At 41.2% G+C, this 288,358-nt stretch overlaps 8 protein-coding genes and 3 long non-coding RNA genes across 28 annotated transcripts in view; 4 read left to right on the top strand and 7 right to left on the bottom strand.

The window, feature by feature from the left end:
* Positions 1-19,321, bottom strand: part of klf8 (Kruppel like factor 8) — an 86,482-nt gene extending 67,161 nt beyond the window's left edge. For 2 of the 6 annotated variants that reach the window (XR_015131325.1, XM_086309507.1), the window contains exons 1-2: positions 18,766-19,107; positions 13,926-14,006 (exon numbers count right to left, since the gene is read on the bottom strand). Coding sequence is in view for 5 of the 6 variants with exons in the window: in XM_086309507.1 (XP_086165633.1) it covers positions 13,926-14,006 (81 nt within the window). In the remaining variant the exon portion in view is untranslated. Of the gene's footprint in view, positions 1-10,691; positions 11,268-13,925; positions 14,007-17,311; positions 17,435-18,765; positions 19,111-19,251 lie in introns of those variants that run through there. The other 4 variants (XM_086309511.1, XM_086309508.1, XM_086309510.1 and 1 more) reach the window with 4 other exon arrangements.
* rbm41 (RNA binding motif protein 41) lies at positions 18,469-29,075 on the top strand. Of its 2 annotated transcripts, XM_086309505.1 has the most exons (8): positions 18,469-18,625; positions 22,958-23,074; positions 24,352-24,553; positions 24,991-25,195; positions 26,584-27,101; positions 27,501-27,551; positions 27,653-27,800; positions 28,814-29,075. In XM_086309505.1, exons 1-8 carry the CDS (start codon positions 18,618-18,620, stop codon positions 28,951-28,953), a joined length of 1,389 nt encoding a protein of 462 aa, XP_086165631.1. In that variant the 5' UTR covers positions 18,469-18,617; the 3' UTR covers positions 28,954-29,075. The 2 variants fall into 2 exon arrangements, with proteins under 2 accessions (XP_086165631.1, XP_086165632.1); XM_086309506.1 differs by lacking the exon at positions 27,501-27,551 and having other exon boundaries at positions 18,470-18,625.
* Positions 20,846-39,940, bottom strand: cldn2 (claudin 2). Of its 4 annotated transcripts, XM_086309513.1 has the most exons (3): positions 39,769-39,901; positions 37,061-37,195; positions 33,090-35,077 (listed from the first exon to the last, which is right to left on the bottom strand). In XM_086309513.1, exon 3 carries the CDS (start codon positions 35,030-35,032, stop codon positions 34,211-34,213), a length of 822 nt encoding a protein of 273 aa, XP_086165639.1. In that variant the 5' UTR covers positions 35,033-35,077; positions 37,061-37,195; positions 39,769-39,901; the 3' UTR covers positions 33,090-34,210. The 4 variants fall into 4 exon arrangements, 3 of the variants coding, with proteins under 3 accessions (XP_086165639.1, XP_086165640.1, XP_086165638.1); XR_015131326.1 differs by lacking the exons at positions 33,090-35,077; positions 37,061-37,195 and adding an exon at positions 20,846-30,563 and having other exon boundaries at positions 39,769-39,940; XM_086309514.1 differs by lacking the exon at positions 37,061-37,195 and having other exon boundaries at positions 39,769-39,887.
* A 6,005-nt stretch (positions 39,941-45,945) lies between these two features.
* Positions 45,946-101,461, top strand: clip2 (CAP-GLY domain containing linker protein 2). 2 transcript variants are annotated; one of them, XM_086309497.1, is made up of 18 exons: positions 45,946-46,756; positions 49,784-50,003; positions 60,917-61,419; positions 72,208-72,332; positions 76,126-76,339; positions 78,729-78,926; positions 79,938-80,041; positions 81,174-81,234; positions 85,070-85,120; positions 88,371-88,754; positions 90,561-91,136; positions 91,213-91,270; positions 92,386-92,469; positions 94,197-94,353; positions 97,374-97,533; positions 99,969-100,157; positions 100,518-100,577; positions 100,672-101,461. In XM_086309497.1, the coding sequence occupies exons 2-18, from the start codon at positions 49,889-49,891 to the stop codon at positions 100,681-100,683; spliced, it is 3,051 nt and encodes a 1,016-aa protein (XP_086165623.1). In that variant the 5' UTR covers positions 45,946-46,756; positions 49,784-49,888; the 3' UTR covers positions 100,684-101,461. The 2 variants fall into 2 exon arrangements, with proteins under 2 accessions (XP_086165623.1, XP_086165624.1); XM_086309498.1 differs by lacking the exon at positions 85,070-85,120 and having other exon boundaries at positions 45,948-46,756.
* LOC147321186 (uncharacterized) lies at positions 85,299-107,443 on the bottom strand. Of its 2 annotated transcripts, none has more exons than XR_015131322.1 (3): positions 107,256-107,443; positions 99,944-100,118; positions 85,299-88,659 (listed from the first exon to the last, which is right to left on the bottom strand). It is a non-coding gene; the product is annotated as an uncharacterized LOC147321186 (long non-coding RNA). The 2 variants fall into 2 exon arrangements; XR_015131323.1 differs by having other exon boundaries at positions 85,299-88,255; positions 107,256-107,441.
* On the top strand, positions 105,021-153,692 carry gtf2ird1 (GTF2I repeat domain containing 1). Of its 5 annotated transcripts, none has more exons than XM_086309502.1 (27): positions 105,021-105,327; positions 121,561-121,690; positions 123,128-123,269; positions 124,781-124,957; positions 125,095-125,278; positions 127,673-127,989; positions 129,429-129,524; positions 130,465-130,548; positions 132,059-132,242; positions 135,169-135,194; positions 136,689-136,815; positions 138,437-138,480; positions 138,732-138,812; positions 140,041-140,196; positions 144,607-144,660; positions 145,094-145,174; positions 146,978-147,161; positions 147,283-147,344; positions 147,650-147,721; positions 147,847-148,114; positions 148,373-148,401; positions 148,516-148,563; positions 148,654-148,731; positions 149,913-150,105; positions 150,536-150,573; positions 150,671-150,777; positions 152,725-153,692. In XM_086309502.1, the coding sequence occupies exons 2-27, from the start codon at positions 121,565-121,567 to the stop codon at positions 152,791-152,793; spliced, it is 3,027 nt and encodes a 1,008-aa protein (XP_086165628.1). In that variant the 5' UTR covers positions 105,021-105,327; positions 121,561-121,564; the 3' UTR covers positions 152,794-153,692. The 5 variants fall into 5 exon arrangements, with proteins under 5 accessions (XP_086165628.1, XP_086165627.1, XP_086165629.1 ...); XM_086309501.1 differs by having other exon boundaries at positions 105,024-105,327; positions 145,097-145,174; positions 150,668-150,777; XM_086309503.1 differs by having other exon boundaries at positions 105,024-105,327; positions 150,668-150,777; positions 150,876-153,692.
* LOC147321185 (uncharacterized) lies at positions 124,768-151,975 on the bottom strand. The gene is made up of 3 exons (XR_015131324.1): positions 151,790-151,975; positions 125,581-125,805; positions 124,768-125,284 (listed from the first exon to the last, which is right to left on the bottom strand). It is a non-coding gene; the product is annotated as an uncharacterized LOC147321185 (long non-coding RNA).
* A 5,819-nt stretch (positions 153,693-159,511) lies between the features above and the next one.
* Positions 159,512-177,180, bottom strand: dtx2 (deltex 2, E3 ubiquitin ligase). Of its 3 annotated transcripts, XM_086309494.1 has the most exons (9): positions 176,551-177,179; positions 175,501-176,086; positions 173,895-173,953; positions 169,203-169,436; positions 167,802-167,869; positions 166,749-166,916; positions 162,915-163,076; positions 161,600-161,689; positions 159,512-159,954 (listed from the first exon to the last, which is right to left on the bottom strand). In XM_086309494.1, exons 1-9 carry the CDS (start codon positions 176,858-176,860, stop codon positions 159,706-159,708), a joined length of 1,926 nt encoding a protein of 641 aa, XP_086165620.1. In that variant the 5' UTR covers positions 176,861-177,179; the 3' UTR covers positions 159,512-159,705. The 3 variants fall into 3 exon arrangements, with proteins under 3 accessions (XP_086165620.1, XP_086165621.1, XP_086165622.1); XM_086309495.1 differs by lacking the exon at positions 162,915-163,076 and having other exon boundaries at positions 176,551-177,180; XM_086309496.1 differs by lacking the exon at positions 169,203-169,436.
* A 47,883-nt stretch (positions 177,181-225,063) lies between these two features.
* Positions 225,064-288,358, top strand: part of tmem132e (transmembrane protein 132E) — a 443,229-nt gene continuing 379,934 nt past the window's right edge. The window contains exon 1 of the mRNA XM_086309493.1: positions 225,064-226,395. Within this exon, the coding sequence (XP_086165619.1) occupies positions 226,335-226,395 (61 nt within the window). The 5' untranslated portion in view covers positions 225,064-226,334. The remainder of the gene's footprint in view (positions 226,396-288,358) is intronic.
* LOC147321182 (uncharacterized) lies at positions 250,267-251,447 on the bottom strand. Its single transcript, XR_015131168.1, has 3 exons — positions 251,288-251,447; positions 251,135-251,180; positions 250,267-251,039 (listed from the first exon to the last, which is right to left on the bottom strand). It is a non-coding gene; the product is annotated as an uncharacterized LOC147321182 (long non-coding RNA).
* Positions 266,777-269,231, bottom strand: LOC147321181 (zinc finger BED domain-containing protein 4). Its single transcript, XM_086307558.1, has 2 exons — positions 267,889-269,231; positions 266,777-267,515 (listed from the first exon to the last, which is right to left on the bottom strand). The coding sequence occupies exons 1-2, from the start codon at positions 269,211-269,213 to the stop codon at positions 266,999-267,001; spliced, it is 1,842 nt and encodes a 613-aa protein (XP_086163684.1). The 5' UTR covers positions 269,214-269,231; the 3' UTR covers positions 266,777-266,998.

The following is a 288,358-nucleotide window of genomic DNA, read 5'->3' as shown; positions in this document are numbered from 1 at the left end:
CAATTTCAAATTCAAACCATTAATTACTTCAGTACTTGCACAGAATCAATTTATTGCATTAAATTGGATTTTTATTTCAAAACTCTCTGAAAACCTGAATGGGCGACAGGTAGGGCTGGGCCATATTATACCGTTCACGGTAATACCGGTATAATGTTAGGCAACGATAGGAAAATGAAATATCGCGATAGAATGGGAGTAAAACGCGCATGCGCAGTGCCTTTGTTTTCATACGCACATGGCCGATTGTTGAGGAACCAGAATTGGTTTGTAAAAACGGTGCAACTTCCGTGATGTGGAACTGGTTTGGTGTTTGTCCGTCAGATACACAACAAAGCACATTTTTTTGCAGAACATGCAAGCGGCCGTTGTTATTCTCGTATTTGTCGGACTAAGATGCTCTTAAATCTGGGAGTAATCTGGGTCCTAAACTCCGTATATTTGACTTCAGGTCAAACAACACTGCAGCATCACTGAGAGTTGAAAACTGTCTAAATTCTTTCATCTTTAATAAAACGATCAGCATTGCTGCTTTACCAGGTGTAACTATGAAGTTTAACTTCCAGGCATCCATGAAAACAAAATGTATTACATTTAACGGAGTTAGAAGTTAGCAGGAAGCTAGCAGAAGTTAGCTCGCTAGTTTCGCTAGTTACCTAAGCATGATATTGCATGTTCTGACTGAGAGATTTCTGAAAAAATTCAAACGTACACCTCTGCTATCACTTCCAACATAAATGAAGACAGGAAACTAAACAGCAGTGACGTTTGTAGGGTTACTGAAGTTGGGCTAGCTGGTTGATGTCCTACGTGATCGCTAGCGACACAGCTATGTTAGCATAACATAAACAGTGAAGCTGGAGGACGAACACTAACACTTGTCCACTTATAAAAGTTAACGTGAAGGTTCTTCATGGTTAGAGACAAATGCAATCGCATGGCAGGATGCTGTAAACGGACCAAACTTCAGTCAGGAGAACAACTGAGATAATCCATCCACAATACGAGGTTAGTCATTAATATACTGCAACAACATGGGAATAGAGCAGCTGCCAGAGAATTCAACATTAATGAATCAATGGTACAGAAGTGGAGGAAGCAAGAAGAATGAGTTTAATAAAGTTTGATTTATCTGACTGCTTTGTTTCGCTTAATGTGCCTTATAATCCCGTGCACCTTATGGTCCGAAAAATGCGTACTGCACACTGCAGTTTAATGTTGCAAAGCACCTCTTTTTAACTTCAGTGGATATTATACATGGTTATGCTCAGGATATGTCAGCCCATTTCTACTGGAAATGCCTTTGGGTTAAACTTTCAGCAAGGAATTTGCATTTGCACTGTTACATTTTTATAAAGCTTTAATGTACATAAAAACCAGCTTCTTGTTTAAGTGAAAATAAATGGAAGGTTGTCTTTTTGCGCTAGTAATGTTGTGGAGTTGTATTTTGTCTCGCATCAATTATATCGTCAGTTATATCGTTATCGCAAATTTTCAAATATATATCGTGATAAATATTTTTGGCCATATCGCCCTGCTCTAGCGACAGGTACATCAAAAGTACCCACTGTGTATGTGTACATAACATCTGAACAAGACCCTATAATCAATATAACCCAGTAGTTTTTAGTGGCTTTTTTCAAAATAAAAGCTTCTAATCAAACAGACATACTTACCACGAAGCTGTTTAAGTTTCAGTTTTTTGTTTTTTTAATTCAAACATCCTAACACTCATGTATAAACTTTACTTTTACTTTTCACAGTTTACATACATTTGTATATCTACACACATTATGTTTGGCAGCTTTAAGAAAATTAATTGTTTAAGTGTTTTACAATTGTTTTTATTTTCTTTGTTGCATGCAGTCAAACCTTCAATTCTGCATTAAAAACACAAAAATTGAAAAACAGTTGCTTTTGTTCGCTACGTCCAGTGACTACTCCAGGAAATGCTGTGTCCCAGGTTAGCAGTTTGTTTAGAGTGAACAGAAGGGTAAGCGGAAAGCTAAGACGTTGCCAGAATCATAAAATGTACAAGCATGACAGATTAGCACATTTAGGCAGACTGAGTTAAACTGTCATTTCAATGTATAGTCAACACAGATGGCTACTGGGCCGGCCAAGCTGTTCCAAGGAACCCAGCTCGTTCGAGTGCGTCTGTGTCTGTGTGTGTGTAAATAAGCTTGCAAGTACTTTTTTTTACCACTAACGGTACCCACAGCTTATTTACAGACACTTTACAATATTTCCATCTACTGCCCACTTTTACTCCGATGTTTGCGACAGACACTCCAGGTAAAGATGAAACCAAACAGAAGACCAGGTGTGCGTTATCCACAAACAGCTGCCAATTATGTTTGTAATAATATTTTTGCCCAGCCTGGCCGGCCATTTATTTTGATTAATTTGGTGATAAACTCCACAGGAAGTTGGTTTTTTTGGGGGGGAGGTTTTTATCTTTCATGGAAAACAAAATTTACAGGGGTTTCTTGTTTTTTTTTGTTTTGTTTTTTTACATGCTGCTAAACATTTCTTTTCCAACATTAGTTTCACGTCCCTGAACACAACTGTTCATCTCTCCCATCTCATACGTAGTGATTTGTGGCCATGAATTCAAAATTTGTATTTTCCGCTTCTGAAAGTTGGAAAAAGTGACACATTTTGGGGTGTCTCGATGCATGCTCACTCATCCAGGTAAGTAAATCCCAAAAGGTTGATTCCCATTTTCAGTGGGAGAAATGTGAGAATTTGCATATTAATGATCAAGGAACTGACCTCCCAGCCCATTGTTCATTCAGTGGTGCTAGTTTAGTCATTGTGCAATGTACTATTTATAAGGCTGGGGAAACCTGCAGTCAGCTGAGACCGAAGAAGTCACATGGATGAGTGACGAAAGATTTCTCCCACTGAAAACGCTACGTCCAGATGAACAGAATCAACTTTTGGGACACATTTTGGGGTTGTCTGTGGAGCAAATGATTTTGCACAACCAGAGGCAGAAGTTCAAGTCCTACATGTCACAGATTTGTCACATCATGTTACCTGATTAGGTTAAACTACACATGGTTTGGGTTCAAATGCAGTGATTAAGCTCTGAGAAGGTAACACATCTTTACTTTTAGGGCATACATGTTAGAGATACAATAGATTTCCATGAACACAAACAATATCAAAATCGTTAATCATTAATTATTTGACATTTTTCTATAAGTTTAGGTGACAGAGTAATGTCAAACAACATCATCGACACTAGTTCCTGCTTATGAGGTCTAATTATTATGTAGCGCTACCAGCAGAAGACTAAAGAGCATCATGGTGAACAGAATCAGTAGGCTGTATCCTCCCATCATTGGTAAATTTCTGACAGAATCCCCTCAAATATCCACTGACATTATTTTTTCCCAACACTGGTGGGAAAAGGGGGTATGTGTTTTTCCAAGTCTTAGAATAAATCTGGTGTCTGAAATTATCACTTAATTAGTTTATTAGAGGAAAAAACACGAGTTCTTCCCGGCCTCTCCTTTGCGCTTTTTTGTTTTCTTAATTTGCACCATCAGTCTGGCAGAATTCACATTTCAAGACTTCATTTTGAATCCCAAGAAATTAAATAGTGATATTTTTTTCAGAAGCATTTCTGGCATTTATCTAATAATTTAATCCACGAATATTGAATGGAAGAAATGACTAATGATTCAAATTGATATGGATAATCCTGATGACTACAGTGAGATTAAGAAATAGGCTGCCATTGTTCAAATCCAGAGCGAAATGCAATTGAGACCCTAATGGCTAAAACACTGAATTTCATTCTCATCCATTACACTTGTTAGTCAGTGAGTGAGAGCAAGAGAGCTGCCAGAAATTCTATTCATTTCAGTGTCACCTCCAGATGGTGTAAATGTGTAGACTGTAGTAGTGAAAATATGGAGGAGGAGGAGGCCTGTAATAGACAGAGCCACAGTCTGCCTCTTATTCATGTACTGCAGCAGTCTGTGCATCTTGTAACAAGCTCAAATAGTCCATCACGACTTGAACTGGATCCCAGTTTAGTCATAGCCGATTGTTACAGATCTGACAAACAATGAACCAGAGTAACACTCCAGATTTGAGTACTCATCTCGACTTTAAGAAGAGGCACGCACGTCCGCTGGAGGCTTCCATTCATATACCCGACTCTGCTGACGGATTCCAGCCTACATCTGAGAATGTAATCATACGATGAGCTACGTGTGATAGCGAAGCATTTAGCGCAGGGTTGAATCATTTCAAGGTCATAAAGTAAGTAGGATGGCTCTACCCAGTATGAACGCTGCTTCATATCAGGCTTGAATTTTGGTAACATGACAGGAGAATCAGCTTTCTCTGCTCTTCACTGCCTTCGCCATACAAACAGCACTGTGTCTCTAAAAATAGCCCTAAAGCCCTGGAGCAGGGCAGCCTGAACAAGGCCGCCCAGCAAACAGAGAGAGAGAGAAAAAAAAAGAGAGACCATGACACCACTAACAACTTGACTTCCCACTGCACCACTCAGCTGAATCCAGGGCAGGAAAATCCACCTCTAGATGCTGCTGGAATGCATGTCAATAATGAAAACCCAGTGTGGACGAATGAGTGTCAGGACCACAGGAACAAATGCAGCCATGGGCACGCATATGCGCCAAAAACACCATCCACTCTTCTGGGAAGGGTTTTCCCAAACCTTGGGAAGTGGGACTTCCTCCCACTCAACCACAAGAACACGCAGAAGGGAAGGTTGTCCCGAAAAAGAAAAGGGTCTTCCTCAAAGTATTCACATAAGTTATCTGTAAAACACCATTTTTGATGTAACACTGAAGGGACCCTAAGCTTTCTTTCCTATTATATAGTGCCACAGAGGATACTCGTATCAAACATGACCAAAATTTCATATGATGAGGTCATTGCTCAAGTAATTCTCATGAACCAAAGGCTACTTCTGGATCTGTAAAAAGCCAGCAGCTATTCACAATATGGTCATCTTATGCTCAGAAGCTCCACCCACCTCATGTTCAAAACCTTCCGTTTATGACAGGCAACCAATCAGAAGAAAGCTGGAATTCTAAAACAGCATATGCACGAAAGGTCAGGATGATTTTGAACTGTAACTCATGCAACGCTACGCTAACAGAGTCATAGAATAAAAGGGTAAAAAATGGTTTTTACTGAAAGGTTTTTCTTTCAGTAGAGTGAAGGGCCTGAGCATAAAACTGTGGACCCAGTCTGCTCCAACAGAAAGCTCAAATTGAAGGTTGCAACATATGTAAACGTGGGAATAAAACCAGCCTAATTAAATAATTACATTACATACCTGTCCCTAGCCTAACTGATCATACGTGGGAGTCTATTCATTGTTTCATGTTCTGCCACACAACATCTTGTCTTCTTTTCTCAGAAACTGTGTCCCAACCTCTACTCTTTTCCTCCAATTCTCCATCTATCTGAGCACATACTACCATAAGGGTACAGTATTTAGCCGAAATGTGTTCTGTTCAGACATTTATGGCCGGTATTTATATATTCTTTTAGATTTTTATTTCACTGAGCGTAATAAATGGCTGAAAAAATGTGGAAAATATACATCTTCTTACCTCACACCGAAGAGAAGCACAGGTCTGACATTTGCCTCACTTCTGCTCTCTTGACTACCGGCTTCCTATTAATTCTCAATGATTCAGTGGCTGAATGACCGGACCACACTACCACCTGCCAGCAGTGACCCTTTTGATGGCTCTAATGCACCCACTCCATTCCTCACATCATGTCTTCATACCTCATTCTCATTTATCTCTCCTTTCTCTCCCACATGAACAGCCAGCTAGGCAGCTAACCAGCTTTAACTTAGCTTAGAGAGTTAGAGTTGGTTAATTATGTCACTCGTAAGCACACATACGAACCTTTATTTCAGAACAAGTTGGGATACTGTGTCAACAAATGATTTAAACTCTATATTTAATTGAAAACAGCACTAAAACAACATATCAAAGGCTGACAATATGACATTTTACTGTAAGGACGCGGGTATGTTGACCACTGTGTTGCATCACCTCTTTTAAGAGCACTTTGTAAGGGTTTGTGGAATTGCTGTAGGTCTGAACACAAAATCTTTCCCCTTCTTTCTGCTTCTAAACAAGTCAAGGGCTCCTTTGTTCTATTTTTCATTTCATTATGGAGCAAAGGTTTTCAGTCGATGGCAAGGCTGAATTGCACCTAAGATGAGTTTAACACTTGTACTTTTTTGTTCATTCTGATTATTATCGGCCCACGAAATGGTTGTCATCACAACCATTTGCACCTATGACCAATGTAGAATTCCCAGTTAACCTAACAATCATGTCCTTGGATCGTGAGAAGTGGTGCCCAGAATGGTCACCGGAGAGCTGGTTGATTTGAATCCACTGTGCAGCCCAAGTACATGTTTAAAATTTTATTAATCATGGTCCCACAGTCATTTATTATTTTACTAATTATTACCACTTAAGCATATTTACATTTTTGGAGGTATTTATATGTCACAAGCTTAAGACAATGTTTAAAAGAAGGACTGCCAGTCTTTTCCTCAGAGTGAGGACCGCTGCATATCCTAATGCAGCGGTCCCCAACCTTTTTTGCACCACGGACCAGTTTAATGTCAGACAATATTTTCACGGACCGGCCTTTAAGGTGTCACAGATAAATACAACAAAATAAAATGATACGACCAAGACAAAAACTGTGATATTTTGTAAATATAATAATAAACGCGGATTCACTGTGTAATTGTGTAACTTAATCAGCAGCGTCCTCCTGAAATGCGCCAACAACACTAAGAGTAACATCCTCCTCTCTGCCCCTTAATGCTCTCTGGTCGCTATTGTAACGTGTAAATATTTCTACAACTACAACACGGGAAAAGACCCAGGGAAGTTAATGATAAAAACAATGAAAACCATACATTTCACACCCGAGCCTCAACTCTCGCGGCCTGGTACCAAACGACACACGGGCTGGTACCAGTCCGTGGCCCGGGGGCTGGGGACCGCTGTCATAATGTAACGCTGATAAAATATCAGTACTTTGCATCAGCAGATGCTAAAAGCCAAAAAGTTTGAAAAAACTTCTAAATTTTAAATGACTTCCAAATAAATGTATTCTGTTCTTTATTTATTGTAAAATCTTACATGACAGCAGTTTAGACAGATTTCTGAAAAAAGAAAAGAAAAGGAAACATTGACATCGGTTCACAAAGGTGAAGAGAAGAAACTTCCTGCCAGCAGAGTGTCACCCATCCTTTATGCTTGTCTCTGTCGGTTGCTTTCAGTGTAGGAGATTGAGGAACTGAAGCTTATTGTACTGCAGCACGCTGTAAATTACTCTGAGAGCTTCGCATAAAATGGAAAATGGAAAAGCGCAGTGATCCGGTGAGCTCAGATACCTAGCCGCCACCTGGAAAACACTTACAGGATGCTTATTAGAGCGCCCTTAGCTCAGCCAGTGAAGCATGAGACTCCTAATCTCCAGGTCACAGGTGCCTTTAAATTTCAAATGCACCCCTGGATACTTCTACATCATTACAAAGAATTGATTTATGACACCCAACGCATGCCAAGTTCCTCTGGTCAGGTGTATTTTTAGTGAACCGACTTTGCCTTAAACTATTATCTCAACCACCTCGACTTCAGCTAGGGTTTTTCAAGACTGCCTTAAAAAGTACACCTGGGTCACATTTACTGCTGCCAAAAAAACGTTTTCTGTTAATGGAAACAATGGTGCAATGAACACCTCATTGCAAACCACAGGTGGCAGAGACTCAAGCAACAACTCCTCTTCCAATAGCTCTCCAAACATTAAAACTGATGGTTTGATGGAGCAAAAATGACTCTATGGCCCGATAATGGCTGATTGAATCACTGCAGTGTACACATCACTGCTCAAGTATTTCTAACCGCTGACATTTTGTTTTTAACCCACAATTCTGCAAAGTCACCCAAGTCACACACCTTTGGAAAAAACCTGCAAAAACTTTTCCATGACATGGCATGCCAATTCATGTGAAGCGAGGTGGATTATGACGTATATGAGCGGGTGGAATGAACAAAAGTACTGACAATAACGCGAACAATTTTTCTCTTTGATAAAGAAACAAACCAAGCCCGTTTTGCAGACACGTTGATGTTTTGAAATCCGTGAAACATTGTCAAACTTCATGCTGCTGCTAATCAAAAGAAAACCTTCAGTTGCAATCCATTTAGAACTAATCATTGCAATCAGGGAATTGGCTCATTGAGAAAAAGTAAAATACATAAAAAGCTTGAAAAGAGGTGCAGAAGAAGCTCAGCAGAGACTAAAGCTCAATTAAATTAAATTCTATTTCTATAGCGCCAAATCACAACACTCACCTCAAGGCACTTTATATTGTAACGATCATACAAAAACAGAGAAAAAAAACCCAACAATGAGAGAACCCCAATGAGCAAACACTTGGCGACAATGGGAAGGAAAAACTCCCTTTTAACAGGAATAAGCATTCAGCAGAACCAGAAGACAAAAACAGGATGTCTGCCTCCCCAATCCAAACTGGGAACTGGTTCCACAGAAGACTGGTCTGAAAGCTGAAGACTCTGCCTCCCATTCTACTTTCAAATATTCTAGGAACCACAAGTAAGAAGTGTGAGAGCGAAGTGCTCTATTGGGGTGATGCGGTATTTTGAGGTCTTTAAGTTAAGATTATTCTAGAGAAATTCCTCTACATATTCTTAAATGTGGTCCAATTTAACCTCCTAGGACCTGGCGTCCACATATGTGGACATCACATTTTGGGTTATTTAGACCAAAATACTCAATTTTGCTCTACATGGGCCTGATATCCACTTACGAGGACATTATACTGCTACTGTTCTATCAAAATTTTAAACGAATATCCTCATATGTGGCTCTTATTTTTCTTAAAAACAAAAATAAGGTAAAAAAAAATCTGGTAATTCTTTGTTTTTACATTCATCGGGCCCCAATATGCCCAAATATCAAAGAGAAATTAAAAATGTATGCTGTGGAAGAGTTCGGGTCTTAGGAGGTTAAAGGGAATCGCCACCCAGAGCAATTGGCACTCTTAATTTGCAAAAGCCGTGTTTTTATCGAGGCGTAATGGTCTTTATCATTTGGTTGAACAGCAAATGCAAACTTTTGTGAATCCTGCTAAAGAAGATGACTGTGTTGCAAAGAATGATGCAACGTCTTGCATTAATAAAGTTTTTGTTTAGAAGTCTCAAGTATCCAAAAAACAATAAGCCTGTGTTTAATGCATTCCTGTTCAACAACAACACTAATCAAGGGGCAAAAACTACACGCAGGTTATTCGTTTTTCCGTACTGATGGAGCAAACTACCACATACACAATGAGCCAAAACCTGCAAAACCACAAGCACGGCTGATAATTTCAAAAAAGTAAAACAAAACAAACTAACTAAAAAAACATATCAACTTTCATCGACACAATTTAGATACAAAACAGCAGCATTTCAATCCTCATTTCTGAAACACAGATAACCTGAAAAGTCAGCGTGACCAGAAATCTTGGCAAACTGCTGTTTGAGAGCATTTGAAGGGTGAGGTGACAAGCTGGCAGCAACCGGCTGATTCTGGTCCCTCCAATCATCTTTGTCACCCTGACAACTCAGTAGAAATGTGTCTCATACTCAGTGCTAAGCAACAAATATTTTAGGCAAAGACTTTAGATTTTCAGGTTATGCCATCAGGGCTCTGTCAGTACAAATTTATTCTGCTGGATTTCAGCACAAGTTGGTCTAGATCTCATGAAGAAGCAAAAGACAACAAGACACAACCTTAACCAAAGAAGAACTAAGGCAAGTTATCCATAGGTGCTTTTGGTTCCAGGGAAGTACCCCCTTATATGTGTCCACAAAGCTTAAAGTGGTTACATCAAAAGTCCTAAAAGCCCCATTTGTGGCATCTTTTTTAAGTTCTTGCCTCAAAGGATCCTCTTGTGCTGGAGAGAACCTACCTCTGAGTGGCACAAGTGGACACTGATTGGTCTAGATTGGCGCAACACTGCCAACCACCATATTAGAAAGGGAAAAAAAAAATCCAGGTTTGATATTTGTTGTGTCAGCAGCATAATAAGCAGACCTGGCATGCAATGAACACCGAGTTTAAATCTAGATGCAGATGTCCAACTCTGCAGGAGCAGAAAAGTTTTTCAGAGAAGAGACACCAAAGTGCTTTTTTTAAGCATCACATTTGATGGTGATTCCAAATATGCAGTTTTCATCTTCCAATGATGACCGAAATCAAAGTTAGTTTACATAATACTTCAAAATAACTGCCCAAATAAATGCCTGGAGGCATCGTGGGATGACTGCCAAGAGGAGAGACTAGCTTCTACAAGTCCACAAATAGCTCAAAAAGATGAAACAATACAAAGAAAAATGGATGAACAGTAAAGTCCAGACTAATTTGAGTAAATATGAAACAAATTTAAAATGCAATTTTGATATATTAGAAGCTTTTCTTTAATTTAATGCTGCCATTTCCTCTCAACTACCCGGGGCATCCACACAGAGCAAAGCACCATATAAAGAAAAGGGCGACGCTGTAAGAGGACAAGTAAAAGAAAAACACCCTGCAACCAAAGCAGATCTCATTTGGTGCCGTTTCTGGGTGCGTTCTTGGGTACTTACAGGCATATGGTGGTAATGCAAAAACAAGGGATTCATTAGGCGGGCTTTTGGAGACTTCTCATTAGCAGCACCATGAGCTGTGGTTCGCCTCCGGAAGCATTCCTACTGTTTGTGCCAATGCAGACAAAAAAAGGCCTTAAAGGTATGCAGTTCTCAGAGGACCACCCCAGTGGGTAGTTACCCTCAGGCAGTTCCCAGAACTGTTTGATCCTACTGGACAAACACTCTGAAAAAAAAAAAAAAAACCTGTCACACCAAAAATTGATGGGTTTGAGGTGTTTTCTATGGACCCAGCTAATACTGGTTTAGCACAGCTAGACTTGTATCAGTGTATCCGTTATGTGACAAAAAAAAAAACTAAAAGATGCTTCAGATGGTTTAAAAGCTCTGCCTACATTGTTTGGTGTCCTCCTAGCACTGTCTACACCACATGCAGCAAAGTAGCATCAAACCATGAAAAAAGATAGAAAAGAGTAAAAAAAGAATGTCACAGCAAGTTCAGGGCTTCTGTCAGAGTATTACTGGTCTAAGCTGGCCCACTGCTAAGCCTATAGATCTGATTTTCTTACTAACATATAAAGCTGCAACTGCAAAATTTCGCTAATGTGTCTTATTAGCCTACGGTCGGTACCTTTGGTTGCCTTATTCCAAGAGGTCACCACATTAAGGCATTAAGACCCACATTAAGAGTTCACAAGCTTGTGATCCCCCTAGAACACCAGTATACCTGCTGCACTGGTGTGTATTGATGTAACGTCACTATTGTCATACAGTACCATTTGCCAAGGTGAAACGGCGAGCATAATGGCTTCACATTCCCAGAGATCTATCATGTCCCGTCTCCCTCACCTCACCCTCAACCTCTCACAGCAGATGGCTGCCCCTGCCTAAGACTAGTTCATCCTGTTAAAAGGGAGTTTTTCCTTCCCACTGTCACCAAGTCCTTGCTCATCCAGGGTTGTTTAATTGTTGGAGTTTTCTCTCTGTTCTTGCATAGTCTTTACAATGTAAACCATTTTGAGGCAATTTGGCGCTTAATAAATAAAACTGAGGGAAATGTGTTAACCACTACATGGACTGCTGTTGCCGTTTAACAGTTTGAAAAACTGCAAAGAAGTTTGAAAGAGAAAGATTAAACCAGTAGGTTCTCAGTCATCCAGGTCAGGGTAGACGTAGGAGCTTGTAAATAAAAAAAAGACGACAGGACTTCTTTAAGTTTGTGAAGACCTTTTATCTCTCAATTTAGAAAAGTCCCGTTACCTTCATTTTCAAGCTCTTAAGAATTATGTGTTCGGCATCCGTCAACTGGTCTCTCTTGATCTCGTTGCTCTCTGTGTATGCAGATATGTGCCTAGATCATCACATCTCATATCAGTCTGTGCCTCACGATTACCACTATATGGGGGTTCATACTGCTACATTAATTGAGTCCAACGTTAGGCTGTTCATGGGCCCTCGGGAGCCAGTAAAGCTGCCGGCGTTAACGACTTTCCTGGCAGGGACACTAAAGCTGCTCACCAGTTTGTGAATTACACAGCTGGAAAGTTAATAAACAATGACCCAATTATTTACTTTCTCATTATGTGGCTATCGTACTGCGTGTAATACCAGCCAAAATATCAATATCAGAATTGTTTACTCCCTGAAAATAACATTAATTATTTAGAAATATTCAGTGTGATTCCCAAAAGGCCCCATTTCCTGTTTACATATGGATGTTAAGGAAAAATAAAATGATTCGACTTCATTTCGACGGCCAAACTTTTTGCACAGTATCGTCCGTGTGCAGGCACAGAGGGGGTGACACAACATCCCTGTTCTGAGAAGTTTGCTGAAACTTTGTTCAGCATTGTTAATGATTGCCTACAGTGTGGCATCTGCTCTCTGTTGCGCGCGCGCGCGCACACACACACACACACACACACACACACACACACACACACACACACACAGACTTTGTATTCAAGGGCCCTTTGCTGCTGATGCCCTGCCCAGGAATGTACAGCTGAACCTGCTCTCACATACAGTCCAGCTGATCCAACAGACACATATGTGCACACACGCACACACACATAGTATAAACAATTGAGCATGCCCAGCTATGCCTCTGATGAAGACTCTGAGCAATGCTATCACTTTAACCATGATGGGAGGAAATTGATTTCCTCTCCCACGCTTCAAACACAGCTAACTGGGTCAGAGGTAAAAGTAAAAACAGAAAGCAAGGCGAAGGGGGGCTTTGAAAATGAAAGAACTTGAGAAAACCGATGAGACAACACAACAACAACAACAACAACAACAAAATGCTCATCTATTACAGTCCTCCTAAAAGGGAAAGTTCAAAAGAAAGTGCAGCACTAGGTAAGTTTACAGCTCATGATGGGGCTGGGGGGATGCCACTAATGTTTACATCCTGTCACACTGTCACAAGCACAAGTTCCTCATTGGGGACACATGCACACTACTTTCTGTGCGATGACACACTTGCTGGTGGTAATTCGATGAAAATAAAACAGTTCCCACATGAAAGCGCTCACAATAAAGTCTGCTGATATTTTTTTCATGTCTTTGCATAACCAGGTCATGACTTCTGGAGAAAGAATCTGTGCATCACCTCTACAGCTGATATCTCCAAAACTGGGCAATTCGCACCAAAGAAATCAAACTGGAACAACAATACTTCAGGCCATATTTTATTTTCTGAGTCACATTTTATCCTTTCACCATAATCAGCCAGTTTCATTTTAACTCCTAATGTGCAAGTCAGTGACGAAGCACCACATAAGCTGAAATGATAACTTTTAACAGTGTAAACAAATGTCTGCTTTGTGATTAATTTCACAATCAACTGCATTAAACTCCTTTAGCTACAGTTCCAAAGAGAGGTACATCTTTGAGATTTCACCGCCACAGAGGAAGGCATGAATTTTATTTTCTGGGTTTGTTTGGAGCAAGCAGAAAAAAAATGTGACAGTTTGCACCAACTGTGAAAAACTTGAAACTGCAAAGAGACTAAAAGGCGAGGCTTGGCGAGGCGAGGCATCGACTCGGGTCTACAAGACCTCTCCACTACAGTTCCAACCGCATAAGTACAGTGCAGAGAAAACCACAGCAACAGGGTACATGAAGGTATGTGAACTTCTCAGCAAACTGACTTTGACCTCAAAAGATCACCTGCCAGTTGCACTGCTGCTTGCAACTTACAAAAAAAAGAAGAAAAAGGAAGAACTATACCTTTTTTGGTAGGTGGGGTACCCTAACAGAGAGACTTCTACTGCTCTGATGTTTGGTTTTAAACATTGTAGCATGTGGCATCTGTAAATACAGGTAGATGCTAATGAAAAACGGTAATTAAAGTACAAACCCTTTAAAAGCATTGCCGTTCCAGTTCCACACTGGCTGCAAAAGTCCTGCAGATTTACTGGATTTGGCAGAAAAAGTGCGTGAGAGCCAAGCTGTTGTACATGTGCTTTTAAAAGAGTCATCGAAACGTGGCACAAGTCATAAAAGTCATTCTCTGTTTAATGGATTCACTCGAGGCTAATTATAATCAGGCAAGGGAGCGGCCGTGACAACACCTCGCTCGGTTTCTTGCAGGCTGAAAGGATCTAATAACTGTTAAAAATGCAGAGATTACACAGAGTCTGAGTTTTGTTTTTAAAAACTGGTCTTTTTCAGTCACAAGGCTTCAGACAGATCTATTGGTCTCCACTTTCAGGTAAAAGCAAATCAGTCAAGCTGTTTCCCCTGGAGACAAAAGCACTTTTGACCGTTCATACAATTTTTGTTGTTTTTTTTATTTAAACAAAGCTGGTCGTGCAGGAATTTATAGTGAAGCTCCATCACGCAAAAGACGGGAAGAGGTGATGCTATAAAATCAAATGTTCTTGCTGTTCACTAAAGAAATGCTGAACTTTAAAAACAGGCAAGAACAAGCCTGTAAAGTTAGATAGAGGCCTCAAACATCCTTCCCATTTAAGGGTATAGTCAACCGGCTAGAAACACTGAGATCATTTCAACTTCCACATCAGCTCCACCGCTCAGAGAAATGTTTGTATAACTACACTTCCCCCTAGCTGCCTTACTCACCCTTCATTTGGCATAAACAGCAGTTATTCTCATTTTAGAGTCTGCTGATCATTCTAAGAATAAGAGGAAATGCATGCATTGTATGCATATGAGAGATGCAGAGTTTTTTGTGTAGGGGAGGGTATTTGCATAGTACATACAGTACCTGCTCTATTATCATGAATGCTAGATGCATCGCGGGCCTCACAGAGAAGCACTAGGTGCATAAGTAAGATTGGCCATTTCCTATAGCTGTTAAAGGACTGTAGAAAAAAAGATAGCTTTAAACTAACTCATACATGTGTACAGGGTCTCTTACGCTGCAGAACCTCCGTATGTTCTCTCTATGCCTGTTTGGGTTCTGTCCGGCTACTCCGGCTTCCTCCCACAATCCAAATCAAAGTGTATGTTTGATGAATGGAGTGTGAATGGTTGTCTGCCTCTCTGTGTGTGACCTGCCCAGCCCTTACCCTGCCTCTAGCCCCATGGCAGCACCGCTCCTCGATTTGGATAAGCAGAAGAAATTGGATTCTACATCAAACAATCCACTATGCTCTCACCCATCACATAACGAAACGTTTGCATGTGCTTTGGTGGAAACTTTGTAGGTGTCTAAGACTGACATCTCTTGACGGCCAATATTGCCACTGTCAACAAATCAAAGTCTGAATCAGGAGGTTGGAGGATGGAGTTCTATCAGCACCAAGACTGGGGTTCACATCCCATTTGGCACTTCTTCTGTTTTTCAATTTTCCATAGGGGACTTTGACATATTCAAATATTCCCTCCATCCATTTATTCAATTCAACACATAGAGACAGACAACCATTCACACCTATGGGCAATCATCACAAGAATCCCCAGTTAACCTGACCTAACATTATACTACAAATGATCGGAAATGCACTAAGAAGCTGTTTGTCAGCTACCATTAAACACAAAGGAGAACACTATTCACTGCTGGGTGTTGGACCTGTAAACTGAGTGCGCCCCAGCTCCTATTACAAAAACTGCAGAAATATGCAAAGTGAATGGATTAACTGTGCAAACACCACAATGTAAAGGTAGCATCTCACAGTCAATTTAAAGCAGATCTGATGGGTGGCAACGTCTGGAGAATAGCCAAATACTTCCAAGTAAAGGAGGATTTTCAGGCTAAAATATGTATCCCTTCTCTTCACTTTTGCTTTCACCCTGTAGTTAAGCTTAAGCACAGAAATTGAATATTAACCCTGCAGACTTCACCCCAAAAGTGGATTTAGTTTTTTGTTTTTTGTTTTGTTTGTTTTTTAGATTGCAGTGTTTTATGAAACGAAGTGAAATACAGTCCACTTTAGGTGCATGCCTAAGCCAAAAAAAGGGGGGCAACACAACTGGCTTCATGCCTTTGTGTGTGCACATAAGCTAAAAAGTGTCTACTTCACAACTTCCTATTACATAGTAAATAATCTGTTCCAGATGGTTGCGAGCCTTCATAATAACTGTCATTTAATCAATGAACCAATCATCTCCTTCTTCTGGTTTCCGTCATTGCAAATTCAACATCGTCCAGCACTGAAAAACAACAGCTGTATTTCACTCAGTCCTCCACCTGCCACCCCCCACCCTCTCCACGCTAACACGGGATGTGATGTCATAGGCGTTTCACTACACATAAGCTGAAATTGAATTGATGAACTGATGCCAGTGTGTGATCTGGCATCTGCTGCACTGTACGCTGCATGTCACCATTGGTCGGTCATGCAGATCCACAGATCAAAGTTCACTGCTTTATCAGGAAACCTGAAAGTGCTGCACCAAACTGTGGCTGGGGCTTCATCACCTATCTACCCAGCCAGCCAGCCAGCCATCAAACAAACAAACAAACAAACAAACAGATCTGAAGCTGCAGTGATGATATACTCCACACGCCAAGTTTCATTTAGTTTCGACCAGCACCGCCATCCTGACTGACACTCAAAACGAACGCCGCTGAAGCGCAGAGGGTAACATCTCGGCAGCAGGAGCCCGGTGCAGAGTTAAGCTGGAGGCAGTGCACCTGGCTGCTTTCCCAGAGTTGTGTTTGAAAAGAGGCTGCTGGCCCTTTAAAAGCTAAGATGGTGTCCTGCAAGCTGCATTTGCTGCCTTCCGTTTCCTTCCTGCCTTTCAGAGATCACAGAGCATTCAAAATTGAACCTGAACTAACCTGGCGCACAGAGGGAAAGCCAGATACACAGGACACACACAAACACACACACAAGGAGGATTTTGTTTTCCTTTTTCTGCATTAGAATTAGAGGACTCTCGGAATGATGTTATTGCAATGCAATGAGGTCGCTGTTACAAAACTCTTCCACTAATTTGCAAAATAAACTGCCTGCAAGGACACACTTGTGACTGTTATAGAAGCACAGGCTATATTCGCTCACTGACAGTCATATTTTTGGCTCATGTTGGGTTGACAATGTCAACTCTGCTTGTGTACAGGCAGATCACCCACACAGGTAGATGTTTCTTCTTCTTTTTCTTTAATTCCTCCACTGACCAGGGCAAAGCCAATAACGTGCACTTACTTTCTTGTTACGGGTCTCCGTGTGCATCTCGGTTGCCGGAGCGGTGCAGCGGCGGAGGGGTGGAGCAGCAGGAGCAGGAGGGGGTCGGTCGGGGCTTTGGGTGTAGCTCTATCTGAATCAGAACTGTCAGGGAGAGAGAGGAGGGCTTTTTTGGGGGTGCTAGTTTTCCACCTTTACAGTCAAATATTTCGGGATATAGGAACACGATCCCTGCCTCTTCCAGTGTTTCTTTTCAGTTCATATCCGCGGCGTCGAAGGCTCCCTGTGCTTTTACCCCCCCAAAAAACAAAAAAAAAAACAGCCAGTCTCTCTGTGTCTCTCCCTCTCTCTCTCTGTCGGCGTGTTGTTGCCGTGTATTCAAGGGCTGGGCTCTCTCTCTCTGCCTTTTCCTCCTCCGCCTCTCCCTGCTTGTGACCCCACCCTGCGTCCCCACCCCTCATCTCTCTGTCAGTCAGGAGCTGCGCAGCCCTGCAGAGGAGCGGGGCCGCTCTGCCGGCGACCCGGCAGCGGGCGGGCAGTGCAAGAGGAGCTGCTGCAGAAGCACCAGCGCACAAATGCAACGAGAGAGGCGTGGAGGTGTGGGGGGCTTTAATTGCATCTACCAGCACTGCTCTCCACATTACCTCCTCTCCCATGCACCAATGCTGTGCTGCAGCAGCTTATTGCCCACGGATGATGATGAAGAGAAACACCCATGTCACCTTACTGACGTCACCCAGCAAGCTAATTGAGGACACTTAAGCTGGGCGGGGAGGGTGGGGGCGTTAGGAAATGTATCGAGGCTTTGCAGCATTCGGTTTGATAAATGTGACACCGTGCACAGCCAAGATGGAAGGAGGAGAGGCACAGCCAGTTCGGGTGAAAGATGTAGTCATAACCACACCCTCGGTATTAGAGAGGGGTGTGGCAAGTGCGAGGGCGTTATTATGTTTTTCTTTTCTTTTTCTTCAATAGGGATTTTGCACAAAGGAAAAAATGTAGTCTGCATGTCAAGACTGATGAGGATTTGCATATTGAGCGCAAAACGGAGCCAAATAATGCAGAGGAGATGTGCAGTGTGTAATGTGCAGTCTAAGAACCTCAGGCTTTTTAGTAATCCCGGTTTTGCATTAAAAATGTTCTTGCTGGGGGGGGTTCTCCGCAAATACCCATAATTTGGGGTTAGGTTAATATCACACATAGGTGCGATACGCTGTCTTTATTAATTCCCACAACTGTAAACATTAAAACGGTGCTAACAGTTTAGTTTCTGTTGGACTACATTTCCCATGATTCCACACCGGAACTGACAATTCTGCCAGGAAACATGAGGAGGTAAACAAAACTTTCAGTTATCCTTGTTGTATATTACTCATTTCAAACATTTGTGCCACTTGAATCAAACACGTTGGGTTTTAGACCCCGGTCAACGACGCTGTAAGGAAAAAAAATAACAATGTAAATCCGTTACGTACCTTTTACGTCTACCTCAGGATGTTGTCATGGAGATAGCAGCTAAACTCATGTAGCGTTAGCTCATCTGTCAGGCTAGCAGCTTTACAAACTACTTTTACATGTTTATTCAGCACTTCTGTAGATTACTGTTAAGCACGGACCGTCTCCCGTCTCGTGGGAGAGTCTTCCGTTACCTTCGATCTGGATAATGTTAAAAAATCTTTTTTAAAAATAACAGAAATACGTTAGCGTCATCTCCTGCACACCAAAAGCAAGGTGAGGTTGTATTTTGGCTTCCTCTGTAGGTGGGATAGCATTGGGCTTTTTCAGAGCAACCACTCATGTTGTATTCATACAAATGCACCGTGAACAAAAGCACAAATAAAGTATGATTATGTACCTTCTAAATTCAAAAACTGCTAAATATCTAAATAAAAATAAGCAGAATTCTTTGCACTGGAGAAGCATGCCCTACAGAGTTTACTAGTTAACGTGGGCTAATTTACCTGGGGCTGAAATCACGCTGTACAACAGTGCGGGGAAAAAGGTGTGCAACTGCTCCGAGGTCTGTTTTCTGTCGTTTGGTGGGTGTGTCAGGAGGGCTACCCAATGAGGAGTAACCAGGACGGACAGGATTAGGAATGCGTGTGTCACAGAGACAGGTCAGGTTGAGCAGCTTGGAGACATGGCATAGTCTGGACGTGAGCAAAGGAGGGATAGTGGATATAATGGACAAAGGATGATGAAGATGGAGCTTCCTGGCAGGGGGGAAATAAGATGACTGCAGAAAGGATTTATGGATGTAGTGAAGGAGGACATGCAGAGGGCCGACGTGACGGAGGAGGAATAGGATTAATAGATGAGATGGAGGCTGTGGTGAAAGTGTTCAAATAGTCCAAAAACCTACCTTCTGGTTCTTTTCCCATTAACATTACCTTACCCTGAACGTGTGTGCGTGTATTCTTCAGGTAATGTGATAGACATAGAGATGTTCACAAGTAGCAGATTTGTGTTACATCAGGGTCGTTCCGTCTCAAATCATCAGATTTTTAGATCATTTTCTGCTCGACCAGCTCCAATTAATTTGACATATATGTTGAGTTCTGTGAAATTTTAGCTTCAGTATTAAATACCTTCATAGATATTTATTTTTAAAGAGGCCTATCCATCCACTTCTTTTTGCACTTTTGCATTTGAGCGTGAATATCTCAAAAACTAAAGCCTGAAATTTTTTCTGGCCTTTCTTACTTAATACAGGATCTGCTTTATGGTGGATCGAAAATACAGTAAGGAGAGGTAACAGGAGCAGCAGTATGTCAGATCATTTAAATGTGTGCAGGAGATGCAGAAGAGAGTGGAAAAACACAAACACAAACACCATAGTTTCCATTTAAATAAACATGTATAAATCCATGTTCACCGGGTGCAACATCCAAGCTAACGCGTATGTAAGTCTATACGTTTAATAGATGTCAAAAGGTCACTGTACAAGTAGACTTTGATGTTTCTTCACATCCAGCTGTTGTCTAAGGAGGTTGTAAAGAGAATGGCTGGACTTCTTTAAGTTTTGTGAAAACGTTTCACCTCTAATACAAGAGGCTTCTTCAAACCGTGGAGAGTCCCAGGTATATGAATCCTAGAGAGGGTTGTCCGTCAAGAGGGTTGTTGACCCACTATTAATCGTGTGCCTCATCACATGAGCCAAGGTGATACCACTGTAAAACTTTGCCTCACCCTATTATGTCACTTATTGAGGTCACCAGACGCAACATGTGAGTGGGGGTTGAGATGCCTGGGAAGGAATCTCAAGACTACATCGTAAGTTGTGGAACTGAAGTAGACATCTTCCCAAAACGTAAAGAAGTCCAGTCGCTTTCTTTCCAGGCTCCTTAGACTCCCATGACTTAGAGGAATGAGACATACACCCAGGTGTTGTTGAGATTCTGGCATCTAGAGATAAGGCATTTGTGGGAAGTAGGCAGAGCTGTTTGACAAACTGTTGGCTGTAGTGGGTGTTTTAGGCTACCTGGCTAAGGACGCTTAGTTTTGGGTGAAATAGACATTATAAATGATAGACACAGTGAAGTCAACTCAGACGTGCCTTAAACCTTTATTCTGTTTAATGCGCAACAGAACAAAAGACTTCCAGTCCTGTAGAAGTTAAGAGAAAACTGGCTTGTGCTCTCGTTCTCTTTGACCTCAGTGAACACTTTCCTGATGACCTGATGATTGGCTGAGTCACTAGTTTTGATCAATGTTTAATAGAATAATAAGATCTTTTTGTGAATTTTGGTCTTTCTAAGAGTCAGAAAGGATGAATGTCCAGTATGTGTTCGTAATTTAGTGAGGATGCAGTTTTTCCAAACGCGCCCTTAATCCTCACGCGTGGTCTCAAAACACCAAGACGTCGACAGCAAAAACACGCACCTCAAGGCTTCTGAACGAGACTTCACTAACCAATGGGTGATGTCATGTTTGCAACATAAATTGCATGTGGCTGATGCAAGCTATCTCCAGTCTATATTTAAGTCATAATTTTTGCCTGAAACTTCTTGAAGATGTTTTTTTGAGAAAAGAGTTATGTGTTATCCAATAATCCAGTACTACATCTTTAAAACAAATTTTATAGAATGAAATCTAATAATGATGCACCGGTGCTCAAATGAGCATCGATGGTAAGGAATATGTGTGCCCATGTTTGTCTCCTAGCTAAAAAATCAAGAAGATGATATGCCAGAGAATTGAACTGGCACTTTTACTCAAAGCAAAACAGTACTTTTTCATTCAAAATTGTAAGATTATTTCTTTAACCTTAAAACAAGTCCCACAGTCCTTCAGTGCTGCAGACAACCCCAGAGTCTGGGACAAGCAGTAGATATGACAGTGTGACCTCCTGCAGGGCATCTACATACATATATCAGTGCATATTGCAAAAACCTACTGCAAGCTTGCGTAATATTCTGTGTTTTGTGAAGATTTATAATTCCAAACTAATTCTGGCACTTGATAAAAGCATTTATAATGTAGGGATAGGCACTCCAAGACAGTATTTACTTTACAATAATTTACCAAGTAAATTGTTTAATGATTTGCTGAAAAAAGCAGGTATTTATTGGTAATAGAGGTAGGGATTTTTCAAAAACACAATGACAAAAAAACATATATGCGTCTGCTGTCGGCCAGATTCTCAATTTAATAAAAAAATACAAATTAGCATCAACAGTCTCTAATGTCCATATAATACAGCCATGTTTATTGAATTCACAAATCTGCAATGGCCTGGTATAATTGCTCATATTAGATCATTTAGATCATTTTTCTAGCAAAAATACCCATTATCGCTAATGTGAGGACTTTCTCTGATTCTCTGTGTTTGTATCTTCCTTCAGTCCTGTGGGGTTTTCATCTCTTAGCAGTTGTAAGTAGAGCAGGGCGATATGACCAAAAATATTTATCACGACATACATTTGAAAATTTGCGATAACGATATAACTGACGATATAATTGACACTAGACAAATTTATATTTATATTATATTATAAGGGGCACTGTCGATTTTCAGAAAAATCAAAGGATCGATTTTAAGTGTGCCGTATTTTCCAAAAAACACGGTAATAACGACGGCCCGCTAGCATGCTCTACCAAAGATAGTGCTTTGTTGTGTGTCTGACGGACGAAAGCCAAACCAGTTCCACACCACTGAAGTTTTTGCATTTTTACAAACCAATTCTGGTTCATCCGTTTCATTTAACAATCCGCTTTCGCCCTCCTCATTCTCCGTCGCCGCCATGCTTTTTCCGCCATGTGTGTATGAAAACAAAGGCACTGCGCATGCGCGTTTTACCCATATTCTATCGCGATATTTCATTTTCTTATCGTTGCCCAACATTATACCGGTATTACTGTCAACAATGGCCCAGCACCAGTTGTAAGCAGGTGATCTGAGGTCATTTTTCACAATGTTGTTAATTTTATTTTGAGAATTCCGGGAAGCTAAAATAAATACAGATGTTATTACTGTTGTTTGCATCAGATGTGGTTTAGTGATTTCAGGCACTTTTTCTAGAAAGCCGTACTAGTTGACACCTCCAACTTGATTCAGTCTTGTGAACTTAGTTGTGGCCTTTTTAGCCAGTTTTAAAAGGTATATCTCTTTTATATCAGCATCCAGTGAGTCTCTGAACTGCTGTGTGTCTGTGTTAAATTTGTCAGAGTGACCCGGCGACCCTGTGAGGATGGCCCGCTGCTGGAAGAGCAGGAGACCGAGGGCCAGCGGCAGCTGCATGGCCTCTTGCTGCAGCAGCTCCACACTGACGTCGACATTGAACGGTCAGAACAGGAGAAAGCATTATACATGATGTCTGCATAACGTTGAGGCACAGTGCAAAATTTAGAGTCCAGTATGGTGAAATATCACATCATGTACACAAACTTCAATGTTTGTCCCTAATGTCATGTAGATTTTCTTTCAGTTCTGCAGTTATTAAGTGAACTGAGGACAAGTAGTAGATATGACACCTCATCTACATCTACCACACTGTGACCTCCTGCAGTGCATTAGCATCTACACAAATGCTGTATAGCAATATATTCTGCAAAAACAGACACTATGCACTCACTGAAAGGTACCCTCCAAAAATTAAAAAAATAAAGATAAATACAATAACAATAACAATAATAATAATAATAATAATAAATGCATAAGATAAATATACATATTCAGACTTTCAAACACATGATCAGATATTCATTCCTGCATACACACGTTAGAAGAACAAGAGCCAAAAATAATCTTTCACCCTTTCAAACCTAAGATTCAGTAGACCTGATGAGCTGTGGAAGTCTGTTTCAAAATTTAGGAGATACAACTTGAAAAGTTTGATCACCTCTTGATTTAAATGGCAAGAAGTTTAAATGCAGTAGTTTAGTGCTTTGTATATGTGTTCCCCACTTTTCAACCTTTGCAATGTTGGAATTGCACTCAGTTTCTTTGTATGTGTTAAATGTTACAATGAATTAAAGATATTCTATTCTAAAGTAAGGGTGTGGAACAGCTGAAGGACCCTGATCACCTGTGAACCCTGTCAATATTGACATAAAATCCATAAATTGTCTTTTAATTCAGCTCAGTTTTAAATCTAATACTGATATCATTTATTGGTCAAACTGAAGTCAGATCTGCTTGATATATATTTAGTTTTGGCGAGCTTGTGGTTTACCTCTCGCTGGATAAAATTCGTGTCACACAGTTATAATATATAAACATTAAAGCGAGAGAATCAGACCTGTTTTTGTGTTACTCAGTGGGAGGACAAAGCCATGCCGTTTCAATTGTACTGAACGCTCTGTGCTTTATAAAAGAAAAATCCCACACTCTTCTTACTGTGAGGTGCTTCGAACAAAAGCGTCAGATGCTGTGTCATGTTATCCTCACTGTCCCACAGAGCAGCACAGCCCTCGGGGCTACAGAAACACACACAGTCTTTTCTCTTTCTAAAACATCTGAAGCCGCCATGTGACCTTTAAACCAGAGTCTCAGATAAGGCTACAGCTGCTTTTCCAGAGCTTAGTTTTGATCTCGTTCTGAAATCATTTTTGTCTAACAGATGTGTAGCCAAGAGGCAGTGCTTCGCCCCAGCGGCGCTTTATCGGCCGTTTGGGGAGCAGGCAGCAGGAGTGAAGAGCCTTTCCCAGTTCCAGGCCCTGCAGGATGGGGAGAAGGAACTGGCCAGCCTGCGGGAGCTGGGCCTGAATGACACCGAGATCCAGCTGTGGCAGAGCAGAGATGCACCAGAGACAGCAGAGAAGGTAAAACATCCCCGGAGGACAGAGAGGCGGCTCCAAACAGCAGAGGCTGGGTTTGTTTTGTGGTGTGGAGTGTTTCCACACCACAAAACATGTTGTGAGTCCATTATACAACTGTGTCAAAGACTTTTCGGAAAAAGTGTCCAAAACCTTTTTTTTTTGGGAAACCTGGGTAAACGAGATAGTAGAGTTTCTCCAACATGATCATGTATTTAAGTTTTCACTGGTTAATGCGTAACTTAAATCTCAGAGACTTTGAGGTTTTTCCTTATGAATTTGTGGGGATCTTTTCACCAATTTCATCTCAGAGTATGCACAATTTTTTTTATTGCATCAATGTAAGAGTTTCTCGAAAGTTTTGAGGGATTATTTTTAGAGAAAAACACTCAAGCAAGGCTAATGCACATGTCCTTTACATGAATGCCTTTCTTCCCACACAGTCCCACGGTGTGTGTGCAGCTCCAGGTGCAAAGGAAGAGCGCCTGCAGGCAATTAAAGACAAAATCGCCGCCCGGATGGAGCTTCTGTCCCGCCCACAACGCTTTGCGTCCAGCCGGCCGCTGTCACGCCGGGAGATGGAGATTGAACAAGCCCTGTTTCATGGGAATGACCGCCTGGGTTTCCTCACAGCGCTCTATCATCGAGGTACAGAGTTGTTGGTGAAAAAGAAGTCACAGGTCAAAACTCAAATATTACACTTTAGAGTCTTGATCGAGAGCATTACAGCAGTTTGAAAGAGTTGCCGGAATAGGGATTGTATGATTTTGACTTTATGGGCCATACATGATACCTTTAACACAGCTTCAGTTCTGTTTTAGAAGTGACTAGTTGTGGTTTCTTTGTGGAACTGATAGTAAGGAAGCTCCAGTGTTGACCTCTCATCTGAGAGGCAACAGCTGCTTTCACTTTGAAAATGATTAAATTATATTTAAAAAGTGAACCCTTCCTTATTTTGAGCCATAAATATACTTTTACAGCAATGAGGTCATTGTTTGTACAAGCTGAAACTTCAGGCGGCTCTAAAGACGTCACTTCAGGCAGTTTTTTCTACTATTAGGTCTATATCATGTAAAAAAAAAAAAAAAAGCGGATATCCCCAATCTAAACATTTGAAGCACGCAAGCCCCGCCCACATGCTGTTCAAGGGGCAGCCATTCAGGAGAAGAAAGTTTGAAGTAACCATCAAAATTAACCGCTACTGACTTACAACTGTGTACTCCTAGCAGAGAAAAATAGATGAGCATTATCAGCCTTGCTGGCTCTGATTCCTGCTCTGCCATATGGGGTCCCACAAGGCTCAATTTTAGGGCCACTGCTTTTTGCACTTCTTCTTTTTGGATTCATTCTTAGAAAGCATGGGATCTATTTTCACTGCTATGCTAATGATACTCAGATCTATGTCCTGTTAAAGTGGAAGGATGGCTTTTCAATTAAAATACATCTTGTAGGTCTTGATGACATGAAGTCTGGCTTTTTTGAGGTAAGGAGCTTGGCAAAGATAAAACCTATCCATTCTAGGCAGCATTTGGAGACAGTAACCATTTGAGATCTCGACTGGATTACTTTGGACAAAGCCAGTCTTCCCTCTTATGTCTTCGCTTAGTTAAAAAAGCTGCATCGTGCCTTTTGCTTTACATGTAAATAAAGGTACATAGCACCTGTTCTGGCCTCACACCATTGGTTGTCTGTGCTCTTTAGAGTCAGTTTCGGAGTTCTCGTATTTGTCTTTAAATCCTTAAATGGTCTTTTCTGAGCTGCTTTACCTCTACACTCCTGTCCAAGCTCTCAGGTCATATGACCCGTTGCTCCTACATATACAGAAGTCTAAGCAGGAGTTCAGAGGGGACAGTTACCTAAGTTGTCCATTTTGAAACACATTTATCTTCCCCGTCCTTTGACCCAGCATGAGACAATAATTGTACTTGTTTTTACCGTAGTACGGTATGGTATTTCAAAATGTAAAAGAAATCTGCAGTCATCTGTCATAATTGTGTCATGTCAGGAAAGTGTAACCTGTGTTGTTTCCATCACAGATGAAGATAAGAAGGAGAACCAACAGGGGGCGTCATCCTCTGACCCACTGGACTCTATCTATAGAGAAGTTCTCAGGGAGCAGGAGGTGAAACAAGCTTCACAACACAAATCTGAGGGAGAACCGACAGGAGCGCCACACACAGCTGAATCTGACCAATCACAAAACCAACAGACAGACAGAAATCAATCGAGAGACGCTTCTGACAGTCCGTCAGACCTGCAGGCTGGAAACAGTCGCTCATCCGTCCAGACAGACTCAGTTTCAGACACCTCAAATCAGCAGCATGTTGAAAACAAACCAGAGCATCTGCGACTGGCTCCTCCGAGACAGATTAATATAAGCCAGCCAATCAGCAGCTTGTGCGGAACAGCAAAGGTGGGGCCAAGCAGACCACTGACTGTGACGGGGGAGATTGTGACAATTACAGATGAAGAAATCCTAAAGAACCGGGAATCAGAAGAAGGGATCCGGAGCATTCCAAGGTTCCGAAACTACCAGCCGGGGAAACCCTCCAAGGTCTCAGCAGCTACCTTTGTAAACCTCACACTTTCACGATGATCCTGAAAGATCAGTTCCTTTATCTTTAGGGCAGCTGTGGCACCAAATGATTATTTCCACAGTTTCTGCTCTCAGCACTTCCCAGATTGTTGTTTCTATCTAACATAAAGGCATTACATCATCTGAAAGTGTGCACATCCACCTCTGCGTGTGGTGTATTTATTCCCTGTTCCCCATAAGGATAACATTAAAGGCACAGTGAAGCTGTATGTTGGCTGCACAGTAGCGTTGCTAAAATGACACATTAAAATGGAACAAATCATCTCACAGCAATTAACAACCTTTAAGATGTGCAGGTTGAGAGGCACTCACTTGTAAATTGAGCTTGATGATAATTGTTGTATACTGTAATTATAGTTTCCTGCGAGCACATCCAAGCTGCAGCTGGAAACAGAGGGCCACATCCTGGTATCATCAGATATACTTTCAACACGACACAGTGCGACAGTCAAGAGATGGGCGCTACAGAACATGACCAGCTTCACTGTGCTTTCTCTCTCTTTGTGTAGGTCCTGTGTGTGAAGAACCTGAGCCCACAGGCGTCAGTGGCCCAGCTGGTGGCGCTGTTCTCCAGATTTGAGAGGATGGACAGGCCCCCGGTGCTTTACCGGGTGCTGACTGGGAGGATGAAGGGTCAGGCTTTCATCACTCTGCCAGGTGAGAAAGATAAGAGGTGAGAGTCGGGTGGTCTGAGGGCAAAATTATCTGCAATACAGCTAGGTGTGCAGCAGGGGGCGTTCAAGGAGATAGTACTCAATGAACGGGACAGCTAAAGTAATTCTTTACACTAGTTTCTACACAAAAAAAACTACATGTTGTTTCAGTTTTTGCAAGTGTCATCGCAAATGAGTCTGCGCCCAAAATGCTGACATTCTGCTAAAGCATGATTGGTCCAGCTGGTTTTTACCAAAAAATCCAATTTGTTGATGGGACCACCTCAATGGCTGAAAGAGGGGCATGTTAAACAGCATGTTAACAAGTATGCTTACAGCCTATGGATGGACTTTCTCCACTCCACTGAAGGGGAATGGGGGTTTTTATGACTCGTCCACCTGGATATTAGAGTTAGGGGCATGGCTGCTTTGTCTGTGAGGCGTTAGAGCGTGTTATTGTTTGTTGGGCCTCCCCTTATGCTTACTAAAGAAACCTCTTTTATTCTCACTATGGATGGCACCTGGCACAAACAGTAACTAGGCGTTCGAGGCGTAGTTAAACCACAACAGAAACCTCCCTGTGTGTAAAAGAGCAGGTGGTTGTGTAGTGGTTGAAGGGGATTGGTATCAGGAGGCTCCTGCTCCAAATTCTCTGCTGCTACTGGTGGCTTCATGCCTGAAATCAAAATGGCGGAAGCCACGAAAGCAGCTCGTGGTGCTATGGCGTGCCTAGGCTTAACAGAAAAGTCTTTTACTACAATCAACATCAATCCATGCACATTCTGTCTAGAAAAAACAAAAACATGATAAATTGATGAAAATTGGCCACAAGAAAACCTTACAGAGATTCAAAACACATACATTACATTTGTTCTGCAGCTCCACGGGGGTCCTTTCATTCCAGACTCTCCCCTCATGAAACCGGAAATCCAGAGAGTGGGAGTTGTTATTTTCCTTATTTAGTTTTTTGGTTCTTTCCTTGGGGTGTTACTTGGCATGTTTCTTTTTCTTTGACAGATGCTGAAACGGCCCAGAATGCCTTGCAGTTAGTCCACAGATACCGGTTGCTTGGGAAACCTTTGGTGGTCGAATTTGGCCGTGAACGACAGGAAGAGGAGAAACAGAAGGAGAAGGAAGGGCAGGAGGAGAAGAAATAAATAAACAGAAGAAAAATGTTTTTTATGTAAATTAGACTGTTGTGAATGGCTGAAACTAATGTCACAGTGTACTTATTTTTTGTGGATATAAAGTTGGATTCGTTGGCTTATTATTATTATCAGCAGCGCCTGTGTGTCATTTATTTTGATAATTAACATATTTAAATGATCCAGAATCTTAAAGCATCCAGTAACACAAATCTGTTTCTCGGGAAAAGCTTTTTGTTTTTCGAGTCAGCTCAAGCATCTGATTCATGTCACACGAAGAGACTTCACATGAACTTGTTTCATATATAAAAACGCCCTTCATCATTTCACATCATTACTGTATCTACTTTAGAGTTTATCAAATGTTCTCTTTCTAGATTATTTAAAGCAATAATTATTTTATGACTTGTAGCAAGATTTTTTTGAAATGTCTTTTTTTGTTGTGAAACTGAGCAAGCAGTCCTAGTCGATGCACACAATCCACAGTTTTCAGCTTATATACATTTTCTTACAGCTGCTTTATTTTCCACTGCAGTTTAACACGCAGGGCTTCTGTGAAGGTTTCGTTAGTGGTTTAGGTGTGAGTTTACTGCTATTCCATATGTGGGCACTAGATGGAGCCATTCGGTCATTAAGGTTAAGAGAAGTTGACTGGATATGAAGTAGCAGCTTTTTGAGAGACTAAAAACTAAAATCAAGGTTGAAAAAAAAAACATTTTTTGTTAACTTAAATAAAAGTAAAAGCTAGACTTTAGAAATTATTTTATGAAACTAACAAAAATAAAAGAAATAAGCAGGAAACAATAGTTTTACTCTCTGTCACAGCCAGCATGTGGTATGTTTACTTTGGGGTGCTATATTGGACACTTTTTTGCACTCTTCTGAACATCTAAAAGCATTCCCCTGACAGATAATAAAAAAGGAAACTAATTTAAACTAAACATTTTTTTTTTGTTCTTGTTCTCATCTTGTTAGTGTGCAGCAGCTCTAAGCTGCACTTCCTTTGCTGTTAAGCCAAAAGTAAGTTTGCAGGCACTCCTATGGAGTAAAAATTTCACTTTTTAAGACCAAATTACTGTAAGTTCTAATAGTTTGAATTCAATGATATTTTAATTTCATATAAGTACAATAAAATATAAACAACAGAAAGTACATTATGTGGAGGGGTACTTCATATTAAACTCCAGTTAACCTGATGATTTATGTCACATTACAAATATAAGATTCACTTTTGGTAGCTGAATGAACCCAATCAATCCTTTTTTTGTTTCTCTTAGTAAACCGACACATTATGATTATGTTCTTTCTCATGCTGTATTGGTCGGTCAGCTGGTATCTTCAGTATATTTATTTGGTTACTGTAGAGCACTGTTGAGTAATTCCTTTTTTTTTTTTTTTTTTTTTTTTGGCCTGTCCCGTTTGGCTCTTTTGCCATCAGAATTGTTGTCTAAAGGCAAAGAAAGATGCCCAACGGATTTACTTTACCAAATTGACCATCCCAGCCTTGCCGTAATGGTCCATTTGATTCACCTTTTATTGTTTATTTTATTTTCACTTACTGAATACGGGACAGACTTGACTGGGGGAAAGAAGGGGAGAAAGAAAGAGGGAAAGAGAAACAGCTGAGAAGAGGGATGGGGGAGAAGGGCAAAAAACAAAAACCAACAGAATGAGCAGAAAAAAAAAAAGAAATAAAAAATGCATATATCGATCACCTGGATCACCTGCTGAGAAAGAAAAAAGAAAACAAGCAGAAGAGAACAAGAGTAATAGAATAAACAGCATCACAATGATATATGGGAATATGACAGTAAATACTAAATATTAAACATTATTGTGCAGCACATAAGATCAACAGAACACAGTGTGCTTTGAGGTAGGAGCCAAAAAGGGTGTAGTTTGTGGGTGTGATCACCCGTGTGTACACCTGTGAGCATGGACGCGCTTGTTTTTAAAAGGTTCCTTCATGTAATGATCTGCTAGAGGGTGTGGGGGGGCCACAGCCCCGTCCTCCAGGGCATGAAGCCTGTTGAGTAATTCCTTAGTTCTTGGATCATAAAATGTTCTCTGCGTGAGAGTCAATGAGCTCTCGCAGCAGTTAATTGCTCTCTCAGACCCAGCGTTAGTCCAGGTTCATACTGATAGAACGGTGTATGTATCATCTCCCCTGTGGAAATGTCTACAACCTTTATTCACAGCAGGTGTCTCTGAGTAACAGCAGTAACAGAGACAGACCTCATTCACAAGGTGTTTACATTCCCATAAGAGCTGCGTGCACCTCTGTGACACAGGGGTGCTCAGGAGGGTTCAAAGTGTGTTTTGAGTTTGTGTTTGTCTTTCACACAGCCTTGGTGTGCGTGCTCTCTGTCTACTTATCTACAGCGTTCTCTTGCTCAAATATGTTTGGGGTCAGGGGATTGTGGTGTGCAGGATTTTAGGTTAAAACTTGAAATGAACAGAAATCCTCACTGGTGTCCCCCACAGTGTGCATGTCTGTTCAGTATCACTTGCACTGTAATGTAGACTTGCAATAATGTATATAGCTTTAAGAGTCCTTGTACATCTAATAATTTTATGCATAAACAGAAGTTACAAATACGCTGATATATGTTGTGTGTAATTAATATTTTGGATTCATTCTAGTTGACATTAAAGCTGACTTTGGCTAAAAGGGCAGAAAGACTAGTTTGAGGCAACTTTTCACGCCTCAGATCTCAGAGCCTTTATCGCATTTTGGTGGATGCAAACTGACCCAGTGAGCGGTCTCACAATGCAGCTATTAGTCAAACTCAAACTGCTTATTGATCGGACTAAAGTGAGGGTTTTGTTTGTTTAGGTCTGTTTGTGTTGGATTTCTGTTTGCCCTCGGTTCAGGGCTGCAATCTTTTTCCCGTTCAGAAAATGGGAAACAGCAGCCTAAACGCAAACAACACTGGCAGTCTTTAAATATTAACTGCTGCAATTTAAAAGGCCATTCAAGTGTCAGATAGTCTGCTTTATTTCTAATGGTTATGTCACACCTATTTGTCAGCTTCAGAGTAATTATTTAAGAAAAGTTACATCTCTAAATGCTTTCTTTAAAGCAGTTCATGGAAGTCACACTGTTTATTCATCAAACACTGGCACAGGCTGACTCACTGCTGTGGACACCTGATGCATCAGAGCCATTATTGATTAACCTGTGCTTTTCCTTTCGGTCAATACGTTTGCTTCTGTCTACGGTCCCTGCAAAACCACTTTGAAAGCACATCAGATCTCAATGGGGGAAAAAATCATGCTGGATATCTTTACTGGTATGGACTGGGTAGTGTGTTTGGAACAAATGGATGCTATGTGGTTGAGTTTATGTTAGGCGAGCACATGGGTCACTCAGTGACCCCGAGACCATCACTGACCCACCACCAAACCAGTCATGCTGGATTATATTACAGGCAGCATAATGTTCTCCACAGCCTTTCTAAACCCTTTCCCGTGTGTCGCATGTCCTCCCAAGTACAGGTTGCCACAATTTCACATTGCCAGGCACAGGGCCCACTAGAGGATGTTGAGCCCTCAGGCCACCCTCACAAAGTTTCTGATTGTTTGGTCAGACATTCACACCAGTGGCCTGCCAGAGGTCATTTTGTAGCTCTCCTAGAGTAACTACCTGTCTCCCAGAATCTCCTCCATGCTCTTGAGACTGCACTGGGAGACACAGCAAACCTGGCAATGAAGCATATTGGTGTGTCATCCTGGAGGAGTTGGACTGCATGTGCAACATCAGTGACACTGACTCTATCCAAATGCAAATCTAGTGAAAAAATGCAGTCCGTAAACATGAGGAAGGGAAAAAATGTCACCGGCCTCCACCTGTTGTCTCATTGTTGCCCCTCTAGTGCACCTGTTGTTAATTTCATTAACACCAATGCGGCTGAAACTGATTAACACCCAGTCTGCAACTTAAACGACCAGATTAATATCGCAGAGGTTTAAGACTCGATGGTAAACTCGGATTAAAACGTGTTCCTTTAATATTTTTTTAGCAGCGTATACTAGTTTAACCCGTGCTTTTCATTTAGGTCAGTACATTTGCTTCTGTCTTTAGTATCTGCAAAACCATTCTGAGGGAAAAAGCAGTGTAGGAGGAAAGAAAAGCTCTGCAAAAGGCATGTAGGAAAAGTTTACATTTATTTCCAAATACAAAAGAGTACAATGCAGAAAAGGATGCTTGTGGTCATTTAAAAATGGTGTCATCACAGAGTTTGTCCAGCGAAAAACTCCAACTTCATTGTGTCGTCGTCAATGTACACATAGACTGTATATAAAGGATGAATGCAGCCATCGTGCTGTCACCCATTGGTTTGCAAAGTCCAGTTTTTAAAGCTTTGAGATGATGAATTTCAAAGTGCTGTGAAGACTTCCTAACTTGAAGCGTACACTGATTTATTGCTCTTTTGAATTGTATTCAGTGAGACTCATAAGGTCATCAGTAAAGTCTTTGCTAAGGGAATCATATAGGGGGACTTCTATACAAGCTTAATTTGCCCCTTGTTGGTCGTTACAAAGGATTCAGATTAAAGACGTTAATATCATGATTTTCCCTTTTCAGATTTAACAAATATTCTTTATATTTTGCATGACTGGAAATCTCATTGTGATACACTGATATTAATGTACAAGGCACTTGTAATTCTTTGAAAATGCATTCAAATTTTCAAATAGGATGGAAATTAATACAATTTATAGTTATAGTTTACATTTTGCAGGCACAGTCCAACATCGGTTTCAGGTAAGACAGTACTGTGAGAAGTATTCTTTCTGATTTAGATTAGAAACATCCATTTTGGCTGCTATGTAGAAAACTTTTAGTTAGATTTTTGCACATGCAGCAAAAGCTAGGCATCTATGTAGCTAATGAGAACACGTTCACGTAATGAAAACCATTCATAAACTGTTTTTATTGACAATGTCTTCATGTATTTTTCCTACATTTTTGTCTACTTTGTTTATATTTCACAAGGATAGTAAAAGACTGATAATAAAGATAAAAAAGTGACAATTTTCTATCAATGCAAACGTGTGAAAACTATAGACAACAGGTCAAACAAGTACAGAAACACAACTTTAATAGTTCTGCTGTGTAATTTTGTTGAAATTTCACAATTGCTTCTCAAAAAAATCCAGCAAACACTGACAATGTGCATTCATTTAGATACACTATAAGAATACATTTATTAAACTTAAGCTGTGAGGCAATTACAGTTAAAGGTGTAATGGACAGGTGGACCCCTCAGACATATCCTGTGATGTCATATCCTGCTGCAGTGGGCTTCCTAGCTCGTTGGGCTCCATGCGTACCCGACTCTGAACTGCCACTTGCACTACGAATTAGTGTCTGCCCCCTGCTGGGGGTATTGACACCCCCCACCTGCAGGGTGGGGTTGCGGTAGGTCTGTGAGGTTGTTCGTACACCTGTGCTCGATATGCCGCCTCCTACTGGGTACGGATATCCGCCTCCGTGGCGTCTCCCACGGCCGCCTTCCTGCTCTTCACAACATGACACACATAGCATCCCCCCACCCAGCATGGAAATGAGTGCAGAGGCCAGCCCAGTGTATAGGCACTCTCCGAGTTCATACTTCATGCTTTGAGGTACATTTGGAAGGTAGAAGGTCTTAACCACCTCGTGTGTGGTCCACGCCACGGGTACGAGAGCCAGAAAGCCTGCAAAGACAAATAACACCCCACCTGCACCGGCGACACGACTCTTAACCCCACCAGAGCTCTCCAAGCAAAGCGTGCACTGCATTCCCAGAGTTGCCATAGCAATTGCAAGGATAGACAACACTATGGAGATGACCATGAGGGCACGAGCAGCCTGCAGGTCCGAAGGCAAAGCCAGCATTGAGTTGTAGGTCTCACATTGGAAGGCCCCCGTGCTCTGATAGACGCACTCCATCCACAGGCCCCGCATGTTATCCACAGCTGTGACAATATTGGAACCAATGTGTGCAGAAATCTGCCAGTATGGAAGTACTGTGGCCACCAGGGTCCCCAGCATCCCCAGTAAGCCCAGGAAGAAGCCCATCAGCTCCAGAGCTGCTGATGCCATAGCCGTAACTGTGATCACCCAGAAGCAACCAGAAGAGACGAGCTCCTGCAAAACCCACAGAAATATTTTATTAAATACTATAAATAAACAAATACTAAATAATAATTTTGTCATAACTGCAAAAACCCCAAGGCAACCAGTTAAACTAAATTATATAAAATTCTCATTAATTAGCTGAAAAATATTGGTTAAAGAAATGTAATTACAATAGCTGTAATTTGGTCACATTACTATACAAAATATAGTAAATATTTTTGTTATATGTGCTTTTTTTAAATGGAGATTTATTGCCTAAAAACATCAGGTTGTAATATTAAAAAAACAGGCTTTAGTTTTGTTAGCTTGCTAAGTATGCTAATAGAGAAAAGTTGTAAAATACTAGATGATATAACATTCATGATGATTTTACAGAGTAAGATTCATATTTTAGATAATACTTTAAAACGTTATTGCTTTTTTTCTTTAATTTTAGAATTAGTTTTAGCTTTAGCATTGTCAGGTAGCAAGCTAACCAGTTATACTAGCTAATTAAAAGTAGCCTAAATCAAAGAGGGTTTTGTTTTTAGTTCTTCATTTCTCACATTTTGTTAATGTCATTTAGTTCAAGTGTTGTGTGCAGAGTAGCTTGGATTTTCAGTTACAGTTTATTGTAACTTGAATGTTTTAAGTTTAATGCTAACCTTGTAATCACAGGAGAGGAAGCTAAGCAGCATTCAGATGAACATCATTACATTTCATTTCTCATACACTCACCGGCCATGCACACTTATGTACACTTTGTTAGTTCTGGGTTTGATTCAAGGTGCTGGAAACAGTGCTTAGAGATTCTGATCCATGCTAACATTTTAACTTTGTGCTTTTTTACTTTCAGCTGATTGGTTGGCTGCACATCTATGATGCAAATCTTTGATGTGCACCATATCCCAAAAGGTGTTCTAGTGGATTGAGATCTGATGACTGTGGAGGTTCAAGAAGCCAGTTTGGGATCATTCAAGCTTTGTGACCTGGTGCGATATCAAGCTGGAAGCAGCCATTAGTAGACTGTGGTCACGAAGGCATGGACACAGTCAGCGATACTCAGGTAAACTGTGGTGTTTCTGCGCTGCTCTGTTGATACTAAGGGGTATAAAATACGGGGAACAGGGGCACATTTACTTCTATACAGTGCCCTGTCTTCTTTTAACAAGTCTGGACTTTCGGGAGAGGGATGTTGTCACTCTGAGGTATGAAAAGCCTTCACTGATACAGGTGTCATCTGAATGGCAACATGTATTGAACTTTGCATAGAACCAAGCTACCAACTCCAGAGGTAGTAAAGCACGTACCATTTTTCCTGTTTAGTCCAGAGGACATGGCATCCATGTTTTACAAAAAGAACCACAGAACAGATTTACAGTTTGCCTCTGTCCTCCTTTAATGAGCTCTGACTCAAAGAAATCATCGGCCATTCTGGATCATGTTCACATACAGATTTCTTATTCTGTCCTATTTGGTCCAGTTTGTGTTTAGTGAATGACTAAAGGTTCAGTTCAAGTATTATCTGTGTAATCTACCGCTGACACAGTGGCAGGTGACACTGGCTGTTTGAACAATATTCCCACCAGAGAAATCAAAGTAATTTTAGTTCATACAGTTCACACCACTAAAACCAATGCACAGTAACCCACCAAAAAGCAAATCAGCGTTCTTTAAGTGTAAAGAAATTCAAGTATTCATTGAAAATCTTTAAATTTACTGACAAACTTTGCTCTGTTCCCTTATTTGGACAGGGTCACCACAGTGGGTAGCTCCACATGTGAGATTTGACAGATGCCCTTCCCAAAGGCAACTATGTCCTGTAAAAAATAATGTGAAATGGATACTTAAATCCTTAATTGGCATCTAAGCCACATTTATAATAGCTAAATTCTTCATTCACTGTCAAAGTCAATTTTTGTGAGGTGTTACATTGATTCAGTTTTGCAGTCCACACATCCTTCCTCCTGAATAAACAGTGACAACACACACAGCTCACTTCCATGCATTTACCTGAGAGTGCTGCAGGTTATAGAACAGCCAGGCGCTGAACTAGTCGAAGATTTTTTCCTTTGCTGCAGGGTGTGAAGTTGCAGCTGGAGCAGAGGATGAGGAGGTAGAGGATGAAGACAGAGCAGAGCCTGCAGCCTGCACAGATTAGATTCACCACTGGTATTTCTGTTGAACCTGCTCCTGCTTCTCCAGTAGAGAAAATGTTGCCTTTTTCTTGCTGTATCAGACTCTGACTGCTTCCTCAGACCTTGACATAGTCACAGCTGCTGTACTTTTAAAATGCCACTTACTCTGCTGCTGCTTAGATTAGACCGAGGGAGCCAAGAAGGGGAAAAAAATACTTCTTTCAGAAATGAGAGAAGAAGAAATACAGTCCTCTGGACTGCCTGTTGCAGGGTATCCACTTTAAAACAACAACAGAGAAGGATAAGAAACGCCAGTGTTCCTGAACATTGTGTCTCTATCACCGTCTCATCTGTGTCGCGTGTTTGCGTATCTCTGTCCCTCATCCAGACCTTCACCTACTGTCATGTATACACACTGACATCTGTGTGACACACATATCCCGGTTGGTCAGACAGCTTAATCATTCTCTCATCTGTCATTTCTCCAAAACAGACCTTTGGTATGTTGGCGGCAACAGGCTGACCCAAAAACTAAAGGTCTGTGTGTGTGAGAGAGAAACAGTTTCAGGAGTTTCATTAGCTTTTTGTAAGTGAAATTAACGAAACGTGTAATCATCAAGAAAAGCGCCTAAATCAGTCATCCTTTTATGGAACTGGAAAAAACATCCAGCTCACTCTGCAGAAATTTCAAGAAAAAAATGCTTGTGAGCACTTCTTTGCATTTTTAATTAAAATGAGCAATGAAATAAAACACCCTCAGGTGATAAACGTTACAAAAGGACGATGGAAAAAAAGCATATTTTTTATTAATTTTATTTAATTTCATATTTTGCAAGTGTGGGGTTCCCAGCAGAAATCGTTTTAGTTTCATATTAATCTGCTCAATTTACTCAGGGTTGTTTTTTTTTATGCAGAGACATGTTTTGACCTCTTATATTACAGCTACAGGGCAAATGTCCTTCTCAGGAATTCTAATTTCGACTTCGTTTGCCTAAGTTGGGTTCTCTTTCTACTTTTAACACTTGTTGTTTATGTTTTAGAAATATCATGAAGACTTTCCTCATATTTTTTTGACTGAAAATTTTTTTTTTTACAAAAATGAGACACAAATGATCAGTTTCAAAATTATCTAATGTTTATATATTTAGTCCAGAGGCTTAAAACAATCATAATATGAAAACCTGATCAAGAAAAAAAAACTACTTCCAGTAAGAGGTAAATCAATGATTATATATCCAGTGTGCTACCCAGTGTTACATGCCAACATGTTATAACTGAGCAATAAACAAAGAAGTAATGCTGGTTGCATACAGTCACAAACCTTTTGGCGTTTTATGTTCAGGCAAGGTAGCCAAAAAGTCAACCAACCAGCTTGTCTCATTAAAGCAACTTATTTCTTTACATTTAAAATAGTTTTGCCCAATTTTATATTAGATATTAGCTGAATTTAGTGGTGCTAATGTTTTGAAATATTGTTGTAATTTATGTGATTTTATTATATAATATGATTATATGTTGCCTAAAGCAACAAGAATGTGTTATACCTAGTTAGCTAGCTATAGCTATGATTAGGGGATATGCTAAGCTAGGCTAAGCTAAGCTAAACTAAGCTAAGTTAAGCTAAACTAAGCTAAGATAGCCAAGAGCATATAAGAAATAACTCAACAAGGTCAAATGTACACAAAAGAAAAGAATAAAGATAAAATAGATACAAAAAATTTGAAAAATCTAATATAGGAACTCAACAAGTTGAAATAAAAAAATATTATAAAATGCTATGTTACAAAAAATGCTATGTAAAGTAGTAAGTTTTACACAGAGAAAAAATGATTTATAAATAGAGTAAATTTAATGTAAAACAATTTTGCTAACTAAAGGTAATTTTGTAAATAAATAAATATGTTTTTAGAGGCAACTAATGACTTCCTCCAAGCTGTCATTTTATCTTTAGCTGCCTTTATATTAAATAGGAGGTGTATATATAACACAGAATTTGTAAAGCATGAACATCAGACACAAAACCAGCAAATTTCCCAAATGAATTAATTCTGCAGTTCTGTTTTAAAGTTCAGGCGTTATCATCTTATACTTTATTTATGTTTAAATGCAAATTTTAATGAATCAGAAAACATTTTCATGGCATCTCCCACCATCCACACTCAAACCTGCCATACAGTGGCGTAATTTCCAGGGGGGTCAGGGGGGTTATGGTCCCCCCAATAATCAGACACAACCAATATAACACCCCCCCCCCCCCCCCCCCAATAAAATTATGAATTATCTTGCATAAATAGGCTGTTGATTTTCTTTGCTCATTTCAGGTATTACCAGCAAAATAGTTGCATGTATAATCATCTGGGAATTTACCCAGATATATTTATTTATTTAGACAGAGATCTCGATCCCCCCAATGTTCAGCACAAAGTTACGCTGATGCTGCCATAATATATTACTTCTGGGTGAGGCTGACACCAGACTTGGCCGGCTTCTGCCTATCATCATTTATCAAATGTTTTCAGGCTTGCCAGTCTGAAGGCTGTTGATGCACAGAGGCAGAAAATTACAAAAGCAAATGATACCTACCATGGTTACCATGGAGGTGGATCTACTGCTGATAGACGAGAGGGATGGTCCTTCCTTGTTGGTCAGTGCCGTGTAAGCTGTTGACACGCACCATAAGAGTGTGCATGAGCAGTCATTACAGTCAGCTGGTTTGTCGAAGTTGAGCCCTCAGTTTCTAATCCTTCCAGTCGGCCCTCACATGGCAGCGGCATCATAATGAGATTAGAGCATAATCCAGTCACTTCCCCTCCAAAGCAGGCTGAGGGGGCAACGTCCACACACTCAGAAACACTGAGCCATTATTACAAAGCACAGAAAGGCATTATCTGGGCACACTGCATATTAATGTGGCAGCTCAGGTCAGCCTGTGACCCTTTGTTATACTCTTGTGACTCTGACTGGTGCATACTTTCTATGAATTAATGAAAAGAGCCAAAGAATATGAAACTGTTCCTATCACAACTTTATAAATCACTCCATAACAGTATGCAAATGTATGCACAATATGATAGGCCCTCTTTTATTTATTCTGTCTTTAAGAAATAAAATATTCTGCCACTACTGTGCATTTCTGCTCACTTTTATCTACCTGCTACACTCGACAGCACCTACTTAATGAAAAACACTTCTGACTGTCTGGATGATTTAAAATCCTGAATGGATTTCCTTCAACTAAATCATAGCACAGCTGAGGTAACTGTATTTAGTCCCCCTCTACCTCTCTCGATATCTTAAAAGAATGCACTTGGTTAGTGTATTTCTTTCAGCTTAATAACATTTTTAATAAATGTTCTTACTCCTCGTCTATTTGCTGTCATGCTGATGCCTTTTCTATGTTTGGCGGATATCATGATTTGCATTTTTTCATAGTCCTTTGCGGCCTATTCTATTAATATTATTATGTAGATGGCTTGTATACCTCACTGTGCTATATAAATATAATGAACTGACACCACTAATCTGGGAAATGCTTAAGCTTTGACTCGACTATATGAGCAATAGTATGTGGACAGCTACACATCATACCCATAAGTAGCTGCTGAACACGTCATTTGAACTCTCAGTGTTAATCTTCTGTTATAATAACCTAAACAACTCTGGGAAGGTATTTTAGAGCCCGGCTATGGGGATTTGCTCCCATTCTCCTCAGGCACATTAGTGAACCTATTGATGCTGTAATAAGGCTCACAGTTTATCCAAGAAATGTCAGATGGGGTTGAGTGAGTCAGGTCTCAGTGGTTTGAAGTGCTGAAGAACAAATCAAGTCTCGCATCTCAGCAGCACAAGTTTCAGCAGTAAAATTAAGGAAGCCCTTTAAAGCATTATCTCAGTATCTTTGACTCACAGGTTGTTGAAGGGCTTCCCATGATGCAATGAACAATTTCTCTCTTATCTTTCCCCTCAGCCCCCAAACCTGTGGCAGCAGATCGCTAACCCTGTCTGAGTTTGCTTCTGCTGGAGGTTTCTTCCTGTTTGAAGTGAGTTCTTCCTTCCCACAGTCGCCAAGTGCTTGCTCACAGTGTTATGGAGTCTTTTCCTCGTATTGAAAAGCAGTTGCTGACGCCGCTGTTGTTGTGAGCTGGTGCTGTGAGCTGGTGCTGTGTAAATAAACAGCCTATAAAAACATCTGAGAAGAAATTCATCTGAATGAATTTAATTGTTTTTAAAAGGTTTTGTCTTTGCGTGCGGTTTCGTCTCTTATACTGTCTCTGCCTACGATCATATTTCCATCCATCGATCCATCCATGTAAGCCAAGTCAAGTACCTGATAGTGTGTAAGTTCAGATTTAGGTTAAAAATCTTTGAAAGATGCTCAGTTCAGTTGCCTAACATAGGCTGCTATGCCACATGTAGCTTCAGATACATTTTGAAATACACTTTTGACCCTTTTTTCTAATTGCTTACACCAAGTGCACTCTGTGAGATTTTACGTAATTATAACAACAAACAGCATCTCTCTTAATGTTCATTTGGTGTGTATATTGATAAAAGGTCCACATACTAGTATACAAACTTCCTGTTAACCCCAGAAGAGGGCGCCAAACCTTAGGTTAAACTTGCCATGCTTAATATACTAACTTAACCAAAGAGAGCCAAATGGCTGGTCTCTGGGAGTTGTAAGATCAAATAAAAAAAATCAAAATATATTTATAAGCACATTTAAAAACAACACGGGTTGTGCTGTACATAGTAGAGATCAAATAGTAAACATACATAGTAATTACTATAAAAGACTAGTCATAATTGAAAGCTAGAGAGTACAAATGAAGGGCCTTTTTTCAGGAAGAAAAGCAGAAAATTCCATCAAAGTTATTTTGAAAAGATATTTTCAAAGCAATACATTTCCTCTTCCTGTATATGAAGGCAGCTGAATTTTAACATTTTAATTGATTAAAACACTTAAGAGGGAATTTCTGAAGCGGAAAACTCTGTTGATGTTGTCTGTGGAAGATGTTACAACTATGACATTGATGAGTAGATGGTGATAACCAACCAATCAGATTCTCAGTTTTAGTTTAGTTTTTAAACGTTTCACCAAGTTGAAAGTGATTATTGCAAAGCACTGCAAGCAGCAGTTGTTGTAATTTGTGTGGGAAGAAAATCATGGTGGCCAGTATCTGCTGGTTGCATCTGCCAATGTTTGCTTTATTTCGTGGGATTTCATGTCCCAGTGCTGCTGATGTCGGTTGTTCTAACTGTGGACTCAGTAATATTGCTATGACATGCACCTTTTTTTTGGCATCAGTGAAATGTGTGATACTGGCATTGATGAGAAAGTTAACCCTCACCTCAAAGGCTGATCATTGTCTAGTGATTCTGGGAGTTATCTGACACGTCTCATGTCCAGCAGGTGAGTAATAAGTGCATAGGTGCACAACACAACAACAAGTGAAAACAGGAGAAGACAAAACAGGAAACAAAATTGACACAGGACAAAAAAGAAATAACCTTTCAAAGTAAAACAGGAACTAACCAAGGAAACAAAAGGAACCCAGGCTTAAACAGAGGGAGGGTACCTAGAAAACAGAAAGTAAAAGTTAAACCTTAAATCAAAAGAATAGACTCAGAATAACCACAAGTACAAGTAGGATGTAGAATAGGATGAATCTACAGACAAAACAAAATAAACACAGAAATATAAACTTTACAAACAGGACAAATAACTGAACCTAAACAGAAAACGTTGGTATATTAACTCTGAATTCAAAGTATTAAACAAGTGTCAAAACCAGCAATGTGAAATAACTTTTAAAAATTAACCTAATTAATAATTGCCCACTTTTAATGCAATACCCTACCAGTGGTTGCCAAAGTGTGGTCTCCCACAGGTGGAGTACTGAATTCAAGTCACAAAATTTGAGTTTTTAAGGAACACGTTTATTTATTTATTTATGAGGCCCAAACAGTTTCCTTATTCTGAAACATTAATTCACAATGACAGTAATTGAGCACCACCTCAGGCTAAAGTACCTCCTCTGTTCCATATATTTTAACGGGAAGGTAGTTTAAGGGTTTACACAGGAGTGGAGTCTCCTGTGTAAACATCCATCTCTACCGGTTTCCAGTTCACCTATCCCCACTAACTGTATGTCTTTGGACTCTAGGAGGAAGCAGGAGTACCCGGAGTGAACCCACGCAAACACAGGGAGAAGATGCAAACTCCACACAGAAAGACCCCGCCTGATGGTGGAATTGAACTCAGGACCGTCTTGCTGTGAGGCAGCAGTGCTAACACCATGCTACTGTGTAAACAATTGGAAGAAAAACAACAGTGCACAGTATCACTAATTTCTCACTGAGCTTCCAGGATCTCCTGTAGAGCAAAAGGTTTGTTGTGGTGCCCTCAAGTGGTCACTAGAAGAAAATGCAGCAAACAGGTAGACTTTCATTCAAATATATAGCTAGAGGCCTATTTCAGCTGCTACAGGACAAGAGGCAACCCTGTTTGTAATTGATTAACAGCGTTACAGGACCAACACAGAAAGAAAAACAACTACTAACACCTATGGGTAATTTAGAATCACTGATTAACTAAACCCCACCAGCTGCATGTCTTTGCACCATGGGAGGAAGCCAGAGTACCCACGGTTAATCTACACAGATATGCACAGAAATGCCAGATGGTGGATTCAAACCCAAGACCATCTTGCTGTGACCATCTTGTTGCGCTGACCACCAAGTAAATATTAAGCAACCCTCTTTCATTAAGCAAACCAATATATCCTAAACAATTATGAATACAGGGTACAGAAAGCCACTCAGTTAAAACAGTTAAACATAAATGGTTCATGATCATAAATTTAAATTGACCAGCAATTGTAATTGTGCTGTAAAACACTTTTTTTGTTTATGTTTTGTGTCCTGTTGGGCTGTTTTTTCAACACTTTTAAAAGCAATCTTATAAAGCTAACAGGAGTGGCACCTGGTGTGGTCTTCTGCTGCTGTAGCCCATCTGATGTGCTGCATACTTTGATTGTAACAACTGATTATTTAAGTTACTATCAGCTGTAAGTCTGGTTATTGGCTGATTAGATATTTGGTTAAACGGTTGTAAAGTTTTGACTTAAATTCTTTTGTAAAACTTCCTTTTCATGGCTAACAGGCATGTGGGACTCTTTTTTTATTTACAGTGAAAGAATACATTTATACAAAGACACAAGGCAAAAGGGGAATACTGCTCTAGGGGGTCCAGGGATGTAGGGAATCCACACATCCAGTATTTAAAGGTAATTCTCCCTCAACTCACGGTCAGGCTTACCACACCAGGGAAGAGAATCCAGTGATCTGTGCAGAGGAACCACACAGTCACAATCCAGAAACACCAGGGGCACAGCAAAGCACACAGAGACGCAAAAAACAGGATTTTAACTAACTAAGCAGTTCAGCGATCCAACAAAAAAATAGTTTATTTAAAAGTTTTCTAGATGGAATCTAAACGCATCAGGAAGTTTTCAAAAGTCCGTTCTGATAGCACCATTTATGTGTTTTTAACCTCATTAATTTTTCCAGATATTTGATTTCTTCTACAGCTTTTACACTGGTGGTGCAGATGTAAATGTTTGAGTGAGTGTCATTACAAGAGTAAAGTTTTTATCATCAAAATAGCTTAACTAAAAGCACTCATTATGTAGAATAGCTCTTTTTAAACTGTATTGTGTTACTGGGTTATAATTAGGGTCATTAATGTGTAAATCAATTTATTTTTGCACTAGATAAACCAGTAAAGATTTCAGTTGCTTATATGGTAAATGGCCTATATTTGTATAGCGCTTTACTAGTCCCTGAGGACCCCAAAGCGCTTTACACATTCAGTCATTCACCCATTCACACACACATTCACACACTGGTGATGGCAAGCTACATTGTAGCCACAGCTGCCCTGGGGCGCACTGACAGAGGCGCCCCAGGGCGCCCCCTATATGCCGAGGGGGAGCTTTAGCAGTAATAATGCAATACAAATAAAAGGAAAAAGAAAAAACAATTTTCAAACAATAGAAACTAAACTGAAAAAAGGTAAACCCAGTCTCAAAAGGGACACGAAATGTAAAAAAATAAATAAATAAATAAATATGAATGGATAAAAAAAAAGATAAATAAAAAAATAACCAAAAGTCAGAGCCTCTTATCTTTTTGTGAATCTACACCTCAGTTTATTTATGAAAAAGGGACTACATAATACCTGAGCGGATTAGAGCAGTGTGCAATCCAACTTTAGAGGTCTCTTTGGCGGACAGCTGTCAAACGAGGCAGTCCAAAAACAAGCTGACCAATCACAGCCTATTGGGAAAAGTCATTTCACTCCTCAGACCAATCAGGGCGTTCTAAATCCAACCGGAAAACCACGCGCGATCCATATAAAGATTTTTTTTTGTCTCCGCCCACAATTTCCAAAAATAATAAATTAATAAAAGTGTGTCCTAAGGTTATCCTGACCCTATTATTCTTCCATACACTTTATGTGTTTCAAACGTCTCACGTATACATGCGTGGGCTGTTTATACACCAAGCCGGCCGGTGTTTGGGCTCAGTGACTCAAAACTTACATTAGAGTTTCTACTATTTATGTTTATCAGTGTTGTTTGATTTATTTCAGTGCGCTTTGTGTGAGTTTGGGTATGGATTTGTTGCGATATAAATCGCTTTGCGGTTCGGCATACTACAAAATGTTTATTTTATAGTTTAATTTGTGTAGAAAATTGATTTTTACCAAAATGCTAGGCGATGGATTCACCTTGTGAAAGTCGCTTGAACGCATGAAGCAGCTTCAGAAATTAGTATTTTTAGCGCGAAAAAATGTTGTTTTCTGTGTATTATTCATGCCGAATCAAAGAAGTTGCACCAACGACAGGAAACAACTCTGACTCATGCTTTGTGAGTCACCTTTTCAGACTGATAAGGACCGGCCAGCTTAAATCTTCATTATTGTAAGCGGAGTACGTCACGGGGCTGAGCCAGACTGTGGTCTACACTCATCTTTCCCCCAGGAGGCTCTCCTTCCCAGCCCCTTTGTTCAGTCTAGCCGGTGGGTTGAGTCAGTCAGAAGAAGGCTGTGCTAACCCAACAAATCCAAATCACTGTGGGAACACCGACAAGAGAAAGAAGAGGCCGACAAATACATCCACCGGATGACGTTTTTAGTTAGAGGCACAGCAGAAAGAAAACGGAAAAAGTTGGTTTTGAGTGTTGCTGATGCTGCGTTTAACCGTCTGGCCCTGCGTGGAAGCGTTTGGCTCATTTAAGTCCGTTATCGTCGCTCCAGTATAGCCGCCTGAGCTAACACGCTGTTAGAGATGAACCGGCAGGCTACATGCTAACCCATCACCGGTATATTGCTGACAGTGTGCAGTTGTTGCCACCATCCATCCAGTGATCCACGCTGACTCTCCCTTTCAGTTTCTGCTCAGCATCCATATTTGCATCCCAGGGAGTGGCAGCCACTAATCCCCTCTTTTTCCACCCGTGGCTAGGAAATCAAAGTTGGACACCCCCTGAATTTTCTCACAGGATGGTGAGTATTTTCCTGCATTTTTACGCGCTTTTGTGCCATTTTGTGCTTTTATTTCCTCCCTGGGAGGGTACTCGGGGTGTGAAGTGAAGGACAGTCTAGACCACGTTGCCGCAGTAGCTACAACAATGGATCAAACCGGCGTTGTGTTAGATTTTGTTGAGGTGCGCATTATCAGCACATTGCTGCTCTCCTGTTTGCACTGAAATCAAGGTGTGGATTGGGAAATGAATCTGTGCTTTAATGTGGAAGAGCTGAGGAAAAATTACAGACAGAGGCCTTTATTTGTGTCTCCACTCAGATCAAAACCATCATCCCGAAAAGCACCACTGAACGACACAGGAAATCATTCCTGCCTGTGGCCATCTCCCTGTACAACGCATCCACTTAACACACTGTTTGCTGCTACAACTACACATGTTTCTTTTCCAACTATTTATTTATGAGTGACTTATGTATGTATGTATGTATATATATGTATATATTGTACTATTCTTAGTTAGTGTATTGTCTGTCTTGTCTTAATGTTGGTTTAAAATGGAGCACTGTAACAAAAAATAATTTCCCCCAGGGATCAATAAAGTATTCTGATTCTGATTCTGATCCCCGGCTGGTTTGCTCTGACTGATTGATCCAAAAATGAATATCCTCTCCATTTTTTTTTTATTATCTGGATGAGTGTAAATAAAATGGAGAATGATTAGGCAACGCTGGAATGTGTTCCCCGTCCCTCCTAATGCCCAGTGTCTAGTTTAAAAGCCTCAGCCAGATGTGTGTTGTTTATTGTAGGCTATAATGGCATTATATCTTCTTAATGGGCTCTGGGCCATGATTTGTAGGCCATGTTCTACTTGGGCAAAGGCCTGCATTGGTTTTCACTCTTGTTATGACTCTGCTGAAACTGCTAAGTTGATCATGGATGATTGTATGAAGCAGTGGGGCGTAGATGACAGTAATTTACCGTGACACATGTAAATGTGTGTGGATTGCTATGCAGGTGCCAAATAGTTCAACAGATCGACAAAAACACGATGCTTGTGGAAGTTCTCTCAGTGCTGCTTCAGTGTTTGGCTCATGATTAATCATGTTTTGCTCAGTGGCACCCCAGCAGTAGTGTAGCATGAGTAATAACAGTGGGACACATGCATTTCAGTCTCTACTTCAGTGTTTTTTCTGCTGTTGTTAATCAAAGAAGAATCCCACATTGCCAGTGCCAAATTGGAAAAATAAAGCATTGTGCTCTGGATAGAGTTGGAGAAGCAGGCCTACCCTTCTTAAAATGCACAAAAATACATGTGCAAGCTCACCAGGTAAACAAACTCTTAAAAAGTTGCTCTAAACATATTTTAAAGAAGCTTTTTTTTAATTGGAAGTTAAACTTCTAACATCTTTACTATTGCAGTTCAGGTTTCTTTGAGTGCAATGCCTCTCTCTTATGACATAATAAGGCTGACACAATACCAGATTTTATTTACGTAATTTTGTATCAATATCTTTGTCATATCTCCAAAAATGAACTCAAATGATTATTAAACTTAATATTTGTCTTTTTATTTGGCCAATGAATTGCACCCATAAAATATGCATAAGGAGGTGGAGAAAGTCTAAGTAATTATAAAGGCATGCAAAAAGAATGACGACACGGTACTCATAAGCTTTGGAAACACTATATGGACAAAGGTATTGGGCCACACCTCTTCATCTTTGAATTCAGGTGTTTTCAGTCACAGCTGTGTAAAATAAAGTACCGTTTCACCATTTGTGGAAAAAATGGGTCAATCCAGAGAGGTATGATGTGTCAGTGGTCCGTTCCAGCTGTCTGTACAGTGTGCAGTTCCTTACCATCATTTGTACTCAGAGATGCAATTAAGATCTTATTCTAAAAATTTCTGACCTAAATACTTAAGGAATGGTTCGTGGCACTCTGAGTTAAGTGAATGATTTCATTAGAGAGTAACATCATGTGTCGCAGTCGTATTTTTTTGAATTGACATAAATAATCCACATTTACAGATGTACACTTTTGAAGTGATAAAGCAGTTTTATGATTTATAGCAAATTATTTTGTGGACCTTTTGATTATGGACTTCTGGGGTCACAGAATTCACACACTGAGAAACACCGATATAAAGGAAAATGTCCTGATAAACAAAAACACCCACAAGGCCTAAAATCTGCCATCAGCTGACATCAGTGTGTCAACCTGAGAGCTGCTGTCTCCGGGCGTGTATTAATAAACGCTATCCATTTATTATTTATAACTACTACCAGTTCTTCAGATTCTTAAAAGTCATCAACTCCCAGTGTGACTCCTGAGGAGGAAGGAAGACCACATATATAGATGAAAGCTGCATAAAAGAAAATCACATTTAGGCACTAAAGCTTTTGGTAAGTTGGAGAAGCTGTTAGGTTAGATTTTCACCCTGTGTGAGCTGGGATTGGCTCCAGCCTCCCCGGGCTGTAAGTTGGATGAGCAGTTAAGAGAAATGATAGATGGATTGTTAGGTTATGGCTTTGTGTGGGCACAAGTAGTCCAAACCCAGAAGTGATCTTTGCTTTTCAGATTGTTCGATTTTCAGTGGATTGTAGGGACACAAAAAAAAGAACAAGATGCAAAAAAGGAAATTTCTGATCTCTTTCAATCCCTGTGTTTCTGCACTGAGCCAGTGTTTTGCATGCAAAATGTTAGGACGACCTTACAGTGTGTTGGAGAGCAGTTCAACAATAACACCCACTATGACCTCAGAAATAAAGGTCAAGTAGAATTATGACCGCTTGGCCAAAAACAACAAAAATCAGTGTGCGCAAAACTTAATTGTTGGTATAAAGCAGCTTCTCTGTGCTGTGTGAGGGCATTAAATTGCAGAGGTGTTCCTGATAAACTTGTTGTCAAACCAGTTTCCATTTGTTCTGCTTCAACAATCTGGTCCATTCACTCAGGGTTGGACATCTGATGTCACACTGTGTTTGTTTAGCTGTCGTGCTGTCAGCCGTTCTTGTATTTATCCCATATATTTGTCATCCCCACAGCTAAAACATGGAGAGTGACAGCCACCACTCCCACATCTAGTGCCTGATCCAAAAGCCTTCATCGCCCAGGAAGGAGGAACTCTCAGGTCTCCCTGCTAACGTAGAATGAACATGCTCAAGTCCAGTGGACTGAAAATCCCTGGGCGCGGGGCCAAGCATTCCAGCCCAGTGGGAAGGACCTCAGCGGGTGGAACGTCCAGCCCCGTTGCCCCTAAAGACAGTAAGTCACTTCCTTCTCCTGACCCCGTGGAAAATAAAAGGAGCGTCTTTTCCCCCAGTTATTTCTTTTCATCGCCGGAAGTGGCTCAGACCATTTATTTGTGTTGCTGACTCAGAAACGCACAGCTGCATTAGATTACATCCTCATGGTTCTTTATGATAGAAAAAAACATGGAAGGAGGATTGGTTTGTGTCTCCCACTTCTTTAAAACATCTTCCAAAGTGTTCCAGGGCAAACCTTGTGTTGCCTTCAGCAGTTTGGAAAGTGATTTGTTTTTATCTATCAATGAATGTTTAATTTAGGCCTAGGTGATCATGGGGGGAAAAAGCAGGCTCACAGGTGTCAGGTGACCTGCATGGCAGCCACGTAGAGACCAAAGGAGAGCCGACAGCTCGCCAGCCAACACCTCAGTCGCACACTGTCAAAAACACACGGGGTGAGAAACCCTCAGTAATCCAGAGAGAAAGTAATCAGCTGTCCTTATTGATCCTTCCACAGATCCACCTGTCAAAACCTTTTGCAACTTTTACCTCTGCTGGGCATCTTGCTGACCAAAGGCCTCCCCATCAGCTTGGCTCAAACTGAAGTAAACGTCGGTAAACTTGAGCTTTTAGGGAGGGCCAAAAACACTGCAGTGTAAAGTAAAGAGGTTATATTGATCTGTAACACAAAAAAACCACAGGTTGTAGCAAAAATAATGACAAAAAGTAACCATGTTATCCCAAAGACCTCGTTTTTATAAGATAGCCAAGATACCCATGGATTGATCTGTTCTCAAAACCATATTTAGTCTGGCTAAAAGATTTGAATTGCACTCTTCTGCTGTGAGTTCTGTAACGCTTCATTTCGTTATTACTCACATATTCATTTCTTTCTTTTGTATAGTAACACATGTATTAAAGATTAGCTAGTAAGTGTTAGAGTTTTTCAGCTTAATGTTTTGATTTTACCTCCCACAGGTTTACAGCTGGTTGAGTCACTTTTATTAACCTGTCTCCAGGCGGCTATCTCCAGTGCTGAGCAGAACTATTTAGCCAAAAAAGTGGAGTATTTGGAGGCTACATAGTCAGATTTCCAATCAGGAGATGGTTGAGACCAAAAATGGAGCAAAAAATGGTGTAAATATTGGATTTGCACCAAAAAACGTAACCAAAAATCAATGATAGTATATTACTCAGTCTGCAGGATGTTTACATTATCATGTTTCTTCAATGCTTAACATGGTAACATGTCAGTGTTGTGTATTTACGGCTGGCTGAGTTGGCAACAAACAGCCAAAAAGAAAGGCGCTAACACAAAAGGATAACTTTAAAAGCACACTTTTTCTTTAAAACACTGAGGTCTTACTTTAAATGTAAAAGAGAAGGAACCAAAACACAGCAGCTCTTAAGAGCATGATGCTCCACATGCAGGCAATATTAGGATGCAATAATGCAGCTTTATAATACTGAAGATATATAGCTGTTAGCTGCACTAACAGCCATTGTTTATGTATCAAATGTATGATAATTGTCATTCTTGTTTACAATAAAGTTCAGTTCCTGTCCAAAAAAAGTATGAAAAATGTGGTTGTGAGCCACACTGTTACATTAGTTGACGTTTTTCTACTTAAATATGACTCGTTTTCTATAGTTTACATCAACTGCATATCTGCAATGACCACACAGTTGACGATTCATCTCCTGACGAAAAAAAAAGGACTACTAACCTGTACGAACACTCAGAATTACAGCCCTTGTTTGCTCAAAGTAATCACAGCTGTTTGCGCTCTAAAATGCAAACCACACTGTTTATCTGCCCACCTTCAGCTCACACGACTGTCACGTCTCACCAGCTTTGCACGCAGGTTTGTTCAGTTTCTGCACACAGCTCCACACCCAGCGGTGAACAGGGCAAAAGAATTCGCCGACCCGATGGTGGGGAGGCCTTTTATGATCAGTGTGTCACAGTTCATGCTGAAAGGAGGAAAAGTTGGTCCGACACTTTTAACGTTACGTGATAACCATTAGTTATAGTTATAGTCATTATTAGTAGCTTATTACCAAATAATGAGTTAATAAGAATAAGTTAATGAGTGTTCATTCATCTGTTATGTCACTGTTAATTTTCCTAAGCTTCCTTTTGTTTCTTTAGGCAATAAGTGCATATTAAACTGCTATTAAATACATGTCCTTAACAGAGTATCAAAGTAAGCTTTAGTAAAGGCATAACAATGATATAATAGTAAGTTAAACATTGACATCGTCTTATTAAATTCATTGTATCATGTTAACAAGCATGAGGACTTGTGTGTGTGTTACAGGGACATTACTGTAAATCATCACTGTGGGGTTTTATACAAGTCATTTTCTTGGTTTTACTCCAAGTTGCTATTTTATACCATACTCTGTGCCTCCCAGCATATCACAATAATCACTAAACATTAAGAGCTCTAAGATTCCTGTGACAGCTGAATATATCCGGCTCTAATGAAACTGAAGCGTTACGAATGCCAATCCAGAGCTGTTGATGCCTGTAAGTCTGTGAGAAATCTAAACAACAGAAGCATTTCGGGAGAAAATAAACAAGTCTTTCATTTATCTGCTCGACTTTATGTTTAACCCGGGGCGGTTCTTTTTTGTTCATCTCCGTGTCGGAGCTACGGCGGCTCAGATTTTTGCCTATAATTATCCCGAACGTGTTCATTAGCAGCTCAGAAAGCGATCTCTTAGCGTTGCGCGCGGGACTGAAGCCTGTTGCCCAGGGCTCGTCAGCTGTTACCGTAGGTTGCTGCGACTTCGAAATTCCTGCCTGCGGTTTTAAACTGTTTGGTTCTGCCATATGCGAAGTCATTAGCTTGCTCACATCCTGTTTATGCACAAAATACACAAGCGTGATGGATGTGGCAGTGATTTATTTTCCCACTGCTGTACTTGAACCATGTAAACTTTAGTGTGTGAATGCTGCACTGACAGCTAACACATTTCTAACAGTCTGACTTCTGATACTAGTGCTAATTGGATTTTGGTGATCTGTAATAAATGTAATTAGATTAATGAGAAAGTAATTCATTTGTGATAAGTGGCAGTATTTTTAGACATACCTTTGATAAGATGGCCTAAGTCTCAGTTCTTATTTGTGCCACATGGTCACTGTTCGTGTCTCCCTGTCGTGCTCCTGCGGTTTTATGTTGGACTTATTATTAAATTTAGGATTTGTCCATTATTTTTCTCATCATTATATTTTTGAATTCTGGTTCTTGTTTGATTTCAGTGACATTCTAGTGGTGTTTAGTGTGTGGTTTATGGGCTCCTGTGAAATTAGTGACCCCAGGTTCTGTTATTATTTCAGCCTACCCCCCCCCTCGTGTTTCTGTCTCTTCCTTCCTCTGTTATCATGTTTAGTATACGTCTTCTGTTTATTTCCTGTTTTACTTTGATGGTTAGTTTTCTCGTGGGTCTTGTCGTCACCTATCCTGATTGTCTTGTCCCTGTTCTGTCCCTAATCCCCAGTTCATCCCCCACATGTCATATCTTTGTTTCAGTCCTTCATTTTCTTTGCCTCCTTCTGCTTCTTTGGAGATGTGTAGATTTTTGCCTTTCACTGGTTTTCATCTTTTTGTGCTCTTTTTTGGATTTTTTTAAATAAAACAAAAAAAAACCCCATAGATTTCTTTAAGAGCAAGACTAACCTTTCATGCTAAGGTTATCCAATGTTTTTAAATATGATAGCACTGGTCCTGGACTAGCATCCATATTGAAAGTGATGCATGTCTTAATGCATCTTTAGCCATGACGTTGTGTGTTGCAGCACCAACACCCTGCTTACGTCTGCGATATCAGCGGTTTTATGAAATAACTGTACTCAACACCCCGGGAATGACAGTTGTCTGGTTTTAGGTAGGCGGGTACACCCTGTGCAGGTCACCAGACTATCACAGGACCAGTCAGAGTCAAAACTAGTTAAAATACATGACGACACCAGTCAAAACCAGCTAAGATTGCTCCCCCTCTCCTGTCAGCATGGTAAAATCACAAAGCTAGCTCTGTAGCTTAGCATGAAGATTGGATGAGGGGAAGATTGTCTGGTAATGAATTGCAGATTATTTAATGTATACGATGCTAGTGTTTATGCTAAATGTGACTGTGGGAATCTATCGATCTGCAGCAGCGATCTGCAAAAATCAGCCAGAGTCCCTGAGAATAAGTCAGCCTAATACTTACAGAGCGCTTGGGTCATATAGGATCTGTTGTAGTTTTGGTCACTGGAATGTTTTGCCAAGAAGATGATTGGTATCTTGGATTAAATTGTTCTTATTACCTAAAGAAGGCTATAAAACACATTAATGAGAAATCCCTGGGAGAATATCTGTGCCTCACCGAGGACGTGGAGGGATTAGTTTCCTGTCCCAGATAGTTTTATCACTGACCTGCCCTCATACTCCAAATCTCAACCCGCTGTTTGTTGGTTTTAGTCTGGAAGACTGCGAGAGGGGGCCGCTGTGTCGGAAGCTGACACAGTTTACTTTGCTAAATTTAAAGAAGGAAACTGCAGTAAAAGGAGTGAATAGAGGAAAGTATCCAAGCCTTCATCTAGAAACTTTAGATGTGGAAATAACGGAGCTGTGCCACCTCTCGCGATGCAGCATCTCCTGTGACCTTGGAAGCAACAGAAATATCTCGTGTAGACTGCCTAGGTGGAGACAAGCAGCATTTTTTTTCTCTTGGTTTAATTCTCTGAAAGGCTCTGTTCAAGGTTTCCCTCTGTTTACCCACATGGAAAAGAAATAGTAAAAACTTATAAAAGCCTTGCATAAGATGTGGCCTACTTCATATAGTGAATCATATAAGGCTTATATGATTCACTCATGAAAGTGGCCACTTTCATATATTGTTTTAGTAAGTATCCAAAACATACAAGTTTCATTTATAGAATTTTTCAAGGGATCTTATATCTGTTTTCACTCTTGTATGCTTTTCATTCAAGTTTCACACAAGACAGATACAAACTTTATAAGATTTATATATATCTTTTCCATATGGGTACTGCTAATCAAAAGGTTAATTATGCACTTTAATTGTAGAGATTATTATAATTAACATTTTATATCTTTGTTTTTCTGGATTTTTTGTTGCTATTTTCTCTCCATAAAACTGGAACGACCATAACTTTCCTTAATTTTAAATTTTCATTTATGAGCCGAAAATGCACAATACTGATATAGGAAAATAGCTGATTATCGGCCAATACATCAACCTCCCTGATATATTGGTCAAAGGTACAAAGGTTAGCTAATAACTTTCTCAAAATATGGAAAATACTGGGACCAAAAAACAAACTGGTGGCAGGCAAAATGCCAAACTGTGGCTTTAAAATGTGGAAACATTAAGTAGCCTTTAGATTAACAAAAAATGTCTCTTTCAGTATCCCTTGACACTGTCCATTAGAGGGTATTTAGCCATGTGAGTCCATGTGCTGCAGCAAGCCCGAGATTCCCTGTGGTCTGTTGCATGAGGCTAAATAAAGCAAATCTGTTCATTTGTCCTTTAAGTCACGGTTATGACGTCTCCCAAAGTTCATATAAAAGCAACAAGTTGATTAAAAAGTCAGGAAACAGGCCCAGGGTCAGCCCCCTCCATCTGTCACATTATGTGCTGCTCAGCCTTACCCAGCTGCCACAGACACCGCTGAAGATGACCACACAGAGTCAACCTTGACTAACTGATTATCGTCCTTTTAAAAGAGACAAAAATAAAGCACAAGTTAGATACTGGAGGTAATAGCCACTGTGCAAGACGATCATAAAGAGGCAGAGTTAAAGAGGCCACGGAAAGCAGGGAGAGATGGGGGGATAACTGGGAGGAGGAGGGGGAGGGACGGGAGGAAGCTGTGGAGGTCTCATTGTGTGCAGCTGATGAATAGTGGGATTCAGATGGTGGTGGGAGGTGGCCAAGCACAATAGTGAAAGTAAGGGCTGTGTTTCCAGTTTTCCTTCTGCCGAGGATCCTTTTACCCTCACTGTGCTGTTGCCCCAGCAACCCAAATCATGGGTTAGCTCAGGTTTTAAACACCACCTTGGGTTTGCTGGCTTAGATCACATGTTGCATTGTTTGGATCTGTGTATCCTGTGATTATTACACTATGATTAGTCACGCTTTTCTTTAAGAAGTGGGGTTTTTCATGCCCTCGCAAAGTTGCCCATCCACGTAGAAGGTTGTAATGTAGATATAGGCTGGCCATTTTTATGGTATGTGTAGGAAGAAACAGCAGGAGAGCACTCCATTACGTAATGTTACGCTAACAGGGTTCAGTTTATTTGTAACTGCAACGTGTCCCGTGTAGTATTTGGCTTGATCACAGGTCTTTAACTTTTGCACAAAATGAAAATGAAAAATGAAATTAGTGACTTTTTAAAATCTGTAATAGTCGGCATAAAAAAAATCCAGGCTATAGATGCTGGATTTTTTAAGATTCAAAATTCAAGATTCGTTATTCGTCACGTGCATAGCAGTGAAATGTAACCTGACACACTCCTCGACTTGTGCAAAAGGGGGAGAGAAGAAGAACATTATATATTATATACATTAGGTGAATGTGCAGTAGCAGCATTGTATGCAGCAAGCAGGTGAGTTTTGTACTTTTTAAAAATGTCTAAACCTCCATGAATATAAACCTTACTTTTTTCAGTCCAGTGAGGTCATGTGATTGTTAAAGACAGATGATTTTTCAAGACTGACCTTATGGAAGTTTGTTTCACCACTGAGTAAAATAAAAACTGCCATTTATGAGTCAAAACTTTCTGAAAATAACTCAGAATTGAGACATTAAATTCCAACCAATTTTGAGCTACTAAATTCAAATTTTGAGATAATAACCTAAAAATGATCTGCATTGGGTCAGAAATTTTAGAAGAACTTTTATCCATCCATCTATTTTCTTCCTCTTATCAAGTTGGGGTGTTGCTGCGGGAGGCAGGGAACACACTAGACCAGGGGTGTCAAACTCAAATACACAGTGGGCCAAAATTCAAAACTGGAACAAAGTCGCGGGCTAACGTTAATATTTATTGAAAAAAAAATCTTCCTCCAGATACAAGAATGAATCTTTTCTTATGGACTCAAATAAGTTTTTCTGGAAAACTGAATATGGAACAAGCAAAGCTTAATACTAAACAATATATATATTAGCTGTATAATACCAGTAGGCCAGCTCTAATAGTAATTTGGTATGGCTTCGGTTTGACACCTATGCACTATACCCTCCCAAATTATGGAATTTGTTGCCTTTGCACCTCTTTCATTTTAAAGACCCCCCTCTTCTGCTTTTCTTTGACCCAGTTTGATACATTGATGCAATTTTTACGTTTTTATTCTTTTACTCATGGTTATTTGCGTTTTTGTTCTGCATTGTTTTATTTTATTTTGTCATTTTTATGTATTTGATATTAATTTTACTTTATTCTGGTATATTTTTTTTATGTTCAGTGCTTATTGTTTTTAAATTCTTTATAAATAAAGTTGGCTTGAGAGATTGACATCGTCACAGGGATAAGAGAGAGACAGATAACCATTCACTCTCACAGTCATACTTATGGTCAATTCGGAACCACTGAGATAACCTAACACATGCATGACTTCAGACTGTGGGATAAAGCTGGAGTACCCTGAGATAACCCACACGAGCACGGATAGCGTGCACAGAAACTGTTGCCTCAGAATTTTTGTGAGGTAACAGTGCCAACCACAGCATCATCGTGCCGTCCCCATTCTGTCTCATACCTTCCAAAAAACATATCCAGTTAAAACAGGACGTCATCGTGAAGTTCTCACAAAAATGTCACATACTAATTTGGATCCAGATATTCTTTTGGATCATGTCACGCACGCTGAGGAGGGAATTTTCTGCCTCGCAGAGGTACACAGTCTCAGACAGCCCACAGGTTCATGAAAATGCAATAAAGAATCACTGGAATAATCCTGTGCTGTGAGATGAAAGGTTCAATTTATTATTAAAACTTTTTTAAGAAATTGAAAATCAGAGAGAGTGTCGTGAATCACAGAGTTTAGGAACAAAATTCAGAAACGTAGCGCCGTCCAAATAAACCAAAAGCAAACCTTAATGTTGGCTGGTGAAAATAACAAGAACCATAAAGACAAGCCAGAACATTGTGCAAGCACACAGGCTCTGCAACAAAGGACAGAGGAAGAGTGGGGCTTAAAAAAACACACAGGTCATTAGAGGAAGTGGACACAGGAGGGTAATGGGGGGAAAAGACCAAAGGAAAAGAGAGGGAAATACAAGCTGTAACTGGACCAAAGGATTAAAGGCCCACATTATTAAGGATTAATAATATGAAAATGTAAACAATAAATAAACTAAAAGCCAAGTGGAAAATAATTATTAATGTTATACAGTGTCTATAAGTTCTGAACTCATGGTCCAAAAATGAGACAGTAGTTTATTTCTTGGATGATTCGTCCTTTTTCTTCATGGAAATACCAGATCTAAAGAGCCAATAGTGCTGTGGTATTTCAACTACAATGTCCATGTGTTTGGCTGTAATGTCCTATTTAGGGTACATTTGTCTACTTTTACCTTTACTTCCTTTGTAACCAAGGTCCTTCTGAAAATGATGTCCAGGAAATCGGAAAAGTTTAGAAAAAATCTGAATCCGAAACATACAAGCTTTTAGATCAGGTCATAGTCACTCAGGAAACTTGCAGGACTGCAGTCTATTTCACGGTGACTAGCATTGATTAGCACTGAACAGCTGTTAATGTTCTTCATGTAATATGTTATATACAATACTGTATAAAAGTCTTGAGCTGCCACCTCTGTATGCTTCAAAGGAGCCAAAGTTGTTGTAATTATTTGAAGTGGTCTCCAGGCTTCCTGACGGTCTTTCGAAGTTTTCTCTAGATGTTAGCTGCTTTTTCACTCATTTTCAGTTCACTCCTTGTACCTGACCATTTTCAGATGGATTTTTTTTGTTTTTTAAGCTATAGGACGCTTACCTGTGAATCAATAAGCATAAAAAGGCAATGAGCTAAAGGGATGAACTGGTGTTGTGTCTACACATAACAGACAGCTTAGCAAAGAACCCATTTTAAATGGTAACTTTGGGTCGTTTGTTACTGGCAGCCTGTTCCACAAGCACACAATTGTTTGCATTTCTTTAATTAAAAATAAGAAAATGCTAAAGATTACAAAGTTTGACAGAGATAAAAAAAAAAGAAGTTTTAAGTAGCTCCTTGAAACTTTGAGGACTCTGGACAGTGATAATGATCCCAACACACTGTAAAGCATACATAAATAGAAAGAGCACACAGTTGAACACTATCAGTCATGGACCGGCTTTGCCAGAGCCCGGACGTCAACATTATTGAAGCAGACAGCATCCAAAAAAAGAGCTTTGAATGTCCTTCGGGAAGCCTGGACAATAGTTCCTGAGACTACTTAAAGAAGTTACAGGAAAGCTTGCCGGAGAGAGTTCAGGTTGTGTTAAACAATAAAGGTGGTGATACCACAGCTTGACATTTAAGCTTGTTAGAATCTTATTTTATTTGGAGTAAGGAGGCCTGACTGCAAGTGTTTCTCAACTATCTTTGCTGTTCTGGATGTGCTGGGCTTCACAATTCGAATGGGATAAAATACTATACCAGGAGTGTCCAATTCCAGTCCACGAGAGCTGCTGTCCTGCAGCTTTTAGATGCATCCCTACTCCAACACAGCTGAATCATATGAATGGCTTGTTACTGGGCCTTTACTTAACTTGATTGCATGCTGAAGAGGTAACCCAACCATTTGATTCAGCTGTGTTGGAGTAGGGATGCATCTAAAAGCTGCAGGACAGTAGCTCTCGAGGACTGGAGTTGGACACCCCAGGACTATGCAATCAGAAATGTGGGTCAAACACAGACTGACTGATGGTTGATGCTGATGCTAAATGTCAGTTTACCCTGGGCCACATCCATTTTGACACATAATTGATTAATGACCATCGTCTGGTCAATACTTTCAGTTCAGCTGGTATATTTGTGTGAAATGGTAAATGGTGCTAGATGCCTCGAAGCCTAAACTTTGTCCACGGTCAGAGAAAAAAGTAACCTTTTGAAAGGCATCCATCTTCAAGATGACCACTTCTTGACACTGAACAAAATTATCAGTCAGTCATCAGTTTTCCCCAGAACAGCGATTTACCAGAAGCAGCACATTCCTAAGAGCTTCTAAACTCTATAATCAAGTTAAATCCCCTTTGAAGTTGTACCCATTTTCATTTGCGGCTCACATAGCAGCATATGGAAGCAATTGGGGCATAACATGCATCGAGCACAGCCACTGGAGCCCACAAAGCCCCGGGCCCGCTCTCAGGGTGTCGGGGAGACCGTCCTGGCACCAACCACTCCTGCACACAGACATAGATAAACACGCTTTTACGGCAGCGCGGTGCACCAGACCTCGTGCCAACGGTGCCCCTCCCGGTTTACAGGCTGTGCGGATGAGAACAGACATCCAGCTCTTCTATGTGTCAAATAGGCGATATCACAGGGCTGATGGCAGGGTTAATCACCGGCACATCACAGATACCGTCTCTCTGACCCACTTTTCAGAAGGAATTAGACTATCGCCTAATCTTGCACAAACTGCTCTGTTGTGCTAGATGCTGCCACACAAGCTTTTTTTTCTGCTGGCATGGTCAAACAGGATGAATAGTGTGAAGGCGATTCTGCTGGACTGTGAATGAGGATGGCCTCACAATGTACACAGTGTTCGCAACTTAAATCAGAGAGGAGTGTAATGACTGTAAGAAGAAATGACACAGTTTCCATGCACCTTTTAGTTTTAATGCCTTTAAGCACATTCTGTTTTTGTTATATGAATCCTTGTGTTGCTCTGCAACATGGCAGATAACTGTGTTTCTGTGCTTTTTCCAGGTGCTGCGCTGAAGCCCACCACTCCAACTAAAATCTCGGAAGAGGGCGACGATGTTTTGGGGGATTACACCGTTGGCGAACAGGTTTGGGTCAACGGTGTGAAACCAGGAGTTATCGCCTACCTAGGGGAGACCCAGTTTGCTCCAGGACAGTGGGCAGGCGTCATACTGAATGACCTAGTTGGCAAAAACGATGGTTCAGTGGGTGGCGTGCGCTACTTTGAGTGCCAGCCCCTCCAGGGAATCTTTACGCGACCCTCAAAGCTCGCCCGACAGCCAGTCGGAGAGGGGAGCGACAGCCACTCCACCGACTCAACCCAGAATCAGACTCAGCAGGGTGGCGGCGGCGGCGCCCCCGCCGGCCAGCGGGTGGTGGTACCACTCAGAGAGGGCCTGCTCAACAGCGCCGTGAAAACGGGAAATGAGTCTGGGTCCAACATGTCTGACAGTGGTTCGGTTAAAAAAGCAGGTGATAAGGATCTTCGAGTTGGAGATCGAGTTTTGGTGAGTAGACCACATGTAACACTACCATTATAGCATGCAGATCATGGGGGTCAAACATAAGACCCAGGGCCCAGAATAGGCCCAACAAAGACTAGTCCGAGCCTACCAGAAAACTGGAAAACACAAAAGAAGGTATAAATTTTGGACTTTTAACTATTTTAACAAGTTTTAAAGCTTTATTTTAATCTTTATTCGGTAATTTTACATTTAAATTCTTCCAATTAAAGCCAAAGAGACATGCAATTTCTTTCATTTGCTGTAGAAGCATTTCATTATCAGGTAGAAAATGAAATGTGTAGTTGTATTTGCACTTATTCTTTTATTAAGGTGCTCAGTGTGTAATCAAACTTCTTTAGACCCACAGAAAGGCGAGCGTCACTGGTCTGGCCCACAATGTAAAATGAGTTTAAGATCCCTGATGTACATGATGGTTTGCAAAGCTCTGTTGGCGCCACCATTGCACAAACATGTCGGGTGCTTTACAAGCCACAGACAGAACTGTGTTGACCTTCCCATGTAACCATGTTCCCATTTGCCGTGTCTTTAACAAATGCGAAGATAAATAATTTCCCTGCCCTTTTAAATGTGGACGGTTTTAACTTGATTATCTGTAAACATTTGAAATTAACACAATCGTCAGTAGTAACTGAGCAATGACTTCCTAATTAGTATTTAATGCAGGCCTCAGTAAAACTGGATTGATGCAGTGTAATGTGAGACATTGACTGATTCTTTGGGGAAGTTCAGTTTTCCTTTATTTGGTCTTAGTGCTAGGATTTAACCTTCACCCAACCTCTCTTGCATCTTTTTCCTTTTCCATCATCCTTTTCCATTCTCATCAGCACCAAAGCTGGTGAGAATGTCACTAAACCTCAACAGGAAGAATATGTTTATCTGCTTCTTGCATTTTCTTCCCACTGGCTCCTGTTAGTCTATACACCGCCTACTGTATGGGATTATCGGGTCACGTGGATTTCCATTAAGTGATGGACACAGGGGATATCTACATCAGATCCTGCGCCGTCAAAAGCGGGGAGCCCGAAAGCCTTCCTCCTGGTCAATATTGTAAATCACTCCAGATTACTTTCAGCACTTAAGAGAGGAGATACCACTGCTGACACATTGATCTGTGAATCCATCATTTTCCTAAACCTCTCCTGTGTAATCCATCTCACTGCGGCGGCTCGGATGTGCTGCCATGCAGTTGTGTCACATTTGGAAGTACAACACCGCCTCCAAAATTTTGTGAAATGAGCGAAAACTATGAAAATCAGATTACACACTGTGGACAAAAAGGAAGGTCTATTTTTCTCCATTAGGTATTGAGCTATGTGATAGTAGCAGTCGACACTCTGGGGGCGTCTTTGCCAGAGAGCGGGGCGAGGCCCTGACAGAACGCTAGAGTAATACTGAACTAAGGGCAGACTTTGCTGATGTGTGTTTAAAAGTTTGCCTCAAGAGAATGTCACCCTATATATATATATATATATATATATATATATATATATATATATATATAGAGAGAGAGAGAGAGAGAGAGAGAGAGAGAGAGAGAGAGAATGTCTACATATATATATATATATATATATATATATGTAGACATTCTCTCTCTCTCTCTCTCTCTCTATATATATATATATATATATATATATAAAGATGAATTAAAGAAGTGTTTCCCAAAAGAGGGGACAGCCTCAGACCCTTGGCACCTTCGAAATCCGAACACCCATGGGAAGTTCAGAACTGCCTCTCCTTTGTTAGCTTTAGTATTTAACCAGAGGCTGTCCCCAGAGGCCATCTCTGCTACTGGAGAGATCAGCAGAAGTTAAATGAGCCTTTTCTTCCAGTGGAACTGCATGTGATGTGGCTGCTGTTTATTTGAATAACTCCAAAGGCATGCTAGTCACTGAACTTCTTCCTGTTGCACAATCGCAAAACCACTATGGTATGAGTAACTGGGCGTATATGGCTGCTTATTACTATGGTTTTGAGATTTTAGTGGAGTCCATCGGTGTATACGCATTCACTCTTGACTCTTTATCTCTTTAAAGTCTACTAGGCGTAACTTTTAAAGCTGTTTTCTGAACTGAGCGGTTTCTGTCATAGCTACCTTGGAAAAACCTAGAAACTTCTCTAATGGTTGTTAAGACTCATCAAGATATAGTTTCGAGGTTGTCCACTAGCAGACAGTTGCAGACTACAGCTTGATACAGTGTGTGCAGGCTAATGATAGGTTAATAAGTAGTGCATTAGCCATGAAATGAATAATCTAAAATTAGGACTTTAAATCCTGGAGCCAGCAGACGTAGATGAGAGGGGCTCTATAAAGTAAAGCACTTATAATCCTCTCTGCAAGCTTGTATCCAGAGAAAGTAGAGATAAAAGGTGCAATATCTAAAAAGGTTTTTTTTATGATATAAAATTTATGTTTTTACATGTTTTTACAAAAACTGCTGTTCTTGCATGGCCTTGAGACCCTGCTACAGGATAGAAATCATCCAGTAACCAGCTTGTATGATGATCTAGATGTAAGGCCGGGACGTCGGGCTAGCGATTTTGCGAGCCCTGATACTTAAAACTAGCAAATCTGACACAGTGCACTTTTACACTCTCTGATTTACTTTGATGTTGAAAAGGTCTGCAGGTGCGCTCTAGGTGTGAATATATGTATGCTAATCAGAATGTGCAGGTGCCAGGTTGTTATTGTTGCTGCAAATTGGCAGCTAAGGGTGGGTGATACAGCCTCGAAACTATATCTTGATATTTCAAGGAAATTTGCAAAATTAGAGTTACTGTCACTGATGACAGATTACCTGAGTCAAAGTGTGACTATATGGCTACAAGGTGTTGGCTGCAGTATGCAAAAGTAGTGACACAGAACTATATACAGTGTATTGACTCACCAGGACTCAAAGCAAGAGCAGCCTAGGTAGTGTTTTCCCTGCAACTTTTGAGTAAAAGTATAACTTTTAAGTATAGCTGCATAATGGTCATGGTCACATATGGCATGATAGACAGCCAGTGACAGCCAGTGAATTCTGGAAGCATTCCAGAGTCCATGCACTGACTTCCATGACATAATCACTCCTGGTTTTAACGTAGTGCTGCCTGCAGGGCCTAAAGATTACAGACATTCAGTACAGATGCGCAGCTTTGTCGCTTGCACTCAGGGATTTCTCTAGATTCTCTGAATCACTGATGAAAAATATTTGTTTAATTGTTGCAGTTTCTTTCTAAAACTGGTGAAACTCTGCCTCTCTAAGATGCTCTTTTTATACTCAGTCATGTTACTCACCTGCTGCCAATTGCCAATTAGTTTACTTTTCCACTCTTTTGTTGCTGCAGTCCCAACTTAAAGCATGTTGCTGCCACCAAATTAAAAATGAACTTTTTCTTAAATTGCCACATATTTTCAGCTCATTAATGAATCTTGGGATAATTTTAGCCTTTGCTAACCCTGATGCTAATTTCTGCTCCCGAAGTTCTATAAACCTGCTGCGGTCAAGTATACGTTTATTGTACCATTTATTATGTTTTAACAAGTTGTTCCTGCGGCTGCTTGAGGTTTGGGGTAAATGGATTCTTTTCGTGTCACATCATGATGTGGCATAAAAAAAGTAAGACTAGTTCCTCGTTGATGTTGGGATTTAGTCGTGTAGAACAGTTTTATCTTGAATACCTTGGAGTGAAGCTTTCAGATGACTTTGAAAATAAGAGGAGCCAAGATTGGGGCTTATGCTGACTGGCTGCTTTGGCCCTGCTGGCATTTTAACACAGAGTCACTGAGACATCACGCACCCCAGCAGACAGCAAACCATCTCGGTTTAATAACTTGTGACACCACAGTCTTTCTTGGCACAGCTTCCACTTTGGCCTCAGTGGTTTAAGAGAAGGACAGAGTCAGCTCAGGAGTGGAATATTAATTTGACAATAGAGGAGTGACTCACCACGCTTTATTTTAGTCTGTCCTTGTCTTCTGTTTCATGCTGAATCCAGCCATGTGTAAAAATATTTTATAAGAGACTCTGATGGACTCCAAAACAACAATTACGATTCTTAAATTGTAGATAAATACAGACGCATCTGTTGCTCTAAGCATTTTTCCACCTGTTCAGTGCACTGGGAATGGGAGTATTGTAATCGAACAATAGGTAAATAGATACAGATGGAGATTCAGATAAATTAAATTAACACAAAGGAGATGAATAAAATGTAACCATGTTGCTTTTGTCATCTCTGACTGTAGTGTGCTTTCTCTTTAAAGGCTCTCCTCTTAAATGCTGAGTATCTGTGCACGTCTGTGATGGTTTTTGTCATAAATGTGGTCACCATGTGTGAAGGACAGTCCTCAGCCATCAGTTTAGATCATCTTCCTCACAGGAAACCTACTTTTTTTCTGACTGGAAAATACAGAATTGAGAGAAGTGAGTGAAGCAGAGTTTACATGTATTGAGTTAGCCTAGTCAAAAATCTCATTTCTGGAGTAAGTTCAAACAGCTGATTAGCTTAACGATTGAAAGTGAATAAATAACAAGGTTAGGTGCTGATGGAAGCAGAACGGAAACGTTTCTGTTTTGACTTCTATAATTACAAACTGGATTCCTGGAGGATTTTAGTGTTGAGTGTTGTCTTTGAACTTTTTTAATATATTTATAATGACAGGAGAGTAAAAATTCTATGCCTTTGTTTCTACAGCAGACATTTTCGCTTATTAGAATATACATGTCCCCCAAAAGCATACCACTTCTCTATATTCAAGTGTCCAGGTAAGACAGTTTGACAGGGTGTCATGGTTCGGCTGTGTGGCAGGCGGGAGGAGGACCCAATCGCAAGATTCACAAACACGGGGATGAACTCAAAAGCAGCTTTATTGCTGACAGGCAGAACATAGGAAATACAGAACTCAACTAAACTGGGAATCAATAAACTAACACTCGTAGGGAGACACAGGGAATCCACACAACAATGAGGGAGAACGCGACGCCGAACAGAGGGAGACGCAGACAGAAATACACAGAGGGTTAACGAGGAAAGTGGGAACACACGGGGAACACAGCTGACACAGATAACCATAACGAGACAGGGCGGGGTGAACATAACACTGACGGGAGACGGGCAGAGTCAAACAGGAAGTACAGAGGTTCAGACAGGAGGAGAGAGAGCACGGGGAAAACAGACATAACGGGCTGGGGAAACATGGAACAACCACAAAGGGAGACGAGGGCTCATAAATACACAGAGGGCACACAGGGGGGAGAGAGAGAGCACGGGGAGAACTTAGACATAACGGGCAGGGGAAACATGGAATAAAACATAAGGAGAGACGAGGGCTCACAGATACACAGAGGGCACACAGGGGGGAGAGAGCGAGCACGGGGAGAACTTAGACATAACGGGCAGGGGAAACATGGAATAAAACATAAGGAGAGACGAGGGCTCACAGATACACAGAGGGGCACACAGGGGGTAAAAGCCACGAAGGGAAAACACTTAGGGAACAACACAACAGGGCAACTCAGGAAACATGGCCTAAATAGGGAACAAAATACAAACATACAAGAAAACTAAGAACACTGGGCCAACATGGCCCAGGACCATGACAGTACCCCCCCCCCACAAGGGCTGGCTCCCGACAGCCAAAACCCGAGAACCAGGACAAACAGAAAACAACCCACCCAGGGCGGGAGGCGGGGGACCAGGACGAAGGGACCAGAACAGGAAACAAAAACGAACAACAGAAAACACAGGAGCACAAGACCATAGTTCAAATAAAGTTCAGGGGGCCGACCCAGAGCCCACCGGCACAAAAGTTCACGGGTCACACGGTCGGGGGGCCGACCAGGCGGGTGGCACAGGTGACAGAGCTGGTCCGGAGGCCGGCCGCGCGGAAGGCAGCGGCGGCGAAGGAGACGACGGAGCAGTTCAGGGGGCCGGCCGCGCGGAAGGCAGCGGCGGCTCTCCAGTGTCAGGCGTACTGGCCGAGGCCCGGTGGGCACAGGACCAGTCGAGGCGGGACCAGTCGAGGCGGGACCAGTCGAGGCGGGACCAGTCGAGGCGGGAGACTCTGAGGCTGGGCCAGGCGAGGACGAAGACTCGGATGCTGCTGAGGCTGGGCCAGGCGAGGACGAAGACTCGGATGCTGCTGAGGCTGGGCCAGGCGAGGACGAAGACTCGGATGCTGCTGAGGCTGAGGCTGGACCAGGCGGAGCTGCAGAGGCTGATGGAGGCTGAACGGGCCCCTCGGACCCTCCAGCGGAGACAGGAGGCTGAACGGGCCCCTCGGACCCTCCAGCGGAGACAGGAGGCTGAACGGGCCCCTCGGACCCTCCAGCGGAGACAGGAGGCTGAACGGGCCCCTCGGACCCTCCAGCGGAGACGAGGAGGTGCTGGCCGGGCTGAGCAGAGCCGCCAGCGGAGACGAGGAGCGGCTGGAGGGGTCCTCCTGAACCCCCAGCGGAAACAGGTGCAGAGCCAGCTGGTGCAGAGACTTCTGGCTGAGGGGACGCTAACTGTGGCTGCACAGGGCGCGCAGTCTGCTTAGAAGGCAACGGCTGGGGCTGTGCAGGGCTAACAGTCTGTCCAAGCTTTGTCAGCACGACGCTGTCCTCAACTGGCTGAGTGAGCTCACAAGAGCTTCTAGCAGAGGACGGCGGTGACTGGACGAGTTGCTGAACTACTGACTGATCAGGGAACAAAGTTACTAACTGAGCTAAGAACTGAACAAGCAATGGAAGAAACTGAGGTGACAACGGAGCGGATGACTGAGCGGGTAAATGAGCTGCTAACTGTGCTAAAGTCTGGACTGGTGACAAAACAAGAAACTGTGCTAATGACTGAGCTACAGACTGCGTTGTGGACAGAGATGCCAGGTGTAGTGGTAGGTGCGCTTGTGGTTGAGGTGACGGCTGAATGTCCATCAACCCCACCCGAGGGGTAGGTACGGGTGCCGGGATGAACGGAGCCTCTGCCAGGCTGGGGATAGGAGCAGGGACCAGCTGGACCTCAGCCACCCTCACCCGAGGAGCTGATACGGGTGCAAGGGAAAGCTGAGCCCGCGCTGCCCTGGTTATAGGAACTGGAGGTGGAGAGCGACACATAGGAACAGAAACAGTGACTGGGTGAACTAAGTTGGAGTCAAATACAATGTCAGTAAACAGAGACTTATAGTGGGCTGGATCTAGCATCGCTGCTGTGTTTAAGTTGTCCAGGGCATCATTAGCAGTCTTGGAAAGAGTGGGTCTAGGGGCAGCCACAGGTACAGGAAAACTCATACAAGCAGCGTCCGGATGACCTGGATGTGGAACCACGCTACTCGCAGCCGTACCGGACGTAGCCCGAGACGTAGTGCACACAGAGTCCATGAAACCTGGCTGAAAAGCATGGTGCACAGAGTTAAACCAACTTAACCGTTGAACAGAAAAGTGAACCTGTGCAAACAGCTCGGTAGAGCTCAAACCAAAATCTCTTGCTAGTCTGTCTATAGCAGACGAAACCTTGCGGTTCTTGACCTTAGCAGGCATGGGAAAAGGTGAGGTTGCACAGGTAACGTCCGAGTTAACACTTTCAAGTTGGGGCACAGAAAAAAACCACAACCTGAGAAACTAAAGGAGCAACACTGGGAGTCACAGCCCTAGAGTCCAAGGGCGGAGTAACACAGTTCTGCGGGGCTACAATGCTAGTAGCAGTGTGTAGATGAGTCTGGTGAGAAATAACAGTCTTAGGTTCAGTTACCTCCACGGGTGACACCGTCATGTCCGCTAAACCAAAGGAAACGCTGCGAGCGTTTCCTGAATCAGAGGGCTCAAAAACACAGGGGTTACCAGCGAGAGCAACCGGTGAATGATCGGGCACGGAGGTGCCTCGCTGTATAGTGTCCCTGGAGTCCAAAAAAAAGGGAACAGAATTATCCAAGTCCGGTGTCAAAAAAACAGCGCCACTCACGATTGTGCATGAGTTATGGAGTCCGGAATCCGAAGGCTCGGGCTGAGAGTGTGACACACGGTCACTCTCTCCCAGGGGTGAAAACTGCTCCGCTGCTCGGGAACGGCGACGGCGGGGACGCCGTTTTCTCCGGGAAGGGGGAGGAGACGAGCTGGGCCGCGAATCCGTCAGCAGGCCGGGCTGAACATCCTCCGGCTCTTCGTACAGGACCGACTGCTCCGGGAGGACGCCTACAGTGGAGACGAGGAAGTCCTGGATGTGGGGGCGGAGCGCGCCGAATAGCCACGGGAGTCCGGACACCATCCGCTGTAGACGGACGGCTACGGTCTCCCGGTACTCACCCTCGGGCAGCGCCACCCACTCCTGACAGTGATACTCCACTGTATAAATCAGATCCTCCCGGAGGTCAGCGGAGGGGTGGTGAATCGCTGGGTCCATGTCGTGGTCGCGTTCTTCTGTCATGGTTCGGCTGTGTGGCAGGCGGGAGGAGGACCCAATCGCAAGATTCACAAACACGGGGATGAACTCAAAAGCAGCTTTATTGCTGACAGGCAGAACATAGGAAATACAGAACTCAACTAAACTGGGAATCAATAAACTAACACTCGTAGGGAGACACAGGGAATCCACACAACAATGAGGGAGAACGCGACGCCGAACAGAGGGAGACGCAGACAGAAATACACAGAGGGTTAACGAGGAAAGTGGGAACACACGGGGAACACAGCTGACACAGATAACCATAACGAGACAGGGCGGGGTGAACATAACACTGACGGGAGACGGGCAGAGTCAAACAGGAAGTACAGAGGTTCAGACAGGAGGAGAGAGAGCACGGGGAAAACAGACATAACGGGCAGGGGAAACATGGAATAAAACATAAGGAGAGACGAGGGCTCACAGATACACAGAGGGGCACACAGGGGGTAAAAGCCACGAAGGGAAAACACTTAGGGAACAACACAACAGGGCAACTCAGGAAACATGGCCTAAATAGGGAACAAAATACAAACATACAAGAAAACTAAGAACACTGGGCCAACATGGCCCAGGACCATGACACAGGGAGCTTAATGTTATTGTGTGCACCTCTACGTTACAGAAAAAGAGACCCTGCTTATGCCAACACCCACACATTTACCGTCTCGACCGCAAGAAGGAACATCTTGAACAGAAAATGCTAAAATTACACCGTCATGGCCATAACTGCTGACATTTCTCATTAGAAGAGCATCCTGTGTTTGTGATGTGGAGCCTGACCAGCACTGGAGTTCAAGGCCATCATTAGAAAAGAGATATTTGAGAGAAAAAAGTACACCTCGACCAGTCTGTTCAGAAGCTTTTAAAGTTAAACCTGAGCACAAAATTCAAGAAACAGGGCACTGCTTTCATCTTCACGTGTAAAACATCTTCAGACACAAATATAAATATTCTCTTTCGCTCTGTTCATTGTACCATCGATGGCTGTGAATGAAACTGTGAATGAAACTTGTAGCAAAATACTCAACAGCTGTGTGTCCCTCCACTGGCGCGGGGTTTTCGCTGTTTTAGATGCTTGTTTGATGCGATAACATGTTTTTTGTTCGTTAAGTTGACGCTTTTCCTGAAGCCTTCGTTACCGTGTTTACTGGACACTTAACGATAAGCAATGTCTTAATGATTGCATGAACGTGTTCAGTGGATCTTTGCAGACTTCTGAGGCGACTTTGTAAAATTCACGTTAGCAACTAGTGCATCGTTTTTCTTTTCCTCGATGCATTTGTTGTCCTGCAGTTTATCAATCAATCAAAGCTTTATTCATCACATGCAGGTTGCCCTGCAGTGAAATAGGACCCCCCCCCCCGACCTTACACATATAGCACAAACATTACATGGGGATACAGGTCAGAGATTGGTAGAATCAGAAAAAAACATTGAAATGTACACTACACTGGGGAAAGTACAAGAGGAAAAAAAGAGACCCCTACTCATGCTATGCTTCCATGGTAGGACAGCATGAGAACAGGAAACAAAAAAACTCCTCTGCACAAGAAGCACATAAATGTCCACAGCACAACATTGTGAAGACATGACAAGCCACAGGGGTGGGTGGGGGTTGAGTAATCCGAAGCGAACACAGCAGCCACCCTGCACAGCGCTACCATTCCAGCGCGGCACACAGACCTGCCGTGCTGCCCCTTCAGGAAACAAGCATCGAAGGCGTTTGGTGTGTTTTCAGGCAGTGGAGTAAAATAGTTGTGTTGGACTGTTGCACATGCTGTAAATCCAAAGTGTTCCCAAACAACAGTTGATGATCCGCTTTTAAAAGACAACTTTACACATTGTTTCATAAATGACTCATTTATTGACCTAAACCTAAACCCCCAGTCAGAGATAATGGGTATCTCAATGATTGTTTTTAACTTCCTTTGTTAATCCAGGATCTCTGCTTACTGTGACTCTTCTTCTCTCCTTCTAGGTGTCCTCTTTCCATAAGTGTAACTTAATGACAGTCTGCATGTGCTGCGTTTAGGGGAAGTCTGTAAATTGTAGAACCGGTTACTCACGCCACATATTAGAATTTAAAATGAAAGCTCCATTACAATAAAGTCTGAAAAAAGTAAAGGATCCATATATTTCCTGACTCAACTGCATCTTAAATAAGTTAATAGAAAGAAGAGCGCATCAGTAGCAACGGTCTCTATCTTACAGAGGCAAAAGGGATTATGGGAACTGATGTGTGAAATTACATAGAGTCAGATTTGATTATGATGTTAAAGACAGTGTAAAACTCAACAATTTGACACTTTGTATTGAATTGTTTGTATTTAAGTGTAACTGATTTCTTCCCTTTGTTGTTGTTGTCAGGTTGGGGGCTCGAAGATGGGCGTCATACGCTATATGGGGGAGACAGACTTCGCTAAGGGCGAATGGTGTGGGGTCGAGCTGGATGAGCCTCTGGGGAAGAATGATGGTGCAGTAGCTGGTACAAGGTATATACAAACACTATGCATGCCTCAAGATCCCCAAATTCCTGCTCTCTTCTTACCCTAAAAGGAAATCAAGGGGAGGGATGTTGATCTGTCCGCTCGGCCGTTTGTGCTCTCATCTGTTTTTCAATGAAACAGTTCGACCTTCTCGCTCAGAGCTGCTCTGGACTGTTTTTTATCCTCATATTTACTCCTTCAGACTCTTGCTTAGCCCGCATAGCACACATCATCCCCCTTTCAATCATGGGAAATGTCTTAAAACATTTGAAATGTAGTTCCAGGCATTTTGAAGTGCTGGTGGAATTTTAGAGCCAAGCAACAAGAATGTAAAACTAACATTTTTTAATGATACTCAGGATCCAGTAGCAATCTATGCTAGATTTTTCTGGATAGGTTATTAGTTTGTTGAGTTATAAATATTATACAATAATACTTATATCATTATACCCAATATCAAATATAGATGGACAGTGAGGCGATAAAACCAGAACCACGTGTTCCATTAAACTGTAGTTAGAGGGAAAAATAACACTACAGCATGAAATAAAAACACAACAAAGGCGTGTTTGTCTTGTTTCTTAAATCTGTCATCTGTCATAATTTTATAATTTTTGGACCCAAAGATCAGACTGTGACCAATATAAAGTCTATAAGTCTATAAAGTCTATAAATTTTTGTTTGCGAGTGAGTGTTGAGCAGTGACAGACTGTGAGGAAATGAATCTGGGTGGTGTCTGTAGAGAGGGAGAGCTTACAGGTGAGGTTTTTTTTACAGGTAAGGTCTGACTTGAGAATGCAGGAGAAAAGAGATTGGGACAGGGTACCTGTGGGCGGGCGCGTGAGGGCGCGTGAGTGGCAGGGTGGTACCTGAATCCACTGGGAGCCTGGTTGTGAGCTCCTGACTCCTCAGGGATACACTTTTCAAGGGATGACTTTTCAAAGACGAGGTAAAAGGCTTCAGGCAGACAAGTTACCACCATTGTGGATGCAATGAACTGGCAGAGAATAACGTAGTTACAGCAGGCGTGGAAGTTCAAACCCAGGAAGACCAGCTCCACTCAAGGGAACGACACAGGGCAGCGCAGTTCTCCATCTGAAAGAACAAAAAACCCAAAGCCTTATAAATTCTTAGCTAGAGATACTTAAAGAAAGGTTAGAAAAGTCTTTGCATTCCTGTAACTTAATGTTCTTTTCCTTGTTAGTTAATGAGCAGGTAAATGAAAATATACTCACTGTCCTCTATATATGACAAAGAAATCCAACAGATACTTTGCAGCTGTCACCATGTCGGCTTTTTGAATCTAAAAGAAGTTATTAGCTTAGCTCAAATTCTAGCTAGTTTTGTTAGCAAACTGCAGATACCAGCTAGTTAGCGTAAAACAGTAACAGAGACAAAATACTAGGATTTAAATAACCAGACCCATTTGTTATCTTTCAGTACAATTAATCCTAAAGCAGGTCATATTATATATAATTCAAACAGATAATCTCATAAAAATAACATAAACATATTTTAGATTGACTAAAGTTAGCGGAGGCCTAGCTCGTAGCTAGCTGGCGCCACTTCAAATGTTTTTTCTTAAACTTTACATACTAAAGAAATGTAAAGGGGTAATTATATTAAAAAAAATCCCTCTTTGTGTAATATTAAAATTATGATGATCTGATAATCTGAAACATGTAAGCGTGACAAATATGCAAGCCACTAGGAAATCAGGAAGGGGGCAAACAGTTTTTCACACCACAGTACTTGTCATGTAGGGGAATTAGCTATAGAGAACAAAACTGCTTCTGGTACCTGGCTATAAGTGTATTTATTTATGCTATAGATGCGGGCCTTAAAACACGGGAGGCCATGTTAACATGAGTCACTTTAGGATTGAGCCTCAAGTGGCCGCTTCAGGAACTGCAGTGTTTGTCACTCATGCGTAGGGATGGGTATCGTTTAGGTTTTATCCGATACCGGTGCTAAACCGGTACTTTTGAAACGGTGCCGGTGCTTAAACGGTGCTCAAACCGGTGCTTAAAGAATGGAGAACACAAAATTGGTCCAAAAACCTCTCATGTTCAGCTGTATTTTTGTAAAAAGATAACAATGTTAGCCTTTTCTGCAGCTAGAGGGCATATATGGTATCACTCTTGGCTGGAAGCAGTGCTTAAACAATGGAAAAAACACAAACTTTGTCCAAAAACCTCTCATGTTTAACTGTTTTCCACTTTTTCTTTGGTCATTTTAGCCTTTTTGGCCAGGGTGAAGGGAGTATCTGCCATCAAACAAGAAGACAGCCGCATGTAACTATGATGATGTTTGCTAGTTCACCTTACATGCATTAATGTAATAACGTGGTTAGCCTACTCAATGTAAATTACACACGGACAACATTAGGCTACTCACGCAGATGAAGAATGGCTGCTGCTGCCATCATCATCCGTCATCATTTCTGCTACACTGCCAGGGCTAGGGGCCAGGACTCTCCTCTTCGTGTTTTTGGGGGATGTTGCTAACTCCGAGTCCGATAACAGGCAACCCACCCACAGTAGATGCGCTCGGTGTGAGGTCTCGCAGCAAGCTATCAAATACGGCTTTTAAAAAAAACGCTATGCGTCGCCAGGTGTTTCATCGGATTTAAGGTGCTACCTCCTTTGCACAGTATCACCTTAAACTTCCATTGTTTTCATTCAAATTCTGTCGTTTTCATTCAAATTTCATTGTTTTTATTCAAATTTTGTTCTGTTCATTGTAATTCCGTTGTTTTCATTCAAATTCTATTCATTTCATTCTAATTCCGTTCTTTTCATTGAAATTCCGTTGTTTTCATTCAAATGCTTTTGTTTTCATTCTAATTCTACTCTTTTTCTTCAAATTCTATTGTTTGTTTTAGAATTCTGTTGCTTTCATTCAAACTCTGTTCTGTACATTCTAATTCCGTTGTTTTCATTCAAATTCCATTGTTTTCATTCAAATGCTGTTGTTTTCATTCTAATTCCATTGTTTTGATTCAAATTCTGGTCTGTTCATTCTAATTTCGTTGTTTTCATTCAAATGCTGTTGTTTTCATTCTAATTCTACTCTTTTTATTCAAATTCTATTGTTTGTTTCAGAATTCTGTTGCTTTCATTCAAACTCTGTTCTATACATTCTAATTCCGTTGTTTTCATTCTAATTCTGTTGTTTGTTTTAAAGCACTTGTTGCAGGCTGCTGAGTTTGCATATTTTGCTATGAAGTACAGCCAGACTTTTGACCGCCTCGTCTTGGGCATTTTTAATCTGTAGCTCTGCTCTAAAAGAACGTACGTACCTGGACCCGCCTACTATCCTCGCAAACGTAAAATGATTGGCTAGAATTCAAAGTGTATGACAGGAAAAAAAAGCACCGAAATAAAGCACCGAAATGTGCACTGCTTTTCGGTTTGGTTACTATCATTTATGTCAGAACCGGTGCCATCATGGCACCGGATACCGGTACCCATCCCTACTCATGCGTCTTCATTTTTCACGCTGGGAGGTTGTTACGATGTACTGTATGATGTAGCTGGCCTCCCGACTCTTTAGTTTATTATTTTATTTCTGTTTTTATTCACAAACCAATTAAATGATGTTGCAGGAGCTATAAGACAAATTTCCAATGTATCAAATATTAAAATATATTCAAATATTGTTACTATTTATCAAAAATTCCCTTCTCTACATTGAGAAAACTGAAAACCTATTGCAGATACATGACTGTAAAGCTGCTCTGTGACTTCTAAATAATATCCTCGTCCTCTTGCATCTCCCCCTTCTTCTCTTCCTGCAGATACTTTCAGTGTCTCCCTAAGTTTGGCTTGTTTGCTCCAGTCCACAAAGTGATCCGCATCGGCTTCCCCTCCACCAGCCCGGCGAAGGCTAAGAAGAGCAAGCGGGTGGCAATGGGAGTTTCCTCTCTGGCCCACAGCCCCAGCAGTTCCTCCATCAGTTCAGTCAGCTCGGTGGCCTCCTCTGTAGGTGGACGTCCGAGCCGTGCTGGACTGGTAAGACGACTGCAGCGCGCCTCAAATCCGCCCTTAGAGTGGGTGGATTTGAGGGCGGGAAATGCACTTATTTTCTTTCTCGCAGTTAGATAAGAAGGTCGACACCACTCTCATGTCTCTAAGCTTCCTTTGAGGTCTCAGCCAGTCCTGATGTCTTGTCGTCTTTATAGCTTAAAGTGGACCTAATCGGCTGATGTTCAGCTTCATGTTTCTTTTGAGACACAAGTGGCTTAAGGTGAAAGTTCAGATTTAAAAACTTGCAGAGCAGAAAAATTATCATATTTTGCATGTGTGTGGGGCTGTCGCTTCCTGAAATGACCATATAAGGAAATCCCTGTCAGCTGACATCAGCCAGAGCCAAGAGTAGAAAAAATGGTGAAAACCTTATGTTGAGGATTTATATTTATATACTCATGCTGTTTGAAACATGTTTAATTCACATATGTTTAACAGTTTGGATATATTGTAACAGTATATATGGATATAGTTATGTAAATCTCTAGATTGATTGATAGATAGATGAGAGAAAGTGTATCGCTAAAATGCCAGTCGGGGGCTGCTGTATTGATACTTACCCTAATCAATGCATGCTTCAGTGAATGATCCCATTTGTCGATTTTTGGCTGTAATTCAGCTTGCACTGCTGACTCAAATAACTGTCCTCATTGAGGCAACAAAATGAAATAACCTTAACTATTGCACAGTAGCTTATACAAACCACAAGTTTTCATTGCAGGTCCACTTTAAGCAAAACAAAACTTGTAAGTGAGTTTAGAGGAGGTGGGCACATTTTTTGTTACCTTTGGACAGAGCCAGGCTAATTACATGCTCCTGAGCTGAGCTAAGCTAACTGACTACTATCTATGGAGTAATCTTTACCATACAGACATGAGAGAGGCAGAATTCTTCTCATCTAAGTGTTAGCAGGCAAGCAAATGAGAATATTCCCTAAAATGATCCCTTTAAAAGTCAGTAAGTAAACATGACCACAGGGTTCATATGTATATGCATATAAAACCCATATCCCTGTTAGGCTTGGCAAAGCATCTCACTTCTCAGCTGCAAAATATTTTTATCCAAATATTAAAAACATCCCCATATTTTGAATTTTGTTATCGTCCAAAAACCTGCTTGACCTAACTGCAACCCCCCCCCCCCCCCCCAATAATTCACAGGAATGATTATTAAGATTAGGAACATCTGTTTATTAGTTGCTCATAATTCTGTACATTACAATGTCTGAAAGTCTTTAAATCTAATGAAATATCGTGGCCGCAGATTCAAACAGGAGGATGATGAAGTGAAGTCAGACATCTTGTTTCTTGCACTGCGTCTTTAAGACTAATATCCTCACCAACAGCTGGCAACTGACTGAAATAATGGGACATCAGGGTATCTCGCATCGATTTTAGCATCTGGGTACGGGCCAGGTCCTGATGGAGAACACTACCCTTTACTTTCCTTAATTGTTGGCAGCACTCAATGCAACCTTTGTGAATTATCAGTCTGATGGCACAGCACAAAATTGTCTTTCCTGAAGATGCTTCGTCCTGCACAGTTTTAATTTTCTTAAGTGGTTAGAAAGCAGGCGCCGTTTTTAATTTGGATGGTGAATTATGGGCACAAATTTGCACAAGGATCTCTGATTCACTGTGAACGTATGAAGCTTACTGTGAGTCTATGTGCTACATAATAGTGTTGCCATCATAAAAGCATGAATTTGTTACCTTACAGGTTGTCAAATACACAGGCATATGACATTAAATTGAGCATGACTGACACATTTTATATGAAATATCTACACATAAAAGTGCAGATGTAATGTTTTATGTGCAGAATGCTTCAATCTAGCTTGTTATTAAAGAAAGTTCCATAAATGCTGCTGAAATGAGACGAGGTATAGAGGGCTGGTAGAAATCCTGTCAAAGAGCATCCTCTAGTGGCCAAAGAGAATACTGCAGCATTCACTGTGATTAAATGGTTGTTTTTGGTCTCCCTGCTGCAGATATTCCCAACCAGCCAGATATTTCCTCAGAGAAGAAGAACATGTATATTTTTTAAAGCCGTATGTAGCTAACAATTTAGAAAATAAGTTTAAAGTTTGCTTTTTTTTTTTTTAATATGACTTATTATGAAAAAGCAGAGACCTGTCATGTCACAGACAGCTGATTTCCTGTGATCACAAAGCAGACGATGAAAACGATGAAAGTCTGATGTCAGAAGCATCGAGATGTTGGATTCTGTTGGATCTGAGAGGGACCTGTGCGGCTAACAGGATAAACGATGTTTCTGAATGCATCAAGCCCAATCTGCATTTCCTTTCTGTTCACACTTTCATCCTCTTCTTAAAGTCTTATCTCCTTTGTCCCCCTCCTCCCCGCCTTTAAAGCTGACGGAGACATCATCGCGCTACGCACGGAAGATCTCGGGCACCACCGCGCTGCAGGAAGCCCTGAAGGAGAAGCAGCAGCACATCGAGCAGCTGTTGGCCGAGAGGGACTTGGAGCGGGCGGAGATGGCCAAGGCCACGAGCCACATCTGCGAGGTGGAGAAAGAGCTGAGCGCCCTCAAGGCTCAGCACATGCAGGTACGAGGAAGTAGGGAAAACACAGCTCGACACTTACTTGGTCAGGCACAACGTCATGTCTTAGAAAAGAGAGGCCCAAATACAGGACACTGGCAAATGTAATAGTAACGGTAAATGTTCAGGTTCATGTTCGACGTGTGATCGCAGATGTTACCTGAGCCAGTTTAGTGGTCATTATATTTAAGGCTAGCTTTAATTAAATTCACAGCCTAGCGCAGCGTGACAAGATACACAAACTCCTGCAGTTAGTAATTTTAAATAACTGAACACTAACAATCACATAAATGCTTTTAATCAGTTGATAAACACTTATTTGCAGAGACAAATATTTCTTCCTCTGTTCTCACAGCTTTCGTATCCAGATGCATTCTAGGATTTTAGGCCTTCATCACGGCACACTGAGGTTTAGGGCTGACTGAGGGGTACAAGGAGCAGAACAGAAGATAAAGACAGGAAGTAAAACTATGAGGCATGGATTCAGAAAATTAGGCAGAAATGTGAAAAAAAAAAACTGCACAACACAATGAAAACTAAAGAGACTATAACCATTTTAATACAAGGAATGTAGTTATATAGCTATTTTACAACTGGAGATAGAACAAAAACCTACAATAGTCTGTGTCAGAAGGGGCAGGTGGGGTGGTTATACTTGAATTTTACTTAAAATGTATTTATGTTAATGTTGCTGTCTGGTTGATTTCATGGGAAACAAAAGCACAGTTTGGGTTTAAAAAAATCACCATTTCACACACTTTTAAAGGCAGTTGCCCATTTACAGCCAGCTTCTCTGACCACAATTAAGCACATAGTAATGGTCACAAAAACCGACCCCGCATCATCTCGCTTTGCGCTGCCCACACTGTGAAAAACGACGCCAAAGGGGCTTTTACAACGTGACGCCTGCGTGTCCTGACTGAGCGTCTGTATGTGACGACTTGAGAGGGAGAACGGGTGGGAAAGGAAAAACCTTTGTGGGTGTGAAAAAATTTAATTTGTGTCTCCTGTTTGCAGTATGTGACAGAGAACGAGAATGGTCTCCAGCAAGTCAAAGCCATGCTGGCCAGCACGCAGAAGGATAAGCTGGAACTGGCCAATCAGCTCGAAGAAGAAAAAAGGTAATCGCTCACACATCATTCAATTCAGTTTTATTTATATAGCGCCATATCACAACAACAGTCGCCCCAAGGCGCTTTATATTGTAAGGTCGACGCTACAATAATACATACAGAGAAAAACCCAGCAATCATATGACCCCCTATGAGCAAGCACTTTGGCGACAGTGGGAAGGAAAAACTCCCTTTTAACAGGAAGAAACCTCCAGCAGAACCAGGCTCAGGGAGGGGCGGGGCCATCTGCCACGACATCATGGGCTCACTTTCACACAACAGTGTTGCCACATAGTTGAAATCTTAATTATTGGTAAGTGTTATAGAGTGATCTCACATGATGCTCTTTTAGCTAATAATCTGGGATTTGCTTTCATTTTTATAAATATTGTGAGATGATTGAGTTGCTTAGCTTAGCATTAAGCCTAGAAGCAGGAGTAGATATCCTGGCCACAAAACCCTCTCCCTGCACACTCTCCCTCCAAACAGCATGTTAAAAAAACCTTAAGTGGAAGTGGATTATGAAATTCCAACACTGAGTTTAGTGTCCAATATGGAGAAAGCTCCACACGCCTAGTAAAATATTTCTTTCGCATTTAGTTTTAGTTTTCAAATTCACTTTTTGGTGATCAAAATATCTATTCTTGATTCCTTTGGATAGAGGCGACACTGTCCCAAAGCTTCCTGATGTGTTTTTATCGTACTCGTGAATTAGTCGCCCTCATCAGCCCCAAGTGGGACTCCTCGTTGTCACGGAGACACAAAGTTTAGGGTTTTGATCCATATCTCAAAGCTCAGGAAATGACTTAGCTTCCCGAGGTTACCAAGCAGAAACAGTTTCTGCTCCTAAAGTCAGATATTATGCATACATGCATGTGACGTGTACAGAGGACAAAAAGCAGGTAAATGCAGGCTAATCTTAGCTTCCTTTTAATTAAAAATAAAAACAAATTGCTTAGAATGTTTGAACTTTTCCTGGGAGACGAATCTGTCTGGTGCGTCTCAACCAATATGACAAAAATTGTGACTTCTGCAAACTGCTGTGATTGTCTGCAGTGCCGGTCGCTCCCTGGACACTGTGTGAGACTTGAATACTGCTCAGCTAATCGCCCCTTCTTTATTTCCCATAACGCTTTTACAGGAAAGTGGAGGACCTGCAGTTCAGAGTAGAAGAGGAATCCATCACCAAAGGAGACCTGGAGGTATTTATCAGAATTAATAGCTGAATGAAAAAAGCCTATGTGCCTCACAATGTGAATCACCGTAATATCACAGGTCCGTGTTAGTCACAGGAGATTCTGTTTTCATGCTTTGCAACCCTGAAAGCTCTGTCAGCGTAACGCACATCCTGGACATCGGGACAGAAAGGAAGAGGAAAGGGAAGAAAAAAGCGTCTGGGTGCACAAAAGAAACCTTGATGTGATAATGTGCAGAGTTCCTGAATTCCACATAGGCGGCTATATAAATACAGAGAGGTCGGACTGGGTTTCTAGTTTAACAGGGTGTGCGTTCGGGATGTCCTCAGCTGATGTCTCATGAGTGGTGATAGCACAGAAAGACAATATTTTAAAACTGATATAAAACATGAGACACAAGCTTTGTGTAAAACAGGAGTTATTTTTAGTCAAATTCTTTGATACTTGATTAGAGTGTGTGTAACAACTCCACACGAATCCAAAGCTCAGACAGCTTTTTTCCCTCCACATGTATCTGCATAGTGTCATAGACAGCAGATATTCTTAATATCCGCTGTTTTGAGCACACCTGCTGTTCAAACCTTTTGTTTGTGAGGCACAGCCAATCAGAGGACAGCTGGCTTAAAGTAAGGAGAAGCTAAAACAGCTTGATTCAGGCAGAAAACAAACTTAGAGGCTGAAACAAGGTGCAGAATAAGATAAATCAGGGAAAGTTATGTGTAAAATGATTTAATAGAGTTCAAGAATAAAAATATGTAGTTGGATGATGATAATAATAATAACAATAACAGGCTCAAAAAGGTGAACATATTTGTTCACTTCATGACTGAAAGTTTTATTCCAAACAATTTTATCTCTTAAAAAAAAATGCAGATCACATTTCAAAAATTATGCGGGTCTTTGTTGTCACATTTAGAAAATACCATATTGTTTCCACAGTGAGTGGAAGCCATGTTTATTTGCCAGTCACCATTAATAGACTTAGACATGCTCAAAGTGCAATTAAGACGTTATCTCCTGTAACAGGGGAAAGGAAACTGAATACCATTGTACCGATTGGTTAAAGGATGAGGAACCCACAGGGATAAGTTGTATTTTTTTCCCCACTCTTTGGATAAAGTACTTGTTTTTTAATATATTTGCCTTTCATTCTTTCAAAAGATTTGCTGACAACAATAGGATGAAATTTCAGCCTTGAATAAGATGTGACTCTTAATGCCGATCATGTTTATTTACTGTATTAGACATAAAACAGTGTATATGAATGCAATCAAACCATGTGTTTTAATGCTTTTTCATGGTTTGCACAGTCTGCGCTGCTTAATGCACGTCATGCATTAAGCAGCTCAGACTGACGTGTCTGTGAGCCATCTGCAGGTGCAACTCTTGTCTTCTCTGGTCATGTACCTGTGACCACAAAGTTGTCCTTAACTGCAAATTGCACTTTCTGTGAAAGTGAAACGTAACCTCAGATCTCCTCCTCAGCTTGTGCACCCTGCTGCCGTCTGCAGAGCTGCCCTTTCATCATCAGCTGTCAGCCGTTTTGATCACCTTCTTTGATCTGTATGGGTCTCTTTTTCCTTTCAGCCTCCCTTTTCTTTCTTCTTTGTATCTCTCTTTGTCTCTTCCCGTAGACTCAGACGAAATTGGAACATGCCCATATTCGTCAGCTTGAGCAGAGCCTGCTCCTCGAAAAGTCGAGAGCAGAGACGCTCCACAAAGAATTAGAGAAGCGGAGGGTAAAAAACAAAAATACACAAGCAAACCTTTGCCTGTGGCCACTGTCCCGTGCGCTTCTGCACCTGTTTGCTTCTCTGTTGATGATAACTCACATATCCCACCTGTGGCTGTGTCCAAATGTAGTTTAGATATATGCAAAACATACTTACAATCAGTACGTGTCAGCATACCGGCCCCATGTGACTACACTACAAGTATTATGGGCAGGAGGATAGGCCCCCAGCATGCAGACGCTTGCTAACAGGTACAGGTGTGAACTCCACAACAGTCACAGAATAAAATATGAGGATAACCTCACCAGAATAATTTGAAATGACTCATAACTCTGTGGTTGAGACTTGTAATGAGTGTAGCAAGCTGAGTGAAGTGTTGTAGTTTAATGGATTAGGCTGATCTTTAGTCCAAATCCCATAAAAAAAAGACCAAAACCAACAAGCAGAAGAGAGACAAACAGGCCCAAACTTTTGGTTCCACTGATGGCTTGACTCATTTAAAAAAAGTTAACATACTTAACTATCTTTGTAAAATCAAACTAAGTACTGTTAGAATCTGGAAAAGAACTAGCTTTAGGGGTTAACATAAACATTTATTTATAAAAATATAAATAACAATGCAAAGCAGGGCCTCTTTGCAGTAACATGGTCCAAACCTTTCCCATTGCAGCCCACTTGTTGTCATGTGGGCATGAAGCCTTCTTTAATGGCTTTAAGCACTTTAATTTTCAGTGGGATCTATTTAATAAGCGGTCAAATCCAGTAAAAACCTCTTTAAAGAGTCTGGTAACTTTGACTTTTCTCCCTGTACTTATACTGTGCATACACAGTTTTGCTTCATTGATGGCTCAGCTTGCTAGCCTGATCAGTGAAACTGCACGTAATGATCGAGGGGGTCATTGCACGATCATATGGTGATAAATTGCAATAATAAATCACAATGGATTCCTTCCTTTTGCAACTGTAATGAGGTCTGTGTTGTACAAAGCTCTCATATTTTATTGAGTATGGCTTCAAACTAGCACCTGAGACCTTGACCTCTGACCTCAGTAAACACTTTTGTGATGAGTTTAAGTGAGAAGTAGAGACATTTTCCCCATAGACATCTATACATCTGGGCTTCTTTTAACAACCAGAGCAAGCGGGGAGAATGGCTTCACTTTTCAGACGTTTTCTGTAGTCTCTAGTTTGCATTCTCTTAATGTGAATAGTACATGCATGCAACATACGTATTTTTTAAGCCTTTTAATGTGAATCAAACTGAAAAAAAGCACAGTTTGTGTCAGTCATGGCTGTTATATCAGCTCCCACCTAACTCAAACCCAGGATAAATAAGGTCTTAGTAGATCTGGTTTTGGTCTTTTCATGGATTTGTTTATAATCAACAATGTATCTATGGAATATTACCAGCTTTAATATTTAGAAATAGATGGGAAAGTAGTGGAAATATGAAGTTTGTTATTTACTTAAAATGATAGTGGGTGTTGGTCACAGCTCTTCACATTACACATGATCATTAACCAGACTGGCTTCATCTGGGCCTTCCTCTGCTTCATTCCATCGCTTGTAATCAGAAAACCGAGGCTCGCAGCTGCTTCAGCTTTTCTTTTGTCTAATGTTGCAATTAGCTGCCATTAATTTTTATTTAAATGGTGTTTTTTCCCCCCCCTTTAAATCCAAAGCTGGCTTTCAGATCTGTCGCCTGCTGCACTTTGAGACGTCGGGACGTATCACTCGAAACGGCCCCCTTCCACTTAAGCTGTGGAGGATGAATCTCCCCAGGCGCCACACCAATTTTTGAGCAGTTATGTAATTAGTAACACACGAGAAGTCGCTAAATTATTTACGGGATCCATTACGGACGCTTCGATAAATTTTTCAAGACAAATCATAGGCGGTGCCGCCCATTTTAGTCGGCGCCGCGAAGGACGTCCTTTACACCACTTTGACATGCAGCGCTGCGCTCCACGTAGACAGGCTCTTTAATAATAGACCACGGTATCACAAATCAAACCGCGCAAGCTTTCAATTTTCAGCCATCAAAAGATAACAAAACACTTTGAAATGCTTGGATTCGTATATGCAGTAAGGTCTGCTTCTGCCAACAGGGAAGATGCACTCATGAAGCGGTATCCTTGAGGTTGGGTAAGAGAACCAAGGTGAAAAAAAAAGAAAAAAAAAAGATTTGATCTTGTTTTGGCTTTGATCCTCTCTTGAGCTATCTCAGTTCCTGACTTCAAATCGACTTCAGATGCTGTTGAGGACATTAACCTTGCATAGACTCTTTTACTCCTCTGTGTGCGTGCCTGTGTGTGTGTGCGTGCGACGTCATCTGAATGCTACTCAGGCAGCGTCTCTGGTGTGAATCAGCTAGTAACTCTGGTCTGGTCAGCTGGGATCTGGGTTGAAATTAACATCTGTGCACTGTGCAGCAGGTCCTCCATCTTAATCTCAGTTTTTTTTTTGGCTGTTTTTCTTTTTCATTCTGATTGGAAACAAATGTGTGGAGGATGTTTGCAGCTGTGCATATGTCACTGTTGAGGTTTGCTGTATTATATTTGCTTGGCTGCTTCTAGAAGATCAGAGAATGGCTGCGCTCTCCTTTCATTTTCCACCTTTGGTTTTTGCACACTGAGCTCCACAAATGTTTGGACAGCGACAAGTTGATCCTTTTGGCTCCTCGCTTTAATTATTTTGGATGGAAATGATACAATGGCTTTAGCATTTAAGTGCAGGCTTTCCGCGTTATTATGAGGGCAGCGTAATAATTCTGATGGTTTATTTGGACTTTGATCCCGAGTGAAATGCAAACCCTGACCGGTGCCAGTGTTTTGATGGTGTTCCTCTAAAATTACGAGTGACTGCAGTTGTGAACAGCCAGGGAAAGGGGAAAAAAGGGATGGCAAAATCCATCCGCCATCTGTAGAAGACTTAAAGCTCTCTTAGTCAATATTTTAATATAAACAACAGATTCAATGACCTTGCAAGTGGTTGCATAACCCACACAGAATTATTACCCAGCTGTCTGTCCTCTATGCTCGGCATTTCAGAGTCTCCTTGGTCATTATTTTTGGTTTTTCGGCCTCAAGCAGAGCAAGGCAGCTATTATTAGAGAAGTAAGTTCTGATAAGTAGACGGGTGTGTCAGCTACTGATGGCAAACTGTGTTCAGCACTTTTAAAAAGCCCAGTCTTTCCTGACGGAGTTGGTCGGAGACAGAAAAATGATTAAAAACAGAGCGACTATTGGCAGATTCATTAATAAGCAACGCTCGCTAATGCCCCAGCCTAATTTATTAAAGATATTTCACCTATATTAATTACACTAAATAAATATATTAACACAAAGTTCCCAACAGTATTTTCATACATCAAGATTTTATGTCCACATGTTCCACAGTTTCCTGCTTTGATATTCATCATCATTAAAGTTACCAGACATCTTACCGGTAATATTAATGGGAATCTTGAGGAACTTGTGGGTGTTGCATCACTCATATTTATGTTGTAAGAGTGAAAATCTCAAATGCCCTCAGCAGGATAGGGAGTTAACCTCCGTTCTGTCTTTGTGTAATGTGTTTTTCCTCTGCTGTATGTTGGCTTCGTGTTATTTCTGACAAAATGCCAGTTTAGCCCCGAGCGACTGTGCTGCTCCAGGCAGCTCTGTGAAGCTATCTGCACCCAAATAAGAACATGAAGCTTCGTCAGAGTTCTTTAAGAAGTTAAATGAAAGGAATAGCCCTCAGTTGGCTTATTTATAAGTCTTGCCGATATTTGCTCTGTTTTGGACTTAATTTTTGTTTTCACCAACTCCTGAAAATGTTTGCCACAAAAAAGTGGTTGAACCAATAGATACTTTTCAGTGAGGCAAGTGGAAGTATATAAAAAAAAAAAGAACAAACCTAACCCTCTAAAAATCAAGGATATCTTCCTAAATATTAAGTGATGCAACTAAAACCTTAAGGTTTTAAAAAGTAAACAAGTAAAAGGTCACTGGTTCCATTCCAGACACCAGACACAAAAATCGCCGTTTGGTCAGGAGGGGCATCCCGCGTAAACTCTGCCAAACTAAACAACAGCTGCTACCTGCTGTGGTGACTCCATGTGACAAGGGAGCAGCTGAAAGTAGTTTTTATTTTAGGATTAGACACTAAATGTTCTCCTGTGTTCACCAGTTAGTTGCATAAGTCTACCAGGTGGTGCCGGGTAGCTTGGTACAGAATTCTTAGGAAGTAAAGAGGTGGGGTGATAAACTTCTGGGCCTAAGCTGGAAAAAAAAAATAAAAAAAAAATAACGAAATAAATAAAAATCGAAGGTCATACCGGATTTAAATTTGGCCCATCACCCCTTCAAGGTTTAGGCACAGCTGGAGTTTTTAGTGTCACGTTCTCGTCACCTGGATTTACACATGTACAGTTTAACCATGGACCTCAACCTCTTACACAGATCAGCCTGGTCCAACCAGCAGCAGTTTTCAGCTGAACACTCTGCAGTATCCAAGCCTGAAAGCATCACATCAGGTTGGGAACGTGACCGGGACGTGTTTGTTCTTTTGATTTTGTTGCAGGGTTTTACTATAACTTCCCGACGTGTCTGAGGGAGAACGTTCAGCATAAACGACCTGAAGGGAGGCGCACCTCATGCATTGTCTTCTTGCACGCAGCCCACACCAATGCAAAATTCGTGCATCATCCGTCCTAATCTCTAAATCTGCTTCGCCTCTTCCACAAAATAAAATTCAAGTTGATGGGCGGCTGATTTGACACGTTTTCACATACAGCATGTGCACCGGTCTGAGTAGTTAGAGCAGAGCATTTTAAAATTTGCAGCCACACTGGACGTGGTCCAGCGCTATCCAAAGAGTTGAGACTGAAAGCGAAATAGGCCAGATTGAAATCAGATATGGTTTTTCATTTAATGGCAAATTAGTTAGGACATCATCCTCGCTGACTGCACGTTTTAGCAGCAGTAAATCCCAACAAATTACACCCTGTATGCACACATCCAAACTTTGTTTGCAGTTATGTGTTATAACTTTTTCAAAAAATACCAATGAGAAAAAAATACTCTGAGAGTCATTGTAGCATCTTCACTGGGAGCCAAACTGTTGAACAATCTGTTGCTGTCCACATACTTTATGTCACATGTTTGTACTGTAAATCCTCTGCAATGCACTTGGTCATCTCCAGGACCTGCATAGATTTCTCTGTTTTCCTTTTCTTATGGGCTGATTTCCGCTCTTCGTCACGTCACCTTTGTTTCTTTGGAATGACAGTCTGTTGCAGGGTCTTCCACCTGTTGTAGTAAATACAATTACTTTATAGAAAGAACATGTTTCTCCTTAGGAAAAAAAAAAAAAAAAAAAAAACTTTCAAAAGCAGTGCTGGGTTCTTGCTTTCTTTCTCATCAGCAAACTACAGTTGAAGAGAAGAGCCGCATCATGCAGTTGGAGGAGCAGCTCAGCCTCAGGAGAGCCGAGATCACGAATCTCCAGGTCCAGCTCAAAGGGGCTGATGCAAGCTGGCAGAAAGTTGACCGTGTTGATGCGGCCCAGGGGTCCGACGCCCAGCCAGAGACCCTCCTGCTGCGCGAGCAGCTGCTGTCAGCGGGCCGGGAGCACTACAAGGAGAGCAGCGAGCTCAGAGAGAAGTACGAGACTGCCTTAGCAGCAAGCCAGCAGGAGATCGACTCATTGAAGGCTGTCGTGGAGAAACAGAACGTGGAGATCAATGAGATGAAACAGAAAGCTCAACAGGCTACCAAGGAAAACGTGGAAATGATGGACACCTGGAAGGTACGCTGCTCTGTTTTTTATAACTGTCTTCAAGTCAGCCAGAGTAGTGTGGTCATGTCAGTGCAGTTATGTGTTTGTAGGAATCCTTCATTTAGAGCAGGATTCAGTTTTGCTTACAAAATTTCAAAGGATTTACAAAAAGAAAAAAGGGTAAATCAGGGTGGCTATAACAAGAATAAGAATGTTACATCAAAATGTAATTTGAGAAGTCTCTCTGTGTCCATCCCTTCTTCACTCATCTCATCATCCGTACATTCCACCCAATTCAAACATGGCAGCCTAACCTAAACCTAACTCTAACTTCAACCCTGAAACCAAGTCTTGAAATTCAAACAGGCATTTAAAGCAGTGTGAAAATACACTTGCATTTGTGGTCGTAGGTAAAGTATGACCACAAACTGAAACATGGACTATATTGCCAAAAGTATTCGCTCGTCTGCCTTCAAGAACATATGACATCCCATTCTTAATCCAGCCCACCCTTTACAGTTATAAAAGCTTCTGGGAAGGTTTTCCACAGGGTTTAGTGTGTTTATGGGAAGATCCGACCATTCTTCCAGAAGCAAATTCGTGAGCTCAGACACTGATGTTGAATAAGAAGACCTGGCTCACAGTCTTTGCTCTAGTTCGTCCCAAAGGTTTTCTTTCAGGTTGAGGTCGGGACCCTGTGCAGGCCAGTCAAGTTCTTCCACACTAAACTTGCTCATCCATGTCTTTAAGGACCTTGTTTGCACAAAAGTGCACGGTCACGTTGGAACAGGAAGGGGCCATCCCCAAACTGTTCCCACAAAGTTGGGAGCATGAAATCATCCAATATGTCCTGGTATCCTGAAGCATTGAGAGTTCTTTTTACTGGACCTAAGGGGCCGAGTCCAACTGCTGAAAACCAACCACACACCATAATCCCTCCTCCACCAAACTTTACACTGCAGTCAGACAAGCATTGTTCTCCTGGCAACCACCAAACCTACCTACACTCATCCATCGGATTGCTAGGCAGAAGCGTGATTCATCACTCCAGAGACCGCATCTCTGCTGCTCTAGTCCAGTGGTAGCATGCTTTACACAGCTGCATCAGCCATGGAAACCCATTTGATGACGCTCCCTACACACTGTTGTTGAGCTAATCTGAAGGTTTGGAGGTCTGTAGTGATTGACACTGCAGAAAATTGATGACCTCTGCGTGCTCTTCACCTCAGAATCTATTGACCCACTCTGAGATTTTATTTAGCCTACCACTTTGTGGCTGAGTTTTTGTCGTTCCTAATCACTTCCACTTCATTATAATACCACTAACAGTTGACTGTGGAATATTTAGTAGGGATGAAATTTCACGACTGGACTTGCACAGGTGCCATCCTGTCACAGTGGCACGCTCACTGAGCTCCTGAGAGCGACCCAGTCTTTCACAAATGTTTGTGAACGCTTATGTGTTTGATTTTATACACCTGTGGCCATGGGAGTGATTAGAACACCTGAATTCAATGACTTGGATGGAGGAGTGAATGCATTTGGCAATTTAGTGACTCATAAATCCACAGGTTTGCCTTCACGTTCAGCTCTCTCTTCACCACAACAGACCAGTGAGCATCTGCAGCACTGCAGATCCTGCACCAAGCAGTCTGCACAACCAGACACAATCACACACAATGAGATTAGAGTTAACTATTCAAATTTTTAAAAGCATGCATGTTAAATCTTTGGGTTGCATTATCCCCTGAATGGTTACTAGATGATTTGAATTGATTCGTTTCACAAATGCAGCAAGTATGACCTAAAAGCGATCTTTCTCCCTTTCTCTTGCAGGCTAAATTTGACACTTTAGTCAGTGACCACCAGCGATCCTTGGAGGAACTAAAGGCAACACTGAGCAGTAGTCATACCGCTACAGAAGGTCAAGAGCAGGACACCCAGGAGCTGAGAGCAACCCTGGAAAGCCTGAAGATGGAGCACCAGCTAGAGGTGGAGAACCTCAAGGCCAAACATAAAATTGAAGCTGCCATCCTGACAAAGGAACGAGAGGACCTCTGCGCTCGTCTGCAGGAGGCCAAAGACCAGCTGGCTCAAGGCAACCAGACATGGAGGGCTGAATTGGAAGCCAAAAGTGGAAAGCACGCGCTGGAGGCAGCTACGGATAAGCTACAGAAGGCGGAGCAGAGGCTGGCAGATATGGAGACGCTTCAGATGGAGCAGAACAAAAGAGCGGAGGAGCTGAGGGAGAGGCTGGAGCTGTCAGAGAAGCAGATGACGGACTACCAGGCTCTGCAGAAAGCTCAGGAGGCGAGCCAAGAAGAGATCCAGAAACTCGAGGAGAAGCTGAGGGTGACGGCCAACCAGCTCCAGGCCATCCAGGCCGAGCGCTTCACATCTAATGATGCTAATGTGAGTGGCTGAGGAGAAAGAGGCACCTGCAGTGTTCAGATACAAACTCAGCACCTGACACTTTCTCCTCTTTCAGGTGATAGAAGATAATGAAATTTCAGATGAGAAGATGAAGCTAAAACAGAACATAGAAGGTATGTTTGTGTTTATCTTAATCCCGACTACAGATTCATGAAAAAAAAGCACACCAATCACACACACTTCAGCTGATCTGCTTTCTTAGTTTAATCACGTTTGTGCTTTTTGCTCCTTGTTCTTACGTCCCAGTGATTCCCAAAGTGTTACTTCCCATTGTTCTCGTCATATTACCCATGTATGCACTCGAGAGATAAGAAATTTAAAAGCTTGGCAGGAAAAAAGGGACGTAACAACTTTAAAGAAAGAGCTCAACATTTTAGGAATAATGCCGCCCTCCTTGCTCCTGAGAATGTGTTGTAAAAATAATATTGTATAGAGACCACTTCGGCCTACTTCCATCTGCTTTTCACCACTAATTCCCTTTTAATCTTGTAATTTTTGTCAACATAAAAACACCTTTGTTTTTTGACTAGTCCGACACATTTCTGGGAGTTAAGCATCAACTACTCAGCAGGCGCTGGTAGTTTTTGTCATTCAGATTCACTTTTTCCCCGTTATTTTGGGAACACATGAAGACACAAACACCAGACAGTCATTTCCACATACAAGCAAAGCTGAGATGTGGATTTTGTTGCTCTGCTGAAGCGAGCCAGACTAGTTATTTCCACTGTTTGTGCTAAGCTAAGCTAAAAGGCTAGTGGTTACAAAAGGGCCTTGTATTTATAATAACAAAATAGGAAGCAAATCAGTTCCCTAAACTGGTTAAAAATATGTCAAGTTAAAATATCCTATATATGAGGTTATAATGTATTCCGAGGTACTAAATACTGACCAGTACTCATTATGCGTATGTCTTTGTGAAATAAAATAGATTTCCTGAGTCACAGTCTATAAATAAAGACCTCACAAGCCTCTGTCTTGTTACATAAATCTCACTTAAGCGTCTAATGGCTAAAAAGCTCGAGAAAATCGCAGCTCTTCTGGTACACAAGGGCGTCTGTCCAATAACTTCATAGGATTTCACTGTATCCTGCCAAGTGACAGATAAGGAAGTAACACAAAACTGTGGAAAACTTTGTGGCACTCCAGTCACAAATCACTGCACTGATTTGGATCATCGGCGCGTTGTGTGAGCGAGGCGTCTCATGGCTGTTATGTTGTTTTTCCGCAGAAACAATGGAGAAGCTGCTGAAAAGGGAAAAAGAAGTCTCTACTCTCACTTCCCAGGTTGAAGCCCTCAAATCACAAATCGGAGGTAAACAAGCGCGCAGCGCCCTTTTCCCGAGCTCGCCGACGTCTTTGTTCTTTCAGCGCTTTCGTGACAAGATATCCTGAAATATTGAGTTTCTGCGGAGGCATTGTGTCTTTCACGTACAGGTGTTTCATTTCAGGATAAAGAGAGGCGAAGCTTGATATTTTCCTGCAGCATTTCCTTCAAGTTTAGGTTTTAAACTGAGAACTTGTCAGCTCTCTCTCTCAATAAATAAAAAAAATAAAAAAATATGCATGTTCGTGCGGCGACTGGAGGCTTTATTTTCCGACAGTCACGCCGAGTTCATCGCGCGGGGGAACGTGTTCTTCACCGTTACACTCTTTGATCGTCACCCAGAAATCTTTTGATAAGTTTCATCACATCAAAAGCACCCAAACGCACGCTTTATGTACTTCAGATAATCAAATTGACACACTTTGAAGAAGGAATGTAAATAATTTAAAACGAGAAAAGAAAAATATAAAACTCGAAGGATAGTTGTATTCGTCTCTTTTTATTCTTTTTTTAAAACTCTGGGGTCATCACCGATGACCCTGATCTGTAAGCATTTTCAAACAAAAACTGCACAAAGTTTAGATCAAATATTAAGACGACCTTCTTTACTTGTTTATGAATGAAATAGAAATTGATTTTTGAAGATGGTAAGGGGAAATGACATCAGCAGCGAGAGATCTGAAATATCTAAAACACTATTATTGCGGTGTCTTTACCTTACAATACAAAGCACCTTGAGCCTCTTGATTTGGCTCTTTGTGAATAAAACTGGATTGAATTGAACTAATAATAATGCCTGCGTCGTTATCTTATTCGCTTGGCATCATCGGAGAAAAACGTGGGGTGTTTCAGAGATGAATAGAAATGGCAGACATCTCAAGTGCAGCATTATTTGAAATGAACTGCGTGGGCATATAAACATTTTAAGAACAACATTCGTCACTTTCTAAACTGAAACATCTTTGTCCATCACCGCTATATTGAGATGATTAACGCATGTTTTTCGACTGTAGCTTTTGCAACTTCAACATTCAGCTATGAAACGCATTTTCATCTTGTTTTTAATCAAACAGCTGTGAGCAAAGCAGGGAGGGCAGCTCATTTGCTGCCAAGGCTACACCCAAGAAGTTGTGAGCCACCCCCACACAGAAACGCAAGAGTTCAGCATTTCAGTAGAATTTCACAAAAAAGACTGGGAAACTACTTACCTGATGGAGAAAGCTGGTTTATGGTGATTCACAGAGTTTTTTATGACACGAGCCTGGATATCAGGATTTCTGACTCCCTCCCAGTGTCATTAAACGTCTCACAGAAATAAGCTGTTTGTCCCTCATTCACCTGATCACCATAATGGCAACTACTGAAAACCTACTATATATTGAAATAAAAAAAAAATACTGTTGAGCTGAACGAGTTGCACTGAACAAAAGTGGGAAAAAAGCTTCAGAGTTATAAAAGAGCAGTGTTAAAAGAAGAGCTGATGAAATAGAGAGGTAAACGTGCCTCTTTTTTGAAGCTCGTTGCAGGCATAGAATTAAAAGTGAGCATATAGAAATTTGTCAGAATCCTTCCCAAATGTGATCGCCTGATCTGATTTAAAATGCATTTATAGCATTAATTGAAAATAGTAAGTTCTTTATGATCACAGTTCTGATTAGCACAGCTGTGTTAAAGTTATTAATAACTAGTGTTGCAAACTATCGATTTGTTTTTAGCGCTGGAGGGCAAAGTTCGCAGCGGGGAGAAGAGAGCCGAAGCCCTGGCCAAGGAGAAGACGCGCATGGAGGCAGAGCTAGAGTCCATGACCAAGAAATCCCATGATGCCTCTGGGCAGCTAGTGAGCATCAGCCAGGAGCTGCTGAAGAAGGAGAGGTAATTTGACACGGAGACTGTATTGATTTGACATTCTGCCTCAGCACTTTCTCAATAACAGCAGCGAAGGATGACACCAGTGTATTATACATGCAGACACCACCAGCACTTATTGCATGACCTTGAAGCACTGCTCCTCCTTCCTTTTTGCTTTTCATCTGGTTGTTCTTGCAGTTACTCTGATACTAAGAGGTTTTGATTTATGATGCATTTTCTCCATTTTCTGGAGAAGACAAAGAAGTTTCTGTGGCATTTTATGTAATTTAATGTTGTAGTTTTTGTTTGTGGTTTGCAAATGTAGAAACCCAACAAGAGACACGGGTTGGAAACTAGCAATAGCTATAACCTGCTTCATAATCCATATTGGAACTATGTTAAAATGCATTATGCCTTATAGTGTGTGCGCGCGCGTGCGCGCGCGCGCACACACACACACACACACACACACACACACACACACACACCCCAAAGATTTTTATTTTTCACCTGAGTAACAAAAAATGTCTGTAATGAATCGCAGACCTTTTTTACATTTCACACCATCATTCGACCGAGTGATAAAGCAGAAACACCGACACCGACGCAGCTCTAAAGTGATGGATGACTGCTCGTGCTTCTGTCAGAAGCTTTATGAAAATATCTGACTTTGTGCCAGCACATACGGCCGCTCCGCACCTCCTTTAAAGCGGTGCCTGAAGTCACTGAGAGCAGCTGGCTGAGGTTTCATCTCCAACAAAGACCTGCCAGATGGCCACCTCTCTATACTGAAGAGTCTGGTAGAGTTACAAAACATCCAAGTCCTTTAGTGCACACTGTCCAAAAAAAAAAAAAAGCCCCACTCTGCTTAATATGGTCATTATTTAACCACCCAAGTGTAAAAGGCAGCCAGTGCATCGTTGCAGAGGCGCAGGGTCGCTCCTTTGTTCATTAAGCCATTCAGAAAATGTGTTTTTCTGCAGCGCTGTTGAAAAAGTTGTTTTCCATTATTCTGACATTATGCAGTCCCTACATTATTCATGATTATGATGTTAGTGAACTACCGCACTAATTAATTAGAGTTGGGTATACATTAGGGTCCTCAGTGATAAAGCTGGTATTTCAGCATGTGACATACACTCGCCTGCCACTTCTTTAGGAACACCTTTCTAGCACCAGGTTGGATCTTTTGCCTTCAGACGTCCTTTAATTATTCATGGCACAGATTCAACAAGGTGCTGGAAACATTGCTCAGAGACTTTCGGTTCATGATAGCATCACAAAGCTGCTGCAGATTTGTTGGCTGCACATTCATGATACAATCCCACCACATCCCAGTGAAATCAGTGTCAAGTTTAAGAAAGCAGTTTGAGATGATTTGAGGTTTGGGGCATGGTGCCCGCTGCATGACAGGGGTAATCGGTACAGTCATGAAGGGAATGACATGATCAGCAACAGTAGGGACCCAAAGAGTCCACTCTGTCATACCAACATCAGCAACCTGATGGTAGCATGCAGGATGGATATGTATCTGAATGTCACAGCAGAAATCGAAACTCAGAACAGACCAAGCAGCGTTTTTCTAATTTTAGTGAGCCTGTGCAAAAGTAGGCTGGAGTGGGACCCAGTGTGGTCCTCTGCTGCTGTAGCTCATCTGCTTCAAGGTTTAAAGCACGATGTGTTCAGAGATGCTCTTCTGTTTGACTTGATTGTGACAAGTGGTTATTTGAGTTACCGTTGCCCACCTAACACCTTCAGGTGGTCAGGCCATTTTCCTTTGAGCTCTGATATCAACAAAGCATTTTCACCCAGAGAACTGCTGCTCACTTCACGGATTCTTTGTAAACCCTACAGTTGGTAGTCGAGGAAAAGTAGAGTAGTAGATCAGCAGCTTCTGAAGTACTCAGAGCAGCCCACCTGGGTCAAAGACACACACACACACACACACACACACACACACGCTGTAAGTTGTGGTGACTGAGGTGTTTTGTCAGTAATCATGGAGGACTTTCCTTTAATCATGAAAAATTCAAGCAACTTTTCATGAAATTGACTTTTTAATTAATGGGAAAAATTCTAATTATTTTGGTCAATATTCAGATCATTGATAGACTTAATTAAATCAAAATTTTAATAAACCCTTTAAAAAGTTTTCCTTTATAAGTAGATGTCTTTGTATGTTGATTAGAATTTAACTTATTTAAAAAATAAACTGAACTAAGTCTGTCACAGCTTGGTAGAATTTGGGGAAAAAGGGGGTTGCAGTGAAAGATAAAACGGGAGCGCCTTGGTGAAGCGAAATGTGGCGCAGTAATAGTTTTGTAATTGTTTTAATGATCACTGGAGGCCAAAATTGTAATTGAAAATAAAATTAGATTAATTCCACAGCCCTGCTTCCACTCATTTTAAAACAGGCTTTGAACAGACTTTTGATATAATGATGCATCTCTCACCTCATAAACCTGCCACACCTCTTAGCAACAGACTCACGTTACGCCACAGCACATAATCTGTTAATGTATCGATTAGACCAGACGGAAAAGATGTTCTTACAGAGAAAACACCCGGAGCGCTTCTTAGAAAGATGAAAATAACACTGTTTTGTTGAGATGAAATATTTCCACGAGTGCAGGAAACATGTTAAAGTTGCTAAAACCTTTGGCTAGCATGCAGTGCAAAGGTACAGAAAACTGTTCCCCGGTGTAAATGTGGTTTACTGATGCAAGTATGTCGGTAAACAGCCAGTGTACTTAAGATGATGTATACTTGGAGTAAGTAGCAGGAGCAGTGCCGCCTACGCTATTCCCACCGGCCTGTCTGCCTGACATATTCACATATTGTGATTGCTTTTGGATAATAATGATCTTTGAGCAGGGTCTGAGCAAAGCGAGTGATTCATATAATCCTTGACAGGGAAACTGTGTTGCTTTTACCACCTCTGAAGAGTCCAGTTCTTACTGCATTTCTGCAGGTCAGGAAACCAGAAACACAGACACAAAGCAACTTTTCCCCTCTGTGTGTGTGTGGTTTTTTTTAAATCACAGGAGTCTGAATGAGCTGAGGGTGTTACTCCTGGAATCACATCGTCATTCCCGGGATATGGACAAAGACCTGAGCCGAGAGGTCCACAAGGCTGAGTGGAAGGTCAAGGAGCAGAAACTTCAGGATGACATCAAGACGCTGCGAGAAAAACTGCTTTTACTGGTGAGAACAAAGCACCGTGGAATGATTGGACAACACTAAACCACATGTCGGTCCCACATTTTGAGGCTTTTCTTTTTTGTTATTTAAATTAATGTTAAAAACTAAGTTTAGAAATACAGGAGAATCAGCACCTTGATAAGCCTGGCCTGTGATTTGTGTGATTATACATTTGTTTTCACAGGTTCAGTGGTCCCAACTATGAAGCACACATTTCTTTTAGCATATGAAATATAAACATTGGTTGAAAAGCCTTACTTAAGATAACCTGGATGATAATTTACTGACAATAAACTCGCTGGTTTCTAGTTTTCTGATAAAGAATTTTATCAGTGTATACAGTGTGAGCTAGGGCTGTTCGATATGACAGTAACAATGATGGTAAAACCATTGTGTGGCTCCGCTTGATTATTTTCCACATAAACCTTTCACAATAAAGCTGAAGATCCTGTTGAGGTTTTTCAAAATAAACTGAAATGACGACAAACTACATTATTCTCAAACCTCAAATTTCAGAATATGCAGCAAACAAATTACCTCAAATGAATACAAGTAGTAACTATAAATGGCGTTTACAGTCACCACGTGGATGCAGGCACAGAGAATACCAGCATGGCCAGTAAAGATCAGGCAGAACCAGGTAGTTCCAAACAGAAAGACCAGTCAAAACAAATCCTTAGTCCTAAACGAGGGGCTACCTCTGTAGCATGGACATGGTTTCGTTATGAAAATTCTGACATGGACGAGAAAAATCGGGATGTCGGTGAAGGTTCTCAGTCATCCAGGTCATTGTAGTCTAAGGAGCTTAGAAAGAAAAGCGTCTGGACTTCTTTAAGTTGCTTGAAGACGTTTCACCTCTCATCCGAGAAGCTTCTTCAGTTCTAGTGTCAAATGGTGGACAGTCCCAGATTTAAGCCCTGTGGGAGTTTCCCCCCCACGAGGGACAATAGACCTCCTAATGATCCTCTACCTAATCACATGAGCCAAGGTGTGAAAACGGGTGTAGGTCACAATCAGCCAGGGTTTCAGGTGAGCTCATTGGGAAACCTGGCTCCACCCTATCATGTGATTTCCTGAGGTCAGATGGCCCAGGGTGTAGGTGGGCATTAAGGCATCTGGGAAGGGATATGAGATTTTGGTCACAGCCCTAGTGTGAACATACCCTAGATTCTCAGGTGCTTTTCAGTCCATGTTGGTCTGCTGTAAAGACGGTTTTGGGTTCACGATGATGATGAGGAGAAGTTTGCTTTGTTAGTATGTTTACTTTATTCCCATTTCATTATCTCGCATGAATGACTTTACAGCATTATTTCTGGAAGTAACCAGCTTTCATACTGAAATTGCCTCGATTTCAGTCTGTTTTATAAATTTGGATTTTGAGCATGCTCAACTTTCCCTGGAAAGATCATTTAACACTGAAGGTTTAATCTTTCATTTAAAATAAAGACACCAGACTTTCTGTCAGGTAAAGAAATAGTTTGGTAATTTGCACTGAAATACAGTCACTTGCCTGCTTGAGATTTCATGTTCAAAACTGAACTTATAACAATGGACTGTTTTCACAAATTGATCAGCCTACTCAAGGGCAACAGAAAGTATTAGAGCTGTTTTTTCAGGTGAGCGATTCTAACTAGCAAACATGCTGTTATTTTATTTTGTAAAAGCAAAACAGTTTTTAAACTTTGTGCACTTTGGGTTTTTTCCTGCAGTTAAATTCAGTTACAAATATGTATTAAGCATTTATGGCACCTGCTACAGAGGCTTTTCCTTCTAAAGGAAAGTTATAATTATAAATACATAACATAACTTTTTAATTTTTAACATTTTTTATAAGACGGGCATAATGTACACTTTTGTTTATCAAATACATTAAAGCATTTGGGAATCTTAAATAAGGTAACACTCATGCTTACATGTGTACCTTCTCCACAAAAAGTCAATTTTAACCTCATTTCTTTTATAATAATTTCCTGGAAAATAATTTGCTCACCCACTAATGGATTGATTTAGGACCTAATCCATACTTCAGCTTGATCTGGATCTGACTTATGTCGTGTCCACAGAGTACTGTCTAAAATATGTCACATTTGACCTCTGACCTCTCCTTCAAAGTCAATAGATTGCTCTGAATGTTAAAGTGATAATAATAGAGCTATTTAAAGAATAGATTGGTTTGAGTATTATCGATTCATTTTATTATGACTTTATCTACATTAGAGTAACAGATTATAACGATTTAAACACATGTATAAAGTTTCATGTAAACTACATGATGTAAATCCTGTAAAATGGGTAATAGAAGCCTGCTCTTTGCACTTGTTTCACTACAAAGTACTTGAAGTGCGTTAAAAACAAAAGAAATATATACAAAACCCATAAACCTAATACAGTTTGGATGATTTAACTTACTTACCAGTTAGCTTGTGCGGTTCTTTCAGGGTCGGGAACGATCCTCCCCTGACCACCGGCGGTACTCGATGCTAGACCCCTCGGCTCTGGACTCGGAGGTGACCCGTCTGCGCCAACGGCTGCTCAGCACTGAGGAAGCCCTGAGGAACGCCTTAGAGCACAACCAACAAGTCGACCAGCTGGTCCAGGCCATGCGGAAGAATCCAGAAAAAAGCCCGGTAAATTTAAAAAAAAAAAAAAACAAGATGGAGAAACATGCAACCACACAATCACATATCCATACTACAGCTAGTTTGTGTTTGGGGAATAAACCCAGGCAGACATAGGGAGTACGTGCAAACACTCCACAGAAAGGCCTCTGCAGGCAGCAAATGCAATCACGCTTTCAATCCCCACCTAGACTGCATGCATGCAGCCAGAACCAGAACGTTTCTGGTACCAAATCCCATCAGTCTCCTACAAATGGTAGCTATTAAGACTGTTTTAAGATGTTAAAACCCAGGTCACCTGAACAGGTCTTCTAATGTCCAATCAGGCCAAGAACAGGACTAAAATGATCATTTCTGACTGTTTTCCAGGTCCACGGTGCAAATTCGGCTAATGGAATTCACCACCAGGAGTCACACAGCGCTCAAGATGTTGGTATTCTTTCCTTTTGCTTTTTTCAGTCATTGATTTAATAATAAAAATAATACATTTTAAGGAAGACATGCTTTACGTTTCCTTCCCTAGGAACAACACTGATATGAGCAGAAGCGATGAGAGTGGGACGCTGACGTGACCCCGAGTGAACTGGGACGTGCTGAAGTACACCTGAAACGTCAAAGTTTGGTCCGACGTGTCTCCCGATGCTGCGGTGGACGCCTGAAACATTTCAGTTTACAGTTAATACCAAAACAGCGAATCTCTGTCTCAAGTGAATATATGTGTTGTTACAGAAAGCACCTATTAGCCAATCATGAAGACCACTTAAAAGTACTTTAAACAGGAAAAAATAAAAAAAGAGATATGGACGTGAAGAGCTTATCAGCTCAACAACTGCTGAGAACTGGCAGTGTGGCAACTTTTGATGCTTTACATTAGTTAGAAAATTTGAAGTTTTGTCATTCGCTGAAGTCTGAATGACTGCGCTGAATTTTGACGAAGAAAGCAAAAAGACTGATGGACGACGAGAAGAAAAACTGGGTCTCAGTCGCTTTGTTTTATTTATTACTTTTATTTTGCTCCTTGGCTTTGTAATAATCCTGTCTGCTGTACGTGAGCTGATGGCCTGATTTTGTTTTTATTTTAAAGGAAGTTTGACTCGTGTCTCACCTTGCTTGATATCTGATGAGGATTGGTAGCAAACATTACCCTTAATCCAGAATTATTTGAACTCAATTTTAGTTACACTGCACCAGATCAAAACAAGTCATCTCAGGGCACTCGCCATAGTAACTACAACATTACACTATAGTAATAGCATCTCTGCTACCAACTTTGTGAAAATAACCAGTTTTTACAGTCACTTTTCAACTTTGTGTTTTTAAAAGGAACATGAGCACTGAACAAATACAAAAGCAACAGTTTGTTGCAATATAGGAGAAGATGACAGAGAAGGTGGAAGAATAGTACAAAGCAATGCTGTCCTGTCTGCAGACCGAGTATGTACTGATCCAGCACAGTGCTGGATGTTGACCTGAGCGTTTGAAAGCTTGGCCATGTTTAATATGAGCAGTCACCATGATAACAGTATATACATAAGGAAAAGTGTAATAAGCCCAATGTAAACAGAATATAAGGACAGTGAAGGACGTGCTTTACTGAACAGTGGGATCATTTCTATTCCTCTACAGCCACCGCCTGGTCAACATTTGTTTGCAGCAAACAGGAAAAACACCCTTGAAGTTATGAAGTTCTCAGGCAGCTCCTCAGAACCATTTGGTCCCAAAGCGCCTTAATGTACGTCTACTGGTAGAAGCACGATGAGCACAAAGTTAGGTTCAGTGTGGTCGTTTAAATGTTGACTGGAGCTCTTTTAACGGTCATTTCTGATCCAAGGATAAAATACAAAATCAACCTCTTCCCGTCTTGGAAGACCCCGCCCTCCCTCGCCAACACACATGAAGAGCGTCATCTGTTACAGGACTGATGGTGATGATGTTACTACCAATCCTCCCTTAAGGTGTTTGTTAAGCCTTTCAGCCATTTACACATCAGTGGACTCATTGTGCAGACTGAACCTGGGAGACGTTGCAGGACATTTGTAGTACAAATACAGTGAACCATTTCAGACTTTTTCATTGTCTAAAACTGTCTGACCGCGCATCAATACATCTTTCTCTGATCGGTGGCTTTGTGTTAATTTACTATATATGGTACAAAATACAGTGTGAGCCTATTGTAATGGCCCTGGATTTCTTTACTGACCCTTTCTGAAGTCTTCTGAAGGGCTTTCCCAGGAGCTAAAACCCAAACAGCAGTGTGGGAATGTGGGAAGTTACGTTCGTCCTTCCCTGGATCGAAATCATCCGGATTTCATTTGCCTCTAACATTTATACTCTTAAGTCTTCCAAATATTGTTTTTATCCATTTGTCAAACTGAACTAAGGGGGGATCCTGTTTGTAGTTGGTCACAGGTTGCTATTGCTTCACAGGAGACACTACACAGAGGTGGGGTGGGGGTGTGCAGAAAGGCTTGAGTAGTGTCCCCTGAGAACACATGCAGGGCAGGTACTGGTCAGCTCAAATAAAACCTGAATTTTCCACTGGATATTGTACATGGCCTTTACAGCTGGAGGGTTCATACCCTTTGGAGTATTGCTGCGATGGTTTTGGAGATTGAGTCATTAAATATTAACAATGCAGGCAAGGGCTGCTGGTGTTTTATTTCACACCCTTTCATGCTTATACGACTTTCAGCATGTTTGTTTTTGAGACCAAGCGCAGCAGATCGGAATATTTCTGCAGAGCTGGTTTAAAGCGGTGGTGTCGGATTTAGGGGCTCGGCGGTTTAGGAGATTCAGCCAACAACCATAATGTGCATGGCTAAATATTTGTCATTAAATAAAACGCAGTGATATCAGCGAGAAAAGATGGCAATAAATCCTTCATGAGGGAAAAGTTGCCACACGGTGGAGATGAGACATCCAGACGCTGCACACTAATTTACAATCTCTAGATTTCTAGCCTCCAGATATATCAGTTTTATTTGTTGGCCTTGGCAAATGTCAGGGCTTATCCACATGTCCCAGTTTCTGCTAGAGGGCTGATTGGTTATGCAGGTGACATTTTGAATAAGTAAGAAGTGACTTATTTGTAAAAGCACAGCATAGATGAGGCACAGATGTCATTTTTGCTCTTGGTGAAACAGAGTTGAACACAGCAGTTAAGAGGGGAAAGTAACTGAAACTAGTGAGATTGCAATGGATTTAATGTAAATAACTTATGATTAAAATTTAATGATCCAAGTACTTTTAAAAGAAACGTTCCCTTTTCCTCACAGATGGGATATCAAGCTAATGTTAGTTTACGGGGCACGTATAACTAAACTTGGTATTAAGACGGTTGGACAAGTTAAATGATTGCATGCTGATGTCTATTTAATGTAATAAAGTAACCAGTGCATCAAAAAAAATAACCAAGTAAACCTAAGTTTCACCATTTATTACGTTAAATATTAATAAAGCCATATGAACAGTTTTATTTATATTTAATATAATAAAGTAACCAATCAATTTATTGTGTGTTTTAAAAAAATAAATAAATAAGGAACCAAGTAAAAAGTTACACTTGGATTTACTTGGTTCCTTTTTTCTTTACATTAAATATAGTGCAGCTATTTATATAGCATGTTTCAAAGCATAAGCTATAACAGACATTCTAGCACAATCCTTTTTTTTTTACTAAAATCAGATAAAGCTGGATGTAAATAATATTACCCATAAAACAAATAAGTGTAAAAAATATATATAACTTAACATTAATAAACACCGTAGAAATAAAATGAAGTAAGATCATCAGTAGTCCAATGAAACTAAAACAAAAATGAAAACAAGCAGAAATTGGGAACAATTACGTTTAAAACCAGCAACTATAGACTAACAGCTAATGGCTAAACAGGCATGTTTCTACTTTTAAACTTCTAATGGTCCAGTGCACCTAACAAGACTTTGCAAGGCATAAAACCTAAAACGGGTTTCATTACCATTTGTTGTGACTCATGAAATAACCTGATCCTGCTGACCCGAGGGGTCAAGCTGGGTCGTAGCTTACTGGCAATCAGAGCGATATTGATGTCTCGGACCGTGGAGCAAAACAAAAATACGAGCTCAAATTTTAAAAATCAATTCTAAAGCTAAAGTGAAGCCAACGACCTTACGACAGCTGTTAAAAGGTCATAGTAAAACTGACTTTTTTAAGACTAATTAAACATTCACAACTATTTACATAACAGATGGCCAAGACTGGGATTATAGTTTATAAATTCAGTTCAACTTCTACAATATATTACATATGCAGATCACAGTGGAGCTAGAGAAGCAGAAAAACTTTACATATTGAGGTTTAAGCACTACATTTTAATTCTGGTTAAAACATTTTGTCAGAATCTAGAAACTTTTTCTTATTTTTAAATATTCATATATTTCCACACCTGCATGGAAATGTAAAAAAGAAAAGCACCTCTTCTCTAGGATCTGAACTTTACCCTATATCAAACAGACATGAGCTATTTTGGGCAATCACTGCAGCTATGGCATAACTTCCATGGCCACAAGATCCATGTAGCTGCCGTAGATCCACTTTGGACAGATCCTAATCCTAAAAATACTTTGGATACTGCGCAGCTATCGCATCAAAGCACCTACGCAGTCTATGAAGGATTTCTTAAAACACAAAGTAATGTGTGAAGTTGCTGTCAAGTGGCAGACGGTGATTTAAATAGCCACAGTCTAAATAAAATATATGCGCGTTTCACTATTATTATTTTTTAAGGACATTCTCCTTTCCGTGTACATTTTGCTCTCTGAGGGTTTTTCCAGAGGTTGCTCCGTTAATCCTGTATGTAAATTGCAGCCAATAGATGCTGTTGTTGAGTTGGGCTGGGATTAGCAGGAGGCGAATGAGTTTCAATTTTACTGGATTACAGAACAAAGAAAGGGGAAAGGGACACCCTGCTCTGTTAAGGGGAAAAAACAGACATAAAACTAAGAAAAAAAATACACAAATAGCAGACAACGGGACGTGAGCTCGAAGTCGTCGTTGTGATGATCCGGATTACGATGTTTTAGCAGATGGCACAGCTACATTGTGGATGGGAATTGTGAGCGTTTCTGATGGATTAAAACGGGGGAATAAACCTATTCCGGGATTGACAGCAGCAACAAGGCTATTTAATCGCTAATTAAGGTGAGATTTCGATGTCCGTTTTGACATTATTGAGGAGTTACGTTCTGCGCCCTCGCAAAGCTTGCGGCTTTTGTGATTGTGCATTTAGAAATTACAGATTATAACCTAATTTCGGGACTGGGGGAGGAGATGAAAGGAAAGTGCTAGCGCTAGCTAGCATAAAGGGGGCTAGCGCCGCACTGCTAGCTCAACGCTCTAATGCTACCGTTAGCTAATTAGCCAGCGATTATTAGTTAGACATATGGTAAGTAGCGGAGAAAGGTTACCGATAGTTAGCAGGTTTCAGGGACTCCTCCCTTTAACCTTGCGAGCGGAAAGCTAGCCTCTGTTTATGACTGGGATGCAGCGTCTGTCTGCTTGGCAAATTATCCCCCATATTTCTTTTTAACGCTATCACTTACCAGAAGGTTACCCAGCTAATACAACAAAGCCAGCTAGCCGCATTAGCAAGTGTAAGAAAGGAAGCTACACATTTCAACTTTCAGCCAAAGGATTTGAATAACTAACAGCGTTGTCGACTTTCATACCAGCCTCGACACACAGGCACTGCGCCGCAGTTAACTTTAACAGAAATCACTAGCCGTCCTATAATTACACCCAGTTTTAAAACAGCGCTCAGTGGTTGCATGTATCCAAACAGCGAGCGTTTAATTTGGACATTAGTGTGTTATTTTCTTGTCGTTTTAACCTCAGCTGCTTTCTTGTAGACACACGTTAAAGTTTGTTTTTGAAAACAGCTGACTGGAGTGAAACTATCAGCTGTTGGTGTTTGGAGAAATTAGCTGAGGGGGAAAAAGTAGACATCCCATCCATGTCTGATATGCGATTTCACTGCTTACCTTTCCCATTTACCTCAGCTGTGACGTGAACTTTTTAAAGAGCATTTAAACAGATGTGCAGTATGAAGACAGCATCGTGCCAACTCAGTTGAAATTACTGTAGTCGAAATCTACTTTAATTTTTCTTTAGTAAAATACAGTTTTAACATAGTTGAAGTTCTGTTAAACTGACCAGAAAGTGAAGCTTCTGGTCAAATAAAGGTTTAGAGAAAAAAAAAAAGTTTCCCTGGTTCTTTATCAGTTTCCTTATGTCACATATACCCTTTCTTACTCCAATAAAAAGGTTTTATCCGAGTAAAAATCAAACCTCTTTAGGAGATGTTTAAGTTTAAGGTGTTACAGCCGACTCGATTTTCAACTTTTAACTTTGGAGAACTTAGGAAAAAAAGAAAAAAAAAATATCACACCAGTGGTGACTTACAGTTTCTGACACAGCAAACAAAAGGATTGTCTGCTGCTGGAAGGAAATGTTAGATAACATCTATCAAACCACACCCAGACTTACAGCAAGGTGCCGTGCCTTTCCATGAAAAGGGACAAAAAAACCAAAACACTACCCTCAATGACTTGCATATAATTCTTCTAGCAGGATGAACTTTAGATTAAGCGTCGTTTTTGCTTCCCTTTCCCAATCAGACACCTTCTGAGGACTGCGCTTGATTGACATCTTTGTTACACTCCCGAGTTGGCTCGCACTTCTTTGGGCCGGTGAAACTAAAACATTTACAGACTCTTAAGTTGCACACCACCAGTTGGAACGATTTCAGTCTGTTTTCGGCTCAGTTTCCTCACACAAATATGCTACTTATGCCAGCCTGAAACACTGGCTTTTTGAGCACAGCGGCATCATAAACGGCACAATAAAAACTCAGTTCACATTGCTTTTTCTGGTTAGATCCAAGGCAAAATTGACCCCCATTTGAAAACATTTCAAAGCTATGAAAGGATGAAATACAGAAATTAAACTTCGTTTACAATCAGTTTCAACCTTGAGTAGTGCATCACAAACTAGCTTTCGATGCTTTTCCCACATCTATACTTCACAAATCTGTGAACAGGAAAGGATTGTTTTAAAAGCACCTCCATTACCTGATGTTGGCTATAACACAGTGGAAATTTAACATCGCAGGACACACCCAGTTATTTTGGTTCACGAAGCTTTGCCATTAGCTTAAACCTTCAACCTGAGCACAGGCCTAATCAGCCACAATAATTGGAGACACCTGTGCGGCTAAGCAGGTGTGCTGGAAACCCTTCTCTCTGTGATGGTGACCTTGAGTGGTATTATTATGGTACACCATTTAGGATTAATAGTTAGTTATATATATATATATTTAAATATAATTGGTGTTTACCTGCAGGCCTTTTTATTTATAAGATAAGATAAGATAACCTTTATTAGTCCCACACGTGGGAAATTTGTTTTGTCACAGCAGGAAGTGGACAGTGCAAAAGTTATGACGCAAAAATTAGAATACAATAAGAATAAATACAGTACACAGCTGTACAGAATAGAATAAAATAATATACCGTATTTTCACAACCATAAGGCGCACTTAAAAGTCTTAGATTTTCTTCAAAAAGTGCGGCGCGCCCTATAGCGCAGTGCGCCCTGTGTGTTGTAAGGAGGACGTAGTAGAGAACACCATGAGAACGCTAAAGGGTGAAGTGTGTGCGTTGACTTTATTGCACATACCTGTATAAAAGAACAGGTATGTGTGTTATGCAGGACATCGTTGTTTTAACAACCCTGAAAATGGCAAAGAGACACGCTTACGAAGCACAGTTTAAACTGAAGGCCATCAGCTACGCGGAGGAACATGGAAATCGAGCAGCGGCGAGAGAATTTAAGATTAATGAATCGATGGTTCGCAAGTGGAGGAAGCTGGAAAACAAGCTCCGGCAGGTCAAGAAGACGCAGCTGAGTTTCTGCGGACATAAGGCGATCATCGAGCAAAGAACGAGCGGGAGAAGCGTTTCGACGGTCACCATTCGGCTAAAAGCAGTTTCACTTTCACTTTTTATGAAACGGTGCCATTTTTCCATCCGGACCAGGACTACGGTAGCGTAGCAACTTCCAGCGGATTATAAGGAAAAGCTGGCCATCTTCCACTCCTACTGCAGCAAACACATCGGCGACAAACACATCCAGCGATGGATGACCGATGGAGACCACAGTTTAACCAAGAGTGGAAACCAGCGCCGGGCGAGTTACGCCACAATTTGCCAATGGATTGTAGATGCTTGGGCTAACATGTCTGCTGGCACTGTTGTTCGAGCTTTCGCAAAAGCCGGCATCATTTCCGAGGAGCCGCACGGCACGGAAAGTGACTCTGACAGTGAAGAAAGTGAACCTGGCATGTTTGATGAAGATTTAGCGCAGCTGTTCAATTCAGACACAGAGGATGAGGACTTCGATGGGTTTGATTGATGATAAAAATGTGAGTACCAAACTTTGTTTTGCTCCTGCTTTATTTTTAAATACGCACACTTGTATGCTTGTGTGTTGTTGATGATGACGATTACTGGTAATAAAAATGTGAGTAAGGTACCGAACTCAGGTTTGCTCCCGCTTTATTTTTAAATACGCATACGGTACTTGTATGCGCCCTATGATCCAGTGCGCCTTATGTGTGTGTTAAATACAGTAATGGCACACAACTGAGACTGCGCCTTTTAGCACAGTGCGTCTTATGGTCGTGAAAATACGGTACTATATACAGTAGAATAAAATAGAATAAAAATATACAATAAGATAAAAATAGAATACGAATGCTATATACAACTGAGTAAAAATACAACGATGCCAGAAAGGATTATTGCACTTAGTGTTATTGCACATGTGTGGATGTGTGTGTTTGTTCAGTTAAAGTCTTTGTTGTGGAGTCTGACAGCAGTGGGGAGGAAAGACCTGCGAAATCTCTCCGTCCCACACCGTGGGTGCCGCAGTCTCCCACTGAAGGAGCTGCTCAGTGCTGTCACAGTCTGCTGCATGGGGTGGGAGACGTTGCCCAACAGGGATGACAGCTTAGCCGCCGTTCTCCTGTCACTCACCACCTCCACTGGGTCCAGAGGGCATCCTAGAACAGAGCTGGCCCTTCGGATCACCCTGTTCAGTCTCTTCCTGTCCCCAGCAGAGATGCTGCCGCCCCAGCAGACCACACCATAAAAGATAGCAGAAGCCACCACAGAGTCATAGAAGGTCTTCAGGAGTGGGCCCTCCACCCCAAACGACCTGAGTCTCCGCAGCAGGTACAACCTGCTCTGCCCTTTCCTGTAGAGGGCGTCTGAGTTATGAGTCCAGTCCAGTCTGTTGTTCAGATGAACACCAAGGTACCTGTAGCTGTCCACAGCCTCAATGTCCATACCCTGGATGTTCAGTGGTTGCAGTGGAGAATGCTTGTGCCTGCGGAAGTCTACCACCAGCTCCTTGGTTTTACTGGCGTTGATCTGGAGGTAGTTCAGCTGGCACCAGTCCACAAAGTCTTGAGTCAGTCCTCTGTACTCCTTGTCGTCCCCATCAGTGATGAGGCTGACTATTGCAGAGTCATCAGAGAACTTCTGCAGGAAGCACTGGGTGGAATTGTGGGAGAAGTCTGCAGTGTAGATGGTGAAGAGGAACGGAGCCAGAACCGTTCCCTGTGGGGCCCCCGTACTGCAGACGACCTTGTCCGACACACAGCCCTGAGTCCTCACATACTGTGGTCGGTCGGTGAGGTAGTCCAAAATCCAGGTAGTGAGGTGATGGTCCACTCCAGAGTTCACCAGCTTGTCCTTCAGAACCGAGGGAAGAATGGTGTTGAAGGCACTGGAGAAATCAAAGAACATGATTCTCACAGTGCTTCCAGCGGTCTCCAGGTGAGCGAGGGAACGATGTAGGAGGTGAATGACGGCATCATCCGCTCCAATGCCAGGCTGGTAGGCAAACTGAAGTGGGTCCAGTGATGAGCTTGTTAGGCGCCGAAGCTGAGCCAGGACCAACCGCTCCAGGGTCTTCATCAGGTGGGATGTCAGAGCCACCGGCCTGTAGCTGTTGAGGTCCTTGGGGCGTGAAGTCTTTGGCACTGGTACAACACAGGAGGTTTTCCAGAGCTGTGGGACTCTTCCCAACCTCAGGCTCAGGTTGAAGAGGTGCTCCATCACCCCACACAGTTGGTCCGCGCAGGACCTGACGACCCTCGAGCTGATGCCATCTGGACCCGCTGCCTTCTTGCCATTAATCCTCCTCAGTTCCCTCCTAACCTGGGTGGTTGAGAGAGACAGGCTGGAGCCTTGTGTTGAGTGTGTATTGGATGCTGTTGTTGGGGGTGGGGAGGAGTGAGCAGGGTGAATAGAGGAGGTGTGAAGTGTCTGAGGTGGAACAGCAGCAGTGGGGGTGGGTGAGTCTGCAGCCGATGTTGCAGACTGCCTCATGGCTGAATCAAATCTGTTGAAGAAATGATTCAGTTCATTTGCCCATCTCACATCCCTCCCAGGCAGAGAGTTCTGCTGTTTGTGGCCTGAGATGGTTCTGAGGCCTTTCCAGACTTCACCAACGTTGTTTTGCTGAAGCTGGTTCTCCATCTTCTGCCTGTAGCTGTCCTTCCCATTCCTTATCAGTCCCCTCAACTCTCTCTGCACCCTTTTCAACTCTTCTTTGTCTTTGGATTTGAAGGCCCTCCTCTTCTGCTTGAGGACAGCTTTAATTTCTGGGGTAATCCAAGGTTTGTTGTTGGAGAAACACCGTACAGTCCTGGTAGGTACGGTGTTATCCACACAGAAATTAATATAGTCAGTAATGCATGTAGTAAGGCTGTCGATGTCCTCTCCATGGTCGTCACAGATCACCTCCCACACAGTCGACTCAAAACAGTCCTTAAGAGCCTCCTCGCTCTCCTCTGACCATCTCTGCACTGTGCGGGTGGCTGGTGGCACCCTGCGCACTAAGGGCTCATACACAGGGACAAGGTGCACCAGGTTGTGGTCAGATTTGCCCAGTGGAGGGAGAGGTGATGAACTGTATGCCTCTTCAGCATTGGCATACAGTAAGTCCAGTGTTTTATTGTCTCTGGTTGAGCAGGTCACATACTGGGTGAAGGTGGGCAGTGTGGAGTCCAAAGAGGCATGATTGAAGTCCCCTGATATTATGAGAAGGGCTCTCGGAGATTGTGTTTGCAGTCTGCTGACCACTGAGTGGAGAGTGTCACAGGCTGCATCCGCGTTGGCCGAGGGGGGGACATACGCTGTTATTGCGATAACATGCGAGAATTCCCGGGGCAGATAGTACGGACGCATGCTAACGGCTAACAGCTCAATGTCTCTGCTGCAGAGTTGTTCTTTCACAGTGATGTGCCCAGGGTTTAGTTTCTTTATGTAATTTGATCTTTTTTGAAACACACCTTTGAGCCACAAATACATGAAAAGATGTCTACATTTGTAAGAATTGCAGTAGACCAGGTGCTGTCCCTACACCACATAAGTTCTATAGGAGCACCTCGTACTAAAATAGGTCTATCTTTAATTCACCTTAGTCAGCAAGAAACATTGAACCTTATGAATCACACTAACATTAACCTTGCCTACCTCTGATGCAAGATAGAGGTTTAGTATTTATTTAGGGAATTAAAATCTAAAGTTTTAGTGCCTTCAAAAACAGTGGCTAAATATCTTAAAGGGGACCTATTCTGCTCATTTCCAGCACCATGTATTTATTCTTTTTACACTCAGTAGGTCATCTTCTGAGAGAAAGGTTGACAGTATAATCCTGGATACTGACCCTAATTAATCCATCGGGGTGTGTGGAAACGTAAAAGCGCTGTATAAATGTATGTATAAAAGTCCTTTAGTGGTTGGTTTGAGACGACAAGCTTTACAGAAGTATCACCCCGAAAGCCAACCCCCCCGATTGGCTGCTTCCCACAAAAAGAAGGTTTGAACAGCAGTAGGAGGGGCTTCTGTGCTCACGTCAAGAGCTGTGTGCCGGTGATGACTGTAAAACATACAGCTTAACTCTTAATGACATCATACAGAGCCAACAGTAGGAAGAAACGTCAGTTTTAAAGCAGTAGGAAGGCTGAGTTTTAGGCTCACAGGGATTACTTGTACATATGCTGACTTCATTGTTTGAACTTAGGTTATGTTTAATATAAGCATCCATTATAGTACAACAACAGCACTGTATATTACAGAAAATAAGGGGTTTTGACTTGATGTGGCTACGTTTCGCCCTGTTTGTAGAAAGTAAAACATTAAGACTTGAGGTATAATAGCTACGCTGAGTTTTTTGTTTCATGTGATCATAAAAATGTCTTGTGTCAATTAACATCTGAGCACTCAGACTGAGTTTTGGTTTTGCATTAAGCTGAATTCATTATATTCATTTACCACTTGCTGATGATGATGCTCAGGCAGTTTGCAGAGAATCTTAACACGCATTCGAAACACTGCAAGTTGACTAGATCATAACCAGATAGAGAGAAAGTCGTATGTCTTTTGTGTCATATCGGGTTACTGATTATGTTATAGGCGAATTAATGGAATTGAATTTTCATTTAAAAGTCAATTGTGGTTTACACCGATGATAAAAATAAAGTTTTTCTTTAATTTGTGCGTTTTCCCATGCAGCATGTTCTTTTCCTTCATTTTTGCTTTTTCATGTAGTTCCCATTTGCTCGTTGCCAGGCTGTGGCTGCTTTAATTCAGGTCACATTCATTTATTTAGTTTATTCATTTGAGCTGCAATCAGAGTTACTGAAAACTCACTTAATAAAAAGAGTTTTATCTGTCTTCCTTTTTTAAATTGAGTAAATCCACCATTTTTCCAGTTTATGTGAACATTTGTATTAAATAACCATATTGTCAGTACTGGACAAAAATGAATGTCATTAAGAGTTTTGCTATAATTGAGCAGCCCTAGCAGGCAGGACCTTTATCAATGGCTCAAAATTGTTCTGTCCAGGATAGGGCTGCCACAAACGATTATTTTGATAGTCGACTAGTCACCGATTATTTTTGCGATTAGTCGACTAATCAGATCATGCATCCATTGGACGTAAAACGTACAGCTTATTGCACCAGCAGCATCTGCTCTTATATAACTACCATTAGCTTACAGCTTTAAGTGTTTAAGGTATGTGCTAACTAAAAATAAAGACAAGATGATAGTTTATTAAATTTTAATGAAATCTGCAGATTGTTTAGGTGAAGTTTAATAAACTCAGCCGTCTGCTCCTTGCTATCTAAAATATAACAGGACACCGGAGTATATTCTTGAGCATCTCACACTTCTGATAATCAGCTGTCTGCTTGACGTTTATTCAGCTGTGTAAAAACTAACTTCAATCTCAGCCAAACCGATTTACTCAGGAACAAATAAAATACTAAAAAAAGCCAAACAATAACATTTTTAAGTTATCTATGTGACTTATATATGTTCAACCTGAGTAGCGAAGGACGGCGGTGGGTTTGAAAACGATTTGCCGGGAGTCCGGTGTTCTCACGGCTCTAGTGAGCCTAGCCCCCGGCTAGCTATCGAGCTAGTGGGCAACAGAAGTCTCCGAAAACGTCGAAACGCTTTTGAAAATATGCGGTGTCTTGATAAACTGAGCAGATATTTGAGGTTTACACAGCTACATTCTCGCCTGAAAATATGTTAAACGTTTATTTACTGACCCAGAAAGAATAATAAGTAATATTAAAACTAACTAGCTGCCGCCATTGTCGGAAACTGAGCAGGGCTGCGCTATGAATTCTGGGACAGAGCTTCTTCTTCTTCTTCGGGGTTTAACGGCAGCTGGCATTCTTGTACATGCAGTGCTGCCATCTTCTGTTTCAGTCCGTTGTTACATTCTTAAATCCTACTACTTATTCCTGCGTCTTTTGGGATCTTACAAAGCTTCAAACGACGCGTCGACTATTAAATTAGTCGTCGATGATTTTGATAGTCAACATAATCGTGACTAGTCGACTAATCGTGGCAGCCCTAGTCCAGGATGATTTTTATGAATAAGAATAAGAACAACTTTATTTATCCCGAGGGAAATTATTTTGTCATGTACATGCTCAAAGCAGCAGGAGAGACAGAGGAACAGATGAATAAGATATATGATATACAATATATACAATAAGAATAGTAGTGTACAGTAATATACAGTAGGAATAGTAGGAGTATTTTGGACCTTAGTACAACTGGTCCGTAGATGGTTAAGACAAAGAGTCAGTGTAGCCTTACTTTAAAGAAATCTCCACATTTTCCTGTTACTTTGAGCAAGCTGGGCACAGCTTGGGCACAGTCCAAGGACAACCCCTTTCTGGTGGGCGGCGTAGTTTCTTTACCTTCAGGAAAAACCCCTGTTATGTTAAATAAACTGCATGACTGTTGCTTATACTAACAACGATCGTAAGCCTCTTTTTGCAGGCTTAGAGTATAATTGAGCTTTTGTAAAAGTGACTGTCTGGATGAAATCATAGTGAATAGTCCCCGCATGCCTGCAAAGTTCACCTCATTCTCCATCAACAGCTGGATTTGCAATAAATAACCTTGGCTTTCCTTTTCTTTCGGGATCATAATAGACTCATTGATTTTGAGCATTGCTTTATTTATGAAAGCCGTTCCATGTTGAACTCTTCAGTAGTCACTGAGAATCATAACAGCACTGTGACATTATGCTTGAGCTTCCTCTCGCAAAGCAATTGACATGGCATTATCCCGAGCCTCTGCTTATCCCCACCGTTTGTCCCTCTCTCTCTGCTTCCTTTGCCTTTTAAATATGCGAGGGAAAGAGGCCATCTATTTCCAGGCCATAATAATTTAGGAGGGAGGGAGGGGGTAATGTTTGCTGTGGCCTCAGGGGATGCAGATTTAGATGGCCAATAGACTTGGCACGTTCAAACTGGTGCAGCTGAACCCCACCACACCCACCCTCCTCTTCCTCCCTCTGCCTCTTGTCTGTCTCTCTGCCTCTGTGTCCTCTCTCTCTATTGAGTCAGTGGTTTGGGCTTGCCAGAGGCTAGTATAATGGTTCCCAGTGTCTGGAGAGATTAAAGGCCAGAGCTGCATTGTTCAAATGCCCCGAGATTAGTTTCCAAGGAGACGGGTTTCAGTTGCCATGAGAACATAGTGCCTGGCTTTAGCCGAGCAGCTTTTCTTTAACACTTCCTGTCTGTTTGCAGCTTTGCTTTTTTTGTTTACATGGCCCGTTTTTTCTATGCCTTCCTTCCTTGATTTAGCTACTCATACGATACGATGCTGATGCAGTTATTTTGGAAACATAAGGACTCATTTTAATAATCTGTAACCAGTACCTCTTTTTTTTTAACACCCAAGATCTGTTAAGGAGAAAAGTTTAAGGTCCCAGTGACAGAGTGTATGGTTGTACGCAGCGTTGTGGTGTTTTCAATCAGGAATTAAACAGGAACTGGCCTGTGAGTTATGACACCCGAAATGTATCTGCTTTTTTCACATAATAGGTTTTCTACTTCTAATAATTTAATTACAGTGAACCGTGGCTCATATGAAAAACATTTTAAATAATACAAATATCCACAAATTACGTGTTTGGTTTAACAGAGGATGAAAAAATGTCTTGACAGTGATAACTTCATTGTAATTTTCTTGCATTCAGCTGAGACGTATGCAGAATTAATTTCTTGCACTCAGAATCAGAATCAGAAAGGGGTTTATTGCCACATGTTGAGCAGGTTTACAACATTAGGAAATTGCTGCGGTGCTTCAGTGCAAACGTAGTGTCATAAATAGCACTTAAATAGACATGAAAAAATAAAAGTAGGGATAAGAGTTAAAAGTGCTACGTAGAAAGATATGTGCATGAGCTATACATGAGATATATACATGAGAATAAGAATTAAGAGTGCTACGTAGAAAGATATATACATGAGTGCAGGTGGTGATCAGTGCCAAACATGGAATGATGCAGTGACACAGCGTAGGGTCATGTGTTAGTGGTGGGAACAGTCATATGGTTATTGTTCATGTGTCCAACAGCAGAGGGGAAGAAACTGTTCTTATGGCGAGAGGTTCTGGTGCGATTGGACCGGAGCCTCCTGCCTGAGGGGAGCAGGTCAAACAGACTGTGTCCAGGGTGAGAAGGGTCAACTGAGATCCGAGCTGCACGCCGCAATGTCCTGGAGGTGTACAGGTCCTGCAGAGATGGGAGTCTGCAGCCAATCACCTTCTCAGCAGAGCGCACAACACGCTGCAGTCTCTGTTTGTCCCTGATAGTGGCTCCAGCGTACCACACGGTGATGGAGGAGGTGAGGATGGACTCGATGATTGCAGTGTAGAACTGCATCATCGTCCGTGTTGGCAGGTTGAATTTCTTCAGCTGCCTCAGGAAGTACATCCTCTGCTGGGCTTTCTTGATGACGGAGGTGATGGTGGGCTCCCACTTCAGGTCCTGGGTGATGGTGGTACCCAGGAAGCGGAATGAGTCCACAGAGGTGATGGGGGTGTCAGTCAGGATGATGGGGGGGAGTGGGGCTGTGTGCTTCCTGAAGTCCACAATAATCTCCACTGTCTTCCGGGCATTCAGCACCAGGTTGTTGTGGCTGCACCAGGACACCAGACGTTCAACCTCCCTCCTGTAGGCAGACTCATCCCCGTCCGAGATGAGTCCAATAACGGTGGTGTCATCTGCAAACTTGATTAGCTTGACAGACTGGTGGGTGGAGGTGCAGCAGTTGGTATACAGGGAGAAGAGCAGGGGAGAAAGAACACAGCCCTGAGGGGAGCCGGTGCTGATGGTCCGGGAGTCCAAAACATTCTTTCCCAGCCTCACATGCTGCTTCCTGTCCGTCAGGAAGTCAGTGATCCACCGGCAGATGGGATCAGGCACATTCATCTGGGAAAGCTTGCCTCGGAGATGGTCTGGAAGGATGGTGTTGAAGGCAGAGCTGAAGTCCACAAACAGGATCCTGGCGTAGGTTCCTGGGGAGTCCAGATGCTGCAGGATGAAGTGTAGGGCCATGTTGATGGCGTCGTCTACAGACCTGTTGGCTCTATATGCAAACTGCAGGGGGTCCAGGAGGGGGGCCGTGAGGGTCTTGAGATGGGAGAGAACTAGGCGCTCAAAAGACTTCATGACCACAGATGTCAGAGCCACGGGTCTGTAGTCATTTAGTCCAGTGATCCTAGGTTTCTTGGGGACAGGGATTATGGTGGAGGACTTGAAGCAGGCAGGCACATGACATGCCTGCAGTGAGGAGTTGAAAATGCCAGAAAACACTGGGGCCAGCTCGTTTGCACAGTGTCTGAGGGTGGCAGGAGACACGCTGTCTGGGCCGGGAGCTTTCCGAGCATTCAGGTTCTTAAACTGCTTCCTCACATCTGCTTCATGAATATGAAGAGTTGTGGTGGGAGGAGGTGGTGTGAAATCCTCTTTTGTGTGGGGTGAGGAGGGGGGTGTTGTAGGTGAACAGTTTGAAGGTGGTGATGGCTCTATGGAGGGGGGAGAGGTGGGGGAATTAGTGTCCAAAGTGCCTCTATTGTTGGGGCCGTTGGAGGTGTGAAGGCTGCCTGATGGCTCGTCAAAACGGCAGTAGAAGTCGTTAAGGGTGTTGGCTAAGAGCAAGTCATCAGTGGAGTGGGGGGTTTTAGGCTTGTAGTTTTAGATTAGATTAGATTAGATTAGATAGAACTTTATTAATCCCTCGGGTGGGTTCCTCTGGGAAATTCGATTTCCAAAAAAGCACAGCACCGACAGAAGTTACAGAGTTATACACACACACATATATATAAATACAGAGACAATATAAATAAAATATACGAAGGGGATAAATAGAATAAATAGGAATAAAAATAAAAATACAAGTGAATTGCACATTTCAAGTATTGAGTCTATTGCACTGTTGACTATTTACAAAAGTATTGCACAAAAGGTATTGCACAGTGAGGTGAAGAGGCACTACAGCTTAGTTGTTCCCCCCTCCTTTGTCCTCCTGTTTCCCCTCCCTCTCCCCTCCAGAGAGGAGTTAAACAGTCTGATGGCGTGTGGGACAAAGGAGTTTTTAAGTCTGTTAGTTCTTGTCTTTGGGAGAAGCAACCTGTCACTGAACAGACTCTTCTGATTGTTTATGGCCGTGTGCAGAGGATGCCCAGCATTGTTCATAATGTCCAGCAGTTTCTTTAATGTCCTTTTCTCTGCCACTGTCACCAGAGTGTCCAGCTTCATGCCGACCACAGAGCTAGCCCTCCTGATCAGTTTCTCCAGCCTGGATGAGTCCTTCTTTGCTGTGCTGCTCCCCCAGCACACCACAGCATAGAAAAGTATTCCAGCAACCACCGACTGGTAAAACATCCTCAGGAGCTTCCTGCAGATGTTAAAAGACCTCAGCCTCCTGAGGAAGTACAGTCGGCTTTGGGCTTTTTTATACAGGTGCTCTGTGTTGCATGACCAGTCCAGTTTATTGTCCACCCACAGCCCGAGGTACTTGTACTTGTTGACCACCTCCACCTCCTCCCCCTCTATCTGAACCGGCAGTGGACCTGCTCTAGACCTCCCGAAGTCCACAACCAGTTCCTTAGTCTTTGAGGTGTTGAATTGCAGGTGGTTTGTGTGACTCCATGCGACAAAGTTCCTCACCAGACTTCTGTACTCCTCTTCCTGATCATCCCAGATACACCCCATGATGGCTGTGTCGTCTGCAAACTTCTGAATGTGGCATAATTCAGAGTTGTAGCAGAAGTCAGAGGTGTACAGGGTGAAGAGAAGAGGGGACAGCACAGTTCCCTGTGGTGCTCCTGTGCTGCTGACCACAGTGTCAGATGTGATGTCCTTCAGCCTGACGTACTGTGGTCTGTCGGTGAGGTAGTCGGAGATCCAAGCCACCAGGCAGGGGTCCACCTCCATCCTGTTCAGTTTTTCCTGAAGCATACAGGGCCGGATGGTATTAAAGGCACTGGAAAAGTCAAGAAACAGGATCCTGACCGTGCCTTTTCCCCCATCCAGGTGTGAGTGGGCTCTGTGTAGGAGGTACAGGATGGCATCCTCCACTCCGACACCCGCCTTGTATGCAAACTGTAGTGGGTCCTGGGCATGTTGTACCTGTGGTCGGAGGAGGTTGAGGAAGAGCCGCTCTAGAGTCTTCATAAGATGTGACGTCAGTGCCACCGGTCGGAAGTCATTCAGCTCATTGGGCCGGTTCTTTTTGGGGACCGGGACGATGCAGGATGTCTTCCATAGGGCGGGCACTCTCCCCAGTCGCAGTTTGTGATATTCCTAAAACCTTTCCACACAGAGGCCGAGTCATTCTCTGAGATCTGCTGCTGCATCTTCTCAGAGTGCTGATGTTTAGCAACGTCCACTTCTTTAGTGAACCTGTACTTGGCCTCTCTGTAGCAGTCCCTGTCTCCGCTTCTGAACGCCTTTCTCTTTTCCAGCCACAGCTTTTTGAGTTTAGGAGTAAACCAGGGTTTGTCATTGTTATAACTCACCCTGGTGCGTGATGGCACAATGCTGTCCTCACAGAAGTGGATATAGGAGGTGACAGTGTCCGTAAACTCGTCCAAGCTGTTAGAAGCAGCCTTCATTGTGTCCCAGTCTGTAGACTCCAAACACGTGCGAAGCTCCTCCACAGCCTCGTTGCTCCACAGTTTTTTAGTCCTCACGACAGGTTTGGAGAGCTTCAGCCTCTGTCTGTACGCGGGGATTAGGTATATCAACTCATATCAAGGCAAGGCAAGGCAAGGCAAGTTTATTTGTATAGCACAATTCAACAACAAGGTGATTCAAAGTGCTTTACAGAGACATTAGAAACAAGAACAAATAAAAAGCATGATTTAAAATTGATTAAAACAAGCAAATAAACTAACTAACTAATTAACAAACAAACAAACAAACAACAGTATATAAAATCAAAACAGATAAAATCAGAACAGTAGATAAAATCAGTAGTTAAATGTAAGTTTTGAAATTTAAGCTTAAAGTGTGGATTTGGTGCTTTATTCAAATGCAGCTGAGAACAGGTGAGTCTTCAACCTGGATTTAAATAAACTGAGTGTTTCAGCTGATCTGAGGCTTTCTGGGAGTTTGTTCCAGATATAAGGAGCATAAAAGCTGAATGCAGCTTCTCCGTGTCTGGTTCTGACTCTGGGAACTGATAAAAGACCGGATCCAGATGACCTGAGGGATCTGGATGGTTCATACTGGGTCAGGAGGTCATTGATGTATTTTGGTCCTAAACCATTCAGAGCTTTATAGGCCAGCATCAGAACTTTAAAGTCTATCCTCTGACGGACAGGCAACTCATATCATACTCATATCAACATGCAGCAGACTCTCATTGTAACGTCTTCTGGAGTTCATGAGGTTAAGAATTGAGGCTGTACTCACTATGCTGTATTAACGGAATGGATTGAATGGATTTGATTGATATCGGTGCCACTGTCAGTTCAGTTTGTGGGTTTGAGTCTTTCTCAGTTCACTTACTCTGGTCTCTTTTTTAAAAAGAGTAGTCCTAAACAGGTTTTTCAATGTCAGCACGACTGTTTTTTTTTAAGTCTCTGTGCCTAAACACAATGTACAAACAAAAGATTTGCAGGTGACTCAGGTGTGCCAAAGCTCCCGTGCTGTGAATTTACGTCATTATCTTGTAGTGCACATGAAACCAGTATTGAAAAGGATTTAATAAGCTTGGAGGCACTCAGTTGGACAATTTGGAAAATCTGTAACCAGGATAATTCTCCTGGCACTCATGTTCCACAGAGGATGAATCCCAATCCCCCCCTCTGAAGTTCATACTCCTTTAGTGAAGCTGAATTGTGCAAGTTGCATCTGGCAGATGGGAATGGTGGAGCAGCATGATGACTTTGGCATGGATCTACGATTGCTTCTTTGCTCTGTAGACCCCCCCCTGGGGCCCCTAAGAGAGGTGATATTAGAAAGAAAGTAGAGGGGTGGGTGGCTGGGGCATGGAGAATGAGAACAAACAGGCGTGCATGGCAGGAATCCATTTATAGGCATATAACAGGAAAAGAAGCGTCTAAGTTGTGGTCCTGCTTCTATACATCAGTTAAAGCGGTTTCCAGTAAGTTTCTCTTCTGCTTTTTGTTTTGTGATAATGTTAGCATGCTGGCACATTAAAGATGGTAAATATATCTGCTCAGCAATCACTTTAAAAGTCCCAGTCCAGCCTAATGAGGCCTGTAGACTCGTATTTGTGTGAAACAGGTGAAGGAAACCCTCCCTCCCTTCTGAATTAATTATTCACCTTTCAGAGCTCAGCGTTCTGAATAAAAGCTTATATTTGCTTAAAGTCAAACCACATGATGTCAGCAGAACCTGCTTTGAATGCAGGTCACTGCAGCATGTGTACAGGAATGCATCCTCAGACACATGCAGGGTTTGTCTGTGTCGCTCTGTGGCTGCCTGTCTAAACTGTGTTCATCCGGTCCCCGCAGAGGCATGGCTCAGATCAGGAAGCTGGCATGCGACGGCATCAGGACGAACTCCCGCGGCGAGCCACAGGTCCCGCTGGTGTCAGCCAGACAGGAGATCCTCACCAGCCTGGTGTCTGCCCTCGACTCAGTGGTACGTTCATAATCAAGGGTCATACAGCGTTATTTCCTGTTGGAGATTTTGACATGTGGGGCCAAAATGACATTTTTTTCCTAAACATTTCATGAAATCCACCTTAAAAGTGTTACTATAGTTTTTACTTTTTCTGTTTATGTGAGCATGCATTGAATATAAGGGAGGAATAGTGTATTTTGCTTAATTCCAAGAAAATAAGGACGCAGTTCTTCTAGTAATATCAAGATTGTTAATAATTTTTGTTAACGTGTTTCAAGTAAAAGCCAGTAAATGATTCCTATATGGAGGAAGTCTTGCTCCATACTAAGAAATGCAAGCTTATGAGAAACAGCAAAGTCATTGTCTCTGCAAATTAAATAACTTCATTGGTCTAATTTAACTGTGTATATAGTTTGGGGGAGGGGGGGGGGGGGGGGGTCACCAGGCGTGTTGTCCACTTACAGAAGTCCTGCGTTTATTCCTGGATTCATTTTGGCTAATAAATAAACCGCCATGCGTTGACTCTTACAGTTTTGATCAGAAGTAGTCATACACTTTTAAACTCTAAATTCGACAACTTCATGGTCAACTGAAATTTGCAGCTGCAAACCTGGACGAGCCAAATCCCCTCTGGAGAAGTTTTATGGTTATACGAGACAATAATTTAGCTATTTCGTTGCAGTACAAGAGTTATAGTTGGAGGACCAAAGGTTAGGCTTTCAAACTTAAGGAAGGTCGGTGTCAAGTATGGAGGTGGTAGAATCATGCTCTGGGGCTGTTTTGCTGCCAGTGGTAGTGGATGGAATAATGAATAATGAATGAATGAGGCAGAGTGCTTCCAAATTCTATAACCTAACCTCAAATCAACAGCCAGATGGTTAAAACTTGGACACAACTGGGTGTTCCAACAGGACAATGATCCCAAACACGCACTGAAGCTGGCTTAATATTCGGCTTTTGAAATGGGCTTCCCAAAGGCCCGACCTCAACCTTATTTCAAATTAGAAGAGTATGCTTAAAAGCCATTCATGTGCCAGGAACCTGACCCGGTCAAATATCCAGCCAGAATTATGCCAGAAGCTTACTGACTGGAACCAAAAGCATCTGGTCAAAGTACAACTTGTAAGGACGTGTGTTTGTGTAATTTGAGCCTCTATGTGTCCTTTAAACCACATGTGGATTAGAGAAAATCTAAAAAAGGAAACAACTCAGTTCTTGTTTTTGAATGTCATTAGAGATGCATGTTGTACAATTATTGTACTCTGAATAAAGAACAGTTCAAGGAAACCCTTAAAAGCCAAAAATTACAAAGATTCATGCCCAACATGGAAGTGTACGTGAAGTTCTTCACCACAACTGGAAGTCGTCACTGACATTTTCATTTTGTTTGCTTAAGCCATCAGTTTACAAAGTGTTTCGGTCCTTTGTAAACCTAAAAGCTTCCTTGTTTTGCAGTGCATGGCGATGTCTAAACTAAACGCCGAGGTGGCGTGCGTCACCGTGCACGAGGACAGCGTGATCGCCGTCGGCACAGAAAAGGGGAGAGTGTTCCTCAACTCCAGGAGGGAAATCCAAACAGACTTCTACAAGTTTTGCCGTAAGCACCGCTCTGAACATCGTTTCCCATAATTCATTCAGTCTTAGTAGAACATCGATCACTCTCATTACAGCCGCAGCTGTGAGGTCGTTACTTAAAATACGCTTGTGTCACTTGTGTCCCCGAAGAAATCTTCGTTTTGTGCTTGCACAGATGCAGATTATCTGAGCTTTAATAATCACGGCAGCTTACCTCAACATCAAATGATGTCGCCATGAAATAAATCACCAAAGCAGATGCAGAGCCACATTTCCCCCCCTTTTTATCCCAAATAACAATACATCAGCAAAGTGTCTCATCATATCTTATTTAGCAAAGCCATTTGATGAATTATGTTTACAAATTTACTGACAGTACTTTATAGCACTCCTTTTAAAAACCCACCGTGCATTTGTAGGAGGAGGAGATAAATTAATATTCCATTTTTCTACATATATTATTGTCATATTTTTTGGCTGGAAGACCAATATTATCTTGGTTTTTTGTTATATTTGGTTTTTTGTGTATATTTATTGTTGATTTTGTGTCTCTTCGCGTCTCTTACTCCTTCCTTTTACTCTCATTTCCATTAGCTATGCTAGCATCCAAGGTTGTAAGTTGAATATATTTTAGAAGTTGGCATTGGTCCATTTAGCCCCCTTTGTTCACCTTACTTGAGAGGTAAGGTGAAGCAACAGATAATACACTCAGTTCGCAGTATATCCTCCCCCGTAACCATGGACAGTTTAAAAGATGGACGTAGAGTCCAGGTCTGAAAAGTCAAGCAGTGGACAGCTGCCTTTGGCTGAGCCACGTTCTGTGGAAGGTTTCTTCCTATTGAAAAGCAGTTTTTCCTTCTCACTGTCGCCCACTGCTCATATTGTATGATTGTTGGGGGTTTCTCTTTATTAATGTAGGGTCTTTACCTGACAACATAAAGCACCTCGAGGTGATTTGTGTTGTGATTTGGCACATACTGAATATTAAACTGAATATTTGAATGCTTTCATGGTCAGATCTATCCCTGTCTTGTCAAGATGGCGACTGCTAAAAACGCTACAGGCTTCGCAACAGGACATCAGAGCCCACTGGGTGATGTCACGCTAGCCCCGTCCTTCTTTTATACTGTCTATGCCCGTAACACCAGTTCATCAAGTTTAATTTTCATCAGGCATCTGTTACTGAGAACATTGGCTCAACTTTGCTTTGATTTATTTAAGACTCAAACTGAACGGCTTAATGTTCCCCGCTTTATTGGAGATTATTTTCATTCATCCAACAATGTGCCTAGATTCTAGGCACATTGTTGGAAAAACAAGTCATTCGTTTTATATGACACTATTTTTCAAAAGGTGACATAGTCATTAGTTTTAGGAACCAGACTCTCAGTCATTTGTTTTTTGTTTTGTTTTGTTTTTAACCTTCAAAGACAAATGAATGACTTTGTTGGGGTAAAGAGTTTACTTAATCCTAAATCATACTGTAGCTCATTTGGACATTTTTAAAGTCATTTCTCTTTTATTTGGGGTCAGGGGTGCCATGCCTGCAAAATCTGACTGCAGCAAATTCCCATACCAAAGACCAGGAGGGCGATCTCAGCAAACTGAGTAAGGATGCTGAACATGGGAAACCGAGAGCTCCATCAGATGCCCAGTCCAACATCTTTGTTCTGAGGAAGATGGTGGAGGAGGTCTTCACTGTGCTCTACAGTGAGTAGTCCCTTTTTTAAACCAGATTTTTTCATAAAGCAGTGCCGAAGCAATCCATGTTTGGAGCATAGGGAGCCACTTTTATATAGTTTCTTGGAAGTCAGGTAGCAAAACTCAGTGCGTCATGCGGTATGCAGGTGAGGCTGTGGGAAAGAGCAGCCTGGTCCCTGTGCCTTATGAGTGGATCCAGAAGGACCCCGGCTGCGTGGTGGCTCATGGTTTGCCTGAGGGAGTCGCCCTGAAGAAGCCCTCTGAGTATGACACCAAGACACTGATGAAGATCCTGGAGCAGAGCCATCGCATCCACTTCACCGTGAAAAGGTGAGTCTGCAAAGTGAGAGACTGTGAATGGTTGGATCGCATTCTGAAAGCAGTTGTTGCATTTCTGATAACTCCAATGTGAAGATGAACTTGTGTTAGTTGCCCTGATATGTTTTCTTGTGCAGTTTTTAATTGGAAGTGAACAGACTTTGGTGCATCCGTCGTAGATAGAGTTTTAAAAGATACAATTAATTTACGTGGAAATACTGGATGTATTTGTGTACAAACTTAGTAAATGGAGGTGCACGCATGTTGGAGTTTATAAAGAAGAATAAATATGGAGCTATAATCAGCTGCCTCACCAGTAAGTCTCCATGTCCACCGTGTCGGACTGTAGCGTGCAGTTGGTGCTCATTCTTCCAGCTCTACGTAGCGACATCAGCTTTGAATGATCCTCAAGCTGAGAGTGGCTCTACAGAGCAGAAGCACTATCATCACCAGCTCCACTCCAGTTGGTGTGGATGTCCGACCAAGGGACGAGAGACTGCTGAATATCATAAACAAGAACAGCAGCTTGACTGGCCTTCCTATAGCAATCAAACAGAATAAAAAATTTAATGGCTACAAAAAAGAAACATTTAAGGCGTGTTTTAGTCGTCTACCTTTAATCTACTTGGTCAGCTGCTTCTAAAAAATGATATTTTAATGTGTTTCATTGCTTTTCATGGGTGACAAAATGTTGCACATAGCACAAATACGGCTCTAATTGTCGCTATGCTTGTGTAGGTGGATAAAGTCCAGCTGAAATATGTTCTAAATAAAGTTAAATGTACACAGATTTTTGTCATTTGGAGAGATGCATGTAAACTACAACATGTGCTTATCCAAAAACAGCTATGCTGTTTTGTCCTTAGCCTTAGATGTGGTGCAGATGTTCTGCTTTTGGTTTCAGCCACATAAATAATTAACGATAGCAGGCACATAATTGTTAGCAGTGTCTGAAATATATTAGAGACGCGCCTTTCAAGTAGACAGAATATTGAATTTGGTGGTGGTGGCTGTTCGGCCAGTCTTTAAAGACTGCTCTCAACCCAAAACTGCTCTCAAATGACTGTGCATAGTTGTGGCAGACTTGTGAGCTTTACAAGTGCAGTTTGTACATATTATTTAGAGGAGATCCACACAGTCCTGACCGCTGCAGTCGTCTTTAGCTTTGCATGTTTCTCCTGTTTGCATGTTTTTCTCATGTTTTGCCAGCTAATACTTTGTAGTGCATACTTCTGTTTTTGCTGTTTTGTCGTGGTCCACTAACAGCAGTAGTAGCGTGTTACATCCTACCAGACATCTAGTTGCATAAACTGTTCATGTTTCACTAAAACAGCTGTCAGCGCTTGCTCCCCAGTGAACAGCTTATATTGCAAATGCTGTATAGTGGGTGGGTAAACAAGTGGACTGTTTGAACACAGGCCCTGTAACTCCACAGAGGCTTAATCTGATGCCGTTTTTCCCTGAATTCACTGCTTAGCACATATTTATGTGGCATGAAAGCAATGATTTGTGCCCCTGCCCTGTTAGTGGGCGTGTTGAACTGTGTAGCCAGCTCTACAGTAATCTCCGCTGAGCTGGATACCTGTCCCCATGACAACAGTTGCTCTGTAGCACTCTGTAACAGGGTAGTATGAACTCTGAATATCAGCTAAAGTACTTGGCAAGAGTTCAGACTGAGAACAGTCCTGTATTACAATAATGAAAGTGGCTGTGTTATTAATCAAACACTGTATAATCCAAGAAATCCACTTTGAGTAATAGATCCATTAATTTAAAGGCTTAACAGACACCAAAACTCTGCACAGCATTTATTGCGCCACGAGAAAGGATTTTTTAAAAACTTGGAAAGTCAAAACGGCAGAAATGATTTCACTCGTGGTTTGTGAGTGTTTGTGGAAGAAGACGCACTGGTGCTGGAGCAGGCCAGGATCAGCAGTCACAAGACTGAGGACCACATTCTTTTTTAGCTCAGTCTCATTTATTCATTAAGACTTTATTTGATCAAGCAGCTGCAAAAAATGATTTTATTAGGACGTATTAAAATTTGCAACATGACAGTTGTTTCAGACTCTGTTCTGTGTGTAATAAAGCTAACTGTCACATGTTTGCCCAAAACAAATTGGGGAATTTCCTCTCTCTACTGCTGTATAATGAAGCTGAATATGAACATGCAGCACTGTGAGACTGTGCAGAATTTAATTGGAGTTTTGGGCCTGTTTGAAAAGCAAAGGGCTGGAGGCAGCAAGTAAAGAGACCAAATGATGTTATTAAATGCCTATTATTTAATTCTTTTTGGTATCAAGGATGTTCTAACCAATCAGGCAGCAAATCATAACATAATAGTCTCATGTTTGTAGCCCTACAAGTTATTTCCCTTTTTGATTTTGTTGTTGTCTTTGTGAACAGGCAACCGGAAGATTTGTCTCGAGAAACCAAGTCTAGCACTGATGTCAATCACAACGCTTCCACTGCGGTCATGACGCAAAGCAGCCACGGCCCAGCGAAGACGACCGCGCAAGCAGTCACGTCGTCAAGTCCCGCCACTTCCAGCAACTCTGTTCTGTCAAACTTCCTGTACGGCATGCCCATGTCCTCCAAACCCCACCCAGACGGCAAGCTGGATTTCAAACCCATGTCTCTCCTCAACCTGGGCAAGGACAGGCTGGCCAACTGGACACCTGGGTCAGAGAAGAGCACATCTGTGAAAGACAGTGCTAACACTGGTAAGCTAACATACAACATGTGTAAAGGTGGATTTCAGCAATGGAATAGGGGCGAGGTGAGTTGTTATGTCAGAGTCTCGGGGTTAATAGTATATCCAGCTAGGGGGGACGTGTTGCTGGCCGTGCCTGCTAGTTGGAAGCAGCAACTAGAGACAGTGCTGGCTTCCAACCTACTGAACACAGCTGTTTTCTGGTCTTTGCATCACTAAAGAAAGCACCTATAGGTCTTTGTTTTCTTTTATGGACATTACCTCAAACAGTGCAGATGAGGAGGGCACAGAGTAAGAAAGGAAGAGACTGTGGTTCATTTACAAAAATAAAAGATGCCACATGCAGAATAAGCACTTTTCTTGCTTCTGAAATGGTGATTTATAGCCGTGTTTTTAACAGATGTTTATGATGTTTTGTGAAAGATGTCTGTGAAGCTGATTATTCATAGTTTAACAGTTAACTGTCCCCACCGACTTCTCTACATTCGGACCTTCGGCTGGTGCTGGCACTACTAACTAGGAATGTAACAGTCCTCCTAAACCATTCAAAGAAAATCATTTTGCTGCAGCTCTGATCACTTGATCATAATTAGATCATAAACAAAAATCAGCTGCAGTATTGTGATGCATGTCCAGTTCACTTGTTACCTGATGAGCCACAGTCAACAAGCTGATTTGACACATGTGTGCCACACATTTAAGAATGGGATGAAGGGCTTCAAATTGCTCTTTATTACACATGCAGTGTTTGTAGGGAAATGTTTAACCACATTCATTAGATTGGGCCCAACTGTTTCATGCCCTTGTGTTTTCCCCCTTCCTTCTGAATGACCGTCACTAGTTACTATAAAACACCGAAAACTTGAATTCAAGAAGAGTAAGAGCTATTATATGAATGTAGTATAAAAGTAAGATCCACAGAGCATTCGTGATGATGATCCTAATGTTAACAATACACAGTAAAAGCTCTAGGTAAGTATTTTCTCCTGTGCCTCAGGTCTGAATAGAAGAGTTAGATCTGCAGTTAAAGACCATTGCCGTTTGGTATTTCACTCAAGCACTACTTTTCCTTGTTATACTCGCATCTTAGAGGAATCATTTCATTCATAGCCCTCGGTATTCAGTATGTTCACTTAGGTTTGAAATGTCAGTAGTTTTCTCATAAATGTAGACAAATATTACAAAACACAGTTTAGGTTTTACTCTCAGTCATGTTAGTCATGTGTGCAGGCAACATGTACACCCAAAAATTAAGACAGGTTCAAATATTGGTGACCTTGACTTCAAGGTCAAGGTCAGGTTTTCTGAGACTAATTTGAGAAAGATCTCACCATAAGTGTATCTATTAGGAGGCTGAGGGGTATCACTGGTTATGTGCATCTTGGCAGTGAATATAAGCATGACAAGTTAACATTTCTGCCTGAAATGTGTTTATTTTTGCATTTTTAGATGAGACCACAAGGCTACCTGGTGAGCAGGGTCAGAGCCCTACTGGCATCCACATCTCAAAGAGGCTACTCTTCTCCATCGTGCATGAAAAATCAGGTACGTTTGAATTACCGAGACGATATAGGCATTTGGCTTCATTTTAAATGGCTGTGGTAATTGCTAGTGCTGATGGGTTTGAGATTTCTTCATTGATGCTATTTTGTACTTGACAGCTAAACAGAAGGATTTAAAGCTCATGTGAAATATTTCAGCTATACACATAGTCACAATATTACCCTTATATTTCCTCTCATTAAGGCTTCAAATTTGGATAAAAGGCTGTCACTGCGCTTCCCTCATATTATATCACAACTAGTTCTTAGCATCAAAGCTCCTTTTTTTGTGGCTGCAGCGTAATAGCAGTAATGGGTTTTACAGATTCATCGGATGAGTTGATTAAAGAGCTTTTTCTTCCATTTTCCAGTTTCCTAACTTATTCTTAGCGATTATATAAATACATATAGACATGAGAACTGTACATTGTCCAGCACTGAACTGAAGATGTTTTTGAGGTCGTTAGGAAACCATGACGACGCCGTAGTTTATCAAACGGTGATCACAGATGTGTCATTTTCAGGCTTAAAGCTCAACTCAGATTTTATTTTATTAATAACGAGGTTCAAAGTCCTCTTAAAATTATTCCTGTTACACTATATGTCATGACAGGTTTGGATTTTACTTAAATCTACAACCATAGAGGAGACTTTGCATGCTGTTATTATTGTTCCTGCCGGGATTTGGAGGCTGATATGTACAGTAGCCAAGCACTGTTTACTGAACTGAGGCTGACCTGTGCGAAAACTTAAACAAGAAGGGCTAAGCTATTGAGAATAATCCTTTAAGAAGATTGCACTGATTTACCAAGTTGTTGCTGAGTAAATGGAAAAGATTAATTTCAGATCCTTAGCACTACAGTCAGATAAAACACTTTGAGAGGCTAAAGCTGCAGTAAACTTTGATGTAAGGACCGCATTTCCTTCTCTCTGTTTTCGTACAGAAAAATGGGACGCGTTCATTCGGGAAACAGAAGACATCAACACGCTGAGAGAGTGCGTTCAGATCTTGTTCAACAGCAGATACGGTGAGGAGGTCCTCTTACTACACAAATGGCTAAAAAAACAGCTCAACGTGAAGACGTGTGCAGCAATGATGCATTAAAAGCATGTAAGGATGCTCGCAAGCAAACCAGCTGCAGGATCCTCGTGCTGTCTTTAATAGAGAAAAGCTACCAAATGCAAAAGTTCACCATTTGGAATCAAGTCAAGAACTTTTTATCTGCGTGACTTGAGATGATGGATCAGCGTTGCCTGCCCTAGACACACACACACACACACACACACACACACACACACACACACAGAGATTTATTTGACAGAGAGCAGAGATACGAAGATGAACTTGTGTGTATTTGCATGGTTCATCAAGGCAGTTTAAGAATTAGTCATGTCACCTCCAGTCCAATGATCCGTGTTTCTGGATGCAAATTTCCCACCCTTATGGGATTTTTCATCAGTTTGCTCTCAAATGTACGGATTTGTGTCCATGTACACAAAAGGGTTGATTGATACTTTTTCTCTGCAGTTTTTTAATTTATCAGTGAGAGGATAATTATCATTGTCTCAATACAAGGAAGGATAATTATAGTTTAAATATAAGGACTCACAAATATCAGCAGATTCCTGGAAATTGCTGAAATTATTGGAATGGACGTGTGAGAATATACAAAGAAGTGGAAACACTGTAGGGAAAAAATGACCACAACAAAGAGAGGGAACCCAGGAGAAGCACGTCCTGAAGTTTTGTTTATTTCTTTTGTGGCTGGGTAACATCGGCCACGTATGTATGTTACGTCGTAAACTCTACAAAGATTCACCGCAGAAGTCTGAATCAACCGTGATGCTCCTGATGGTTCAGATATCAGATATTATGATGTATATTATAATCATAATTATATTACCTAGGGACTATGTAGCAACAATGTAGCTAACACGACGTCTTTTTAATATTTATGCAATTAAAAAAGCACATTTTTTACATTTCACAAGAATAACGTTTAGTTTATATCCACAAATCTTCTCTTATGCATGAAATATTATGACGCCACCAGGTTGCCTAGCAACCACCTAGATAGATATGGGCTAAAATCATTGTTTTTTCCACCTACAAGACCTAAAAAAAAGCATCACAACATCCCAATTATATCCACAAAAGCTGAATTTTACACCACATATTATAATTATATTATAGTGCTCATATTGCCTAGCAACCACCTAACAACAGGCTAAAGTAAGTGCCATTTTAACGAACAGGCCAAGAAATGCAAGCACTGGCAGGGACTAGTTGTTGCTTTGGTCATCTAGTCGTCTGCATACATGAATTAATGCTATTTAACTAATAGTGATGGCATTGGTTTAATGCATTAATGAGCTATAAAAAAATCCCCCTGATTGACGAGCTATTTGCGATCACTCTGATCATCAGCTGTGCCCGAGGTCCATCACCATAACCCCACTGGAGGCTGCTAGTGCTAATGAGTTAACTATATTTTGTAGATTTAAAATGTAAGAATTTTCTCTGTTTTCTACCTCCAGCTGAGGCATTGGGTCTAGATCACATGGTGCCTGTCCCCTACCGCAAAATAGCCTGCGATCCAGGGGCCGTGGAGATCATCGGCATCCCCGACCAGATCCCCTTCAAGAGACCGTGCACATACGGAGTCCCCAAGCTCAAACGCATCCTGGATGAGCGCCACGGAATCCGCTTTATAGTCAAACGGTAACAAATGCTTTAAGACAAGAACTGGTGAAAGTGCATGACATCATTTCTTGTACTCTCACTGTCAGAGTGTTGTAGTTAGAACAAAGAAGCACCTGGATGCATATTTTTTACAAATGTCTAATTTACTCACTGACCAGAGATCCATCCAGATTTACCCACTTGATGCTTAATTATCACCAAACTGCAGAACGGCGTCCCTACAGAAACTTTAATTTGGGAAAGATTTTTTTAAGAAGCAGCTACCAGCCACGCCAGCCTATACCATCTGTTTGTTAAATGTCTGTTTCCTTCAGCACACTACGTCCCGCTGAGTGGTAAACCATTTCCATTCATGTCCCAAATGACTTTCCCTTGCCAGCGCATTGCGCTAATGGCTGCTCTTCCATCCATTTGTTTGAGCTAATTTAAATGAGCCACCATGCCTTGTTTGAGATAACACATCTTTTAACGAATCCTGCAGGCAGCTCATTAGCCTTAATACAATTAGGAAAGATTGAAAATGTCATTAATTCAGATCAAATCACATTCCCATTGTCTGTGAGAGATGTTCCAGATGCAGGCAGCGATGTGCTTTTTTGGCATCTTCTCTGTTGTCAGTCTATGATCATTTTTATACAAACAGTAACTGTAACTGAAGTGTTGTGCTCATTTAGTTCTGCAGCCATGCTATTAATTATTCTCAGGTGATGTCCCGTGTAATAACCACCCGAGTTTCACTCGTCGCACGCTTCACTTTGTGAAAAGATGCTGAAAATATAAGAAATGTAAAATCCCGTCAGTTTTAGGTTAACAGGCTCACTAAACTGCTGACATTACTGAGAATAAGGTAGTCGTTATTAACTATTATTAAGTCTTTTTTTAAATACAAATAGTAGTCATACACACTTTCATATGGTCTATATCAGCGGTCCCCAACCTTTTTTTGCACCACGGACCAGTTTAATGTCAGACAATATTTTCACGGACCGGCCTTTGAGGTGTCGCAGATAAATACAACAAAATAAAATGATACGACCAAGAGAAAAGCTGTGGTATTTTGTAAATATAATAATAAACAGAAAGTCACTGTGTAATTGTGTAACTTCGTTAGCAGTGTCCTCCTGAAGTGCGTCAACAACATTGAGAGTAACATCCTCCTCTCTGCTCCTTAATGCTCTCTGGTCGCTATGGTAACGCGTAAATATTTCTTTCAAAGTAAGACACACAACTACAACACGGGAAAAGACCCTGAAAACCATACATTTCACACCCGAGCCTCAACTCTCGCGGCCCGGTACCAAACAACTCACGGACCGCCCCGGGGGTTGGGGACCGCTGGTCTATATGGTCATCAAGGCAGCTCTGTGTTTTTCTTCAAAGTGGACAGCCAATCAGAAAAAAGTTGGCTTAAAAAAGGTTATTTACAGAATTAGAGGCAGTAGATGAGCCTTCTCTCATCTCATCAAGTGTCTTCCTCGTGTTGAAAATGAAAATCGTAACACTGTGGTGAAGACCAAACTGTCTTCACTGCTAATGGGTTGGACTGAAGACGCGCGTCGTCTCGTTAGTGCTCCTTTTTTATTGTAGCATCAACTTCAGAATTTAAACCTGCCTCACACTTTATTAAATAATGTCTATAAATTCCCTTCAGCCTCAGTTTAACATGAACACCCTTAGATAGATTCATAGTTAAAAGAGCAGGCAACCATTCTGCCAGCCGTCAGACTTGATAATATTCACATAGACAAAAAGTGATCTGGGCTTCACTAAAACCACAAATTCTCTCACTAAAAATACTATAAAAAAGCTAAAAGTGCTATAATTAATAAATAGAGCTAAATTTAAAAAATGAATAAATAAATGATACGTATGTGCACAATTTGCTTTAGCTTATTCAGATTATTAATATCAGCTGGGACAAAGTTGTCTCTGTCCTGTGAGACCACTAACGTCCACCCAGAGTAAAGAAGCTCCGAATCCCCACATAAGGAGTGGGAGTCATTATTGAAATGGAGCCGGTCGTCCACCTGTCTGGTATACAGATACTTAAGGTTAAGCTGCGATTTACCGATCAGCTTCCCTGACCAGTTTCAGTTTGGATCAGTTTGTTCCGATCCTTCAAAGATGGGTTACCGTACTATGACGCAAAGGAATAGATCTGACTCAAGAAAAGATCTAAAAAATAAATGGATAGTGTCTCAATGGTCTTATCAGTGTAACAGGAGTACAGTTTCCATAAACAGAACAAATGTTGATGAGCCTTTTTTCTCTGCTTCACAGTTTGTACCAAAATTCAGTCTTGAATCAATAAAAGCCCCAAAATACAAAAGACTGCATATAGTCCACAGTTTGACCCTTATTGTTTGTGGCGTCAGGTGTGCTGGAATTTCTCCTCAAATCCACAATCACTTCTTCTGTTATGTTGAGCTGAAGGTAAGACTGTGCTCAACACCAGGTCCATGGGCGGTTTCCTTGCCAACGATGTCACACAAATACAAATACCATGATATGATGAAAAATACTCATAAATGTCTTTCTGGTGTCTAAGCTGTAATATTTTGCCCTATTAAGACCTTAGAACAACAGTGTAGTTTCTTAAGTTTGTAAGTAAATAAGACCTAAGATTATGATCACGCAGGAGAAGAACGCTTCACTGGCAGGCAGAGAGTGGCAGTATGTGCCAGAAGGAAGGGGAAGCAATCCAGGAGTATATCACAGTTAATCCACAGTTAATTTTAGTCAGAGGAATTCGGGGCTCACAAAAGGAACGACTCAGTTATGTTTGATTATGTTTGACTGATTGTTTAAAGAGCAGCTAATGTGCTAAAGCAGCCGTTAACAATGTTCCACTTCTGCAGTTTTTTGCAACTTGAGTTTTGTCCTGAGAGCTGAGGTGGTCTTTAAACAGACTCGCTCACAGCCTGTGTTTCTTTCTCTCTTCCAGAATGTTTGATGAGAGGATCTTTACCGGTAAGAATGTGATTGATTCTGTTTGTTTCTTTCCCCTTTCTTAGAAGAATAGAAGTTGGGGTCATGTCTCTAAAAATACTTAAAACAACAAGAACCTAAACATCGAATGTGCTTGTACTTTACTAGTGTATTTACCTGCTGTATCTTACTTTAAATGTAGTGTAACCCTCATAAGAATAGGATCTACTCACTGCCTTAGGCCCCTGTTATACTGGCCTTGCAGTGTGCACCGTCACATCTGCTGTCGCTGTAACCTGGTGCCACTGTGTGGAAGACATGAGTGTCACTTTTTACCACCGTTTTAATAATTTATCTGTACAGAAGCTCAGAGATTCACAGATTATACAGCGGGAGATGCTACAACAGCTTGAAAAGATGACGCTTTGTGGAAAAATCTCTGAAATTTCTTTGCCCCTGGGTTTGACTTGCGCTCCTCCTACACCAGCGCTGATGCCGAAGTTTTGTCTGAGTGGCGACGCCTCATCATTCAGGAGAATACTGCAGTGGGTAGCTGTGCTGTAAAGGCCGGCAGAAATGGATGTGTGCATGATGATGTAATCGGTGGTGCATGAAGCGGCCAGTGAGGCGGGTGTAATGACCCCATCAGTTGTAGCCATAGATAGCTTCTGTGCTTAAAACCCACAATATTTTTAATGGCCAGCAGGGGGGGCAGTACCTGTCATTGCACAGAGCAAATGGCCCTCAAGTGACGATCCTGATGAGATTTTGGGTCGTACTGAATAAAACATTAAGTCCAAATTAGTAAATGTTGGCCTGTGTATCAGAAAGAGGGAGAATCCTGTATATGCTCACTAGCTATCACAAGCCAATGACCATCACATCCCATTTCAAAATGTCAAGATGGTGAAAAAAGCTGATCTCGAGTCCTCATAACAAGATGTTGCCGAATATCAAAATCCATTTTTAATACTGTCTGACGAATGCATTAAAACAGCAACCCCACTGTGTGAGCTCATAGGTATTATTTGGATTGGTCCACGACTGGGCTACTGTGATACCACATTATCACTTAGCAGTACATGCAGGTTGTGACAGTCTGCAACTGCTTAAAAACCTAGAAAATGAAAAAACACCCAATTATTTAACATATTTAATTTTTTAAATATCACGGTTCCCTTTAGTACGCAGTTAGCTTGACTCTCATGCTTGCAGCTGGTGACTTTTAAGCACCGATGACTAAAAGTGAGAGAAAATTTGGTTTGTTGCCTGAAAGCAGCCTGAATTTTCATTAAACATGAATATTCTCCATCTTCTTAAAGGAGAACTTTTGGCATAAAGTAATTGTTTTTGGTAGCTTTCCATATGTGCTTTGTGAGTGACCTTAGCTGTAAAATATTTGTCAAGACCCTTAAACTTTATCACAGTAACCAAAGAGCGCTCCGCCATGAGTTTATTTATATATTTACACCACACAGATGTTCTTCGCTAATGGCGTGCGGTGTTTGTTTATCTTCTGCGTCTTGTTTGTTCAAGCTGCTGGCAAGATTGCAAGGGAGGAGGGCAAGCACGACCTGGGCTCTACGCCCGAAGACAGCTTCCCTGACAATCTGAGCATCCCGCCCACCACAGCCGAGCTGGTCAGCAATCCTCACAGCAGCAGGTCAGAACGTGGCCCACACACACACTCACACAAACATGGCATTACCCTGCAGACGTTGTTTATAGTGCTGGAATTTGAGCTTAATGGCATGCAGCCAAATTGTGCCTCTGCATTCAGTGGTATTACTCATAATAATTAAACCGCTGTTTACGGATTTTAGTTACATTTACATTACCATGATGGGACTTTGTTTCCTAAACGGGCCTTGTTACATGATTAATGTTCGGTTCACTTTGCTTTATTTTTATTTCTTTCTCTGCGTCCTGTCTGTCGAGTACATTAGCAGAACTGGACATTTCTACTTCAACTTGCCGCCTCTGACTCGACTTCCTAGAACGACAGGAGGCCAAGCTGGAGGTTGCAGACTTGGAGATGCTAAGATTTTTGTTGGGAGTCACCAGGATGGACAATAAGTACAGCAAAGGGACGGCTCAGGCTGAGCGGTTGGAGACAAAGGCTAGGACAGTTTGGACGTTGAGGATGAGGAGGGATAGTGGATATATTGGTCAAAGGATGCTGAGTATGGAGGTGCCAGGGCAGAGGAAAAGAGGACCACAGAGAAAATTCATGCCTGCAGTGAAAGAGGACGTGCAGAGGGTTGTTGGTTGACGCTGGGGGTGGAGGGTAGGATGGAAGCAGATGATCTGCAGCCGATCTGATATGGTGTCGGTGCTGTTCTTACATCATCAGAATAATGTATTCAGCCAAGAAGTTAGCTAATTCTTTTAAAAACTATCCCTCACAAGCCAACCCAGGTTACCTAAATTCAGCTAACAGCAAGGCTAACTTGATAATATATTTGTAATATTGTATATATTAACTAAGAAAAGAGTTAAGAAAAGATTATTATGATGATGATGATGAAGGAACACTATATTTACCTTCTAATTGATATACTGGACAATCGAGCCGTTATTAAAAATAATGGTTATCCATTAGCCATTTTTACACATGAAATAATGAAGAAGTTTGAAAGAAGAAGTAAAAAAGAAAGAACCACGTAATATTTATTGTTCCATGAAGCAATCAATAATTAAAGCAAGTGATGATTTATGATTTTATTCTCTCCCGCTGGTATAAACATGCTACGTGTTCCTTGTACTAATATGGTGCCTGTTCTCACACTCGCTTTATACCTGGTGCAAAGAAACAATTTGAGGCAAGCATCTAGGCCAAGGACACTTTGATGTGTGCTTTTGAGCAGCTGGGATTGAACCAGTGACCCCGGATGACAAGCTCTGACTCCTGAGTCTAAATCCCTTCATGCTAGAAGTGAGAAATGCTTCCCCGGTGTCTCCCTCTGTTCGTGCAGCTCAGCGGTTCTGTCTGTCGGTGCCACCGCACAATAGGCGATAAACACTATAGTGGGCGGATGGCACTGCATGAATCAATGTTAACGTGTATGGAATCTCTGCCATTGGGGTTGTGACTGTGGTGCTAACAAGTGTGGAAACCCTGCATAGCCAGTGTTTAAAGATCCCCGGTGTTGGGCTCAGAAGTCATTTAATTTCCCTTTAAAGGAGACAGATGATTTAAAATACGCCACAAAAAAGGATTTTTAATGATTGTGTTTTGCAGATATTTGCAAATCACCCTTTTTCTATTTGATTTTACCTCACAGATCAACCAGTGCTTGTGTGAGTCCCTTGGCTGAGTGCGAAGCAGGTACGTGCTAATAAATGAAGTTCAGCATAATAAAAACGCTCTGTGATATTCGGCTGTGTGAAGTTACAAATGATTTGAGCCCCGAGTATTGAACAAAGGTTTCCCCCGTCCCCCGGAGTCGCTTTCATATCGCGTTTTGCAGTCTGATCCCTTCCAACACGTTCTATCGTCTGCTTAAATCTGTTTTTACACGACCATAAAACACAGTGCTGACGGGAACTCGTGCAGAATGAACTGTTCAATCCCCGCAGGTCCTTCAGGAGATTGCATTCCTTTGAGGAGGATTAAAACAGAGCCTCCAGACGGGGAAATCATTCAAGTTACGGTGCCAGGTAAGCGAGCGCACGCTTGGCTGCCATTAAGTTTGAGATTCGTTTCTTTTTTTCCACTCGTAGAAAAATACAATTGGAGCAGACGCGGGTTTTCTTGCATTGTCATTGAGATAGAAGTCACAGAGACACAGAAACCTGGAGACTGTTTTCATCGTTGGTGCTGTCCCTGTGTGTGATTCCCCTTCTTTCACTCCTTTGTTCGCCTGACAGTTTTGCATTTGCCAGTTTTGATTAGTCGGTTCCTGTGGGTGAGCGCTTTCTGTCAGTAGCCAAATCTGATACCCAAATTTGTTGGGATAAATTCAAAATGCAGCCAAAGTGAGGAATCACAATTAGAAAAGGGGGATTCCCCGATTAGCCGGAGCCAACCTTGGATCATAAAAATGAAGAGAAAGCCTTGGCTGCTATTGCATTTACTCATCTTATTCGATTTTAAAGTTTTAAAAAAAGAAAGAAAACAATTTTTGCTTGAGTCTCTCAGTGAAAGGCTCATTCATTGAGAGTCAAAGCTCTGCTGTTTTGAGCAAAATCAGACATTTAAAATAAAAACTTAAAAAGAATAAAGCTTCATTCATGTTTGTAGTTCCAGATTCATTATATATTCTTCATTTTTCTTTTTTCTTTAATTCCTCACAGTGTAGTGAGTTACACTTTTGCTTAGTAAGTGAAAGATCCCCAGTAATCCTCCTTTCTATCTCACCATGCGCACCAATGCCTCCCAATAATTGTTGTGTGGACAAATGAGACACATTTTAAGACGTAGTTTCAGTATTGTGAAAAACGTTTTAAAAAAATAAAAATAAAGGATCAATCTATTAAATCCAGCTTGTTTGCAATGTTTTAAAGGGGAACTTTGTTGGGTGTGTGAAGAGTTTGAAAGCACTAGCTGAGGTTCATGCTTCCATGGAAGCCTTCAAACATATTTTGGTTTTGCAAGATTAAAGACTTTGAGGGTGGAGGATAAGTGATTGGTTCTGTCAGTTCAACTTCCCCTGCCCAGTTAAAAAGCATGAAGTTCCTGCCCTAAATTCTCAACTGTTTAAATGAATGCACTGAAAAACAAGGCTGGGTGATTTCAAGCTAACATCAGTAACAGGAAGCGCTGAGATAACAGCAGAAATGCAGCAGCAGTGCAAGAAGTGTTGCAGCTCCACTGTGTCCTGCTGCTCTCTTGTCTCCGTTGCACCACAAACTGAAAACCTGGTGTGAATACTGTTTGTTTCTCCAGATGCCGGCACGAGTGGGGAGGAGCCCAGCGAGTCTGTGGCCGAGCCCGTCGCCGCCGCACCGTGTCCAGCCACAGCCTCGCCCTCTGCTCCATCTGCCTCGTCTGCCCCGCCCCCCGCTCCTTCGGCTCCCCACCACTCAATGGAAAACCACGCAGGTAACCTCTTCCCCGTCAGCCCACACCTCCATTGTCGCCTCCCTCCTCACACTGTGGCTCCTGGAATGCCAGCTCCTACCAAGGCCTCCACATACTGTTTTGTAGGGAGCTAATTAAGCCACAGCACGTATGAAACCACTTTTCTCACGTTCTTTATCTTCCACTCTTCCACTTCCTTATGACCAAACCTCCCCAATCACTACTAGCCACTCCCACAACCTTAAATATACCTTCTCTCCCCAACTCTGACCTACTGTAGCTTGTTTCTTCCTCCAGCCTCACAACGACGATCTGTGAAATGCACCCTGCATCGACTGCAGCTTGTCAACATACTCTTTAGCTTTAAAATCTGGGCATGCGCATAACTGTCAGTGTGTTTTACATGCACCAACTGCTCGAGCGTGGTCGGACTCCAACCGAAGTGTGTGTTTTTTGTTTTGCCTTTTTAAATATTTGTTTTTTAAATGTTTGTTTGTTGTGAAAGAGTAGACATCAGACCATCCTAAGGCCGCGTATGGCACATAACTCAGGACGCCTTACAGCACTGACTCCTAATGCTACAGCTAGTTCATTTTCATAGACCTTTTTCTAGACTAAAGGTTCTCTTTTAATCATCTTGGTAGGCTGTGCTTGATTTCAATTTGTGTCACTGCAGCCAGAGCTGACGCTGGGTGGCGTAACAAGTAGCTGCTTTGTACCAAATATCCTCAAAAACAGACTGGGGCTTCTGTTTCACCTTAATTCAGAAGGTAGGCGGTTTTTGAAGTGCTCCCACTTCACCTACGAAGCACCGGCTGCACGGAAACATCGCCTCATAGGTGTGTGCTGTCTTACAACACTTCAGCCGGTTGTTAATTGTGTGCCCTTTGCCCTTAAGAGTCCAAACTGAAACGTTTCAGTGATTAGCAGGATGCATGGTGCATATTTGCAGATTTTGAGTAATTTTATCCACTAGTCCAGTTTTAGAGAGACCAAACTTTTCCTCAAAGGTCCTGTTGAGACTCCTAAATCCTCCTCCCCGTATAGAACTCGTTCTCTCCCTTAAACCTTAGGTTAATAGAGTAAGGTCACCAAGAACATCTGAGTAGACGCCACTCTCTTTATCAACTGCACCCGCCTCATTTACCAGGTGCTTCTATAATGTGCCGGGGTCATTCAGATTGCAGACAAATGCATGCAGATGTATGTCTGAGGTTTCTGACTGCCCCGCTGTGATGGAGGTGAAGGACATTTAATTGTGCAGCTGGCAGCATTTAAAGATTAGACTGAGAAATAAAAAAAACCGGCAGCATTTCTTTGCTTTCAACAGTTTTCTCTGTTTCTGGGCAATCCACTTCACTTTCACCAGTTTTCATTCAAGCTTTTCATTCAATCTCGTTAAAAGTGCAAGATTTCAAAATAAGATTTCCAATCTCCTGTGATCAAATTCCATTCACACATTCTGTAGTAGGATGGAAGCAGAAATCTCTGCCTCTACATTTTCTTGAATGGACACTTTAAAGTTTAGGACTCTATTCTTTCTCTGGAAAATTCCTGCACTATCAATTACATTGTCCAAATGTCAAGTGCAACTTTCTTATATATAAATTAACATATAAATGAGGCCCTTTTTTGAACATCTGAAGGAGGTGCTGCTACAATGCTACAGAGAGTCTGCTCAGAGTGATCTTGGCATTAAGCATTTTGTTTTCTTTTATTGATTTCATTGTGCTTTGTTTAAGTTTTCTTTTCTTTCACAAATGACCTCTAAAGGAAAGACAATGAAGGTAAGTGCACTCAGTCACATTTAATATTATTTGCACCTCCGTCATTTGTCAAAGTATTTGAATGATGGCAATTTGCATTAATTTTCAAGGTAAAATAGGTCTGATCAAGACAATAATCCCTTTTGCATGAATGACATATTCGTATTGCACATATGAGAATACCCAGTTCACTTTCCTGTAGATACAAATCACATCCTTTTTTAAAAAGTCCTGTTTGCCCTTAAGTATAGTGAAAGGTTTGACTTGATGATCTTCACAAAACTGCAGTTCCACTCTCAAGTATTCCTGTGTCATAATAATTGTCCATTGGCTTCTTCAGCACAGATGACATACAGTATCTTTCTTTTGACAGTGTTTTTTAAATTTTACATTATTGTTCCCACTTTTACCTCAACAGGCTGGATTTTGATGCATTTTGAATTTTTTATGTTGTGTTGGGCAAAGGGAGCTCTGTTGTGAGTCTGTTGTGGTTGCATCATATTCCTTTTACAGCTTACACAGATCCTCCGTCATGTTATGATGGATTAGCTACACAAGCTAGATGTAGCTTTCAAATAGTATTGCTTTAAGTTGTCTTAGAACACGCTCAAAGTGGGGTGGCTGTAGCTCAGGTGGCAGAGCAGGTCAGCCACTAATCAGAAGGTCGGTAGTTCGATCCCAGGCTGCCTCCTGGCTGCATGCCAAATATCCTTGGGCAAGATACTAACCCCATGTTTGCCTACTGGTGGTGGTCAGAGGGCCCGGTGGCGCCAGTGTCCGGCAGCCTCGCCTCTGTCAGTGCGCCCCAGGGCAGCTGTGGCTACAATGTAGCTTGCCATCGCCTGTGTGTGAATGGGTGAATGACTGAATGTAGTGTGAAGCGCTTTGGGGTCCTTAGGGACTAGAAAAGCGCTATACAAATACAGGCCATTTACCAAAGTAATGAGAGAAACATGGCTGTTACCAAGTGATGAAAACTGTAGTGTTCAGTTTTTGCAATGTATTACAACAGGACCAAAAAGTATGGCTTAAAACGGTTCAACGTTCCAGTAGTAATAATCACATGGATATTCAGCAGATTTAGCAGAAAGACTCATAAGCCCACATTAAACAGACATCCTGGTGGCTACTCTGCAGCCATCTTTATGATGCCACGTTGTTTGGAATACTCAATCGTACATGGGTGGAGAGAAATTCATTTCAATTCAGTTTTATTTATATAGCACCAAATCACGACAAGTTGCCTCAATGCACTTTTATATTGTAAGGTAGACATCCTCCAATAATACAGAGAAAACCCCAAATGTCTGACAACCCTCTATGACCAAGCACTTTGGCGACAGTGGGAAGGAAAAACTCCCTTTTAACAGGACGAAACCTCCCGCAGAACCAGGCTCAGGGAGGGGCGGGGCCATCTGCTGCGACAAGTTCGGGAGAGAGAAGGAAGACAGGATAAAAGACATGCTGTGGAAGAGAGACAGAGGTTAATAACCAGTATGATTCAATGCAGAGAGGTCTGTTAATACATAGTGAGTGAGAAGGGTGACAAGAACTGAATGTGTGTCTTGGGACTTTAAGTAGACACCCATGGCAACAAATCCACACAAAAGTGCCTACAGTTATCCAGGATCCTTTTTCTGTGAGGCAACAGTGCTGACCTCTGCGCTCCACCGTAATTGACTTGCTGAATGCTGGAAACATTCATCACCTTGGGCTGCGTTGCCGGCAATAACTCAGCCTCGTTCCCAGCTGGTGTTGGACTCGCCCAGGGCTGCCCTTTGTCTCCGTTTCTAGGTGGAGCAAAGTGGCAGAAGGCTTCCACTTTGGTGGCCTCAGGATCTTTTTTCTGCTCTTTGCAGATGATGTGGTTGTGTTGCCTTGTTCAGGTTGTGGCCTCCAGTTCACACTGAAAGAGTATATCTTTCCATCTGATAAGCTGGAGGTGGAGCACGGAGCTGTGGGCTTCTCTGTTTAGGCTGTCTCCCCCCTCGACCCAACCCCGGATGAACGGAAACAAATGGATAGATGGGAAAAAAACATTTTATAAACCACTTTCTTCCTCCTGTTGTTGATCACAGATTTAAAAGTCCTGCCCTGCAGACTCCACACATAACACATCACGAAAAAAAAAATCACATTTCCACCTCTGCTTCTGGGCTAATGGCAAAACAACACCCCCACCGCCCATTCTCGTGTTTGTATGTTTAACACTGAGCGGCGATGTTGAATAACGGCCTTGGACAGGCGGTATGATATGTGTTCTTGGCGGCAGTTTGCCTGGAATCATTAATTAAAGAACATTCAGCGTTGCCCTACTGTAACAGTAATATTCCACTGACAGAAAATGGACAATAACATTGAATTATCACAGTCTCATATGTTGCACCTGTTGTTTTGTCCATCCCCTGTGTGTACTGAGGGTAGACATGAGGTGTCAGATAAAGAGTTTAGCCTTCACAGATGTAATCATTGCTGCACAATGATGTTAGGCATGCCTCAAGTCAGAATAGGACCAGCGCTAGTCTCTGATGCAGTAAAGCAACAATGTGACGACTCAAGAGATTGATTGACACAAATAAAACCGTGCATCTTTGGATAAACTGTCATAGAAATGTTTTACAGTAGCCGTGCGCCACTGTTCTCATGCTTTTCTCACATCTTGCAGCTGAAGCTCTGTCACCCACTGCTGCCCCGCAGAGCATAAGAAGATCTTCTGAAGGTAGGGTGGACTGACTCATTCAGGATGTTTTTCTGCACAGTGCATTTGGCCCACACTCTCACTGTGTGATTGTCTGTAACCTTGCCAAAGAGGCAGATTAGAATTAAATAAAACTCTAACCCAGCGTCCTCACCTTTGGAAATATTTCTGTTTTGCTGTTTAGTCTCATTTTTGCACCTTCACCACTCTGCCTCCCTACATCCATCTGCGGTTAATGTATCACACTCTACATTGACCCGGTAATGACACAGTCAGTTTGTCATTACCGGGTCAGCGCAGGGCAGGTAGAATTTATCAAATTGAAGTTGGCAAGTGGAGATGTAGTAATGTTCACAGGTGGGAAGCTGCCTAACCCCGTCGACCCCAAGTAATAATTCTTTTTCGGCGCTCTCGGCGCAAAGCTGTTCGTTTTTCATTTGCTTGACTCTTTCAGCAGGGAGCCTGGTGGAGGACATCGGTGAAATGATTCTTCAGCTGCGGAGACAAGTGGAGAGCATCTTCAGCATTAAGTATGGTAAGCTACCTGTAGCGGGGGAGCTTTTATCCTCATCCGCAGTGGGGGCAGGAAGTTATGCCAGGGCTATAAATTTTGCAGGAAGACTTTGATCTCTCCTTAACCAGTGTACAGCAATTTAAAATCTAAGCTTTTAAAATCTATCTGAATATTAATATTGGAACATTTAAGGTTTTCAATAATTCAGCACATGAGAATGAATCTGTTAAGTGTGGGGCAAAGGATGGGGCATGAAAAGGAAGAATCTCAAAGTTATTAACGAGTTCTTCTTATTCCCTTTAAATACAAAGAAAAGTTTCAGTTCTTAGTTTAAAAAGGGTTTTAGTTCAGCCGGCTGAGGGACTGATGAGCACATGACAGATGAGGCGAGACATGTGCCTGTCCATCCACACATTACAATAACCTGTGAGCTGGATGAGCTTTCTACGTCACGTTAGGTTAATGTGTCTGGAAAAGCAACGTGAGCATGAGACTGAAAACGAGCTAAAAATCGGGTTGTTTTTGTTATTTTTTGATTTTAGTTTTTAAAGCTATCGTTTTATAATAGATTTCCTTGAGTTTAGAAATATGGATGGTGCTATCGCAACATTTGTCTCATGGTGGGTGTAGCCATGTGACCGTGTAGCTTTTTAGTTTGCCGGTGTGACAAACGAGGGTCGGATCTGACCGAGTGACAGGGGGACGGTGCAGACGGTGCAGATGCCCCCCGAAGCTTATCCTGCTTTGCCCGTGTTGACTTTAAATTATGGGGGCCATCGTTTACAAAATAAATGTCACTGCCTTGGCTTTTTGTGTTGTCTCTTTTGGACTTTGATCAAAAGCTTTCAAATAAAACTTGCTTTCTATTTTGTTTTTTTAATTTTTAACCCCTATTGTAGCAATCATGTTGTATTCAGTAAGGCCTGGAACTACAGAACAAAACCATAAACTTTCATCTTTCCATCTGTCATATGTTTGTGTTACTCTAAGAACAAAGTAACAGGAGTATTTCACTCACTCAAAAATGCACAAACATTTGGACTTTGTTAGTGTAATTAATCTGCACAGCTTGCTATAATATTTGTGAGATAACCGCATTAAACTCTACAAATGCAAGAAGTCCAGTTCAGCGACTCCTCACAGCTATAGCCGCCTGTATCACCCACTTGAGCCTCAGTAAGGGTACTTGTGTAAAAGGTGACCCTCTCTCTGTAGCTGTTAGAAGGCGTAAACTAACCACAGAGATCAAAACTGTCGAGCCAGGCTGAGATGGCCATTTGAGATGCAACTCGACACTTTCATGTTAGCTCCTTTATTGCTGCTTGGTTAAAAGCAGCAATAAAGGATTGCTGTGATCATGGCTCAAGAGTTGGGAGTTCGCCTTGTAATCGGAGGGTTGCCGGTTCGAGCCCCCCCGTTGTGTCCTTGGGCAAGACACTTCACTCGTTGCCTACTGGTGGTGGTCAGAGGGCCCGGTGGCGCCAGTGTTCGGCAGCCTCGCCTCTGTCAGTGCGCCCCAGGGTGGCTGTGGCTACAATGTAGCTGCCATCACCAGTGTGTGTGAATGGGTGTGTGAATGGGTGAATGACTGAATGTGTAAAGCTCTTTGGGGTCCTTAGGGACTAGTAAAGTGCTATACAAATACAGGCCATTTACCATTTTAAAACTGTCACACAAATTTGGCGAACTTTCCCTGTTTGGTGTTTTTGCAATTTTCCCCAGATTTCAGAAGACGGAAAGAAATGAGATGAATTGGAATAAGACGACTTGAATGAAATAGATCAATAAGCTTTGTGCTTGTTTTTCCTGTTTTTCCTTCTTCAGCTGAAGCCCTGGGCCTTCCTGAACCAACCAAGGTGCCGTACTCCAAATTCCAGATGTACCCTGAGGATCTGTATGTAACCGGGCTGCCAGAGGGAATCTCTATCCGAAGACCCAACTGTTTCGGAGCAGCCAAACTACGCAAGATCCTGGCTGCCAGCAGTCAGATCCAGTTTGTTATCAAAAGGTGAGAAATAATTATATATAGAAAGTCATCTGGAGAGTGTAGCGGTGCGTTGAAGTGTGTGTTATTTCAGTTTTCGCTCTCTGATTTGTAAATATCGTCACAATCTTTTGCTCATCTCTAGACCCGAGCTCTTAGCTGAGCAGGTAAAACAAGAGATGCCTTCCATCCCGATCTGTGATTCAGGTTTGTCTCTTTTTATACTTACTTTCTCATCAGCAGCATCTTCAACCCAAACTAATCACACACATATGCAGTGTTAAATTTTGATATGTTTGTTTTGTCCTCTGCAATACACGGTTGAAGTTTTAAGGTCAAATCCAGTTCACAGGCTATTTTTAAAACGGCTCCTTTGAAGAACAACAGAAAGTCCTTGCAGGGATTTTTCTGCAGCTGCCTCCTCTTTATTTGTGACAAAGCTCCTAACGTTTGCTTTATTCAGTAAGTCTTAAGACGACAAAAGTTTAACCTTTAAATGTTTTTCTCCAAAGAGCTGGATGCCAAGGATGCAGCACCAGTAACGGAGGACACTGCGGCTGTATCCAAGAGACCTGGATTCTCAGGTACGGTCGAGCTGCATCAGTCTTCTTAGATTTGCCGTTAACTGTTTAAACACGAATTGCCTCTGCTCGCTGACGTTGAAAGCCAGATGACATATTTTAAAGCGTCTTCGTCCTCTCGTCAACAGAGTGCTTGGAGTCCAAGCTGTCCAGAATCGACCTGGCCAACACGCTGCGAGAGCAGGTCCAAGATCTCTTCAACAGGAAGTATGGGGAGGCATTGGGCATCAAGTACCCCGTCCAAGTGCCTTACAAAAGGATCAAGAACAACCCGGACTCGGTCATCATCGAGGGCCTTCCCCCCGGCATCCCCTTCAGGAAGCCCTGCACCTTCGGCTCCCAGAACCTGGAGAGGATCCTGGCTGTCGCTGACAAAATCAGCTTCACCATCACCAGGTGAGAAATGCTGATCACTCTAAGAGCTGTTTAATATTCTGACTGGTAATGATGCACTTTCCCAGTATATTCATCTGTGGTGCTAAACCAAAATAACAAGCTACAAAATGCACAAATTCAAATGTTTTCATCAAATAAGATCCATATCTGTCTATCGGTCTTCCTTCCTGCAGTTAATGGCTTGGATATTTATTACTGTCTTTAAATATATGTCGGCTAATTCTGTTCATTGTGCTTGTTTCATTGTGTTGCATGCAGACCATTTCAAGGACTTATTCCAAAACCAGGTATGAGCACGCTGCGCTTTGCTTTCATGACATCTGATTTATTACGCAGCATCTATCACAGAGAGCAAAACAACATTTAATGTTACTAAACATATTTTTCGTTGACTTCATCAGCACCTCGACGAGTCACTTTACTAAAGAAGGCCTACGCTTCAATAAATGGTGAGGAGAAAATGCTTTGATAGCGTCCATTATAAATGCTGCGGCTTTTATTTTGAATGCTGTCTGTGACCGATTCTCTCCTCCTGACAGATGATGACGACATTAACCGCATGGGGGAGAAAGTAGTCCTTCGAGAGCAAGTCAAGGAACTCTTCAACAAGAAATACGGTAAATAGATCCGCAGCGTGGAGCTGTTGTTATCTGTACAAGACGGATAACCTTTTTACCATGAACCAGTTTCATCTGCATGATGAGTCCAAGTCGTGGGCGTGTTCAGTTTAATTCTCACAACACAGGAGAAAAACAACACGTCCCTTATTGCTCAGGGTGAGCCTCATAAGTGAGACGTGTGGCTGGAAATTTAAATCCAGAATGTTCGTCCTACTTGTTGAATTAGGGGCAAGTCTTATAAATGCATGCTCCAAATTTCACTCATGAAACGTGGCTGTTAAGTTTTGTGGAGCAATTTCAATACAGGCTTCACACAATTTGGTATAGAAGCCTGAAGAGGAAAAAAAACAAACAAAACAAAACAAAAACGGTGCTAATGTCACAGCAGTGCCTTAAAAATACAACATTTCCACATGCATAGGGTCCACGGGTGGAAAGTCTGCACGGTAAACAATAAAAAACCTCTTATCAAAGTGGTGTCTATAGAGAGATTTAGTGCAAACTGATTTATTTTAGTTTGTGTGGCAAAGAAAAACTTCACATGTTGAATTGTTGTGCACCTAACAAATTTCAGCATTCTTACTTCTTATTTATTGAGGACCACAGGTGTAACAGCTCTGCGATAGGCCCCGCGGCTGATACGCTCTTTCATTTTGGGCCCTTACCACCACGCAGTGCTTCAGCAAGCACGTTACCTCACGTTCTCGCTCACACGAACACACAAACAAATTTAAGTTATAAAATATTGTCATGTAGCAATAATCAGTAACATCTGTAGGATCATTCCAGCTTTGAATCAGCACCACGGACAGCAACCGCAGTCAGCGATCTTGGGAGCAGACAAACTTCTTCTTCAGCCAGGCTAACACACGCTTTGGTTGCTAACTTATTACTGTGATGATTGCAGTGTATGAAGTTCCACCTTTGTTCAGGTTATAATAAAAGATCTCAAAGGGTAATAATGCTGCACCTGCACCTCTGCTTAAGAACTTTTAGCTGCTGTTATCAAAATGAATGAAGAACGCTGCATTTCTATGCACGTTTCATACCTACAGTATGCCAGTTACAGGCATGAGTTTCTTTATTCATGGGAAAACATGTGCCTGCATGCTTCTTATTTTTCACAGGAAAAGAAAAGGTGTCACACTGATCGTGCCGTTGTTGTTTGTTCTGTTTAGGTGAGGCTCTGGGCTTAGATCGCTCCGTCGTGGTCCCGTACAAGCTAATCCGCGGCAGTCCAGAGTCTATAGAAGTTAGTGGCCTTCCAGACGAAATCCCTTTCCGAAACCCAAACACCTACGACATCGTGTGCCTGGAGAAAATCCTTCAAGCCGCAGATAAAATAACATTCAACATCAAGAGCCAGCTACAGTGAGTGCAGCGACACCGGAATGTTCAGCAGCGCTAGCCGTCGCTGCACCGTACATTTCAGCGGGAATTTAGGGTTTTGCTTCTCGGTAGTTAAGCTCATTATGGTTTATTTATGCTTTGGATTTAAATCCAGCCTCTAAGATGTCAAAGAATAAATCTTCCACAGCAAATGTAAATAAAATGAAATAGAAAACAACGTTTTGACATCCAAGCAGTTAAGCTATGATGAAAGAATGAAGGCAAAGCTTTAAATCGTGCACAATTCAGGGATTTTTTTTCTCTAGGTATCAAGTAAGTGCAGTCTGAATAGAGGGCTAATTAGAATTCAGGAATGTTTTTTATAGTTACAAAAAAAAGATTGTATCTTTAAAGAAACAAAAATGCAGCTACATCACCTAAAATGACCCGGCCTTTTCTCTCTCCTGTTCAGACCTTTTGCAGAAATCTGTAGCCAAGCTTGTAACACAGGTAAGTGTTACACAAACAACCTTCTGTTGATGGAAGTGAGGCTTTCTGTGCTGCGTGTGCCTCCAGAGTAAAAGCCTTTGCTTTGTGCCTTCAGTAGGAACAGACGCCTCCACTAATCGACGGAAACGCAAGAGAGTCCAGGAGAGCAACCAAGTGCCTGCCTCCTCCGACCTGGGAATATCAAGCAATCAGATTCCAGTGATGGTACATTAAATAAAATATATATTTTCTTCACCATATGAAATCATAAGCTAGTTGATGAATACTAGGACATCTTTATTCTTCTGTTCTTACTCACACAGGTCCTTAAAGACTCTTAAAAACCTTAAATACACTTTGATTTCAGAGCTACAGCATGCTGGCCTGCTGTTAGGGCAAAAATGCACTTTAATAAGGAAGCCCCCCTTTACCTCGACTTAACTGTAGCTTGGATCAGTCAGAGAAACTCAAGCATTTAAGACGCCTAACAGAATGCGTATCAGCTTAAGTGCAGTGTATGTGGAGCATTTAGCTGCTGTCAGACGGCAGCCTCTGACATGTAACTGCAGCCATCACCAGTCCCGACAGGTGGCACAGCCTCTCTTCCTGTGACAGGTAGGTTTATAGTAGCGGTTTTAGCAAAGTGGAAGGTAAGCAGCGCAGCTATTCAGGACTGACTGAGAAAATGAGCGGTTATATATCAGCCGTGTCACTGACTCTGACGACACGATGTGTTAACGCGCACAAGGAGGAAAGGAACACAGCTAGCACTGCTAACGTTAGCCACGCTGTATCCAGGGATGTCAGGATGTAAAGTTTCAAACTCAATACTGATAACGAGGGAAACGGGGAAAACTTCGATGATCCATCATAACAGAACAAGATCCTGGCAGCAGGAAATAGGACAGGAGTTCCTTGTTGAACTTCCACGTAGGCTTCATGTATAACTGCGAGAGCTACAGCTCTGCTTGTTTTCTGTGCTTCTGGTGACTTGGTAGCATATTTACCATATTTATCCCTTTAATGTCTGGTAGATGTTTTAGAAACAACACATTATTAGACACAAATAGTTAAACTGATGCTCCCTGTTAATGTCCCAGCTCACACGTTAACTAGCCAGAACCACAATGGTACAATGATAACTGAACAAACGGAGAATGTAGCAGCCAGGTAACAGTTAAATGATATGGTGACTGTTTAATGGTTCAGCGTCGTTGTACCAGGAACTTTTACTGACCTCTCAAATCCCTCAAAGACCAGGATGTCGGCGTTTACGATGCTTTGCAAAGGTTGTTTCAGCTTCGTTGCCACCACTTGGTTGTCTTGTTTGCATGCAGGCTTATTGCATCCTCGGCCTTTCCCTGGCATTTTGCTTCATATGCAAAGTCTATCATGCTACGCCAGCTCACTGACTGTTGGTGTGTTCAGCTGCTAGTGAGGGGTGGAGCTGTGAACTGGAGAAGGCAAAGATGGCACTGTTGGTGTTTTTTGATTGATTGATTGATTGATTGATTTTTTGGGGGGGGGTGTAACCTTTTTGTACCCATTAATTTCATTTTTGTTACATCCCACATTTCTCTATAATTTATTCCTCGTAGTTTGTTTATTTTAAACAAATAAAATCATTTAAGGGGATGATGATGTAGAGGTCTCAAAACTCGTGGGTCAAATATGATACACTTCGCCTTATTGGGTTAAAGCACATCTAATATCAGATCAGTAAAAAGCTGATGGTCCTCTCCCCATAAGTTCATGTTTTCTCAATCTTCTTAATGCGATAACTTCAAAACAAGATGACGTAGGATTGTGAAATTGATACCACAGGTGCGTCTACTAGGAGGCTGAGGAGTAAATTAGTGACTAGTAAATTAGTGACTAGGCACGTCCTTCATCTGTGGTGATACCTCCATACAAATGGGCAGGCTAAGCAAACCAGAGAGCTGGCATAAATTGGATAATTTAGAAAAAAGCCAAAAGATATTGGCGTGAAAAGGCAGGAAACCCCGGTCGCTGATGGAGTCGGAGTCGATAAAACACCTTAAACTGCAGTAGATGACTGTGTGTTCAACTGTAAGTACTGAAATGTAATATTAAAACAGGTTTAGAGGCAAGGTCAGCAACATTTTGCAGTAATGAAATCATTTTCTCCACCATTATGCTTCTTCCCTGCAGCAGTGGCCCATGTACATGGTGGACTACAGTGGAGTGAACGTGCAGGTTCCCGGGAAAGTCAATTACTGAAGGAGGAACCAGGGCGGCAGCAAAGGGATTCAAGGAGGAGTTTGTCAACACTCGCCACTCTTCCACAGTGCAACACTAACACTTTACCAGTGCTACAACTTAACGATCTCTCCAGACTGAATACAGAGAGCTGCAGGTTTGACTCTGAGAATGATGCTCGAGTGTTGAGGAACAACAGAATGTATTTGGGTCGAAACGTTGCAGGGCAGATGTCGGCTCGACGGGACTGCTATCAGCTGGTCGCGACAGTAATCTTGTTGTTTTTTTTACAAACTGCAAATATTACCGACGTCGTGTTATTTGCCCTTGCATTTTATAAAATGAGTCATGCTGTTGTTTTCCAGCATTTGGTTGCAATGTATTACTGACAGAAAATGTCTTTCATAATGATATGGTTCCATATTATTCAGATATTTGTACTTTTTATTTATTATATTTATTATTAAAATATAACATTATGTGCAGGGATGTAAAATATATTATTCTGTTACACAGCTCTTCGAGGAACTATCACAACACTAACAGATGCTACTAGCACTCAGTAACTACAGGTAACCGCTGAAAACATGATTAAAATGAAGTGTCTTAATTGGGTGTTGGGGTGACGGCAAGATTTTAGAAATTAAAGGAGACAAAACGGACTCAGAGTCTGCCCCACGGAGCAGGGAAAACCTCTGCTCGCATTGAAAACGAGACACTCGGTAAACAGCCTTTTTTATGTTAGCACTACATTAACGATTTGTAAAATATTGTCATTTTAAGTCAGCCTGAATGTATCATGTAAAGAAAAGAATGGTATGTTATTCTGCGGTGACTGTCTCTGGACTAACAATATTTAATATGCTGTACCTTAACGCCAATTAGGCCTTTGAAATAAAATGTGTTGCCTTGCACTTTCATTTTGTAGTAGTTTGTTTTGGTGTTGGCGAGGGGGGGGGGGGTCAACTTAATGAAAATGAAGAGGAGTGTAAAAAGCAAGACGGTGGTGAGTTGAGCCCATAATGAGGATTAAATATGATGACAAATAACTAAAAGCTGTTAGTCTAGGCTTAAATGTCAACGACAGGAACCTGAATATTGTTACTGTCGCTAGCAAGTAAGCAAAATTTGTATTTATATTGTACCTTTCAAGATAAATATCACAAAGTGTTACAGAACAAACCTGCCGGAGCATAAAAACAAGAGGTCAAAAATATGTTTTTTTTTAAACAAAGAGTTTTTAGCTGCTTTTTAACAGAATTACAATAATTCAAACGTGACAAAATAAAGGCATAAATAATAATTTTCAATTCAGAGTATGACACAGTGGAAGTCAACTTGGCAATGTTTTTAATTGGTAAACTATGAGAGAGCCAGAGATTTAATGTGAGCTTGCAAAGTTCTTGATTGAACATTTAAGAAAAGTGGCAAAGGGACCTAAAATTTCCATCAGGCAAAATCTGTCAGGGCCCAAACGAGGGCTCTTGTTTTTTATTGAGTCGGAGAAGACTGTCTGCTAACCCGTGCTGGGCTTGTAATATGTAACTGTAGGCTTGACATATACAACTGAATGTCATCTGCGTAGAAGCGATAAGAAATATCATTAGAAGTCCTCCAAATGTGCTGATTTTGAAAAATCAGTTCTTGAAATGTTAAGTTTCTACTATTTACTCAGTAGACAAAAATTAATCTCAGTATTAAGTTTAATAGCTCAGTAAGGCCCATGGATATTTCTATTATAAATAATTATATAGTCATATTTACCAATCGAAGTTCTCATTTAAGCAGCCTTATTTTTTTCAAAAATAATATCTCAGTCCTTGATTTAGGAGAAATTGCTGCATATTTATGTCCTAAAGATTTCCGTCACCTATTCCATATATAGGAAATGGACGAGCCGCGTTTAAAGCTCTTTTCCCAGATTAAAACAACTAGTAACTTTAGTAATTTTAGTATTTTGGAAGAGTGTTTTAAACACTACACAAATAATGATTTTCATTATATTTACTGTACCCCAGTACAACTCCATAAATGTGGGATAAAATGGCTGAAAACATGTGTCATTAGTAAATAAACATTATTTACTAGGACTGTTGGAGTTTGTAGTTTAGCACGCCGTTTAGTTTCCCACATTTGCTGTTATGTATTTAGTTCTGGTGACTGCGCTGGTTTTGTCAGTACTGGTTGGAAGGCCTGCTTTGCTTCCTCCTTTTCAGGTCCTAATTAAGAGCTGCTCCCTTCTAAAACAGGAAATGATGTCACCGGACAGACTAGACATCTGTCCAGGGTATACCCCACCTCTCGCCCTATGGGCCAGCTGAGATAGGCTCTAACCCCCATGAACCTGAACTGGATAAGCAGAAGAGGATGGATTGATGGATGGACTTCACCTGGAGCCTATTTAAGTTTGTTTCCTTCCAACATGGCTCTCTCTCCTCCTGGAAGGCTGGAACTTTTCAGGCAGCCAATTTGGTTTTCTTTCCACTTGATTGCGTGTCATCCCTAATTTAAGTTGCGTGTTGGTTGTAGGTTAGCACCAGTTTTCTTTTCTTCTTTTTCTCAGTTTATGATTAATAAATTGGCTTGGTGGAAGCTGTTGTTGTGTGGCTCTCCCTTCTATATTATTTCCTGCATGAGCCAGACAAAACAAGCTCGTTCACTGCAAATCTGCAAAATCCTTGAATGTTCAAGGCTGTGAAATCTATTGGGACTACAAAAAGACAGCATCCGATCCATAGGTCCACTAAGATGTAGTGGAGCTATGGATAGGAACTTTAAAAGAGCCTTTAAATACTAATATTACAGCAGCACCATTCCACCTCCCTCTAAGATGCTGTGATTGGATGTGTGCAAAGTCTGTTAGAGACTGTAAAAAAGTGGTGAGCCAACTTTGTTGTAAAATTAGGAGTGAAATCCCAAATATTGGGAACATTTGGGATTTCAGCCCTATATGAACTCAGTTAATCAAAGGAATCCGTACACAGCAGTACACCATTCATGAAAAAGGTGCATTAAAAAATTGCAAAAGTGCAATTACTATTATGAAGGCGGAATCTGCCTAAAGATTACAAAGATATCTCTTCATACTGAGCTGTAAACTTGTATTTCAGCTCTAAAGTCGGTCATTTTAACACGAAAGTCCATGGGGATTGGCTCACCACTGCAGTCTGCCTCAAGTGGCCACTCCAGAAACTGTAGTTGCGTCCAACTGTTGGCTTCACTGTTCACCCGGAGAGGTCGCTGCCTCCTGTCTTCCAAATTCCTTTCAGTACACTCCACTTATCCACCAGCCTTCACAAAAATGTGCCCCAGTAGTTTTCACCTCATCCTGCTAAAAAAAGACAAACTGACTCACAGCAGCACAAACCTAACCTTCTTGGCAGGGAAACACGGGACGTTATTGTTGCTATCCATAATTCTCTGCTTGCTGCAGGTAACTTAAAGCAAAAAAGCTCTTCTGTGCACTTAAGAGTCCATTAAGACAGAGTCAAAGTGAAATACCCTGCCAAGCGGTCATGTTCTCCCCTTAACATTTCCACTAGAAATAAATGTTTGAGTGGTTAAAGGAACATTTATTTAGCAGGAAGCAATGGGTTCGTGCTCTGCAGCTAGATAACTAAAACTGCTCAGAAGGCACCGAGCAGTGCACTGAACACACAGGGCATACATAAAGACTCCTCGGCAGCTACGTCCTAAAGGCTTTGAAAGCACTTCTTGTTTAACAGCTTCTTGCTATGAATGATGGGAGCATAGAGTCACAACTAGAAAACAGAGATCCGTATTTGTGTTTCTTTTTAGCTCTTCTCGGTGGAATAAGCAGCCGTGGGATTGGGTGGCTGGGACTGAGCTATGTCTGAATCAAAAAGTCATGGCAGATGTTGTAACAGGAGGGGCTGGATTGGTTTCTTAGCAGCATCTGGTGACCCAGGACCAGTAATAACCTGCAGCATTTCATACCCAGGGCCAAGTTTAAGCCCTAAAGCTGGCCCGTGTTTAAGCCTATTAATAAACCTGAACTCATGCCACAACTGGCGCCTAATGCAGGCACCTCACCTCTACTTGACCCATGCCTATTATTGCGTCATAACTAGGAGTGTTTCATGTTTAGACCAGTCAGTGGAATCTGATCAGAACACATTAATCCAGTGTCTGGAGTTAAACTGGAGGGGTTAGGTAGATAAAGCTTTTACATCCCCACTGAGCTTTAAAGGTACTTTATGTAATTTCCTTCTGCAACTTTAGATATAAATGTCACCACCAGGAGGTGGTGTTTTAACACCACCTCCTGGTGGTGACATTTATAGCTGATTTAAATTTATAGCTGATTTAAATGGCTAAATTACCTCCTCAACATGTCTCGAAGTTCTCCAGAGGCCTGGTGATGAACTAATCATTTGATTCAGGTGTGTAGACCCAGGGTGACATCTAAAACCTGCAGGACACCAGCACTCGAGGCCTGGAGTTGCCCAACCCTGGTTTAGATTATGAGTGTCAAACATAAGGGCTGGGGGCCAGATCAGCGAAGACTCTAATCCGGCCCTACTTAAAAGCTGTGGAAAACTTTTATAAGTTTTACAGCTTTATCTTTACTGATAAAGATCTCCCCCATGATACACCAAAATATTTAGGTAATAGATAAAAAAATTTAAATGACAGAAAATGTCATCTTTTTCCCTTTTTTTTTTTTAAACAATGATACACTGTAAAAATAAATAAAATATAATTTTCTGACAGCTCTGCAATTTTACATGTTTTTCTTACAATTTAAGAGATCAACTAATTTTTAAAAATAGTAATTTTTTTTAAACAGTTTCACTGATTTCTTTTCAGAAATTCATGTCAAAGTTTATGGGGATAATGTGTGGTGATAGAATCTACTTTTAGAGTAGGCCAGTCTGTTACTTAACTCACCTGATGCTATACTGATTTAAGTGTTGCCTTAATAGGTTTTTTTTTTAGCTTCACAGACTTCAGGTACAAAAAGAAAAACCTTACTTCCTCATCTACATTATTCTGTATCCTCAAATGACTGAAGAGGTGCTCATGCTGGAATTTCATCGTCATGGCAACGGGGAAGCAGCTGATACACAGACTCATTTTATTGCAGCTCTGCATCTTTACCAGGTGCAGGTGAAGGCTGAAGATAAGAAGTCAAGGTGATAAGCGTTGCCAAAGAACCTTTACCTCCTCGCTCTTTGATGTTTGGAGACTTTTTGTTTTGCTGGCAGATGTATGTAGACTTGATGGACGTCCATCCCGTCCAGCAGTCCATCCCTGCAATCCCCGATGTGTCCTAGTCAGATACCAGAACCACCTCAGCTGGTTCCCTTTAATTGGAGGAGCTCCTCTAAGTGTACTGAGGCCACACTTCCTGCAAAGGAAACCCAGCTGTCGTTTCACCATAACAAACAGAAGCAAATAATCAGGATAATGCGTTTTGCTGTGACCACCTACAGCACCATCAGACATCTCCCACCTTCATCTTCTTTCTGCCCTCTCTGGACGTGATTAGATGCCAATCTATAATGCTTCAGGGAGCCATGTATTGAGAGCCATTATCCATGATGATCACGTCGAGTGGTCATACAGCAGCTAATTAGCGGGGGTCGCATACAAGGACCTGAAGCACCTTAAAGTACAAAAACTGCAACACTACCCTGCAGACTGAAGCTTCATCAGCTCAAACAGATACTCGGATACAAGAGACGAACCAGGGCTCGTTTTGCATTATGTCTTTATTGCAGATATTTTTTCCCCCCCATTTTTTCTTGTTTGTATACATGTCAAGACTGAGTTGAGCGACTGTACTGCAGTACTGTGAGCAGAATAATGCATGTGAATACAGGAGGCGGCAACCCGCAGGATCTTTTTTTCTTTAAAATCGAGACGAGTCCGATGACCTTGATTGTCACACTAAAAATGTTCTCATCCAGAGCCGTTGTTTTGTTTTTTGTTTCATCTCGGCAGCCGTTTACACCTGTCTGGACAGGAGAACTGAGGTCGTCGGGGAGCTATACACCTTGTCCCCGTGTCACACACGGCAACACAAACTGTAAAACATTTAAGAGAGCGAACCTAACGTGGCGTAGGTTCTGCACATCCGAAAATAAAAAATAAAATAAAAAGTTAAATCAGACTGTTGTGAGTGCTTCTTCTCATCAAATTGTTAAATATATCACGGTCAGATCAGAAGTAGTGTCAAATGTTTTTTTAAACATATTTTTGTCTAATTCTTTTTTAGATTTATTTACAACAGTAAATATTGCCTCTTCTCATCAATACGGAGTTTGCTACGAGAGGTGTCCATGTCGCTGAGCTAAACGTGAACGTTTTCAGCAGAAACACTTTGGCATTAGTTACCAATTTAAAAACAACAGAAGAAGAAGAAGAAGAAGAATTGCCCTTTATGGGGAGATCGCACATCTTGCCAGCTAAATGCAGCGTCAGAACTAAAGTGCTTGTGAGACCTTTTATCCCCAGCGTAAGCTCTCATTCTCATGGAAACCGAATGAGGGGATATAGATGAGGCTTGATGAGAAAAAGAAGAGAATAGAATAAAACAAACAAACAAACGGACGAACAAATAAACAGAAAGAACCTCCAGCTGATGGAGGTTTGATGGAGGGCTCAGTCAGTGGAGCCCTGCTGCTTTTTTCTTGTTTTTTTTAATCTGAGTCCAATCTCCTGTAACACGTGATGCAACCAAACAATTCTACTCCAACTGTGTCTCCTCTCAAAGAAGATTCAAGGCTTTTATTTAGCTCACTTTCCCTCCCTTCGCTCACTCCATGAGGTTTGGGTGGACGCTGACATGAATTTATTAACACAGAGATGTTGCAGGAAGTCCACCTGGGCACAGAGCAGAGGATTCAGGAGGGTTAACTCTCGATGGGTTAGCGGTGAGTGGAAGCGTGCGAAGCTCGGAGCTGAGGCCTAGCTGGCGCCGCTGCCGCTTCCTGGGGGTTTGAGGCAGTCCTCTGTCACGCCCTGAGAGGCCAGCTCAGACAGAACATTGTCCAAATAGTTGGGGTCAGGGTAGCCGTGGCCCGACAAGTTGGACATCATCTCGGTTTTGTGGTGGATGCCGTTCCACACCACTGTGTCGGGCTCTCCGGTGGTGCTGGACGTTCCCACGGTGAAGATGAGACGCCGCATCCACGCCACCTTCAGCAGCTCGAGGACCTTTACAGCAGAAACACAAGGAACGCTTGTGAGACACAGCTGGATTTGAAATTTATCATCTCATCATTTTCCAGCCTTTAAAATATAGATTTGTTACTTTTGTTTGTGTCACTGAATAGTTCACAGCTCAATTAAACAATTGTTCAATAACTTAAGACGAGTCTGGTTCTGTGAGAGGTTTCTTCCTGGTAAAAGGGAGTTTTTCCTTCCCACTGTTGCCATGTGCTTGCTCATGTGGTCTTTAAGTGATGACTTATGAACCCTGCTACCGGGTTTAAACTACTCTGCGTTTATTAAGGCCGTTAGGGTTTTTTTTTAACATGCTTTAATGCTTTGTATCTTGTTCTATTTAATCTGAACAAGCCCCTAAAAAAGAAAAAAAAAGAAAAATCAGTGATAACTGTCGGCCTCTCTCGGTTTTATTTAACATTATTCATCGGCAGCACGTTTGAAAGCTCAGATTTTAAAACCTTACGATGTAACTACAGCCCAGCTGTAATATTAATGACTAACCTCGTATTGTGGATGGATTATCTCAGTTGTTCTCCTGACTGAAGTTTGGTCCGTTTACAGCATCCTGCCATGCGATTGCATTTGTCCCTAACCATCGGGAACCCTCATGTTAACTTTTATTAAGTGGAAAAAAGTTAGCGTTCATCCTCCAGCTTCACTGTGTTTATGTTATGCTAACATCACTGTGTTGCTAGCGATCACGTAGCACATCATTATGTACCAGCTAGTCCAACTTCAGTAACCCTACAAACGTCACTGCTGTTTAGTTTTTCTTCATTTATGTTGGAAGTGATAGCAGAGCTGTACGTTTTAATTTTTTCAGAAATCTGTCAGTCAGAACATGCTATATCGTGTTTAGGTGGAAACTAGCGAGCTAACTTCCTGCTAATTGTGTTAAATTTCATAGAATCTGTTTTTATGGATGGATTTTATTACAGATAAAATAATTTAGACAGTTTGTAACTCTCAGTAATGCTGCAGTGTTCCTTTGACTTTGGGACCTGAAGTGGAGTTTGGACCCTAATGACGTCAGACTTAAAGACCAGATGGGGCTTGTCTAATTGTTGGGGTTTTCTCCGTATTATTTTAGGGTCTCTAACTTTTACCTTCTTTCCATTCTTGTCTTATTTAATTATCTGCAAGCAAACTGGTCTCATTGCAGTCCAGACCTGAATCCATCCATGTATTTCATTATGGCATGAAAAACAAAATACATCATTGAGGTCATGAACTGTAGCAGAGAGCCTACATTATAAAAATACAATACGGCTGTGTCCCCAACGTGGGGATATTTTCATGATCTCACATCCATGCAGTGCAGGCAGCGCTCACCCGCCAGCGTCTGCTGCTGGAAATGAGTCTGCGGCGCGGCACAGATAAACTACAACTGGAATAATTTAATCCAATTTTCCATTAGTGAATTACATAAGAGATTATTTATAGACTCTAAAGAGTACGACTGTGGTTACCAGTGAAGACGGCATGAGGCACTGATGCACCATGAAAACAACACAGCCCTATAAATGAGCACAACATTAATGATAACAGCGCGCTGGAGTCCTCGTGGAGCACTACGCCGATGTTTGGGTAGATGATGTTCGCCTGTCGAGTTCCGGCAAGTTGATGTTCTTACCTTTCTGCCCTTGTCGTTGTCTGGCAGGAAACAGAAGCGAGGGAAGCCTCTACAGGTGTACGGCTGGCCTGGGTTGGGATGCTCGGGACCCTGGTGACAAGGACACAAAGTGACTGATGTTAAGTTATAAAGCTTAATACAACAGAGAGAGAGAGAGAGGTCACTCGGAACAGTCGGATAATCTAATCAAAGATTTTGCAGATTGTTAACAGTAAACCAACAGATCGATACAAACTGCATTTAAGTGCTTACAACTTCAGGCCGGCTGTGTATGTGGAGGTTATAAATAAATACATAAAAGTCAGATTTACAGACAGAAGAAATTGCGAACGAAATTGGGCTTTCTTTCCTAAAACGCTGTAATAAAAGGAGGAAGTAACTCTGAGCCGTTCACAGCAGCATGCAGGAAAAGGCTCTTTAGCAGCAAAGCCGAGCATCAGACTGTTAAACTACTTTAGAAAGCCCTGGCTAATGGTGAACAAGCTGTCGTCCAGGCAACAGTTTTTCTTCCAGTCATCCTCTAATTAGACGTCCAAATGTGCTGGCGCAGACACAGACAAACATACAAAAACACTCCTGAGTTCGAGATTCCCCTCATGCTTCTGCTCCTAGTATGAAACTGAGGAAAATTCGTCGAGATACAACAGAAAGATGGTCTTTCCTCCTTTTTCCCAGCTCTCGTGGAAGTTGTGATCATGGCCCACATTGAGGATGGTCTGACAATGGAGTTGTTGCAGGAGTTTTGACCTTTTTGTCTTGTTATTGTAACATTGTATAACATCAGTAACTGGTCTACTTCTAAAGTACAAGTTTCTATGATTCTGGTTCCTTTTAACTATTCCAGGAGCTTCTTTTCTCCAGGGACAGCAGACGAATTTGTGCTATCGATTTTGACACCCTGTCAAGTCTAGCAACAGCAGATTGTGTCCAGTATCTGAACAATCTGCCTGAACATGCTTTTTCGGCTGGTGAGGATCTGCTCTGATGTATGGCTTGGAGATGATGTAGCTAACAAAATAACAGGAGGTGGAGGTGGCAGAGTTGGAGATCAGGAGATTTTTGCTAGGAGACCAGAAGGGAGAGGATTAGGAGTGAGTACATCAGAGGGACAGCTCGGGCTGAGACACGTGGGACATGTGCAAATGGGGGACAGTGGATATGCTGAACAAAGGATGATGATTGAGGAGGAAAAGAGGAAGACCTCAGAGAAGATTCATGGATGTAGCGGAGGAGCACATGCAGAGGGTTGGGGTGGAGGGTGAGATGGAGGCAGAGAAGGAGCAGCTGAAAGAAAAAGAAGCACCAGCAGCAGTACCTGTATGCCGGGTGGTATGCTATAGATTATCTGGATGGTGCCGCAGTCTGGATGGCCTGGCAGCGACTGTGCGATGCTGTATATTTCCATCTTGCCTTTCGGCTGGGTTCCCGTCTTTTCGCCGTAGATTGTCTTACACGAGGGGCACTGCAAGCTGCCATCCTGAGGAGGAGGAAGCAAAGACACCAGAGAGCCACGTCAACCAAACCATCAGTAGAAACAAGCAGAAACACTCAACAACTTCCTCATGAGTGGATCATGATGCAAGAGCTTGAAGGAGCAATCAATGAGCAGTAAATGAGTCGGCTGGTCAATCGAGAGAAAATTAATCACCAATTATTCTGTTTGTGGCGGAAAAAAAAAAGTAAAAGTACAAAGATTGAACTTATAGAACTTATATTCCACCACAAGCGGACACGGTCACCGCCTTATGCGAGCTGCATGAGGCACTCACACAGCACCAGACACAACACCGGGACGCTGCGCTTATTGTGACGGGGGACTTTAATAGCGCCAACCTCAAACGCGCAGCGCCGAACTTTTATCAACACATCACCTGCCCCACCAGGGGTGAAAGGACACTGGACCACTGCTACACTACGGTCAAGGACGGCTACAAGGCACAATCCCGCCCCCCGTTTGGCAAATCTGATCACGCCGCCATCTTCCTCATGCCAAAATACAAACAAAGGCTAAAACAGGAAGTTCCGGTTCAGAGGAAGGTCGCGCGCTGGACGGATCAATCGGTGGCCGCGTTACAGGACGCACTCGATGACGCAGACTGGGGCATGTTCAGAAACAGCTCCGACGATGACGTCAACGTGTTTACGGAAGCGGTTGTGGGATTCATCGGGAAACTAGCGGATGATACCGTGGAGACAAAGACTATCACAACGTTTCCCAACCAGAAGCCGTGGGTGGATAAAACCATCCGCAACGCTCTGAGATCCCGCACCGCTGCCTACAACACGGGACTCATGACGGGGGACATGGACCCGTACAAAGCCGCGTCATATAACGTGCGGAGGGCGGTGAAAGAGGCGAAGCAGCGCTACGGGAGGAAACTAGAGTCACAACTCCAACAGAGTGACTCTAGGAGCCTGTGGCGGGGACTAAGGACAATAACGGACTATAAAGCACCAACAACCGGTATGACGAACGCGGCCGTGACTCTGGCAGACGAGCTGAACACTTTCTATGCTCGCTTCGAGGCTGCAGCTAAGGTCTCCAACAATGCTAGTGTTAGCGGCGCTAACGGCTGCAAACAGGAAGATACTGCCAGCACCGGAAACGTGCTCGTCATCTCCGAGCATGAAGTAAGGAGAGCCTTCAAGAGAGTGAACACCAGGAAAGCAGCAGGACCAGACGGCCTCCCAGGTCGTATCCTAAGAGACTGCGCATACCAGCTAGCTCCTGTGTTCACTGAGATATTCAACATCTCTTTATCTCAGTCGGTGATCCCCACATGCTTCAAAGAGTCCATCATTGTTCCTGTCCCGAAGAAACCCCACCCTGCTTCTCTCAATGACTATCGCCCTGTAGCCCTCACCTCAGTAGTGATGAAGTGCTTTGAACGCCTGGTCAGAGACTTCATCATTTCTTCACTACCAGACACACTGGACCCACTACAGTTCGCTTACCGTCCAAATCGTTCCACAGACGATGCCATCTCTCATCTCCTCCACACATCACTCACTCACTTGGACACTAGAAGGGGGAATTATGTTAAAATGCTCTTCATAGACTACAGCTCTGCATTTAACACCATAATTCCCTCCACACTCACCACCAAGCTGGAGCATCTGGGACTCAGCTCATCTATGTGTCAGTGGATCTCCAACTTCCTAACTGGCAGACCACAGGCAGTAAGGATGGGCGGACATGTCTCAGCCTCCACCACTCTCAGCACTGGAGCCCCCCAGGGGTGTGTTCTGAGCCCCCTGCTGTACTCTTTGTACACATATGACTGTGTGGCCACTACCAGCTCCACCACCATCATCAAGTTTGCTGACGACACCGTCGTGGTGGGCCTGATCTCTGATAACAACGAGACGGCCTACCTGAAGGAGATTAGGAATCTGGAGAACTGGTGCCAGAGGAACAACCTCCTTCTAAACGTCAGTAAGACAAAGGAGCTGATAGTGGACTTCAGCACTAAGCAGGAGAGGAACTACCAGACCCCCGTCATCAACGAGTGCCCAGTGGAGAGAGTGGACAGCTTCAAATACCTCGGAGTTCACATCACGCAGGACCTGTCATGGTCCTGTCACATCAACACCGTGGTGAAAAAGGCCCGACAGCGTCTCTACCACCTCAGACGCTTGAGAGACTTCCAACTGCCCTCCAAGGTGCTCAGGAACTTTTACTCGTGCACCATAGAGAGCATCCTGGCGGGAAACATCTTAACCTGGTTCGGGAACAGCACCATGCAGGACAGACGAGCTCTACAGAGGGTTGTGCGGTCAGCTGAGCGCACCATCCGCTCCGAGCTCCCTGACCTGCACTCAATCTACAGCAGGCGGTGCTGGACCAAGGCCAGGAAGATCGTGAAGGACCTCAGCCATCCCAACAACAGACTGTTCTCTCTGCTGAGGTCAGGAAAGCGATTCCGCTCCCTGAAGACCAACACAGAGAGACTGAGGAGGAGCTTCTTCCCGCAGGCGATACGGTCTCTCAATCACACCACCACACAGTACTGACCCACACATATGGTTCTTACACACACACTGGACTTTCTGGACTTTGGTTTTGCACAACACTGGTCACTATATTCTTCATTTCCGGTTAATACTTGTACAGCTGCTGTTATTGTGTATATATTTATTTATATTTAGATTTCTTCATACATTCTTATATAGTTCTATATTGTGTATTGTGTATTTTGTTGTACAGTTATTTTATTTTCAACTTTAATTTATATATTTATCTTTATCTTATTCTTCCCAGTTAAATTTACCCTTCATTCTAATTTGTGTTGTACAGTTATTTCATTTTTAACCTTAATTTATATTTGATTCCTTCCTAGTTAAATTTACCCTTTTTAATTTTTCATATTTATTTCCTTTCTTATTCATAGCCTTTTCCTTTTTTGTTTTCTTTAGGTCACGAGCAGTTGTCCAAGCATTTCACTACATATCGTACTGTGTATGACTGTGTACGTGACAAATAAAAATTTGAATTTGAATTTGTTTCAGGGTATTATTCTCTGAAGTAGAAATTCATCCTAAATGCTATTCCACATATCTGCATTTGAAATGACCTGAAACAAACATGGCAGAGGCGCTAGTGCTGTAGCCAGGACCGGCTTCCTGGCCATCAGACTTACAGACTCTTAAGTCAGCATCTTTCCATCTTCAGCCTTAGTAGAATCAACACCAGTTGGGAAATTGTTTTGTTGGTGATGTTACAAATGTTGGTGATGCTGCTCTACTCCCCCAAACCGCTGTCACTACATGTCTGCGGCCACATGATGACAGATGTAGCTACCAACATGCCTAGTGATACAGAGAAATTAGTATGCCCATAAACTAGTGCCAAATCCATTAGAGGTTTTCACACTTAGCCGAGATAAAGCTGGGGCGAACAAATAAGGTAATCTATGGGTGTGGGTTGTTGTTTTTTTTTACTTCCTCTGGCTTCCTGTGGGGTGGGGGGTTTAATTTATGCAACTTCTGACTGTACTGCTGTCTCTCTTGGGCAGGACACTTTTTTAAAGATGTTTTTAATCTCAGGTTTTTTTACTGGTTAAATAAAGATTAAATAAAAGTCCTCACACGGTTGTGGTGGTTTTCGTCCTTCAGATCTGAGGCTACACTGCTGATAAAAGTCTCTTACCTTCGTTCCATTGTTGTACATGGCCAGCATGCAGAGCATATGCAGGGTGTGCCCACATTTGATGAATTTTCCCACAGTGTCTGGCTGGATGCTCTGGCCTCCCTCCTCTGTGGATGGGGTCTCGTAGCCAGATGGGTTGGACAGTTGGTCCATGCAGATAATACAGTCCTGAAGGTACATGAGATATCTATGCTCAGAGCAAAATTACACAACACAAACTCACTTCACAGAAACTTATTTACCATTCGGCTCAACAATCACTATCGAACAAGACAGCTGAGATAAAACAATTTTTGTGCTGCATTCAGTTTTGAATTGTGGTTCTCTATTAAGTCCAAACTCAGTGTTTAGTTAAGCTTGAGCCGAGACAGCAGAAAGTCTTTTGGTCTAGGAGGACACGCAGAAACAGCTACAGGTGTCACAACACAGGATACGGTGGAGCTACAGGTGTCAGAATTAAAAATGCTAAAGTTTGATTTGGAGTAACCGAATTGGGAACATTAGAGAGACAGCTCAGGTTGAGCTTTGGAAAAAAAGTTAGAGAGACATGATTGAGATTGTTTGGACATGTGCACAGAGGAGGGATGGTGGGTATACTGGGCAAAGGATGGGAAGAAAAGAGGACAACCACAGATTTCTGGAGTGACAGAGGAGGATGCTGTGGTGTGATGATCCGCTGTAGCAGCCGCTAAAGGGAGGAGCGCTAAGGAGAAAACAAAGTCTGGGAATAATTCCCAACCAGATTATCTCTTATACTCTTCAAGTTAAAGACAATTTGCGTGGACATGTTATCAGACGTGGGGCTTGAACCAATGTAGAAGTGGTAAAGGGTTATTTACTCGAATTACATTTAAAGATGATGGAAATCCAGTAACAAAAAGACTGACGTTGAGTGTTTAACGGCTAATTGTGTAAAATATTTTTGACCTCAATACTGACCAAAAGAATCATTAATCCGATTCATGCAAGAATTGTTCATCAAAACAATAAATGAACTTTTCTTTCATTTCTAACAGATCTGGGAGTAGACGGGGGAAACACGGAAACATTTACCTCGTCTTGTACTCCAGCCACCACCTCCATGTAGCGCTGAATCACCTCCTCGGGTCTCTGAGTTGATGCTGAAAGAGGAACAAAAGGAGAAAATGCAAAGTCAATGAGCGATTGAGTCAAAACAGGCCAGTCCACAAGCATACAAGAAGCAGCAAGAAGAGAGATTCTGATGAGATGAAATGAAATGGTTTGTGTCACAATCTCAAAATACAATTTCAGTCAGACATTTCCCATGTTTAACTCCAGCTACCATTAAATTGTGTCCAATTTTGACCAACATCCTCCAATCAAGAACCAGCCGATGTAAATATGTGATGCAGAGGGAAGACGTGAATGCTTAGCAGAACAACGAGCATTAAATGTTGATTGGCAACATGAGACATTGAAACAGACACTGTCTGCATTTTTCTAACATATTCTCTCAAATGCACAAGCGTGAGTGTCAAGTCTGTTTAGGAAAGAAAACTCTGCGAGCTAACTAAACGCTCATCCTCATCGTTTTACGTTTATTGCGTAAGACAGCTCCATTTAAATACAGATTTTTAAAGATTGAATAATTCTTCCCAGCTGAGAAACACAAAAAACATTAACTTCACTGACCCGTTTCCAGACTCACTGTGCTTCTAATCGCTGACACGTGACCTGTTTATTTTAACAAGCGGCTGTGACAACATAGAGAAACAAAGAACGGCAGCAATAATGTGAAAGTGACAGGTAACATATTAGCCGAGTGACACCAAACTACAGAAAATGAGCAAAGCCCATTTAACACACACCGAATCAACCTCCAGCAGCTTTTTCTTTCAAATGTCGTTTTGCATGAGAAGCTGGAACGGTACCAACATTTTGTCCTGATGTCATAAGCACCTAAACACCCCTAAACGACGACCTGCTGCTGTAATAAATATGTTACAAATGAAAACAAACGCCACCATAAGCCGAGAGAGTGGCTCCACTCTGAGCTGCTTGGCAAGATATTCCTCTTATCTGCACTTACTGCCCCCCACAGACTATTTACTCAGGTTTTTCTTCCTGTAGTTTATCACCCATATCTATACACTTGTATTTAGAATTGAAACATTCTGCCAGAGAGCATCTTTTTGCCGCATTTAGCCAACTTAAGGCAGACTTAAGAAGGAAGTTAAAGCTAATGAGGTGCAGGAGTTGAAGAGCCTGAATGACACTGGAGGGGGAAACAGCAGAAAAGCCTGTGATAGTTGAATCAAAGCCAACACAGATAGTCAGTACACTTGCGTGAAAGTGAGTCAATGCAGGATTTAATGTTCCTCAAGCGTGTGGTGCTTGAGGATGAAAAGCAGATCACAGGACGACGATGATGTTGATGAGAGGAAAAAAAAAAGAAAAAAAGGTAGATTTGAGGACTGATGGTGTGGTAGCTACCTCTCCTGTGCTGCCTCTTTGCTCTCCTAACTGAACTGCTGGTGCTGGTGCTGCTGCTGCTGTGGGGCTTGATGGGCCTGCTGGCTGGGGGAAGGAGAGGAGGAGGAGGAGGAAGAGAGAAAGGAGCAGGCTGCTGATGCTGTGGCGGCGGATGCTGCTGCTGCTGCTGAGGGAGAGGGGCAGAGGTGAAGTGCACGCCGAGTCCCACTGCTGACATCAAAATGGAGGCCATGCCTGGAAGTGGAGGGGGGTAGGGTGGGGGTTGGTTTAGGTTGAGGCGGGATGGGACAAGGCAGAGTGGGGCAGGTGAGCAAGGCAGGAGGCAAGTGGAGATATGCAGGAGGCAGAAGGGAACAAATCAAGAGGTAGCAGCAGCTGACGCGCCCACATCGAGCCTTCTCCATACACACTTACAAAAAACATCACACTCAGACGGCAGAGATTTTCAAATTAAACCCATACTGTTCATGTTCAACAAATTAATCTGGTTTACTGTGGCTGTCCCTCGTCTTAAATCCACTGTGCTGATTGCGAACACGGCTAATGTTGCTGCAGTGGTGACATAAATCTCTTCAGCTAAGGGCAAAACACAGGGCGTCCTGGTGCTAGCAAAAGATTCACTGGGAATCGACTGTGCCCACAAGCTCCAAGTCTGACCAGTCGGGCCACAGGGAATGATTTACAAGAGCGCAATAACCCTCTGCAATGTGGAGTAAAAGCTTCAATTTTACGATTAAGTGCGGTACCGTTTAAGGACAGGTAAAAATAGAACTTCCATTCTCTTACAAATGAAGAAGTCAAACTCAAAAGAAACAAAAGTAAAACACTCGGTTGAGTGCAGTCAACCGTTTTGGCAGGTACAGCCTGACTTGGGCTAACTATTAGCAAAACATGGGCCTCCAGTTGTGCTACAAAACTGCTGCTGCTCAGGAGTTTTCTGGTCACTGAGTATCTTTATTCTGATACTGATTAACAAGAATATTTAACACAGTTCAACTAAGACCTGAAGATGTTGGTTGCTGAGGACACGATGAAGGCTACTGCACGCTCATGCATTTGCACACCCTGCTTTAGCCACTTTACTCTAAATGAGACCAAAACACAAAAAATCAACATCATGACCCAACTAGACTTCAAACTAGTGACTGAGATTACAAACTCATCACAAAAGTGTTTAGTAAGGTCACAGATCCAGTGAGTGGTGGGTTAGTTTTACCATAGACATCTATAGACTACAGTTGTTTTTCCAAACAGAAGAGTCGCCCCCTCCTGTTCATTAGAACGAACAGATGTTAACTTAACTTTGGGCATCTTTTAAATGCAGCCTACAGCTCTGCTCAAAATTCCATATTTTATAAATGTATTTACATTTTTTTTTTTAATTGGCCAGTTTTTCCTTCAAGGTTGTCTCCTTGGGCACCTCTGAATCACTTCCAGCCCACTGGAAGTCCTGTTTTTACCACTTTTAATGGGCGTATATGCAATTTCACCACGCAAGTCAAACTTATCTCTGCTCAGTAGCATCCTTGGTGATCAGAGCTGCATCTCCAAGATTGACTGTCAATGCAGATAGAGGCTGGCATGATTTTTGAGGAATATGGATTGTCACCAAGTCATTAAAGACAAAAAAAATCAAATCGTTTATGGATGGTAGGATGACTGCTGTGAAATAACAAAAATGGAAGACGACACCAAGCATCAGACTGATAAAACATGAAGTAATGAGATTAGATGCCACTGAAGATGATTACAGCCGCCAACAAGTCTTAAACATTACTCCACTACATAATTAAAAGAAAAGAAACTTGCCACTGGTAAAGCTAGCATGTCACAACTCATAATTAAGCGTTCATCTTTGAAGAACAGTTCACTGGTTCCCCGTGAAAATCCAGTAGTATTGTTTTTATATTCTGGCTGTACTTTAATATCCCGAGAAATCTGAAGGACAAAATTAACTGCAAACTATCCAAACTGTAGCCCCTAGATGCTAACACCTGACCCACAGAAAACAGGATCTTTCACTCCCACAAAAAAAAAAGGTTATTTGAAATCCAAAGGTTCCAAAATCAGGTGTGCAGGAAGAGGTGCAGCGCTGCTCCAGGAGACAATCTTGAAGCAGAGACTGATGCCTTTACAGCTTGTTCAATCTTCTAGCTCCCCTGTTTTCCAGTATGAAAATGGCAGGCTAGTGAAAACCAAAGCAACGTTCATGCAAACAGTTGCATGTGTTGGTCATTTGATGTAAAGATAATTTAATTTACTTTAAGCGTGTGTCTGCACCAGTCTGTAACAAAGCTAACGTGGGAATGAGTTCGAGTCAATCTCAAACCAGGAAATTAATACATTTGTTTATTTTATATTCTTGACAAAACTGTACAAACTACAGTTCTTATTCCTATGAATATTCATTCCTGAACAAAGACCATTAAAGCTGTACATTTGGAGGAGAAACTGTAAGAGTGACCCTCCATTTGAAACTATTTCCTCGGGTCTCAGTTCAGCATTTTCACTAATGAGGTTCTGGTCCACTTGCTTCTTCCGGGCTGATTGTATTGATTCAGTTTGTCATAGCACACAACCTGACTCATAATTTTTAGGAGTGAGCAGCAGAGAACAAAATAATGCATTGCTTTTCATTTCTGCCATTTTATGACAATTACAACCTGCTGATGTACTACATCAAACTGCACTCAGATTTTACCACCTCAGGAAAATCAATGTGCTAAAAATATGTGACAATGAGTCATTCATAAGTGGGAAATAAGGTGTGAAACACTATGCTCAAAGTTTTATTTATAACATATTTAATAATGAGAAAAAAAGAGAGCACACCACCTGGATTAGACAGGACTTCACAAGTGTTAATAAGCCTTTGGCTGCAAACAGTCTTTCGATACCTTCCAATTACATCAAACAAATATGATGGTGTCACCACTTCTTATGCTTATCTGCTTGTTATGCTGGAACCAAAGGCACCAACCACAAACACAGCTACTCAAATCAGCCGAGGTGAGTCCGAGGTGGCAGCTAGCGGCTGTTGGCATGACAGTGTGGCTGTGACCCTTAATTAAAAACAGGTGATTGAGAAAGAAAAGGCTATCCTTTACAGTTGTTATAAAGAATGAAATCAGAGACAGAGACCAAAGTAGCTCATTATAACTGGGCTATAAATCATTGGAAGTCTATGGAGGTTGACTCGGTTTTGTAGAGCCCCAAGTAGCCATTAGTAAATAGTCAGAGTAAATTATTACACATAACAAATGTTAGGAATATCTGTTTATGTTTAATGTGCCTGGGGAAAAAAAGGCAGATATATCAGATTCTTAAATCAAGAAATATCGGCATTGCTTTTGGTCTCAAACATCCCTTATCAGTTGGACTGTCGTACAGTTAAATCGAGTTAGTATTCTGGAGTCAATCAAATTTTCACTTTAGGATTTTTGTAGTCTGAAAATGTATGGTCATAACAATATTACTCCACCATCTATATAAAATGTGGCAAAGACCAGCAGTCAAATTTAGAAATTGCTTTGAAATACTGGCCTTTTAATTAAACTCTTACATCCATACATGGATGTAAGAGTACCTGTACCTACTTCTGATATTATCATGACATGATATCAATTTTTCCATTTTTTAATGCATGCTTGTTATTAGGAGCCTAGTTTCAAGAAAAGTTGAGTGTGCCACAAGAAAACAGTCTATAAGACATGAAGCATGCAGATATGTTGTCAAACATAGCAGGATTCTGCATTTTCATTTTTAGGAAAATACTACAGAAATTATGAAAAAAATAATAATTATACGTGGTGATCCTGAGATTGCTTGAAACATTAAGTCAGAGATTCACCACATTTCTTCTTTCAGCTGCTCCCTCCATCCCACCCCATCCCTAGTATCCTCCTCTGTCACACTGACCTTTCGCATGTCTGCCTTCACTACAAGCTTACCTCAAATGAAACACATTGGGCCCTGTCAAAGTCAAGCAGGGTCTCTACACATGCAAGCAGAAGAGTGTGTGTTGCCTTAGTTAACAGACGTTTTTCTGTCCTTTCTGGCCATTTTAAAATGAATTTTTAAGCTTGAATAGTAGTGTGTTCTTATCACGGTGCTGGCGATTTTCCTTTTGGCAGAAATCCAAAACCTCTTTGCTGTGCACCAAAGTTGTATGTGCAAGAAAAACCCTGCAATTGCGCATCCAACTATTATGTTGTTAGAGACTTAAGAGATCAATCAAAAACCAGAGCTGGGTGGGGTTGTGGGGGTCCACAGCTGTCTTATAGGATCAAGTCTGAATGCTGAAGTTAATCATGCTTTTGCATGGAGAGCCAAATGTTCTGCACAGCATGAGGAAACTTGTGTGAGCTCACACTCACACACAAAATAGGGCTGTTTCAGAAGCTGTTTTTAGGTACACTGCTATGACAAATGGGATGGTATCAGTTAAGCCTCTCTCTGATGTTTGCTTAACATTTAGGGTGCGCACATTTTTATTTTTACCTCCCTCCTTCAGGCTTTTCCTGGCACATTTTTCCTAAACAGACGGACACTCACAGGGAAAACAAATGCAGTGGAGTGGCATCTAAAATACTAACAGTCTACTGAATAAAACCTGAAACTGACTGAGAGGTGTACTGAAGGATAGACAGAGCAGGGGTTACGCTGAGGATGGATGGTCAGTGACCCATTTACCTGCTAGGGCAGAGCTCACGCTGGTGGATCCATTCAGCTGCACAGAGATGGAAGGAACACTGGAGGGCAGGAAACAGAGACGGTGACATTCAGTCAACATAAAAATAAAGCAACAATGAACCAGACAGGAAGAACAAAACAAGAACTAAGAACCTTTTTAGTTTTCAATGCAATCAGAGAAAAGGAAAAGCTTTGGCACTAGATCCAGAAGCAAGAAAATTAGACCTGTCAGGGAGTAACTGCATAAGGCTTATTTACCTTTACTGACTGTCTCCAGCTCAGTGAATGACTAATTATCCATGTCTAAGACTGATTAACAACAACTCAGCAGTGACTGCATGTGCACAGAGCAACCAGGGAGCGTGACTCTGCAGTCAATACACAGATGGATATGTGCCCAATGAATGTGTTTACTTTGCAACAGGAGAAAAAGAAGCAGCTGTCAGTCCTCGAGTATGATGGAGCGCTAAACTAAATCCAGTTAAAGGGCTGCAAAAAGGCAACACTGACTCAGTGCTGAGGTGGTACTGGTCTATTTCTGTAGCCAAAGAGCTCTGTGCACTACAGTCTGAACAACATATTGCTTGAATGAATATGGGCTATGACAGCATGTCCGCAACTGTAAAAATAAAGATAGTAATACAATTGTTCATTAAGTTAAACATAAGAGTACAGTGACTGACCTTAAACTTATAAATACAATTCAAATGAAAAACAAAATAAAGGAATTGAAATAGAGGTGAGGATGATGGTGGTTCCAGACTAACGGATGTTTTTGACCATGCAGTTCATGTTACAAGGGCACCCGCCAGGAAATTTGCTGGCACAGATGGGGCGAAGCGAGCCCCAGGCGGCACAGTGACCCAGGAGAGCCACACAGTGAGCAACAGAGAGCTGAAGCCGGCTGCCAAAGAGGGAGAACACCACAGGCAGCCGTGCCCCAAAAGGGTGGAGTTACTCAATGGACAGGAAGCTTGCAACATTTTTTTCAGTCATAAAAAACTTGGCAATTAAAGTACTTGAAAAGGAGTATTATGATGTACTATTACACAATAATAATTATTTTTTCCATGCATGGGTGCGCCTCCTTTAGCATCCACACCCAGGAGTTAAAAAAATTTAATTAAATACATGGCAACAATTTCTCTTTTTAAAGCATACACCTCAATGAGAAATGTGAAAGTGTGGGCTTTAGTGAATGTAAACATTCACCGCAAAGATTTAGACAATTCTTTTGTCTACTGAGCAACCATGTTTTTAATACACTAGTTTTAATTTCTAGTGGCTAAAACTCAGCGTGCAAAAAACATTAAAGCCCAGAGAAGCTGCAAGTAAGCTTTCTCTGCTAGCTGGAACAAAAGGAAGGGAGGTCAGTGATGACACAGACAAGAGTCACAGGAAGTGAGCCAAAGCAAACATACCAATGAAGTACTGGAGCTACAGATCTGTTTTTTTTTCTGCCTTTCCTGTTTTACAAGAAAGGTCAACACTGACAGAGGCAGGAAAGACAAAGAGGAAGAGGAGGAAAGCAGATAGAGGACCTTGTAACATGAACCCTGCACATCTATCCAAATCACACAATCTAGGATAGGTATCAGATACCAACCTTAACCCATTGGCACTGGTAGAGTTGGTCAGAGGTGCAGAAAGTTGACTGCCAGATGTCGGTGGAGCCCAGGGGCTGCCCCAGGACATGCCACCAACTGAGAGAGGTCTCCTGGGGTACGGGGAGTAGACAGAAGTAGGATGAGCCGCCACAGCCCTTCCTGTGCCTTGAAGACTAGGCCGGTTCAGACTCCCTGACGAGAAGGAATGTCGCGAACGGCTCGGCATGGGTCCGGTGCTGCTGTGGCTTAAACACTGCTGGCAGGAGCAGGCGGGGCCCGAGGGGATAGCTGGGGGTCCGGAAGAAGCCAGCGGGTAGGGAAGGTTGCATTGGCGTCGCACCTGGCGTCTGAAACCCGTCGATTTGTTAACCTGCGCCAGAGATGTGAGATCCACTATATAATTGTATCCATGGGGGCCCAGATCTGCTGTGCCTTGGCGAGCCTGATAGCTGTGCTCCAAAAGGATAGAGGTTCGCGTCTCATATGGGGTCCATCCTCCTTCATCGTTGGCCCATTCCCAGTAAACACCACTACCAAGGCCGGAGGACTGGGCAAACAGAGACCGGCGTACTGACCGGGTCTTACCTGAAAAGAAAAGAGGCACATTGATTTTTAGTGAATAAACGGAATTAAAACTGCAACGTTGTGTGTGTGTGTTATGTTTTTAAGACATAAACGAAAAGCCCCTTGTTCATTCACTTGTATGCCAGAACTAATGACACATTACATACATGGCTATGACTTAATTTTAAACACACATACAGACACACAAAATTATGACAGTTTAAGACACACCAAGCATCTTTAGATGTTAATCTCACAATGTTGTGACGTATTTCATGATTTGTAGCTAGGTTCACGTAAAAATGTCGCTAAAGAACTGTAACTTTATGGATACTTCTCAGCTTATATGAATCATAACAACAGCGCCCTGCAAGCTAATGCTAGCCGGCTAACGTTACAGCCAACCGGGCCTGTGAGGTTTGAGGCAAAACTGTTAACGAGGAATAAACGTTAAGGTCATGCCATGACGTGTTAGATATGTTTACCTGTGTCCTGTCGAAACTGCTTCAAGCTTGGTATGTCAATGAGGTAAGGCGACAGGCTGGGGTCTGATTGTCCGAGACAGATGCTCGTAGAGCCGGGTGCTCCTCCTCTGTGGCCCCGCGGTGACAGACAACGCTCGATGTAGGCGCTCACCTGGCCGCTGTAAGGCCGCCAGTAACCCTGGTCATCCTGCCATTCCCACACCGCTATCATGGGCTGAGACTGCCCGACAGATCCAGAGGGTGTAGCTGACACAGGAGGCCCGTTTCTAGACCCGTTTACCCTGGCACAGGACCCAGACACAATTGCCATTTTCGCCAAAACTAGCCCGAAGCTAACAACAACTCGTTCTGGTTAGCTAGTCAACCGTTTGTGGCTGCGACGAAGACAAAGTGTGCTAGCTGGGCTAGCTTGGCTCGTTAAAAAATTCCATTGTGAATGTGTTAACGCGCCTTTGAGGAAGCTATGAGGTAGGTATCAGTTGGTAAACACTCCAGATAAACACATAAGTACATGTTTGCGAAGCTAATGCATTCACACGGTTTAGCAGTACATGGTTAACGTTAGCTTTGTTGCGGCGTTGCCAGGAATCCGTCCTTCTTCTGCCGCTGCGTTCAGGGACCGTCGGTAATATCACAACTCAGCTCGTCTCAATCTGAAACAGAAAACGTACAGAAACCGTAGGTTTCCCTTTCTGAAAGCTATATTTATTTTAGACCACAGTGACACAGACTATGACTGTATTTAATATCCTTTTTTGTTGTGATTTTTTGTTTTGATTAATTCTTTCGGTTAAGTATTAGATTCATTTTTTTATTTATAATGTAAAGGGTGGAATATGTCAGCGGCAAGATTTAGGGCAAAAATACAATACAGCGATAGAAATACTTGACACAGAGACAAGCGGACATTCCAGTATCAATAGACACAGGCACCAATGCCCCATCACAAAATTTATATTTTATACTAAGAATTTAGTAAGTAAGTAATTATTGCTTCACTTAATTTTTTTTCTAAAGTCTAGGCTTTTATTTTAACTCAACTTTTTCCCCCTCTCACACCTAATTTCAGTTTTTAATTTGGTTTAACTATAATAACCGTATTATAATAATATCCACTATTTGTAACAAGGGGCCCATATGTGTGTAAGTGAAATCTCATCAAATACATCTAATGTCTTTTTGTGAAATGAAATTGTGATTAAAATGTTTCCGGGTGAAATCTGGAGCCGCAAAGATCTGGGATTTTTTTATTTTATTTTTTTATCTCAGCCGATAACACGCAGACAGTCTTCATTCCTTGGCTCAAGTGGTGGTGCAAAGTGATGATTTATTTAAGGCATTGCGGGAGTGGGGGTTGGTAGTTCTTAAGGTGGAGCACCATTTCTCATGTCAGATGATTAAAACAAAAGCTTTTTGTGCACACCTCACCTCTAAAAATTTCACTTACAAGGTGCGCATGAAGGTTGCATTCTTCTTCTTTCACACTATCCCCCTCTTCTTTCCCTGCTTCTGTATTCAAAGGAGATTAGAACCCCCTCAGTAGTATTTCTGCCCTCAACTGGAGATAAATGGGTATGACACAAATAAATGCATATGAAAATCTACCAAACGACCTTCTAAAACCTCAGGCTGGTTGCTTGAGTAATGACTAATTATTAACCAGACACCACTAAACTGAATGCTGCCCAAAATTCCAGTGCTAGCACAGGTATAAGACTAAAGATGGCGATAAATGGCTTTGTGATCCATCTGCCACCCAAACTAGATTATTACTGGATCTAGTTTGTAAGTATGGTGTTCATTAAATTCTGCTACGTGATAATAGAACTAGACAGTTCTGACACCAGTGTGAACATTGATTAAAGTAGTGGCCAAATGGGATTTGAGCTTTCCCCTTAGCCCACAAAGTGACATATAATCAATAGCCAAGCCTATGCCAAGTAGTTTCAAAGTGACAAATGTAATAATAATAACTAATAAAGACGAGGATCTGATGTTTCAATATAAAAATAAAACCATTCATCTATGGTTTTTCTAATGTAACTAGAACACATTGTCTCCACAAGCACACACAAAAAAATGACAGTAAAAAATGATGCAAGCAGCCATTATTTGGTTTGAAGACAGAGTCAAATGATTTAGCAGTGAGAACATTGCTTTGAGTCATCTTTTCCTGAGGTCTGCTCTTAAAGTCCTGCAGTTTAAATGTTTTCAGATTTATCAGTGTTAAATTAATTTATGGCATCTGATGTTCTTGTTATTTTTCGTCTTTGTCTTGCGTGCAACAAGAACGCAGAAACACTGTAAAACACTGGAACATTTGCAGTCCCTATGCCCGCATGACATAGAAACTTTTTTTAATAAATCTATCTGTGCACACAGTTTTGGTTTTATTAGCTGAAGTTGTGAAATATGCATTTGAGATTTTTTGCCTTCTTCCTCAGTACAATGAAGGTAACTGGAACTTTGTTTGTGGTGCCTGCAGCAATAAGAAATGACATTTAAAAATTTAACAGGAACAGAAGCAGTGTCCCTGCAATAATCCACAGGCATCACTATGATTAGGTTTCTAGGGGCGGTTTTCTCTCTTTCTCAGCCCACTTAAACAATCCTGGTTGGAGCTGAAGGTCACACGCTTCTTAAAACTGAGAAAATAGAGTTGAACGAGAGCCACGGACCAGTGATTCTGTAAATAAGCAAAATAAATTTTAAAAAAGCATGCTTAGGCACAGTGACTAGTTTGTGCCCACCTTTCAGGCCTGTGACAGCAGGGGTGGGCTTCAGCATGCCTGTGACCCTCAGCTGGATGAGAAGTTAAGAAAATGGAATAATGGAGCAAAGGAGCTTAAAGCTCCAGCAATACTTTTAGAATACAGAACAATTTCATTCTTTGACAGACGTGTCTTGACTTGGGGCCTTCACCACGGTCATCACAACACAAATTACAGACAACATTTTAAGGAGAGTCGAAAGGATGAGCAAAGCTGCCTGCATGTCTGCTGTTTCCTGTGATACAGGATCAGAGTCTTGCACTTAAAAAACATTTTTTAATCATTAAAAAATACAATTAAAAATGATTTTGTCACAACTAGCAGATGAACCTGCTATCAACATGCAGGTAAAAAGACCACCTTTCAAATGCTACTTTTCAAATTATTATTATTAGTTTTTTGAGTTTTCTCCAGTGAATGATCAGAAAACAGATTAAACATTCACAAACATTAAATTAGTTTTGCTATTGAATTATGATATATCTCGTGATGCTCAGAAATTATTATTGAGGTCTGCGTGACCACAAACCACACATGGTGTTAATACACCAATCTGCATTTAATTATGAGTTATTATTAATCTCAGGCTCTCTTCCACAGCATGTCTTTTTTCCTGTCTTCCTCCCCTCAGCCCCAACCAGTCACTGCAGATGGCCGCCCCTCCCTGAACCTGGTTCTGCAGGAGGTTTCTTCTTTGTTAAAAGGGAGTTTTACCTTCCCGCCGTTGCCAAAGTGCTTGCTCACAGGGAGTCATCTGATTGTTGGGGATTCTCTGTAATATTTCAGGGTCTCCACTGTATAATATTAAGCACCTTGAGGTGACTATTGTTGTGATTTGGCACTATATAAATAAAATTTAACTGAATTGGAATTACTGTTAACCATGTCATGTAGGATGCCTGTCAGTGTAAGAACAAGTGAATTAGGCCCCAATCAGACAGGCCTAGATACCTGTCTGCAATTGTCTGGCAACCACTCGTTGCTAGGGAAGTTGCACCTTTTGAGACATGTTGAGGCACAGGCTTTCAGCTAGCAACAAAAGATTTTTGATGCAGCACCTTCTTTGCAACCAATTTCACCCACCTCTAGTAACCTCTAGCTACTAATGCCATTCAGCAGGGATTATACATTTTCTGTAGCAAACAGTAGTTGCATAAGGTATAGCAGACAAAATTTTTAAAAAATGTGCTAAACAAAAACTAGATTCTTGCTTTAGATCGTGACATTTAGATCGTGAAATGCAATGTAAGCATTTCCAGTACTTACAAGATAATGAGGACACAATGCTGGAAAAATTAATGCAAAATAATGCAGTTGAAAAGCACAGCATTTAGATCCATCGCTCTGTAGTCTACTTTGACAACATGCAATTTGGAAATGCCATTTATGGCTGCTTTGGTGCCATTCTGTATGCAAACTTGCTTATAGCATTTACAGCGTTGGTGTGAGCATTTATTACATTAAACATATACATAAACGTTATTAAATAATGGCTGATGTACATTTGATATTAATAACGGATCTTAGACGCTTGATTTTTACTCAGCCACTGTGAAATAGTCACCTGCACTTATCATTGTTAATAAATCATGGATTTCATAATTCATCAAGTCTGCAGTTGTAAATGCTAATAAGCAGCTTATAAATGGATTTTGGTCCAGATGTCTTGCAGACCTTTACAAGAAGATAAGTGATCAAATAGTGAGTTGTAAGGGAGAATTAAATAGCAGAGGGCTGTGATCCATGAAGGATTTGATCACAAACTTGCAAGCTTAAACTGATCTGTTGGGTATGGGAAATGTTGTATTAGCTATTTCTACATCTTTAAATACAGTTTAAAAATCCTGTGAACAGATACAACTATGCACACTTTCTACATGGTATTTGTTGTGGTAGTATCTATGCTGCCTCATTTGATATACAAACAAACCCAGTTTTGAGAAAACTGGGACACTGTGTGGAAAAAAAATTAAATATGATGCAATAAATGAATAAACAAATGCAATTGGTTGAATATCTGATTAACTCACACTTTATTCACAATGGAACAAAAAAACCCACAGAAATCAAATGTTAAACTGAGAAAGTGTGACATTTTAGGAAAAGTATTAGCTCGTTTTGGATTTGATGCCAGCAACATGTTTCAAAAAAGTTGGCACAACAAAAGGTTGGAAAAGTGAGGGTTGGTTAGAAGAACATCTTAAGAGGCAGAGGTTCACCAATCTGCAATAAACCGATGTATAAATTGTTGAGCAGTGTCAGAATAATCTTACTCTGTATAAAATGTTACATACATAACCCTTAAAAGTGCAAAATATAATATAAAATAGATACATATATACAGACTACAGAATCATTGGTATCTTGTGATATTGTGGCTTCACTTGTTTTTGTCCTCTAAGTTTCACCTTCTTATGTTACAGTGTGCAACTTTCTAAAAGTTTACCATTTTATTTTCCATTATTGTATTTTTTGTACTGTAAGGCGCACTTAAAATCTTTTAACTTCTCAAAAATCAACAGTGTGCCTTATGTATGAATTCTGCTTGTGCTTACTGACCTCAAACTGACTTTGTGGTACACAGCGCTCAAAAATCAAAACGACTTCAGTGAGCTTGATGGATTTTCGGAGCATTACGGCTACCGTAGTCAGGAGCCCCGCAGTGTAATCTGGGTCCAAGACTCCATCTGCTTCAGGTCTCAAAGTCAAACGAACACTGCGGCATCACTGAGAGTTAAAAACTTTCTAAATTCTTTCATCTTTAATAAAATGATCAGCGTTTATGCTTTACCAGGTGTAACAATTAAGTTTAACATCCAGGCATCCATGAAAACAGAATTTGTTAAATCTAAGGAAATTAGAAGTTAGCAGGAAGTTAGCTCGCTGGCTTCCACCTAAACAAGATATAGCATGTTCTGAAAAAATTTAAACATACAGCTTTGGAATCACTTTCGACGTAAATGAAGACAGAAAACTAAACAGCGGTGATGTTTGTAGGGTTACTGAAGTTGGGCTAGCTGGTATATAATGATGTGCTACGTGATCACTAGCGACACAGCTATGTTAGCATAACATAAACAGTGAAGCTGGAGGATGAATGCTAACTTTTTTCCCACTTGATAAAAGTTAACATGAGGGTTGCGATGGCCGCTAACTTTCTGCTTCTAAATTCAGATAAAACTGAGGTTATTTTTCTCCGCCCTAAAAATCTTAGAAATATGGTATCTAACAAGATTCTAACAAGAGGTTTGTGCATTTATATTAACAATGCTTGGTGCATGAACTCCACTACTACTGAGAGTCACTGCTCACCTAATGCAGAGTTTTTAATGGTCAAATACAGACCTTATTATCTCCCCAGAGAACTCACTTCTATCATACTCACTGCCGTGTAAATACCCCCCCCCCCCCGACGCTAATGCTAGGTTGGCCATGAAAGAACTTTCTGCAGCCATTAACAAACACCAGAATAAACACCCCGAGGCTGCTTTCATTGTTGCTGGCGACTTCAACCACACCAACTTAAAGACAGTCCTCCCCAGATTCCACCAACATGTCTCCTGCCACACCAGAGGAGACAAGACTTTAGACCATGTGTATTCCAACCTGGCTGGAGCCTACAAAGCCACACCCCTCCCCCACATTGGACAATCGGACCATCTCTCCCTGTTCCTCACACCTAGGTATTCACCACTCATCCAACGTGTGAAACCTGCTGCGAGGACAATTAAAGTGCGGCCAGAGGGGACAGACGCAGTGCTCCAGGACAGATTTAAAAACACAGACTGGAATATGTTCACCCACACAGACCTGGACCAGTACACCTCATCTGTACTGGATTACATCTCCGAAACCACAGACAGTGTCACCACCCAGAAACGGATCACCATGTACCCCAACCAGAAGCCTTGGATGAACCGGGATGTTCGTCTCCTCCTGAAGGCCCACAACACTGCCTTTAGGTCTGGAGATGCACACGCCTACAGCACAGCCAGGGCTAATCTAAAGAAGGGCATCAAAAAAGCCAAACACCATTACAAAAAGAAGGTAGAAGAACACTTCTCCAACTCCAACCCCCGACGCATGTGGCAAGGACTCCAGACCATTACAGACTACAGGACCACCAAACCCTCCCCCGCATCCTCTGATGTCTCCTTCCTCAACGAGCTCAACAACTTTTATGCTCGTTTTGAGCGAGGGAACCCCACAACCACAACCAAAGCAGACATGACGCCAGACCACCAACCTCTGACTCTCTCCCCCACCGATGTAGGAGCGGTGCTGAGCAGGATCAATGTCCACAAGGCTGCAGGTCCTGATGGCATCCCCGGGCGTGTTCTCAGAGCGTGTTCTGGGGAGCTTGCAGGAGTGCTCACAGACATATTCAGTCTGTCCTTGGCCCACGCTGTGGTACCGGCCTGCTTCAAATCCACCTCCATCGTCCCGATACCCAAAAACTCCAACCCATCTTGCCTCAATGACTACCGCCCAGTAGCACTCACCCCCATCATCACTAAGTGCTTAGAGCAGCTGGTCCTAGCACACTTCAAATCCTGTTTCCCCCCCACCCTGGACCCCCACCAATTCGCATACCGTCAGAACAGGAGCACAGAGGATGCAGTCTCCATCGCACTGCACTCTGTCCTCTCACACCTGGACAACAACAACACCTACGCCAGAATGCTGTTTATAGACTTCAGTTCAGCATTCAATACAATCCACCCCTCACAACTCATCAGGAAACTGACAGACCTGGGCATCAGTTCCCTCATCTGCAAATGGTTACTGGACTTCCTGACCAACCGCCCCCAACATGTCCGGCTGGATAACCGCTGCTCATCTACAATCACGATGAACACCGGTGTACCACAAGGCTGTGTGATGAGCCCTTTCCTCTACTCCCTCTTCACCCACGACTGCAGACCTGCTGATGGTTCCAACACCATCATTAAGTTTGCAGATGACACCACGGTGATTGGCCTCATCAGTGACAACGATGAGGCCGCCTACAGGGAGGAGGTGGATCGTCTGGCTGAGTGGTGCGACAGAAACAACCTGCTGCTTAACACCGAGAAGACCAAGGAGCTCATCATGGACTACAGGAGGAATGCTGACCCACATCCACCCATCCACATTAAGGGGACGGCTGTGGAGCGTGTGAGCAGCTTCAAGTTCCTGGGAGTCCACATCTCCGAGGATCTCACCTGGACGACCAACTGCTCCAAGCTGGTCAAGAAGGCTCACCAGCGCCTCTTCTTCTTGAGGACTCTGAGGAAGAACCACCTGTCCTCAGACATCCTGGTGAACTTCTATCGTTGCACCATCGAGAGCATCCTGACCAACTGTATAACAGTCTGGTACGGGAACTGCTCTGCCTCGGACCGGAAGGCGTTGCAGAGGGTCGTGAAAACTGCCCAGCGCATCGCCGGAGCACCACTTCCTGCCATAAAAGACATCTACAGGAAGCGGTGTCTGAAAAGGGCTGGGAAAATCATCAAAGACCCCAGTCACCCATCACATGGACTCTTCACCCTCCTGCCCTCTGGGAGGCGCCACAGGAGCCTCCGGACTAAGACCACCAGGTACCGGAACAGCTTCTTCCCCACAGCTGTCAGACTCCTGAACTCTGCCTCCTGACATCTGACCCACGTTAACACATGGACTGAACATACACACACCCACAATGGACAACTGTACCCTCAAACACACAATAATAACATGGACTGAACCACCACTCACAACCACTAGCACTTTATATAGCCTCTGTAGAAACTATCTACACCCTCACTTATCTTAACTGCACTACTGTATAGCTCTGTGTAAATAATCATTCTGTACATTCGATCATTTTTAATCCTACAACTGTTTACAACTTGCATAGTTCCCATTTCTGTATAGCTGTATATCTCAGATTTCTGTAAAGTTATTTATTTCATATTCTGCATAGTTTTTCATATTTATATCCTGTTCATAGCCTGTACATAGCTTGTACTCACTGCAGCCTGTACATACTTATAGTTATAGAATATTCACAACATACTTCATACCGTGTACATTATAACATACCATAATAGACCCATTTCTGTAATATACTTACATATCTATACTATTGCTAATATATATTGTAATATATCTATATCACTAAAGCACTTCTGGATGGATGCAAACTGCATTTCGTTGCCCTGTACCTGTGCATGTGCAATGACAATAAAGTTGAATTCTAATTCTAATTCTAATTGTTACTCTGGATGGCATTACCTTGGCCTCCAGTAACACTGTGAGGAACCTTGGAGTGATTTTTGATCAAGACATGTCCTTCAATGCACATATTAAACAAATATGTTGGACTGTCTTCTTCCATTTACACAACATCTCTAAAATTAGAAATATCCTGTCTCAGAATGACGCTGAAAAACTATTTCATGGATTTATTACTTCCAGGCAGGAGTACTGTAATTCATTGTTATCAGGAAGTCCTAAACCCCCCCTAAAAAGCCTTCAGTTAATCCAAAATGCTGCAGCAAGAGTACTGACAGGGACTAGAAAGAGAGCATATTTCTCCTGTATTGGCTTCCCTTCATTGGCTCCCTGTCAAATCCAGAATTGAATTCAAAATCCTGCTCCTCACATACAAGGTCTTAAATAATCAGGCCCCATCATATCTTAATGACCTTGTAGTACCATATCACCCTATTAGAGCACTTCACTCTCACACTGCAGGCTTACTTGTTGTTCCTAGAGTATTTAAAAGTAGAATGGGAGGCAGAGCCTTCAGTTTTCAGGCCCCTCTTCTGTGGAACCAGCTTCCAATTTGGATTCGGGAGACAGACACTATCTCTACTTTTAAGATTAGGCTTAAAACTTTCCTTTATGCTAAAGCATATAATTAGGGCTGGACCAGGTGACCCTGAATCCTCCCTTAGTTATGCTGCAATAGGTGTAGGCTGCTGGGGGATTCCCATGATGCATTAAGTTTTTCCTTTCCAGTCACCTTTTTCACTCACTATGAGTTAATAGACCTCTCTGCATTGAATCATACTTGTTATTAACCTCTGTCTCTCTTCCACAGCATGTCTTTATCCCGTCTTCCTTCTCTCACCCCGAGCAGTCACAGCAGATGGCCCCGCCCCTCCCTGAGCCTGGTTCTGCCAGAGGTTTCTTCCTGTTAAAAGGGAGTTTTTCCTTCCCACTGTCACCAAAGTGCTTGCTCATAGGGGTCATTTGATTGTTGGGTTTTTCTCTGTATGTATTATTGTAGGGTCTACCTTACAATATAAAGGGCCTTGAGGCGACTGCTGTTGTGATTTGGCGCTGTATAAATAAAATTGAATTGAATTGAATTGATTGTTATGGAAAAATGCAATCGCATGACAGGATGCTGTAAATGGGCCAAACTTCAGTCAGGAGAACAACTGAGATAATCCATCCACAATACGAGGTTAGTCATTAATATACTGCAACAACATGGGAATAGAGCAGCTGCAAGAGAATTCAACATTAATGAATCAATGGTACAGAAGTGGAGGACGCAAGAAGAATGAGTTGAGTAAAGTCTGACTTATCTGACTGTTTTGTTTTGCTTAATACGCCTTATAATCCGGTGCACCTTATGTATGAAAACAGACCTGTTCATCGACAGTGTGCCTTATAATCTGGTGTAAAAAATACAGTAAATCTTTGGCAGATGTCTGCCACAATGGAAAAGTCATCTTGTACTTGAGCAACTACCTTGAATGATAACAGAGGCTCACTACTCAAAAAGCAGGCTACAAAAGAAAATACTTGATCTACAGTTAAAGAAGCTGCAGTCTGTCAGATTAAAAAAAAAAAAAAAAAAAATCCCAGCTATTAGTCAATGTGTGAGTAAGACTCAAAGTCCTACATGCAAGTGGTGCAAAGAACATGATGCTAGTGGAAATGTGAGGAATATTTGCAAAATAATTCACGTTTAGAGCTCTGCCCATTTTAATGACTGTGCACATCTGGTAATTGTTGGATTGTCAGGTTTGTGAAGTAGAAAAAATGTGGTGACAAAGATCTTCCCCTTTGTCTAACTGGAACCTTTCACTGCTTTTACACTCTGTGAGCAATCATGTCTGAAAGATCACACGTGAGGCCGAAGACGAAGGTTTGCCACGTCATCTGGCACACTCTTAGCATTCATTTCTCCCCTCCCCCCATTTATTCTTGATTTAAAATCACAGTTTACTTAATCTTAAGCTTTCTGTTTCACTTTGACTCAAAGGTATGAACATAACACAGAACCTGAATGTCAGCTAGATACTTTTTTAATATGGATGGCTGGATCTTGACTCCCTCTCAGTATTTAAGACTCAGCTCAAAACACATCTGTTTAAACTGGCTTATTCGCTTTAATGCTGATTTTATCTGTTGTCACGCTCTGTTTTGTAATTTTAACTTATTTTATGTATTTTATGACTACTGTTCCTTTTATTAATTGTGTTTTTTGTAAGGTGACCTTGGGTTTCTGAAAGGCGCCCTCAAATAAAATGTAATATTATTATTATTATTGTTATTATCTTAGGTGGACCACCTAAATCTACCACTTGGAAGATTGATAGTTTTATCCCAAACTCCTGGACTCCACATGTCAAAGTGTTTTGGGCTATAACCACAAATTGCCCCTGACGCATCCACTGGTATGTGTGTCACAGATGAATGAAGTGCAAGAACACTATAAATAGAAGAGAAGTAGACCGTTTCCTGTGCACCTAAGAAGTTTATTTGCGTCCACAGCTATGGCCAGTCAGGAATCTACATTTGCAACCTAACATGAAAACCTTTGTACTCTGGGAGGAAGCTGGAATAGTCCAGGAGTTACCGCCTGGATTGGCCAATAAAACCGTTTTCATACATCTTTTGTAACACTGAATTCTTTCAGACATCGTCCAGCAGAGGTCCATGTGAAAATGTCCTGCTGAGTCACATGAATTACTTTAATGTAGGGGAATTGACACAAGAGGATGGAACAAGAAACACAGAGACAAACTGAACTAAGAACTAAATAGAGACTAATTAGACTGAAGAAATAGGCAAAGAAGAAAATATAAACAATACACAAACTCAAAATCAAACAGAAAACATTTAAATAAAAAATGAAAGTCCATAATCTCAGAGTCTATGGACTTTCATGTGTTGTGAGAACAGACAACTGTGAAAAACAGTTGGTGACTTGATGATTCCAACACAAGGCAGCTGGTCTTGGTTTGGAATTCTTAGTATATCTGAATTTGTTGTTCCTTATAATCTTTGCTCTTGAAGTTTTGATTTTAGTCTTTATTGAACTTTGGGTTCCTGCTTTGATTTCTTGGTTCTTGATTACGATTGTTCTGGTTATAGAGATTCAGTTTTGCATAAGGTGTGTGTGGGATCAAGTCTTAGTTTTAACAGTAGTTTCCTGAGTGTTTCTCCATCTGTTCCTCCCTCTATTTTCTTTTTTTCTTTTTGTTAACATCTTGGTTAACTTGTTTTCCCTAGCCTGACCTCTTGTTGAGCGATTGCATCCATGTCTTTTCTAGCTGTATTGCTTTCTAACTCTTTTACCTTTTGGTTTTCTTACATACCTTGCATCATTTTTGTTTTCTGTCTCCTGGATTGCATTGATTACTTTCACCTGTGCTAATTAAATGCACCTGTGTCTAATCCATAATGGGCCCTGTGTGAATGTGCAGTACAGTCTCCTCTCTGTCCTTTGAATGATGGTTTGTATGCTTTCACTTTGTCTGTGTAGTAGTAGGAATTTGTATTTCTTTGAGGCTCACTTTATCTTTTGTTAGTTTTTCTTATCAACCAATAAAGTCTTGCTTTTTGTTGTTCTATTTGCTAGTATCCTTGGGCCCTTTATTAAAAAGGAAGTAGTACAGGGACTTGCAGGGACTATGTAGTAAAGGGCCTGGGTGAGCTTAACCTACTCTGGGTATCTTTCAGTGATTTGGATTCACTAAACCCTAACATTGGCAGTCGGGAAACTGGTCAATTATTGGTCAGTCGGTCACACGAAACTGGTTACCAACTCTTTTCCCTGCACATTCATATATAAAGGGTGGCATTAGCACCATCTGACCACTCACAGTTGCAGATGACCGTAAAGGCAGCAGAGAGGCTGATTTTACAAAGGAAGATAAAAATATAATATTAGTGAAATGTGTAGAGGTTAAACACATAATACAGCCTGAAAGCAACAGAGGTACTGCAGAAAAATCAGCAGAATGTGTGTAAGAGCAAAATACCTGTATGTCAGCTTTAAAACCTTTAGCCTATTAGAAACTCTACCTGAGATAGGATAGTGGAGAGGAGATAGAAAAGCTGCAAGGGAGCAGGAAGAACACATTGTGTTGGCAGTAAAGGACCTTGGGCTAGAATCAAATCCAGGCCTCTGCAATAACCTTATAGAATATTGGTGGGTTGCTCAACCTGTTGAACTATACCTGTGCTCATATTTCATTACATTAAAGTTTGAAACATAGTTTTAGTTTTTATTCTTTCTGTGGCAGCCTCGGTGGTCTGTGAGCAAGTGAGCATTAATTACACAGAATTTTGTGGTGTTTCTATGTGCATTAAACTGTGCTTCTACTGTGCCAGACATTTGAATTTTGTTGTGTAACTGTCCTTTAACGCAGTGCTAGCTGACAGTGGTCTTCTGCTGCTGTAGCTCATGTGTTTCAAAGTTTGATGTGATGTGCATTCAGAGATGCTTTTCTGTGTGCCAGAGATTATTTGAGTTGCTGCTGACCTCGTACCAGCTCAAAGCAGTCTGGCCACTGTTCTTTGGCTTCAATAAGACATTTTCAGTGGATGTTTTCTTTTTGTGGACCATTCTCTGTAAACCCTACAGATGGCTGTGCGGGAAAAGCCCAGCAGATCAGCAGTTTCCGAAATACTCAGACCAGCTTGTGTGACATGAACCATTATCCTGTATTCAAAGTCATGTAAATTATCTGATGCTCAGATTGAACTTCAGCGGATCATCTTGACCGAGTCTACATATTAAAATGCATCGAGCTGCTTGGCTGATGTTTCTGTTAATGAGAAGCTAAACAAGTGTACATAACAAAGTGGAAGGTAACTTTATTTAGTTTTTATTTCCTTTCTCTGCATTCTGTCTCTTTTGTGGAAAACTGTAAAATGATTATACCACTGTCATTAAATCACAGTTTCATCTCTAATAGATTTGGGACCCCTCTCCCTTTTGATTTGCAAAAGTGATTTGTGAGCACCACTTAGACAAGGATCACAAACGGTGCCAGCACCCACTTTCCCTAATCTCTCATGCATGGGTTGCAATCATGTTGTTTTTCGATGATGAGCTAAAGTGCCAAAATTAGCAAGAGAGAAGATGATCTCTTGCGAGTCGCAGCTTGCATGTTGCAATTTTCATGAGATTGGCCCCGGGACAGGGGTTATGGAGATGGGCTGGATGATGTGCATCGAGTCTTGCAGATCACTGGGCCTCTCTTTTCCTGGAGAAAATGAGAATTTTATCACAGTGCACTACAATAACCTCTAATTTTCCACCCCACTGTCCAAAAACCGTCCACTTTCCTTTTTATAGAGACTCTGTGGTCAGGGCCTGTGCACTCTCTATAGTGTCAATTATATGAATGAGCCCCACTGCATTCAAATTAAACTTTTCATGTGCCAGAGTTATAAGGCAAAGGGGTTCCAGTTGAGGATGAAATAATGAAATATTTCCTCTCAGGGAGCCGGGTCCCGGTGCAGTCTCGGCTGGCTCCAGAGAACCAGAACAATCTCCATTATCCAGTGGCTCCATGCCCACATTGGGGCTATCAGTATCAATAAAAAGTCCACTCCCTCACTCTTTACAGTGCGGCAGACTCAGGGCCAGGCTCACACATCTATTCTCAGTGGAATATGTTTCCCCCAAGGTAAAGATATGTCAGGCACTGAGCTGTTTTCTTTAGGACAAATAGGCTGATCTGCAGGCTCAAATGCGAGAGAGTGCTTGAAGTGTAACGAGACAATATGGCCGTTGGGTTTATTGGAATGAAGTAATTGTCCAACAAATGGACAACAAATAGCTCTTTCTCTTCTCTTTCACCAGGCTAGAACTAGTTTTCACGCATTTCTGCAGAATAATTAGTGTCCAAAAAGCTGACGCAAGCATGACACTGCAAAATTCTGCTCCCAAAGTAACCGCTGGTAGCAAGGTCTACGGGTGGGGCCGCTACAAGAAATTACCCCAGCCTCTTATGCATAATGTTAACATTTGGTTCTCTCACCTGTCCAAATATGGGATGATTTCTCAAAAGGTGTCAAGACAGAACAGGCAGAATGACTGATGCATTGGAAAATAGATTTAAAAAAAAAAGAAGAAGCTGGCTCTGGAGATTCTGACACACCAACCTACCAACAGATGCTGTCAACATCATCCATCAACGGAAGGTTGAAATCCATCTTTTCTCCTCTGGCTGGAGATAACACGATGACATCACTGAGTAAATCCACAGAAGCCACCTCTGGACCCTGAGTGACAGACCAGTAAATATTGCAACATGGCCCTTAAAAAGGGAACTTCAGTAAATTTTGAACATCGTAGATTGTTTACACGTTTTAGGGGCTGCTGCTACTAGTGAAATGTATGAAATCCGTCAACAGTGTCGGAGTTGCAATGTGGGTGAAGGTACAGCAGCACTAGGTTTGACAAGAAAGCACGACTCTTGGAATAGAACATGTACATATTCTTCAGCAGCTTAGATTTTGACCCTTTAAAAAAATACTAACTGTCATTGTGTTAAAACAAGTTAAATTCTAAATCTCTGTTCAAGATACAGCAGGCTCCTACCAACAGCACTGGCTCATCCATGCCCCAAATTGACCTCTGTGACATAGCCTTCATGCTGGTTTCTGCCTGCCGCGCACTGAAAGCTCACTAGCTCGAAGGACTAATGCACCAAAAATCTTTTAACATCAACCTGGTTTTAACTCTGATGTCAATGGATTTGTGACATTACGAAATGGGCTTTCAAAGAACTGATATGTTTATAACACACTGCAATCGATATGGCTCCACATGAACTAGAATGGATTCTAATGGCAACCCAGATTCACAGGAAATAAACGTGACAAAATATGTCAAAATGCCAATAGAAACTTCTCAAATCACTCATGCAGGAAAATCCAGTTCTCTGGGAGTTCAGACTCACCCAGCATTAGAACTTCCCCAGAATCTAGATGAATGCACTTGACAAAAAAGCCCTATGCTATTACGTGAGTGGCTGTGATAAAACAAGCATCACTTAGTTGTATTGTATGCAGCCTTTATCTTTATAGCATAAGGCACTGAAAGTTGATTCTCTACTAAATAGAACCCTGTTTATGATGAACATGCAACAGTGTTGGAGGGACTTCTTTAGGCTTCTCCATCTCATCCTATCTCTAGCATCCTCCTCTTACACGCCCACCCTCTGCATGTCCTCCTTCACTACATCCACGAACCTCCTCTGAGGTCTTCCAACCATCTCAGCCTCGCCTCTCTAACTTTGTCCCTCTGATATACTCATTTTTCATCCTGTCCATCCTGGACACTCCCAATCAAAATCTCAACATCTTTAACTCTGCCACCTCCAGTGCGGCCTGCTGTCTTTTTGTCAGTACTACTGTCTCCGAATCATACATCATAGCAAAGTCTCACTAACGTTTTTGTAAACTTTCCCTTTCCCTCTTCCTGCTGTCCTCCTGTCACAAATCACCCCTGACACTCATCTCCTCCCACTCCACCCTCACTGCACGCTCTTCTTCACCTCTCTGTACTAATGTACAAATGTTTCACAATTGGACCTCTGTTAGAAAAGATGATTAAAGAACATTGATGGGTGGGGTTAGGGAGTGGGCGAAGCCATAAATTGCGGTTTGATACATTCCCATTTCAAGTCTGGCAAAGTAATCTTTTTCAAACCCAATGAAGCAGCTGAAAGTGTATAAACCTAATGAAGTACAAGACCAGGTAAAGCAATACCAGCAGTGAGTAGAGACAAAACTGTGCAAAACAAAAAGTTGCAAATGGGGCTCAAACCATGATTTTAACCTGCAAGTTATTCCATCAGCATGTTGTTATATGGTCATCACTAATCAGCAACCTAACTGGCTGGATGTGAGTAAGGAGTAAGAGGGGGTTATCTGCTAATTGAAAGGTCAGTGGTTTGATCCCCAGCTCTCCCAGTGTGTATGTAGATGTTTTCTTGGGATACATTCTGAATGCCGAATGGTACCCAGTGTGTTCATGTGTATTGCAACAGATTGATGAGGTCTTCTCCTTTGACAGATGGGATTGTCTCCTTGCAACCCTGAATTGGATAAGTGGAAGAAGATGGATGGATGGATGGTATCCATATGTTTAAAGTCATGAAAGTGAAGGGCCATAAGTGCAGCTTGTAGTGTAAAACTACTTTAAGTACTCAGTAAGAGTATGAACCCCAGTCCATTTACTAATTTTACCGCAGCTGGCATGTCAGGGCACCAAAGCTAAAAGACAGGAGGCATCTGACAAAAATGCATTATGTGATGCCCTGGGATGAGGATGTGTTGCAGGATCTTTAACTCCATCATTTATTGCCAACCATGTGACTTTTCAACCGGAATAAAATCCCCACTAAAATACATCTTCATGTACAAAGTGTATAGGCTTGTATTAGGCTGCAACAAAAGCTTTAGAAAACATCCCACTTACTGGCACAAGGGCTAATTATAACAAGAGAAACTGCCACTAAAGGCAGGGGAAATGTGTCCAGCAGCAAATGAAAATTATATGTCTGAACTCTGTGTAAACATGAGGGTGGGCTTCCTGTACGTTATGCATTATGTATTACAGCTAGAGATGACAACAGTAATTTCAGTCACCAATCAGTCAAGCTGTAATGCAAAACACTGCTGCTTTTTTTCCAAGTTCCAAGTTCCAAGTTCAACTTTATTGTCACTTCAACCATATACAGTTTAAAAATACACAGTGAGGCGAAACAACGTTCCTCCAGGAACCAAGGTGCTACAAGACAAGTTAGTGCAAAAAAAATAATAATATATAATATATCTAGTAATAATATTGTGCAAAAGAGCATTTACAGGTTGGTGTGTGCGATGGTTTGGTGGTGTAGGTCAGTGTGTTTGCGCTTTGTGTTGGTTAGTCAGTCCAGTCTCAATGTTTTGAGGTATTTGAGTTAAGCTGAGTGATAATGTTAGTGTATGTGTGTGTGTGCGTGTTTATCAGTCAGTCCCTTTTTGCTGAGGAGACGGATGGCTTGTGGAAAAAAGCTGTTGCACAGTCTGGATGTGCGTGCCCGAATGCTTCGGTACCTTTTTCCAGATGGCAGGAGTGTAAAGAGTGTGTGAGAGGGGTGTGTCCGATCAGCCACAATGCTGGTGGCTTTGCGAATGCAGCATGTGGTGTAGATGTCCTCAATAGAGGGTAGAGAGACCCCGATGATCTTCTCTGCTGTTCCCACTATCCGCTGTAGGGTCTTGCGGTCTGATGTGGCACAGCTCCCAAACCAGACAGTGATGCAGCCGCTCAGGATGCTCTCAATAGTTCCTCTATAGAAGGTGGTCAGGATCGGTGGTGGAAGCCGGGCCTTTCTCAGTCTTCTCAGAAAGAAGAGACGCTGTTGGGCTTTCTTGTGCAGGGAGCTGGTGTTGAGGGACCAGCCGAGGTCCTTCTCCAGGTGTACACCCAGGAATTTGGTGCTGTCAACGATCTCCACAGAGGAGCCGTTGATGCTCAGCGGTGAGTGGTCGCCTCGTGTCCTCCTAAAGTCAACAACCATCTCTTTTGTCTTGTCAACATTCAGAGACAGGTTGTTGTCCTTACACCAGTCCGTTAGTCTCTGCACTTCCTCTCTGTACGCTGACTCGTCGTTCTTGCTAATGAGAACCACCACGGTCGTGTCATCAGCGAATTTAATGATGTGATTTGAACTGTGTGTTGCTACACAGTCATGAGTCAGCAGTGTGAACAGCAGAGGACTGAGCACACAGCCTTGTGGGGCCCCAGTGCTCAGTGTGGTGGTGCTGGAGGTGCAGTTCCCGATCCGTACTGACTGAGGCCTTCCGGTCAGAAAGTCCAGGATCCAGTTGCAGAGGGAGGTGTTCAGGCCTAACAGGCTCAGCTTTCCGATCAGTTGTTGGGGGATGATCGTGTTAAATGCTGAGCTGAAATCTATGTACAGCATTCGGACGTGTGAGTCCTTCTTGTCCAAGTGTGTCAGGGCAAGATGGAGTGCAGTGGAGATGGCGTCGTCCGTTGAGCGGTTATGGCGGTATGCAAATTGCATTGGGTCCAGTGAGGGGGGCAGCAGGGTCTTGATGTGTCTCATGACGAGCCGTTCGAAGCACTTCATGATGGTGGGTGTAAGTGCGATAGGGCGGTAGTCATTGAGACAGGACACAGAAGACTTCTTGGGCACGGGGACGATGGTGGTGGCCTTGAAGCACGTGGGGACAACGGCACTGCTCAGAGAGATGTTGAAGATGTCGGTGAGAACATTTGCCAGCTGATCAGCACATTCTCTGAGCACTCTGCCTGGGATGTTGTCTGGTCCAGCAGCTTTACGTGGATTGACTCTGCGTAGAGTTTTCCTCACCTCAGCTGTAGTGAGACACAGGACCTGGTCGTTCGGAGGAGGGGTGGTCTTCCTCGCCGCCACGTCGTTCTGCCTGTCGAACCGAGCATAGAAGTTGTTAAGCACATCTGGGAGGGAGCCGTCACTGTCACAGGCAGGTGGTGTCGTCCTGTAGTTAGCGATGGCTTGTAAGCCCTGCCACATGCGTCGTGTGTCGCCGCTGTCCTTAAAGTGGTTGTGGATTCTCTGGGCGTGTGCGCGCTTCGCCTCTCTGATGGCCCGAGAAAGTTCAGCCCTCGCTCTTCTAAGCGCCACCTTATCTCCCTCTTTGAAGGCAGAGTCTCGGGTCCTTAGAAGTGCACGCACTTCCGCAGTAATCCACGGTTTCTGGTTGGGTCGTGAGATGATGATCTTGGAGACAGTGACGTCATTATGTTTTGATGTTATGAATCACTTTCAGCAAGTACACTGTCAGTTCTTGGTTTGGTTAAGTTTTATTTTTTCAGACACTTCCGCCTATCTGCACTCAATAGGAGCCACTCCTGCCAATGCGTATGAGACAAATTCAAATGCTGGCTTGCACAATGATTTAGAGACTTCTAAGGACAACTCGGAATGAGCATACCTTTTAGCGAGATAATGTTTCTGAAAGACAACAGTTGGCTTTGTTCAGACATAAAGTCTCATCAACCAAGCATGGGCATAGAAAGCCTGACAGCTTAATGGGATTGTTAAGTTTAACTATGAAATACAGAGTGTATTTTTGGCAAAGCAATAAAAGATGCGCTTTGCTTACAACCAATATGACACAACAATATGGACGACATCTTGTTTACAGTCCCGTCTGTCTGTCATATGTCATATTGTATCAGCCAAGACGAGTCGGCACAGGCTTCACATGCATTATGCAGAGAACTTTAGTTATGTCTTTCAATAACCCAGATTCTAGTAGTGATTTGAACTGAAGTAATACTTTACAAAACAGCAACTCAATACATTCAGGCATGCAGACATGCTCAAGTTCAAACCGAGCGTCAGGATGGGGAAGAAAGGCGATTTAAGTGACTTTGAATGGTCCTTGGTGCCAGACGAGCTGGTCTGAGTATTTCATAAACTGCTGATCTAGAGAGATTTTACAGGGACTGGTCCAAAAATGAGAAAACATTAAGTGAGGAGCAGTTTTCTGGGTGCACTTCTCAGGCCTCTGCCTTGTCAATGTCAGAGGTCTGAATGGCCAAACTGCTTTGAGCTGATAGGAACGTAACAGAGACTCTAATAACCACTTGTTACAAGTGCAGGTATGCAGACGACTGGGTGTCACTCCTGTCAGCTAAAAACACCAATCTGAGCATATAGTTTGCACAGGCTCAAGTTTCTGCTGTGACATTCGGACGGTCAGACTGTGAAGTAAATAACATGAAAGCATGGATCCGTCCTGCCTTGTATCAACAGTTCAGGCTGGTGGTGTGTAACGGTGTGGGGGATATTTTCTTTGCAGACTTCGGGCCCCTTAGTAGCATTATTTAAACTCCACAGTCTTCCTGAGTATTATTGCTGTTCATGTCCATCTCTTTATGACCACAGCGTGCCCATCTTTCAAATGCTGCTTCCAATATGATAACACAACGTGTCACAAACACATCCTCCCACCAGCCGTTCGCAGCAGATGACTGCCCCTCCCTGAACCTGATTCTGCTGGAGGTTTCTCTTCTACTTATAGGGGATTGTCTCTGTTGTTGGGGTTTTCTCTGTATTATTGTAGGGTATATATACCTTACAGTATCAAGGACATTGAAGTGACTGTTGAATTGAACTGAATTGGCATCATGGAGGTGCAGCTGACAAATTTACAGCAACTGTGTGATGCTATCAAGTGGATATGGACCAAAATCTCAGACGAATGATTCCAGCACCTTATTGAATCTTTGTAACAAAGGCAGTTCTGAAGGGAACAAACAAAGTTCACCCACTACAGTGGCAAAAACATTTAAGCAGTGTCTTGCAAAATTCCTAAGATCTCAGATGTCAACACATTTAAGTTTTTTTTCTGAAACATGCTTTGAAACAGTTTCTTGAAATTCATAAACTGGTCTAAAATCTACAAAATCAGCAAAATCCTTGACAATATTACAAAAAGGGAACAAGGCAAGAAAGTTTTACTCAAATGGTCTTGTAAGGTCGTTTTAAAATGCTAGTTAGATCGATAAATACACTGCAGTGAAACACAGAAAATGGGTATGACCTATATTTCAAACGCTACATTAGTGAAATTCCATCACTTTTGTCTGTACACAGCCAAAACAATGCCTTCAGTCATGTAAACAAGATTATTACCGAGGTCGTTTTTTTTTTGCAGCTTAAACAGTGTCAGACTGTCTTGTAGGGTTAGAAATAATGACATTATCATTTGCATGTAAATGCAGCCATTTCCAAAATGAATGCAGTCCTGACTGACACTTGAACTTGGCTGGTGTGAAAACACAGTTTACTGTACAAGGACGCTTAGCTGTAACCATGTTATTATTCCAAAATGAAACTCCTGGTTGTCTCATTACTCACAGAAAGCAACGCTGACAGGGATTTTAGGATTGGGAGACGTCAAATAAAAATGGGATTTGTATATTCAGCTCCCAAAGGCACATATTCATGCTGGAACAAAGATATGAATGAAAGCCACTTGCTGCTCCCAGACCTGCACAAAAATGGTCTCTGAGAGGTTACTGTAGACCAAGCTCTGTTTAGATAGAAAACAGTAATTGATCAGAATATGGCCCCTAAAAAAGACTTTACCTGTTATAGAATTAACCACAGGTGTAGAAATGTGCATTTACTCATTGGAAATTGTGAAATTTGAGTCAAGAAGTCATGTATGAATTCAAACTTGTTTTTGGCATCATTCATTTTTTAAATGATGATTGATTTGTCTTTGGAGGGTTTTTTTTTTTCCAATTCAGAGCAAGAAGATTCTGGTTTCTGATTGGGCTGGAGCATTTCTTTGACTAAATTGGATAAGTGTAAATACTTATAATTTGAAAGTTTCCCCAAAACTGTCTAAAACAACCTCACAGAAACCAGAGATGTGCACAGTTTTTACACTGCAAATACGCAATTAATCAAATCAAGAGACATTGAAGCTCTCTTAAGAACATTTAATTGGTTAAACTAAAGTTTTAGGGGTAATACTGGTTTGTACCTACAAATAATTCTTCAAGCAGTTGAATAAATATGGGTGTATGTTTTAAACAGATTATATTCAAAGACCAGAGTCGTTGCAAAAATTCATAAGTTATGTTTGAACAGATAGAGACTGAGCCAGAGATAATAATAATCTCCTCAGGCAACGTTCCTGTTAGCGTGGCGATGCAGTGCTAGGACATCAAGCAGCAAAGCAGGTGCTGTGATTGAGACGGATGATGGATTGTTCCCAGCTGCTAATGCTGTCTGTAAACGGATTCTGTAGGATGCTGAGGCAACAGCTGAAGTGGGTCCCAGTACCAATTTAATCAACTATTGTGAGTATGAGGATAAGAAGCATTTTGAGATTACAATGAGGAATAGTAATAAAAAAAAAAAATTACCCCCCTCCCTCCAATCCCCCCCCCCCCCCCAAACCCCAAAACAAAAAAAAAAAACAAAAAAAACCCATCATGTCACAAAATTGCTTTGCATGTTGTAACACTTTAATGACATAGGTAGTGCTGCTAAAACCCATTTGTTGTTGAGTGTAGGGGATTAAACCCCTGAACCTTCGGCTGTACCTGCTGCTACACCCAAATCCTTTCCAGCTACAACAAATGAAGTGCAGTTCTAGGAAAAACTTTTTGGAGCCTTTGAGATTGTCTATATTTCTCTGTAAATATAACTTAAAACATCATTAGATTTTTCTATTACAGCTCTAAAAGTAGATATAGAGTATCTGATTAATGAAACATATTTTGTGTATGTTTAGAGTTTACATGCAATAAATCTATATTTAGGCAGATTAAGAACAAATGGTGGATATTAAAGAACATTGTTACACTTCGAATGAGAGGTCAACCAACAAAAATCACTCCAAGAGTAAGAATGAAATACTCTGGGAGGTCAAAAAGCAACAAACCTGCTCCTCTAGCTTCCTTTCACTCTTTCACTCTATTTAGCTTATATTCGACCTTATTTAGTTTATGAGAAAATCTGATGTTTTGTATCCTATTTATGTAGAAATTTAGAAAATTCTAAACTCTTCCACACAGCTTTAGCATAAAACAATAAAAAACGCGTTACGTTCTTAGTCTAGGCAAGTATTGAACGCAACAAGAAGTTGGCCCACTCACACACCACCCAAGCAAGAATACAAACAACAATATCTTTTGAAGTGCTAAGCAGCCATTTATTTGCTTCAGCGGTGAGCAGTGCCAAAAATAACAAACAAAACTCCCTAATGGTCCCTACGCTTTCCTACCCAAAATGAAAAACCAAACAAAAGACAATTCACTTACCTAACTTCCTAAACGAAAAACAGGAGAAAACGTAATCAACAAAAATGGCTTCTCACGCCTACTAGGCTGCTGCAGTGAAGGATATATACAAGGTGAACAAAATGTACGACTGGTACTTGACAAATCTATTTACAGCTATTTACAAATTTGACATAATAACGCCAGACACACACACACACACTAGGTTATACTGGCTAATCACTTTGTCAACCAAACTCTATACTGCAACGAATCAACACACAGATTCTTGGTTGAATGGTGGAGGTTAGGAGAGAGGGGGCCAGGTGGCTGTCATCTGGTAGTTAAAATCGGAGGTTATTAGTCAATTATCCAATCCGAGGATAGGCCGAGACTCCACCCAGATCCCCAGCAGGCACGCCCAGGTGTCCACCTCCTAAGAGAGAAAGGGGAAAACAAAAACCCACAGCCATCCTCTGGTGGGAGGAGTAACACAAAACAAACACAACACTGGATCATAACAAACGAGAGCTGATTATTCATCTGTTTTTCAGCCAGTGTAATAAAGTCAATGACACTGTCTGCATGTGCCATGGGATCTGAGTAAATGTGTGAATAAGACTAAGATAATCTTACAGCCTGCAGGCAAATCTAGGAGAAGGAGGTATTAGACAAAGCAGGGTTCTGAGGTCTATAATACTGACGACATCTTCTCAGTGATTCCAATTAAAGCACAGTTAGAGTCTCCAATCTGATAGTGTCTGTCCACCAGGACAATGTTCAAGATAAGTATGTCCTAATAGTCTTATGTCCAGTTTGGTCCAAGCTGTATGCGTGAATGAAAAGGGATTTGATAGGATTAAAGTTTAAAAAGAAGGAGAAACAAGTACAACAATGTATAAAAACTGTTTACCACAGCAATTCAGTAAAATGTGCTCAGAGAAATAAAGCAGACAAAATTCTACCCGACAAAGAAGTCGTTTTAGTGGCACTGAAGTATAAAAGGGTTAAAGGGTTTTGTGGGATGTGAACATTACCGTGTGAACAGATGCAGAGCCTGACCCAGAGTGTGATCCCATAGTAACAGGATTACACTGAAGGTTAAATAAGGACGCTGCCAACAGAGGAGCCAAAGTTCGTGCCCTGGGGATGATGATGTACTAACTATGAACTATTTATTATATAAAAGAAGCTCTGTAAAAGCAAACAAAGAACCGAGCTGCTGCATATAAAGAATACTGATATTATTATGGCTTACTGATTTAAAAAATGAGTTACATTTGTTAAGATTATCAGTGTTCTTTACATGATGCAGATTCAAAAATCTGTTTGCATTTTTAAAAGAACCTGTTCTTTGAAACGTCTAAAAGAAGACAATTCACCGTCGGTGTCTTTGTGCACTGGAAGGATGTCATTCAGTTACTCACATCTGTGTGACATATTCATGTGTAATGAATATGATTTATTTTCTTCTAAATGAATGTGCAACTGTGTGCATGTTTATATTTGCAGTAACGGCGACTGTGCTGCAAGAATCTCTCACAAAGAATTGTCAGGGTTGGTGTCCTTGGTTTAGAAGAAGCATTTAAAGCGTCTGCAGCTTGAGCAGAAAAAAATCCATAAGGCAACAAGTTTAAAAAGCAGGTTTTTGTACTGAACCAAATGAGAATCACACAAGGCCAAATCATGAAATGAGTTTGAAATGTTTGAAATTTATTACACTGCAAGTAAATTAAAATCAGGGTCACTGGTTTTAAATTCACATCCTATCCCCTTAGGTAATTTCCACAGCCTATATGGTGCAATCAAAAACATTAATTGGTTTTTCTGTGCACTTAAATGCTGCAAGTTTTCATTAAGCTCCTTTTTGGTCTCCTTCAACTGTGAAAATGTTTAACTCTGAGCGCTCTACTGTATTCGCCACAGGTTTATCCATCCGTGGCTTGCTGCTGTATGTAGGGTGGACAATCTTCTACTGATCCTCAATTTTACCCGTATAAATTCACTTGTTAAGTGATGATTTAAAAAAAAAACAACACTTGTGGTCCAAGCATCTTCATGTGTTTTTACCACACTACTGCTTTATCTCTTATCTTTTCAGCTGTCATTCTAGACCTCTAATCCTATTCATTTGCACCACTCGTGTCTTTGCCTGCTTTTAAGTGAAGTCTTTAAAAACTGCACGTCAGATATTTTAACACTTCAGAAAAGAATGACAAAGATTTGAGTTTGTCCCTGAAGCTTAGGATCACAGCTGTTTAATAAATGATATTGAAATCGGCACAGCAACATATTAATAATTAACCTTTGGTCACAGATGGGATCATCTCAGATACTTTCATTACTGAAACTGAATCCTTTTCACTTTAAAATATACCCATTAATCATGATACTAAGGTATATTTAACAAGGTGTTATAGATGGACGGATACAACAAACAATTAACAATTTTCTGTTCAGTATGCTAATAAATAACTGCAATTTGGGTTCTTAATCAAGAAATAATAATGTGCTTTATCCAACTCCTGGACAACAACAAAAATGTTATTTTAGCAATAAAATATTATTTTGATTAAAGACTTTGCTGTCAGCTTAGCATAAAACTTACACTGGGTAACTGATGTGTTGTTAAGCACGGTACATCATGTGACGTTTATTTAAACGTCACATTTCCACATGATAGAAACCAAAATGATAGTCAGCACGTAAAGCTACCAAGCAACAACTAAAGTAACACAAATACAATAAAAATGGTTTAATAATTTAAAAAATGCAGTAACAATACAAAATAAAACAATAAAAACGATGCACTTGGGGAAATAGCACAGCAAGTTCCAACTAGATCGAAGACGTTGTTTTCAGCTGGGATTTGAATGCTGTTAGTGAGGGAGATGACCTAATTGGAAGAGAGAGAATGTTCCCTTTGTTTGGGTGAAAACTGGGAATTTAGAAAAGCTTAAAGCTGCTGATCAACTGACCTGAGTGAGCAGCGTGAGACACAGGAGTGTTAAAGATAGATAATTTGAAGCTTTACTGAAAACTAGACAGCTTAAGTACTTCAAACTTTTATAGAGTTAAAAAAAAACTCTTAGGAAAAAAAAAACTTAATTAATTCATTTAAATCTATTCATTAATCTGTGATTTTTATTGATTGAATACATTCATTTAAAAAAAAAAAAATCACATTTATACAGTAGTTTTACATAAATGTGTTTTATTTAGAGGTTATCATTATTTATTCCAAACATTGTGTTTCTGGCATTAAAGTTTCATACATACAGTACTGTGCAAAAGTTTTAGGCAGGTGTGAAAAAATGCTGTGAAAAAAATGCTTTCAGAAATATAAATGATTGTTTATTGGCTCTAAATGTATTCTGCAGCAGGACGACGAGCCCAAACACACAGCCAAAGTCATTAAGAACTATCTTCAGCATAACAAAAGAAGAAGAAGTGCTGGAAGTGATGGCTACAGAGCCCTGATCTCATCGAGTGTGTCTGGGATTACATGAAGAGACAGAAGGATGTGAGGAAGCCGGCATGCACAGAAGATCTGTGGTTAGATGTTTGGAATAACCCGCCAGCTTAGTTCTTTCAAAAACTGTGTGCAAGTCTACCTAGAAGAACTGATGCTATTTTGAAGGCAAAGGGTAGATTTCTCTTTTGTTCGTTCACTGCGTTTTGTTGATTGATGAAAATAAATGATTAACTCTTCTATTTTTGAAATCATTCTTTGTTTACAGCGTTTTTCCCTCACCTGCCTGAAACCTTTGCACAGTGCTGTGAATGTAACTTCAGTCTTTTCTTCTTTATATTAGCCCAACTGTTGCTCAGTAACTACTAGCTCACCTTCACTATCTGCCCAAAACACTCGTATTTAGATTTCTATTTTTGTATTTGTATTTTTAGAGCAGTGCTATAAGAAACACCAAACAATGCTAGTGGTGTTTTTTTTTTCTTCTTCAAAGAAATGCTTTAATCAACCCATGCTGTATCATCTTTAGTAAAGTCTTATTTTCTTGGATTCCTTTATTGTAACGTTTTACTGACATTGAAAGAGTCTGGACAGTTTGGGCTCTGTGCTTGTTTGCTTTAGGGAACTGAAACCTTTTGACCCAAAATGGCTAATGATGTCAGACTTAAGAAGAGGTTTAGAAAACATGGGTTGCCAGTGAGCAGCATCCGAGTTCGTTTATGTGTAAACCAGTGCACTGGTTAAAAGCACAGTGCAAAAAAAGTAAGCTCTTTTGCCTGATTAACAACTTTTACTGCTATGAATGCTGCATCGCTTGCTCTCGCTCTATCCCTGCAAAGAAGAGGAGCAAGCTCAAATTCTGGTTTCGCTTTAGGCAGCAACATTATCTCTCCATGCAGATGGAAGGCATCTGTAAAAAAATACCTTTGAAGATTCAACTTGCTACCGGATGCTGTGTAAAAGATATGTGGCTTTTTATGTGGCTTAATCACAGAGCAAGGTAGTGTTGAGGTCACAAACGGGCCAAGGTCGAGGCACAAGTAGGTGTAGTCGCTGTGGTGATGGTGGGAAATCTTAAAAAACTTGATAAAAGGAGACGCCTTGTTTTCTTCACTGCTTACTTCACTGAGCAATGTAAGCCTCCTAATATTGCTCATTTCTCTTCGCTTGCACTAAATTGCCTTTGCAAAATTGAAGACAGCGTTTTGATTTTTGCCCTCGCTTGCGCCCTAAAATTGCCATCGTGTGCATCAGCATCCTGTAATGTGGATAAAATCACAAGTTTTTCATTTTGTTCCTCTGAGTGACCGAACATCAGATTCACCTCTTGATAAGTGGCCTTTAATAAAGTTCTTCAGTTATTGCCAGTCACTGCAGTAAGATTAAAACCATATTTTCCAGCAGCCTGAAATGAAACATTAAATTGTCACTAATTCCTTCGTGCGTAAATGAAAAACAAGTTTACAGCTCCTTCGTTTATGTTGCGCTTTACACCATCTGCTTTAATAGCACAAATCTGCTCAGTGGACCACAGACAGCTGTTGATATTATATTTTTTTGTAGCTGGATTAAAAAGCTGTAATACCATCTAGTGCTGTCAAGAAATTGTGTTAAATCATAAGAAATAGGCAATTAAAAACCAAATTAGTGGCGACTGAGATGTTTACTGCAAAACTAGTAAGTAGGCCTGCACATCAAATGTTGAAAGTTACAGCAAAGAAAAAGACTGAAGAAAAAAAACAAGTAAAAACTATGGACCATTATCTGTTTTTAGTATTGCTGGTCTCATATGTGCAGCAGATATAGATTTGGCCCTCTAAGAGCTGCTGTGGCTATGTAAAGGCTCTCTCATCTTAAAATAATAAGAAATTTAATCTACATTCACCTCACGATAGAAACTCAGTTCTCATACGTTGCTATGATGACACAAGGAGCTCTGGGTGTGAAAGCACCTGCTTCACACAAACTTCACACTGTGTTACAGGTCAGTTGGTGGCTGCACACTCTGTCTTGCACTACACTGCACGCTGAGCTTGTTCTCTGCACTTTGAAACGCCAGCGTCCCCCCTGTGAACAGCCTCCAGTAGTTTTGCCTTTTAACTCTCTGGAATTACAAATCTCCTTCCTTTCATGAGACCTCGTAGAGAGAGCCTTACAGTATGGTCGCAGTTCTCAAACTGTGTCACGGCACAGCCCTGTCTTTTTAAAATAAAGTGAATTCTTGATTACGGAGGCAAACGTTCCATGTCTCAGATCACATTTGTTTAAAGAGACTACCAGTGAGAATACACGAAACAGTAGACTGACAGGCAGCAGGAGCCTGGAATGTCTTCTAGTGGTCAACCATCACCTTAAAAACAATGTCCAACAAGCGATTTGCTCCTTGTGTGGACACAGCTTTAGAAAGAGACGCTTTATAACAGTTGTCAGATATGTAATAGAGGCTGCGATGATGCTTAACATGTTTTCTGGAGCTGAATCATCCCATTAAACTACTCAGATTTTTGCTTGGAATGAACACAGACAATAAAATGTAGTCACTTAGTTTTTATTCTAATCTAAGCTAACAGAGGAATTGTAGTCTATCAATTTTTGCACCCAACCTTCCCAAATGTCATCTGCAGCGGGTAGGAGACCTTCAATTCACCAGATAGGACTTTTTCTCAGATGGCATCTGTCTAACTGTATGATGAGGTTTGCGTCTCAGGAAAAACAAGCACGCTGTGGAGACGGGAAAACTCATTCACAGACCTTGTACCACATTTCATGTCTGCTAGATCGAGTTTTTAGCTGTTTCTGCTGAACTAAGAACAGAAAAATCAATTCAAATCCGCTTATTTACAAATCACTAAATTACAATAGCAGTTGTCTCAAGGCTCTTCACAATTTATAAGTAAGTTAAAGGCCCTACAATAATACAGAGAAAACCCCAACGATCAAACCCCTCATGACCAAGCAGTTGGCGGCAGTGGGAAGACAAAACTCCTTTTTAACAGGAAGAAATGTCCAGAACAACAGGCTCAGGGAGGGACAGCCATCTGCCGTGATGGCTCAGTATTAAATAGGACCCAGAACGTCAGTATTGAGTCTGTGAGCCTGTTTTGAAATGGCATGAGGTCTAAAAGCGGCGCCATGATGACAAGGACTGATGTTCTGGGAGTGATTGTGCTTTCATCTGACTTGCAAAGTCATCACCCGAGTTCTTCCTGTTTGTATCTCTTGTTTACATCCCTGGTGACTTCAACTCATCTTACAAATCTTTGTGTATTCACATTTTTTCTTTTCTTAGACGTCTTCAAAAACCACGCAGACGTACGCAGGAAAAAGTGCTGAAACGTGTTGATTGCATATCATTTTCTGCACAACAGAAACTGATTTAGGAAGAAAGAAAGCATGCACCTCATGCTCTTGAGATTATCCTTTAGGTAAAATGTACACGCTTGACTCATTCAGCCTTGATTTTCCTGAAAAATACTAAAAAACCAAAACAAAGCAAAACAAAACCTTGAGTGTATCTTTCCTCTGTGTGCTACACTTTAGAGCTGAAATGTTTCAGTTGTTGCAATCAGTAAAAAAAGGATTTCCAGCACTAACTTCTACTCATTATCTCTCAGACTGATGTGATTGGCATTTTATAAGTCATATGTGCAATTTCTAGTGAAGTCTGACAAGCCTATGTAATGATGCCACAGACTTTCTATGCAATACTTTGTGTTTGGTGATCTGCCAGATTAGAGCTGTGCCTCCCTCAGGCCCATGCAAGAGTCTGTTTCACTGTACACATCTTTGTTTTGTTCTCAAGCATCTCAGAATGTGTGCAACAGATTTCCGTTGGCGATCTTCCTGAAGCTGCGTACGAACAGCTCTGTCCTCCCACAGGAGGATGAACCTGCTGAGACAGTTAGTTTCAGCACTAGTCCAACACTGATCCCCTGGTGACTCTGGTTCTGTTTTAATTGTCTGTAGAAATTCCTGCAGTGAACTTACGTGTCTGTTCATTCCCCCTCTGCAGCAGGTCTCTGAAGAGGTCTGTGCAGTACAGTATGTAAGGAGAAACTTACACACAGTAAGACACATTTGAGGGAAATTGTTGGCTGTTTTTCCACCAAAATAGTCAAACCTGCAGTAAAATATCAACTTTCGAGGGCTACAGCATTATTAACCAACCTTTTTTATGGATGATGTCTGACTCTTAAAGGATAGTTTAGGTTTAAAGTCCAGAATGACTGAGACTTGTTAACTAAAACCCAAAGTAACCACTAAAGTACACATGCATATCACACCATTCATTCTTCAACATAACCTGAGCTCTCGTCGACAAGCCTTCATGTCATTTCTTTAAGTAGTCTTCAGGAATCGTTCTCCAGGCTTCTTGAATGACATTCAAAGCTCCTTTTTGGATGTTGGCTGCCTTTTGCTCTGTTCTTTGTAAAAATGATCCTATACTGCGTCAATCATTTTAAGGTCTGGGCTCTGTGAGGCCGGTTCATGACTGATAGTATTTCATTTTGTGTTTTTCTATCCAGGTATGCTTTTACTGAATTGGCAGTGTGTTTGGATCACTGTCATGCTGAAATGTGAAGCTGCTGCCAATCAGACACTTTCCAGATCGTATTGTATGGTAGATCAAAACCTTTCGACATTTGACAAGATCCTCAACACTACTGGTTGAAGTGCAACCCCAAACCATGTCACAGCCTCTTCTGTATTTTAAAGATGGCTGAGGAGACTCACTACAAATTTCAAATTTGGATCCATGACTCCATCAGACCTGCTGGCACTGATTTTCACTACAGTTCTTATGTAATTTGGCATACCTCAGTTTTTCTCCCCATTTCCTTTCCTTACTACTACTATTTTTACTATTTTCCTTACTTATTAATGAGACTTGTATTGGGTCTTTGCTGGATTTTCCCTATTTTTTTAAGGATATGACTTGTTCCTGTCATGTAAATAGTTGTTTTTCTTTTGGTCTCCCACTTCTTGTCCATGTCACGGTCTGCAGAATGAGCACACTGAGTGCTGATGTGGAGAAGCCAAATGCAGATCCTCCTAGGCAAGATAATCTTAACAAAAAGCAGGCTGTTTATTAGGCTGATGCTTGAAAAACAGAAAGAACTGGAAACTTCAGATTACAAGAACTAAACTGGGAAAGATACAAGGAAGCATAAGGATCTGGGAACACTATGGAAAAAATAAGTTGACTTATCAACGAAGGACAAAAGGAAACTGAATCAATATAAGCAATAATTGATTACACAGCGGTGGAGAGTAGACTTTATCAAAGTAGATGTCTTTCTGAAAGCGCTGTAACTAAGTTTAAGAATATAATCCACCCACTGTTATCATCTTCAATGCCCTGTACCAACATAGAGCAGAGCAGCTATCTGAACGCTACCCCAACAGAGGTCGATTATCTTGTTAATAATTTCACCTCCTCACTACGTACGACTCTGGATACTGTAGCTCCTGTGAAAACTAAGGTCTCTAATCAGAAGTACCTGACTCCGTGGTATAATTCTCAAACACGTACCCTAAAGCAGATGACTCGTAAGCTGGAGAGGAAATGGCGTGTCACAAATTTAGAGGATCATCATTTAGCCTGGAGAAATAGTTTGCTGCTTTATAAGAAAGCCCTCCGCAAAGCCAGAACATCTTACTATTCGTCACTGATTGAAGAAAATAAGAACAACCCCAGGTTTCTCTTCAGCACTGTAGCCAGGCTGACAAAAAGTCAGAGCTCTTTTGAGCCAACAATCCCTTTAACGTTAACAAGTAATGACTTCATGAACTTCTTCACAAATAAAATTTTTATCATTAGAGAAAAAATTACCAGTAATCATCCCACAGATGTAATATTATCTACAGCTACTCTTAGTACCATTGATGTTAAGTTAGACTCTTTTTCTCCAATTGATCTTTCTGAGTTAACTTCAATAATTACTTCCTCCAAACCATCAACGTGTCTTTTAGACCCCATTCCTACAAAACTGCTCAAAGAAGTCCTGCCATTAATTAATTCTTTGATCTTAAATATGATCAACCTATCTCTAATAATCGGCTATGTACCACAGGCCTTCAAGCTGGCTGTAGTTAAACCTTTACTCAAAAAGCCATCTCTAGACCCAGCAGTCTTAGCTAATTATAGGCCAATCTCCAACCTTCCTTTCATATCAAAAATCCTTGAAAGAGTAGTTGTCAAACAGCTAACAGATCATCTGCAGAGGAATGGTTTATTTGAAGAGTTTCAGTCAGGTTTCAGAGCTCAGCACAGCACAGAAACAGCTTTAGTGAAGGTTACAAATGATCTTCTTATGGCCTCTGACAGTGGACTCATCTCTGTGCTTGTCCTGCTAGACCTCAGTGCAGCATTCGATACTGTTGACCATAATATCCTATTAGAGCGATTAGAACATGCTGTAGGTATTACAGGTACTGCACTGCAGTGGTTTGTATCATATCTATCTAATAGACTCCAATTTGTGCATGTAAATGGAGAGTCCTCTTCACACACTGAGGTTAATTATGGAGTTCCACAGGGTTCAGTGCTAGGACCAATTCTGTTTACATTATACATGCTTCCCTTAGGCATTATCATTAGAAGACATAGCATACATTTTCACTGCTATGCAGATGACACCCAGCTCTATCTGTCCATGAAGCCAGATAACACACACCAATTAGTTAAACTGCAGGAATGTCTTAAAGACATAAAGACCTGGATGGCCGCTAACTTTCTGCTTCTTAATTCAGATAAAACTGAGGTTATTGTACTCGGCCCTGAAAAGCCTAGAAATATGGTATCTAACCAGATTTTTACTCTGGATGGCATTACCTTGGCCTCCAGTAACGCTGTGAGGAACCTTGGAGTCATTTTTGACCAGGATATGTCCTTCAATGCACATATTAAACAAATATGTAAGACTGCTTTCTTCCATTTGCGCAACATCTCTAAAATTAGAAATATCCTGTCTCAGAGTGACGCTGAAAAACTAGTTCATGCATTTATTACTTCCAGGCTGGACTACTGTAATTCATTATTATCAGGATGTCCAAAAAACTCACTGAAAAGCCTTCAGCTAATCCAAAATGCTGCAGCAAGAGTACTGACAGGGACTAGAAAGAGAGAGCATATTTCTCCTGTTTTGGCTTCCCTTCATTGGCTTCCTGTTAAATCCAGAATTGAATTCAAAATCCTGCTCCTCACATACAAGGTCTTAAATAATCAGGCCCCATCTTATCTCAATGACCTTGTAGTACCATATCACCCTATTAGAGCACTTCGCTCTCGCTCTGCAGGCCTACTTGTTGTTCCTAGAGTATTTAAAAGTAGAATGGGAGGCAGAGCCTTCAGTTTTCAGGCCCCTCTTCTGTGGAACCAGCTTCCAATTTGGATTCAGGAGACAGACACTATCTCTACTTTCAAGATTAGGCTTAAAACTTTCCTTTTTGCTAAAGCATATAGTTAGGGCTGGACCAGGTGACCCTGAATCCTCCCTTAGTTATGCTGCAATAGACATAGGCTGCCGGGGAATTCCCATGATGCATTGAGTTTTTCCTTTCCAGTCACCTTTCTCGCTCACTATGTATTAACAGACCTCTCTGCATTGAATCATATCTGTTATTAACCTCTGTCTCTCTTCCACAGCATGTCTTTTATCCTGTCTTCCTTCTCTCACCCCAACCGGTCGCAGCAGATGGCCCCGCCCCTCCCTGAGCCTGGTTCTGCCGGAGGTTTCTTCCTGTTAAAAGGGAGTTTTTCCTTCCCACTGTTGCCAAAGTGCTTGCTCATAGGGGGTCATATGATTGTTGGGTTTTTCTCTGTATCTATGAAGCGCCTTGAGGCGACTTATGTTGTGATTTGGCGCTATATAAATAAAATTGAATTGAATTGAATTGAATTGAATTGAATAGAAGGGTGATAAGGGGAATGCAGCTGGGAAACACAACAGGAACGAATTAGACACAACGAGATGGAGCAAACAAAACCGAACGTAAAACGCAAGACAAGGGACTATCAAAATAAAACAGGAAGCAGGATCACTGTGAGGCTAAGGCACGTGGGCCAGACACAGACAAAAGGTAAACAAACATGAAGACATGACAGCTGTAACATGGAAGCTAATAAAAGACAAAATACAGAGATGAAAGTAAGAGAACAGGAGGGGGACGCTAAAGGAAACTAATAAACCTGAGGACATTTAAACAAAACTAGAGATAATACATAATACACAGGGAAAACAATATGGAATGAGAATAACTCATAAGCACAGGGAATCCAAAGTATATACACAGACTCTAGGAACATAAATCATTTCTCAAAACTCAAAACGATGAATAAATAACAAATTTCAAAAGACTACAAGACAGTGTGGCTCGATGGGAGCATAAACTAAATAAATACATTTAAAACATTTACAGAAATGAGGTGTGGCTCAAGACTTTTGCACAGCACTGTATCTGTTAATTTCTAGTGTGCATATTGAGAGTTACTTGCTTCCACACTGAAGTGGCAGAGATGGTTTGAATAGTAGGATTCTCCTTCTGGTCTGTTTCATATTCATCAGGCTGGGTGAGTATTGACAAAACTAAATCACACTGACAAGGAGCAAAGTAAATCTACACAACAAAATGTGCCTCCTGCCTCTTCCCTGACTTTGTGCCTAATGAGAGTCCACACATTGACTCAGGCCACTCAGCTCTATAGGAAATTAATGGACCTGGTGATGACATCATTTTAATTTGGGCCCTTGGCCTCACTCGGTCACGTCAGTGTAGTTTAGGTGACTATAGGGTCTAATTGATTTTGACAAAAGCGCAGACTGGAATGGCGGCGGCGGTGAATTAAATACAAGCCCGTTTGCAGTTTTCACACGCCCATGTGTGATCACATTTCTGCATTAGCACTAAAGTAGTTAAAAGGACAGATGTAATTTTCCAAGGCAGCAATGAGCGAACACATGATGACATTTCCAATGAATACAAGCAGGTTTGTCCTGCTGAGACGGAACAATTCGCAGAAGAGTTTAGCTCTCGTGTCACTAAAATTGAACTTATAAAACTTTATGCACCTAAAAGCCCGTAGTCACTGCATTAATAACAAAGGTGCATTTGCACTGTGGCTGTGGCTCACATAATGTTTCTGATTAACAGTGATTAACAGCTAAAATATTAAATGAATTGAGCAGTATTTTTAAAGTTAATAAATAAATAAAAACTAGTGATGCATGCTAGCATGTTCACTAATTATTTAATCTGAGTAAGTATTTCCCCAGAACAGAGTGCAGGTGATGCTAAAACAGGAATTTTGAACTAATGATAATGGTGATGATGTGGAGAGTAAAGGGTCCTCAAAAGAGAATCTCTCCATTAAATTTCACAGAGATCCACCCAGAATGTGGCATTTCACTCAAAAACAAATGTCAACCTTTTGGTGGCACTGAAGGATTTTTGAGCATATTGGAGATTCGTACCAGATGTGATGGCAAACCATCCAACAGTTTTTAATATTTGAGACAGAACGGAAAAGAAAAGAAAAGCATTTGTATACAGCAGGGTTTTTAGATCTCACCCTGGGTCAACACACCTGAATCCAATGATTATTCATTACCAGGCCTCTGGAGAACTTCATTACATGCCGAGGAGGTAATTTGGCCATTTAAATCAGCTGTGTTGGATCAAGGACATATGTAAAACCTGCAGGACTTCCGACACCCCTGATGTACATAATAGATCTCTTAACCCTGTAGTGCAGGGGTTTCAAACTCCAGTCCACCAGGGCCATTGTCCTGAAACTTTTCCATGTGTCCCTGTCGCAACACACCTGAATACAATTAGTAGGTCATTAGCAGGAGTATAGAACTTCACTACATGCTGAAGTGGCAACCCCTAATCCTACTCAAGAAAATATAAGTAAATTTAAGTGTTTGGAAAAAAGTACTCTTAAAAGTACTTTTATTGCACCATGTTCATTCACTCATCAGCTGCTCTAACATGAATCAAATGGCTGAATTGCCACCTCAGCGTAAACTCAAGTTCTATAGTTTTGCTAATGACCTACTAATTGTATTCAGGTGTGTTGCAACAGGGACACATGGAAAGGTTGCAGGACACTGGGCTTCATGGACTGGAGTTTGAGACCCCTGCTGTAGTGCCACGATCCCCCCATGTCCTCTCAGATTCTTTCAGTTCTCCTCTACCTGTTTTATCTCTGTTCTGACAATCATGTGCGTGTGTGCGTGTTTGAGAGGGTGTAACTATTAACTCTGCTTACCCCTCCCAGAAGTGGGCGTGACTGCCCCAGTATTCACCTGAGTCCTATTTAACAGGGGTATATAACCCCGCTTCTTCATCGTCATTCATCGCAGGATTGTTAAGTGGCTCAGTGTGTGTGGCGTGAAGTAATTCCGGCCTTTTTGTTTGCTACCTTGTGTTCTTGTGAATGCCAAAACCTTTTGGACCTGCTCTCCTCTGTTCTGGTGTGCATGCCTGCCTGCCTGCGCTGCTTCTGGAGACACCTGCCTGACCCACTGTCGCTCACATAGACATATTTACCTGCATCCCTCCCAGAAAAAACATCAGCGGGAAAACAATTCCACCTGTGAAAGTGACTCAAACCAACCTGAGAAAACATTTGACCCTTACTTATCACACCACCGTGTGGTAACTGATCTTGAACCTACAAAAAGAAAGAGTTTGAAAATCAGCTTTCTGAAAAGCTGTGAATTGTTACAAGTTGTGAATTAAAAAGTCCCAAAGACTTATCATAAACCATTGTCAGTGATGGCCCTCAACCTAACCTAACCCTGTTCCATTAGAATATGTAAATGCTTTTTCTTTTAATTGCTCTTCCAAGTCTTTGAAATCAAAGAAAAAAACATTATTATTCATATACTCTATAAGACCAACTTGCCATGACTCACAGTTTCAAAGGATGGTTTATCTTAAACAATGCATTAATCAGCCCTGTAGTATATCTTCTATCTGAATCTGTTTTAGAGCTTAATCCTCCTTGTAAGCCAGCTTTCGTCTGATTGGCTTCCTGTCACAAACCAGAGATGACCATATTAGGGATATCTGCTTTCTTTGACATCATACAGAGGCAAGAGTAAAAAACCTGTCTGAAATGGTGCATTCACAGAAGTCTGAAGTCTGAGCTTTTTCTTGACAGATTTGTTGACAGCCTTACAACTCATTGAAACGATGCTTAATTTCTCCTGAAAACGAATGAGCAGTTGTCTCATGTAGACCTGAATGCCTTTATTATGTGACAGAGCAAATGTGACAGGTGTAAAATAGTATGGAAATGAAGATTTGTTGGCATCCCCAAAGAGACTATGAATCTTTACCATCATGTTTCAAGCTAAATGTTTAACCTCACAGGTGCCTTCAAACTTTTCATGAGCCATGCGGCCTGTTTAAAAGGGATAAACAAATGCTACTGTGTAGCATCACTGTGCACCACACCAAACATGGACCAGTGAAGGCAAAGGGCAGAGCTGTCTGGGGAGCTCAGGAAGAAGATTATAGGCATCAGTGTTAAAGGTCAAGGCTATAGGACCATTTTCAAGGAGCTTCATGTTCCTATGGCCACAGTTGTTGTTATTATTAAAAAGTATAACGCTCATTGAACTGTAGTCAGCCTCACAGGACATGGATGCAAGAGGAAATCCCAGGTTCATCACAAGGATAGTTCAGATGGTAGAAAAAGATCCAAAGAAACCAAGCTGAGCTCCAAAGTCAAGGTACGTCACTCTCTGTGCACAATGTATTATGATATAATATATATATTTTAATGATGATCTTCATGGAAGAAGATGCAGGAAGAACACAAAAAAAGCCAAGCTGGAAATCGCCAGAACGCGTGTTGACAAGCCCCAATGTTTTTGGCAGAATGTCGAGACAAAACTGGAGCTTTTTAGTCCACCCACATCCGCTCACTTTTTACAGAAGGAAAAATGAAGCTTTAAAAGAAAACCTTGAACCTGTGCAGGGCACAAGTCTCAAGACTACCCAAGCATCCTGGAGTGAAACATATTGCAGAGTGTCAGAAAGCTCAGCCTGTGTAAGAGGTCACGGGCTCAAAAACACAAAAATACAAGAATGGCTGAGGCAAAAAACTGACTATTCTTAAACGGTTCTCCATGAGCTCAGAGCTTAAGCCAACCTAAAGATCTACGGGAAAATCTGAAGATTGCTGTGTTGAGACGCCACCCTGAGACAGCTTGAGCAGCTCGCTGAGGAAAAGTGGGCCAAACTACATGTTGGCAAATGCAGACGTCTCATTGTGAATTACAGAGATCACTTATTGGCAATGATATTAAATTAAGAGTACCATCTTTTTTGTCCATTCTAATTCTATAAAACACTCAAGTGAATCAGTAACCAAAAGCAAAGGCTGATTTGTGTTAAATGGATTAAACAATAAGGAATGTCATTAAACTTGAATCTGTTTACATTTTTTTTCAGAGATCGTCATTGCGTGTCATGTTTGAATGATTGTGTTTGGATTTGTGGGTCCAAAATGAAAAATTTGGGCTTTTTAGCTTTTCTAGACTCCATGCAAAAATTCACATGTCAGTGAGATCATAACACTTAACACGCAAAGCATTCATTTATATCTGATTTTAAGTTTTAGAAAAAGTACACAGACACACACGCTTTAGGACAGCAGCCCGTTTGGCACAGTCAGACTGTGAAACACAGAAACTGTTGTTGACAGTGGAAACAAAAAGCTGCGTCAAACAGCTGCTTGAGCTTAAAGCATGTTGTGAAAATGACAGTGTATTAGCCAGCACACTAGCATCAATGCCGCACAGCAGTGCCCAGTAATACAAAGTAGTATTTAGGACAACAAGCTGTGATATTAATCCATTATGCTGCGTCAAATCTGATGTACAAACCTGCGAACACTGACTGTTCACAGATGGAAACGTGTTAGCTACACTCAGGAGGATTTGTTAGCACTTTAGATGAAATTCATCTATTAGAGAAGTATCATTAAGAAGGAACAATAGAGAGACGGAGGCTTTGATTTTGATGGTGTTTCTTTTACTACAAAATCACTTCAGTTTTCTGGTTTAATAGCAGAAGTTATTCAGTCCTCGGGGGAATGCACTTATCACAAATTTCTGCAAATTGTAAGAGTTTGAAGGAGGGGAGAAAAACTTTGACAATTAGTCTTTTTTTATAAAAAAAAATCTCAAAGGGTGCAGTGACAGATTGCAGAGTCAAAGACGCTATTAACAGTCACGTCATACCTGCACCGAGCCTGCAGAAACCTTTTTCTTCTTCTGCTTTCCTGCTGGTGCGGTGGGGAAACACAGTCTGCTCTCTCACCTGGCTGCCTCCTGCTACGCTGTGGCTCAGGTGTTCTAACTGGAAAATTACAAGTGACTTGATTTGTGTAAGTGGCTGTGATAAATTAGCTGTGTTAAGCTTTTGGGCACAGTGGTACTTGTTAGCCTCTTCCAGCAAACAGCTATTAAAAAAAAAAAAAAAAATGGTAAATGGCCTGTATTTATATAGCGCTTTACTAGTCCCTAAGGACCCCACACTGCTCTGCATTTTACCGAATTACAAACAAGCAGCAGGAAAGAAATTAAATATGATTGGTTTGTCCACTGATTTAAATTTTTCCTTGCTTGCTAGATCATTAATTACCCCACCACATAAACAGTGTCTGAAGACCTCATTAAATACAGCGCTTTATGTATTACTACAATTATCCAATCAGCCAATAATTTAGCAGCTGTGCACAAAAATCCTGCAGATACAAATCGAGAGCTTTGTGTAATGTTCACATCAAACATCGGAGAAAATGTGATCTCTGCGGCTTTGACTGCGACATGATTGTTGGTGCCAGGCAGGCTTCTCTGAGTCTTCCTGAAACTGCTGATCTCCTGGGGTTCAGTTTAATCTGAACGGTGCTAAAAACAAAATAAAACAGCCAGTGAGCGGTTCCTCTGCAGAAGGAAACATCTTGTTGATGAGCGAGATCAGAGGAGAGTAGCTAAGCTGGTATGATCTGAAAGAAAGACTACAGCACCTCTGATAACAACAGTGTGAGCCAAATAAATCACCAAAGAACCAATCAGCTCCTTCATGAACAACAACATTAGAGCAACATTAGCCTCTGCAAATACTCCAAGTGTCCGCACCTAATTCAAATCTGAAAATAAAAACAAAAATACTCCTCGTAGTTTTGCACTATTGCCCCAAAATAAAACATAAAAAGCTCTTTTTCCACCATATACTTCTACTACACATGTGCACAGTTTGACAACATCACAGCTACAATAGCTGCTCACACCAGAGTGTTAACACTATCAGCGTCTCATCAGAGCACTTAATGAATGCCATGCTACGCATATGGTGTGCATATGGTCGGCCAAGAAAGATGAAACAATCCAACAGTAGCCTCTGACTGGAACGATAACAATTAAATATGCCTGCCTCCACGCGGTTGAAACATTTTGCGAACTGCTACTGTGAGCATGCGCCAGTGCAGGATTGGCTAACGAGTCCCACAGTTTGGCTCGTGATTGCTTCTTTTTGGGCTGGACGACAACCAGCAACATCTTTAATGCTTCAGAATTCAGCAGCAGATTTCTTTTCAGGATTTGTCGAGCACTGTTTCCGTAAGAGCGGAAGGGAAGGTTTAAAAGACTGTAGCGAGACCTGCCATGATGTATGGTTTGGAGATGGTGTCATCAATTAAAAGAAAAGGGCAGCAGGCAGAGCTGGAGGTGGTATTGTTGAAGATTTTCACTGGGAGTGACTGGGATGGTTAGAAATGACTATGCCAGAGAGGTTGAGAAGCTGAGGTTGAGAAGTTTGGAGACAAGGTTAGAGAGGAAAGGCTGAGATGGTTTAGTGGATATATTGGATAAAGGATGTTGAATATGGAGCTGCCGGCCAGGTGGAAATAAAAAGACCTCAGAGAAGATTCATGGATGTAGTGAAGGAGGACATGCAGAGGGTTGGTGTGACGGAAGATAGGGTGGGAAGAAGGTAAATGATCTGGTGCGGTAACCTGTAATGTACAATGCTACTGGTGTTACCTGAAGAGAGGGAGTATGTGATTGGTTCTGTCTCTTTGTCTCTGCAGTGTAGCCTTCACAGTTTTCAAGATATCATTTCCAAATTTTGTGTGATGGTCGATATCAATAACAGCTCAGGCTGATTTAATTCTGGTGAAAATCAGGTCAATGGATCTCTTATGGACCGTCTTCAAACTACAATAATATTCTAGGCCTCGGAGGACATGAGTACTTGGGTTGGCTAAGCATTTGACCTTGACCTCCATTGTTGATCTTGAAAAAAAATGTCAAGAAACCATATTGAGTAATATATCATATGAAAGGGCCTGGAGAGAACTGCACAACACATATTTTATTTTCTCCAATATGACGCCCTATGACCATAGCCCTTGCCCTTCGGGGGAAGTTGCACTCTGAATGGGCTTGTTCTATACGTGTGATTGTCATTAGATTCATGGAAAAAAGAGCATCAGATTTCTAAATAATTGGCCCTAATTAACTTTCTGATGAAAGCGCTGTACTGAAACATGGAACCATACTGTGATGCAAACCAATAAACAAGTCAAATATGAACAGTTTGTGCTGGCTCACTTGGACTTTGCTGATGTGTTGTACATTCCTTGGAGTGCGTTATTTGAGATGCACAACATGCTCTGCCTTTGCGGCTTATGGGCACTAACAGAAGACCACATTGTGTTGCAGTCCTGTCAGCCAAGAGCAACAATCAGAGGCACAGACTCACCAGATCGGGTTGGTGAATGGGAAAAATCATAGCCTGGTCTGGTGAATCTGATTTTTGACTCCTATTTTTTGTATCGGCTGAGGCATGCAGATGGTAGGTCAGAATTCAGTGTCAACAGCATGAAACCCAACAGGACATGATGTCTGGGATAGATTTTTTTTTGGCACATTTGGGTCCCTTTTCCTGATCAGCATGAATCCTGATCAATCGTGGCTTGAATACCACAGTCTGTCTAAGTATCGTTGCTGGCCATGTGCATCTCTTCATGGCCACATTTTACCCTCTCCTAATGGCTTCTTACAGCATGATAATGCAGCATGTCACAAAGCATAAGCCAGCGCAATCTGGTTTCATATGCATGACAGTGAGTTCAGCGTACTTTAGTGGCCTCCCCAGTCACCCAATCTAAATCCAGTCGAAATCCTTTGGGATGTGGTAGAACGAAAGATTGGCAGCATGAATGTGCAGCTGACAAATCTGCAGAAATTATTTAATGCATTCATGTCAGGATGGAGCAGAAACTCAAAGGGTTTGCTACAACGTCTTGTGAAGTCAATGCCATGAAAATCTGAGGCTATTTTAAAAGCAAAGTTGGACCCTAGAAAAAAAGTGCTTCACTGAGCTCTTTGTGCCCAGCATCAAACACAAAGCCAGCACAATAAAAACATCTTCCAAAAGCTTGAACATTACCAACATCACATGTTACTAGTTTCAGGGCCTAACGCCGTGTGCGCTCAGTTTCCTGGCTTTGTTCTTCCTCCCAAACAAACAGCAATCTAATATTTACAAAAAAAGACAAAGAGGAGGCGAAAGACTTGCATTCATTTTGTTTGTTTTTTATATATATATATATATATATATATATATATATATATATATATATATATATATATATATATATATATATTTTTATATTTTAAACTTAGAACATGTAGATATTAAAGTGGAGCAGTACAGAGATTAAAGCACACAAAAAAAGAGTGATGGAACAAAAGGTCCCAAAAAGGGGAAATGGCACATGTGTTGATGATGACCTAACCACTTGTAATATTTCCAAACAAATCAGTCAAATACTATATAATATTGTTGTAAATAGCATATAACTGGAAATAGAGCTTTCCTGTCTCTTTTATAGGAGGGTATCATGTGAGCAAATAGGAAATGTGAGTCTTGGCTTATTGTCTTGTGTAGCGACATGTCATAAAATTGGCAGTAAAACCAATAATCTGTTTTAAAATCTACTGAGAGTAGTCTTCCTCCCTCACACACTTTAAATAATCTCCCTGTCGTGTGTGAGTCAAGCTGCTGCGGGACACTTACGTGTCTCAGAACGTAACATTATGTATGATTATCCTTGTGGCGTAACCTCTAATTTTTTTTTTTTTTTTTTTTTTTACATTTTTATCCAACTAAATTGTTTTCCCTCTTGCATGCAAGAGGTGATGTGCTCTCTGAGTAGATTACATTCAGGTGAACAAAGTGCACAGCTCTCATATCAGAGAGAGAAAGAGACCAGGGTTCACTACTGCAGCCCTGCATGTGTGACGGTGGTGAACTTTAAGCAGCAAAAGTAGGTTGGCTAAAGAAGGGAAACAAAGTGTTATAGTTTTCCATTTAAAATCACACCTTGTTTTATTTTAGAATGACTCTTAAAGTGTTATTGTGCGCTTTTAAAGTTTGAAGGTCTCTCAGATCGGCGGAGCAATCGCTCCTTGTTGTTCCCATGTTGAGGCTCGTATTAGGCCGAAGCAAGAGCTGAGGTTTTATAATCAGGTTTAGTCATTTTTTTAAATTTTTAATTGACTTTTCATTTCTTTTTGCCTGTTTAATTTCTGTTTTTCCACATTTTATTATTTTTATGTAGTATGTCTTTAATTTGTTAACACATTTAATGTATTTTTTATTTTATTTTATTGCTGTCTTTAAACTTACTTTTAAAGTGCTCTATAAATAAAGGGGATTGGATTGTTTAGCAACTGGCTAATGCCTAAATTGAAACTATCAAACCACATGCATTCGATCTGAAGTAGCACAGATATTGCATAACCAATAAAAATAGCCTCCATAATTTAATTGAGTACAAGTACAGCATGAAACAGATGATGGTCAGCCTGAGACTTTACAGTGTGGAATTGCAGACGTGGTTTGTGTCTTTTTTTAATCTTTCTTATTGTCTTTGTTAGTAAGACGCCTGTAAAACCGATAAAGATTGAGATTTGTGCGGCACTTAAATGAACTATTTTGACAGCCACTCGGGGCGATGCAGCAGTTACAGCCTTTCTATGTGGACATCTTCCTGTGCTTGTGTGAGTTTCCTCCAGTTACTCTGGCTTCCTCCCACATTCCAAAGACAAACATGCTCGGTTAACTGCTGGCTTTAAATTGGCTGTAGGTGCTGATGGGAGAGCGTGTAGTTGTCTGAGCCTTAAGAAAATGGATGGACGGTGGGAGAACTGCTCCTATTATCCACTCTGATGGAAAATACAGCAAAAACAAAAGTCCAACAAGTGATTCCCTGATTATCTTCAAGTTTTTTTTTAACACTTTGCATAACCATCCAAATGGCCAGACTGCAGCCTTTAGCAGACTGGTTCTGACCAATTTGTTTGACACCTCCTGCCTAGACATAAGTTTTAAAGTGTTTTAGCCTCTGTTAGAGGAGATTCTGTTATATTATCTCAGATTTTGGAGTAAAGACAATCGGTCAGTATTAATGTGTTTGCAGCTTGCCATGCATGCAAATGAACAACCTCATGAAGTTGAACAAATTCAGTCTGTTTTCTGCAAAAGTGTTATTCAATTGCGTAGTGGCAGAATTTCTACTTGATGCAACAGAACCTTCCACTGCAAACCACGCACTGTGACAAGGGTCATAGGTGGGAATCCCACTTAAAGATACTGTGTGTACCTGATAAATTAAACTGTGAATGAGTTCATTGTTATTGGGTGCACCTGTGTGTCTGGTGTCAGCGTTTTAGCTGTGAGAAGGCTCCAAAAATATGACATTAAAATCAAATAAAAGGTCACGCAGTCCTTAGCACAGAAATCTACCGTGACGTAAACCTGCAGGGGGTGAAGCAGAATCCACGCAGAAACAAAAGCACAAAGTGAGGCCATGACTAGGCAGGAGTGAGGACGGCTCTTTATTCGGGAGGATACTTTCCCCTTCGGATGAAGAGGAGGAGTGTGGAGACACTCACGTGTAGGGTTGCCAACCGTCCCTTAAAATACGGAATCGTCCCGTATTTAGAAACAAAAGTACACGTCCCGTATTGAGCTAATAAGGGACGCACTTTGTCCCGTAATACAGTGAGAATCAAAAGTAGTCTATAACTTTTAATGGAATTAACGCTTTGTTTGAAAACATAATTCCCAGCCCCTCTCCTGCTTTGTGACCAATGAGCTGACAGCACACTTACGAGTATGACAATTCAGATTACCACTCATCTCATTGGTCGAGGAAAGGTCGCTTACGGAGAAAATACCGGAAGACAACAAATGACCACAACAAGAAGCATGGCCAACAGGGAAACAAACGCAGACACTGCGGTGCAAGTCTCGGACGACAGTAAACCTAAAGCTGGGCAGACACTGTGCAATTTTTTTCAGTCACGTTATTCAGCTCCTGCTCAAACTGCACGATTGACTCGCAGTTGGTAGGTCACGATGCAGGTCTCACACTATACCGCCCGATGCTCTGATGCGACCTGAGTGCTCACACTGTGCCTCCATAAAATGAAGGTTATAACAGAAAATCTGTCGCGCTCTCTCTCTCCGTCTTACACTCACACAGACACACACACCACCACCATCAACTTTGCTAAATTGCTAATGAAAAACATTGATCGGGCAGCTGTGACTGAGCAGCAATGTAAATCCAACTATTTTCACGGTTGTTGTGGTCGTGATAATTTTGTGATGCCACATCGAAAAGGCTCGGATGAGCTTTCCAAAGTTCTACAAGTTGTGCCTCCATCGCTTGTGTCCAGATCACAGGCTGCACAGCCGTGCTGCTCCATCTTTTACACCAACGTTTACGTGTTTGCGCGCGAGCAGTGTGAGCGGCTGTGGTGAGACCCTCACGAGCGATTGATGATCGGGAGCTGGTCGTGAGGTGTTAATCACTTCTCGTTACCCCACGTATACTACACGATGCACGATGAAGGCCAAAATCGGCTCAAAATGGGCCTAAAACTGCACAGTGTGAGCCCAGCATTAGAGCAGCAATGTTTGTTCCCCTCAGAGAAAGGGAAGAATGGGAAAAGGAAAACACCTGGCTGGAAAAAGTTAATATGGGCATGTGCAGTGAATATCAGCGCTATGTGGCCAGAAGTGTGATAATATAATTTATTTTGTGTAATAAACAACTGCAAGAATAGATGATTACAACAAATAGATGACTAATCATAAAAGTAATACATAGATGAATAATGATGATGAGTTAAGATGCGTAATCATGGGAGCAAGTGGGTTTACAAACAGGAGCAGCTGATTAGCATTAGAAAAGCTGAAATAATACCTCAACTGAAGCCAATTGTACTAAATGCACTAAATGTGCACTGTTACAAGAATGTTTTTCTTTCTATTGTTTTCTATTATTTTAAGTTAAGCAGGACAGAGTGCTTTTAAAGAAAGATTTACTTATATTCTCAAAAGTTAAGCATGACAGGCTTCTGTTTAAGAAGGAGACCTGTTTTATCGTGTTAATGTTGTCATTTTGAGCTAAAAATAAATGGCTAAATGATCATTTGTTTCACATGTGTTCATATCACAAAGAATACACATCTACTTAAATCAAATTCAAGTCAAATGGTTAAAAAAATAATTTCACACACAAAAAAAGAGCTAGAAAATTCACCACACTGGGAAGGGTGAAGACAATTGGGTCGCCCGGCCCTGGCCACGAGGTGTCCCTTATTTATTTTTCAGGGAGTTGGCAACCCTACTCACGTGATTAATTTTCGTCTGCGATACTAGATTTGAACAAAGTCAAGTTCACTATGTCTAACGTGGCCCATACCGGAAGTGTTCGGTGTGGCGTTTTAAGATAAAAGCCAAGCGACTAACTGAACGCTGAGACTAAACTAAAGCCCACGGTAGACCTGGAAAACACGCGTGTATCAAAAGCCCCAAAATACGCGTTTCCATTTAATTCCGTTTGAAACTGGGTTTAATTGTGACCCATTTAGCTGCTCTTAGGTCAGGTGAGGAGTGGCACCGGTTTCATTTCGGTATGAACTCTTTCGTTCAGCGTCATTAAAAAAGGGGTGTGACGTTTTTAAGGGTTAAATGATGTCATCACTGTATTGTCAAAGCTGGTCATATTCGGTGCATTTTTTTTTATCAAGCCACTGGAAATGAGTAATAAGACTCAATTTAGCAGATCGCTTAAAATAACAATTAAACGTAGGCTAATTTATTTTATTTTGAAAGGAACTTCCGGACACGTCTTCTACCCCACAGTGGGCTTGATGACCGGGAGCTGCGATTCTGGACATTTTAAGGTGAGCACGTTTAGTTTGGAGCGGACTTAAAATCCCAGAGCGGGGCTGCTGAGGGCAGGACAGCGGGCACAGCAGCTGCTTCTGCGGGAGGAACACCTGAGAAAGGTGCGCTCAAGCCGGGTGACAAATTACACACCAAACTGGAGACTTCTTCGGACTTGGCTCTGTTTCAGACTCCCGGTAAGCGGCACCGACGATGCTCCGCTCAGGCTCTCGGTCTTAACATCACAAAGTAACTCGATTTTTAAAAAGTGTCAGCTTTCTGGATATTTGTGCCCTTGTTTGTTGTTGTTTTTTAATCAGCGGACGCGTGATGATTCCCGTCGCATCGCGCTGCGGTAGGTGAACTACTGGAAACGTGAGGGAGCTGGAGCGGGAGGGGAGGGTGGAAAGCGGGTCTTTGCGGCCAACTCGGACCTTTTCGGCTTGATTAGAGCTGTAATTTCACCTTCCACGGCCCAAAATACATTCCCACCTTTTTCTCTCGGCTGTGGACGTTGAATAAAAGCAGAAGAAGTCGGTGTCAGCTGAGCCAGAACGGTGCGGATCCGTCGGATGCCTCTTTTTTGTTGTTTTCCTCCCCTCTCTACACTGTTTCCATGATTTGCGCAAGGAATTTCATGTTTGAATTTTTAATTGGAGAATGACTAACCTCACAGGGACACTCTGCTGCTCTTTCCCTGCCGTTTGTTGCTCAGACAAGTCTGATCCTTTTTGGAGAACGCGTGCAGCATCCCCGTGGTTCCAGCCAGGGCGCGCGTAACCTCTCCACTGATGTCCATTGATTTATAATATTTTTTTGTGGGGGGCCATTTATCGAGTGTCGCGCAAGGACTCGTGTCCGTTTATGGAACACTGTTTTTTCCCTCCCTGCTGCCCGGGTTGGATCAGGATAGTTGGAACTTTTTGCTCTCTGATGTGGGGGAAACGCTCTGCGTTGCCTGGAGAAGACGCGGTTTTGCCGTGCCCTAGGTTCGCTGCTCGCAAAGACTCTGAGAAGACTGGCCAGTAACATTTCTGCTTCTGAAGACCTCCAATTTACATCGGACTCCCTGCCGCTCAGACACTCGTGCAGTTGCATTTCTGTCTATTGCGCATTATCCAACTTAAGACCCTCGAAGAACTGCAACAGCGTCGTGTGGAGGCTAACACCTGCAGAGAGGTTTATTTACCCTCAATCGGCTACTGCAACAGCTGGGATTTAACATCCTCCTGCAGGGATTTCTACCATGTCAGGTGTACGGGATTTCAGACGGACTCTCTTCATCTGTGTGGCGGCGCTTTCATGTGGTGAGTACCCCTTCTACCTCCTCCCCTCCTCTCCTGCCCCCCCTTCAAAACACACACCCGCCAACAGGGTTCCAGGATCATATTCATGTTGCATAGAAAGCAATGGCCCTAAATTTCTGAAACATGCCACCGCAGAGGCAGTTGGTCTTGTTTATTATTATTATTATTATTATTCATTTTTTTTAATGACTGACCCTACACACACACACACACACACACACACACACACACACACACACACACACACACACACACACACACACACACACACACACACACACCACTAAACACAAACAATCATACTCCTGTTACACATTTCTGAAGAAATTCAACAGTGGCTTCACTCCTGGTCTGTTTTCCCCTCTTAGGTAACTCTTTTTTTTTTTTTTTTTTTTTCCCCAGAGGAGAATGGCAGGCACACCATCAAACCAGATACTTTAATTTGAATAAAAAAGCACTGCGGATGTAATTAACTCTCATGATCATCACAGTCACAAAAGCATGAAAAAAGCCACACTTCAAATGCTATAGAGAGCTGAGAAAAAGGCTAAAATACCCACTCCACATCAGGTTAGAGTTGCTTATGCTCGAGGACTCGCAACATATTGGAGAACTGATTTCATCTGCTGCTTGTGAACGAAGTCACGGTGTGTTACACAGCAGATACACATACAGTGTGTTCTACATGTGCTGATGAAATCTAAATCAAGCATCCTCAAAGATGATTTCCTGACATGTCCCAGTGATCTAGTTAGACTCCAAAACACTAATCCTCCTTTAATATCCAACTCTTTATTTATTTTTTTACTGATGCAGCAGCAGCAGGGGTGCAGGACTGTTTCCAGCAGTAAGCAAAGTGTGACATTGCAATGCGTGGATTAAGTGTGTTGCTGGGAGGCAACCCCAGGACAAGCAACTTGCAGCGCAGTTTCTGTTTATTCATTTGCAGGCACATTTAAAAGGTGCTTATATTTAGACCCAGATTAGGACTCTTCTGTGCTTCACCCCAGTAAGCCGAATGGAGACGGAGTGCAGTTTTCCTTCCATGTTCAGTGTGTAACCACCTCTTGCTTCCTTTCAGACATCTTGCACAGTATCTCCCCTCTCCTACTCATTTTCACCAAGTCTTGCCTCAGTTTCATTACCACACAAAAGAAACGCCTACGTGTGCACTAAAGCATATACTCTCCTTGATGGCTTCACCAAGGCTGTAAAGCCAGCGTGCTGTATGCTGCAATAGCGTGCCTACACAAATCCCACTAACGCCTGTGGTCAGCGTTGCTTAGTGCAGGGGTGGGGAGGGTGCTCACCTTCCTGAACAATAAAGGCACTGCTGTTGAAAGCAAGTGCAGGGACAGATTTGGCGCGTGGACGGCTGCCCCCTAAGGATGGTTTCAGAGTCTCTTGGCCTCGGAGACGTCAAGTCGCTCTCACACTTGTACACGGAAGCCTTCCTCCTGCGCTCATCCCGGCACTTTAAACCTCTCCCTCCTTGTCACTCTCATGCTAAATAAACAATTTTATAAGAATACCTCAAGAGAAATGCAATAGACCTGCTGGATGAAGAGCTAAGCAGGCAAATCCCCAGGTGTGAAAAAGCAATATCATGGACTTTAAGACCGCTCTGGGGAAAATCCAGTGCTGTAATGAATCTATTATTTCTCATTCTTCTCACCTTGAATTTGTATTTTCATATATATTGGCTGGCACACAATGTTGTAAACACGCTAAAGATTATTTTCCCCCTTTGCAGTTGATGCACTAGGATACTTTTTCCTTCTTTCGTTTTGAGATGCCGTTGTAATTGTTCAGTTGTTTTCCTTCACCGTACCCCCTCCTCAGGAAGGTCAGAGGTCATGTGCTGAGCAGCATTCCCAGAGCTGATAGGGATTAAGGTTTTTCAAGGACACTTGAGCTAGGCATGTTCACTGATAAGAGCTGTTCAAAAAAAGTTTTCTGGCTACTTCTTGTGAAATGGTATGCTCCGGTGAAATAATAGGGCATCAGAATTGAGGTCTAATCTAGGGCAGGGTGGTGTTTGAAGTGCTTTTGTAGGCATTGTTTCTCCAAGATTGACTTCTTTTTTTTATTAGTGGGTGGGCTATGGGGATGTGAGGATGACAATGTCAGTGCTTTTAGCTGTCAGCTTCTGTCTTTTAAGTCTGATCTGAAAGAGTCGTTATCCTCTGTCATTGTAGACAGATTAGCAATTGTGAAGCTCTTATTGCACTTCCAGTAAAGTCAGGAGGCTTCTTTTGGTAAATTGCAAAAAGTAAAATGATCTTTTATGGAAGAAAGTAAAATTTGGCTTGGTGTGCAGGGAGAGGCTTTGCACATGGAGAAGAGCGGAAACTATACGCAACCATAACACAACTAAGCAAAAGTACTACAATAACACATACTGAGATAAAACCCAACAATCATATGACTCCCTATGAGCAAGCACTGTGGTGACAGTGGGAAGGAAAAACTCCCTTTTAACAGGAAGAAACTTCCAGGATGCTACATACAGGTTTAAGATTTGTTAGTTAAAAAAATAAAAATAAAAAAAGTTTGATACTTAACACATTTAACTGATATAATATGGAACTCCACCCACATACAGAAAAAACATATTTCTAACATAGCAGTAAATCAGGGGAAACATTTATACAGTTTCTTTGGAGGCAACTGCTGATTATTTTCTTAACTGTTTAATTTTTGAAATCTAAAAAGCAATGTTGAGCAAATGTTTCTATTGATCCTTGAATTGACTTCTTCCTTCACTGAAACAAAGCTGTGGCAGTGTGTTATACATTTAGCTGGTGTTTAGGCAGTTATCTACTATGTTAATTGATCGTGAGACCTGGATGTCTTACCACCTGGGCTGAACAGCTTTCTGGATGAAATCCAAAAAGACTGTGGTGAACTCTGATAAGTGGGTAGAATAGATGGTGACTAGCTGTTACATTAAACGTGCCACTGATTACTCGGGGCTACGTCTGCAGTCAGCAGCATAGCGTGGATGTGGGAGCACTGTTTGCCCAGTCATAGTTTGGATGTAGCTGGCAGCGTTCCCAGCACCAGCCTATCTCTGAGAGTAGACACTGGACAGAGAGCAGACAAAGCGGCAGTGTGACACACCAGCTCTCATGTTCCAGCCTAATTGATTTACATGTGTTGAAATGAAGCCTTTTTTTTTTTTTTTTTTTTTGCTCTGTTGCTGTGTTTGAAGAGGTTTCCTGTTTTCCATCCTTTTGTGTGGAAAAACGTAGACATACATGCAGGAGGTGCATATCCATAGCCATTAACACTCTGTGACTGCAAATGAGTCAGCGGCGCTGTTTAGTTATTCTGCTTTTGCTCCCATCAAGGTGATGTTGAATTGTTTGTGTACCTGTCACTTTTTACACCATAAAGCATATGGTTTATATATTTTTATTATTTATTTTTTTTTTTAATGGCGTTTGCCGTCAGCATTAGATGATGGTAATGGTAAATCCATGTGGAGCATGGCACAGTTTAATACTTTTTTTTCATTTCAGTGACAGTTGGGCTTGAGGCTAAAACCAATCTGTGCACTCGGAACAGCAGGGCAACGAACAATAAGAGAAGCTGTTACTGGAAAGACGGCTCTTTGGTTTACTTGCAGTCTCGTTCCATAATTACGTCGCAGGTTTTTGCAGGTGGGCATGTCATTCAGTTAAAATGGATTTTTCTGCATTTAATTGTTGGAACAAGCCAAAACTAGATTTCTCTGAATTGTAAATGGATTAAAAAACAAAAAGCAAACAAAATCTTCGAAACCCAGCTATGCTTGAATCCCTTCAATTTTCTGAGCTGTGTTTTCCAAGCTCTTGTTTCTGAGGCGTTGTGGAGTGTGCAGTGGCTGTTGTGAATTCTAAGGACGTTGTCCTCTATCAGCAGTGAAATGGACCTTTTATGAAGGACTGGCTCTCCCAGATGTAGTGGGATGTGCAAGACCTTTACCAAGGGCTTCAGGGTTTGTGGGCACTTCCTGCAGGGGAAAAAAGTAGAGTATTTGTATGCTATACAGTAACCCATTTTGTCAGACCTTCTTTGAACTTTTAAATGGTTGAATCTGGTGAATGTACTTGTTTCTTTTGCTAAGGGTAAATTCCTCAATTTCATTTATTTATTTTTTTTGTGTTCAGGTTTCCCTCGAGTCCATTTTCTATCTGCAAAAAGCCAAGTTTTCTGACAGTGACTAGCATACATGCATCATATACACACTGCACATATAAAACATGGTTTATGATAACATATTTGTGTCCAGGTAATTGCTCATGTAAAAGGGGTATGATATATATATATATATATATATATATATATATATATATATATATATATATATATATATATATATATATATATATATATATATATATATATATATATATATATATATATATATATCTCCTACTCAACCCAGTGAGCTAAACCAGCCCCCCTTTTTTGTTTTCATAACTCTTTCACTTAAGCTCTGTGTGCATCATGACTAGGGATGGGTACCGGTATCCGGTGCCATGATGGCATCGGTTCTGACATAAACGGTAGTAACCAGTAAAAGTCTGGCTGTACTGCAACAAGTGCTTTAAGGTGATACTGTGCAAAGGAGGTAACACCTCGAATCTGATGAAACACCTGGCGACGCATAGCGTTTTTTTTTTTTTTTTTTTTTTTTTTTAAAGCAGAGACATGCACCGTATTTGATAGCTTGCTGCGAGACCTCACACCGAGCACATCTACTACGGGTGTGGTGCCTGTTATCGGTCCCGGAGTTAGCAACATCCCCCAAGAACCCGAAGAGGAGAGTCCTGGCCCCTAGCCCTGCCAGTGTAGCAGAAATGATGAGGATGATGATGGCAGCAGCAGCTGTTCTTCTCTGCGTGAGTAGCTTAATGTTCGTGTGTAATTTACGTTGAGTAGGCTAACCACGTTATTAAATTAACGCACGTAAGGTGAACTAGCAAACACCGTCGTAGTTACATGCAGCTGTCTTCTTGTTTGATGGCAGATACTCCCTTCACCCTGGCCAAAAAAGCTAAAATGACCAAAGAAAAAGTGGGGAAACAGCTAAACATGAGAGGTTTTTGGACAAAGTTTGTGTTCTTCATTCTTTAAGCACCAGTTTGAGCACCGTTTAAGCACCGGCACCGTTTCAAAAGTACCGGTTTGGTACTGGTATCGGATAAAACCTAAACAATACCCCTAATCATGACCTCTCTCCACAATTGGTTGATGGACCAACAGCAGCACAAGCAAGAGTAGCCTAGACTGATTGTTTGGGACACTGCCCCCCCGTGACGGTAAACAGCTGCAACACTGGAGAGCTGCGCGTAGGACCATTGACAGACCATGTCGGAGCCTTGAGAAAGCGACCCTACTGCTCACTTGATCTCTAACCTCAGTAAGCACTTTCCTAATGAGTTTATGGCCTATGGCCCAAGTCTTAGTTATTACAGCCTGACCTCTGTTTTGTAACATCTGGGTATGCTTTAGGGTGCGACTACTTTGCGATTACCAAGGCACTGTTGGATGAGCACCCAGCGTCCTCTCATGCTTGAGAACAATGATTGATGACGTGCTAAGTACATCCAGCCTTTATAAACAGTCTGTATCAATGGTCGTTTGTCCTTGAACATTTTTTTTGCATATCTTTGCAGACATTTGGATACAAAACTTTCCCCCGCTTACTTAAATCTCACAACATCCAGAGTCCAAAAAAATCCTTCTGTCTGAAATGGTTTGTATCGTGAGACAACGTTAACTGTTTTCCAATCCATAAATGCAGCCCATCTGTTTTTTCTTTATTAAGCATTTCTGTGTGAAAGATGTTTTCTTTTTGATTCAATTTGAAAAAAAGAAAAAATAATTAAAGGGAAATTTCTGTCAAAAATCATCCACCACCTGCTTGGCTTGATGTATGATTCGAGTCCAACGAGGACGTATAGAATAATTGGACCGCCCGAGGCAGTTATTCATTCATCAGTGTCAGGTGATCACTGTCGTATTGTGTGCACGTGTAGATACAGATCAGGTTGCACTCCAGTGCTTTTATTTTTTCAGAAATTCTAAACTTTGCACCAGACAAAGGCCACATAAAATTTACCCATGACATTTACTCAGTGTCTTTGTAACCGCAAGCAATTTAATATTTCCCTGCAGGACAGCTGGGGATACGAGCACTTGCATGAACATCTTCCAGCTCTTTTTATACTCAGCAGGGAAGCAATCAGTCTTCTGCATTAGGCGATCACATATGTTTGGTCTGAAACGAGTTCTCGTGCACGGCGCCTCGTGCGCATCTCCACGATTCTGCAGCGCCTTTGATTTAAAATGGCTTGCTTTGCTTCCCGTGGTATTGTGAGTCACGCTTGGCAAAATGTTACCACCTAGATTTTTACATTTCCTTGCAGAAATGGATCGAGATGCACAGCGATAGATCTTGTCACCGCTAAGAAGGAATAGCCACTTCTTGGACACCCTCTGGGAAAGACGTTAGCCCTGCCACCAGCTGGGCTTTACTTAACACCTTTATCCGGTTTTATTGTCTAGATATGATGGCACCCACTGTGACATGCTCCTTCTGTGGTGTTACAGGGGTATAATCATTTTCCTCTAATTCTGGTCGTCCTGACACGGCAATATAGCTCACATTTAATAAGTTGTGTCCCCTGACAGGGTGAAAGAGAATGAGCTTTCTGAATGAAGAAAAGGTTAGACTGAAAGTGGCCCCTTTAATTTCTCTAAGAGGACTACATGGAATACAGAAATGGTAAGTCGCATCATGTCCACATGTGGCACATGACATATGTTCACAAGAGAGGGTCAGACCTCCCCCTGTTGTACAGAGTGTTTGATGCCTTGCAGCCAGGATTGTACAACCTCACACTCCTTATAGCTCTCCGTATAAGGCTGCCAGCTTTTGTTTACTGGGAAACTGATGATCAGTCACACTTATAAGGCAGCAGTCATCAAATTAGTTTGCCCTAGATTACCTTATCAAGCGGAAACCCTGAGTTTTTTTTGTTGTTGTTGTTTTTCTTACTTTGTGTTAGGTTTAGTTAATGGTGCTGTATTGGTGAGCGTTAAATGAATGGAGATGCACAACCGACACAAAAGTATTGCACTGTATTATCACAGTTTACGAGCTGAATTTTGACCGCTTTTGCGTCTGCGTGCAGTTTTCCCAAACAGGCGATTATTGTTATCGACCAACTCGGTTCTATTTCGAGGTAAACTAGTCTAAATAATTGCACTAAAGTATCATTTTGATGGTCTGATCGCCTGACTGCTGGTGTGTCTTAGCCTGTAGGAGACTGTTGTAGTGATTCAGTTTTCTCAGATCCCAGCAGCGCTCCCCTAGAAACCAGAGGGAAAAAATGTAATCAGAAAAAAGGTCCTTCCTCCCTCGTGCAGCTAAACCAAACAGAGGAGAGACGGGTGAAGATATTTGAGTTGAACTCACTGGCTGACTTGAAGTGTGACAAAAGTATTTTTCATCCACCTGAAATTAGAGGGGAGACTGACTCTGCTCTGTTGTTTCTTTGAGTACTCACACAGATAAGTACCAAAAATGTAACAACTCTTGGGTAGTTTGCAGGTAGGGTTGAATGTAAAAGGGTAAATATGAACGGGTAATAATGGCAATTAATATAACGGGTAATATTCTACGAGCATCGTTGGACATAAATGTGTATCTTGTGCCACATTAAAATGGCAGATAGTTAAACAAAGTCAAAAAACATCCGGTGTAGGAGTATTGGCGGCCTGCTTTGCATATCAGCAGTTTGTCTCCGTGGACTCGGTGTGAACCATTTGTGTGCAGTCAGTGCAGCGGGAGAAGTATGACCAGATTTTCAGCTTTCAGCACATCTTGCACTATCTGCTCTCTTCCCCACACTGATTTCCCAGTGCTACAAATCTGCTAAAGGACTCAGAGATGAACGCTCCAGTCTGGCAACCAACCTCAGCTTCCTCCTCTACAACCAGCCAACACTTAATTCTTTCTCTGCGCTATATTGTTTTCAGCTGTAGGATTGCTTTTCCTGCTGCAGTTGATCCACACTGACTTGACTGGGGTTCTTAAGTTCACCCTGGTTTCTCGTTGTCATTAAGGCAGAAGGGAAAAGCGTGTTTAAATATGTTCCTGTAGATTGGTCTCGTTGTTTGACTTTGACAATTATTTCTCTGGAGAAAGTTGGTAAAATTGTCTAATGTCTTGTTAGATGATGTCCTATAAGACAGAGCAAATACAAGCCACAGACAGCTTCTCTTGTCTCTTACTGGTAATTATACATAGGACGTGTAGCGGCAGTGTTCTCCTTTAGAAGCAGACGTTGTCAAAGTGACATCATGTTCTGCAAACAGTACAGTGAATCCTTAAACTGTCACTTTTATTAGCAAAAAGCCAAATTTTGCTGCGATGCATTTTTTTTTGTTTTTTTTTTTTTTTTTTTTTTTTTTTTTAATTTCAGGTTGACTGAACTAATTTCAAGTTTGAATATGACCATACCAACTTTTATTTGAGTTAGCCTACTTTTCCTTTTTAAAAATAACATCACTGCAGCATTAGTTATGCTTAAAATTAAACTGCTGTGACAGTGATTAGGCAATTAATATACTGCACCCTTGGGTCCATAATTATATGGACAGCGACACTTGTGTAGTTTTGCTTCTGTGTTCCATCACACTGGATTTCAAACCAAACAACCGAATTGTGATTGAAGTGCAAACTCTCATGTTTAATTCAAAGGGTTTAAATAAAATATTGCATTAACTGTTTGGTAATTAAACTGTTTTTCAAATTATACATAGTCTCCCATTTTCTTTTCCTGAGGTTGAAGTAATTGAACAAAGTAGCATAATTTAAATAAAAAGATTGCTTTTTAATATTTAGGTGAAAATTCTTTGCAGTCAGTGACCGCCTGAATCCTAGATCGTCATTCAAAAGCACTGCTAGGCCTTTCCTGCAGCCGCCTTCAGTTGCTTCTTGGTTTGGGGTCTTTCTGTATTCAGTAACTGAAAAATGCACTCTACTGACTGACTTGAATTCCTTTTCTTTGCCATGAGAGACTCCTGGATTGTTGTTGTGATGCGCTTTGGGTTATTGTCCATTTCCACGTTCTGCCTGGTCAGTTTTGCAGCATTTGGCTCATTCATAAAACTGAATATATTTCCTAAATGGTTAAATCAATGCTTAGTATGAACTAAAAAGGTATGTTATGTAAAAATGTCTTGGGCTTGAACATGTTTTAATGTTTTATAATCTGATATTATGCACCGCAGCTTTATCAGCACTGATTTCATCTGTCAGTAGTAGCAGCTACACCCCGACCAGGCTGGATGTGAAGCGTCCTCTCTTAAAAAGACAGAAAAATATCGTCATGACGGGATTCATCAAGTTTATTGCTCAGCACGTGAGGGCAGTTACTCTTATTCCTCCACAGTTCTGGCACCACGAGCTGATCTAGTATTGTTTTCTGCAATTGCATGAATAGATTAGCTGCACGCTGGTCGTCTTGCGTCATTTCAAAATAGCATAACAAGGTTAAGATGATGTAATGTGTTGCAAATACTATACTTTCCCTATTTATAATTGAGGTGGCGTGCTCGGTTCGCTCCACGCACGTCATTGTCAGAGATATGTATCCATGTGTGTGGACAGTGAAAGTTGTACTAAATCAAAATTGATGTTTCTGTTATTTTTTTGTGATGCATGTATTACCTGCCTCAGGATGTCAGCTGTAGCTGTCAGATACTGTTGTTCATCTCCTGAACCTGACAGGGAGCCCCCCCCCCCCGTCTCCTTTGTCTGATGTACTGGCTCCTTTTCTTTGTTTTGTTGCAGTTTATTTGTGTAAAGACGATTTCTCTGAATTAACTTCCAAAGACAGTCTGGGGTTGAGTTTGGCCATGATTTCTAATTTTGCTAAAGTGCTGCCATTCCTCTGCTTCAGCCCCAGGATAAACAAGCTGCTTCATTCAGAGTTCATATAGCTGTTGCATTTACATCAATTAAAATTGGAGAATTTTTCGCCTCTGTGTTGCCTTTTGTGCATGTAGTTGTGTTCAATATGTAAGTCAGAGAAAAATCAATTTGCTGTCAAGGACTTTTGAGGTTAGCGTGTGGTGATATGTTGAAAATGTAGTTCAAATCATAGTCATATTGATCTAACAGAGGAAAATAAATGCTTTACAAAATAGGCCACCATAACACTGACAGCACTGGATTTGCCTGACTTCAGTGATCACGCTGTGTACGAGTCTCCAGACAAAAAGTGGCCTCTGTTTGTTGTTTGTTTTGCTTTTTTTATGGTTTGTGACAGTTGGATATTCACAAAGCATTCAAATCCAGAAAGAAAACAACACTAAACAGTGACAAAGTGTATTCTTTTTATTTGTGTGTATCTGCCTCTTATCAACAAGACACATCCACAGTTAGAGGAATTCATTAGTAATTAACCCTCCAGTTACAAGTATATCATTCACCTAACTTTCATGCACATTACACACTCACTCTCAATAAGTTTTTATTTATTTATTTTTTTCCCCTTCACGTCGATGAAATGAGACGTCTACTTTGAGCCCCATGAAATCCCATTCAGCTCCATCTAAATATGGCAGGACTCATAAAGACTGAAGCACTCGCAGAGAAACCCTTCTCGGCGTCTTCCACTCCCGAAGAAAATCTCGCCCAAGGGTAGGAAGTCTTTGCTCAGTCACTGTTGATATTTTTGGAAGCGATACCGATTCCATATTTCACGAAAACAGACTGAATCCCATCTATGCTCGTATAGATCTGTCTTAAATAAGTTCTAAGCTGATTTATTTATATACATTTTTTTTCTCTGCCAGAACAGAATTGGGTGCTGGCAAGATTGCAAAATGACATTGGCACAGTTATTCTGCTCTAACTGAATTAAAGATTTTGGCCTGACTTGACGTTGGACCATACTCGTTTTTTACCGTGTTTGCTGTGATCTATGAAAACATCTTTTTTTTTTTTTTTTTTTTTTTTTTTAATCCTGCCTTGGAGCTACCGCCATATTGAGCCATGTCCAGAGCAATCAATTCTTTTATTAGGTTACATAGGCTCTGTGAGAGAAAAGGAATCCCTGGCTGTTATAATAGCCTCTGTATGCTATATTAGGTCCAAAAGACATTTTAGTAATTTCACAATAAGCCTATAAAATGGGATTTAATCCACACAAAGAATAGAGGCTGCAAGCTCTTTCATGCTTTTGCTTTCTGCCGGACTCCTGTTAGGTTAACTTTTCCCCACAAAGGCTCGAATTTTGATCAGACATTTTTAGTAAACATTTCTCACTTGCTGTCTTTGATGAATAAAAAAATAACTTGTAGCACTTAAACCTGTCCTTAAGCAGATATGTTAAATTAGTAATGCCATTCTCCCCTCTGCCTGTCAACTTTTTACATCTTCCATGCTTACAAATTCTGCTTCAGGAACCACTTTGGTGAATTTGAATCATATATATCCACTTGGCTATTGACCTGACTAAAATGAAGTTGACAATGTCAATGCAAAATGCATATGGTTCTCCTGACTGACTGAGCAATGTGAATCAGGAGCACATGCATCAGAACAAGCTGTGCAGCCCTCATAGCATTATCCCGTTCTTCTTCTCATGATGTGCATTAAGAACCTGTCCAATTAGCTCAAGTTTAATCTTTTATTTCTCAAAGCGAGGTATTGGAGAGAGGTCTCGGGGGGGCACTTGGCAAAAATGAGAAATTGATTTTTGCTTTCAGTTAATTTGCTAGCAGAGATAGCAATTAAGGAATATGCGAAAATATTGTGCCAATCTACAGAATATTGTAATGGAAGAGAGCCATGCGAGCACCATGTGTGCAATTGTGTGTAGAGTCTTCAAAACAGCTGTGCGCCTGTTAACAAAACATTGCGATGTTACATTTTATCCTTAGTGTTTTTGTGTTGCATCACAAATGCACAGTAACTTCTGTGGTGGCATCAATGTGTTTGTTTAAGATTCATCTTCTTGCAGATCATTTTTTAAAGTCTAACATTTATCTGCATGAAAGCCTGTGCCGCAACGGTTAGCTGAGAAGAGAAGCTGAAATCTGAGGAGGCCAGCGAGGCTTTTCTCTCTCATGTATCTGCAAGTGATGCAGCTTTTTTTTATTGAGGGAACGAAATAACCCATTGTGGCATCACACAAACGTTTTTCCTGACAACAGTGATTAAGATGATATAATAAGCCAAATGACTGTATTTACAATTTTCTGTGTGATTGCTATACAAATGTTGTGTATCATATTCACAGCTTGAAGGAAATGAAACACAAGGCTGGTTCATCCAATGTTAAGGCTCACAGTTTAATGCAAGACTAAAGTGCAAGCCTTGTATTAATGTGTGAGTGCATGTGGCTCTAGTCTAAAGTGCTTTGAGTGTTTCATAAGATATATAAAGCTATATAAAATTGCAATCTATAGATCGTCTCCCCCTCTTCCTCCCACTCATGACTGCAAAGTCTGTCCAAAAAGTAAAGGTTAATACATTTTTAAAGACAGAGCAGCAGTTTTTGGTTTTAAAGAATTTTAAACATCAGTTCAAACTCTAAACACAAGAACAAGTGAGTCATTCGACGTCAGCACCGTGCCAAACCAGTTTAAGCTGGTAAACTGGAGATGGATGAGTAGGCTCAGTTATTTCATGGTGGTCTGTGTCATTCATGTTTATTTTGATGTTCTCTTAGTGTGGCTCAATCATCCTATTTATATAGCACCAGTTCACAACAAATGCCATCTAAAAGTACTTTCTATTGAATCACGAGGAGCCTACAATATTAGACAGAACCACAATCCCCCGAGGAGCAAGCACTTTGCATGGGTGAGGGAGAAGATCCTTCTTACGGGCAGAGAATTCCTGAAAAACCAGGCTCAGTGAGGCGCAGCCATCTATCATGGGGAAAAGAGATGATGGCAAAGAATAGCATGGAGGGACCAGGGATAACAAACGGGACAAATCGAAATGTGTAAAGACAGAGAATAGACATAGGTTAATAATGTGCGCAGGGAGTGAGAAGAGAAGTCCTCAGTGCATCATGGGAAGTCCCTCTGCTGTTTGAGGGTATGGCTGCATAACTAAGGCTTGGTTCAGGGTCACCTGATCCTGTCCAACTTTATAAAAAAAAAAAGAAAAGTTTTAAGCCTAATCTCAAAAGTAGAGGTGTCTGTCTCTTGAACCCAAACTGGGAGCTGGTTGCACAGAAATCCAGCTTCTGTTGTACTTTTAGAAACTCTGGGAAGCCTGCAGTCTGAGAGTGACGTGCTCTATTGTTGGAATATGGTACTATGAGGTATTTAAAATATGGTCAGACCTGATGTCGGGAAACAACGTTGTCTTATTATTCTTCCTTACATTTAGGGAGGGAACTACTAGAATCATCACTATGATAAATTTCATTCAGTCATTGGATCTTTGGGGATCCTCTCTGATGTTGTATGGACTCAGAGTAAACACATCATGGCCTGAGGTAAACATTGGTGTGAGTTTCTGTGATATAAATAAGAGGATTGAATTAGCCTTGAACTCTGCATATTTATTCATCTTGTTGACAGACTTTATTGAGCGGTTAACAGTCCTTTGGGTGAACTCGTGGATGAAGAACACTTATACAGGTGAAGTCGGAAGTGTCTTTGGGGGAAAAAAGAAACTCCAGTGTGTGTGTGTGTGTGTGTGTGTGTGTGTGTGTGTGTGTGTTTTTTTTTTTTTTTTTTTTTTCTTCTTCCAAAAATAGGAAGCTTATAATCTCAGCTGCTGTCCAAATAATCACCGAGTCATTGGCATTGATTAAAGGCCCACCAAGCTCACAAATAATACTTGTTTTGCGCCTCTGGGGCAGGGAAATGATATATCCCCTTTGAATATCAGAACACAGAGGTCTGTTTGGTTTGTAATTAATTAGAAAAAGACAAGTGGGGGGAAAAAAACACACAAATATATAATGTGATGAGGGTAAATTACTCTGGCAAACTAAAAAGAAGAAAAATCTTTTTCTAAAAAGGATTGGAATGAGGTTGAGTCAGCTCACTACACTCCCAACCCAGTGTGTGCTTGGATAAGGTGGAGGCTGAAAAGGTTCAATTTAGCACTGCATTAGCTGTAAGCGTTTAAGAGTGCCAGTGTTTGTTTTTCACATTAAATTACTCAGTGAGGCACGTGTAATTTTCTCACAGTGGGGGAAAACTGATTGGTAAATCCAGAGAAAATTGGAGTAAGAATAATAAAGTTCCAAATTCTTTGTATCTGCTGTCAGTGATCACACAGCTTTTGAGTGCCAACCTTAAAGAGGCTTAGAATAATGAATTAGTCATAGAGATCTCTGAGGACGTGAGGGAGGAGAGTTTGGCCTAAATGCACAAGTCTATCAGTGGCAGATAACAGCGCACACAATTAAAAGTTTTACATAGACTGCATTACTCTAATTTTGAAATACTTGAAATCCATTTTATTGCATAGCGAGGCTTTGCTTTGCATCACACTGATGTGGAGGAAAAAAAAACATTATAGGCATGTAGAGTTAAAGCCGTGTAATGATTTTATCTACTTGTGCCTGTGTTTATTTGCATATTTATTTCTTCATTTGTGAAGAAAAACAGGCAATTGCTTACTATCCTGTAATTAGTTGGAAAGTTAAGGTTGATCTGCATTCCCTGGGCAGGTGGTACAAAGACTGACAACATTAGCTGAGCAGAGAGGCAAAGATGAGCCAGTACTGGCTGGTTGAGAAGTCTGTGCTGTTTTACTTATATAGCCAACCATTATCATGTTAGGCCAACACTGGCCTCCTGCCTGTGAACACAGAATATGTTGGCCCAGTATATAAATGGTTGGCTGGCTCTGAATAGTCTTTTAATTAAAAGTTTGTCTTGGTTACTGTTTACCTATAAAAGTACTGAATGAATCCAAGCACCCAACAGGCTTAGTGAAGTAAATGCTACCACGCCCTGGATACTACCTTTTCCTGTGACTCTTATAGACAACCTTTTTGTGCCACAGACCGGTTTATGTTCGACAATATTTTCACGGACTGGCCTTTAAGGTGTCGAGGATAAATACAACAAAATAAAACCAGTACCAAAAAAGGATTGTTTTCATAATACGCAGGAAAAGACCCAGGGAAACAGTTAACGATAAAAACTGATTTAAAACCCTGAAAACCATAAATTTCACACCGGAGGCGCAACTCTCACGGATCGATACCAAACTACTCCCAGGAGTTGGGGACCGCTGGAATAGGATGTGCTTTCTTTGTGGTCTCCCCCCACAAGCCAGGATGGGTCTATGCTTTAGTGCTGTCACAGTACTAGACTAAAATATTCCAATAACATTTTCAGTACCATGGAGTGGGAGCAACACTAACATTCAAAGTCTCTAAGTCACCACCTCAGTTTGAACTTCGGATGCCTTGAGCATGTGTAAATGCAGTGAATTTCTTTCTTTTGATTAGATATTTGCATCATGATCAGCTGAACAGGTCGGGGTACTTAAGGAAGTGGCTGGTGGATATGGAGCTTTTATAGGTAGAACATAAAAGCTTTTTAAGGAACAGATATATTTACAGGTCCTCAAGTCCTGTGCTTGCCAACTTTGTTCATTAATAGCACGTCTAAGTGCAACAGAATGAACATTTCACTTTCTTGTGCAATTATTTAAACTGTGTGTTTGACTAGAAAAAAGAGCCACACGGACATGAGGGTTTATTTTAATTCCAACCACGTTCTGGCATTTTCCACTTTCTGAAAGTGTTTGTGTCATGCTACGGCTTTTCTCATATTAATTTAGAATTAAATTTCAACACCATCTTTGCTAGAGAAGCCGTGTAATTTATGACCTTAACTTGTAAAATGCCTTGTAATCGGATAAGCCAGTTATGGACTATAGGATAACCTATACAGAGATCATATGGTTATTATGTTTAACAGATTTTCTGGTAATTAGACTCCCTCTTAATTTCACTAATCATGTTCTTATCATAGTACAGAGTTAAAGTAGAGCTTCATGAAATCAAACACTTCTGCATTACCATGATCTGTGGTTGCTTCAATTCTTTCCATTTCATCCATAAAAAATCCCTCCAAGGTGGCTTATTTTATTTTTCTAAGCAGTCCAGTAAACCATCACTCGTCTGGTTCACAGACAGGACCCATTCATTATAATCAGTGTGTTTCTTATTAACCCAATCAGCTGTCCCTGCAGCTGCCTCCAGATGCTGAAATCAATCCACCTCCAGAATTGCTGTGATGATTGCCAAACTGCTGGGTTATGTTGCTGACCGATTAGGGGGTTCATTCCACTAATTAGGCATTAAACCCAGCTGTCCAGAGCAAAAACCTTATCTTCTGTTTTTATTTTTCCTTTATTTATTTATTTATTTCTTCTTTAATGCGGATGGAACACAAATTCCTGCGCTTTTCACAACGACTGCACCGTGGGTCAGTCACCATCCAGTGATGGTTTAGAAAGTTTAGCCAAAGCTGGATTTCGTTGTGATTATGTGTTGCATTTTGATGATCATCACTGGTGAGAACTTCACTCAAATAATGTCAAATCTGAGTTGAGGGGGCCTTCCACAAAAAATTTCAGACTGACCTCCGACTTATTCAGGAATATGGCATCACATCTATAATCTTTTTAATTTATTTAGTTTTTTCTCCTGGCCAGCAGGTGGAAATTCCTGAGGAGGAGAAAAAAACAAGTCTATGAAGATGGTCAATTTCCTCAAACTCCACTGCACTTGTGGTTTCCAGTGCTAGTTTCAGGCATTGCAGAGTAAAAGATCATGGTTTTTTTTTGTTCGTGTCTAGAAAGACAATTTAAAAACTTGCTTTGCTTTGGGACTGAGAAGAGAGTACCATGTGTCCCTGGGTGGCGCGGTCAGGTCCGCATACAGCTTGTGATCAACAATCCCAATCAAAGAACTAAGACGCTGTCTGTCAAAAAGTCTCTTGATGCATGCTCAACCATCCAGGTAAGTAAATCCCAAAAGGTTGACTCACACAGGGGTCATGACAATTTGCATATTAATGATCAAGGAACTGACCTCATTGTTCTGTCAGTGGTGCTGGTTTCAGTCATTGTGCAAATATACAGTTTATAAGGTTGGGGAAACTGGGATGAGTGACGAAACATTTCTCCCACTTAAAACCCTCCGTCCAGATGAACAGAATCAACCTTTTGGGATGTCTGTCAAATATGTGGCATCGTCATTTTACGTAGTCTGTGGGTAATTGGATGAATGCATTGGCCAAGATTATTTTATTTTTCTAATTTAATTAAGAGTTCCACTCTATAAATAGTTGACCTATGCCTCCTTCCTTTTGGGCAAAGATGGTGAGAAAGATTAAGCATCCAAAAGTCTGTTAAGTACTGAAGAATGAAGCGTGGAAATCACAATTTCTGTTTTTGAGCTACACAAGGTATATTAGCCACACTAGCTAGTTGTTCAGAAAGGTAGCCACTTGTTACATTGTTGCGCACTATGATCATTAGGTTTGAATTACCAGTGTCCTTCATCTGACTTTCATCAAATATCTCAATCACATTTCAGAGGTGACCCTTTTTATTAAGTAAATATCAAAGTTAAACCACTTAAATGTGAAATGTTGGTTATTATGAGCCTAATTTGTGACAGAGCTTCCTCTCTCCATAGACATTCATTGGGGGTCAGGCCCCCCTTTAGTGACGCCCCTGATTATCACTTTGCAAAGAGTGAGAGGAAGCATTCCTGGAAATCCATTCTGTGGTGATTTAAAAAGGGTTGTGTTTATCAGCATTATATTTTAAATTGTTGAATGACAGAAAAGTCTGGCTTGTGATTCCAATTGATTTTTAAATGATTTATTTCAGACGTTATACTTGATTTTTGAGTGTCAGTGTCAGTATTATTATTATTATTATTATCATTATTATTATCATTGGGTTTTTTTTTTTTGTTTTTTTTTTTTTGGTGTGTAGTTTGGTTACTACAGACCGATGTTAGTAATATAAGCCATGTCCTCTAAATATGAAGTTTATAAGTGCGGCTCAGCTCTGAAACAGATGAAACTGTTGCACTTTTGATCCCCAGAGAAACTGGGCCGGGTATGAACTGAACCCTATCTGCCCCGCTGTCGTCTGTCCGTTCGTTCATCTGGCTTTCTGTCTGTTGCACACGAATGCCTTTCCGAGACGTGCTGATTGGCCCAAGGGGACGGTATACGTTTCTACGCCATGCTTCTTTGACACCACCATTCGCAATTCAAGAAAATGACATGTCCAGATCTATGCTTCATCTTTGCAAGGAGGAGGCCACAGTCCTCCTCCACCATTTTTTTTTCTTCTTCTTATTTTTCTGCCATTTGGGATAAAATTTTTTACTCTCTCTACACCAAAGACATTGATTATTTTGGAGGACAAACTGTGCGTTTTGTGTTTTGAGGTTACAAGTAGTGCGATTATTGATTTTTAGGAGACTGTTCTGGTACCTTGTGTGGTTTCAGAATAAGAGTGGATAACATATCCAGCTAGATTGGAGCTTAAAGTTACTCATGATGTTACTGTGGGTTTCCGTGAGTCTATGTAGACCTTCAGCATATACCTACACTGTTGCTCGCTGTTTCAAACTGGGTTTTCAGTCTCAATTTGGCAGAGAATAGGTGGAGAGGAGATATCATGAATGACCCCCACTGACTGTTAAAGCCTGATGGGTATGGTGTATTCACACCTTGAATCCTGTATGAGGTAACGTCCCACTGTGCTTTCTGGGGCTTGGTAATTAATTACTGCCAAAGCGCCGCTGTCAGCTGTCTATTCATCCCTGACCTCTCGCTGTTGGAGATGTTGCAAGTTGTCAGTGGTGTGTATAGATTTATTCTTACTGGCTGAAACGGTTAAGAAATATAAATGAAAACAGTAATCACAAGGTCTGGTTAAACTACGTATCACCACCTAATCGCATTTTGTGTTGGAAGGTGCATGTCCATCCATCCGTTGTCTTCCCCTTATCCAATTTAGGGTCATGGTTGGGCTGGAGCCTATCCCAGCTGTCATTTGGGTGAAAGGCAGAGTACACCCAGTCAGTCAAAGGGGTAACGCGGAGTGACAGATAACCTACGGCCAATTTAGAATCACCAGTTAAGCCAACAAGGATGCCTTTGGACTGTGGGACGAAACCAGACCACCTGGGACAAACAGTCAGTCATTGTAGGATCTTTACCTTACAATATAAAATATAAAGCCCCTTTAGGCAGCTGATATTGTAATTCGGCATTATATAAATAAAAATGAATTGACTTGAATCCAGGTCATTGTGAACTTAAGAGCTTTAAAAAAATAAGTTTGAAGATGTTTTACCTCTAACCTTTAGTTAAAAACAAAAGGTGCAGAGTTAGTGGGGGTCTGTTCTCTTTGGAGGTGGTTTTTAGCTCACTATTGATCATGTGAGTCATCACATGAGCCAAGGTGTGAAAAAAGGTGTGTGTCATTCAACTCACTGCAGGTTAAGGGGGTTAATGCCATCCTGTTGAGGTAATCTCGGGCAAGGTCTAAATGGGGGGGTTGAAGCACCGAAGACTGCAATGGGATTTATAGCTGGTTTAAGTCACCACCTCTGTTCACCAATGGGTTGGTCACAGACTCGCATGACCAATAGAGGGCCAATGACCATCTCCAAATGGTTAAATTTGGAGGTTAAATACTTGGGACTCTCTAACTTTTGTTTTTAGAGCTGAAGAAGCTTCTTCTCAGATGATTTCCTTCTATTTTTTTTGTTTTTCAAGCTCTCAGGACTACAGAGAACATGCAAACTCCAACCCCCAGCTGACAGGCAGATTGTAACCAAGGGCCTTCTTGCTGTGAGGTGACTGCGCTAACTGCCGCGCAACCCTGCCGACCTGATTAAAATATGCTCGCAGATTTTTGTCTTTTAATCACTTAATCTAGTTGAGAACTGTGGGGAAAAGCTTCTTTACTGCAGGAGTTTCTGAGGACTTGAACTAAAAATCAATTTTATGTCTAAAAGGTGAAGTTTTCAATCTTCAGACCAAAAAGTCAAACAAAACCTGCCACATTTAAATAAAGATGTTGCATGTAATCAAATAAAAATGCATTTTCTCTTTGACAGAATAAAATATTTACTCAAACATCGCACTTCTTCCTCCACAAGAAAAATACTCTACTTTCACTTTGCTGTTGTGCAAAGGCAAGGGATGGAAATACTTACAACCACATAAGTCCACCATATTGTTGTGTTTAGATGTGTAGATATCTGACAGCATGATCCCGAATGAATGATGGGAGCCCCAGCTTCCCGAAACAAGCACTCAGCCCCCCTGGGAAATCAAACAAGGTGCAAACTGTGAGAGCAAAACTGCTGGAGAATTGCAGCATGACGTTCAGTGCTGCTTGAGGAAGTCATTTTTCATAGTCCTACAGTAGTCCCCATTTTGTTAAAAATATCAGACATGCGCCTGTTATTCAAGCATAATGTGCATTCTGGGTGAAATGACCAAGTGAACTCCTCACGGCTGCCACGCTTTTAATGAGGATTAAAGGGAAGTGTTGCTCCATTTATGAATTCCCAGATGACGCTCGCATGTTTGACAACAGTCGCACCAACATTCAGTTCGTGGACTGAGCCAGACGCAGAGAGAACAAACAGTTTGAAGCCAGCTGTGCCATCGCGCGCAATCACCACTGAGTGAATTTGTTTAATTATTTGCTAAATGCTAATAGCCAAATAATTTGAAAGTGTATATGGCTCCGCTGGAAATCTCTTCGGGAGTTCTGACTGTTTGATTAACCATCTGTCCCGACATACTCCTTCTAGAGACGCTCCAGATTTTAAATCTTCATGGTATCAATTTTCTGATTTAGGAGCTTTGATTTCAAACGGCAGCTTAGCAATATCATCCACAGCTCTTCTTGAGCTTTCATCTTTCACCCGGCTTGGACGTGCGGTGTGCGTAGGGTATCGAAAGGAATTAAAAAAAAAAAAAAAAAAAAAAGTTTGTTTACTGACACAATAATTGTAATGCAGCTGCTGGGGGATGGAAAAACCGTGCAGAATTTCATTAACATGAGATGACTGACATTAAACCAGGATTAGCTAAGCGTGTGCTTTAAGAGAAGATTTGAACGATTTTGCTGTATTGACGGATCCAACCTGATTTCCTTGGGCAGGTCGTTTCACAGCCTCGGGGCTTTGAATGCAAACGCATCCCCGAGCACATGCGTCCCATTTAATGAAATATAAGTCAATTCAGTGAATTTATAGAGCACTATAGATGGTTTTTAAATTGTGCTCTATTTTTAGTGGATTAAAGGCATATCATTAACCCAGAGGTTTGCTGACAATTTTAGGAAAAGGCTTTCTAGGTATTTTCTCTCTATTGTGTAGGTCCCTCCTGGTACTGTGGCTTTCTCCCACAGTGCAGAGATGTCCACGTTCGGTTAACTGGTGAACCTAAATGGGTTGTAGGTGTGAGTGTGGCCCTGTAACTTTGCAGTAGGCTGATCTGTCCAAGGTATATATAGTCTACCTCTCACCCAGAGATAGCTGGAATAGACTGCAAGCACTTTGGTAGGGATCATTCGCACTGCTTAGTTGTGATTTGCTCCACACAAGATAGCGATTTAGTTTTCCCCTCGTCTCGCTGTCAGTCAGGGCCTTAGATGTGTCGTGGTCTTATATAGTAATCCCACCTCCTGGCAACTGCTCAAATGAACTGAGCCCCCTTCTTTCCTTTATGACAAATGTATGCGAGCATACAGAATAAAATAGTGCTGTAAATGAACAATTTCGTTTTTGTGCAGGTAAATAAAACAAATGCCATAAAATTCCATGTGGTCATCAGTGCACCTTGATGGGAATCTTCAGGAAGTAGAAAAGAGCTATTTGGGAGTTTTAAAGTGACGTGTGAAAAATGTCAGGACTCATCTGAGCCCAGCAAGACAAATAAATGATCCCGTTAAGTAAATGTTAATAACCACTGGCGTGATTATACATTAAAAAAACAAGGGTATCGCGTCTCGTGTCTGTGGATGTTTGTCTCATGGATTCAGTCTTTGCTTCAGATGTGAAGTTTCAGTTAAAGGGCAGGTTTAACCATTTCTGGCAGCCAGTTTCCTTGAGGAAATCCTGTATATGCACATCTTATGGCCTGCTGAATTGTTTACGTGACCTTGTACTGTCTCGGATATTCCTGCCATAATCCTCTTTCTTGGTGATCTCTCACGGACTTCCCACCCACAGATGCCGTACATTTCTCATGACCTTAATTCACAACCTCTTCTCCTTATGTAACCTGGAAACCACCCCGGTCTGCCATCGTGAAGGACTACTCGGTCCCCTTACTGGTGTTCAGAGAGGAGAGAGGGTCAAGGACATGTTCAAGTCTCCTTCAGGCAACCTCCCGGCTTGAATGACACTTTAACAAGGATACACATGGCCATCCTTGGTAGCAATCATTAATCTCTCTCTTCTGCTGTCATCAGAAAGTTAAGTCTCATAGTGTGAAACTGCTTCTTTAACTTCCTAAGACCCGAACTCTTCCATGACATGCATTTTTAATTTCTCTTTATATTTGGGCAAATTGGGGCCCGATGAATGTAAAAACAAAGAATTACCAGATTTTTTTTTTTTTTTAACCTTATTTTTGTTTTTAAGAAAAATAAGAGCCACATGAGGATATTCGTTTCAAATTTTCATAGGACAGTGGCAGTTTAATGTCCTTGTAAGTGGATATCAGGCCCATGTAGAGCAACATGCTCATCCAGCCAACAGTCTGGATGAGCATGTTCATCTGCGACACTCCCTTTGAGTTGTCTGCTGCATACATATTTTTTTCCACACACATATGGATGGTGAGGATGATAACCAATATGTGGTCTGAAAATCAAAATCCCATCTTCGCAGCTGGCCACCAATCAGTTGGCCCATTTGGCCAGCGCAGGAATAACAAACCCCGCTGATGCTGTTTAGACATGAAAGTGGTCTCCTGACCAAAAGCCAGGCTCGACTGCTGTTTGGCAAGGACTTTTGCAGAAGTATTTATTTATTTTTATTAAATGTTTATTCAAGTATTCACATTTTGGTTGGGTCGTCGATGTTTCCAGATGGGACCGCGTGCCAGAAGCATTCATAGCACTGGGACTTGACTTTGCTGGGAACCTTTTTTCCTCTAGGTTTTGTGTTCTGTGTCAACAGCAGAGATGCACAGCTCCCACAGGGGGAATGATGGCAGGTTGTCACATCATTTCTGTGTATTGTTCACATTTTAGAGGGGAAAAATGATGTTTCAGATCTCGGACTGCCACAAATTCTGATAAAAATGCTAGCTCAAAGTGATTTGCAGAAGCTACGCTTTTAAATTGCGTGTATTTATTAATGCAGTTTAAACCCATTTATGCAGTTACACAGTGCTAAGTAGATTAGAAAATGAATACAAATGTATGGATGAAACAGCAAAAAAAGGAAAATGGATCAATAATCACTGCATTTGGTTTGCGATATCTCCTGCGTACACACACTTGGATATTGATGATCTTTTTGTGTTTATTAGCTACTAATTGGTGCTCCATGATTTGTGGCTGTCATTTTTAATTAACTCCCACAGGTCTGTAATTCTCTGCGAAACACATGATGGGATTCATCAAGTGCAAGCTTTAAGGATTTCTCATGTTGCCTTTTAATATTTCAAAATCACATCCAAGGTTTAAAATGTTGTTGTTTGTTTGTTTGTTTGTTTGTTTGTTTTTTTTACTGCTCCATGTAGTCTTTGTCTTATAAGATGTATGCATCATAGGCTCAAATATTTGGAGACAAATCCAACTGGTGATTTTCTTTTTCTTTAATAAAAAGTAATAATGAAGGTCTCAAATGCACCACTGAAAAATAAAGGAAATCATAATTTAGGGAACTCTGTTGTTTTGTTGTTAAATGTAGTTTTTTTTTTTTTTATTATTATAGATCTCCAGATAATTTTCTAGGAACTTTCCTCACAATTTCCTTAATTAGAAAGAAATGGTTGTGTGATTTGTGACTAATTGTAGAGACAATTTAAGTTCCTACAGTTATGGGAATTAAAAACGAATAACAAAAATTGTGTTTAATGACCGTGCCTGTTAGAGTTTGTGCTTCTGTATATTGAGATTACAGATTGAAACTGTAGCAATAGAGATGTTATCCACTGGTTTCTGGACTCTTTTTGACAGTACAGGGATCAGCAACGACTGCTAGAACTGGCACACTCGTCAAAGTGGCCATGTCCGTATCTTTAAGCCTTACCAGTATATAAATGGACGATTCATGAAAAAATTCACAGGCCTTGGAGTTATTATCAGGCTGGAAGAAGTCTATAGAGACTAGAACCCTTTTTTTCTGTTGTCGTCATCGTCTTCTTTTGCTCGCTTTAGGGGGTCGTCACAGTGGATCACCTGCCTCCGTCTCACCCTTGCATCCTCTTCTGGTACACTAACTCTCCTTTATTATATTCATAAACTTCCTCTGTGGTCTCCCTCCTGCCTTCCAGCTCCATGTCTCTCCCACATGCCTTCCCCCTCTCCTCTTCTTTTGTCTTTGCCCAGCAGAAGTGTAGTTTCCACTGACACCCTGCAACTGCAACAGCAATGTGATCTTGTATGGAAATCTCATGCTTTTTGATTGACATGTTTGTTTTACCGAAGCCCTTTCTTATTTTAAAAGGCATTTACCAGCTTTGCTTCTGAACTATGATGATGGTTTCCTTTTGGTTCCTACCTGTGGAACAGAGTCAGTCAGTGCCACATATTTCTTGTGCAACTAAGAATCAAGACGGATCTTTTTTTTAAAGAAATTTTGACTTGTGTTGGTTGTTTGCAGCTTACCAATAAAGCTACGTTGTCCTTCCATTTTCTTAACTGCTTATCCAACTTGGGGTTGGGGAGGAGGGGGCTGAACCCTGTTGACATTCAGGTGGGAGGTGGTGCATCTTGAACAGGTTTGCCGCTAACACAGAAAGCCAGACAGCCATGCACTCTTACATCTGCATCTATGGCAAATCAAGAATCAAAAATTAACCTAACATGCATGTCTGTGGACTGTCAGGAAGCTGCACTACAAGAGGGAAACCCACACAGCCATAAGGAAAACATGCAAACTCCCCAAGATCAAACCACATGTGCTTCTTGGAAATATTATTGTTGTTTACAGCTGAGTATCAGCTTATCAGAAACAATTATGAAAGTTTCAGAATAAATACTGTATAGGATCTCTAAAATAAAGTAAAGAAGGCAAATTTATCTTTTAAAATAACATTGTGTTATGAGAAATTGAAGGCAAAAGGATTTAATGTACTTTACCTAAAGGGGCAAACTCAATTTATTCTTATAAATTTTACCACCAGGCATTCAAAGAGCGTATAGTTGGTCGTTTATCATGAAGTCCAGATTGTCTTTTATTCTTGCACACCATCATCTTTGTAATCCTGTCTGTACATTCATTAAGTCAAGACTGCAGGGAATAACCACGACTTTAGTTAAAACATTTCCAGTGCAGGAGGACTTATCTTTGCCTTTTGCCTCTGGAGAATGTTAGTTGAACAAAGTTTAGACACTGCTTCTTTATTCTTGCTGAACAGTCATGGTGTCTGTTTTATTTCCTTTCTTCATTCTACACTGTAGTTTTATGGACCCAAGAATTCACTTAATTAATAAATAATCATATTTTTTGAAGCCTTTGAAATAACTACAGGGAACATCTTTATAAACAAGTTAAAACAAATTTTGTTCCAGAAAATGTAAAAAGAATAGGAAAGAAAATTGAAGAAAATATGTTATTGTTTACTTTTTGTGCAAATGTGTTCAAAGTATTATGAGTGTTTAGTACAGTGAGATGTGAATGGCTAATCGAGCTGAATTGTGTGCTTTCTTTATCATTGCAGGCCTCTATGAGCTTTTGAGTGGTTTATTTTAAAAGAGCATATTGGAGGATTTTGCTTTCTCGTTGAAAACGCTGAATGTTGAAGGATGGTTAATTTCTTCCATTCACAACTATATATGAAAGTATTTCCCTCAAGGACTCCCAGTAAGCTGATTTGAGTTGTCTGAGATCCAGCTAAAGATACACAGATCAGTAGAAAAATAGGAGTCTGGAGATCAACACTGTGGGGGAGACGGTGGAAATACAAAGGCGGGAGCGTGTTCGTGTTCCTTGGAGATTGTGTATACTTCATTGATTTTTATTTTTCCCAACTTGTTTCTGTGCTCAGGTGTGCTGTGTGTACTTGCAGAGAGGAGAAAGGTTGAGAAACTGAAGTCATAATCTTTGACACCCGTTTGATTTTGATGAAACCATCTTGCGTGATATCAGGTGTTTTGGGCCGTTCTTCTTACAGTCTGGTTTGCAGTTTGAGACTATAAGTCAGTGTTACCAAGGAGATAATCTTTTAAATAACCTTACATACATGAGCTCCTATAAGTCAGAGTAATTTTTTTTAGGTTATTTAATAGAAAAAGAGAAGATGCTCAAATATACATTCATTAGTGTATATAGTTGTCTGACGCAATCTGCATAATTATGTTTATATATGTGGCTGGAGACCGTCCACTTTCTTAGTACCTCTTATATGTTACTTTTAATTCAAAGATCACATATAGCTCTTTTACACTATATATGGCCATGTAACATTTGTACATGTAGATCTTCATCTTTTCTTTCTCTTTCGCTCTCTCCTCCCTCATTTCCAGCTCGCCTTCTTCCTCCTCACCCCAAGCCAGAAATGCAGCTGGCCGTGGTCATTATGGAGTACAGTGTTTATTTATTCAATTCATTAATTCATAACTCAATCTGTACAATGGCAGCACAATCTTGAATGCAACACTTGGATGTTTTTTTTTCTTTAAACAATGGTGCTGTCAAAATGATGCTAACTATCAAACTAGAAGATTAAATACCAATGGAACAATTGTAATTTTCTTGCTCGATTCTTATTTGTGAGGAGTATAACTTGCAGCACATAATAAGCTTTTCTTTAATGTAAATCTTTTCATAATAAAAAACATTGATTTTTGCCTGCAGTGAGTTAAAGGATCTTTTTTTTTCACTGAAACAACTGAAGATAAAGCACTCTGCTACTCAAATGAGCTACAGCTTAAATGAAAAACACTTACTAAACAAAATCATATTTAACAGATTTATATTACAAAGTGAATGCCAGTTATTTGCATCATTTTCCAGTATTTTTACAAATGCGCTAAATAATAGGACATTTTGCTTTTCACTCATCATTTCTACTTTTTTTTTTTTTTTTTTTTTAAAGATCTTTTGCTCATACCGAAGCTGCTAGCTTGTTGCTAGCCCTGAGCTGTGGCCATCGGCGTAACTTTGTGCTGAACATTGGGGGATGGGTCAAGATCTAAATAAATAAATCTCGGTAAATTCCCAGATGATTCATAATTTTTTATAATAATTTTATTGGAGGGGTTATATTGGTTGGGTCTGATTATTTGGGGGGGGGGGGTGTCCATAACCCCCCTAACCCCACTGGAAATTACGCCCCAGGCTCTGGCTAACTTTAGCTTTAGCTAATTTTTTTGTTGGCGCCTTTAAAATGTCCATGTTCAGCTGGGTGAGGGTAACTTAAGAGTTTGATCAGGTTTGTTGTCGTGAACGATTTGGTGCTAGTCCCCCCAGTTTACTTTCAACTTTGTCTTCAATAACAGTGAAGAGATTACACAAATATTTACTTATGCTGCTGCGCATGTATTAGCATTTTAGTCTCCCAAGCCTCTTGGATATTGGAAATTATGCTTAATAAAAAAATTGTTGAATCAATAGTGTAAACTAGTGCTTATAGTGACTAAAATAGAATTAAGATTTATTTTAATGTTGTTTAGGTACCTGCTGGACTATGTTTCTTAAGTGTTAAGCTCTTACTCTAAATTCATACCCAAACATATGGTGATTAATAACTCTGTTTAATGTAAGGCTGAAATGAACATCCTTCAGTTATGTAGAGATGTTTCAGAGAATTGCTGAATATATTAACTTTGTCCTATTGCAGAAATCTCTGGAGCAAAAATGAGTGCCAAAACTCTTACAGGCTGTTAGCTGTTTACTATAGCCTTAGCTTACTCAAGGCATTGAACTAGAACTCTTTAACCTTGTTTTGAAGCACTTTTAATGCCATTATTCAACAAATAATTATGACTTTCTGTGTGATTAATTATACTAAGAGCCTGTCCAAGAAATCTGCGTGCCAATTTTGGGGATAGAAATTCTAATATAATATTAGTTTGTTATTTAGCACTAATTAGCATTCGTGTCAGCACAGAGCAGTCGGTAAAGGATGCCATTTGATCACCGAGCCAGCTAGTGTGAGCTGATAACATTCTCCTTGTCTTTTGGCTCTAAGAAAGGCAAAGATGGTGAAAGCCAAAATGCTAATGTTGAGGTTGCATGACTTGAAACAAACCAGTGGTCGATAGCTACATGTCCAACTCTTATATAGAGCTTGCCCCCATCACCAGGCCCAAGTGAGATTTAACTAAAATGCTTAAGCAAATCTGTAAATCAGATCAAATAATGACAAATGTAACAAGAAATAGTAAAGTTTTGCTGCTCACCTGCACTGATTTCAAATTTTCTACAACAACAGTGCACAATGTACAACAAAGTTGCATCCACTGTAGTCTTAGTATTCAACAGCATGTTCACCTGGCAGAGGATGTATGCCATGTCTTCAGCTTCCTTCTGCACACAGAAACGCACACACACCTCAAGCTCTCTAGTACCAGTCCCCAACTCTTTTGTCCATATGGTTCATCTTAGAAGACAAATTAGCTTCGGCAGTTCTGGCTGCATTTCCACAAACCTTTAACCCATCTCCGCTGTCTATCAAACCTGCAGGCTATACCAGCTCTGCGTTTGCCATTTCACAAAGTTCATTCTTCTGACTACCTTGGGATCTGTGGGCTTTTCGACAAAGCTGTAACTTTACAGTCCAAAAACCCATAAATAACAAGAACTTTTTTAAAATGTATTTATCTGGGCAGCACTGTTTGAGGTCTAATCACCAAACGACTGACATCAGCACATTTTGAGTCTGTGCAGAACAATGCAGAGCTCTACACTTCTCCCCTGATTTTTTTGTGAGGGAGCGAACGCGGCGACATGTGATCCACATTCTGTCAGACTGACTGTTGATCCACTGTTGTGCCATCTGGTTGTTAATCCATTATTAGTAGGTATTAGAGCACTCAGTTTATATACAACTGTTACACGTATTGGATTGAGGTTTCTTTCAGCCCAGATTTAAATCTACACAACATAAAATAAATCTTCAGTTTCCTGAAGACCGGAACACGTTACGTTTTGCCCCAGAGGGACATTTGTATCCAATACACTTCAAGTTCTCACCAATCGAATTTCTTGGCTCCACTCTGCTTCTTTTTCAAATCAGCTAATGCAGGAATGTGAGGAAGCCCAGAAGGTTTTTGTGGCATGATCGCACGAGTTTCACAGCAATTCATCAAGCGGCCGATCAAAACAATAGATCCTGAAATGATAAATCATAAGGACCACCTCATTGCACAGTGGGTTTATGGGTGGAAAATAAAGTCACAGAAACTCTCCTATCAATCATTTTTTTTTGGTTGAATTTATATTTGACACAATTTAAAATGAAGCTTTAAGGAAGTAAGAGACGAGATCTGAAACTCAACACAGGAATAAACCTTAATATACTCGCATTTAACCCACAAACAAAAACTTCACGCTTGTTAGTTTATACCATCATTTATATTTTACATTTCTTGAGAAGCCCAATATTTTCCTCAGAGTGTGAATTTCACTGTGGGAGATTGTTTAGCTCTTTACAAAGCAGGCGGTTTTCAACAAATCATTCAATCCTTTCTCTTGCTCATTTTTAAGCATTTCAGTTGAGCAGTACCTGTTCTGGCTCTTAATTTGACTATTAAAAGACACAGGATTCGTCTTTCCTGAAGCATTATTACACTTACAACATTTTCTTTCTGATCATTTCTTGTCACTGGCTTGGATTTCACTGTTGATTTAATTAAAGCTCAGACGTAGTGCGAACTGAGATAAGTAAGTCATTCAGTTTAATGTTATGAGCACAAATTCTAGACTAATAAAAAAAGGATGTGGCCTCTGGGTTTGAAAAGAAGCGAGTGTAAAGGTACATTCTTTCAAATAGACAGCAGTGCTTTGCTCCTGTGGAAGCAGAAAGATTTAGTTTATTGGCTCAAAAGAAAAATTAAGGTGGCGATAGCCCAAATGCTAAAGTCGAGACTCCGAAATGGGATTCCCATTTGAGTCTGACGTATGTGATGTAGCGTTGGCTGTGTTCTTTATTTATTTTAACATACCATTTACGGAACAAAGCCATGTCATTCTGTCATAGTGGCAACATTTTCGCCATCTTAAACGAGTTTAAATAGATGCATCTTAAATTAAGATGTTGGTAAATGAGTGCAGGTAGAGACACAAGATGAAGAATGTAATTTTGGCACATTTTAAATTTTATTTTGGCTTCTTAGTTTTTCCTTTTGTGTCATTATTGTAGTTGTTTTGCATCTGTTTGTTGTTATATTGCACCTCTTTGTATTCATTGGCTGATACCTTGAGGCCAATTCGTGTGTCACTGCAATCACTTTCCTTCTATTTTTATTCTTTTCTAGTTGTTTAGAATCTCTTTGTGCCATCTCAGTTTAGATATTTATGTAGGTCTCTTTAGACATTCACATTCACATTTCATGTCCTTTTTTAAATATAAGCCCACAGGGTGCCTTATGTTTATTGCAGAGTTATCTCAGTAGGGTTAAGATTGTGTTCATTTTTAATCGGAAAAATCTATGTCAAACTAAGTGATTACACATACTTGGCTCGAATTGAACTTAATGAGCTTGTAATCAAACTCTTCTCCTGCAGTTAATTCGGTGCTTATCCTGTTAGCCAGCCATTTGGAAAGAAACGGCCAGCTAATTTCTTTCCAAAGCTAACACCACCATCTTTACAGCACTGTTTTTTAATTAACCTAAAAAAAACAAACAACAAAATTATTTTTTGGAGCACTTTTTCTTTGAGTTTAAGAAAAAACAAACGCCCCTCTTCATGCACAGTATGTGGTTTACTTTTGGACTTATCATGTAACCAGGGGAGCATCTGGTAATTAACAGTTGGGTAAGCTGTGTTCTACATGGCTTCAGTTCAAAAAGCAAAGTGCCTTAACAGTTGTTTTGCTTCAGCCTCTTCACTCTGAGCTCTAGCACTTTATTTAATATAATGATTTCACTGCTGTGTTTACTGTCATAATAGTTTTTCTAACTAAATTTGGCTATAACCATAAACTTTTAAATGGAAAAACCTCAATAACAGAACAATGTCATTACCTTAAATATTACTAATGCCTTTCCCCCCCCCTTTGTACCTGTCATTGTTCCTTCTAGTGTGACAGTCATTGATGATTTTATTATCTTAACTACTGGAGAAAAAAAGATTACACTGATTAATTGCAGTAATAGGGAGCAAAAATAAAAATTGTAATAGCATGTAAATTCAATTACAGTATCCCTCAAGACAACTTCTCAATTAAAATTGAAATCACCTGTGCGGCCTCAATTCAATCAGGTGTTTTAATTAGAAAAGTATCGTTTGACGTCCCCGATGTACACGTCGTCTTCACTGTTCATAACTCATTGTGTCTGCTGTTATGTTAAAAGAAACCTGGGCAGGGGGAACATGTACTTTCTTGGTGTTTTGTAATAGGCCTACAGAAACATTTTGACAGTTGCTCTACTGCGACCCCAGCACCACTCCCCGGTTGATGTAAGAATCCACTAAATTTACTCTCCTCCTCATCCCGTTTTGTCGATTTAGCTTATTCATGACACTTTGTTAATTCAACGTGACGTCATATCGGATAAATCACCGTCAGTCTCTGCAGCCCTTTTGCTCCTTTGTATGTTTTTCATTTTTCTCCCTACTCTCACTGCACAGATCAGCTGTTTTCCTACTTAGTCACACACAGCTTTCCTCTAAGATTATGGGCTGTTTGTTATTCTTTTCACTCCCTCTCACCTCCAACCCCTTCCCAATTAGTTTTTCTTTCCTTTTTTCTGCTTCTGCACCCTCGATCTTCACACAAAGATTATTTCATCTGCATGGCACGCTCGAGCACTCGGCGTCAGCACATCCAATACGGCCTCACAGCGCACACAGACATATACGACTCACGCACACACAGGTGCACACACACTCGCTCATATAAGTTAATGTTCACTCGTATAATCAGAGATATAATCAAGCACCACTCGGGTCTACTCGTGCTGTGCGTGGCGCTTGCTCCAGAGAGAAGAGGCTACAGGCAGATGTTGTCTTACTACATGACGCTGTTTCCTAATGTGTTCTGAGGCTACTGTAACTCTAAGCAAAGAGGAGGAGCAACTTTAATACAAGAAAATGTTAATTTCACAGAGATTTCTAATAATTATTTATACATAACAAAAAGTTATGCATTCTCAGTGTATATGGCCCAAATGTTGTTGACCCCAAATTTTTATTTGCAACTTTATGCAATTTAGGTTTTGGAATCTCTTTAATAATCTGGTGACAAATACAGTTTCCCAACAGCACGTGTCAGGACAGACCAAACATCTTTCAGCTTCTGTCTCCAGAGGGGCACCCGGCAGGGATGCCCACTCTCCCACTCACTGTATGCAACCTTTATTAAACCACTAGTACCAGAAATTAGACAGACTGTAGTGATTAATTATATGAAGTGCAAGAATGTAAAACATAAAATCTGTCTTTATGCTGATGATGTGTTACTTTTTCTCCAGCATTCACAAACCACTCTTGCTGAGGTAATTACACTGATTATATACATTACATACATTTTGACAGTTGCTTAGTGTATTTGGCTTGGTGTTTATCAAGGTCACTGTCATTAGAGCTGGAGCGTATGTTGACTATTTTCTTTCAAACTAAACATGTGATGCCAACAGGGAAGTTGCACAGCACTTTCTAATGGATAAAGTATGCAACAATAAGACCCGTAATATAACAAAGCGTTTTGAAGGTTTTTTGTTTGTTTTTTTTTCCTTCATCCTGTCAGCACTGACGCTTTGCATGTGGCCATTACCGTTAGGTGATAGATAATCTGGCTTTTTTCCATTTGGGCTACGTCCACACGTACCCGGGTATTTTTGAAAACGCAGATTTTTCTATGCGTTTGCACCTTTCGTCCACACGTAAACGCCGTTTTCGGTCACTGAAAACAGAGATTTCTAAAAACGCCTGCCAGGGTGGATATTTTCGAAAACTCCGTTTTTGCATTTACGTGTGGACGAGAAAAACGGAGAAAACGCAGCGTCAAAGGTGTGCGCCTTTTTTGACGTCACACTGTGCGCCACGTTATTGTTTCGGTGAAATAAATTTCTACAATACTGTTACTGTTAATTGTCCTCTCTGCAGTGTTTAAATGCTTACATATACACACAGTTACTGTCCCTCCACACATACGACTTGGTTCTGCTTCTATGCCCCAGCTTTGTTTACTATTTCCCACCGAGGCTTCTAGACTTCTGATTGGCCAACATTTCTACACGGTTAGGAATATATCGCTACCTGTTGCTTTGGCATGTTCCTAGCAGCGTTTTCCTTCATTTCTGCCTTTATGTGTGGACGGGATTATTTTTTAAAACGAAAACGGAAGTTTTCAAAAATACCCGTGTACGTGTGGACGTAGCCTTGGTCTGCAAGTTTAAGACAAGCTTGGGATCATCAATACAGCTACCGAGGTTTAGTCAGCTTTGGGCTGTGCCCACAAACTCTGATTTCTTTGAAAGGACTGAAAGACGGCGACCAATGACCAAAGATCCCATCAAATTATAGGTCTTGAACTGGTTCTTAGAGCATTTGTGCCATCCAGCAAACAAGCCATTTCCACCAATTTTAGCCCAGCCATTGGAATCTGGGAGGCTCATCAATAGAGTTCATAACACTTTGGAAATAAATGGCAGTAATAAGGTGGTGGTGAATTATATTGAGGTCTTAGCTGTTTGTTGTTGTTGCAGATATTCTAACAATGTTTTTGTTTCCAAAAACATGCAAAATGCAGTTGAGCACAACTGCTTTAGTTATGAGTACACGACGTTGAAAAGATCAGGCTGTTAAGATCATAAGCGAGGCAGATGCCAGATTGCAGCAGTGAAGGACACTGAAAGGAATCATTGGTTAGGAAATTTCTGATGCATCCGACATCTTGAATAACTTATTTTCTTTGCATTAAAATAGATGATTGCTGGCTGGGACTCAGGGGATTGAGTGGATTGTCCACTAATCATGAGGGTGGCAGTTTAATACATACCCTCTAAATGTCCTTAAGCTATACACTGAACTGCAAAATGCTCCCAGTGGACAGGCCAGCAACTTGCATTAAAGCTTGCTGCCACCCTTTGTCGTAAATGTGAGTTTTTTGGGATAAAGGCCCTGTGTATATACATATGTATGCATACAGCCATTTATCATTTAAGAGATTGATTACTTTCACTCCAGGACAACTTGGTCTACAGCAATATCCCGTGGTTAAAGGAGCATAGCATAGCACATTACATTTCAGCACCGAGGCAGAGTTGTTGGTCTTAGGAGACATTGTGCTGAATTTATTTTATAGATACAAATTAGAACATACACAAACTTTCAGCAATTTTTAAGCTGCAGTTTATCATCTAAGACACTTTCAAGAAGCTTTGTGGGGATGAAAAGTATTTAAAACACAGCAACAACAACAAAGATTTGTTAATACCTTAATACCCAGAGGCAGCTGAAAAGCCGAGAAGCTCAAAGTCAATGCAGTCAGAAGTGGTTGAGTGGCTGCTGGAGCTGTCTCTGAGAGCAGTTTTCATGCCCAGAGTCTGGCTGCTCTCTCTGCAGACAGCCCACAATGTCTCCAGCCAGAGTTGGACCATTAATTAGGCATCCACATAGCCTCAGCTGCTGCAGTTAAATTAACTGGACAGGCATTAAGACAAGGAAACAAACTGTGCTCAAGCTAAGCCTGCCAAGCACTGGACACCTTGAAAGAGGGAGTTTTCCTTTTATTCATTACAGGATGTAGGAAAGGAACAAAATCAGTTGCTGGTACCATTTCTTTTTCTTTTCTTCTTTTTAATTGCTTGCCGCAGAGTCTAATCAAATAGTTCTGTGTTGCAGTGACTGTGTTTACATTCAGATGTTGCTTGTTGCATTTCAGCTAAAACCGCAGCTGCATCTCAGTTTCTGGTTTAATCACCAGAATAAAGGTTTTAGTAATAAAGGTGCTCCGAGTGCAGTGAGTTGATCATCTTGCTGATCAAAACACACATGACCATCCTCAAATGGCAGTGAATGTTTGGATGAATATGTGTGTGTAGCTTTATGAGGAATACATTTAGGTCTCTGCGCCTTATGTCAGCCTCGCTCCACCTTATATGGGCCAGATGTTAGGTTGTGTCACAATTAGGTTACATTCTCCTGTACACATGCCATAACCCTTGCCTAGTCTGCTCCGTGACTTCTGAGCTACATTTGGCCCACTCAACACCTGCCAGTGCCTTAACTGTGCATGCCAGAAGTTGCCCAGATTAGGCCCAGATGTTTCTACTGTCAGGGGATACTTTCATAGCAGGCCTGCTCCCTTAGTTGTCTCTGAATGAGTGAATAGGAGAATATTTGTAACTTCATGCAGTAAGTTGTTAAGGGAGTGCTTTTAAGCAGCCTATAATTGTAAATGTCTAGAAAGCAGCTGCAAACTTTTGGGCCACTCATAGGTCTTTTAGCAAGTTTGAATTGGTGTGGTTGATAAATCAGGTGGTCTCATTCAAAAATGAGTCCCCCCCCCCCCAGTTATATTAAGATCAGGAGCCACCTCGTACAAGAACAAGTCGGTAAGATTTTCTATCATGTATTATCTGACATTTTAATGGCAGCTTTATTGGTTAGAGCTGTGGTTGGTTTAAAATAGCATCAAGGTTTTATAAGTAGAGATACAGAATAAAGTTGTCTGCTGTAAAAGCTTTCCAATAGGCTTTTGCTTTACTAAAAATGGGTCATTATGGGGTTGTGAAAGCCGCTGCTAATGTTTTCGGACCAAAAAGCAGCCGGTATCGAGTCACTTTTCATTTTCTGAACGAAACTATCTCACACTTGAGTTTCTGCGAGGGTGGAAAGACTTCAGAGGAAGACATCTATACTATCATGGGATAGGGCTGAACGATATATCGCATTTGCGATAATATCGCGACATGATCAAGTGCAATTTTCTAACCGCAAAGGCTGCGATTATACTCTGGACATGTCCAAATTCATGGGCTGCATCCTCCTGAGGCCGCATTTGTAGACCGATTACGTCACAGCGACGCGCCGAAGGCTGTCCAAATTACTAACATATCCCAGAATTCATAGCGCGGCCCAGCCAAACTCTAGTTTCCAGCAATGGCGGCCGCTACTAAGTTTTAAAATTACTCATACTAATCTTTCTGGGTCACAAAATAAACTTTTAACATATTTTCAGGCGAGAAAGTAGTTGTGTAAACATCAAATATCTGCTCGGTTTATCAAGATATCCCATATTTGCAAAAGTGCTTCGACGTTTTCAGAGGCGTCTGCTACCCACCAGCTCGACAGCTAGCCGGGAGCTCGAGTGTTACTGATGCGGCCGAGAACGGCACAACTCCCGGCACATCATTTTCAGATCACCGCGGAGTTTCGCTGCTCGGGTTAAACGTAATATATAAGTCACTTAGACAACCTAAAAATGTTATTGTTGGGCTTTTTTCAGTGTTTTGTTTGTTCGTGAGTAAATCGGTTTGGCTGAGATTAAAGTTATTAGATTAGATAAAATAAAACTTTATTAATCCCCCGGGTGGGTTCCTCCTTGGTTTTCACACAGCTGACTAAACGTCAAACAGAAAACTTATTAAACAGAAGTATGAGACAGTCGAGAATTTACGCCAGTGTCTGGTTATATTTTAGATAGCAAGAAGCAGACGGCCGAGTTTATTAAACTCCACCGAGACAGCGGTGACGCTAATCAGAAGGCTAGACCGTCCAATTTCACGCCTTTAAATTTTAAAGGCGTGTTTGTGTGTGTGTTTATACAATTGCTATTATGTTTGCACTTTATGTGTAATGTTACTGACTGCAGAGATCAGTAAGATGTGTGTATTTTTTATTTATTAGTTTTATTTATTTAATATTATTTTTTAATTGAATGACTGTCTAGTAGTTCACAGATGTCGAAAAACTGAGTGTGGTAAAGCCACTGATTTTTTTTATGTATATTTCTGCAATCTGCACATTGTACTGACTTTCATTTTAATGTTTACACCAGGGTTCCTTGTCAGCACTTTATGCTCAGATGTTTGTAAGCTAAAAATAAACTATTGTGTATGTTCAAATATACTGTTGTGATTGAAGAAGTTAAATAAAAATGTCAGTCATCAATTCATGCATCACCTCATGTCATCATAACAGAGGTCTGTCTTCCAGGAAAGAACAGTTTAAAATTAATGTAATATAGTATTGGCCATACTATATGATGTATTGCTTGTCTTTGTTTAATAATACAGAAGACAAAGACCTTAAAAAATAATCGCATATCGCATCGCAATCGCAATATTGGGGCAAAAAAATCGCAATTAGATTATTTTCCATAATCGTTCAGCCCTACTCTCATGGGACAGTGAAACAATCTTCTATTCATTGGAAAGAATAGGTTTCTGGTTTTACGGCCTCCTACTGCTTGAAGAGGAAAGTTTTACAGACAGAGGAAAATACTCTAGCAGCAGATTGATTCCTCTGGTCAGAGGAAGAGCGGAAAAAAATCGAAATCAGCACAGTAGTAAAGACACAGACTCTTATGGATCAGTGGGCATACTCGGGCCGACATTTTTAGGAGTTTGAGGAAAACTCGCTGCATGCCAAGTAATCTTACAACATTGGTCTAAAGTCTGAGCTCCTCCTGTCCCTCTGAAGGATTAATATACATCAAATCTGCCACCTCACAATGAAACTATGCATCTGAGGCTCTCTTCCTTTTCCTGACTGCTTTTATATCCCTCCCTCTTCAGCTCTGCCTTCTTTTCTCTGAAATCCTCTCTACCTCACTATCCCTCCCACCCCTCACCCTGCAGTCAGTGCCTGTCCTAGATTTATTGCACTCTCCCCCTCCCCCCAAAAAAAATCTCTCTCTCTCTCTGTAATGTACACACTTGCTCTCTCAGTCATTCACCCACTTAAGCTACTTCTCATTTTCTCCCACACTCTTCACATATGATTTGCTGGAGCAATGTCTGCTGTTAATCCCTGCACAATTAGAAAACAAGAAGACTCTCATGACAATATGGTACTGGTGGCACGATAATGTTTTTTTGCACAAGTTTCTCCCCTTCTGAAGCATCGCTCACTGTGGCAAATGGCATGCCTAGAACTTAATTGTTTCCTAAAAAGCACAAAGCTTCCTTTAAATAACCAATACTGTAAAACAATCCCGGGAGCTGTACTTTCGATTTGAGGGCAAAACTGAGAGAGATCTCTCTTCAGGCTCGGGCCGTTTCTTTGAATTTTTGTGGGAAGGAGGGAAAAAAGAGCTGCTGATTAAATGTAGAGCATTAAAAAACACATGCTCAACTGAGCCTGAAATAAAATGAAGCCTGCTGCCAAAACCAAACCAGGAGGCAGTCGTCTTAGTTTGTGATCTAAATCTGCTCAGAAATGATTGGTGATAACTTGTGTTCTCTGTTGGGAAATATCTAAATATTTTGGGGCTTCTTATATTAATGCCAAAATCTTTTAAAAACTGCATTCATAGATTTCTGGCCACATGGGGGGGATAGCAAACAATCCTTTATTTATTAGTTCCAGTAAACTATAGTCTCATCTTATTGGCTAAATGTTTCACTAGCTAGTGACTAATGGTTGTTGCTGGGAAGTGTACACTGGGTTCATCAAAGCTATTTTATTTAAAGGCCTGTGTACTGTTGCTGGAACTGTGCTGAGTTTGTACGCACTGTGCCTGAAACAGTGATCCAATAAAGGCTGAAAAGATTGCTAGGGCTCAGGTTAACTGCAGAGTTTGATATGTCTTTGCAATATTGTGACTGCATGCAAACCCTTTCATGCTGCACACAATCCAAAGAATAATTGTTGATTTAAAGTCGTTGTACGGTTAAGCTTTGTAAGGGCTCCTGTGGAGCTTTTGACGGGGCTCATGTGGCGCTTTTGCCCAATAGAACCTTTTGTGAACCAGTGTTTCCTTTGTGCTTGTGCCTACGCAGAGATATACAAGCATGCACTGATGCAGTACATATAATACAGTATATAGTCTTGATAGTTTGAAGCTAAAGCAGAAGTACTGGAGCTGCAGATGCAACTTAAAGACCAAGGGGAAAAAATGATCTTATCTAAACTGATGGCAGAGCAGTGTAAACCAAATGTGCGTGCCTTATTAAGAATACAGTTTAGAGCCAAAATGTGCAAATAAACCAAACAAATAAGTGTCTTAAAATGTTGTGATGATGCAGCAGAGTGTCAGAACCTGTATTTGACTTGTGTGTTTAGTGCAGTGGATGAATATTACCCAGTTGTTGAAACGATGCAGCTGTGCATATGTCCAGTTTGCGGCAATAATTTGTTAATGTTCTAGCTGACCTGCAGGGGAAACACAGGGAGAAGAGATGTTTATTAAAGTGTGAAATGCACTAGGGTGTTACATCTTTGGAGTATTATCACACAACTAATTAAATAATTATTTGCTTTCACTTTCTATGAAGTTAAGGTGATGTCTTGAAATATCTTGTTTTGTCTTACGAGCAGTCATATTTTACCTGTTTCACATAGAGATGGCACGATACCACTTTTTTATGTCCGATACCGATACCGATATCAGAAATTTGGATATCTGCCGATACCGATATAAATCCGATATATCTATTTTTTAAACTGTTTTTGTATAAGTTCAAAGTCAAATTTAAAAAGACAGAACACTAAAACTATTCTCTTATACTTGCATGCAAGAAAAAGACTGCACCCAAAATATTGCTCAGTTCAACAATGCATATCTCTTTATTTAAACTTTAGCACTGTTTAGCTGTCACCACTATCAAAATATCCATCCTGAAAGTGCGCAACATAATGCAGAACTTTAAATGTCGAAGTATTTAAAGTAACATTCATCAAAATAAAAGTGCAACATTATGCAGAACTTTAAATCTCAAAGTATTTAAAGTAACATTCGTCAAAATAAAAGTGCAACATTATGCAGAATTTTAAATCTTGAAGTATTTAAAGTAACATTCATCAAAATAAAAGTGCAACATTATGCAGAACTTTAAATCTCAAAGTATTTAAAGTAACATTCATCAAAATAAAAGTGCAACATTATGCAGAATTTTAAATCTTGAAGTATTTAAAGTAAAATTCAAGTAAATAAAAGTGCAACTTTATGCAAATTTCAAAACCCCTTTGGTACTGAAAAAAGGTGCAATTTTAGCAGAGCAAACAACATTCTTGTAATAATGCAGTTGTAACTTTTTTTTTCACTTTAACATGAGAGGTAGGTTCTTCTTCAGAAAGATCAACATTTCAACCTTCTCAGCTGTCAGCCTGCTTCTCCTTTCATCAATGATAATAGAGGCTGTACTGAAGAGTCTCTCACTCTCAATACTTGTGGTAGGTGCACAGAGAAATTTAGCTGCTGTAGAAACCAGAGTGGGAAATCTAAGTTTGTTGACTTGCCAGTACAGCAGTGGATTATCTGAGCGTTGAATGGTTGGCTCACTAAGGTAAGTTTGCACTTCAACGCGTGCACTTGTCGTGGCTAACTGAGGAACAGGATCTTGAGCGTTTTCCTTCAGGATTTCATCAAAAACACTTTCAAGTCTGCTTTGGCTGGAAGATTCCACCCGTGGAGTCTTCTTTGCTGGCTCCAAGACTGCTGATGTCCCCTCTGCTGGCTCTGAGGAGTTTAATGTAGTTCTCAAAAACTCCATCTTCCTCACCTCTGCCATCAAAGCATCTTTAGCTTGTTTTGAGGTTTCTACACTCGTGAAGTACCTGAAATGAAAAAAGTCCAAACTTGAATATTAAACAATCATTAAATTTATCATTAGTATCATTCAGCAGTGTGATTAAACTATCATTCTTCATTCTTGCTATTTATTCCATGCCCATTATAAAGACCTCAACATACTTTGCTGTACTACTCTGAATCAGACAATACATGTTATAATGCGCAATGGTGGTGTCCTGACTGAATGACAAGTCTATCACAACTAATCTAGAATGTCCTCACCATTTTCTGACACACTCTCTCTAATGCACTATCACTTACACACACACACACACACACACACACACACACACACACACACACACACACACAAAACAAGTTGATCTGTTAAAATAACATGAGTGAAGCCTTACATACCTGTCTTTATATCTTGGATCCAGCAGTGTTGCAACTGTGTATAGTGGCTCGGATTCCACGTCTCTGAAGCGTCTGTTAACTGCTTCGAGAAGAGTGCCTTTCATTTTCTTTATTCCATCGTCGGCCTCATTTTCTCGGGAGAGCACGCGCTTAAGGACGCAGACAATAGGGATGACATCAGATGCAGATGAGGATGATGCGCTTACCTCCTTTGTTAACTCCTCAAAGGGAGCTAGAGCTGTCAGGACCTTTTCCAGTAACCCCCACTGATGTGCACTAAGTGTGGCAGGCAGATCATACTCTGCAGAATATGCACACAAGGCTCGCTTCTGTTCTGTGAGGGTCTTGATCATATAATATGTGCTATTCCATCTTGTTCGCACATCTTGTATCAGACGTTTGGGTGACATGTTCAGCTCCATTTGAATGTCCTCCAAACGCGAATATGCCTGTGGTGAGTGTTTGAAGTGACCCACTATTTTTCTGCCCACTGTCACAGCATCACATACACCACGTTGTGCAAGCAGTCCCTCATTCACCACAAGTTGCAAAGTGTGCGCGAAGCATCCCAAACTTGCAACACCTAGCCGGCTCATTGCCTTTTTTATATTGCTGGCATTGTCTCGCAAAACAACGTGGACTTTATTCTTCGGAATTTTCCACGCATTTAACATTTCCTCCATAGCTGCAGCGATGGACTCTCCTGTGAGTGAACCACGAAACTCTTTGGCCTGCAACACTGCTTTTTGCATTGTAAAACTCGAGTCTATCCAGTGTACAGTCAGGCTTAGCAGGGACAACGGACAAACGTCCGAGCTCCAGATATCAGTCGTCATGCTTAACGTGGGAATTATTTCCAAACTTTCGGAGATGAACTTGCGCACCTGTTTGTACTTGCCTGGGATAGCTTCCTCCGAGATGAAATGCCGGTTTGGCAGCATGTAGCGAGGCTCTAAATGCTCAATTAAGCGTCGAAAACCATCATTTTCCACAACGGAAAGGGGCTGGTCATCAAGCACAACAAATTCAACTATTTTCTCCGTTATCAGCTTCGCTCTATTGCTTTCCGGAGGGAATTTCTCACGTCTCTGAATATTTTCCAAAAGCGTTTGTTGATATGGTACACTTTTCTGCTTAGCTTTGGAGGCCAGGCTAAATTCCGCGTACTCCTTTGCGTGGTGTTTCTGTAAGTGTTTAATCATGTTTGTGGTGTTAAAATTCCCCACACTGCTACCACCTCGCGAAACACTTGCATCGCATAAGTTGCATTCGGCAGTCTTGCTTTTTTCGTCTTTTAGTTTGAAATAAGTCCACACTGCTGACATGATGGCTCTGAGCTCTCCCACACGATAACCGCTCGATCACGTGACGCATACTGCTCTGACGTGCTAAGGTCATGACCTGGGTTATACCATGTTAGCGAGTTTTTGAGGTGCTTTTGTGATATTCACTGGATCGGATAAAAATTTTAAATTTCTCTCCGATATCCGATCCAGTAATTTACGTCAATATCGGACCGATACCGATACTGAATATCGGATCGGTCCATCCCTAGTTTCACATAGAGATGGACCGATCCGATATTACGTATCGGTATCGGTCCGATACTGACCTAAATTACTGGATCGGATATCGGAGAAAAATAAAAAATGTAATCCGATCCATTAAATATCACGAAAGCACCTCACAAAACTTGCAACACACTGTAACTCACCTCAGAACGTTAGCACGTCGGAGCAGTATGCATCACGTGATAGAGCGGCTGTGGCATGCCGACCTGTCAGTGGTCTGGATAGCATTTGGAGCTTCGCTAGCAACCCGGCATTTCATCTCCGACAAAGTTATCCCAAGAGAAGTAAAGCAAGTGTGTAAGTCCATCTCTGAATGTTTGTAAAGCATTCCTGCGTTAAGCTTAACAAGCGATATATGGAGCGACTGCCTCTTCTTGCTGCTACTTCAATCATGAAACTGCTTAACGATCAGCTGATCGGCTTTTCTGTTGCGAGTCCGTGTCTCTAGTTTGCTTTTGGCCCACTTTGCACCAGAATGAGGAAACCAGCGGATAAACAACAGCAGCACGTTTAAGCTTGATCAGCTGTTGTTAGAATTTATTTAATATTACTTTCTACTCGAGGATCTTTTTCTACGTAGCTGACGCTGGTAACTGTGCAGGGGCGGATCTAGCAAAGTTTAGCCAGGGGGGCCGATAGGGCATTAACAGGGAAAAGGGGGCACAAAGACATACTTTTCTTTCTTATTCTCATTTAAAATGTCTAGCTTTTAATAAATAATTATCTTACACCCAAAGTTTTAATTTGATGTAAAATGAATAGAAGTCCATTACTGTATATAGTAACTATTAAGTCTAATATATATACCCTAGTAAGCTATAGTACTTTTTCCTTTGGGAAGGTACCATCTGTGCAGTCTGCAATTTTGTTGAAGAAAGATGTTGAATCTATTTAATATTTCTTGAAAAATAATTTATTTCTGTGCATTTTTTTTCACACTGCATCAAATTAAGGTTGATTACGTCGATTAAGCATCATGAGGTGGAGCGTGAGGGGTGGTTCCCTATTTTTTATTTATTTATTTTTGTTGTTGCTGGGAGTTGGAACCCTATTAGTTAGGTTGCTTAATATTTATGCTAAGTACTCTTTAAAATACTAGAATAGGGAGGATGGTGTAGGTTTAAGTTTATTAGATTGATCAGTATTGCTGTACTATGAATTTTTTTTTTTTTGCATACAGGTATAACAGAATAGCTTTAGTGTAGTTGTTGTTTTAAACTTGAGTATGAACTTATACAAAATGCAGCAAGATATTTAAAAAACAGTTTTGTTGATTAAAAAACACTATATCGGATTCATATCGGTATCGGCAGTTATCCAAATTTATGATATCGGTATCGGTATCGGACATAAAAAAGTGGTATCGTGCCATCTCTAGTTTCACATAAGGTGAATTCTACGGTGGCCCTTAAGTTCAAATGCACTGCAACGTAAGAAAACACTAGCAAGCAGGAAAATGCTGCAAAAGCATGCAAAAGCCAACAGAAGTCAAATAAAACACAACGGAAAAACCCAAAACGTGCAATAATTGCACTCAGGCACGGTTAAAGGAAACAGGGAATTCACCTGTGTTATGAGGGAGGAAAAGGTTCAGGTGATGTGCATAGTTATGGTCCCGATTAGCTGTTTACTGTTAGCTTGTCACTTCTGCAGCTGTTCCGTCACATTATTGTGTCCCCAAAATCGCTTCTCCTGTGCTTTGTGTGCTTTTGCAGTGTTTCTGTTTGCTGGTGTTTTTTTAAGTTGCAGTTCATTTGAACTCTCGGGACCTGTAAAATACTCATAATTGAAGCGTTATAAGAAGGGAACTTTTAACATTCTTAAGATTGATTCTGATCATTAATCTTTTATCAAAACTCGTACAGCTCAAACCAGTTTGCGTACAATGCATCTGGAAGAAAAATGGTACTTTTAAGCACAAACTCTATCTGGATTAAACAGAGTTCCTTTTAACCCCTTGGGACCTGGCGTCCACATATGTGGACATCACATTTTGGGTTATTTAGACCAAAATACTCAATTTTGCTCTACAAGGGCCTGATATCCACTTACAAGGACATTATACTGCTACTGTTCTATCAATATTTTAAACGAATATCCTCATATGTGGTTCTGATTTTTCATAAAAACAAAAATAAGGTAAAAATCTGGTAATTCTTTGTTTTTACATTCATTGGGCCCCAATCAGCCCAAATATCAAAGAGAAATTAAAAATGCATGCCGTGGAAGAGTTCGGGTCTTAGGAGGTTAAAGTAAGAAAACAATCCCGAGTTGCTCTTTTTGATTAAATCTGAAAGAATAAGCACAACTGAATTGCAGTCCAGGACTTAAGCAAAATTGCAACAAAATTCATTGAAAAGTATTAAACAAGTAAAAGCTTCTTTATGTGCATGCTGTAAATCACGAAAACAGATTTTTAAAAAACATCTTCCACTCTTCACTGACAGCGGCTGTAAGCCTCACGACAACCTCCTCTCACAGCTGGCTTTGAGCTGTGTTTAGTGGTGACAGTCATAACTTAAAATGTGTCGTGGCTGTCTTGATTTGACTTGTTTCTTGCAGTCAGTTATTTGCAGTTCTGGCAGCACAGCTGTATTTCACTGCCGCTCTCTTTGCAAATCGCTCTGGATTTTGCTGGCCAGATGCCAAAAAACATGTCCAAACTCTGGAGCTTCATCATTTGTAGCCCTGCCCTCTTCTGTGATTTTGGGGTATTAAGGCCAGCTGTCTGGAGAATGACATTTCTGATACAAATCTCGCCTGTAATCTTAAGACAAATCAGCTTATTGTTTTTCAACAATTCACTTGTTTTTGTGTGTTGAGCTAAAGGCAAAATTCATTATGTTTTTTTTCTCCTCAATCACACTTTAATTTTACATGTCAGAGGAAAAGTAGTGACTGGAATACACAGCTGACAGTGCAGTAGGGCTGCCACAAACGATTATTTTGATAGTCGACTAGTCACCGATTATTTTTGCGATTAGTCGACTAATCAGATCATCATCCATTGGACGTACAGCGTACAGCTTATTGCACCAGCAGCATCTGGTCTTATATAACTATCATTAGCTTACAGCTTGAAGTGTTTGTGCTAACTAAAAATAAAGACAAGATGGTAGTTTATTAATTTTTAATGAAATTTGCAGATTGTTTCGGTGAAGTTTAATAAACTCCTTGCTTTCTAAAATATAACAGGACACCGGAGTATATTCTCCAGCGTCTCACACTTCTGATAATCAGCTGTCTGCTTGACAGTTTTAGCTGTGCAAAAACTATAACTTTAATCTCAGCCAAACCGATTTACTCAGGAACAAATAAAATACTAAAGAAAGCCAAACAATAACATTTTTAAGTTATCTAAGTGACTTATATATATGTTTAACCTGACTAGCGAAAGACAGTGGTGGGTTTGAAAACGATTTGCCGGGAGTCCGGTGTTCTCACGGCTCTAGTTAGCCTTGCCCCCGCCTAGCTAACGAGCTAGTGGGTAACAGACGTCTCCGAAAACGTCGGAGCGCTTTTGAAAATATGTGGTGTCTTGATAAACTGAGCAGATATTTGAGGTTTACACAGCTACATTCTCGCCTGAAAATATGTTAAACGTTTATTTTGTGACCCAGAAAGAATAATAAGAGTAAAGTTAAAACTAACTAGCTGCCGCCATTGTTGACAGCTGCGCTATGAATTCTGGGACACAGCTTCTTCTTCTTCGGGGTTTAACGGCAGCTGGCATCCTTGTACATGCAGTGCTGCCATCTTCTGTTTCAGTCCGTTATTACACTCTTAAATCCTACTACTCATTCCTGCGTCCTTTGTGATCTTACAAAGCTTCAAACGATGCGTCGACTATTAAATTAGTCGTCGACGATTTTAATAGTCGACATAATCGTGACTAGTCGACTAATCGTGGCAGCCCTACAGTGCAGTCTTTTTTCTAATATTTCTTAAAGGTATAAGACCCAGGAGTTGACTGAGTACGTGGAGTGTGATTTCGTTTTCTTTTTTAAAGTTTCTTACAACTTGTAATAAACCCTCAGAGGCTATATTTAGAATAAATACTGTGGAGGTTACTTAAAAATTGGACAAAAAACTGACACTGTCAGTAGAATCAAGCGAACAAATGGGACAGTTTAATAATAACAATAATTTAGTTTTTGTAACTGCAATAATATTTGACATATTTGAACATGTACTGTGATGTTATATAATCTGTCTGTAATGTCAAATTGAGAATTCATTTGCATCTCATTTGATTCTCTTTGTTATGCCTCACAATCAAAGAAAAACTTGACTATGGAAACATGATCAAACAACAAAGTAGACACATGCTGCACAAAGCAGCTGACAGTATACACTCTTTCAAAAATAAATTCCTTTGATTAAAAATGGGTAAAGATCATTTTAGGCCCGTAAAGCCGAGCGTATCGTATTACATATTATATATGATGCATGAGGTTTTTAGAGTTTTTGAAACTTCGAGATCATCATTGTGATTCCCCGCCCCCGGTTCATGCACGATACGTTTTTAAATTCAATGTAAATTGCAAAAAATGTAAGATGTAGCAAATCAAAACAAATAGATGCTAATTAATATTTTGGTGACCATACATGTATATATTTTAAAGTATTCGTTTGTATCTCCCAAACAGTTTCTCTTTGCTATTTCTCAGTCTGCTCACCTAAAATGGCTAATTACTTATTTTTATTCACTGGAAATTGCAGATGTGAGAAACGCATTAAGAAAAAAAAAAGTTTCAGTCATTAACTTGTGTTGCTGAAGCAATGAGGAGCTATAATTTGCTTGGTTGTAATCCACATTTCCCATATGATACTCTCCAAAGGCTGATTTAAGAGCTCATGAGTCCCATGAGTGAAATGCTCAGCAATAGCTTCAATTTCATGAATAAGAAGCTTAGGTGCAGCAATGTAACATTTTGACATGATGCATTTAAGTCAATGAGATGACCACCAGGCTTGCAGCCTTTGTAGGTCATTAAAGAGCGGATTAAATGGCGTGAGCCATCTGTGGCGGCGATAAATCCATATTAATATGCTCTCAGCGATGTCTGTCAAAAGAAATGCATGTCTGGTTTGGGTGTCACTCATTTTTCCCATAATCCGTTTTTGATATTACTGAATATTAAAGGAAATTACATCAGTGTGGCTGACACGACTTTTTTTTCATTGCTTTGCATTGGTCTAAAATAAATAAAGGCTCAGTCTTTTTCTTTATTTTAGTTTTTGTTTTATGTGTGCTCTTTGGATGGGATTCATTCAAAGAATGCACTCATACTTGAATATTTTTCAATTTATTGCTTGGTCTACTTCACAGCTGTGTATTTTTCTCCACAGAAGCTATCCTGCTCCCCACAGGTATTAAGTAACCCCCGATCCTAGTATTTGATTTAAAGAAAAAGAAACAAAGGAAAAAATGTCCCAATAGGTTTCAAGCTGAGTGTGCCTTTACCTGAAGCAATGTAACATGATTGCGATGGTATGGTGGGCTGTAAATAGAACGAGGAAATGGGTTAATTACTGAAATGTCAAAACACCCAAGGATGGAGCGGGCGTTTTAGCGTGGTTTAAACGGGCACAGCGGAAGCATGTTTGCGGCCTTACCGCAGGACTGTGACATAGTATCCAATGAGTTGTAAAACAGTAACCTCAAGAGGCCAGACTGTTCAGCACTTTGAAGCTGGGCTGGGATTTAGAGACTGCAGTTCCCTTCTGAATAGTGAATGAGGAGTGGAAAAAAAAATCAAGAATCTGAGATTATACATTAAAGTCACGTCTGAACTGATGAGCCGGACTGCTTTGCTTTAGTGGAATACATTATCTGGGCTATAAGTGGAACTGTTTGAAAGTATGCAACTCTTATGGTGCCCTTCAAAGTGTTTATGCGAGGCTAAGTTCTTTCCGAGTCGGTGTATTTTTAGAGGTGTTTGTCACTCACTTTTAGAGCTTAGTGCGCAGTGTATCGTTTGCCATTTGCAAAACATGAGTAAACAAGAGGGCAGGGGTTGATGAGGTGCCAGTTAAGTGGAAAAACCACTCTGGGTGCTGACTTTGTGCCCTCAGAATTAAGCCTGTCATAGGATGTTTAGCTGTATTTGCTTGATGTGCTTGTACGAGCCCAAAGTACTCCACATTTCATAGAAATAAAGATTTGCTCGTTTTATTTGAAAGCATAAAGATGAGATGTATAGAATACAATATACAGTATGATAGCTTACAGGAGAAGATCATCATCGCGTCTCATCGTTATGTGCAACGTGTCTTTTGACTTTGGAGATTGGCAAAAGTAGCAGCTTTGGGAGCTATGAGACCATAGTTGAGGTCCCATTTGGACCTTTAGCACATTTTTACACTTTTTCAGTCATTTCTTTTTCACTCCTTGGTTAGGTTCAGGCACTAAAAACTACTTGGCTTTGGTTTAAGGAAAAGGTTGTGATTTAAATGAAAATAAAACCCTTCACAAGAGCAACTCTTCACGTCTCAAAAGTGCCATAACGGACACCTTAGACATAACTGAGTGCAAGAGCGGAACTACTTTATTTTACATCCTAGGAATAGAGTCCCCCACACCATCTGATGCTAGGTGTCGTTGCACTACAGTCACTAGTTATGCATGATTGGTTTATTCATCGGGGTCTGTTTGCACAAGACACACTTCACACAATAAAAAAAAAAAAGGAGGCACAGAATAAAAACATAAATGCGACTCCCTATGGGAGTGTCCCCAAGAGCACAGGTGTCGAACTCCAGGCCTTGAGGGCCGGTGTCCTGCAGGTTTTAGATGTGTCCTTGATCCAACACAGCTGATTTAAATGGCTAAATTACCTCCTCAACGTGTCTTGAAGTTCTCCAGAGGCCTGAGAATGAACTAATCATTTGATTCAGGTGTGTTGACCCAGGGTGTTATCTAAAACCTGCAGGAAACCGGCACTCGAGGCCTGGAGTTCGACACCCCTGCCCAAGAGAGTCATGGACCCCTGTGGTCAGGCAGAGGATCAATAGGGTGTGAACTGAAGAAGCTCCTCGGATGAGAGGTGAAACGTGTTTTAGAAACTTAAAGTCCAGAGGCTTTTCTTTCCAAGCTCCTTAGACTCCCTTTTACCAAGATTAACTAATCTCTATCAACTTGTTTGTTGATAAAGATTACCTTTGCTCTTAAAAATGGCAAAAAGTTGGTTACTGACACCTGAAAAAGCAAAGATTTATTGGCCCTTTAAAGATTATTCATTTAGAGACAGAATTAATAAAAAAAAATTAATTGGCTACAGTAGATCTGGTGTGCAGTCTTGGACATTACTTTAAATCTTATCTTGTTTTAACTGACTACAGTACCTGACATCATTTGCCAAAAATAAGAAGAGTGTGTGTGAGACACAAACTTTGCTAATTAAGTAATTAAAGAGACACGTTGTCTAAGAGGCGTTGCCATCCTGGAACATGAGCCGTGATCCTTTAGATGTGCTGAAAGATTTGTGCTCTCTGCTCTTACACCAAAAAGCAACCCCCACATATTCATCTACTTCCTGACGATCCACAGCAAGAGGGGTGTGCTGCAGAAAGGGCACATTTAAAAGTTTAAAATGTAGAAGTTTGAAATGCGACAGTCTGCTCCGAGTGTCATTTGAGGTATCAAAGCAGCATGAGGCGTCAGCTCTAAGCTCGATTGCATGTTGGAGCGCCGAAACATCAGCGTGAGGAGTTTTTCTGGAGGTGTCGGGAGCTGCAGTGGCCTACTTTGAGGACATGATCCATGTTTAATGTCCCGCCGCTATGCTAGGTGGCAGGCGGGACGACGTGTTTTGTCACAGTGTCATCTGCATGTAGACATATTCTTGTGAACATAATAACTGCAAAATAAAACATGAGAGAAACGTCACGCTGACAGTACTAGTTAGAGCACAGCTTCTCATTCAGAGCGGATGAACCGCTGAGATGTTTTTTGGCATATTGTTGCATTTATTTACATCTTAAATCTGCTGGATTTGTCGTTATGCTTGCAACTGCAGATCACATGGAATCTGCTCAAGTGCATACAAGTTTGTATGAAGCTGAAACATTTTATAATGAATGAATGAATTTGCTTAATTAATGACCTCATCAGAATAAGTGGTTTTGTTGTCCGTACCATGCTGATTATGGTGGGACATCAGGCAGCTGAAATGCTTCCTGTTAATCAGCGTGTTTGAAGAAGGTTACCACAAGGAGGACAGAGGAAATCAACCAATGTCCAATCAACCAATAGTGACAGATCTGTGTTAAAGTGACTCGGAATCATCTTGAATAGAAGATGTTGAGACAAATTTGATGAAATTGTAGCGCGTCGAACGCCTGGTTTAGCAGCTGATTGCCAGGCCAGTAAAACAGAAAATTTCAATTTTATCAAAGAGGATAGTCCATCCCTGCAGTGATTTCAGATGTGCTGAGAAGTGCTTCATATAAAATACTAATGCACCATTACAATAAAATGGATATAAAGGAGTAATATTGTACAAATAACCTTAACTAACCTTTACTGTAAGTAAAGCTGTATTTCTAATCTGTTATCTGGTAAATTGCCCAAGTGCCGGCAAAAGCAAAAAGGTGGGAAAAAAACCCACTCTTCCTCTTTTAAAGTGCACTCTTTAAAGCGGCTCCTGCTTTCAGAAAATGATTGCATAACACATTAAAAGAGGAAGAAAATTGTCTTTCATTTTTATATTTAGACAGCTCTGTGCTGTAGCTTAATGGCAAGAAGAGCAAACAAACGCCCAAGGTTCACTTTTGTTGAATAGGTTTTAGCCTTTGTGTCTTGTAGGAACAGCTGTGCTTCTGGCTGAATGTCAAAGAGAGAGGTCAGAAAGTCTTGACAGACTAATGCATGGTTTGTTTTAGCTTGTCTTAAGGGATTTGGGGACAATAATAAAATGATAGCTTAAGGATAAGGATAGCTATGGTCTTTCCTAACTCCAGGGTTTAGACAGAGAATGGCAAGAGAGCCCTAATAACCTTTGTAACCTTCAGCTGTAAACTGCATGACACAAATGTCTGTGCAAAGGTCTCCCTGACATATCTTTCAAAGACGATACATGAGCGGGATATATTAAGGCCTTTTTGCCACTAAAATAATTGGATACATTTTACATCTGTAAAATAAAACTTAATAAATTCCAAAGCTTAATTTCCCTAAACATATATACTGTTTGCCTCTCATTTGTTTAGATAAAATAATTAATGAAGGAAATTTCAGTGTCAGCAACATGAAATGAACCCCTCCAGTGGTGGGTAAACAAAAATGTCAGCAAATTTGATCTCTGTAGATGCTCTGCCAATTAAAAAATTTTGTGCATAAAAGATCTTTTCACAAACTACTTTTGTGTACATATGCACAATTTTATTGTTAAATCTACCTAAAGCCAACAATGTCAAGTGTTTTGAGTCTCTTAATTGAAAAATACTTAACTTCCTATGTGGGAAAGCAGTGAGCAATGATTGACAGAAGACCGTAGTTTAAACTTAACTTCTCTATAGCTTCAACTGTGACACTTGCTAATTCCCTAATCCACTGCATTTGTGTCACAGCTCTGCTAACCTAACGTAAAGGCAAATAAAAAGCATCCTAAACTGCAAAGCAATTAGCTAACGTCCATATGCTCCGCTTCTCCGAAGGTAACCCCCACCACCTCCACCACATTGGGAAGCAACAGTTTTAACAGGCAACAGCAGTTTCTGTTATCAATCCATTAAGATGCCAAAGAGAGTAAAATAAACAAGAATAATAAAACAACTTAATATACTATAGTTGCCTAATTTATGTGCCCTCATTTCACTGCATTGTCAGTCTCCTTTTGCAGTCAGTTTTGGTGTCTCATAATTTCTCTCGGTCACCAGACTCCAGTCTGTGGCTGTCACTGTTTGTGTGTGTGCGAGGTAGGGAGAGGGGGGAGTAGAGCGGTGTGCATTACAGAAGATAACTAGTGGATGACAGCATATTATCCTGCATCAAAACGGTTAATTTGTCTAAAACCACAGATGCCGACAAATCCGAAATGTCAAAGCCAGATGATGTGGGAGCTAGTCCTGGCTAGAGTAAAATTACCCTCGTGTGGGGTATTGGGAGGTGGTCCAGGGAGAAAACACCTGCTTCTTGAAAGCGCTCAACCAAGGAGAAACACTGATTAGGTCTTTGTATTGTTTGTTTATCCAGAGGACTGCCATGTTTGTGATCACTTACGCTGTGGCTGTTGCTAGAAGTAAAATTCCAACTGGAGGATTTACTCTGCAGCTCCAGCCTCTTGAAAGGCTGTTGGAACAGAACAAATGGAAAAAGATATTGTCTGTTGTGTGGGGGTGTACCTGAAAAGATTAGGAGGGATTACATGAAGACAAGGGGGGGGGGGGGTGTTTTGGGGTTTTTTTGGGTTTTTTTTGAACAAATAAAAGTCTTAAGTTCTAAATGAATCATGTACGCATGTAAAGATATGGTCATTATTACTGATTTGCTCTTATTCAAATGACACCTGCTCACCTCCCCCTCAGTGCACCTCTTACCATTCATTATTAAATATTTTATTCATAATGCATCACTTTAAAACAAAACTGGTGTGCATTTCTCCAGTTTTGTGGATGAAACACACGAAGAAACCCACGTACACATGATTTCTAACTGGATGTGCATTAAAACAGACACTTTAACCATATGTGACATAAACCATCTGTCCTTCAATCCTCACTGTATCTGTTTTCCCATCTGTATGCAGTAGTATTTATTTTTTTTTAACAGCAGTTTTTGTCCACAGTTCACTAACACACAACCTGTGAAATTAGAGGTGAAGAGTGAATCTGTTTTTCTGCCCAGGAGTCAATCGCAATATGTAACCTCTCTATATTTTGCTCACACAAGAGTTTTCTGTATAAGATACAGTCAATACCTTTGCCTTCATATTTGGCAAATAAGATGTCTTGGAATATAGACCCCCGTGAGCCACCAACTTACGCAGTATCAAGTATCAATGACTGGATTTGTATAATGTTTTTTATTTTATGTCAGTTAAATCTTCGCTCTGTGGCGTCTCTTCATTGTAAAATCTGCTTGTTTGGCCGTGTTGTTCATGCTCTGCAACTCACTTTGTCAAATTACTGTATAACAGTCGACAAGGAAAGGAAGAGGGAAAAAGAGGATGGCGGAGACAGTGATTTGCTACTGTTAAAATTTCAATTTTCCACCCCAGAGGAGGGTTGTTCCACATGAAAGAGAATGAAAATGCTGTTCTAGGAGAAAACCATCTTGAAAGCTATTTCAGGTTCTTGGGTTTTAAGTAAATTTTGCACAATGTAAATCTCTCCTCTTAAATTTAGGCAGAAAACTGATGGAATGCAACACAGAAAGGGCATTTTTCTATGAATTCATTTTATTTTATATAATTATGCTTAATCGGTTGGACTGATTTAGACGAACAGTACAGTCTTTCTGAACATTACTCACTGTGAACAGGATGCAGTAAACTCGAATAAAAGCTCTCTTGCTGTTGCATGCCAAAATATTCTCTCTATATTATGTTTAATATGCCAATTATCAAAACTGTTAGAAATTAGTCATACCACACCACAAAAAAAAGTACACATGGGGCAGTAAGTGGTGTGGCGTTTGTTTTTTCTGTCTCAATCAGTAGATTTAAGACTATTCTTTTGCTCTGCTTTTGTTTCTCTTGCCATTTTGTTGGGTTCGGTAAACTATAATATGCCCTTTTGCAATGTTAATGAACTATTAGAGATCAAACTTATTCTTTGCTACCTCTGTGATGACACTTGTGACTGTCAGTACTCCATCAGAAGTTTTGGCAACCATTACGTGGCATTCATTTTGAGACTTAGATTACAGAAAAAACAATTAAGGCTGTGCGACATGACCAAAATCTCATATCCCGATATAAGAAATTTATCGTCCCGACAACGATATATATCATAAAAATGTTACATTTTCTGTCAATTTTGTGAATCTGGAGCAACTCGACTTGCGTGAAGTGTTTTCAGCTGGGCGTCGTGTACCTGGAGTCGAGTGCTACATAGGTTGAACAGCTGCAATTTTCTTTGAGTATTTATTACACGGCGTGCTGCGGGGGAAAAAGCTTGTTCTAAGGTTTATTTGTTAGCACCTGACTGCTCTTTTTAGCTTCTCGTCCGTAAACACTCTGCATACTATTTCACGTGATTCGGTTTATTTTGAAAAATCTGAACAGGATCTTCAGCTTTATTGTGAAAGATTTATGTGGAAAATAAACAAGCGGACGGCGGAGGCATGTCACTACCCGATCCGTACCGGAAACCCGATCGGCACCACGCATGTGCGAAAGGCCACTACTTCTGCTCAAAGCATTTTTTACGACAGTTACGGGTCAGACTATCTGTTAAGATGTTAACAATAATAAGTATCTCTTAAAATGTTTGCAGTAATGAAACATTTCAATATAATTGCAATTCAATATAGACAAAAACGCGCATGTGCAGATGTTCTCTTCTTCTCCTGTTTTGTTTAATGGCAGTTTACTCCCCAGTTGCTGGCCGAGCGAATGAGCCCTATTGTAAACTGAACTAGCATCATTATGTAGGATTTGTGCATGCGTGGTACCGATTGGGTTTCTGGTACGGATTGGGTAGCGACAAGGCACACGATGGTTTTACCGCATAAAAACAGTCGCTTGTCCATCCGTAGTGTAGTTATATTAAATATAGGAGAAAGGATCCTGCTAAGTTTTAATTTGTTACTGAGGTGTCTGCACCAAGGGCCAGATTGAGAAGCGTTTAAAGTAAGAACGTCTCTGCATACAGAGAGAATGCCATTATTTGCGACTTCCTCACATACTCGTTGTCATCCTGCTTTCTTCCAGCTTACACTATTACTTCACTGCTTCCACAGCTGTCGTGCTGAAATGTTATCAAATTCAAAAGCTTAATGTCAGCGAACGCGACTTCAAAAGGATCCATAGCTGCAGGCCGTGGTCTGCCCTACTCGCTGGGCAATATTCTTGATTCTGCCAACACTCTGATCATCAATGTACCTACTCTCAACTCTCCTCTTTCATGACCCATCAGTCATGAAAGGAGCTTCTCAATTCAGTAGAAACACTAGATTCGACTCTCATTTTTGAGTGAGTGCTGAAATCTCGCCTTACATGAAATGTCATCCCTCAAGTCATTTTCTCCCCACTGTTGCTCTTAACTTTTATAATTGACCTTAAGCCACAGGAAAATTATTACAGCACTATATGTCTGACTTTTACCTTCTGATGCTTACGTGGCTCGCACCGAGTCTAACACAACTCGTTAGTAACTGGATTGTAAGTAGAGGGCGTATGGCCCTACATCGTTATGGCATGTGATTATATCACACCATCTATGCTCAGCATTTCTAAAAATGTTTTCAGTTTCAGACCTAAGTCTTAGGAGAATAAAAGCTTTAAGATTCTAATTAATTACGGATAAATGAATAAAACCGGATCTCTTGTCCTGATCTTACTGAATTTGGTTTATCACATTGTGCTAGTATTGCAGACGGTAATCATTTATGAAGCGTTGGGTTTGTCAGTGAATCTATGTCATAAACTGTGCGTTGGGTTTGATGGGTTGTACAAACTTTTTGGATGGTCTGTGCACAGCGAGCCAAGAAGCACTGATGCCACACCAGTTAGTTACTAATTACTTGTCCAAGAAAGTAATCCTGTTACTTTACAGATTACTTATTTTCAAAAGTAATTAGTTACTTTATTACTTAGTTACTTTTTACAAACATGATACACAACCTGAATACATTATAAAGCAATAGACCTTTCAGCCCAATTCAATTTTTTTTTTGCAAAATCCATCATATAAAATTTAATTTAATAAAAAAAAAGTCTCTTTTTAAAACTTGTTTTATTAGTTTACATTTTTTTAAATGTATGTGCATTGCATCAAGCAAAAATGAAATTGTATGCTACAGTAATTTACTTGAAGAAATTTGTTTAACATTTAAACCTATTTTCTGCATATAGCAGCATATAAAATAAAATCATGTTTTGTGTTTAGACTCACTCTTTCAAATAGATGAAGTAAAACACAGCAGAAAATAAATAAAAGCAAAGATTCAGCTGCACAAGTCCTGTTGCTCTTGTTTAGCAGGAGTTGGGTCGGTGCAGGTTTGCCCTGGTGGAGGTTTGCCCTGGTGGAGGTTTGCCCTGGTGCAGGTTTGCCCTGGTGCAGGTTTGCCCTGGTGCAGGGCACAGCGGACACAAATGTTTTTGCTTTTTACGGAATCAAACTCAAAGTAATGTAAGTACGTCCACGCTTTAAAAGCTGCATGGCCGTCCTCTCTCCCGCACTCCGTATTAACCATTGTTGATCTGCACACGTCTGTTGCTGCCACGGACGTCGCACGCTCGTACGTCATGAGACACTCTCACAAACAATCACGGTTTAGTATTGCAGTAACGCAGCGTGCTTACGGGAAAGTCACGGTAATCTAATTACTCTTTTGCAATAGTAATCCCTTACATTACACATTACTTCAAAAACAATCAGATTACAGTAACTGCCCATCTCTGCACAACACACTTGTTCCTGTTGCTTAAAACTCTTGTTTGTAGGAACTGGATTTAGGTTTTCTGCTGTGCCCAGTGTTCACTCACTTTATGAGAATAGTTTGCAACAAAGCAGTAAGAGAAAGGTCCAATAGCAGTTCTTTAACTTTGTGTAGTTTCTGCTGATTTAATGTATATACTAACTAAATGCGGACACTGTTCAGTACAATCAGTGGATCAACTGCACAGCATGTGCAGCAGCTAGCGTTCTTAAAGGTCCCAGTCAAAAGAAAAGAATAAATTAAAATGTTGCAGTCTTGAGGGAACAGTGTTATTGTCAACTTTATACAACAAAGGTTTGAAGGATCCATATTTTGAATCGCACACGAGAACAAAGACTTTGGGGATTTAGAAATTTGCGCTCGTCTTGTTGAGTGAATTTTAGAGACTTTGAAATTCAAACAAGTCTTTAATAATCAATCAAGGCGGGTTTTTTGTGTTGCATTCAAACCGAGTGTCAAAGTTCAAAGTATTATTTAAATTTTCTTTCTTGCTTCTGCGAGGTCTAGTCATACTGTAGGCGCCTATATGTGGATTTTTTCTTTACAACATTTAAAAGAAATATTTATAGACTTGTAAAACCTGGAACAATGCCAGATATACATTAAGAGTTTTCAGTGAATTTCACTGACCCGCAGAGGACTGAAAATCATCGAGTCAGTCTGAGATTACTTAAAAACAACGTGACTGCTGAAATCCACAGAGGAACAGTGGCGAGCTCGCCAACATTCTCGGAACAGCTTACCTGAGACGTACATCAAATAAAGCCAAAAAGTAAAGTAACTGGTTATTGGTTACTGGTTAATTATTACTGGTTGTCTCCCTTTTAATGTTGTTGGAATTTCAGTGTGCATAAGCGCTTGCAGGACAGGAAAACAAAGGAAGTGAGTAAATAAGCTACTGTGGTTGTCTGCTTAAAAATATGATTAATGTGATTAAAGCTTAAGCAGGATGTCTGCTTTGATTAACTGATAAATCACTTAAGCACCTCGAGCTCTATTAAATGCTGTATTTGCAGATTAGAGTCAGATATTGCATACCTGTACTATATAAATATAAATGTTTAATACGCATCTTTTTTGGCCTGATAGTTGACATCTTTTATTTATTTTATATATATATATATATATATATATATATATATATATATATATATATATATATATATATTACACACACAAGCATATAGGCTTTATATAGCAATGTCAGATATGAAATATCATAACATAATGGGAAAATACAGGCAATGTCATCGCTAAGAACACTCATTGCATATTTATGAACATTGTCTGTTTCATATTCCCATTTCCCATGTCAGGGAAAGTTTTACAAGAGCTGCTCATGCCTTGACAAATTACAGTGCGCCCATACTATAGGGTATTAGAAGACAGTGGCATAGCCGTGTGCAGAAGAACATGAGTGAGTGTGCAGCAGACATCCCTACTCAGTTTTGCCAGGTTTGACACTTGGTTGAAATTGTTCTTAAAGAGTGAAAGAACCGTGGGGCAAAAAAAAAAAAAAAAAGCCTGTGACATGTGTAACTGTCAGGATAAAGTTACATGCCATCAAAACAGCTGCACCCTTCACTCTCCTTTGTTGCGATGTATTGATGGCACAAAGAGAATGTGTTTTAGAATGAAGTATTGTGGTTTATCTTGCCCTCAACCATAATTGAGTGTGCCAGCTTCCAGAGTAAATAGTCTTGTGGAATGAATGTTGGATAAAATAGCTCCAGAGCTCTGTTTACTCGAAGTGGAGGAGAAGAAAGACTGTTGTCTTATCTCTTGGCAAATGATGCAAGTTTGCCAGCACGCCCCGAGTAATAAAACGGGTCCATCGCTGCACTTGTCGTCGTTTGTTCCGAGAAGCTGCCTGCTTTTTCAGTCTGTTAAGTGTTTGATATGAAAACAGATATCTCTGTTCTTGTTTGTTTCTTTTTGGGGAAAGATGTAGGGCTAGAGCTTCATTGATGGCTGTCGTTTGCTTTTGCTTACAACCTGATGAAAAGCTTCCTCGTGGCTCTCTGCAGCTCGTCGCACAGCAGGTGTTCCCTATTTGTTTATTGTGCTGTTGGCCAGCTTGAAGACGGGCGGCCATGTTGTTGACTTCAATGAGATTTCCTCTCCCCGTGATTCCACAAATGAAATGTGAATCTGCCTGGAGAAACTTACCTACCTACATGGCTCGAGCTCAGGATTGAACCATACGAGGCTAATGGGCCTCATCGCTTGCATTGCTGTAATGCAGAAGTGCAAGCATAAAGTAGTAGGTGCATACCTCCATGTGGCTTCTTTACTGTGTACAACTTGTCTGCCATATACAGCAAAGTCATCAGCTGGTGTCTTTGATCTGTCATAGCTAGTAGCGTTCTGGGAAGCTTGAGCTGCAGGTCAGCCCACTGGGACTCTGCAGGAAGTCTTTCCCCAAGACATGAGGAATTACACTTATCTTTCATTCGCAGCTATATTGGCTAATCTTATCTAAGCGACTAAGAACAGACTTGCGTATTATTCGCTCACCCTTAGCAAAGGCTTGCAGGTAGGAAGTATTTGGGAGTGTGCTCCGTTTGGGTGAGAAAAGGATTATGGATTGAACAGTCTCTCTTTGGTATTGTTCTTCCATATGAATATCTTTTTTTAAGCTTTTGATTTTTCTTTCTCTTTGCCTGGATATAGCTGGGTTATAGCATAGAAAAGGTGCCAAAGCACTCATTTTAACCACTGTCTGAACTTCCCGGCACTGAAGTACAAAGTCTTTTGAAATTGTTGTGTAGAAAGTGGCTCTAGGACACTTGTTTTTTCACAGTAAGATATATTTTGAGTTCTGCCTTTATGCCAGGATGCAGTAGACCTTCAGAAACGCTTGCTGTAAGATATAAAACAATACACTTTAATTGGGCTAGACTAGTTGGTCTGAGGCTGTTTTCCAAAGATTGGGGTACACAGTACCAATTTAGGAAAAAAGATATTATGCTACAGCATACAGAGACTTTGAAAAACGACTGTTTTGTGATAAAAGTCGCTCATGTGGATGTAGGTATGTGAAAGCGGAACCATAGATAATTATAACTTGATATCAGAAAACTGAAGATAAGTTTACCCGTGCAGCATGATGGTACAAGCACCATAAAGCACTAAAGTTTTTTAAATATGCCAAAGTTTTTAAAACAAAAAATTGTGTTTTTACATACAAATTTGATCCTGTCACGGCGAGTGAGAAGAGCCGTGTAGAAAAGGAAAAGGAGGATCCACACGCAGGCAGTCGTGAAGGTGTAAAAGGTGATTTATTGGACACAAAAGGAGAGGCAAACGGCAACACGGAGAACTAAACTATACTGGGAAACAACTAAAACTACAAAGCACAAACCTGAATGAGAATGAGCAGAGGAGAATGATGATGGACAGCAGGGAGAACACACGGGTGAGACATGGTAGATACACAGACGGACCAGCAACTACAATAACGGAGGACATGACTTAAATACACCCAGAGAAACACAGGGGAATTACACACAGGTGGTGGACACAGCTGGGAATGATCAACAAGACGAGACAGAGGTAAAACTGAACACACTCACATGAAACCCAGACCTTCACAATAAAACAGGAAATGAGAACACCACACCAAGACGCAGACCTGACACTGAGAGACAGACAGAATGACACATGGAACCTGAACTAAACTAAATGTGAGATACAACAGAACAAATCCTTAAACATGAAACTCAAATAATAATCATAATCATCATCATAAACACCACAAGAGAACAAGAAAACAATCCCTGATGCAAACTAAAACCAAAACATAATAAACTCAAAATACTGGGTCCAACGGACCCAGAACCGTGACAGTACCCCCCCTCCAAGGGCTGGCTCCCGACAGCCCCAAACAGAAAACAGAACAAAACCGAGCACCAGACCAGGGCGGGCGGAGGGGGCCCAGGAAGGAGGGACAGAGACCAAACAAAAAAAAACAAGGAGCACAAGAGTCCAGAACCAAAACACGACTGTGCACTAGTCCATAACACAGTCAGGGGGCCGACCATGCACACAGCAACGGCGGCGACGGGCAAACAGTTCAGGAGGCCGACCGTGCACACGGCAACGGCGGCGACGGGCAAACAGTTCAGGAGGCCGACCGTGCACACGGCAACGGCAGCGACGGGCAAACAGTTCAGGAGGCCGACCGTGCACACGGCAACGGCGGCGACGGAGCAGGTCCGGGGGCCGACCGTGCGGACGGCAACGGCGGCGCGAATGCAGTTCTGGAGGCCGGCAATGCGGAAGGTAGTGG

The sequence above is a fragment of the Aulonocara sp. 'chitande type north' Nkhata Bay genome, linkage group LG10 (genome assembly GCF_057382095.1).
Source record: "Aulonocara sp. 'chitande type north' Nkhata Bay isolate Kocher_YH1m ecotype deep benthic linkage group LG10, A_spYH_male_GT1.1, whole genome shotgun sequence".
NCBI classification, from domain to species: domain Eukaryota; kingdom Metazoa; phylum Chordata; class Actinopteri; order Cichliformes; family Cichlidae; genus Aulonocara; species Aulonocara sp. 'chitande type north' Nkhata Bay.
The sequence above is the reverse complement of the archived record's forward strand: the minus strand, read 5'-3'. Positions and strand labels throughout refer to the sequence as shown.

Excerpts from the sequence above, each read along its gene's own strand:
- rbm41 (XM_086309505.1), top strand. Across the intron at positions 27,102-27,500 it reads AGCCGGGGAAACCCTCCAAG|TTTCCTGCGAGCACATCCAA; the intron begins GTCTCAGCAGCT and ends CTGTAATTATAG. Across the intron at positions 27,801-28,813 it reads GGCTTTCATCACTCTGCCAG|ATGCTGAAACGGCCCAGAAT; the intron begins GTGAGAAAGATA and ends TTTCTTTGACAG.
- clip2 (XM_086309497.1), top strand. The coding sequence starts at position 49,889 with ATGAACATGCTCAAGTCCAGTGGACTGAAAATCCCTGGGCGCGGGGCC. Across the intron at positions 50,004-60,916 it reads CCCCGTTGCCCCTAAAGACA|GTGCTGCGCTGAAGCCCACC; the intron begins GTAAGTCACTTC and ends TGCTTTTTCCAG. Across the intron at positions 91,137-91,212 it reads TCACATCTAATGATGCTAAT|GTGATAGAAGATAATGAAAT; the intron begins GTGAGTGGCTGA and ends CTCCTCTTTCAG.
- gtf2ird1 (XM_086309499.1), top strand. The coding sequence starts at position 121,565 with ATGGCTCAGATCAGGAAGCTGGCATGCGACGGCATCAGGACGAACTCC. Across the intron at positions 124,958-125,094 it reads GGTCTTCACTGTGCTCTACA|GTGAGGCTGTGGGAAAGAGC; the intron begins GTGAGTAGTCCC and ends TGCGGTATGCAG. Across the intron at positions 138,481-138,731 it reads CTTGGCTGAGTGCGAAGCAG|GTCCTTCAGGAGATTGCATT; the intron begins GTACGTGCTAAT and ends CAATCCCCGCAG.
- dtx2 (XM_086309494.1), bottom strand. The coding sequence starts at position 176,860 with ATGGCAATTGTGTCTGGGTCCTGTGCCAGGGTAAACGGGTCTAGAAAC. Across the intron at positions 173,954-175,500 it reads ACCAGTGCCAATGGGTTAAG|TGTTCCTTCCATCTCTGTGC; the intron begins GTTGGTATCTGA and ends CCTGCCCTCCAG. Across the intron at positions 163,077-166,748 it reads TGTACAACAATGGAACGAAG|GATGGCAGCTTGCAGTGCCC; the intron begins GTAAGAGACTTT and ends CCTCCTCCTCAG.
- LOC147321181 (XM_086307558.1), bottom strand. The coding sequence starts at position 269,213 with ATGTCAGCAGTGTGGACTTATTTCAAACTAAAAGACGAAAAAAGCAAG. Across the intron at positions 267,516-267,888 it reads GATCCAAGATATAAAGACAG|GTACTTCACGAGTGTAGAAA; the intron begins GTATGTAAGGCT and ends TTTTCATTTCAG.